At 44.3% G+C, this 243,793-nt stretch overlaps 2 protein-coding genes across 2 annotated transcripts; one reads left to right on the plus strand and one right to left on the minus strand.

Annotated features, from left to right (window-relative positions):
* Positions 1 to 42,572: 42,572 nt before the first annotated feature.
* Positions 42,573 to 84,050, plus strand: MRPS18A (mitochondrial ribosomal protein S18A). The gene is made up of 6 exons (XM_033937861.1): positions 42,573 to 42,724; positions 42,844 to 42,875; positions 52,715 to 52,822; positions 71,392 to 71,515; positions 77,107 to 77,179; positions 82,506 to 84,050. Exons 1-6 carry the CDS (start codon positions 42,622 to 42,624, stop codon positions 82,648 to 82,650), a joined length of 585 nt encoding a protein of 194 aa, XP_033793752.1. The 5' UTR covers positions 42,573 to 42,621; the 3' UTR covers positions 82,651 to 84,050.
* A 6,942-nt stretch (positions 84,051 to 90,992) lies between these two features.
* On the minus strand, positions 90,993 to 243,325 carry RSPH9 (radial spoke head component 9). Its single transcript, XM_033935384.1, has 5 exons — positions 242,897 to 243,325; positions 239,922 to 240,090; positions 203,306 to 203,435; positions 182,371 to 182,517; positions 90,993 to 92,302 (listed from the first exon to the last, which is right to left on the minus strand). Exons 1-5 carry the CDS (start codon positions 243,121 to 243,123, stop codon positions 92,142 to 92,144), a joined length of 834 nt encoding a protein of 277 aa, XP_033791275.1. The 5' UTR covers positions 243,124 to 243,325; the 3' UTR covers positions 90,993 to 92,141.
* Between the last annotated feature and the right edge of the window lie 468 nt (positions 243,326 to 243,793).

The following is a 243,793-nucleotide window of genomic DNA, read 5'->3' on the forward strand; positions in this document are numbered from 1 at the left end:
ACGGAGGGAGAAGTGTACAAAGGAGGAAAACGCCTGAGTAAAGTCCACCTGCAGTGGTGAAAAAGCTACCACTATTAACGGTTATGAAGGAACTTTTCAAATCTAGTCTAAAACCTCCTATTTATAGTAAACATAGAAACATGATGGCAGATAAAGGCCAAATGGCTAACCAATTCCAGTTCTTTTCTCAAGCCAATACTAATATCCAAGAAATCTGTCGATATCTTAATACTGGAACAAGCCACATAAATCCGTAGTCATCAAGCTGCTTATTAGATCTGTCTGATTCAATAGTGACCTTCTAAAAGTAACGTAGCAGTAACATGTATGTAATATAGCAGACGTCTGCCTAGCTGTCACACTCATCAATTCATGGATAAACCAACAATGGATGTGATATATAATTGATCCTGATCTGTGGTAAGAGCGGATAGCATAGCTGGTTTTAAGAAAGGTTTGGACAAGTTCCTGGAAGAAAAGTCCATAGTCTGTTATTGAGAAAGAAATGGGGGAAGCCACAGCTTGCCTTGGATCGGTAGCATGGAATTTTGCTACTCCTTGGGGTTCCAGAATCTTGCTACTCTGAGATTCTAGAATGTTGCTACTCTTTGGGGTTCCGGAACCTTTTGTTACTCTTTGGGATTCTGGAATGTTGCTACTCTTTGGGTTTTGGCCAGGTACTAGGAACCTGGATTGGCCACCGTGAGAACGGGCTCCTGGGCTTGATGGACCTTTGGTCTGACCCAGTAAGGCTATTCTTATGTCTTTGCCTTTTTTCGGACACAGACCATGGAGATCAGCTAGCACTGTCCTTACAGCCCAACTACTGGGGCTACCTTAGGTTTAGAACTAATGTTTGCACAGGCTCCCACTTAACTGCAGCAGAACTACACTGTTCGTCCTCTTCTGTGTTGGATGTTTCTTCAATGTTGTAGATTTTTAAAGAGCTTTATAAATCATTTCCATATTTAGCCATCATTACGCAGCTCAGAGCAAGATGCTTGTTAATGACAGTTCACCACATTACTGCTTCCAACCCCCAGTCACTGAGGAATGGGATTTTTCAGGAAGAGAAAAAGATATTTAGTGACCTACGAAGTGACGAGAAGAACTCTACCCTAGCAGCTGTATAGCACCAGAACACAGTTCATTGTTTTAACAGCTGCAGGGTTTTGCCAGCACCACTGAGGCCAAGACACCTGGATTATACAGCACTTGCTCTTGGTTCTGGGGGCCACAGTGGATTTTGCAGTGACATAACCACATGCACTGGCAGTGATCAGTGGCTGACTCTGACAACCCAGTATGAGTCTGGAGCAGTGGGGTTAAGCAGAGTCAGAGTTAGCAGTCAATCTTGGCATAAAAATGTGTCCAGCTGTTGTCAAAATAATACATGAAGTAGTGAAAAGAGAGAAAAAAATACCGAAGAGCCATATCGCAGATGGATCCCAGATTCTGATGCTGTCTCTAGACCTCCATCGAGAGCCTCAAGCAAGGGAAGGCAGGGCCACCCACATGTAGGAGTCCCGACTCAAAAAGTAAGCTGGGCTGAGAGCTGTCCCATGAACAAATGAACACCAGGGAAACTCTTTGAATGCTCCAGTAACTCTTCAGGACCCTCAGTCCTGCACATCTTGAAGTCAAGGACCACATATAATTCCTCACGTCACCCTAGGCCAGTCGTCTTCACTGCAAGACCCGTGAGCCAATGGTGGTCCTCCAAGACCTCTGGGGCGGCACACGGAGCATAAGAACATAAGAATTACCACTGCTGAGTCAGACCAGTGGTCCATCATGCTTAGCAGTCCGCTCACGCGGCAGCCCTTAGGTCAAAGACCAGTGCCCTAACTGAGTCTAGCCTTACCTGCGTACGTTCTGGTTCAGCAGGACCACTCTCTGGGTGAAGAAGAACTTCCTTACGTTTGTACAGAATCTATCCCCTTTTAACTTTAGAGAGTGCCCTCTCATTCTCCCTTCCTTGGAAAGGGTGAACAACCTGTCTTTATCTACTAAGTCTATCCTCTTCAGTACCTTGAATGTTTCGATCATGTCCCCTCTCAGGCTCCTCTTTTCAAGGGAGAAGAGGCCCAGTTTCTCCAATCTCTCACTGTACAGCAACTCCTCCAGTCCCTTAACCATTTTAGTCACTCTTCTCTGGACCCTTTTGAGTAGTACTATGTCCTTCATGTATGGCGACCAGTGCTGGACGCAGTATTCCAGATGAAGGCGTGCCATGACCCAGTACAGCGGCATGATAACCTTCTCCGATTTGTTCGGGATCCCCTTCTTAATCATTCCTAGTATTCTGTTTGCCCTTTTTGCCGCCGCACATTGCACGGACGACTTCAATGACTTGTCGACCAGTACTCCCAAGTCTCTTTCCTGGGGGGGGTCTCTCCAAGTACTGCACCGGACATCCTGTATTCGTGTATAAGATTTTTGTTACCGCCATGCATCACCTTATACTTATCCATGTTAAATCTCATTTGCTATGTCGTGGACCATTTCTTGAGTGTGTTTATGTCACATTGCAGGTCTTCGCAATCCTCCTGCGACTTCACTACTCTGATTAACTTCATATCGTCTGCAATTTTAATCACCTCACTCGTCATACCAATTTTAATCTTAATCTTCTTCCCCACCACGAGTCTCATCCCTTCGTAATCCCCTTTTTGGAAGTTCAGTGCCGTGGCCATCGTTCTAGATCAGGGGTCTCAAAGTCCTTCCTTGAGGGCCGCAATCCAGTCGGGTTTTCAGGATTTCCTCAATGAATATGCATGAGATCTTTGTGCATGCACTGCTTTCAATGCATATTCATTGGGGAAATCCTGAAAACCCGACTGGATTGTGGCCCTCAAGGAGGGACTTTGAGATCCCTGTTCTAGATCGATGTTTCACCCCTGTGTCCAGGTTGAAGTGGATCATATTGTGATCACTAGTTCCCAGCGTCCCCTCTACTTCTACATCTTGCGCCGGTCCTCGTAGTCCATTTAGAATTAAGTTCATAATTGCATTTTCTCTCGTATTTTCCTTGACAAGTTGTTCCAGGAAGCAATCGCCCACAGCATCCAGGAACTTGGTCTCCCTACCTAGGAAATGCCTAGGTTCCATTCTATCCCCGGATAATTGAAGTCACCCATGATAATTGTGTTGCCTCCCTTGCAGTTGCATTTAATCTCATCCATCATCTCTCCATCACTTTGTTCGGACTGCCATGGGGGTCGATAGTAGATGCCAATCTTCGTTTCCGTTCCATTTGTTCCCAGAATTTTTACCCATAGAGACTCTAACTTATTCTCCATTTCCGGTGTGTTCTCTCTGTCCAAGTTAGATTGTAAGCTCTTCCGAGCAGGGACCGTCTATATATGTCAGCCCATCTCTTGGAGAGTGCTTTCGCCTCCTAACTCCTCTCACCTTGGGTTCTGCATCCCCAACCCTATATGTCATGTCTGTCTGTATAAGTTAGATTGTAAGCTCTTCCGAGCAGGGACCGTCTATATATGTCAGCACATCTCTTGGAGAGTGCTTTCGCCTCCTAACTCCTCTCGCCTTAGGTTCTGCATCCCCAACCCTATATGTCATGTCTGTCTGTCCAAGTTAGATTGTAAGCTCTTCCGAGCAGGGACCGTCTATATATGTCAGCCCACCTCTTGGAGAGTGCTTTCGACTCCTAACTCCTCTCACCTTGGGTTCTGTATCCCCAACCCTATATATCATATCTGACCAAGTTAGATTATAAGCTCTTCTGAGCAGGGGGTGTCTATTAAATGTCAAAATGTACACCTTTCAGCGCCATAGAAGTGATAAATAGTAGTAGCAGCACATGATGGTTGAGGGGACAAGTCTGTTACCATACCTTGGAGAGGATGAGCTGCTTGGAGCGGGGGGGTGGGGTGGGGGGGAAATATATGACCGAAATTTTGGCTAAAGTATAGTCCATCTCCTCAACAAGGAAACCCAGGAACATAGGTCCCAAGACAAGCAACTCTGCCTCCCTCCAAAATATGAAAGTTCTTATGGCGCTCTCACAATTTTAGGTAATGCTAAATCAATGTCATGTGTGTTAACCTATGAATTAAAGCACATTAAGATTTACAATACAACAAATCTGTGAAATAAACTAAAAACATCTGAAAATTGGGAAGAAGCCCAACACCCCCCCCCTCCCCTAAAACAAACAAGCCAAACTTTTTGCTCTCTGCATATCCCTAACACAAACTAAAAGACTAAAATGTCTGAAAAGGGAGTTATTATATCACATCTTTCCTGTGTGCAAAGCATGACTTTACACGTGGGAAATAGGCTTTATAAACCCGTGTAGTTATGCTTGTCTAATTTTATGCAGCGCTGCGTGTAGATATTCTTAGGTGTCGTGTGGGAGGGCGTGGGGGCAGAGTACCAGAGAAAACTGCGTCTGTCCTGGAGCAGATTTCACTTTGTGTGGTTTCTAGGAATCTGTTTCATAAAGATACTTCAGAAAGTGGAGTTAGTTAACTTAGCAGCCTGTGTGGGCTGAGACCCATCCGCCTCCTCTCCACTCAAATTGAAAGTCAGGGCTAGGCCTGATTCGCTGATGATGCGGCAGAGGGAAGCCCTGGCCAGGCAGGCCATGAGCAGCCTATTCAGAGCGCTGCCTCTGCCATCCAGCCTCCTCTACTGCTGCTGCTTTAGGAGGCCTGAAAGTATGTCAGGCCTCACAGTGGGAGGGGTTGGTTGGGAAGTGCTGTACTTGGGGGGGGAGGAGAGACGAAGAATTGTTGGACATGGGGTAGAGGAGATGAAGGGAAAGATGCAATCAAGAGGTAGAAAGGGGTGAGAGGGAGACATGCATGGAGGAGAGAGAGCAATGGAAGTAAAACCCGGGTGTTTCAATCTGTCCTCCTTTTTCAGGACAAAAAATATTCTTCAAATGTAAGACTGAATAAATACATGAATTTTCTGGCTTAATCACAAAACGGTTAGGTAATCGGTGGCAAAGAGGAAAGGCCTCAGACCATATGTCCGTTTTCACATACCAGCCCAATGGCTGTTCAGCCAGTACGGACAATTTCAATTACTGGCCTTTCTCCACCACCCCTAATTACAGTGCAAAAATCATGCTATGCAAAGTTACGCTTATACTATATAAATAGTATCAAAATATAAATAGTATCAACCAACTTCTTCTAGAAACTCATTCTGATTCTCCGTATTGGCTGAACGGCCATTGGGCTGGTATGTGAAAAAGGACATATGGTCTGAGGCCTTTGCTCTTTGCCACCGATTGTGATTATGCCAGAAAATGTATGTATGTATGTATTCAGGCTTACATTTGAAGAATATTTTTTGTTTTGATTTTTGTAACTGTTGGTTATAAATTTTTGAATGTTGTTTTTGGGCTCCTAGTTAGGGCTCCATGCTGTCACCTGCTGGTCAGAGTTAAAATTACCATTTTCCCTTTGATACATGCTGCCAACAAAAGAGGAACGAGGCCCTCTTCTGGATGAAGATGTCACTAGCACCTTAGGGGTTGCCTAGATTTTGAGGTGGTGGATGAAGGGCCTAGAGGTCTGACTCTCACTTTAGAGATGAATGACAGTGAAATAGCTGAGAGAACTCATCTTTATTTTGTTTCTTCCTTTTCATTTATAACCCACAAACCGGTATCTGTTGCCACTTTTTGAAGCTCAGGGTTTGGTTAGGTTGTGAGAGGCCTGTGTTGATTGGTACTTTTCTGTTAGGCTGGTCAGGAAAGGAAAAACTGAGTTGTCAAATGCAACTGAATGAACATGATTGCAACATCCTTCAAGTGCCTTCGTTATTTTAAATCAGGTATTAAAGCCACATTTTCCACCCAAAATTGGTACTGAATTCTGTGGTTGGAAGAGCCACACGCTTGAAGGACAAGGCATTTCTAATAGATGAAGAGAATTCCTTTGGAAACGCACACCTTCTTGAGGATGCCACTAATGAGAAGTTTAAAGATGGACTGGAAGGGGTGGATGTTATGTTAATCAGGTTTTCTGTTCCGCCTTCAGTTCAAGAACAGATTATATTGCACGAGGTTGGGACAGTTACCCAGGAAGTTACAATGGACAGATTGACACGGACATTCAATAGAGTTGCTAGTACAGGTAGACCTACATAAGAACATAAGAAGTTGCCTCTGCTGGGACAGACCCGAGGTCCATCGTGCCCAGCAGTCAGCACCCGCGGCGGCCCATCAGGCCCATGACCTGTAATGTGATCCTTCTCTAATCCCTTTTATCCTTCTATCCATACTCTATCTAAAACCTATCTCTACCTCTATCTGTATCCTTCAATCCCCCTATCGTTCAGGAATTTATCCAATCCTTTCTTGAACCCCCGTAGTGTACTTTGTCCTATCACAACCTCCGGAAGCACATTCCAGGTGTCCACCACCCTCTGCGTAAAAAAGAACTTCCTAGCATTGGTTCTGAAATTGTCCCCTTTCAGCTTCTCTGAGTGCCCCCTTGTGCTTGTGGTTCCCAATAATCTGAAGAATCTGTCCCTTTCCACCCTCTCTATGCCCTTCATGATCTTGAAAGTCTCAATCATGTCTCCTCTGAGTCTCCTCTTTTCAAGGGAGAAGAGCCCCAGCCTTCCCAACCTGTCTGCGTATGAAAGGTTTTCCATACCTTTTATCATTTTCGTCGCTCTTCTCTGGACCCTTTCAAGTATCGCCATGTCCTTCTTGAGGTACGGTGACCAATACTGGACACAGTACTCCAGATGCGGGCGAACCATCGCACGATACAGCGGCATGATGACTTCCTTCATCCTGGTTGTAATGCCCTTCTTAATAATACCCAACATTCTGTTTGCTTTCTTGGAGGCTGCTGCACATTGTGCCGTTGGTTTCATTGTAGTATCTACCAGCACACCCAAGTCTTTTTCAAGGTTATTATCCCCTAGCACTGACCCCCCCATTTTGTAGCTGAACATCGGGGTTTTTTCCCCTAAATGCATGACCTTGCATTTCTCTATATTAAAGCGCATTTGCCATTTGCTTGCCCACTCTTCCAGTTTGTTTAGGTCCCTTTGTAGGTCTTCACATTCTTCCGTGGTTCTAACCCTGCTGCAGAGTTTGGTGTCATCCGCAAATTTTATAACTTCACACTCCGTCCCCGCTTCTAGGTCATTTATGAATACATTGAACAGCAGTGGTCCGAGCACCGACCCCTGGGGAACACCGCTCGTGACCTTCCGCCAGTCTGAGTAGTGGCCCTTCACTCCAACCCGTTGCTTTCTGTCTGCCAACCAGTGTTTAATCCATCAGACATGGGCAGACATGGGCAACTCTGGTCCTTGAGGGCCGGAATCCAATCGGGTTTTCAGGATTTCTCCATTGACTATGCATGAGATCTATTTGCAGGTACTGCTTTCAATGCATATTCATTGGGGAAATCCTGAAAACCTGATTGGATTCCGGCCCTCGAAGACCGGAGTTGTCCACCCCTGATCTAGGGTTACCAGATGTCCAGATTTAGAGAACTGTCAGGCATCTGGACGGCTTTTCAAAACCCAGCACTTTGTCCAGGTTTTGAAAAGCTTCCAGCTTGGGACCGTGTCAGGAGAACATCTGCGCATGTGTGGATGCAACACGGTGATGTCACCTGCATGCGTGTGATGTCATTGTGTCACTTTTGCACAATGACCTCCTGACGCGGCTCCTAGCTTGAGAAGAGGTGGGGGTGGGGCTGGGGCAGAATGGGGCGTGACTTGGATGTAACAGGGAGGGGCTGGTGGAAGTGGGAGGGCCTGGGGGCGGGGCCAAGGGTCTGGTAACTCTAGGTAGATCAGTAACTAATAATACAGTTAGGTCATAGTTACAAGTTCAAGTAGGTCCTTGTTGGCTCTTCGCTTTGTCCCAGGAGTTGCACTAGACAGTTTAAGAATGGGCTTTGGCAGTTACTTCAGGGCTGGCTCCCTGTCTTAGTATAGATATGCTTTTCAAAGTTTTCTGAACCTGATTTTGGCATCATCTGCAAAGAGGCAACCCTTACCAGACAGCCCTTCCACACGAATACACATAAAGCACAGTTACTTACCTGTAACAGTTGTTATCCAGGGACAGCAGGCAGACACTCTCACATGTGGGTGACATCATCCACTGCCATGCCAAATCTCCCCAAAGTCTCGAGACCACCTGCACCAATTTTATTCAATTTTCTTTACCATTCTTCCAAGGTAACTCAAAATGGTTTACATGAATTTAATCAGATACTGTCCTAGTGGGATCACAATAATCTATCTAATGTACCTGGGGCAAAGGGGGGATTAAGTGACTTGCCCAGGGTCACAAGGAGCAGCGTGGGATTTGAACCCACAACCCCAGGGTGCTGAGGTTGAAGCTTTAACCACTGTGCCATATACTCAGGATAACAAAAAAAAGAAGCTCTGGCTTGAATACTACCTTTTCTTTCAATCATGCTAAAGTTTTAATCTTCAGATCTCATAAGAATAAGAATCCCCATTTTTGTAGTGCAAACATACAAATGTCTCCTGATGTTGTTTGGGCAACTCAAGCATGATGAAGAGTTTCTTAGTGAAATCTCGGGTCTCAGTTATAAATGCTACAGTACTTTCTTAAATCGCCTTGCAAATGTTTGGTCTCTTTGGCACGAGACTAATGGGTTTGTTTTTTTTTGCTGTTGCCCCTAGTCAATTACAGGAATCATTCATTGGTTGATCATTCAAGTATGGGAGGGAGTTTATATGGTCTTCAGCACTGCTGAGGCTCCAGATAGGAAGATATTTAATGGTTCTCCTTCAGTTCATTTTGACTTAAAAATTAGAGCAGACCACTGCTTTAAGTGTATGGTCAGGTGTGAGTAAGACCCAAGCAGTGCTGGGCTGTCTGCGGAATGGGAGTCCAGATGGCGCTGAGCTGACTGGGTACAGGGTAAGGAGTCTGGGTGGGACCCCAGGTGGTGAAAGCTGTCTGGTTGAGATTCTGGGCAGTGGGAGGGTCCCTAGGCAAGGCCCGGGTGGTATCTTCACATTGATCTCTCATTGCTTCGGTAATGAAGCATTTCACTTTTCCTTTGTCAGGTCAGCTAAGAATCCAGAAGCTTCTAAGCAAATGGAGCAGTGAATCACCTGATTTGCCCTAGCCTGGGACAGGTCATTGACTTCCTATGCTTGCTGACACGGAGGATTTGTGCAGTCGCTCCCCCTTCCTCTTGCCATTGTTTCTTGCAGCTTTTCCTAAGTGCCTCTTCTAAACCCAGCTCTCAGGGCACTTTTAAGAGGGAGAACTTAGCCGAAAACTCAAACTCACCCCCCACAGACTAAGAGGGCCAGGAACACTGGCCAAAGTATGCCCTTTCCCTGCTCCCCCAATCCCTTCTTTCAACAGCTCTGGCTTCACGCCAGTTCCCTTCCATTTCTTCTTCAGATGTCATCAACAAATTGCAAGGTACTTTGGGAGCACTTAGGGGTCCACCAGAAAGCCTACAGCTGTCTTTATTAGAGTGCCGAGGCCTCACAATGAAAAGAAAACATTGCGTGTGGGATGGGAGCGTGCAACCTCCTTATCCACATTACCACATGCTTTGCTGCAGAATAACTCTAAAGATTAGATTAAATATTCAGCCAGTGGGTTTTCAGGCCCTGCACAGAAAGTATCAGGCTGACCCAATGCTTTCCAGATGGAAACGGTAAATCACAGGCCTAAACTCATGCTAGTGGCATTACACCTGTATTCAGTGTTTACATTAATGTAGTGACCTCCGCTTCAGCTGAAACTAGGTCTGATGGAAACTGAAGGTGCCTCTTTGGTTAAGGTACCTCCGTCAGTAGTGCAGAGACTTGAGCCAGAGACTGAAGAGATGTAAAAAGGCTTTTATTAAACAAGCATATATGCTGGACTTCTGGGCAGAACTGGCTGCATAAACAGAAGACCCCGAGAGTTTCGGACACAAAGGTTATATAGGGTCCCGGCTAGTCCAAACCGGTATAACCAGCTCTGGCCAAAAGGTAAGAGCAGAGAGAAAAACAAAACCATAAATCCATCCTACAATCTATACATCAAAGCTAGCTAACAGCAGCATCCTGTTGCTCCCTGGCCGTGCCTGGCACCAAGGCAGATACATAGAACAGGCCTGCATGCATACGTGATTTCTCAGAGCAATAAAATGGAGTCACAGGTTGTTATTTGTACCAATTATAACCCACTGATCTAAGATGGAGTTTCTTCATCTACACCGTGACCCAGCTATGTCAGCTAGCTAGGGATCCTTCATTCCCAACTTTTCTTCTGTAGGCCAGCTGACTAGCTGGGTCACGGGAGGTCAGGGCCATCTGTATCAGAGGTAGGGACAGGGTGATAGGAGGAGAGGGCCAGGACTAGTGCGGTGGTACTTTTGTCAATCGTAGTCCTAATAGTACGGTTGAGGGTTTTCAATAAACATGGTAACAGGCAAGGAAGGACACAAAATATGACAGAGGATACCAGGAAAATTATGGTGAGGGCTTTAAAGAGTCCCGGTTTGGAGGCCCAATCAGTCAGTGAGTTGAGTCCAAACATATCAGCAGAAAAACCCTTCCAAGTCTGGGCAGGAACGTGAGCTAATCTGGTAATCTTGTCTATGACCTCTTCAACCACAAATCCTTCATCATCCAGTTGTAGACAGCAGCTGGAGAGATTGAATTTGCCACATACCCCTCCTTCAGCGGCCAATAGATAGTCTAAGGCCAGTCGGTTCTGATAGATGGCGGTACGCATCATAGTGTTCGCTTTGGCCAGGGCTCCCAGGGCTCTAGCTGTTTCATTGGTGATAACTTCTAAGACCGCCTGCAGACGTATGAAGCGGTTAAGCATGTAGATTGGGGTTCGGTACCCAAACATACCATCATCAGCCCAAGTAGCAGGACCGTAGACAGCAATGATGCGCTCCGGGGGCCAAGTGTCTCCCCATTTACCAATCTCCAGGCTTCTTTCAGAACGGGCCCGTTGATCGAATACTGGGACAGCCAGATGTTCTCCTTCGGGTAATGGGAGGAGGAAGAAGGCTGGTTTGATAGTACCTAGAACACAAGTTCCAGTCCAATTTGAGGGTAGAGTGGGGTACGCCATTTTCCCCACAGATCCAGTAGTATCCTTCCGGTGCAGCCCAAGGGGCAGAAGCAGGCAGGTTGAGGTAGACATTTAATGTGGTAGCATTGCCAGTAGTATTCCATCGTCTGGGTAGATTTAACTTAGGATCCCCGGTCCAATAAGTCCAACCGGGCTGAGAGGTGCTGTTTTTAGTCCATAAGGATTGGCACTGCAGGTGTCCAACACGAGTGGTAAAGGATGGTCCGAGACGCTGTATGCAGTGTTTTGCCAGAATGGAGTTTTTCAGGGGCCAGCTGGGTGCCCCCGCAGACATAACAGTTTGTCAGATTTAAGGTGGCTCCTATGGCTTCAACGAACTGTATGAAAAGGTTGCGGGTAGTGGCAGAGGGCACAAAGTCTTGTTGGTCAAGTTTCATATGTTCATAAAAGTCTGGGAACACAATGCTGTGTTGTTCAGGGATTCGGTGTCTCTCAACGAGTTTGATGTACAAGACAGTACCAGGGTCAGTGCCCTTACCGTATATCTGTAGGCCCACAAGATAGTGAGCTTTCCGGAGGCTATCATCGAGGTTCCATGTAAACGGCTGTAGAATAGTGAAGTTAAGTGGGTTACAGTTCTGGAGGCCACAGTCAGAGGTAGTCATCCCTTTGAATAATATGGCTCGGGTGGTGGGCAGTCGGGTCATACCCCAAGTAGCCCAGGATACACATTTCCAGTAGTTACAGTAGTAGTGTTCGGAAGACCCTTCACAGTGGGACGGCTTCTGTCCCGCCAGGCACATGTATTTATCGTTGTGCATATATTCCCTCCTCCATGCTAGGGCACCACAACGTCCAAGGAAGGTGGGGTTCTGGTCCATGGCATGGCAAGCATCAAAGAGGACTGAGGCCGGGACATGGGGATTAGTGACCAGGGTTTGTTGAATCAGGGGGCCCTGATCCCAGACTGACCTGACCTCTATCCAAGTATCCCTATCAGTTGCTCTGGGGTCGAAACAGATCTGTGAATCTCCATTATTACATATAGAATATTCAACCTTGTTATATATACATACAGGGTTCACTAGTTGACCTTTACACTCATAGTTAGTTTGAAATCTAATAACATTTTCCGTTTTGCCCCCATTGTCCACTAGTGCCACACAAGGGGCACACCCCGGCGTGGGAGGGGTAGGGGACATGGGCAATGTTGGCAAGACGTAAATCACAAGAAGTAAATATACATCAGAGTTCATGTTAAATATCTTGTCAGATCTCCGGATCAAACTCTTCCAGAGTATGGGGCAGCCGCGTGATTTTCAGCTGAAGGTCAGTAGGCCCTTTTTCACAAATATACTCAGCAGCGGCTTCACACGGCTGTAGTGAATCCAAGACTCGTGGCGGGACAATTTGACAGCTGTGGGGGAAGCAAGTAAGACAGTGAAAGGCCCTGTCCAAAGGGGTTTCAGCGGTTCTTTCTTCCATACTTTTAGCCACACTTGATCCCCAGGTTTGTAGAGGTGAACAGGGGTTGTAATTGGTAGCGGGGCTCTAGAAATGACCCAGTTCTGTAATTTCATAATGGTCTTTCCTAGCTGCTTTATCTCTGCATCTGTGATAGCGTTCCCTATCTGTTCAAGAGACTCGGGGTCTAGACTGACTATCGGCGGGGGTCGGCCATACATGAGCTCAAATGGGGACAACTGATTGCGTTTACCTGGGGTACAGCGGATGCGAAATAGAACAGAAGGGATCAGTTTGGGCCATGGCAGGCGGCTTTCCTCTGCCGCTTTGCCGAGGAGGGTTTTAATATTTCTATTGATGCGTTCAACTTGGCCAGAGCTCTGGGGTTGATAGGCCGCATGTAATTTCCAGGTGATTTGCAGGGCCCGAGAGACTGCTTGTGTGACTTGTGATATGTATGCGAAGCCATTATCGCTGCCAATCACTAGGAGCAGGCCATAGCGAGGGATGATGTCATGGAGTAAAACCTTTCCTATTTCCCTACTTTTCTCTGTGCGCACTGGGTAGGCCTCTGGCCACCCAGTGTGGGAATCAATGAAAACCAGGAGGTAACGAAACCCATGGGAGGGGGGCAAGTGGGTAAAATCTGTAGAGAGGACTTGCAGGGGATGTGAACCGATAGGCTGGTGGCCAGGGACGGGGGGTCTGACAGAAGAGGGGTTGTGGCGGAGGCAAATGACACAGCAGAACTTGAGAAATGAGTTGAGAGAGATTCGGGATATAGAAATTCTGTCGGAGAAGAGTGCGGAGGGCTGGGTTACCGGCATGAGAAAAATCGTGTGCACGTTGGACAACAGGGAGGGCCAGGAGTTGAGGGACGTACAGGAGGGAGGTGGATGTGTGGGAGGAAGGTATAGTAATCCATCCGGATGGGAGGGTGCAATGGCCAGGTTGCTGCGCAGCCCACTTGCGCTCGGGGTCAGTGTACTGGGGGGAAAGGGAATGAAGGAAAGGTTGGGGGGAGGAAAGGGATAACAGAAGAGGGGGTGTGGGCGGACCTTGGAGGGCCGCCTGGCAAGCCGAGCGGTCAGCCAAGGCATTACCGCGGCTGATGAAATCACGGAGGCGACGGTGGGCCCGGCAGTGCATGATAGAAACTTTGGAGGGTAGCAGGATAGCATCCAAAAGGTCCAGGATGAGTTGGTGGTGTTGGATAGGGGATCCAGAGGAGGTGAGGAAGGAGCGCTGGCGCCAGAGGGCAGCGTGGGCGTGAACAGCTAGAAAGGCAATTTAGATAGGAAAAAACAAAAATGCAAAAAGGGAGAGAAAAATCTCCAAAAATGGCCAATGGTATAGTTGGTGTCCCCGGGATACCCCACAAACCAAACAGATAGACAACACAAAGATTACAGGGCATAAACAAACATAGAAAACAGAAAAGGCATGGAACTTTTCTTCCAGCTGGCAAGGATTCAGAGCTGAACTTAGATCTGCAGAGAAATGCACAGTTATACAAAAACAAACGTCCATCATAGCACGAATCATAATTGGGTGCACACAGTGGCAAAGTAAAGTGCGATATAACACATGGCATAATAATCACATAATCATAAAAGGCATCTAAATGGTTACTGGAACTTCTGAAAGAGAAAACGTAAGAATGTGATCACTCTGACTCGGTGCCCTGCCTATTTCATTCATAAGGCAGACAGGGACGCAACTGCTAGGGTGTGCTTCAATCTTGAAAAATAAGCTAAACTTACTAGGTAAAGTAAGATACAGTGTACAATGTTAAATATAGTCAATTCAAAGGGAAAAAAAAGAAACATGTTAAATGTTAAGTGCAAGGTCATTTCAAGGTTACTGAAAGCAGAACATTGTCCTCCTTCTCTGGGTAGAAAAAGGCTCATTGTAACAGGTCCAGAACAGCTCTGTATGTATGACTGCGAAGACAAAGAAGAGACATTTTAACTTGACACCACCCCTGAGGTCACTTAGCCATGTTCCCTGCAGGCAGACCTGGAACTCTTGTCTGCCATCTGGGTCCCGCTACACTCTGAGGAGTGGGCACTGCTGCAGACTAGATGTAGCTACTTTAGTCTGCACTGTCCGTACATAATAAGGACACCCTTCCTCTGGAGTTTGAACTACCAAGTTTATTTTAAAGGTATTTCTGTTTCCAATTGTATTTAGAATCTGATTGATAATAACACTTTATACAAACGTGCATGGGAAGAAAGAATTCATAAAGAACACCAGGAGAAAGACACAAAACGGGAAAGCAAGGGAGACTGTTAGCACAAAAGAAGTAATCTCAATCCATCCGTTATCAATAAAACTCATTCATAAAGGAAAAAAAAAAGTTGACCACATTACACCACTATTGATTAAGTCCCATTGGCTACTTATTAGCCACCGAATTACTTTTAAGATATTATTCTTGGTTTTTAAAGTTCTAGCTTTCAATGAGCCTCAATTCATGTCTAGAAGGATCATTCCTTATTATGCCCCTCGTTCTCTACGATCATCATCACAAGACTTATTAACTGTCCCTTCCTTAAAAATTGTGGGTACAAGAAGAAATGACATGTTTTCTGTTACAGCGCCACAAACGTGGAATGCACTGCCACTTTACATCAGAAAAGAAAAAGATCTTATCTCTTTTTAAAAAAACTCTTAAAAACTTTGTTATTTAACTTTGTACTTGTGTCTTAAAATTGTTTGTCCTCTAAAATGTTGTTGTTTTTGTTTTGTTTTTGTTTTTCAGCGCTTAGAATGTTTGTATAGGCGATTCATCAAATAATAATAAAACTTGAAACTTGAACTTGAATTATCAAGCCCATGTTTAGCAAATATTTCAATTTTCAGAAAAATATGGATACTGAACCTCTATCATTGTTAGTCTTGTACTTTAAATCCCCCAACACTGGGATACAAAGGCAGGGATGTGCCAAACACAAATCCCACATGTCTGACAAACGGTTGCTTTTTTTTTCTTACCAGCAGACACACTTTGACAACTGCAAGAACACGTAAACTATCTGGCTCAACTTTCTTTAAATTACTCACTGTCTGTAACAAATCCACTGCACGCAACATATATCTAAAATCACAGTCTTTATTCTCGTTCATCAGTGCGAACTCACATTCTTAATTCTGGCTAGATCCACACGCATTTTACCCTGTTAAGCAACTTACACTATCCTGTCTGCAACTTTCGGCAAAACAATCATGCTGGCTTGCTTTACCAACTTTTCCCAGGTTTCCAACCTAAATGCTATTTCCATCTCCCCGGGTAATTTCTCAACATCACCAATTTCTCGTTCTCTGTGTCTTGTCAGGTGTCCCCAGAGCTTTTGTTTTATTAATTTGACAAGTATGACAAAAAGTTGATTAAATTCCAAATACTAAGCCTTTGACAACAATAAAAATAAGGATGAAGAAAACAATAAAAAATTACAAAATTACAAAAAATCCTCTACAAACCCAGAATTAAACATATAAGAAACAATGAAAAAAAAAAAGAACTTCAAGGAGGAAAGGAAAGAGGACATAGATGGAAGAAAAGCAATAGGGCAAAGGGAAAATGTTTGGGTGTTTGTTTTGTTGCTTTGAATTTATCTAAATGGTGCTAAACCATAAGATTAGGAGAGTTAATCCAGTCCAAGCATGACTGTGTAGCTAGCAACATTGATTCTCCATAATTACCCAAATAAAAATTGCATTGTATTATATCATCTTCTGCAAGCCTGCCATAACTGGCAGGGTTGAGATGTTACATCTCATGATGAAAAGCAGGACTATGTACGCTATGTATTTCCCCCTCTTGTAAGAAGAAAAAGAGGGTCAGTCAACAACAACAAAAAAAAAAAAAGAAAAGAAAGAAAACACTTTCCTTATTATCTCTAGACCCATTCTGTTTAAAATAATGTATACCACTGTTTTATCCTGAATATCATAGTCATCAAGACCGACAGGAACGTTCAAATCGGGTCGAGGGGTATACGAAGGTGGGGGTGCTGAGGGTTCCAACGGATCCGGTCCACTATCTATTGGCTCGGATAAAACAGGGCAGTTTTCCTGGACCTTCCACCGGAGGGCCATTACATGCACTAAGGTAGCTTTGTCCAATTGGGGTTTAAGCCAGGAAGGTTTTAGTCGGACCGTATCCAACCAGTATCCACCAGTCCCTCAGTGGGACTGGTGACACGGATATATACCTGACATATAATATTCAAGTCCAGAGTACCCTCGGGGGGGGCCATCCTACGCCGAAAGTGGGCCATTCATATACACAAAATTTAGTGAGTGTAGACTTTGTCATCTTAGGGTCGCCATAATCGCCAGAAAAGGCAGTTGTAAAATGTTTAAGCATGATCTGAAGGGTGCTCTGACCCATATTATCTATATATATAAAATCGGATGTATGTATGTATGTGCCGCGATCACGCAAAAACGGCTTGACCGATTTGAACGAAACTTGGTATGCAGATCCCTCACTACCCGGGATTATATGTTCTGGGGGTCTCGCGGCCCACCTGCACATGTGGGCGGAGCTACAAACATAAAATCAGATTTCACCCATTCATGTCAATGGAAAACATGTAAAACAGCTGCCAACGCAAAAACGGCTTGCCCGATTTGAACGAAACTTGGTATGCAGATCCCTCACTACCTGGGGTGATATGTTCTGGGGGTCTCACGGCCCACCTGCACATGTGGGCGGAGCTACAAACATAAAATCAGATTTCACCCATTCATGTCAATGGAAAACATGTAAAACAGCTGCCAACGCAAAAACGGCTTGCCCGATTTGAACGAAACTTGGTATGCAGATCCCTCACTACCTGGGGTGATATGTTCTGGGGGTCTCACGGCCCACCTGCACATGTGGGCGGAGCTACAAACATAAAATCAGATTTCACCCATTCATGTCAATGGAAAAAATGTAAAACAGCTGCCAACGCAAAAACGGCTTGCCCGATTTGAACGAAACTTGGTATGCAGATCCCTCACTACCTGGGGTGATATGTTTTGGGGGTCTCGCGGCCCACCTGCACACGTGGGCGGAGCTACAAACAGAACATCAGATTTCTCCCATTCATGTCAATGGAAAAAAAGTAAAAAGCTGCCATTCTCACAGTAATTCAAAAACGGCTTGACCGATTTGAACGAAACTTGGTATGCAGATCCCTCACTACCTGGGATGATATGTTCTGGGGGTCTCTCGGCCCACAACTCTATGTTGCTTGCTCAAGGGTGGGTTCACCCAAGAATTTATATGTTCTTGCTCCAGGAGGTGAAACTAAAATTGTTGTTTATAATCACGTTTTGCGTTAGTTGTATTGTATTCATTTTGTCAAATATTTCACATTATAATTTGAATATTGTACTTTTTATTAAGCTGTAAAAAAATAATTTCATTCACCACTATAAAGTATCTTTATTTGAATCCATTTACAGTGTTATTGCTATAATTAAATACCCGTGCAACGCCGGGACATCAGCTAGTACAATCTATATATGCACCCAAGAAAAGTTTCAATTTCCAGAAACCAGAATCCTATATACCTCTCTGTGCTTCACAACGGATTAAGAAGTTACAAGACAGAAGAGGTAGAGACAGGATAGAGAAGGAATCAACTTCTCACTTACCAAGACAGGTCCGGTACCGGCACAACAAAACCAGGAGCCAGAAATCTCCACCGATTCGTTCCTTCTCGAGGTGCAATCCGTTGTCTTCGACGAGAAACCGTTCCTGATCAACCATCAGGCTAATGCCGGCTATTACGGGTCTCGTAGGAGGCAAGGTTTGAAATCCTCCGAGGGAGACGATCGTGCCAAACAGGCTCAAGTCTGTAGATCAAGTCCCTGTTCGGGCACCAAATGAAGGTGCCTCTTTGGTTAAGGTACCTCCGTCAGTAGTGCAGAGACTTGAGCCAGAGACTGAAGAGATGTAAAAAGGCTTTTATTAAACAAGCATATATGCTGGACTTCTGGGCAGAACTGGCTGCATAAACAGAAGACCCCGAGAGTTTCGGACACAAAGGTTATATAGGGTCCCGGCTAGTCCAAACCGGTATAACCAGCTCTGGCCAAAAGGTAAGAGCAGAGAGAAAAACAAAACCATAAATCCATCCTACAATCTATACATCAAAGCTAGCTAACAGCAGCATCCTGTTGCTCCCTGGCCATGCCTGGCACCAAGGCAGATACATAGAACAGGCCTGCATACATACGTGATTTCTCAGAGCAATAAAATGGAGTCACAGGTTGTTATTTGTACCAATTATAACCCACTGATCTAAGATGGAGTTTCTTCATCTACACCGTGACCCAGCTATGTCAGCTAGCTAGGGATCCTTCAGAAACGAAACACCTGCTATTCCAGTAGAGACTCGTATGCACAGCTCTGCCATTGCACCTCACTTCTGCCCTGCAGCCCCCTCTGCGATCTATGACCGCGACCCTCACACACACACACAGCTCTGTCACTGCACCTCACTCCTGCCCCGTAGCCCACCTTCTCCCCCATAGTTACCTAACAATCCATACAATCAGTTCATAGTCCACTTCTATTTCATCTCCTGCCCGTTAATGTCATTATCTAAGTTTGTTTTATTTCATTTATAACCCGCTTTTCCCAAAGCAGCTCACAATGTAAACATACATAATAAAAACACCAACAAAATGGTTACGAAACAGAAAGAAGGGAAAGAGATAAACAAAATCATAATACACTTCTCCCTCCGTATTCGCGGTTTTAGCATTTGCGGTTTCGATTATTCACGGTGTTTAGCTTGCTGGCTCCTTCCCCCAAATTACATCAGAGAAATCGCTGATTCCAAGCACTTTCTTCACCGTGTTTTGCCTCTCCTTCAGGAACAGGCCAGGTCTCCCACCATGTTATTTGCAGTTTCACCATGTTCACAATGGTTTTTAATAGAAAACAGCAAATAACATATAAAAATTTTATTCGCAGTTTTTCAGTATTTGCGGTTCTGTTAATCCTCTATCACAGCAAATACGGAGGGAGAAGTGTAGGTGGCTTAAGTTACATTTATAATCAATCAAAGAGATTATTTAGAAGCTTCCACAACAGGACTAAGGAGGGAAGGGAAAGAAAAGCTGAAGAGGACTCGCTCAGGGCTACAGTAAAAGGTACAGCATGTATGGCAACCAGTGTTGGACGCAGTACTCCAGGTGGGGGAAGAAGTGTCTTTCCAGCTATGTACAATCAAGGATTAATGGAAGATCAAAAAGCTGGTCTACACCTCTGAGCACTAACCCCCATATTCTTTAAACCAACCCCCCCACCCCCACTAAAAATTGCAACCCAAATTTATGCTTGAAATGTAATTGAATGAGCCTGATTTGCTTACACTGCCTCCATTATATGCAAATTTCTATCATGCATAATCACTGTGGATATCCTGAAAACCTGACTGGCAAGGGGGTACTCCAGGATCGACTTGGTCTAGAGCAGTGGTCTCAAACTCCCGGCCTGGGGGCCACATGCGGCCCACCTGGTACTATTTTGAGGTCCTTGGTACGTTTATCATAATCACAAAAGTAAAATATGTCTCTTTAGCTATAAATGACAATATTATTATTAAGACTTAGCCAAAAGGAAAGATTTATAAACTATAAAGAGTTTTTACCTCATGCAAAATTGTCATCCTATATAATAAAACGCTAGCCGTGCATGCGCACTCAGACCTGCGTGATCTGTAATCCCTGATCTGTGATCCGTATGTCCGTGGTCACAGTGCGTGTGCGGCAGCCAGATCGGGAAAGCACAGCACAGCCGGCGACTCCCCCCTCCCGCCCTCACTCACAGCCAAAACCACCATCTCCTCCTTCTCGCCGGATCACCCGCCTTTAAATGGAGAGAAAAGCGCTGCACCGCGCTAACACTGGCTTTGCCGTTTTCTGTCCACTGCGGCCCGCCCTCTCTGACTACTTCCTGTTTCCGCTAGGGTTGGCCGCAGTGGATAGAAGATGCCGAAGCCAGCGGCTGTAACCGCCGATATCCGTTCCTCCAGCGGGAGGGGGGGTCTGGGAGGAGAGGGATCGCGGACGCTCAGCTCCCCCACCGAGGAGCCCAGCAACTTTCCACTGCCCGGGACCCGAGTCATTTGCCGCCCCCCCTCTTCCCTTCCGCGGTCCCGACTGGCGATTTAAGCAGGTGTACAGCAGTCTTCACACGCTGCTTCGGGCCCTTCTACTGCCCTGATTTGCTCCGGACGTGCCAGAGTAAATCAGGGCAGTAGAAGGACCCGAAGCAGCGTGTGAAGACTGCTGCACACGCTGCTTGAATCGCCATGTGTAGTCGGGCCCGCGGGAAGGGAAGGGGGGGGGCGGCAAAGGACTCGGGACCGCGTTTGTAGTCGCGACTGTGGGAAGGGAAAGGGGGTAGAGGAAACGCTAATGCTGCTGCACAAGGAACTGTTGTGGGGGGAGGGAAATGGAAGGGGGAGGGAATGCTGCTTTGGACAGACAAACAGAGGGAGAAAGGGAGACAGAAAGAAAAGAAGAAAGACACAGGGGCAGGGAGATATACAGAAAGACAAACAGACAAAGGGGGCCAGGGACAGAGACAGACAGAAAGACAGCGGGAGTTGCGTCAGGAGGGGTGCGGGATGCCGCAGAGGGAACTTTTCCAATGGGTGCAACTGGGCGGCTGTCGGGAACCTCTGATCAGGGGCAGAGCAAGGTAAGTGTATCATAGGGATAAGAAGGAGGAGGGGGGAGAAAAAGGAAGGGACGCCTACTGCTGGACATGGGGAGAAGGAAAGAGGTGCTGATGGACAGGGGGTGTGTGAATAAAAAGGAACAGAGGCCTAATGTTGGACAGGGGGAGAAGGAAAGAGGTGCTGCTGGACAGGGGGGAGGTAAAACAAAGGGAGAAGGGCTGCTGCTGCATAAGGAGAGCAGTGAAGGGGTGGTGGTGGACACAGGGGAGGTAAAAGGAAGGGAGAATGGACAGGGGGAGCAGGCAAGGGGTGGTGATGGACAGCCAAGGAAAAAGAAAGACAGAAAGAAAGAAAGCGGCTAAGGAGAGAGAGAGAAAGAAATAGAGACACACACACATATATTCTAGAACCCGTTAATGTAACGGGCTATAAGACTAGTTTCTTTAATAAGACATTAACTATTTTTTCCTGAGGCCCTCCAAGGACCTACAAATCCACAATGTGGCCCTGCAAAGGGTTGGAGTTGGAGACCACTGGCTAAACTGTATCCATGACATCCTGTTTGTCTTTGGGAAGCAGAGCTGAGATTGTGATGTCATAATGCCTCATTCCACCAATAAGAGCCAGCCTCATCAGTGATGTCACAATGGCTGGATTGTTCTGTTCGCCCCTCTGCCCTCCAACCCAGCCAGCAGATTAACTGTTCCCCTTAACTCAATGGTCTCAAACTCAGGGCCCGCCAAGTACTATTTTGAGGCCCTTGGTATGTTTATCATAATCCCAAAAGTAAAATGAGAGTTTCTTCATCATATGTCTCTTTAACTATAAATGACAATATTATTATTAAGACTTAGCCAAAAGGAAAGATTTAGAAACTATAAAGAGTTTTACCTCATGCAAAGTTGTCATTTCTTTAATAAGACATTAACTTTTTTTTCTGCAAGGACCTACAAATCTTGCAAAGGGTCTGAGTTGGAGACCACTGGTCTAGAGCACACCCACATAGACACAAGCTACATACACAGTTGCGTCAAGATTGAACGAATAGAAGCAAATAGCAGGGAAATAGACCGACTGACTTTCACTCTTTCACTTATCTGATCCAGCTTACTAAATCTCTGGACTGTCCCAGAATGACCTCTTCTGGAAACATTAAGAACTGAATGAGAATCTGGAGTTTGACTAAGAGGCTGACCACTGATACGGAGTACACGGGGACTAATCTCCAGTTATTCTTATGCTGAGTATAAGGCCTTATTGTTCCTGGGATAATGTTCTGCACATCCTCTCTATTGGCACTTTATATTTACTGGTAGCACCTTTCAACATTTTTTGTGACGTTGTTTAACATGTTTTAATTGCATAGGTATTTTTTAATGTCATGTTTATTAGTGACCCCTGATGCAGACGTGTTGTCACGCCGAAACACTGTCGGGTTTTTACCTCTTCAATAAACATCAGTTGATCCTTATCCACTTGGCTCTTTGGAAAGCTTCTTGCCAATCCCACTGTTTCCCTCCAGAGCACCTGTCAACATACATATACATATAAGGCATTCACACTGTGCAACCCTATAGCAAAGGAAGTTTATATAACCACACCATAAGTTTGGTCTATATGATTGAGGTTTTTTTTATAAATGAATTTTTTGATAATAAAGCTGGATCTTCGGAAGTGCATCAAACCGGTCTTTCCCCCGTCATTTGAGAAAACTTGCAATAAGATTGTCATTGATCCGCTGTAGTCAACCTTTTTAAACATATATATTTTGTTATAGTCATACTTTTTAACTTACCATATTTAATCTTAATGAAATTGTCAAACTTATCTTGATTTTTCACTTCTTTCTTGAAAGCTATCGGCCCAGGACTTTGTCTGACATGTTTCGCCTTTAGGCTGTTTCAAAGCTGTCCCCAAAACTTATCATGCCCCTCCGTCTCAACCTAAGGGGCCTAAGGTTCTGCCCTGCAGTCCCCTCTGCTCACACACAGCTCTGTCACCCACCTCCTTTACAACTCCGCGGCCACGGTGGTAACAGCTCCAACGCTCATACGGTTTTGTAAAATGGATGGAGGGGTTAAGTTAGGTGCCTAGACTGGTAGCACCTTTATAGAATCAGGGCGTTCCTGCAGGGCTTGACAAACCCCAAGCGCCAGGTTGCAATGGCAACTGAAAAACTGGGTGAGGCTCCTGGATTTTGGGGTCAGCAGGGAGATCCATTCAAGCTGCAAAAACTTCAGCAGCTCAGCTCTCTCCATTCCAGCGTGGAAGGTTTGATGCATGCACACACATGCCCACAAAGACAGGTCTCTTCTCCAGCCCCCACCCCAAGGCCCAGAGTGGAGGCAAGCAGCAAGAAAGGAGCACAGCTGTGTGTCAGGCAGCAGCCTCCCCTTTTGATGCCCGGGGCGAAATGGAAACATTTGAACTGCTTGGTTCTAATTTTGCATTCAGCGCTGGGTGTCAGAAGAGAAGGCTACTGCCTGACACACAGCTGCTACTCTCCTTTCCATCTGGAGCTGCCTGCCTGCCTGCCTGCCTGCCTGAGATGGGGGTGAGCAGTTGAGTGCCTTGTTGCTGCAGGGGAGGGGGAGCAAAAAAAACTGGGTGCCTGTGTGCTGCGTGGGGTGGAAAGAGAAGGGTTGGAGTGCTAGGTATATTTGTAACATGGGTGAGGGGGTGGAACAGGAAGGAGCAAAATGTGGGTATCTGTGCCCTTTGGGGGGAGGGAGTGCAGGAGAGCGTGCTGTATGTATCTGTAAATTGGGAGAGGGGAGGCGATGGAGCAAGAGAGAGCATGAAGTGGGTAGGAAGAGAGCTGCAGGTTGGATGGGTGCAGGAGAGAGGGAGTCCTCGATGCCCATGTTGTGGGGGTGGGATAGGAAGAGAGCCTTCTTGAGTCCTCTCTTCCCAGCCCTCAGACTATGCTCAGTTAAGTGCCTTTGAATTTTGGCATTTCTAATTCTGATTAAAATATTTGTCTTTGGCCTCTGTTTAGTTTTGTTGATATCTGACAGGAACGAACCTCAGCCCTGTGCCAGGATACCTCCAAGATTATCTCAATCTCACTGTTGATGCTTCTCTCAACAGTAGAAATGGATTGCCATTTGCAATGACATGGGAAGTGTCAATGACATATCCCTCGCCATTAATGAACGAAAAGGAGCAGAAAAAGCAGGGTTTGGGCTGCATTCTGGAACCAGAATTATGCACACTAAGCTTATATTCAGTAAAGGGCACTCTGCGCAGAATAATAGTTACAGAATATTAGCCAAGCACGCATTTTGACTTAACTTTGGGCGCAAACATTGATACCTGCCAAAGACTGGTTAAATGCTGATGGAAGTGAGGTGTGGAAATGCAGCTATTGTACAACTCGCACCTAATTTCTGGGATCATCCCTAACCCACCCATGTTCCTCACATGACCACATCCTTTGGAGTTGCACAGTATAAAATTTAGGCATGCATGTTATAGAGTCACTGGAAAGAAATTCCAGCTATGATTGGGAATGCTTGAAGACGCCAATGAAATTATATTGTATGATCCAGAAAGCATTTAAAAGACATGGAAAGGATGTACGGAAAATCTTTACAAAAAAAGCAATGAGGATAACATTGGGGAAATTGAACAGGAAACTGACAGTGAAGAAGAACCAGATATTTTCAAAGAAGCCACAGCAGCAATTAAAGCTTTATAAAAAAACAAGTCATCTGGTATCAATGATATTCCAATTCAATTAATCAAAGGCTCAGAAGGTGCTATCATGAACATCACTCGACTGTGTCAACAGATTTGGAAGGAAAAACATGGCCAACCATGCCAAGGACTGTAACAACTACAGAACAATTGCATTAATTCCACACGCCAGCAAAATATTGCTGAAAATAATACATCAAAGTCTACAATCATACCTTAAGCAAGAACTACCTGAAGTTCAGGCTGGTTTCAGAAAAGGTCAAGGAGCAAGAGACATTATTACCAATGTTAGAAGGATATTGGAGAAAAGCAAAGAATACCAAAATCCTCTATACTTTTACTTCATTGACTATAGCAAAGCTTTTGACTGTGTGGATCACGATAAACTATGGAGAACTCTAGCACAAATGAGAATACCCAAACACATAACTCAGCTGATAAAGTGCCTCTGCGAAAATCAAGAAGATGCAGTGAGAACAGAATGTGGCAACATTGATTGGTGTAAGACAAAGATGCATCTTGTTACCTTACCTATTCAACCTTTATGGGGAAGCCATCTTCAGAAAAGCTAATTTGGAAGAAGAGAGCATTGGTTTCAAAGTTGGTGGCTGAAATATAAACAACCTGCGCTATGCAGATGATACAACGCTCATCACCAGCAGCAAAGAAGACATGCAGTATCTACTGAGAAAAGTCAAAGCCGAAATCCTGAAACATAGGATTAGAACTGAACATAAACAAAACGAAGATCATAATGAAGACTTTGAGCTTGAAGGCAATAGAATAAAATTTGTAAAGGATTTCAAAGAAGCAACTAGCAGGGAATAAATACTCTGCAGAATAGCACTGGGTCACTCTTCAATTAAGGCTCTTGACAAAGTATTCAAATGCAAGAAAATAACACTCCACACAAAGATCAGACTTGTCCATGCACTCATTTTCTCAGTGATCAATTATGGATGTGAAAGCTGGACACTACAGAAACAAGATAGAAAGAAGATTGACTCATTTGAGCTTTGGTGCTGGAGAAGGATTTTATGCGTGCCGTGGACCACCAGAACTAAAAAAATCATTTTTGAAAGAAATTAAACCAGCTATGTCACTGAAAGCCCAAATTATGAAGTTACGACTGTCTTATTTTGGTCACACTATCAGAAGAAGAAAGATCATTGGAAAAGGACATTATGTTTGGGAAGACTGAAGGAACCAGGCAGAGGGCGACCTGCAATCAGATGGCTGGAAATGATGAAAAAATCCATGGGGATGACCCTGGAGGACCTTACTGGACTAGCACAAAACCATTCTCTTTCTAATTCATCAAATCGCTAGGACTTGAGCACGAATTGAGGGCACTTAACTATGTTATAGAGTAGGGCAGGGGTGGGCAACCCCGGTCCTCAAGGGCAGGAATCCAATCAGGTTTTCAGGATTTCCCTAATGAATATGCATTGAAAGCAGTGCATGCAAATAGATCTCATGTGTATTCATTGGAGAAATCCTGAAAACCCAACTGGATTCTGGCCCTCGAGGACCGGAGTTGCCCACCCCTGGAGTAGGGCATAGGGCAGATCCACAAATAACTCTTAAATTCTGCCAACTAAATGCTTATTACCTTCAATAACTGATTTGTGCCCAATTCTGGGGGCCCAAAACTGAATCTAGAGGTTTGTGTTTTTCCAAGAGTGCCCACTCTTTGTGAAACTTTACTCCCACGACAGCAAAATGGCCAAATGAAAACAAATAAAATAAGAACATAAGAATTGCCTTACTGGGTCAGATCAATGGTCCATCTAGCCCAGTTTCCTGTTTCCAATAGTAGCCAACCCATGTCACAAGTACTTGGCAAAATCCCAAAGAGTAGCAACATTCCAGAGCAGAGATTGTGAGGTCAAAATGCCTCATTCCACCAATGTCCAAGAGACAACCTCATTACTGAAGTCACAATGACCAGATTGTCCTATACTTGGCTCACATAAGAAAATAAGAATTACCATACTGGGACAGATCAAAGGTCCCGTTTCCATCAGTGGCCAACCCAGGTCACAAGTCCCTGACAAGATCCCAAGTAATATACATAGCGAACATAGTAAATGGTCCATCTAGTCTGCCCAATCGTACACGCTCTATAAATTAATAATTTAATTTAAATGGTCGTTTTTATTAGATATTTCTGGGACGGAAACCCAGAGCTCTGCCCGGAAGTGTGCTTAGGTTCTATCTACTGGAGCAGGGGGGCCCAACATGTTGATCGCGATCTACCTGTCGATCGCAAAGGCAACACAAGTCGATAGCATAGCCCTGCCTTTCAAGATAAATTCTACCACTCACAGGAGACCGCACAACGTAAAAATGAGTGAACTACGAGCCACAGAATACACTACAGTACAGGTACCATGTGTCCTAGAAAATAAGACCTATCCCAAAAATAAGCCCTAGCATGATTTTCGGGGTAGGCCTTAATATAAGCCCTACCCCAAAAGTAAGCCCTAGTCCCCAGAAACCTAACCCGAATGTCCCTGGATTCACTGGCGCAAGCGCTTCCCCCCACCCCCATCTTTCCATCTCTTCCTCCCGTCCGAACCCCGCCGGCCGCGAGGCCTACATACCTCCTTCCAAAGAGCAGCATCGGCAGTACTATAAACAGGCTGCTTCGTGGCCTTCTCCCGCCAGAGCATTCCCTCTGCTGCAACACTGATGATGTCATCGGTAAAGTGGCATACAGAAGGCCCTCCCTAGCCCGTCCTCAACTGAATGACCATATACTGGACACAAGACCATGCAAGCCTGCCCAGTACTGGCCTTAGCTCTACAATATATACCCATTATTTTCTAATTAGAGATCCTCTGTGTTCATCCCATGCTTTTTTGAACTCTGTCACAGTTTTCCTTTCCACCACCTCCCTTGGGAACGCATTCCAGGCATCAACCACCCTCTCTAATATTACTCTTCAGTCTACCACCCCTCAATCTCAAATTATGCCCTCTGGTTTTACCATTTTCCTTTCTCTGGAAAATATTTTGTTCAACGTTAATACCTTTCAAGTATTTGAACATCTGAATCATATCTCCCCTGTCCCTCCTTTCCTTTAGGGTATACATATTCAGGGCTTCCAGGTAACAAAAATACAGGATGCCGGGGGCAGTACTTGGAGAGACCTCCCAGGAAAGAGACTTGGGAGTTATGATCGACAAGTCAATGAAGCCGTCCATGCAATGTGCGGCGACGGCGAAAAGGGTGAACAGAATGCTAGGAATGATAAAGAAGGGGATCACGAACAGATCGGAGAAGGTTATCATGCCGCTGTACTGGGCCATGGTGCTCCCTCACCTGGAGTACTGTGTCTAGCACTGGTCGCCGTACATGAAGAAGGACACACACACTACTCGAAAGGGTCCAGAGAAGAGCGACTAAGATGGTTAAGGGGCTGGAGGAGTTGCCATACAGTGAAAGATTAGAGAAACTGGGCCTTTTATCCCTCGAACAGAGGAGATTGAGAGGGGACATGATCGAAACATTCAAGGTACTGAAGGGAATAAACTCAGTTGATAAGGACAGGTTGTTCACCCTCTCCAAGGTAGGGAGAACGAGAGGGCACTCTCTAAAATTGAAAGGGGATAGATTCCGTACAAACGTAAGGAAGTTCTTCTTCACCCAAAGTGGCAGAAATCTGGAACGCTCTTCCGGAGTCTGTCATAGGGGAAAACACCCTCCAGGGATTCAAGACAAAGTTAGACAAGTTCCTGCTGAACCGGAACGTGCTCAGGTAGGGCTAGTCTCAGGGCACTGATCTTTGATCAGAGGGCCGCCTGCCGCGTGAGCGGACTGCTAGGCACGATGGACCACTGGTCTGACCCAGCGGCAGCAATATTTATGTTCTTATGTTCTCTCCTTGTACGTATTTTGGTGCAAACCTCCTACCATCTTCATCACCTTTCTCTGGACCGCTTCAAGTCTTCTTATGTCCTTTGCCAGATACGTTCTCCAAAATTGAACACAATACTCCAGGTGGGACCTTACCAATGACCTGTAAAGAGGCATGAACACCTTCTTTCTTCTACTGGTTACGCCTCTCTCTATACAGCCTAGCATCCTTCTGGCAACAGCCACCGCCTTGTCACACTGTTTCTTTGCCTTTAGATCTTTGGACACTATCACCCCAAGGTCCCTCTTCCCATCTGTGCATATTAGCCTCTCACCTCCCAGTATATACGGCTCCTTCTGATTTCTAATCTCGAAATGCATTATTCTGCACTTCTTTGCATTGAATTTTAGTTGCCTGATAGACCATTCTTCTAACTTTTGCAGATCTTTTTTCATGTTTTCTACTCCCTCCTTAGTGTCTACTCTGTTACAAATCTTGGTATCATCCGCAAAAAGGCAAACCTTTCATTCTAACCCTTCAGCAATGTCGCTCACAAACATATTGAACTGGATCAGCCCCAGCACCGATCCCTGAGGGACACTCCACTACTTACCTTTCCTTCCTCCAAGCGAATTCCATTAACATATATCCTTGATTCAATTCTTTGGTCACCCAATCAAAAAATTCAATCAGATTCGTTTGGCATGATTTACATTCAGTAAAACCATGTTGCCTCGGATCCTGTAACCCATTAGATTCTAGGAATTTCACTATCCTTTCTTTCAGCAATGCTTCCATTATTTTTCCAATAACTGAAGTTGTAGTTTCCTACTTCATGTCTACGACCACTTTTGTGAATTGGCACCATATTCATTCTTCTCCAGTCCCCAGGAACTATTCCCATCTACAAAGATTTGTTGAACAAATCTTTAATAGGACCCACCAGAACCTCTCTAAGCTCCCTCAATAGCATGGGATGGATACCGACTGGTCCCACTGCTTTGTCCACCTTCAATTTTTCAAGTTGTTCATAAACACTTTCTTCCATGATTGGTGTGGCATCTATTCCATTCTTGTGTTTAACTTTGCCAGACAATCTAGGTCCTTCTCCAGGATTTTCTTCCGAGAACACAGAACAGAAGTATTTGTTTAGCATGCTTGCTTTTTCCTCATCACTCTCCATATATCGGTTCATAGCATCTTTTAGTCTTGCAATTCCATTTTTCATCTTCCTCCTTTCACTAATATATCTGAAGAAATTTTGATGCTTATCCCAGGAATAAGCAGTGGATTTCCCCAAGCACCTCTGGATAAAAAAAACCAAGTAAAATAAAACAAAACAACAAAATTGTTGGCTGCCCATCCTGACTGAACATTTGCTTTGTAACATAGTTGCCTTCTGGAGTTCATAGAACATAATACGCGCAAGCAACCTACCAAGGTATGCTTGAAAATTATTTTTTAATCAAGCCAATAGCTTCTACTAGAATTAGGATAATCTCTCTAACTTTTCACATTTTCTTGGTCTCTGATTGCATCTGTTGATACTTGAGGATCTTCTTTTTCTTTTGGCATGGACAACTCTAATAATATTGTAGTTTTTGAGTTTCTCCTTTATCACAATCTGGTTTTCTTGTATCAAGCTTTTTATCTCTAGGAATAGGAATTACCCAGGCGATCACCACTCCTCCACAGTTCTGGCTGGACCATGATCCCAGTGGTTTTCCAGTACAATAATGTTATAAGGGTCGATACTCAGTCAATGGCGCTCAGCATTTTGCTGCCTGCCACTAGTGTTGGGCCATGTCTGGGCTTTGTCATTGAATTTCAGAGTTTGTAAAGCTGGCTAAACCATAACTGGTTAAGTGCCATATTCAGTACTTAACTGGCTATTGAGCACTGCATAAAGATAGGAATAACATTTGTATGGTCCTATTTATGCTATGACCTTGGTTAGGGACAGGTCCCTGTTGACTTTTGGCAAGGGCTGTTTCTGTAGAATGTAGATGATGACAGCCACATTGTAGTGGATCGAGAATAGCTTGAGATAAATAAAGTCAAGACCACAGAGGTGAACAGCACATTTGAGTAGCTTGGATGAGGGAGATGGGATAATAGTTGGATGGGCAGGTAAGGCCCAGTGAAAAGGTATTTTGAGGAATTGTGTAACCACAGCATGTTGAAAGGCATCAAGAACAGTTGCAGTGGAAAATGATAGATTAAGAATATGACAGATGGAAGGGATGACAGTAGAGGAGATAGAGCTGGATAGACAAGTGGAAATACAAGCTGAGGAACAGCTAATGAGTTTGGAGAAGAGAAGATGTGCAGTTCCCTCCTCTGGAGAAAGGATGTGAGAATGAAGTGGAAAGAGGTGGAGATGGAAGTGACTCAGGAAAAATTCCAAAATACCCTTGTGAATTTTGTCATGGAAGTACTTGGCCAAAGCCTTGGAAGAAAGTGAAGGGGCTGTTGGAGATGGAGGCACTTTGAGGATGGAGTTCAGTATGGCAGGGAGGTTCTGCTTCAGTTGCTGCCCAGTATTTCTGACACTGAACGTCATCTTTACCAAGCACCTCATAGCAACACATCATCTGTGCAAGAACTCCTCGATCTGATCACAGAGGTGATCTTGAGTGCTGCCACTTTCCTTTTCTTCAGATATGCGCATAGCAAAGCCACCTTTACCACAGAACCTTTGTGCTCATGTGTTTGGCAGACTTCTGTGACAGATCATTCCTAGAAGTGTTTCAATATATTACGGCTTTCACTGATTAGTATGCAAATTCTTCATGCCTTGAATTTACATCTGATTGGTTTACTGTCTCATTGCAGAATATTTTCTCATTAATCTTGCAGTGGAAGCCACATACTTAGCCACTGGTGCACAGCTGTACCATGTGTCTATCTCCATCAACCCCTCTGGTGGCTACTTTGGTTGTCAGATATGTCTGCCAGAGCTCTCTGCAGTCTCCTTGTCTTTCTCAGCCACAAGAGTAGACAGAAGAGACTCAGGAGGAGAAAGAGTGTGCAACATTCAAAGCAGAATCCGGCTCTCCATGACCTGCAGGCCACCCATTAATTCCCACAATGCAAAGCCTGTGCTGTAGCCAGGAAAAAGCATGCAAGACTACATACATGCTCAGAAAAGAGCTCATCACAAGTAAGAGCCACCAGTTGGCTCTGAGAGTAGAGTGCAGATGCTGGGCTGAACCTGATGGGAGTTTTTGCTATGGATCACTTGAACAGGTCTGACACTACGCTAAATGGCAAATCGTGTTTTAATGGAAATAGTGCAGAATAGGTTCCTATTGGAAACATATTTTCATCCTTCAACTTCTCCTCCCACCTTGTTTACAAATGCAGTAATGAGCTCAATTTGGCTGTACGTCATAAAGCCAGGAATGCCTCTGAGCACACAGCGTAGAGTTCAGTTGTTTGTTATAATGTTTTATAAATTCAGAGTCCCAGTTAGCCCCTGTATAGAGATTTGTTTTTGATTTCCATGAAGAGGATCACTTCCTAAGCCTATTTCGTTCCTTTGAACACAGGGGGAGTTGCTTCCATCCATGAACACTGCCAAATTTGGAAACACAGCCCATTCTGAGATTCAAAAATGATATTTGTTATTAAATGCCTCCACAGATGCATTTTAGATGTGTTCCTGACTCAATTGATGAAACAGCCTATCTATTTAAAAGGAAAATGCTGGAAAGAACCAAAAGCAGAACGGGATAAATACAAGGTTTCAAGGTTTTCTTAAAATTTGATTTAATCGCTTATCTAATTTCTAAGCACGTTTACAATATATATAAAAAAGAGCATGAACATAATAAAAATGCCATTAACAATACCATTAATAATTACAAAAATTAATGGCATAACTAATAATTGGCATATTAAAAAGGGATAAATGAGAAAGACAGAGGGGAAACAAAAGGAAATAGGGTTAGAAATACAATTTGGACAGGAACGAAAGATAAAGAAAAAACAAAAGGAAAGGGCTCGTTGCTGCTTAATTCTTTAAGGGAGTTGAAAAGGATACTATAAAATTTAAATCAAATGTTAAAAGCTTCTTGAAATAAATGACTCTTGAGTAGGCTTTTGAAACGTTCGAGATTAGCTTCTTCTTTAACAAGAGCTGGTAGGGTATTCCAAAGTTGAGGGGCTACGACTGAGAAAATGTCAGGCCTTTTGGTTCTTATTATATGAAGGGAGGGGACCGTCAGCAATTTACAATTAGATGATCTAAGACTGTGGGATGGCTCATATGGGATAAGATATTTATCAATAAATTGGGGCAGTTTAGAATGAATTGTTTTGTGGCAGCTTTAATGTGCTGGATTTGTGGAATATATGCAGGTCAGTTTTGTTGTGTGCCATTAAAATTTGTCTCTATGTTGTTGGGCCAGTGGGATTTAATGACTCTTTTCCAATTGCCATATAGAGGGGACATGGATAAAACCAAGGGTTTTCTGTATTCTTTCAGCAAGGTTTAGGGTTGATGTTGAAGTTTATGGCATCAGTTATCACCGGTGTCCTCCTTTTTGGCAATCACTGGTAATCCTGATTTTCCTGTGGGGTCTGGAGTTGTGGGGATAGAAGGGGATTTTCTATTATTATCGGAAGATGAATTTCCAATGTTTGCCACAGTTAAACATAAGTGGAATCTTTCTTCCTAATACTCATTTCTTTCATTATTTGCAAATTCATCACTATTGGAAAACCCTTCAGAAGGCTGCTGCTAGTTTAAGGTGGAATGAATGAGGATTTTGGTGCTTTACGTATCACATTTAATTCACTGTCTAATGCTGTTATGTAGACTGATAGCCTGGGATATTACTGTAAGCATGTTGAAATACTAGCTGGACAATGGACAACAGAATTGAGGGTAGACGTCACAGCAGATAATCTGGGAGGACCACTAGGCAACAGTGACCACAACGCGATCCGATTCACATTAGAAAGGGGGACACCCACAGTAAAGAGGACCGCAACAACTGCGCTCAACTTCAGGAAAGGGAACTATGTTGCTATGAGGGAAATGGTGGGGAGGAAGCTCAAAAACGTCCTTAAGATGGAGACTGTAGGAAGCGCCTGGACCCTATTCAGGGACACCCTGCAGGAAGCACAAAGAATGTACGTCCCAAGTTTCAGGAAAGGCGGCAAGAACAAGCGGTCAAAAGACCCGGTTTGGATCTCAACAGAAGTAAAGAGGGCAATAAACGACAAGAAAGTGTCCTTCCGGAGATGGAAAAAGGACCCAACGGAGGAAAATCACCAGGCGCACAGGAAATGCCAAAAGGAATGCCACCGAGAGGTTAGAAAAGCAAAAGGGAAATATGAAGAGGGGCTGGCCAGGGAGGCGAAAAACTTCAAGGCATTCTTCAGTTACGTAAAGGGGAAGCGACCAGCGAGAGAGGAGGTGGGGCCGTTGGACGATGGGGATAGGAAGGGAGTGATCAAGGAGGATAAAGAGGTAGCTGAGAGGTTGAACACGTTCTTCTCGTCGGTTTTCACGAGAGAAGACACATCTAATATACCGGACTCAGAGGAGCTCATGAGTGGGGAACAGGCTGAAAAATTAGAACACATAGAGGTAAGTAAGGAGGATGTCCTCAAGCAGATAGACAGGTTAAAATGCGGCAAATCGCCGGGCCCGGACGGGATCCACCCAAGGGTTCTGAAAGAACTAAGACAAGAAATAGCGGGCACAATCCAGCATGTTTGCAACCTATCCTTGAAAACTGGAGAGGTACCAGAGGACTGGAAATTGGCGAATGTCACACCTATCTTCAAGAAGGGATCGAGGGGTGACCCCGGAAACTACAGGCCGGTGAGCCTGACTTCAATTATAGGGAAGATGGTGGAAGCTATGATCAAGGATGGTATTTGCGAGCATATCGAGAGATATGGCCTACTGAGAACAAGCCTGCATGGATTCTGTAAGGGAAGGTCATGCTTAACGAACCTTCTGTACTTCTTTGAGGGAATAAGCAGTCGGGTGGACAATGGGAAACCTATAGACATCATTTACCTTGATTTTCAAAAGGCTTTCGACAAGGTGCCACATGAAAGGCTGCTTAGGAAACTGTGGAACCACGGGGTGGGAGGGGATGTGCACAGATGGATCGAGCACTGATTGTCGGGTAGACTGCAGAGGGTCGGAGTAAAGGGACAATACTCTGACTGGCGGGGAGTCACAAGCGGTGTGCCACAGGGATCGGTGCTGGGGCCGTTACTCTTCAACATATTTATCAATGACCTGGAAAAAGAGGCAAAGTGCGAGGTTATAAAATTTGCGGACGATACCAAACTGTGCGGCAGAGTTAGGTCTAGGGAGGAGTGTGAGGACCTGCAAAGGGACCTGGACAAGCTGGAAGACTGGGCAAACAAATGGCAAATGCGCTTTAACGTGGAAAAATGCAAGGTCATGCATATAGGGAAAAAGAACCCGTTGTTCAAATACAAATTGGGGGGGGCATTATTGGGAGACAGCAGTCTTGAGAGAGACTTGGGTGTGCTGGTAGATGCATCACTGAAGCCATCTGCACAGTGCGCAGCAGCCTCGAAAAAAGCCAACAGGATGCTGGGCATCATAAAGAGGGGCTTAACAACCAGGACGCAGGAAGTCATCATGCCATTGTATCGAGCTATGGTGCGTCCACATCTGGAATACTGCGTTCAATATTGGTCGCCGTACCTCAAGAAGGACATGGCAGTGCTTGAGAGAGTCCAAAGGAGAGCAACGAAACTGGTAAGAGGGCTGGAACACTGCCCATACGCCGAGAGGTTGGATAGGCTGGGGCTCTTCTCTCTGGAAAAAAGGAGGCTCAGGGGAGATATGATAGAGACCTTCAAGATCATGAGGGGCATAGAGAGGGTGGATAGGGACAGATTCTTCAGGCTGAAGGGGTCAACAGGCACGAGGGGGCATTCGGAGAAACTGAAGGGAGATAGGTTCAGAACAAATGCAAGGAAGTTTTTCTTCACCCAAAGGGTCGTGGACACTTGGAATGCGCTACCGGAGGAAGTGATCAGGCAGGGATTCAAACAGGGATTGGACGGATTCCTGAGGGATAGGGGGATCGTGGGATACTGAGAGAGGTGCTGGGATGTAACACAGGTATAGAAAGCAAACCAAGTAATAAGTATAGAAATCCAACCAGGTCGTGCATGTGCAAGACCGGAGGGTTAGGACTTCGATGGGAAGATAAGACTCAATGGGAAACCAAGGTGGCAAGGGGGCCCCTTCTGGTGACTCAGACAGGCCGTGACCTGTTCGGGCCGCCGCGGGAGCGGACTGCTGGGCAAGATGGACCTGTGGTCTGACCCAGCGGAGGCACTGCTTATGTTCTTATGTTCTTATGTGTGCATACTGGGAGGAAGTATATAGATTCCTTCTGTAACACTGAGGAATTAAATTTTAAAATCTCCGACAGGCATAAAGGGCACCACATGAAGTTATAGTGTTATAGGACAGTGATTTGTGGTTCTGTGGTGTTTCATCTACCTTGTCCTCGCTCCCCTGGACGTTGGATGAAGTTTCATCGAAGCTAAGTTGCTTTCTTTTGATTTTTTGGGAGTTGGCTGGGGGGTTCCCTGATTGTGTGATTGAATTCACCTGTGTTCATTGTGCACTGTTTTTTATGGTGATAGTGTTATTTTTATTTGAAGCACACCCTAGGTACCCGATGATGGTGTGTAGGTGGTGGCCTGTTGGTCTCTACATCATTGTGTGAAGCGTTGGAGCACTGCTCCCGTCGCTGACCCCTCGCACTGAGGGTACCTAATTTCACTTTAACAAGTTATTGAACTATACTTAGTTTTGTTTATTAGTGGCTTTTTGGTGTCTTCTGAGTCTTGCAATCACTCACAGAACCCTTGACCTTTTGTTGCCTTATTGCTGGTTTCTTTTTAAAGTATAAAGAGAAGATGAGATCCAAGATGGCCGCATGCTAGGTTGTCTGAGCTTCATTCTCCCTGAAGCTCCTTTTGAATTCACTTGTTTGCAAGATTCTTACCTGTCTAAATATGCTGAAGAGGAGAAGACGAAGCTCTGTTGGAGCCTCACAGCGCTCCAGGACAGCCGTCTTCGGCAACATTGAGGAGCTGGTGAGAATGCAGGAAACGCCGATATCATCGGGGAGTTCCCTGCAGGAATCACGCAGTGGTGGCAAATCTGTGCCGTTCTCCATAGGGCTAGAGACATCGTTAAGCCCCGACGTGAGAGCACCTCCCCCACGCCCTCAGTCCACCAGTTCCCCACGAGTGGAGGTACTTCCGGATGTCGGAGTTCACCTCCTCCCGGAGGCTAAGGAGATCAAAGGGGGTACTGTGCTGCCGGGTTCCTTGCTGTTGCAGGGAAATCCGAATGTGGAGACTGAGGAGGAAGCGGAGGGGGAAGCAAGAGCCCAACAGGATGTTCGAAGAGATATGTTGCCAGTGGGTGAGCTAAGTAAATTTAATTTACACTCTTTTCAAATAGAGAAGCCCCGGGAGGTAACATTGGACTCCCTGTGGGATCTTGTGGCTAATCTGGCAAAATCTATAAATCCATAATTACAACAATTGGAAAATAAATTTAATGACCATGAAACTGAGATTAAAAATTTGAAGATTGGAATTGAGGACTCTAAGACCTCAATACAGAATGTTTACCAAGAACTAAAGGTTTCTAAACAAGTTATTGAGACATTAATTAAAGATAATACCAACTTAAGAAGGAAGATGGAGGCAATGGAAAATTTTTCCCGGAATAATAATCTTAGATTGATTAACTTTCCCAGGGTGCCTATGATAGCCCCTAGAGAAATGTTGAAATGCTATATGATGGAAATATTGGAGCTTTCTGAAGAAACATTATCTCCATTTACACAGGTCTATTATCTTCCAAATAAGACACAGGATCAACAACAACAACAGAATTTGGGACATGACTTAATGAACATATCTAATATTTTGAAAATATCTGATAAAGAATTAGTGGCACCAGCAACTTTATTTTTGACAGTAGCTCTCGCACCAGATAAAAACTGGTTGCTGAAACTTTTCTTTAAAAATAAACAAAAATAATTTTTAGGTTGTAAAATACAGATATTTCCAGACTTGGCAAAGGAGACCCAGCGCAGGAGACGTGCATTTTTGTTAAGGAAACCTGATGTTATAGCTCTAGGGGCTACATTTTACTTGCGACATCCATGTAAATGTGTAATTAATTATTGTTCACATAAATTTGTTTTCTTTGAGCCATCTCAACTGACAACCTTTCTCTCAATTTCATGTTTGGAGAAAGATGGAACATGAGTGCTAAGTTTAAGAAAGGGTGTATTACCTCAGTCAACTAGTTAATATCTTTGTAACTTAATTTTCCTTTATTATTATTCGCCTATCATCCGCCTTGGATCCTTTTTGAGGACTTGAGTTGAGATTTAAGCTTATATTTAATGTTTTATTATAATGTCTATTCTTTATTTTCTTGCTGAATTTCCTTCCTGTACAAGTTATGCTTGATTATATTGAAAAATTCAGTAAATATATATATACATAAAAAGTATAAAGAGAAGCAGAGATGTTTCTCCATTCTTTTTAGGAGTGCCTGATCTTAGAACCCTTACGGAGTTTGGTGTTTAGCACTATTAAAACTGAACTGGGGGAGACTGCCACCATATACCTTGATTTTGTTGGGGGACTGGGAAATGGATGAGAATAGAAATGGAGAATGTATTATTTCTATTTATTTATTTGATTCAATTTCTATCCCATCCTCCCAGGAGCTCAGAACAGGTAACAAGCCAACATTCACAAAAGTTACATTGGACAGTACATTTGGTGATACAATACAATATTATACAATACAGTCTTAAGTAACAAAAAACTGATTTTGAAGGAGTGGATTTCTGTTTGGACACTGGATGTCAGGACTGGGCTCATATGTGCTGTTGAACAGCACTAAGCAATGGGCCAATACTAATTTTCTTTTCTGGAACTTTTGAGACTCTATGGCAGGGGTATCAAACTCGGTCCTCGAGGGCTGCAATCCAGTCGGGTTTTCAGGATTTCTCCAATGCATATGCATGAGATCTATTAGCATACCATGAAAGCAGTGCATGTAAATAGATCTCATGTATATTCATTGGGGAAATCCCAAAAACCCGACTGGATTGCAGTCCTCAAGGACCGAGTTTGACACCCCTGCTCTATGGATTCCAGGAGGAAGATCCGAGGGAGAAATGACCTCACCTTGACTGCACCTGGATTACTGTATAATAATAATAATTTATTTCTTATATACCGCTGTACGTATGCTACGGATTGCATCTGCTAATCTAAAAACATTTCTTTTTAAAGATGTTTTTGATATTTAATCTATTATTTAATGACTATTGTTTTTTGTTTTTATATTTCATTACTCATTCTCCTCATGTGTTTTCCCTTTTTTTGTTCTGCTTTTCTATCACGAATTGTATTTCACCTCCCTTCATTTCCTTTTGTTATGCGTATATTGGACTATTTTTTAACTTAATGTTAGTTTTTAAAGTCTGTAATGTTTGTTTCCCTTTGAATGTATTTTAAATTGTGCATCGCTTAGAATTACGATTAAGCGATTAATCAAATGAACTATTAAACTTGAAACTATGGGGGGTGGTGGACTGGGGATGCCAATGGTGGAAGAATGAGAGAGAGTGAACGGGTAAGTGCTAGGTTCAGAGCTATTGAAAAATTCAGTAAAATAGTTTATGTTGATGACCAAATTAGGAGCCTTCTGGGTAAGAATACACCAGGAGGATCCCAGTGATACGTTTGCTCTTGATACATAGAAACATAATGGCAGATAAAGGCCAAAAGGCCCTTCCGCAGCATCCACTATCTCCTCCTCTAAGAGAACCCACGTGCCTGTCCCGGGCTTTCTTGAATTCAGACACCGTCTCTGTTTCCACTACTTCCTCCGGGAGACTGTTCCACCCTTTCTGCTATCTTGGGTTATGATTTGTACAGAGAAATGTTCCGTGGTCTGGTTATGCACAAATTTGCTGTGATTAATAAATAAAGGTTTTAAAAAATAAACGAAAGAGCTAAAGGGGAAGAGATTTGCAGTTGCTGCTTTTATAACTGTATTTTAAGTTTTATCATCTTTTTTTTCTATTTTAATTAGAATTTACTTTGTAATTGATTATTTTCTTCCTATTGATTATGGAGTTCTTTTTTTTTTTTTTTTTAGTACTATGTAAACCACTATGATGATGTATCGAATAGTGGTCTATAAATGCTAATAAACATAAAGGCAATAAACCTTGTGCAATGAATTTAAGCCAAGTGGATAGAACAGGCTCTCAACAATAAGTGGTAATGTGAAAGGGAACAAGAGTTTTGAGGATGAGAATCAGACCAGATTGGAGTGCCCACTGAAGTAACAGAGGAACGTCCCACATCAGTAACAGTAGTTAGTGAGAATATCACAGAAAATTCAAAATTTGTTTTGATTTCGGAAGACTTCGTTTAAGAAGGGAAATGATTAAACTTTTGAATAGCAAGAAAAAAAATATTTTGCAGGATTTGACGAATCTCCAATTGTAGTCGAATAATGTACCTTATTTTTTGCCTCTTTAAGAGAATGTTTGTAAAATCATTGTTGTTCTCTGCAAATTTGATGTGTCAAAGGTCCCTATACTTCCTCCATCTGCATTCAGCCTGATGGACCTGTTGCTTCAACATACTGCATGTAGTTCCTTATTAAACCACAGTTCATATTCCACTTATGGCGGCTAAAAAATCAGCACCAACTAAAACAGTGCTTAGCGTGATTCTACAACGTGCACCTACCTTTTATAGAACTGCACTTAGACCCTCAGTACCACACATAAGTTGGGCGTGGATCAGGCATATTCTATGATAAGCCTTATAGGAACACCCCCGATGTTCTTTTCAAATTTGTGCACTGTAACTGGCACATACATGTTATGTGCTTTCTGAGTTGTGCATTTAACTTTTAGTTAGTCCTAATTAGCATCAGTTACAAGGTATTAATTGTCAATTACCAGCACTGATTAGGCCAGTAAATTACGTTTTGCCCATACATCGGCTTTGTGCGTCAATGCACGCACACAACTTTAAGCACCTTATACAGAATTTGGGGGTTTGCAATGAAATCTATGTCACTCAAAGTTTACTTGTTCTTCCAAAGGAAGGATCAGAAAATGCACAGAAACTGATTAAATAATGGTGTGTATGCATATTTCTGCAATCCTGGTTTCAGACTGAAATCACATCAGGGGTATGATGATCCTTCATGGGGGGTGAGGGCATGGAGGTGAGGATGTTGTGAGATCAAATCTCGGGGTCTGTCTTTGTGACCCTGGGTGAGTCGCTTAATCCTCCATAAGTACCTGTATCTATGTACATAAGAACATAAGAAGCGCCATCTCCGGATCAGACCTTCGGTCCATCAAGTCCGGCGATCCGCACACGTGGAGGCCCTGCCAGGTGTACACCTGGCGTAATTTTTAGTCAAAAAAAATAAATAGAACCAAGAGAGGCTGTTAAATAAATCTATATCCACATAGCACAACCTCAAGAGTATAGGATAACAAGTCCAAGTGTTACTCTTAAGGGAGAAAAGACCTCAGTGTCTAATAGGGAAAATCAAAGCAACCCATATAGACAGGCTAGTTGCAAATATCACTTGCAGCCAGCAGACACATCCTCGGTCAAAAACTCCCAAAAAGTTGAGGACACAATTTCACAGTGAATTTCAACAGTCTTAATTCTAAGTCTCAAAAAGTTTTCAAAAAAACACTTATCTGAAAATTGTTGTCTTCTCAATCAAATTGCAAACACAAGAACTTGATCCGGAGCTTGGAAGCAGGAGAAAATCACTCCATAGGAGACAAACTCAGAGCATAGCAGCTACTAAATATCACAATTTTTAGTCACCCATATCCTTCTATGCCTCTCGTAAGGAGATGTGCATCTAGTTTGCTTTTGAATCCTAGGACGGTCGATTCCACAATAACCTCCTCTGGAAGAGCATTCCAGGTGTCAACCACTCTCTGAGTGAAGCAGAACTTCCTATTAGTCCTGAACTAGTCCCCACTTAGCTTCATTCCATGTCCTCTTGTCTGTCAAACTGGACAATGTAAATAGTTTTTTCTGCTCTATTTTGTCGATTCCTTTCAGTATTTTGAAGGTCTCAATCATAAAAACTGCCATCTCTGGGATCAGACCTTCGGTCCATCAAGTCCGGCGATCCGCACACGCGGAGGCCCAGCCAGGTGTACACTTGGCGTAATTTAGTCACCCATATTCCTCTATGCCTCTCGTAAGGAGATGTGCATCTAGTTTGCTTCTAAATCCTGGAACGGTGGATTCCGCAATAACCTCCTCTGGGAAAGCATTCCAGGTGTCAACCACTCGTTGCGTGAAGCAGAACTTCCTGATATTTTTCCTGGACTTGTCCCCCCTTAGCTTCAGTCCGTGTTACATTGCCCATTCCTTGCAGAACCGAGTGCCAATCCCTTTCCTTTTCTTGAGAATGATGTTGCTCTGGAGTAGGATGTTGCTCCCTGGAGGTCTAGGACCAATCTCTGGGATGCTGCCCGTTGCGCGTGCGCACCCTCCTCCCTTGTGCCTCTAGTTGTAGCTGTTGCTCATTGCGCTCCTCGCCACCCCGTCGGTTCTCCCTCTGACGTCACATCCCATGTGCGGCACCTGGGCCAATGGGTGGCGTGCTCCTGGGTCGGACGCTGTAGCAGCAGGCAGGGGAGCTTCGCGCCTTTTCTAAGCCCCGCCCAATCCAAGATGGCGGCAGGTGAGGCGGAGAGCGCGTGCGCGCGCAAGCGGAAGCGGCGGTTGAAGCAAGATGGCGGCGCGGCCGGGGCTCTGGTTGGCCGGGCGCTGCCTTTTGTCGGGGCTCCTGTCGGGCCGCGGCTGGAGAACGACGGCGGTGCGAGGGCTGAGAGAAGGTGAGCGCGGGGGGGGGGGGTCTTGGAGGAGGGAGCGGCTTCGCTCCCGCCCTCCTAACCACAACACTCACTCACTGACTGACTGACTTACGCGTTCTCTCTCTCTCTCTCCCCCCCAGTTGTGGAAGCGAAAGACGGCAAGGCGACAGTGGTACGTATTGCGCTTTCCTTTTGGGCTCTTTGGAAGGCAGTCCGAGCTAGAAAGGGAGAAGAAACATAAGGGAAGGGGCAGAAAGCGAATAAAAAGATTGTAAAGGACCCCCTCCCCCAGCTTTACTCACTGTGACCTGGATGTGGGAGAAGACATCACTGCTGCTGCTCCTCCACCAACCCCCCTGGACATAAAAAGGGGAAAGCGAAATGGGGCACCACCCCACTGAGCCCCCTGCGCTCGAGGCTTCTGCAGGATGGCCAACAGCTACCACAGAAGTGGAGAATGACATGATGGGGAGGGGGGGGAATGCTCACTGCAGGCACGGGGACGAGGCCATCCACCCCCCCCCCCCCGTGGAGCGGTGAATGGCCTTGTCCCCGCAGTTAAGGGAAGGAAGACGCAAGGCCCCCTCCCTCTGGCCAAATCTATCTCTCTCCCTCCCCCTTACCTTCGCGGCGCTTTAGAAAAGAAACTTACTGAACCCAGCAAAGCCTGCAGTCACCTGTGTGTGGGCGGAAGCTTCTCCTCATTGCGTCAGAGAAGAAGCTTCTGCCCACACACACGCAACTGCAGGTACAGGCAGGCTTCAGTAAGTTTCTTTTCTATAGCGCCGCGAAAGTAAGGGGAAGGGAGGGGACCATGCGCCTTCTCTCCCTTAAGTTCTTTACTAACACACCACAAAAGTAAAAGGGAGGGAGGGAGATTCTCAGGGCGGTGAGGTGGCGAGAGGGAAGGATGGTGCTACGGGGATGGCGGTGAAGGGGACAGATTTTTTTCCCCGTGTCATTCTCTACACAGAACGCCTCTCATCTGCAGACCTCAGTCTGCTTGTCCTCCATCCAGGCAGAGCTGGACAGGGAAAGGGATTGGAACTTGCTCTACCTTTTTGTAGTTATACAGTCCCTATCTGTCCTGGTGGGCTCCCAATCTATCTAATGTACCTGGGACAATAGAGGATAAAGTGACTTGCCCAGGATCACAGGAAGCAGCAAGGGGTTTGAACCCACAACCTCAGAGTGCTGAGGCTCTAACTAACCACTACACCATACACTCCTTCCGACGTGATGAGCTCTTAACACCAAAATCAGTCAAAATACCGTGATAAAGATAAACTAAAGGGGCAGCAGAGCCCTCTAGTGAAAGAGGAGGGATTCAAAAGCTAGAGTGCATTCCTTCTGCATGGCTTGTGAGCACTGGGATCTATGCAGAATGAAACACCTAGAAAAGGAGATGCTGAACAAGGGGAATGATAGGTACAGAGATTGAATATGCATGGATAGTGAGCAAGGAGAAAGAAGAAATATCAAATGGGCAGGAGACCCTGGTAAGCAAATTATGAGAAGACAGGGCAAGAGAAACCAGAGCCCAAAACCAGCATGATTTGAATAATAAAAAGATCAAACAAAAGAAAGACTTTGTCCCTGTGTCATTTTCTTTTTTTTTTTTGTAAATCTTTATTGATTTTTCTTTCAAAAAACAATGCATTAAAATATACATAAACATAGTTAACTTCAAAATTGCATTTTCATCAATCATAGAAATACTTCAAAAACATTTCCCTCCCACCCCATTATAAGCACAAAACATAATGCGTTACTTAAATGAAAATCATATTGAACATATTAATCAAAGATGACATCAAAATATGATACCCCTCCGCCCGCCTACCCACCCTCCCTGGATGTGTAATTCAAATAATAAAACAGAAGAGTAATCCAACTAATCAACTTTAACAAAATTTATCAGTGGACTCCAAGTTCATTTAAACAACTTATGATTGCCCAAAATGTCTGAATTCATTTTCTCGTATTTGTAGCATAAACATAAGGAACATAAGAAATGCCGCTGCTGGGTCAGACCAATGGTCCATCCTGCCCAGCAGTCCGCTCACGCAGCGGCCTTCAGGTCAAAGACCAGTGCTCTAAGTGAGTCCAGCCTCACCTGCGTACGTTCCAGTTTAGCAGGAACTTGTCCAACTTTGTCTTAAAACCCTGGAGGGTGTTTTCCCTTATAATAGACTCCGGAAGAGCGTTCCAGCTTTCCCCCACTCTGGGTGAAGAAGAATTTCCTTACGTTTGTACGGAATCTATCCCCTTTCAACTTTAGAGAGTGCCCTCTCGTTCTTCCTACCTTGGAGACGATGAACAGTCTGTCTTTCTCTACTAAGTCTATTTCCTTCAGTATTTTGAACGTTTTGATCAAGTCCCCTCTCAGTCTCCTCTTTTCAAGGGAGAAGAGGACCAGTTTCTCCAATCTCTCACTGTATGGCAACTCCTCCAGCCCCTTAAGCAAAAGGAGAAATTAAGCCGATCTCAATTTTTCCAGTTTTTAGTAACCATTTGCATGGCTATCCCGGTCATGATGGAAAATAATCTACTTTTATATTTGTCCAAAGACAAAAGGTCGTGTCGTGGGAAACACATTCTAATCGAGGGATTACAGCCCTGATGAAACCCGTGTTGGGTGAAACATGTTGGTGATAGTATCCCTTAGAATGGACCTGTATAGCTAAGCTAGTATAGCTCTTATCTACAATAAGTTTTACTTTGGCACTGTTGCACTTTATGAAAAACTAAGATATTCAAAAATTTAAAAACAAAACAAAAATGGCCCGGTGAGGATATAATGTATAAATCCAACCACTATGAAACATATTTGAGTGGCTGGTGGCATTTCTGAGGGTCAATTGCATAGTAACATAGTAGATGACGGCAGATAAAGACCCGAATGGTCCATCCAGTTTGCCCAACCTGATTCAATTTAAAATATATATTTTTTTTCTTCTTAGCTATTTCTGGGCGAGAATCCAAAGCTTTACCCGGTACTGTGCTTGGGTTCCAACTGCCGAAATCTCTGTTAAGACTTACTCCAGCCCATCTACACCCTCCCAGCCATTGAAGCCCTCCCCTGCCCATCCTCCTCCAAACGGCCATACATAGACGCAGACCGTACAAGTCTGCCCAGTAACTGGCCTAGTTCAATCTTTAATATTATTTTCTGATTCTAAATCTTCTGTGTTCATCCCACACTTCTTTGAACTCAGTCACCGTTTTACTCTCCACCACCTCTCTCGGGAGCGCATTCCAGGCATCCACCACCTTCTCCGTAAAGTAGAATTTCCTAACATTGCCCCTGAATCTACCACCTCTCAACCTCAAATTATGTCCTCTGGTTTTACCATTTTCCTTTCTCTGGAAAAGATTTTGTTCTACGTTAATACCCTTTAAGTATTTGAACGTCTGAATCATATCTCCCCTGTCTCTCCTTTCCTCTAGGGTATACATATTCAGGGCTTCCAGTCTCTCCTCATACGTCTTCTGGCGCAAGCCTCCTATCATTTTCGTCGCCCTCCTCTGGACCGCCTCAAGTCTTCTTACGTCTTTCGCCAGATACGGTCTCCAAAACTGAACACAATACTCCAAGTGGGGCCTCACCAATGACCTGTACAGGGGCATCAACACCTTCTTCCTTCTACTGACTACGCCTCTCTTTATACAGCCCAGAATCCTTCTGGCAGCAGCCACTGCCTTGTCACACTGTTTTTTCGCCTTTAGATCTTCGGACACTATCACCCCAAGGTCCCTCTCCCCGTCCGTGCATATCAGCTTCTCTCCTCCCAGCATATACGGTTCCTTCCTATTATTAATCCCCAAATGCATTACTCTACATTTCTTTGCATTGAATTTTAGTTGCCAGGCATTAGACCATTCCTCTAACTTTTGCAGATCCTTTTTCATATTTTCCACTCCCTCTTCGGTGTCTACTCTGTTACAAATCTTGGTATCATCTGCAAAAAGGCACACTTTTCCTTCTAACCCTTCAGCAATGCCACTTACATACATATTGAACAGGATTGGCCCCAGCACCGAACCCTGAGGGACTCCACTAGTCACCTTTCCTTCCTTCGAGCGACTTCCATTAACCACCACCCTCTGGCGTCTGTCCGACAGCCAGTTTCTGACCCAGTTCACCACTTTGGGTCCTAACTTCAGCCCTTCAAGTTTGTTCAACAGCCTCTTATGAGGAACTGTATCAAAGGCTTTGCTGAAATCCAAGTAAATTACATCTAGCATATGTCCTCGATCCAGCTCTCTGGTCACCCAATCAAAAAATTCAATCAGGTTCGTTTGGCACGATTTACCTTTTGTAAAGCCATGTTGCCTCGGATCCTGTAACCCATTAGATTCAAGGAAATACACTATCCTTTCTTTCAGCAACACTTCCATTATTTTTCCAACAACTGAAGTGAGGCTCACCGGCCTGTAGTTTTCTGCTTCATCCCTGTGACCACTTTTATGAATAGGGACCACATCCGTTCTCCTCCAATCCCCAGGAATCACTCCCGTCTCCAGAGATTTGTTGAACAAGTCTTTAATAGGACTCGCCAGAACCTCTCTGAGCTCCCTTAGTATCCTGGGATGGATCCCGTCTGGTCCCATCGCTTTGTCCACCTTCAGTTTTTCAAGTTGCTCATAAACACCCTCCTCTGTGAATGGCGCAGAATCTACTCTATTTTCTCGTGTAACTTTGCCAGACAATCTCGGTCCTTCTCCAGGATTTTCTTCTGTGAACACAGAACAGAAGTATTTGTTCAGCACATTTGCTTTCTCCTCATCACTCTCCACATATTTGTTCCCAGCATCTTTTAGCCTAGCAATTCCATTTTTTATCTTCCTCCTTTCACTAATATATCTGAAAAAATTTTTATCTCCCTTTTTTACATTTTTAGCCATTTGTTCTTCCGCCTGTGCCTTCGCCAAACGTATTGCATTCAATACTACGCTGGGAAAATTACCAGGGGGTCTTAGTAGTGACCAGCCCTTGTATTATGTGTTGATTTCTACGTTCCCATCTTTATAGACTTTTTCAACTATATAGTTTGCACTAATTAGCCATAATGGGGACATAAGTTGTCATTCTAAAATCAGCCAGTTCGGAAGATGCTCCAAAGCTTAAGGAAAGATCCAATACATACCCTGCCGCATAATGAAAGCTTAATGGTATCTATAGAAATTTGGAAAATTTCCCCCCCCCTGCCGATTGTGGTTTTTGCAAGATACTAAAGCAATTCTAGCAGATTTATCCAGCCAAATAAATTTTGGAAGGATCCCATTCAATTTTTTATAAAAGGACCCTTGAAAATAAACCGGCATCATACTCATTTGGTAGCAAACTACAGGCAAAATCATCATTTTGATGGTTTGGACTCTCCCCCACCAAGAAAGATGTAATGGGTTCCAATGCTCACACCTTTCTTTGACTTTCAATAATAGGGATTTTTCATTTACTGTCATTGTGTCTTCCAAAGTTCTTTGAATCATGATACCTAAATATTTTATACCCTCCTCCTTCCAGAGGAATGGAAATGGATCAAATGAGCCTTTTGCACAATGTATGTCATTTTCTGGTCATGATCACTGTTCTCCATCTACTGCAAGGCAGGAAGCACTCATGCAAGTCACGTTTCAGCAAGCCAGAGAATATCACAGTCCAACTTTGTAACCAATCCATGGTTAAAGATGAAGATGAAGGCCTCACCTGCCATCCCCCAAACACGGTGACCATCTTAGTTTTTCTGATTTTTTTTTTTAACTTCTCCAGTAGCTTCAAATCTCCTCAAAACTGGCAGGGATGGATTCTTCAGGCTCCTTGACTCCTAATTCATTGTGTGGTTGGTCTACAAATTGAACTTTTAACATAAGAACATAAGAGTAGCCTTACTGGGTCAGACCAATGGTCTATCAAGTCCAGTAGCCCATTCTCATGGTGGACAATCCAGTTCCCTAGTTTTAGACAATTACAGTTAGTTTATTTGATATACCCCTGGTATTTGGGTTCCTCACCTCCAAAAACCCCTTTGTTTAATTTTCTGTGGTTTTATTTAGTTCTCCAGGACCGTTTTTTGGCTCTAAAACGCTGCCGCAGCAGCAATCTTGGATTTACCAATTTGATTTTAAAAGCCCCTGTCTCAAAAACAGTTTTGCTTAAAATCATTCCAGATGGACTCTTCAGGCTTTTAATATGGATTCATGCCAGATTTACACTGGATGGTCAGCTGAGGAGCATCCATGATTCACGTGCCATGAGAATGCTGGGCTTAACCCTCTCTGGTTTCTCCAGAGCATCCTACTTGCAGGTGTCTCGGATTGGGGGTCAAAAATTCCCCCTAGAGCCCTCCAGTAGCAACTTGGTGGATTTGGCGAAGCACAGATGCACAGACGCCTCTAGACCTATGAGTAGACAAGGTGAGTTGTGCAGGAGTCCTCGGGGTTTCCTGTTCAGGGGTTTACTCCAGATTTTGTGAGTTCCAATGTTCACAGCTTCAGGGGCTGCAGGCACCATCTGGGGTCACACCTGTGATTGTGCAGGAGGGTTCGCCCTCTCAGAGCACAGTTCTCCAGCTTAAGAGTCATCTGCAAAACATAGAGGTCCAGTCAGTCGGTGAAGGACTGGGAGGAATGTGGATCAAAGTCAATGCCCTGAATTACCCCAGACTGAATCTTCAATTGTGAAATTAAAACACCAGATTTAGGAGATCCTGGCGATGCCAGCTCCCACAGCTTGGCACTATCTGCAGGTGCTTGGGCCGATGGTAGTGACCATAGAGGATGAAAGTTCATCTACATCCTCTTCAAGATGCATTTTTGTTCCACTGGTCAACACAGGCAAATTCTCTGCAGAAACCACTGACCTGAATGGCGGAGGCGCATCAGAATTTGCATCTGTGACTCCGGCCAGAGTCGCTGGTAAAAGGCTTACTGCTCTGCCCTTGGGTGATCCTGACTACAGATGTCAACCTTTATGGCTGGGGGGGGGAACATTGTGAGGGTCACTCAGTTCAGGGCTAATGGTCGCCCTCAGAGAGAAAGTGGTCTATCAGCTGCTGTGAGTTGTGTGCCATTCATCTGGCCCTATAGATGTTAGAGAAAACCCTGGCAGGCAAAGCAGTCAGGTTTTTCTCAGACAATGCCACAGCGGTGGCCTACGTCAACAATCAGGGAGGCACCAAGAGTGCTTCGTTGAAATTGGAGGCCCAGTTTTTGTTTCGCTGGGCAGTAGCCCTTCTGTAAACTCCAGTGCATGTATCAGGAGTGGACAGTGTGGAGGCTGGCTATCTCCGTTGGCAGACCTAGATCCCAGGAAGTGGTTCCTAGCTCAGAGGGCCTTCAACAGTATTGTGCATCAATGGGGACGTCTGACATTTGATGGCATTGACAGCAAAAAAGTCTCTTGATTCTTAAGCTGAAGATTTGAACCCAGAAGTGCCAGCTTGGATGCTCTAACAGTAGCCAGAGAAAGGGTTGTGCCGGGACATTCAAAGAAAGCAAACCATTTAGGGTTGGTAATCCTGGTTGCCCCAGATTGGCTGTGTTGGCTGTGGTATGCGAATCAGGTTCAGAGGGACAAGTGTCTCAAACTCACTGCATCCCACTTTGCTCTCACAAGGTCCAGTTGTCCTAGGGGATCCAGAACACTTTGGGCTTACGGCAGTCTTAGCGCAAAAGAGCGTTGCTGGATGTTATAGCTACCCTTCTCAGATCTAAGAAATCAGAGGCTGTCATGGCCTATGTTATGGCTTGGAAGATGGGTCAGCACTGGTGTGCTAAGGAGAATGTGGAGCCAGTGAAGGCTTCAATGTCTATGGAACAAGCGTTTCTCCAGGTTGGTTTCGAAAAGGGTTTGGCTGCTGGCTCCATTAAAGTACACGTGGCAGGACACTCAATTGTGGAGTACTCGAGTAAAAAGGATTTCTTTAGGACTCAAGTAAAAAGGGGTTCTTTGGCCTCTCATACAGATGTCGTCAGATTTTGGAAAGAAGCATTGGAGCTGTTTCCTCCTTTGCGACAGGCATTCCCGTCATGGAATCTTAACTTTGTTTTGCAGACCCTCAGTAAGGCTCCATATAAATCTTTGAAAGAGGAGTCTCGGATGGATCTTACCATGAAGACATGTTTTTCTAATAGTGATTGCTTCAGCAAGAAGGGTTTCAGAACTACAAGCTCTGTCATGCAGTACGCCTTTCCTCAGGTTTATGAAGACGGGGGTCTCACTTCGCATGGTCTCCTCCTTTCTGCCAAAAGTGGTCTTGTCCTTCCACATAAATCCGGAAGTCCGACTCCCCACGTTTCATCCCAAGGGTTAAAAAAAAAAAAGGGACAAATTGCTGGTTGTGAGGAGAGTTCATCTCCTTTACCTTGAGGCGATGAATAAATTTTGTCTCTCAGATCACCTTTTTGTGCTAAGCCCTAGTTGCCTGGGTAAGTCAGCCTCTAATGCTTCTATTTCCAGATGGATTAGCACAGCTATTGCTTCAGCGTACATTGGGTGTGGTAAGCTTTTGAGAGCACACTCTCCAAGGAAATTTGTAGGGTGGCTACATGATTCACCCTTAGGAAATTTGTAGGGTGGCTACATGGTTCACCCTTCATACTTTTCACAAAATTTTACAGAGTAGACGTGGTAGTGCGAAAGGACACCGCTTTTGGATCCGCCGTGCCCACAGAAGGCTCATCTGCCCCACCCTAGTCTCAGGGGACTTCTTTGGTATGTCCCACTGGTTCAAGACTCATGTGCCTTTTGCACTAGAAGGGAAGATTAGGTTCTTACTTTGATAATCTTCTTTCTATTAGAAAGACATGCAGCATATGTCAGGTTTCAGTTATCCTGCTTAACTGTCTGACATGTATGTATTTCCTGATGTTGGTATTTGATGTCAGACTGATCTGAAGAGTACTGATTGATCTCTCTCTTCCAATAAGAAAAGCGAGAGGCTTGAGAGCTATATAGGTGTTAGTGCTGGTTGCACCCAGGTAGGTGACTTGTGGCTTGTTCATTTCCACCTTGTTATAATTATATTGGCATTGATTTGTTGCCTTTGAGTTGTTGCAGATCAGAACAGAATTTACTGTTCAGGGAGCATCCTGTTCCCGTTTCATTTCTCCTCTTACAGGAACAGTCAACTGCTTTGTTACAAATTGGGGAGGTGGAGCACAGCCCAGAGATGCAGGAGGTGGTGCCGAGAGGAAAAGATAGATGATGCCTTCTACAAACTTGCAAGTAAAGGAGAATAATCCACTGGTTCAAGATTCATGCCTTTCTACTAGAAAGAAGATTATCGAGGTAAGAATCTAATCTTACATCAGAGTACCTTATTTCTATAAGAGGATTTCACAGCTGCATGAGACCCATTTGATAACACACTGATAGAACTGTGCAGTGTGATGGTGAACTCTTAATCAGGTTTCTTGTATCCTATTACACGTTTACAGCTGAGAGTTCATGAAGGGCTACTGGAGATCCAAAACACCTGAAAAAATGATATCGATTGTCTGAAGCAGTGATAATACTGTGCTGTGATAACAGGGGAACAGAAAAGGCACATTCAAGGAAATTTTACCGTAACAGAAAGAATAAATAGTGTGCAGGGCTGGTTTCCCATGTGAGAAGCACAGGACTCCCCTTGCCTCTAAAGGGCTCTCTATTCTGTGCTCTCCTGCTGCCTCCCCCCACCCACTCACCCAAGGTTCCTGGATCAATTTCCTGGATCTAGAATGTGGAGGGGCTGTCCTTCAGTGCACTTCCCTGTCCCCTAGCCAGGGTTTTATATGCTGTGAGATGGCAGGGTTTATTTGACTTAAATTCCTTAAACCATGATTTTCATTGCTTGTTGGGAAGGTTCTGCACTGATAAATTGAAATTGTAGAAGGAATATCTGCCCAATTCAGCCCCTTTAAGCTTTCTACTCCAGCTGGTGGGCTGCTCCCTCTCCAGTCTTTTTAATACTGTTTTTTAAGCTGTGTGACTGATAAGCAATTTGATCTTTCTCTCTTTCCTAGATTGAAGGCAAGATTAAAGAGGATATAAACATTCCTGTTCTTCCTCCCAACCCATCAGGCCAGTGTCCAATCTGCCGCTGGAATCTGAAACATAAATATAATTACACAGTAAGTGTTATCACAGGCATTGGACCTATCAGAAATCATCAGGGAAATGCTAGTTTGAATGCTGAACTCTGCAGTCAGAATTGAAAGGATTGAATCATACAGTCACTAGCATAACCCTGAATCACTTTCTGAAAGTGCACATGCAAAGGAAAGGAATGAGAAAGTCAGAGACTTGAGAAATAAGGCGATTCTGTACAATTCTGCAAACATGTTAACAGTGCAGCACAGGGACAAGCGTAATTAGTAGAAAGACAGTTCTTAAATTAGTGAAACAGGTGAAATATTTTCTCACCCCAGGGCTGATCTCTGATTTATAGGTCACTGAACCAATTAGAAGGTAAAAAAGTAATCAGCTAATCTCTATTAGCTAGTAAGAAATAGTCTAAGAAATCCTTGGAGGGTAACATACAAAATAATAAAAATTAAAACATTACCATAGCCTAACATCGTTTTGAATAATAAAAAGATATGAATAATAAGCCTTACAAGATAACAAGCTTTGAATCCTAGAAACTAAGGAAATCAGCAAGGTCTCCGTATTAAAATTAGGACAAAAACCATGTTAAAAGGAATGAGTATAGAAAATGTATCTAGATTATCAGAAAGTTGTTTAGAGATTATGGATTCAATCATTTTTGTCAGTAACGGTATATTTGCAATAGGGCGATAATAAGATTGAATTGTTGGATCTAGATCTGACCCTTTCAACAAAGGGGTTAATGCAATATGACCCATTTGAGAAATACCAAATATAGTAAAGGTACAATCGTATTCTGTGAAGAACAATGTTATATAAATGTACATTGTAGATAGTTAAAGTAGGGGTTCATTCACACCAGAAATAACAAAAACAGGACAGTTGACAAAATCATAAATAAACGGAGAAAAATAAACCTCAATTGTGGGTCGCCGGGACTACACAAGTACCCAAAGCTCACCACCTCATCACGGGTTTATAAAAAAACTCCATACAGTTATAAGTTACTTTCATACTTCAACATCTCTTTAAAAGAATAGTTTTCAAAAAATTCTCAAAGGATTTGAATTTCAACGTCCTATAATTTTCTATAAGTAAGTGAAAAAGCCCCAAACTAACTATATGTGTGGCAATCAGCTACAGCTGTAGATAAATTCAAAACAGGGTCTAGTAGCGTGGCTATAAAACCTGCATAGTAGCGTGTATAAGAGAGTCAAACACTCATCTGAAGAAACATCTTCGTCCCGATAGAAAAGATCTTCTATTTCGCCTGAGAGCAGGCTACTTCAGGGGATTCGTTTACACCAGGTTATCTCCACGCTGTCAGCTGTATACCGGGCGGCCCAGCGTGGAGATAACCTGGTGTAAACGAATCCCCTGAAGTAGCCTGCTCTCAGGCGAAATAGAAGATCTTTTCTATCGGGACGAAGATGTTTCTTCAGATGAGTGTTTGACTCTCTTATACACGCTACTATGCAGGTTTTATAGCCACGCTACTAGACCCTGTTTTGAATTTATCTACAGCTGTAGCTGATTGCCACACATATAGTTAGTTTGGGGCTTTTTCACTTACTTATAGAAAATTATAGGACGTTGAAATTCAAATCCTTTGAGAATTTTTTGAAAACTATTCTTTTAAAGAGATGTTGAAGTATGAAAGTAACTTATAACTGTACGGAGTTTTTTTATAAACCCGTGATGAGGTGGTGAGCTTTGGGTACTTGTGTAGTCCCGGCGACCCACAATTGAGGTTTATTTTTCTCCGTTTATTTATGATTTTGTCAACTGTCCTGTTTTTGTTATTTCTGGTGTGAATGAACCCCTACTTTAACTATCTACAACGTACATTTATATAACATTGTCCATTTGAGAAATAGCCACTTGTGAGAATATGATTAATACTGTTAACTATGAGACAGCTTGAGAAGAGAATATGATTAATACTGTTAACCATGAGACAGCTTGAGGAGAAATATTGCAAAAAATATAGGATGGAAATGGATCTAATGAGCAGCTTTTGAGTCCAAATTTATCGCACAATTTCATCAACTGCTTGTCGTCAACAAGATCAAAAATGTGTCAGATTCTATCAGCTGGAATATCATTAAAGCTGTCTTCAGTGCAAATCAGATCATCCTCAGGTAAAACATGTGAAAATGAAGAACATATGGTTATAATTTTATCATTAAAAATTTTTGTCTGAGATTATTGCATGACAATTCAATCTCACTTGTAAGGGATTTTCTTTATCTAAATAAGGCCTTATTTTGATCTCTCGAGATATTTATTTTATTCCCATAATAGGTTCTTCAAGTTTTGTTAAGTTCCCGGTTATACTCTCTTTATTTTCCTTCTCCAATTTATATTATTCTCCTCTATATTATTTTTTTCCATTTTTTTTCTAATCTTCTGCAACTATAACTCCCAGTCTGTCCCTCCAAACAATTGTAAATTAAATACATATGGATCTAAATCACAGAATACTTAAATCTAGGATGAACAATTTGTATTATATACAGTATACATCAACTGTATGTTAATTTAGGATGAACAAACTGTATTATATGTACATCAACTTGTAATCCACTTTGACTTTTCTTATGTATGTTAATCTGTAAATCAAACAAATAATAAATCAAAAAAAAAATCAATGACGGAGACCTACAGGGATGCTGTAGAGAAGTCCCACCTCCAGTCTGGCAGTCTCTGTGCTGCCTTGAAGAAGGGAGGCCTTAAAGAAGAGCACCACCCTGGTGAAGTGGGAGTCATCTACTTTAATGGCCAAAGACCAAATATGCAACCTAGGAGTACTTCTTGATTCTAACTTATCACTTACCAACCATATTATCACTATCATATTATCACTTATCAACCAACTTATAACTTACCAACCATACTAGATGGGCAATTTGGCCTTTATCTGCCGTTATGTTCTATATCTTTCAAGAGGTCTCCTTCATTCTACTACCTCCGACAACTCTGAAAAATAAGAAGCTACTTCTCCGAACCCAACTTTACCCAACTTCTCTGTGCCTTCGTCCTCTCCCCATGGACTACTACTATTTATTATTTCTATAGCACTGAAAGGTGTATGTAGCGCTGTACATTTTAACATGCTCAGAAGAGATTACAATCTAATTTAGGCAAGACATTTCAGGGTTGGGGAGATAATGGTAGAGGAAATGATACAGTGGGTATAGGTATCTGACAGCAGTGAGTGGGAGTGACAGCGAAAAGTCTTCATCTCTAAAGAACCTTTGCACCCACGATCCAGTATCACAGGCACTAGCATTAGCTCACTGGCTACCAATAGCCAAATGTTGCATCTTCAAAGGCTTAGTGCTTGCATTCAAGTCCATTCAGAACATGATGCCCTGCTACATATCATCCAAACTCCCATCCTACATCCCAATCATATCCCTCCGCTCCCAGGAGGACACACGTCTAGTTACCTCCTGGTTGGAGCCTCTGACTAGAAACTGCCAGACACAGATCCTACTCCCATTTCTTACCAAAGTACTGGAATCAACTGCTTCCACACATCAAATCCCTTGAAGGATTTTTGAGCTTTAGGAAAATAATAAAATCCTACCTCTTCACCTAATTCCCTTGGCCTAATATCAATACGGTATAGCACCTAGATTCCCAACACTCTCCACACATCATCATTGTTAAACTATCAACCAAACCATGTGAACTACTACGTTCAACCATACAGTCTGTAACATACAAACTAATGTATTCCTCACATCTGTTGAACTAGACTCTCTCGATGTATGCCTCAAAACGATCCAGTTATATGCGAAACTAACTTTAAATAATCCAATTATAAGTGAATGATATCTCTGAAACTGCTAATGTAAGATGAACTGTTATAAATCCTTGTTCTGTATCTCCAATTTAGGATGAACTGTGTTAGATGAATTCCACTTCAGCCTGTATTGCCTTAATTGTCTGTATCTCATTTGTTTAATTATTATGTACTAGTGTTTAAGCCCGTTAGATTAACGGGTGCTAGAATATATTCAATCTGTCTCTCTAGCTCTCTGTCCTTTTGTGTGTTTTGACTACCACCTTCTGTCTATCTATCTCCTTGTCTGTATTTCTTTATTTCAGTGTGTCTCATTGGCTGTTTTTATTTTTTTTTTTTTCTGTGTGTCTTTCTCTCCTTGTGCAGTGTTTTTTTTTTTTCAATCTGTCTCTCTTGCTCCCTGTTCTTCTGTGTGTGTTTGACTGCCACTCAGTAATTTTTTTTTCTGTCTGTCTCCTTGGCTACTGTCTCTCTATCTGTCTAATTAGCTGCTGTATGTTTCTGTCTTTTTTCCTATCTCTCTCCTTTTGTTGTTTTTTTTTTCTGTGTGTCTCTCTCTCTCCTTGTGCATTTTTTTTTCTCATTGTGTGTGTGTGTGTAGATGTCAGGGGTCTTTTGGGGGAATAGACCCATTCTCTCACTTACCTTTTTTTTTTTTTAATTCTTTATTCATTTTTAAACTTTCATCAAGTGTACAAATTCATAATAAACACAATTAATTTGAGCACTTGAACATCTTATCATTATAACTTATAAGTACAAATGTAACCCTCTCCCCACCTTCCCTCAAAGCCCCTTAATCATTATAAGATCATATACTTGAAACCCTCCCCCCCACCCCCTACTAAATGGTGTATAATTAATAGAAAAATGGCATTCAATCATGACAAAAAGATGTTAATGGCTCCCATATTTTAATAAAATTTTTATAATTTCCATTCTGTACCGCTAATGATCTTTCCATTCTATATATGTGACATACTGAGTTCCACCAAAATTTAAAATTAAGTTTACTATGATCTTTCCAATTATTAGTAATATGTTGGATGGCAACTCCAGTCATAATCATTAAAAGTTTATTATTACACGATGATATCTGACTCTTTTTTTCTCATAGACATTCCAAATATCACAATATCATAAGATAACGCTACATGGTTTTCCAATAAACAATTTATTTGATCCCAGATTGAGTTCCAAAAGGCTAAAATATGGGGACAGTAAAACAAAAGATGATCCAAAGTCCCTACATCTAGATTACAATGCCAGCATCTATTAGACAAAAAACTTTTTTTTTTTAATTGCACGGTATCTGCAAACCGGCAGAGAATAGTTGTTATGAATTAAACTGGCAGAATATGGAGTATAAAATCGGCAAAGTAGTAAATAGGCACAGAGTGAGTTGTGGAAGATAAACCGCCGCTGGACACTCGATTAAAAGCAAAGTTAGCGCACCGAACGCCATAACAATTTTCCGTGTGTGCACAACAGTGGAACGTGAATGCTCTAACCCCGACGGAAAGTGTAGCAGTAAACTTGCTGGCATTAAAGGATCAGGAAGCAAGGCAGAACGTAAAACAGGAAAACATTGGCATAATTATTAAGTTTAAAGTTGCCGTGGCGGCTCCTCTCATGATCCCATTGTTGCGTCCAAAAAGACATAAAGGGAGCAGGGGTGCACGAGTGAAGGAACGGCAGCGGCAAACTTACAGGAAGGGAGGGAGGGAAATAGAATCGGGAAGCAAAGACATTAAGGGAGCAGTGGTGAGCAAGTGAAAACATGAAGGAACGGCGTTGGAGGCGTCGGCGGCAAACTTGGCAAACTTACAGGAAGGGACGCTTCTTGGCTTTATCCTTCAGGCGGCGAGACCCACCTCGGCCGAAGGGTTGCCCACTTCCTTCTACCATCTGCTCCCGGCACCCCTCCCCGTATCTTTAAGTTGGGAAAGGAGGGATGCTCAGACCCTTCTGCTTCTCTAGCCTCCTGCACAATACGAACCTTAGGCCCTGCCCATGTGCATCATGTGATGCACGGGGAGGGGCCTAAGACCCTGATTGGCTCAGGTGCCTTGGGCTCCTCCCTTGGGAGGGGCCTGAGGCGTCTTAGCCAATCAGGGACTTCCTTAGGGAGATGAATAAGGAAGTCCCTGATTGACCATTAAAAAAACAAACCTTGCAGCGTTACCAACAAGTCTATAGCAGTCATGTTTTGAGATTGTAAAACCCAATGCAAAATAGCCAAGCAAATGTTAGTGAATCAATCACTAGACTATTTTGCATCGGGTTTCACAAATTTGCATGGCCTGATTGGAAAATGGGTGATTGAGGGGAAAAACACATAGTGGGCCGTTTTGTGAATCGGGTCTGTTAGCAGCAATCGCTGACTTTAGTGAATCGGAGCCTAAATATTTCCTTGCCTCATAGCGTTTACCTGAGACAATTAGCTGTAAGTCACATTCCTAGGAGACTTGGGAGTGGAGTCCTGACTTCACTGGTTCTCAGTACACTGCTCCCAAGAATGACTCATATTACTGCAATTCTAAAACAATTACATTGGCTATCCATAAAACGACGCGTGCAATACAAGGTGTTATCATTAATGCACCAGGTATTATATGGGATTGCCCGTCTGGTTTCTAACACTGTTGGAGGTTTACAAACCTGGAAGAGACTTGAGATTGGTTGGAGCCATGAAATTAATAGCTAACATGGAAAGAGTACGTTATGTGGCCACGAAATCTAAAATGTTTTCAGTGGCCAGAGTTACCTTATGGAATGCTTTGGTTGGACAATTAAGGCTATGTACGGACTGCCCTAAATTCAAAAAATTACTACAAACTCAGTTGTTTGTTAATGCTTATTTGTAGAGATCACAGTATGTTCCATTTCTTCCAATTTTTGGAAACATTATACAGGATGTTCATTCGAAAATAATGCATGTTGTGTGTGGACAAGATGTTAAATGTAGATAATGGTGGTTGGATGTCACTTTAATTTTATGAACGTTTGTTACTTGGAAACCACTTAGAGCTTAGGCGGTATATACATTTTTTAAATAAAAAACAATTACCATATCACTTCTCCGGTCCTTTAGATGTATGGAAATGCTGCTTAGATGCAGAAATGAACAGTGCCTTTTTACAATCTCTTCTCTCGTATGTCTCTCATGGTTAGTACATTTTTGTAATGTGCTATGGCAACTGGCTCATATATCCTCAGAGTAATCTTACTCTTTTCCCTTGATGTACTGCTTATTGTCCACCACAGCCACAGGTGGGTGTCAGTTGCTCGACGCCCATTAAAGCAGGCCTACAAGAAATGACTGGCACACTGATTCAGACAGACATCTGTCACGTACAGAAGTCATGGTCATTGCTTTTCTAGGAGTCCAAGCAGCAGTCCAAAGAACCTTTTTCCAAGAAGAACTCAGTTGTTTACATGGTATTTATCCTGAGTGCATTCCACTGGGATCCATAAGAACTGCCTGACACAATTCTTCCTGAAGAAGCTTAGTCAATAGAAATGTATGTGTTGTGATGAGGAGCTGGTGTTCCGGTGATTTCTAGGATTCACTTTAAATGTACCTGCCTAATTTTCAAGATCCTACATGGCATTCTTCCTCCCCTAATCCCACTATCCTGGAATTCTTCGAGACCTGACACTACCAGATTCGCCTACATACTCAAACTATCTTTCCCCTCGTTAAAAGGCGTCATGTATGCAGGTAAATTAGGGAAATCCCTTTTCTTCAAATTCACTGAGCTTTGGAATAACCTCCCTGCCCCGTTGCAGAACCTAGGCTCATTCCAATTATTCCGAAAGCATCTGAAAACATGGCTTTTCTCCAAAATGTAAAGCTATCCTCTTCATAACCTCTAATTTCTTATTATGTCCTTCCCTCATTTATTGAATTACCTGTAAACTGTGCCAAGCTCTATCTTTATGGAGATGATGAGGTATACAAACTTAAGGTTTAGTTTAGTGTTTAAAGAATAATAAATGAAGTGCAATTAGGTTATATGAAGACAGCAAAGAACGCGTTAGCCTAGTCAACTCAAAGACAGCCAGATTAAACTGTAGTAGCACTAAATACACTTAAGGGAGAAAAACCACTTTTGAACTTCAGTATTCTTTTCAATTTAGGACCTTTCTCAACCAGTCTGAATGCTGAAGCCTATTGGGAAACCATAGGTTGCAGGCAACTGAAACACTTTGAGGGAACAAAGAATCTCTGGGTCCTATGGACCATTTGCAAGGATGTTAAAGATACACCACTGACAGTCCACTTAAGTCATTCACTGGAACTGCTCATACAGAACACGTGACACCAGTGTCCCACATTTTCTTATGCAATATTTTGTATTTAAATTGAAATGTTCTCTTTATTTATTGTCCAACATCTACTTGAAAGTCAGGACATAGGAATCAGGTTTTCAAATGTTTCTGAAAGGTGTAATTATCCCTTTCTTATGAATGAGGTGACAACTGATTCTGTGATCTTGGGACATAACCAACAGAAGAAAGGATGTGTTGATGCCTTTGTACAGGTCATTGGTGAGGCTTCACCTGGAGTACTGTGTTCAGTTTTGGAGGTCATATCTGGCTAAAGATGTGAAAAGACTTGAAGCTGGCCGAGAAAAGCAATGAAAATGGTATGGGGCTTGAGCCAAAAGACATACAAGAAGAGATTGGAAAACCTAAATAGGTCTACTTGAGAGGAGAGACAGGGGAGATATGATACAGATGCTTAAATACAGTACTTGAAAGGTATTAATAAAGATACAAATTTTTCCAGAGAAAAGAGAATGGTAAAACTAGAGGGCATAAATTGAGGCTGCAGGGTGGCAGACTTAGGAGTAATGTTAAGAAATTATTTTTCATGGAGAGGGTGGTGGATAACTGGAATACCCTCCTGAGGGAGGTAGTGATTAAAATGGTGATGGAATTCAAAAAAGTGTGGGATGAAGACAGAGGATCTCTAATTAGAAAATAAATGGTATAAAACTAACTAAGGCCGGTACTGGGCCTTCCTTATATGACAATTTGGTTTAGGATTAACTGGGGAAGGCTTTGAAGCTCCAGTGACAGGATGGTTAGGATAAGCTGGAGTGGGCTTCAATTGCAACTCCAGGAGTGGGAACCTAAAGACAGTACTGGGTGGACTTCTATGGTCTATTGCCCAGAAATATTAAAGAAAAGGCAGTTTAAATGTGAATGTATAATGAATGTGACTGGGCAAACTGCATGGGTTCAGCCGAGGGAAATCTTGCCTCACCAATTTGTGTGACTTCTTTGAAGGTGTGAATAAACATGTGGATAAAGGTGAGCCGGTTGATTATAGTGTATTTAGATTTTCAGAAAGCTTTTTTTTTTCCAATTCTTTATTCATTTTCATTACTTACAACAAGTGTATAATATTATATCAGAGAGAACTCATACAAATCACTTGACAATCTTATCTAATATATTCATAAGTACATAAAAGAACCTCCACCCATCCCGTCCAATAGGAATGATTCAAATAAATCACACACTAATTACAGTGTTCTCCCCAGAAATTTTTTCCAGCCGGGTGGCATGAAAAAGTAGCCGGGTGGGGTGGGATGGGGAAAATTAACCCCCTCTTTTACTAAGGTGCGCTAGCATTTTTAGCGCACGGAAACCCCTGCGCTAAGCGGGAAAACTAAAGCCAGCTCAATGCTGGCGTTAGCATCTAGTGCACGTGGTAATTCTGTGTGCGCTAAGCGCAAGCTAAAACCACTATCGCAACTTAGTAAAAGGAGCCCTAAATGTGTACTATTTTTTTATTAGTTTATTATTATTTTCCAATGCTCAATATGATTTCCTTTTTTAAGGTTTGACACTTGTGCCAGAATATTTTTACTAAATTTAAGAAGTATCCAATTCTAGAAGGGAATAATTAGATATTTGCCCTCTTTCATATGGTATAGAGGTTTAAAAAAGGGAAAGACGTTAATGAAGTCATTAGGTTCAATCTAGCCATTTATTTCTGCATGAATTTAAACAACTAACAAAAAAAGATAAATATAGTTCATCCAGTCATATAAGAAATGGCTCTACAGCAGGGGTGCCCACACTTTTTTGGCTTGCGAGCTACTTTTAAAATGACCAAGTCAAAATAATCTACCAACAATAAAATTTTAAAAAACACAAAGCACACTGTACGCAGAGAAAATGTCAGCAAGGGAGGAGGGAGGGGGCACAAACTTGGGATACAGAAGGAAGGGAGGGAAGGGGCATGAACTTGGGACATAGCATGGAAGGATAGAAGGAAAGAGATGCTGAGGTGGAGGAGGGAATAGAAAGGGAAAATTGTTGAGCATGGGTGTGAGGGAAAGAAATGGTGTACATGGGGAAAGGAAGAAAGGAGAATGTTGGGCATAGGAAGAGAATTGTGGGACATGTTTGTGGGAGAGGAGTAAGGTAGAGAAAGATGAGAGGGAGAAATGTTGGATGTGGTGTTGGAGAGGGAACAGTGGGAAGAATGTTGGACCTGGTGGTGGAGGGAATGGAGGAAGAGAAGTCGCATGGTTCTGGAGAGGGGTAATAGAAGGAGAAATGTTGGGCATGGGGCTGGTGGACTGGGGTAAAAGATGCTGTACACAGTCCGGGGGGGATGAGAGAGGGAGAAATGTTGGATGTGGCAGTAGAAGGAGTTGGAGCAATATATCCTGGATCCCTCTATCTTTCTTTCCTCACTTCCTTTACAGCAAGGGAAGGAATGAGAGAGAGATGGTGGACATAGCACATGGGGGTGGAGGAGAAAGGAAGAAATGCTGTGCAAGGTGGGGAGGGGTAAAAGAGTGTGCTTTGTGTAGTTTAATTTTGTGGTTACCATTATGTATTATTAATAAGATTATATTGTGTGTATGTGAAAAATGAATGGAAGAAATGGCATTTACAATTAGTACTATTATTAGTACGGTGGCTAGGTCTGGGGTGGAGCCTGGGCAGTGCTTTTGGGCCCCCAAATAAAAAAGCATTCCACTGACTGGACCTAGGTGGAAGGAGAGATGGTAGACCTGCTGGGAGGAAGAGGGACGAATGACCGCATCCCAGAAATTTTGGCATAATTTTGCATTTTCAATTTTAAAAATCCTTATCTCCAAGATGCAAACCGAGCTATTTTCTACACATAGCTATTTAAGTTTTTGCATACAGGCCCCTTATATTAGCTTTTTCACTCCTTTATATTCATATGACACAAGTTCACCATTTTTTAAGTTTTCTCTCCCTCTTTTTTTTTTTTTTGTGCACTCAGCATCTTGAACATCCCTGTTTACTGAGTAGACATACAAATTTTGGTTAGAAATGATTCACAATTACTATGCTAACAAGAGCTAAATAAACTTTAAATAACTTTACAGTAACTTCAAATCCTGGGGGGAAAAAATACCACGGTACTACTGTACCTGCACATTTTTTCCTGTAACAAATTACTAAATATAAAATAATATCAAAACATATCCACAAATGAATTTTGGCCCTTTGAAACCTAGTAATCAGTAATATCAATCATGGAGTAATATGTCACTCACACCCCTATAAGTACAAGGCCAGACCAGTCCACCTGACTTCTACTACCGGCAACCCCCCTCGCACAATGACGTCACCTACTCGAGCTCCCGGAGATTCCTTGTTTGCTACAACGTAGGTGTGGGACAGTGTGGTAGAGAGTGCGAGGTCTGATTTGTTCAGTGTCCTGTCCTGCACCATAGGCATCCTGCGCTGCGGTGAAGTTTCCAAGCTAGAGAAGGGGAGGCTTCCCTTGCACCGTGACTTTTTTTGCGTCATTAGGCATAGGTCAGCAAGGATGAAAACTTACAACTTGCTTCGGGCCTTCCTCGTTGCCGGGTCCTGCCTTCGTGGAAACAGAAAGTAGGCAGGACCCGGCAGCGAGAAAGGCCCAAAGCAAGTTGTAAGTTTCCATCCGTCGTTAACCAGTTTCCTGCCTGTCTCCTGCCTTAGCCCGTAGCGAACTCATACTTTGGGGCTCTAAGGTGTGCGTGCCGGTTTCCCTTCTCTTCTTTCCCCCCCGCCCCGGGACGTAACTTCCGGTTTCAGAGGGAATCCGGCACGCATACCTTAGAGCCCCGAAGCATGAGTTCGCATCTCCAAGCCGGTGAGAGATGGTATTTTGGGGGAATTTTTTTATGTTGAGCAGCTGCAACAGCAGGATTCCTGATAGATGACAGCTGGGCGGTAATCTAAATTAGCTGGGCGGACCGCCCGGTTAAAAAGCCCTGGGGAGAACACTGTAATTATACTCTTATACATAGAAAGGTGTCTAGAATATGCAATCAATGGCCCCCAAATCTTTAAAGTTGTTATAATTCCTCTTCTGTATAGCAATTATTCTTTCCATTTTATAAATATGACATATTGAATTCCACCAAACGGTGCAATTGAGTCTAGTAAAATCTTTCCAATTCCTGGTAATATGCTGAATGGCAACTCCCATCATTATTAAAAAAAGGTTTATTATTATTTGCTGAAATTCTCCATCATTAAAATGAAGACTACGCCATATATCTATTAAATCACAAGATTGTACCAAATTAACTAACCCTAATGATTTTATAATTTTACTTGGTCTTTTATCAATAATTGGATCCATTACAGCATTGAAATCTCCAGCCACCACTAAATTAGAAGCAGCCAGTGGCAATACTAACTGTTGTAATTTTTTTTTAAACTCCATCTGACTTGTATTTGGAGCATATACATTAAACAAGTCCAGGGTAGTATTTCCCATGCCCATTTTAACATGTACCCACCTACCCAAAGGGTCCGAAGCAATCATATGAAAATCAGCTGTACATTTCCTATTAACTAAAATGGCAACCCCAGCTCTTTTCTCCACTGCTGGGGCAAAAAACTTTTAGAAACCCAACCTCCTTCCAATTTCTTAGATTCTATTAATGACAGAGATTAGGTTCTTCCTTGATAATATCTTCACCAATAGATAGGAATGGTATGAACCCCTCACCCAGCAATTATCTGATTCATCTGCTTTCTGACTTCATCTTCCCAGCAAGCTCAAACGTGGAGGCAGCCTGGCAATAATCTACAAAAACTCATATACTGTCACCGAGGCAGACTCAAGCTCCCAACTTGACCTAGAATACTTCACCTGCAAGCTCGAAAGTGAGCTCAACCTTCCACACAAGAACGTCGGAATTCTCTTCCTCTACAGACCCCCCCTAAAATTAATTCAGACTCCATCACAAAATCGATGGAAATAATAACACACCTCACTTGCCAACATGACAAACTAATCATACTCGGTGATATCAACATATCCCTTGAATCTGCAGAAAATAAAGTCACTAAACTCAAGACTACTTGAGGAATGCCAAATCACAATCATACCCTCAGGCCCCACCCATGAGAAAGGCCATACCCTATACCTGTTAGCATCCTCTTCCCCATACCTAGTCAATAGGGCCAAATGGTCCCCTGTCCCATGGACAGATCACTTTCTCCTAGAATTCTGCTTAAACCTAACTGACATAGACCTAAACTCCAAAGACACAAGGCTAGTCCGCAAGAAAACAAGATCTGATTTCTTCTGTAACATGGTCTTAAAATCTCTCCCTCCTCCCATGAATAACATTGCCTCAATGATAACCAACTGGAGCAAAATCATAGCCAAAACCCTAGATACCGTAAACCCCCTCCACCCGCGCATAATAAAATCAAACCAAACTTCACCCTGGTTTACAGAGTCCTTAAGACTAGACAAACAACTATGCAGACTTGTAGAGAGGAAATGGAGGAAAAACAAGACACCAGAACACAATGGAGAGCAGCCATAAATAAATATAAAGACAACAAGTGTTTAAGCCCGTTACATTAACAGGTGCTAGAGCAGATGTGTCTGTCTGTCTTTCTGTCTCTCTCCTTGGCCGCTTTCTATACTGAGGCCCAACAATTGTCCTTTTCTATTCCCTCCTTCCTTCCTATGTCCTTAGTCCCCCCAGTACCTCCTTTCTATGTCCTTAGTCCCCCCAGTACCTCCTTTCTATGTCCTTAGTGCCCCAGTGCCTCCTTCCCATGTCCTTAGTGCCTCAGTGCCTCCTTCCCATGTCCTTAGTGCCCCTTCCCATGTTCTTAATGCCCCTTCCTATGTCCTTAGTGCCCCCAGTGCCTCCTTCCTATGTCCTTAGTGCCCCCATTGCCTCCTTCCCATGTCCTTAGTGCCCCTTCCCATGTCCTTAGTGCCCCAGTGCTTCCTTCCTATGTCCTTAGTACCCCTTCACATGTCCTTAGTGCCCCCAGTGCTCCTTCCTATGGCCCTCCTCACTGCCTTCCAGCCTTTGTCCCACCCCCTCCCCCAAAACTAGCCAGCCTACCTCCCTTCCTTCCTATCTGCTACGCTAAAGCCAGCCTGCCTGCCTCCCTCCAGCGCCGAAGCCTAACGCCCCCTCCCCCACCGTACTGGCCCCCGCTGCAGCTACCTACCGTCTGGCCTACTGCTGCTTCAAACACACACACACTCTGATCCGCCGCTGCTGCCACCCGCCGAAACTAAAGGAAAAGGGTCCGCCGCAAACAAACCGCTGAATGCGTCGAACACTTCCACGGAGCTACGGATCACAGAGGTAATAATAATAATAATAATAACTTTATTCTTATATACCGCCAACAATCTTGCGACTTCTAGGCGGTTTACAATAAAGAGAAACTGTACATACAGCGAATTACAGAGTATAGCAGTGTACTTCTGATAATGGGAATATTAATGATAATAACAACAGTTCGTATGCTGCAGGGCCTTGAAGTGCCATGCGGCTTACAAAGAATTGGAAAAATTCCATAAATTGAATGGGGTATTCATAGTTTGTGTTTGGGGGTTAACAGTTTACAAATTCAGTTTTGGGAATGATATTGCGAAGGGGGCTATTGTCCTGGTTCGTTACCTAGGTGTTTCGAGAACAGGTACGTTTTTAGGTGTTTTCTAAATTCTCCATAGTCATTTGTGTGAGTAATTAGTTTTTCTAAGTCTTTGCCCCATAAGGCTGCTTGATACGATAGAAGTTGGTGGTGGTAGAAGTGTGCATGCACGCTTAGGGCTTTATTATTGGTATATCCGAAACCAAGAAAAACTACTACGCCAGTAAACTAGGAAGCAACACAACTGACAGCAAAAATCTGTTTTGCCTGTTATGACAACTGACATCCCCCCAAACCAAGAATCTGCAACCCACTCTAATAAAATCTCAGCCCAAGAACTTAGCAGATTTCTTCCTCAACACAGTCAAATTGGTCCAATCAGAAGTTGCAAAGTCAGCCACAACAAACACTTCCCAACACAACTCTATGGAATACACTGAACCCATAAAAGCAGACCAAATCTGGACTTCAAGTTTTATTTTATCTTGATGGATCGCTTATTTACTAAGCGATTTACAAATTTAAAAAAAGGTATAAGCACATACCAATTTATTCATTAAATATAATGGGTTTAACTGACAGACTAACAGATACATAAGGTAAGAAGGGCAGAACTACAATTGTATTTATTAGAATATAAGAGAAGACATGAATGGAAAGAACAATAGGGAAGGGGGAGAGTAAATAAATAAAAAAGGACTAAAATGAACTTTAAGCATAGTTAAAGATTAAAAGCGTGTTTAAAAAGAAAACTCTTCATTCACTAACCTTTCCATCCCTGATACCAATAAACTAATATCAAAGCTAGCCTTACGAAGCAGCCCCCTAGACAACTGTCCTCCATACCTTCTTTCAGCAGCTCTGTATCATATAACTGGCTCACCAATCTGCTAAATAGTTCCCTGAACCAAGGGCACCTACCCTAAGAAATGGGTAAAATAGCCTTAACCCCTATACCGAAAACAGCCCAAGCAGACCTCTCCATAGCATCTAACTAGAGACCAATTGCTGGCATTCTGATCCTCACTAAAATCCTTGAGTCCCATGTCAGCAGGCAGCTAGCCTCATACATGGAGCAACACTCCTGCCTTCACACATCCCAATAAGGCTTCCGAAAAAAGCACAGCACTGGGCTCCTTCTCATCACTCTAATCACTAAAATCAAACAGTTGCTAAGCTCGGGTCATCGGGCAATATTACTCCAATTTGATATATCTGCAGCCTTCGAATCAGTGGATCACCAATTACCGTATTTTCACGCATATAACGCGCATATGTGTATAACATGTGTAAAGCGCGCGGGTCCAAACCATTTGTGTAAAAAATTTTTTATATAGCACGCACACGCGTATACCGCGCATGCTGCTATAACCTCCTCCCGCCACTCCCGCTTACTCCCTCTTCTGGCCTGCGAACCGGCATCCTCCCCTCCGCTCGCGTCACCCCCACGATCCTACATCCCCCCCAGCACCGCAAAGACATTGGTTACCCGATTGGGCACCAGCACCAATGCACAGGACGTGCCAGTGCCCGAAGATCCTCCCTCGTTGGGCTGGGCTGGGCTGGGCGGTGCGAGGGAGATCCTCCCTCTTCCCTGTGCCGGGCTGGACTGGGCTTTGAGCATTTGCGCATGCTCAAAGCCTTCTGGTCTCGCTCTCTCCGAGATTCTCAGATTCAGAATCTCGGAGAGAGCGATCTTCGGGCACTGGCACGTCCTGTGCATTGGTGCTGGTGCCGGTGCCCAATCGGGTAAGCGACCGATGTCTTTGCGGTGCTGGGGGGATGTAGGATCGCGGGGGAGGGGGGGTGACGCGAGCGGGGGGGAGGATGCCGGTTCGCAGGGGGGATGCCGGATCGCACTGAAAAAAAAATTTGTAAAACGCGCTCACACATATAACGCGCATGGTTATACTCGGTTTGTAAAATCGTGTATAATGCGCGCGTTACATGCATGAAAATACGGTACTCCTAACCAAACTCTCGGAAATCGGAATAACAGGGACTGTACTGAAATGATTCACCGACTTCCTACAAAATCGTGAATACATGGTCAAAAAGCAAGAAGTATACTCACTCCAACCCTTGGAAGGCATTCTGTGGTGTCCTACAAGGTTCCCCATTATCCCCAATCCTATTCAATTTATTCATGAGCTCGCTGGGACACATCAAAATGGAAGACAAAACTGTACTATCTTATGCCGACGACATCCTCCTCCTCCTCCTCCTCATCCCAATAACCATCCTAATATTGCTAAAAAAATCTCAAACAATATAGATAAAATCCAAACCTGGGCAACAAACAAGTTGAAACTGAACGCCACCAAGACCAAAGCCATTAGTTTCCACACAACAGAATGTCATATCTAACCTTACTCTTTCATCAGGCATCACTCACACAGTGGAAAAATCCACCAAGGTACTAGGCTGCATCTTAAATGACACTCTCACAATGGAACCTCAAATCTCTAACATAAGAACATAAGCAGTGCCTCCGCCGGGTCAGACCATAGGTCCATCCCGCCCAGCAGTCCGCTCCCGCGGCGGCCCAAACAGGTCACGGCCTGTCTGAGTCATCAGAAGGGGCTCCCTTGCCACCTTGGTTTCCCATTGAGTATAAGAACATAAGCAGTGCCTCCGCCGAGTCAGACCATAGGTCCATCCCGCCCAGCAGTCCGCTCCCGCGGTGGCCCGAACAGGTCACGGCCCTTCGGAAAAAAAACATCTACACTATGCGTCAACTGCGACTCACAAGACCATACTTCCACCCACATCACTTTCCTCTGATTGTTCAGATGATGGTCTTACCTCATCTGGACTATTGCAACTCCGCCTACCTCGGCAGCAACACCACTCCTATCCACAAACTGCAGCTCATCCAGAACACAGCGTTAGACTTATCTACAAATTAAAGAAATATGACTCAATCACAACCTTCATCAGGCAACTACACTGGCTCCCAATATCATCCCGAATAATTTTCAAAACGGCATGTATCCAGATTCTATACGGAAGCTCAGCAGCCCCCTCATCCAATTATTCTCTACTGTTTAATCGACATCAAAAAGAATCCTTAACAGAATCCAACTAAACCTGCTATCCACAAAATACCTCAACTACAAGTGAATTTTCCACTCTATGCTAACTTATCTGGGTGTAAAAACCTGGAATGACCTACCAGAAGCAATCAGGAAAGAGACAAAACTACACCACATTCAGAAAAAACCTGAAGACCTACCTCTTTGACAATTAACTTTCAGCTTCTGTATAACACCCCCTCTTCTAAGTCCCTCCTCTTGCTTCTCCATGCCCCCGTCCCCTACTACTTTCCAACTTCCTTGAGCTTGTATAGGTTTGTGCGACTCACAAATGGAAGATTAGATTAGATTTGAATATATATGGTATGTGTGCCATTACAGTGCTACTTGATTGCTTTTGTAGAAACTGAGAGGGCAGGAGCAGCTCCCTGGGAAGGAGGCATAATTCAAAGGTGATTGAAAGCATTCTGCAAGGTACTTGTGGGTTCAGACGCATAACCCTAGTGTTCAGGACTACTACTAATAATAAAGCTTTATTTATATCCCATAATACCTTTTCAGACACATCTACAAGAAAAATTAGCGAGGTAAGAAACTAATCTTTCTATTCTCCTTTGCATTTGAATAAATTGACAAAATGTATTCTCTGAGACAAGGGGCAAATGGTAATTGTAAGGGTTTGCCCAGATGACTCTAAAATTTGTTTGAACAAACCTTTAAATATGGACCTCCACAGGGTCTGTGGTATACCGGTGAAGTTATGTCACAGTTCCATCATATCTGTTCACAGCATAAGAAGCTCAGACCTCCACTTTTCTTTTCTCTGTAGGATGTCCTGCTTCTAAGTCAGTTTATCCGTTCAGATGGAGGGATGCTGCCCCGACGTGTCACACAGCTTTGCACTGAGGAACACTGGAAGATAACTATTTGTGTCAAGATGGCGCACAGAGCAGGTAAAGACTGTGACCCCCTTATTCTTGCATCTTACTACAAATAACTGAATGTATCCAGGCACTATGAGGTTAATTAATTCTATAACAGGGCAAGCAACTAGGATAAGCAGATGAGCAAGTGTCTATTTCAAGCCTATTCTATAAGGATATGTAAGCACCTGTTTAAAGAATATTAGCAAAGCATGCCTCCCTTGACACCAGCCATGTAGCTGATACAAACAGGACATTGTTGAATTATAGTTTATGCTCCTAAAGTCATGCCCACTGGCAAAATATGCACCCTCAAAACAGTAAGTTTTATACAAAGTGCATACCAAACTGAGGGGTCCTTTTAGCTGTTTTACATAGCTTAGTAACACAGAGCTTACTGTGGGGCAGCCAGTGCAAAACTGCGTTGCTATCTTCCTGTGTTTAAAAAAGGCAGTTGTTGCGTTAAAATTCCTATGTTATTGCCTAATACGGTTGTGGGTGGGCAGAGGTGTAGCTTGCGCCGTCACAACTGCAGATAGCACAGCCAAACTTACTGTGATAAGGGCAGCTGTGCTACTGGCCTAAGAATTGCATTGGCATTTCCCAAAACAGTGAATTCCACTAATCTGACACCTCCACCAACAGTCACAAAACCTACAGATTCCCTGCCCATCCAAATTCCTTATAGCTGATACAGAAATCTTGTTGGCCATTTTGGATCCCAGAATATGTCCTGGGTGGCACAGAAGGACTTGGCAGCCACCTGGGTACCACTGGACCAGTGGGTCCCAGAGAAGGGATCAGGTGTGGAGAGGTTAGGCACTTGAAGCCAGAAGATCGGAGGTTGAGAAAAACTTAATGTGCATACAGAACCAAATAAATGATTAATGTCTGTATGGTCCTAAAATAAAACGCCAGGAAATACTGTCTGGGCTGGCTGACGTCTATTAAAAATTGATTTCATTATAGTTCTAAACAAGTTACCAAAAATAGCTGCCAAACTTACAAACATTAATGAAAACCAGTGAAAGATTAAAACAAACACCAGTGCCCATAAATAACTAATATCGTTGGTATCATATGCAAAGAAATGCTCCATTGATAGAAAATCCCAGGGGAGGGGGAGGGACATGCTTACAGGTCAGAGCTGAAGGCACTTTGAATTCACACAAAATTAACTGGAAAAGGATTTCAAGTTAAAAAATATGCAGGGACTTTAGATCATTTAATATTCTATTGTCCCTGTATCATGGCATTTTGGAAATCAATCTGATCTCAAATTAATTGTTTATTAGAAAACCATGTAGCATTATCATATGATACAATAATGTTCAGGATGTCAATGAGAACAAAAAGTCAAATTTCATCAAGTAATAATAAACTTTTATTGATCATGACTGGAGTTGCCATACAACATATTACCAGTAATTGGAAAAATTACAGTAGACTAAATTATACCTTCTGGTGGAATTCGTTATGCCACATTTACGAAATGGAAAGAGTAATTGCCATACCAAAAGGGAGTTATAATAATCTAATATAATAAAATGGTAGGACGCACATGCGCACTAAAAAAATCGTGTTCCCTGAGCTGTCGCGTTTTTTTTAGTGTGCATGCGCGGGTTGTACGTCACCGATGTTCCTCCTCCACCATGCAACGGAAGCCATGTCCACCGCCGGCCTCGAGCTACTGGGGGCCGGCGGCGCAAGCCGCCCGGCCGGTGCTGAGGCCCCGCCTCCCGCTTTCGCCCTACACGGCGACGCCAGACCCGGACCTACAAAACGCTGAGGCCCGTCTTCCGACCTACACGGCGCCGCCAGATCCGGCACCACAAAACGGCCCTCACATCCGCGAGGGCTTGCCATGGAAATAGAGGGGATCAGGAGCTAAACATCGATTTAAAAAAACAAACAAACAACAATGCACAACGACAGAGACACACAGACACTCCCAGAAGGACAGGGGGCTAAAGAGACAGATTTTAAAAAATAACAAAACACTAAGGAGAAAGAGAGACACAGGTAAGGAATGCTGCTGGGCAGGGGGAGCAGGGAAGAGGGTCAGGAGGAGAAAAGAAGGAGTGCTGCTGGACAGACAGAGCAGGGAAGAGGAACAGGGGAGCAGGGAAGAGGAACGGGGGAGCAGGTAAGAAGTGCTGCTGGACAGGGGGAGCAGGGAATAATGACTGCGGAGCAGGGAAGAAGCTGGACAGGGGGAGCAGGGAAGAGGGACAGGGGGAGCAGGTAAGGAGTGCTGCTGGACAGGGGGAGGTAAAAGGAAGGGAGAAGGCCTACTGCTGGACAGGTGGAACAGGCAAGGGGTGATGGTTGACAGCCGAGGAAAGAGAGAGACAGAAAGCGGTCAAGAGGAGAGAGAGAAAAAGAAAGAAAGAAAGAAAGAAATAAAGACACACACATCTATTCTAGCACCCGTTAATGTAACGGGCTTAAAGACTAGTCTAATATAATAAAGCCCTAAGTGCACATGCACACTCCCACCTGCGTGCTCCCGTTCTCCGTGCGCTGTAGGGCACCGCAGGTAGGAGTGCACATGCGCGAGAATCCCCTGAGGCGGCTGTCGGCGGCTACAGGCCGTGGCGGAAGATGACGTGAAGGAAAGTGGCAGCGAGCCACAGTGTCTCCAGCGACCGTGTCCCTGCCTCTCTGTTTCTAGGCTGTGCTGGGAAAGGATGGACTGAGGACAGGGCTAGAAGAGGAAAGAGAAGCGCCTGATCCGGCAAGTAACTCAACTGCTGAGAAAACTGCTCCCTCTAGCTGATGGAGAAGCCAGGGAGCCAGAAAGAAAGGTGGGGGAGTGGACGGGGGGATGACGACGATACAGAGGACAAGAGAGAAAGAAAAAAAAGAGACTGAACTGAAGGATAAGAAGGGAAATTAAGATAAAGAGGAAGGGATAGAGAGAATATTGTAATCACATCATATGTCATATCTAATATAATAAGAACATAAGCAATGCCTCTCCTGGGTCAGACCTGAGGTCCATCATGCCCAGAAGTCCGCTCACGCGGAGGCTCAACAGGTCCAGGACCTGTGCAGTAATCCTCTATTTATACCCTTCTATCCCCTTTTCCAGCAGGAAAAGGGAGGGATTTATATTTTTATGTTATTGTATAATCTTTATCATATTATATTTTAAATACTATGAATTATTAATGATAATATACTAGATATGTAATAATTAATAATATTTACTATGATTCAGATATTGTAAGAATGGAAAATTTATAAATAAAAATTTAAAAAAAAAAAAAGGAAATTGTCCAATCCTTTCTTAAACCCCAGTACTGTACTCTGCCCTATTATGCCCTCTGGAAGCGCATTCCAGTTGCCCTAAGCATGCATGCGCACTCCCACCTGCGTGCTCCCATTTTCCGTGCGCTGTAAGGACCCGCAGGCGGCGGCGCGGAGCCTGTCGGCCGCGGCGGCTCTTGCCATCTGAAGGATAAAAACCCTAGCTCGCTTCGGGTCCGGCAAGGTCTGCGGGTCCTGAAAACCTTCCGATTCAAGCAGCGTCTGCAGCACTCTACACACGCTGCTTCGGGGCCTTCTACTGCCCTGATTTGCTGGGCAGTAGAAGGCCCCGAAGCAGCGTGTGTAGAGTGCTGCAGACGCTGCTGGAATCGGAAGGTTTGTCGGGACCGCGGGAAGGTAAGGGGGGGAAGGGACTAAGGGAGCCGGTCAGACCGCGGGAAGGGAAAGGAGGGGGTAGGAGAAATGCTGCTGCACAGGGAAGTGGGGGGGAGGGAAATGGAGGGGGAGAGAATGCTGCTGTGGCTGCTGCACAGGGAAGTGGTGGGAGAGAAATGCTGCTGCATAGGAGGCAGGGAGAGAGACAGAAAGAAAAGAAGAAAGACACAGGGGCAGGGAGAACACAGAAAGACAGACAGACAAAGGGGGCCAGGGAGAGAGACAGGCAGCGGGAGGGAGAGAGAGACAGAAATAAAGACACACAGACATATATTCTAGCACCCATTGATGTAACAGGCTAAAATACTAGTTTTAAAAATATTTGGGGGCCATTGACAAGTTATTGCAATGATTAGACACCATTATTCATTGAAGGTACACTTGCACATAGGGGGGAGGGGAGAAGGTATAAAGTTATATTAAGGTTTGATCAATTGATAATATATGAAATTTTTGATTGAAATGTTTGGGGAGGAGGGGAGGGTGTAAATGTGTTTTTAAGAAGATGTTAAAAGAAATACAGAGTTGTTTATAGGGTTTTAAATGATGTAATATTGTGTTCTTGATGTTAGATGGAAAAATGAATAAAGAATTTGAAAAAAAAAAAAAATTCAAATTGATGACAAATCAATTCAAAAATTGAAAAGATGAAGCATTTTAAAACTTCAAACAACGTGACTTACAAAGTTGAAACTAAAAAGAAGCTGCCACCAGCAATGCCAAAATCTAGCGCATGTATATTGTGAAAAAGAAACCGAAGAGACATCTCTTGATTAAATGCCAACCTGTGGATGCATGGTCAGGTGCTAGGCAGCAGGAGCAGAGGCCCAAATGGATCAGGGTGAACCTGGGAGTTGCCTTAGAAGACGCTGGGAAGAATATGCAGATGGGCCGCAAAACTTCCTCATCCGTGGGAATTGGACCTCTGATCGAGATATCTTATAGGTTCAAGGGAAAGAACACACCTAGCTTGGAAAGGCTGTATGATCTTTTTCTGCTGTGATATTCTGTGTTTTCTGTATTTATGTATGACTGTTCTCTACTGGTGGACTTTCTGGGTCTGGATGGAAGTTCTGTTAGGAGAGGGGCTCTTATCTTCCTTTGGACTAACAGAAGAATTATCCCAAGCTCATGAAGAGGGGAGCTCTTCAGGTACAGGTTCACGATCCTTTATCTGAAATGCTCATGACGGAGAATTTTTGTGTTTATAATTTTTCAGGTTTTGGAATGGAGGTTTCACAGGTGGCTGCAGTGATTTATATCATTACCTGCTGTTGTCCTGCAGGCTTTTCTCTGCCGCATCCTGCCTTGCTGATATCACTTCCTGTTTCCTCTTCAGCTGGACGCGACAGAGAGAAGCTTGCGGGGCTGCAGCAGACTGACTTTGAATTGCGGCCACCAGCGACACCTCAGAGGTAATGTGAGGTAAGAGAAGTAATATCAGTGTAAATTCTTTAAGGTGACTTTGGTGCCAGGTTTCCTTTTTGATGCTAAAAGTGAGCTTTTTATGTACAAATTAGTAATGCCATTTGTAATCAACATTACAAAAAATTCAGTTTTTGGAGCATTTTTGGTTTTTAGAATTGCGTATGAAGATACACATTTAAGTTTAATTCAGCCTTAATTACCGCTTGGAGTAACACTATCAAAGCCATTTGCAGAGAACCAGATATTGTACAAAGCATCTTAGAGTACTAAAACAAGTTTCCTTTCTACGTAGATGCAGTATGTAATGTGAATTGAGTGGTATTATGAGAACATTTTTACCTGGTGTACTCATCATGCCTGAACCTTTCTAAAGGGTTTTCTGCTGTGATTTTATTAGGTTAGCACGACCTTGACATCAGAAATGCTTACCCTTACCCTTCACCTTTGGTTCTGAATGAATAAAGTGTCTCTGAATCTTTCCTTAGGTCTCCTGCCAAACCACAGACCCATTCTTCCTGAGGGGAAGACTCCGAAGAAACAGAAATTCCCGCTTAATAGGTGAGTGGCTTCTTTCTGTTCACATGGAGAGTTGAGGGATGGGGCATCTTCCTTATGAAAAATTAAACAGGTTAAAGCTTAAAAGTTAAATGGAGACTATTAGCAGATTTTTGTAATGATTAATAACATTTTCCCATAATAAGAGATTTGGTAAGTGGGGATATGGGTGGGTACTATTTCATTTATCTTACAATATGTATGAATTAATTAATGTATTTTCAAGTATTATGTTAGAGTTTCTGAAATACGAAGGGAGGACTTGGGAGGGGGTTATTTTATTTATATTTGTCATACATATTAAATGATTTATATATTATCTAAAACATTATAAAAATATGAATATAAATATGATATATTGTACTTAAAGTATTCATGAAAGAAAATCAAGTGTGTGTTTATAAGATTATATGTATTTTTCTGATACACTTGTTGTAATATGAAAAAATGAATAAAGAAATTAAAAATAAAATAAAATAAACAGGTTAAAGCTCTTCAGCTTGGAAAAGAGATGACCAAGAGGAGCTATAATTGAAGTTTACAATACCGTACATGGAATGGAGCAGGTTAATAACATAAATTTTTATTTGTATAACGCAAAAGCCTTTCAGTTCTATGCGGTTTACAAAAGAGGTGGACTGACCATTGTCAGTGCGAAAATACTAGGATTAGAGGACATTCCATAAAGCTTTTTTTTTTTTTTCAGTCATACATAAGAAATGACCATACTAGGTCATACCAAAAGGCCATCAAGCCTAGTATCGGTCAGGAGTACTTGACAGGATCTTAAGAAGTAGATTGATTTTATGCCGCATATTTCAGAGACTTGGGGAACTCCACCCCTTTTCTTAATAGTGGATAGTGTCCAAACTTTTTGTAAAAAAACCTCAGATACACTAATAGCTTTTATCACTTCTCCAGCAACAGATTGCAGGGCTGAATTATGCAACCTGCCAATGGGTGTTCCTCCATCGACAACAGGATATGTCATCTGAGGGTGCTGAGCTCCAGACCCTGCTCTCTTCGAGCACAGAAAAAAAATAGAAGCTTTAACTGAGCTATGCGTCGGCTTCTGTGCTCCTGTGCCTAAACTGATGGGCTGACTACGACTGCTATCCACAGACAAAATAGGACAGATGGTTGATGTCACCAATGGAGCCCTGGTGCAGATGCTTCTAGAAGCTTTGAGCAGCCCTGAGTGCACATGCCACACAAGAGCAGCCAGCTGAGAAGACGTGTTTGGCTTTGCTCTTTTCAGTGCCGTTTTCTCTTGTGGCCTTCCCTGCCTTCATTCTTCTGAGTAGCACAGGACCAAGTCCCTCTTCTTTTTCTTTTCTTTTTTCGGGGTTTTTTTGTGTTCCCTATAGTGTTTTAAGTGTCGGGGGTTTTTTTTTTCCAGCCTTTGAAAGTTCTCTTTGCTTTTCTGCAGCCGAGACTCTTCTTTTTCCAAAAAAGAAAAAAATGGAGCTGGGTTTTTTTTTTTCCCCAATTCTTTATTATTTTCAATACTTACTATAAGTGTCACAGTAAATACAAACAATTTATATCCATATCTCACACTTAATAATCTTATAATATCCATTTCAGAATTATATCCTCCTCCCCCCTAAACAATCACAATATCCATACATAAAATATCTATAATCACCCCATATCAATTATTCAAAATTCCTTCCCCCCACCCGGATGTGCATATTTAAAGGGAAAAACACTAAACGTTACAATATTTTGCTAATGATTCCCAAATCTCCTGAAACCTCTTAAAATTCCCTTTCTGAATGACCAATGTCCTTTCCATTTTGTACATATGACACAGTGAATCCACCAAAAATGGTTCATAGACAACGGCGCGAAAGACAAAAGCGCGTGCCGACAATTGAGCGCAGCGCGGATGTGTGCGCCGCACAAAATTACAGTTTTTAGGGGCTGTTGGGGAACCCCCCCAGTTTACTTAATAGACATTGCGCCGGCGGTATGGGGGGTTGTAACCCTCCACATTTTACTGTAAACTGAACTTTTTCCCTAAAAACTTTTCCCCCACAACGCAGCGCGATGCCTATTAAGTAAAGTGGGTGGTTTCCCCCCCACGCCCCCCCGTCGGAGCCCTAAAAACAGTAATTTAGAGCGGCACGTGCCTCCACGCTGCACTCAATTGTCTGGGCGCGCCTTTGTCCCGGCGCGCTTTTGACCTGACACCCCAAAAACTATAATTAAGCCTTTTCCAATTCTTCCAATTGCTTGTAATTTGTTGTATGGCGACTCCGGTCATTATTAATAAAAGCCCGTTGTTTTTAGATGATATTTGGCTTTTAGCCCTCATGACCATGCCAAATAATACCGTTTCATAAGACAATGCCACTGGATTTTCCAACAGACAATTAATTTGGCCCCATATTGAATTCCAAAATAAACGGACAATAGAACAATAAATGATCTAAAGTCCCTGCTTCGAAATGACAATGCCAGCATCTATTTGACTTAGAGCTATCTAACTTTTGTAAACGAACTGGGGTCCAGAATGCTCTATGTAACAGAAAAAAACCATGTTTGTTTCATAGATGCCGACATTGTACATCTCATCCTCCAAGTCCAAATTCTTGACCATTGAGACGCAGAAATTTGGTGCTTGATCTCAATACTCCAAATATCTCTAAGACCAGTTTTTGGTTTTTTATTTGCAAATTCACTTTGGTTATTTTTCCACCAATGTCTTTAAGTTTCAAGTTGAATTCTGCTTTGGAGTAACACGTTCTCAACGGGCCGAGGTCACATGTGAGACTTATAGTGCTTTGAACCTAATCAAAAGGTCTCTTAATTGTGAACTCTGTTCTCCAATGCAGAGAAGATCCCAAGAGAGTTGAGACCCTGCGTGAGATTTTTTGGGCACATCTCCATGTGGAATTCCTCAGGGCTGCCCCCCCCTCCATTGCCTATATTGTTTTAACATACAGGGCAGCTCCTAGACTTGTTTGCAGACGGCATACTTCTAGAACTTACATTGCCAGCTGATTAGGATCAAATCGAACACTGGGTCTGTGTCAACAGGCTCAAACTTAATATAAGTATTAGATCCTTTATCTGAAATTCCAAAAAGCTCCAAAAACTGAAATGTCATATGTTTGAAGGTATTGCTCCAATCCCATAGTTTGGAACATGTTTCTTTTTGAAGTGCTGGAAATGTTTGAAATACAGTAAACTCTCAGTTATCTGGCACCCATGGTGATTGGTGGATGCCGAATAACTGTAATTTTTGGTTGCTTGAGAGTTACTGTAAAAATAGTTTTGTCTCCCAGCTCCCAGGGTGCATCTCTCCCACTCCTACTGCCACATCCAACATTTCTCCCTCTCTCGTCCCCCGGATCATGTGAAGCATTTTTCACCACTGCTCAACCAGCCCCATGCCCATTTCTCCTTCTATCACTCCTCTCCAGCACCATGCCACATCACTATGTTCAGCATTCCTCCACCTTGCATACCCTTCAATCTGTCGCTCTGTTCTCTCTCAACCACCATATCCAACATTTATCCTTCTCATCCTTCTCTTCCCCATGCATCTCTACCTCGCTCCTCTCTGCCCAATTTTCCTTTCTTCCTTTCCCCACGTGCACCATCTCTTTCCCTCTCAGTCACACACCCGTGCCCAACAGTTCTTTCTATTCCCTTCCTCCCTCCCTTGTGTGCCAAGTTCATGCTCCCTCCCTGCCTTCCAGACTTTGTCCCAAATTCATGCTCCCCCCCCCTTTTCCCTTTGTCCCAGATCATGTCCCCTCTCTTCCTTACTTGTTCGCTCCAGGGCCATCCAGCTGGGCTGCTCCTTTATGCCTTCAGCAGCACTTGTTGCAGGGATATGGGCAGCAGCTCTTACATTGTGCATGTGGCTGATCACAAGCCTTTCCCTCTGATGTCAGCTCTGACATAAGAGAGACGGCTTCCAGGCGTACAAGAGCCACTGAAGGCAGGAAGGAGCAGCCCACCTGGAAGAAGGTAACTTGGATCTCCCGCTGACCTAGAAGGCTTCCCTTCGACATCAGCTCTGACATCGGAGGGAAGCCTTCCGTATTGGTTTGGCGGAGGGAGGTGGGCAGGAAGGAGGGCATGGGATCTGTGGTGGCTATTAAGGAGGAAGGGGGCAGGAGACCCACTAAGTGCACATACCTCCAACAAGTGGCTCGTGTACACAGTTAGATTATGCATAAATTGAAAAAACTTTTTAGAATTATTTTTACCTGTTTCAGAAGTATACTGAATTTTTTTTAGCTGTTGAAATATGCAATTTATATAGATTTCTAACTGTCTGCATTTTTGTTTTTCAATCCTCAGTTCCTCAGTATACCAGAAATTAATCTAATTTTTATGGATTTTTCTTTAATAGGAGCTGACTCATCTAATACACTTACTATTTATTACTTGATCCCCAAAATATCTCTAAATGCTTCTAATTTGCAATTGTCAAAAGCATTAAGAAATAAGTTACATGAGATGGTTGGAAGATGAGAATGTTCTCCTAGAACTGGTTAGATCTTCAACACAGAACTTGATTCCTTGTAGCTGTTCACAGATCAAAGTACATGGGAGAGTTGTTGGAAGGAAACATTTTAATGATCTTCTCCCAAAAGTCATTGCCTAAAATATGTAAAATATCTTTGCTAAGCCTTAATTTTGGAGCAAATACTTTGCACTAGTGAAACAAAAAAAAAAAAAAGGAACATAATCATAGAAAATACATTGGGGGTAAGGGGAGAGGACAAAAATTTCAAAAATATAATATCTTGGCAAGAGATAGGCACAAGGGTAAACATATGCCCTTTTGAGACTGTGCGACAGTACATGGTACAGGTGATATTGTGTGGGTGAGAGGAGGAATGGCTTCAACGACATGTCAACACATGAAATATTTGAAGGAAAAAGATTGGCTAGTTCAGCAAGATGACAGTGTGACACTTCCTTCAAAAATCCGCCATAAAAGAATGAAGGTTTTGCAATGGCTGTAACAGTTCCCAGATTTGACTGGGAGGAGATCTCAAAATATTCAGTGCTTGCAAGAATATCTAAGGCTAGGATCATTCCTGAAACCTCTGTTAATTCATAGTGTGTCTGAGTTTGTTGGCACAGAGTTCTTTTTTTCTGCAGGTAGAGATCCTGAGTGCACTGAATGATGGTGAGAGCAAGGTGGAGGTGGTAAAGTCATGTATCTGATGTCCTTAAGACCAACTAGATAGGCCTAATGTGTTGGTCACTTTCCAAGATAACTGATAGTGTTTTAAAGAGGAACTCTGTTTTCTCCCTTTCTGGTGCCACTTAAATGATGTTTTGGTCTCTTCTGTTTCAGGTACCTTACAAGGTGGGCTGTGGGTAGTGTAAAACCCATTTTGAAAAAAGGGTTGAAGTGGTGTAAAGTGCGCATGCCAGTTGGAGACCCAATTCTGAAGGATAACATTCGCTATGGAAATAAACCTATCTATTTAAAACACTGAAGTTAGCAAATGCTACCTCCAGGAACACGACAACATCCATCCTCTATCCTGTGTGTTCTGTCTCAAATGCTTTATGTAGTAGACATCCTTTACCATCAGTACCAAGCCCTGGAGCACTGCCCTTCCTCCTCCATTGATTCCAGCTCCTATATTTTGGAATTTCACCCAAAGAGTAAGCAGAGGAAGGAACAGTGAGGATTCTACTCTCAGTCTCACATAAGGACACATGTCTATATGCATGAATCTGAGGATCTCTGTTTACTGATATGACTCTATTAAAAGAGGTAGAAAATGGGGCTGATCTGATCCTGTAAATTCTAGAATGCTGTGTGTAAGCACCATATGATCTTTTGCGATGCTGTCCTTTTCATCTCAGTCATTTATCGTATTGCATGTTACAGAATTGGCTGAAATGATTTACAGCAGGAGCTGGCTGCTCTGGTCTAATGCAGAACACATGTGTATAATCTGGTTTTGTTGCTTGCTCTTCTATAGAAATTAACTGAGTCATCTGTGTTTCAGACGGAAACAGCACCAGCTTCTTGTTGGTTGAATTTTTTTTAACCTTGATTGTGCACTATTTCTTTCTAAAAGCGCTCTGCTGCTGCCCTGATCAAATCTACCTGTCACCAGTGATATTTTTACACTGTTGTAGTAGGATAGTAAAGGGTCCCTAACCTTCACAGTGAATCTGGAATATAAAGTTCTGGCTTCAGTTAGAGTGGAGAAAAAAAAGGAAGAGCTTGCAAGTAGAGTTGCACCAAATACGAATAATGGAAATTGAATAGTCTATACAGCCTTACTTGCAGACACTGATGCTGGGGTGTATTCTGAGCAATAGCAGGAGAATAACTGAGCACATCAGCTTCTGTTGATGGACCAACAGTGTTTACTTATTATTTCAGATTCAAATACCGTGCAAGATCACACATTACATTATAGCCTTCCAGGACTCCAACCCATTTCCTCAGGTGCTCTCTGGGCAATTAATCTACTTCCAGTTAAAACTAGACTAGCAAGACTCCATGCTTTGTAACTAAGGGGTACATTCATGAAGCTGCAGTAAAAAATGGCCTTAGTGTGCCCTTACATGGGTCTTTCCACATGCTAAAGCCATTGGTATTGATAGCCAGGTGCTAATGTAGCCATTAAAAGAATGTAGTGCCTTTGAATTCATTTGCGAAGCAGTAATGTAACTGCACTAACTGGCATAGGAATGTCAGCTTTTTGTCTTCTGACACATCCCAAAAGTTTTGTTCAATATTTTTTGCACTTGTTATACTTAGGAGACATCATCTACCAGCACAAACTTAGCACAGGGATCTGTTTATGCCAGAGGCCTTTAGCAGCTATACTGCTGCATGTTTCAATTGCACAAAACCAGCAGTCTCTTCTGTAAACTCCAGCCCTTCTTGTGGCCTTTGCGGTGTGAGTACAATGAAGCCTTAGCTTCTCCCCTCCCCCACTTCTCCATATTAGTTTTTCCTTAGTGTTGCAGTCCTTCATGTTTCCTTTATTTTTGGTACAGTCCCCTTTGACCTGCGTGTCCTTGTTGTGCTTTATTTATCATAAGCTGATATTTTTGTCCTAATGTTCTTCAAAACTCCCAGTGGTTTTAAAAAATGATCTCAGTGTGACAAGGTCCTGTCTGTGACTGACCCTCACAATTGATACTTGCAATGCCGTGAACTTCCTCGATTGTAAACTCTGACCTAAAATGAAGAAAACAACCTTGAAGAGGAGCTGCAGCGCATGAAACATTTTGGCACCCTTAAGTCCAGTCCATTGACCTTGGTCCCCATAGCTGCTGGATTGGATACTGAGGCCATACTGCCTCCATGGGTGGTGGTAGCGCCCTGTTGGGTTAGGCATTGAGTGGAAATGAAGAAGCATCACTAAATACCTCTTCAAAGCATGATGCCAGGGCCTCTGGGATACTAGTATCGCTAGTACCTGAGCAGTATTGGGGTGAGAGGATAGCTCTCCCTTAGTGGAGTCCATGCTGATGCAACACCCTTGAACCCAGGACCAGCCCTCTGATTTGGCTCCAAGTTCAAGTTTCCTTAGCACCGGCAGTAGATGAATCGAGAGACTAGTGGGATAGCATACATCTACCAGCAGGTGGAGATAGAGAACTGACTCTTAGGCATATATCTTGGATGGAGTCCCTCCTCGCCAGTTAGTATGTTCTATCTTTAGCAGGTTGGATGGCTGCTATTCCAGTGGCTCCTGTTCAGAAAGGCTGATTTTGCCTGTTGTTCAGTTGAGTTCTGGGGTGTTGACAGATTTTAGTTCCGACTGATCCCTTACCCACCCTCACCACCTGTGAAGTACAGGATTTCCTTGGTCCGGAGGGTTTCTTTCCCAAAAGAATCCCCCCCCCCCAGCCGTCAGGCCCAGACCAGGTAGCCGGCACAGCGTTGGTACTATTGTGCTGGAATTGGCCATGCGGGAGCAGGAGGCATGTTAGTAGCGCTGCTAATTTTTTTGCCTGGGTGTGTGGGTGAGAAAGCCAAGAGAGGCATGGCAGAAGTGGTAAAGCGCTGCTTTGGAGGGGTGTGTTTTGCCGGCTGTGCAGGGGACGCAGCGGCGGCTCTGCTGACACCGGAGGGTGCACTACCTCCCCGTGCGAAGGATGCGCTTGGGGAGAAGAAGGCAGGGCCGGCGAAGGATTGAGTCTTGGCGGCGATGGAAGTACAGCCGAGCACTTTGGTGGCGGCTGGGGGGAGGTGTTAGCACAGGGAGCAGCGGCTTCGGATTTGCTTGCTGCCTTTGGGCACTTTTCTCCGGAGTTTATGCTTCTGCTACATAAGGCTTTTTTGCAGCAGACAGCAAACCCAGATGGAGGGGGGTGACTTGGCCCAGGTATCTTTGGCCCAACCACAGATTGCTATGTGTGTTTGGGGGGGAGGGGTCAGAAAGGGGCCAAGAGGTGAAGGGTGCCCGAGGCTGATGATTTGTGCAGGACATAGAATTAGACGAGTTGGGAACAGGCGGACGATCCTTCGGCATTGCACCTGGTCCATAAGGAGGAGCTGGCAGCCTTTATTTCTAAGGCAATGGAATGCCTTTATTATTTCTCAGCCGGACACAGGAGCGGGGGTCGTGCCCAATCCTCTTATGGCCAGCACTAGGAGGCCTCCTAAAACCTTTCTGATTCATGAGGCCATGCAGGAGTTAATCTCGGAGCAATGAGTCAAGTCTCAAGGTAGCAAGGGCTAGGCGTATCTTTTATCCGGTGGCTCAGGTGCAGCTGGACAGGTTTAGGCTTCCAAAGGTGGACACAGTAGCGGCCTTGACTAGGAAGACCACTCTACCGGTTGAGGGGGGTGTGACTCTGAAGGACCCTCAGGACAGGAAGATTGAGTCTACTGTAAGGTATTCCTTTGATGTGGCAGCCCTGACTCTGCAGGCGGCCTTAGGCAGTTCTTATGCGGCACATGCTTGTCTGCAGTGGATCCAACTGTTCATGGATAGGTTGGTAGAGTCAGGCGGGGCTCTGCCCTCCTGATTTTCCGGATGTGGAGTCACGGCTGGTTTATCTGCCAGATGCCTTATACAATATCATGAGGGCTTCGGTGAACCAGATGGTTCTATCGGTGGTGTCCAAGCGGCACCTGAGGCTGAGGCATTGGGCAGCGGACACTGCCTCTAAATTATGCCTGGTGCGGCTTCCTTTTAAAGGCCGGTTGTTGTTTGGAGAGGACCTGGATAGGTTGGTGAAGGATTTTGGTGATTCTTAAGTCTCAGAGGTTACCGGAGGATAAATCTAGAGGTGCACCTCAGTCTCCTTCATCTAGGCCACATTTTCGGGATACCAGGAGGTATATAGCCCAGGGAAGTCGGCATATAGTGCTTCCTATACTGCGGCAAACAGTGCCAGGTCCAGAGTTTTGCAGAAGCAGCCTTTTCACCCTGCCAAGCCCTTGGCCTCACGGCCAGATCATCCCCAGTCCTCACGACCTTCACAATGACAGGGTATTGGCTCCTTTCGACGGTCAGATAAGGGGGGTGGCTAGCCTCATTACTGGCGGAATGGGCCAAAGTTACGTTGGACCAAGAGGTCTGCCTTATAGGGTTTGAAGGTTACGATTCCTTCCAGATTCTTTCTGAGTGTTCCCGTGTGTAGGGGCCAGAAAAGAGGTGGTGGGGAGTTCGTGCTGGGGCCAGCGAGCCTTGGGGGTGGTACTTCCGGTCCCTTAGGGGCCAGGGGCGCTACTCCTTTTAGTTGATGGACCTCATGTGGTCTATCAATTCCTCACGGTGCTAGGCCTCAAGGGTCTGTGTAGTTTGGTTCCCGGTAGTTTCAAGTTTTATTTAAAAAATTTTTATACTGCTTATTCAGCAATAATAAAAGAGTTATCTTTAAAAGAAACAAAACAAATTAAAGATAAATATTATACAAGACAATGTTAGGTTAATTGATATTAAACACATATACAGACTACAAACCATTGGGAAAGAAGGGCTGAACTACAATTTTTAAATAAAGCACACTTAGGCATAAAACAATAGGTAGGGGAGGGACTTTTGTTGATGTAGTCCTAAAAAGGACAGTTTTATCCAAAAGCATCATCAAATAAAAATATTTTGAGTTTTGTTTTAAATTGCTTTGTCGAAGATTCTGCTCGCAAGTGATTAGGCAAAGAATTCCATAGGGAAGGTGCAATGACGGCGAAGTTATTAGATCTCAATGTAATAATTTTAAAGATGGTACAACTAGGAGGTTTTGTGATATAGAGCAAAGAGATTTAGCGGGATAATAAGTGAGTTCTCCAGCAGGCTTAGGAGGGAGTGAAGGCGCTCGGGCCTCCAGGGCCCCCATGGGAGCTGCTAAAGGGGTGTTCCCTCCCTGGCTAGTGAGTGGTCAGGTATTGCATCGGATTGCTCACTTCCAGGGCTCTGCGGTATAGATAGCTCCGGTTTGTCAGCGCCATCTATGTTAGACATCTCGGAAGAGGTGGTCACAGGACAAGCCTCTTCAGTTTCTGGGAGCACCCGACTTCCTCGCGCAAGGTCCGGTACAGGGGGAAAATCCCTACCGCAGCGGCGGGGATATTCCGAGCAGGTTATCTCTACTCTTCTGCAGGCAAAGAAAAGGTCTACCTCTATGACTTAGGCAAGGGTCTGGCGTGTGTTTGAGTCTTGGTGTGCTCAGTCAGGGGTTTCTCCCTTTCGGACTTCCTTGTCACACATTCTTTCCTTCTTGAAAGATTGAGTTGCTAAAGAGTTGGCCTACAATTCCCTTCGGGTTCAAGTGGCAGCTATCACCTATTACAGAGGGAAGGTGTCGAATTCGTCGGGTCTCAGCCAGATGTGGTTCGGTTCCTTAGGGGGGTAAACTGCATTCGGCCGCCTTTGCAGAGGCCATGTCCAGACTGAAGTCTTAAGGTGGTGCTTGGGAGTTTGCAAGGGGCTCCTTTCGAACCATTGAATAACGCAACATTCAAAGATGGTACCTTGAAAGCGATTTTTCTGGTAGCTCTAGCATCAGCTAGGTGCGTGTCTGAGTTGCAGGCGTTATCCTGCAGGGATCCGTTCTTGCGTTTTTTGGAGTCTGGCGTCTCAATTCGGACGGTTCCTTCCTTTCTTCCTAAGGTGATATCACCTTTTCATGTCAATCAGTCCCTCTTCCTACCGTCGTTCAAAGAGGATTGGGGGGTCAAGGTTTCATGCTTTACATTTGCTTGATGTACGTACGATGCTCTTGCACTATCTTCAGAATACTAATGATTTTCGGCGTTCGGAGCACCTTTTTGTGCTCTTTTCGGGTCCTAGGAAGGGTCTGGTGGTTTCCAAGGCCTCAGTGGCTCGTTGGGTCCAAGAGGTTATTGCTTCCACTTATTTGTTGGTGGGCATTTACCGGAGGCTCTCCATGCTCACTCGACAAGGGCAATTATGTCTTGGGCCGAGTCCAGGGGATTTTCTCTGGAGGAGATTTGTAGGGTGGCCACTTGGTCGTCCTCAAACAGATGTGGCAGAGCGTGCGGAGGCGTCCTTTGGTGCTTCAGTTATTGCAGAGGCAGCATGTTTGTCCCACCCAAGTTGAGGTTTACTTTGCTACATCCCACTGGTCTCTGGATTCATCTGCTGCTGGCACTAAGGAAGGAAAAATTATGTCCTAACCTGTTTATTTTCATTCCTTTAGACGCAGCAGATGAATCCAGAGACTCATCCGATTGGGTTTTTCAAAGATGATTTTTCTCACAGGTTAAATCAATGGTTGGGGTCAGGATATTCTATTCTTTTACTTATGCAAAAGAAGTTTCTTGATGTACAGCTGCATTATTTGTAATGCTTGGGCAATGAACGATACTAACTGGCCAGGAGGGACTCCATCCAAGATATACGCCTTTGAGGCAGTTCTCTATCTCCACCTGCTGGTAAGATGTATGCTATCCCAGTTAATTCATCTGCTGCGTCTAAATGAAAAAAAATTAACAGGTAGGACATCATTTTTCCTTATTGTATTTAATATACTGCCTAAATACCTAGGCAGTTTACATAAAATGAAAAACATTTGTACAAATGTTTCTAAGGTAATAACATAAATATTAAAAATAACCGGTCAATCAAAAAGGACATACTATAGGGTAAAGATGGATACAAAAGGAAAAACGGTAAGAGGATACATAATTTAAATTTAGGGAAGGGAAGGGACAAACCAAGAGGGTGGGAAAGGAATTTGAAGGAGTAGAGGAAGGGACCTAGTGGGGAGGGAGCAATGCTGACAGTAAATATTCATGGGTTGAAGACAAACTTTAAATAATGTATGTGTCTTGGAACAGGAAATTTTTTAGGCCTGATTTGAATTTAAACGCACTGTGTTCTTGCCTCAAATTGATAGGGCGTTCCATAGTTGTCTGCACCAACTGCACCTTTACTGATACCTGCAGCCAAAGAGGAGTTGAGCAGGAATGAGTGGTGTTTGTTCCTGCACCTGGGGGACTGGTGAAACTGAAAGTTGATCAGCCTCTAGGATAGTGGTTCTCAACCAGTGTGTTGGGATACATGTCACCAAAAATTTAATATAGACAGCAAGCCTGTGCTTTTCTTAACAAGAGAGCCAGAGTCGGGGATTGTACTTGAAACTCCCCATAGCTGGTCTCTGCTTCCCCACTACTCCCAGTGCTAACTGCTGCCATCAGTTTTCTGAGCAGCCTGCTCCGAGATCATTTTGGTTTCTTTGTTGGTTATACCACTGATCAACACAACTGTTTTGGATGTAGTAGATGTGTCTTCTGGGTCTATGGACTGCTGAGGAAGCCTAGTACAGATGAAATATGGACCTTGTTGGGTCCTTATATTATACTTTTGTCTACATACGAGTATAGCTGCCCTGTTTTGTTTGGACTTTTCAGTAAATGATTTATTACATACACATTTTTGTTTTTTGGGACTTTGCATAAGATCTTGTATTTAGCCAGATACTGTGCATTGTAATTCCAGTTTTCTGCACCCTTTGTGCTGTGGAATTTATTCCCCTTTGTTTTCCTCACCATTCCATGATGGTTGCATCCACCCTCAAATCGTCAAGAGTACCATAACCTATACTTCAATGCCCCCCAGTGAGGGGTGCTATGCTTATATTCCAACTCCAATACCTTTCTCAAATTTGTTTAAGAACTCTTAAAATTGACACAAACTCATTGAAAAACATCTTCCTGCATCAAATACTTTAAAGCAGGGGTCTCAATGTCCCCCCTTGAGAGCCGCAATCCTGTCGGGTTTTCAGGATTTCCCCAATGAATATGCATGAGATCTATGTGCATGCACTGCTACCAATGCATATTCATTGGGGAAATCCTGAAAACCCGACTGGATTGCGGCCCTCAAGGAGGGACACTGAGATCCCTGCTTTAAAGCATTTTAAATTATGCTAAGGAGAGAACCTCAGATCCCAGTGCGTTGCTGGATTTTCACAGCTGCACTCGAAAGGGAATGAATCCTTACTGGCTCTTAATCCCCCTCCTGTCCCGCTAAATAATGAATTTTTTTCTCTTTTCAAACTGCACTGTTTCTTCAAAATTCAACTTAGGATATCAAAAAATCAAGCAACTTAGCTGCAGGACAGGGTGAATCGTTAGTAATTTTTGAATGTCACTGCATCCCCACCAGTCCCCTGGCGAGGACTGGTGGGGATGCAGTGACATTCAAAAATTACTAACGATTCACCCTGTCCTGCAGCTAAGTTGCTTGATTTTTTGATATCCTAAGTTGTATTTTGAAGAAACAGTGCAGTTTGAAAAGAGAAAAAAATTCATTATTTAGCGGGACAAGAGGGGGATTAAGAGCCAGTGAGGATTCATTCCCTTTCTAGTGCAGTTGTGAAAATCCAGCAACGCACGGGGATCTGAGGCTTGCCCCTTAGAACAATTTAAAGTATCTGGTGCAGGAAGATGTTTTCAATGAGTTTGTGTCAATTTTAAACAAATTTGAGAAAGGTTTGGTGGTGGAATTTGATTGTTTCTTTCTCATTCCTGTATCTGATTTTTGGTGCTATGTATCCCACATTTAGTCCTCTCAGATCGAGATGGGTATCCGTTTTCTGTGTGTGGTTGCAATCTAAGTTGTTTACATATTTTAGACAACACTTCATTTTGACTTGCCCAGAGTTGCAAGGAGCTGCAGTGGTACTAAGATAGCTGCTCTAACCACTAAGCTACTCCTTTACTTCTATGGCAATGAGTGTTTCAGAGAAAGACTATAGTTTAGCACAAGACATTGTCAAACCTAGATTCTTCACTCACAGAGTGATGTCCAGGCACCAGTGGCATATTGTCAAATAGTAATAAACCTAAGAGATAGCTTATGGCAAAAGGTTCTGCCTCAAGGTTAGGATATTGGCCCTTTTTTGTATGCAGTGGGATGTTGCCTTAAACAAGGAAAGGCTGAGTCGTGGTCCTACATATGCATATGAATGTTTGTTCATAAGAATTGCAGTCATCCATGAAAATACAGCTATATTTGCTTCAGCTCTTCACGTGCTGTCTACAATTATCATTGGCCTAGTTTGGAACCTGAAACCCAGGAGAGCACAAGTTGGTCTTAGGACCTACATTTATCTGCTGCAGTAACCAAACTCCAGTTCTTTTTATTGGGATAGGACTAAGCTTCTATTTCTTAGAAATGTGTATCTAAAGCTAATGACAAGATGAGGGCTAGGAAAGCTGGATTAGATTTTTTATTATATTACCTGACATAGAAGGCATGAAAGCAATTCCTACATTTTCAACCTGATTTTTATTGACAATGGAGATAAGTTACAAGAAGACTTAAGTAAAATCTGAAAAGACACTATTGTTCCTTTATAAAATAAGTATCCACCCCTACTCCAGTGTATTCTATAAATGAAGCATGTATATAAGAGCCTGCCTCTGCTCAACCCAAGGTATGTCTTAAGAATGCCAGTACAGATCTGCATTAACAAAAAGAAAGTGTATCTATCCCTTAGAACATATCAACAGAAAGAGAGAAATAGACTTGTAGGGTCACAGCATGAATGGCAGATCAATGTTTCTTTGCCCATTGCCAATGTAGATGTAGCCATGGTGTGGAGTCATGGGCAGGTGGAAGAATATCAGTCCTGGCCACATCAAGCTCCTCATCACTAAGACACTGTTTCCCCTCTCAAACTGGAGGCTCCAAGACACTGCAGAACAGAGAGACGCAGATCAGAGATCTCCAATAACATATGCTTTTCAAATAGCTTCCTTTATCCAAAATTTGAATGCAAAAACCATTCTAACACGCATGTGAAATTAGATACCAGAAAGATCTAAAACAATTGTGATTATTTCTGGGGGCCATCAGCCTAATTAAAAAAAAAAAAAGAACTTCCATATCTGCATTACACATTCCAGGTTCCAGAAGGACATTCTCTTTGGCACAATGTAAATATTACATTGTACCCTGGCAGAAAATTGGAGACTGACATCATACCCAATAAAGCAAAGTCCATCTGGAAACACTAACTCTGGGAAATTGTATTTTGGATTTAATTCGTACAGATGTTTTTCTACAAACGGATGATTCAGATGACGGTCTACTCTACATGGATAGATCTGGCTGAAGATGTGAGCCTTTCCACCTCTTTGAACAGACTTTCAGCTTACAATGGGAGCTCTTCCATATCAAACAAAAACAGCACAATCGGAAATGTTTTTACTGCTTTTCTAAATAGTTGCCTTCTTACAAATGCTGCTACTACTAGATGTGCACAGAGTTGTTCCAATAGGAGTAACAGGGCCACACATTTGGTATACAGTTTAGTTGTGTATAAAATGCTGCCAGGAACACAAGGATCAAGATGGTCCTCTACATAGATTCCATTTTGCTCAGAAGGACCTTTTCTATTTTGCAAAACTCAAAAGTGATGTATTCAAGTACCATTTACAGAGACACACAAAAACATAATGGCAGATAAAGGCCAAATGGCCCACCCAGGCTGCCCAGCCGCAGTAACTATTATCTCTTCCTCTCTCTAAGAGATCCCACATGCCTATCCCACGCCTTCTTGAATTCAAACACAGTCTCTGTCTCTACCACTTCTTCTGGGAGACTGTTCCAAGCATCTACCACCCTTTCTGTAAAAAAACATTTCTTTAGATTACTCCTGAGCCTATCACCTCTTAACTACATTTGCTTCCTGTGGAGGCCCGCATAATCTTTAAATTGGGCTGTATGTACTACAAAGTCGCTAAATACACTCTGCGGTCTTGTATATCCTTTAAAGTTACTCCATGTTTCAAGTTTCTTTATTTTTGATATACCGTCTATAAAACTACATGTCTAGACAGTGTACATTATAAAAAAATATAGGAAACAGTTAAAATAAGTAAATAAAATCAATAATTCATCAAATATTAAAAATATTGGACAAATTCAGATTAACGTATATGAAACTGAAGGAAAATAGGGGAGGGAGAGGTTATTTAAAATACATCAAAATAAAAATTATTAAAGGACGGTGAATGAGGAGTGGTAAAGACATTAGGAAGGGGGATCGCTTCAGAAGACGAGTTAGCTGTTTCTTTTTTTTTTTTTTTTTCAAATTCTTTATTCATTTTCCATCTTATATCAAGTACACAATGTTAAGCTATTTCAAAGCTATATATAAATCAGGAAGTTAGAAGGTGGAGGCTGATGCTAAAGAGTGAAAGCATCTTTAAAGAGGAAGGTTTTAAGTTTGGTTTTAAATTTTCCAAGGGAGTTTTCCAATCGAATGTCTAGTGCAGTGTTCTTCAACCTTTTTACACCTAAGGACCGGCGGGAAAAAAAAAATTTATTTTGTGGACCAGCAAACTACTAGGACTGAAATTTTAAAACCCCATTTCCGTCCCGTCTCCGCGAGCTCGGTCCTCGCAAACCATCTGATCCCATCCGCACAAGCCTCAGTTATGACTGTATACTGAATGTATTTTATTAAAGTATAAAAAGAAACAATATTCTGTACAATTGTCATTTTATAAATACAAATAATACAGAGCAAGGATCAACAAAACCCCTATCTCCCCTCCCCTTCACATATATCCCCTCTACTATCAAGAAAACTGAATAAGCCAAATTATTACAGAATGCTACACAGAAATATCATGCTAACAGAATACCGCAGTCACACAAAGCAGGAATAGGGTTAGGGGAGTGCAACTAGGGCAACTGCCCCTCTGGTCAGAGAGAGCCTTAAGCCACTGCCTGGACTTTGCAGTTATGTCTAACACCAGCTCTAGCAGGATATATATTTCAAATCTGATATATTCTAATCACAAAATAGAAATAAAATTATTTGTTTCTACTTTTTGTTGTCTGGTTTCTGCTTTCATCTTCTTTTCACTCTTCCTTCCAGCGTCTGCCCTCTCTGTCTCTTCAATCCAGCATCTGCTCCTTCCATCTATTGTCTGACCTCTCCCCCTTCCATATGGTATTTGTCTTCTTTCTATGCCCCCCTCCTCTTTCCATCCAGCCTATGCCCCTCTCTCCTTTTTACATGATTCATTCCAGCTTCACTGCTCTCTTCATTTTTATCTCTCCTACACCAGATCTTGCATCTTTGTCCCTCTCAATTTCTCTGCTGACCCCCCTTCCCATCTCATTCCTGTCTCTCCCCTTCCCCTCCTCTAATCTCCCTGCAAGCTGTTTCCTTCCTTTTTATCCTCCCCCTGTCCAGCAGTAACTCTCTTCCCTTTCCTTTCCCTCCTCCCCTCTCAGCAGCATCTCTCCTCCCTCCCTCCAGGTCCAGTAGCAGCTGTCCCTTTTTTCCCCTTGCCCAGCAGCTTCCCAGACTCCTTTCCCTCCTCCCCTCCCAGCAGCATATCTCCTTCTCCCTCTCTAGGTCCAGTAGCAGCTATCCCTTTTTCACCATGCCCAGCAGCTTCCCAGACTCCTTTCCCTCCTCCCCTCCCAGCAGCATCTCCCCTCCCTCTCCAAGTCCAGTAACAGCTGTCCCTTTTTTTTTTTCACCATGCCCAGCAGCTTTCTCCCCTCCCAGCAACTCTCCTTACTTGCCAGCGCTGCAATTCAGTAAGGCAACCTCGGGTCCTTTGTAGGGTCGCACCGCCTCTGAGGAAAGCGGAAGTTGCATCATCAGAGGCGGCCCGACTCACAAAAGCTCCAAGGCTTCCTTCCTGAATCGCACTTGTAAGGAGAGCCGCTGGGAGGGAAGAAAGCACAGTCTGAGGCTCCCCATTATATCTCCGGCCCTGCGCTCCTCAATCTTGCCGGTCCTGCGCAGACCGGCAGGAAATTTGAAGATGTTGATCTTGTCAGTCCTGCGCGGACCAGCAGGAATTTTCTGCGGACCGACACCGGTCCACGGACCGGCAGTTGAAGAACTGTGGTCTAGTGGAAGGGCATTCCACAAAAAGGGGGCGGTAACTAAGAAGATGGATTTGCGTGTAATGTCGTGAAATAATTCCCGTATCGATGGTATAGAGAATAGATTTTGATTATTTGAATGGAGGACCCTTGATGATGAGTATGGGATTAAAAGTTTGTCTATGAACACCGGTTGATTAGAGTTTTTTGTTTTGAAAGTAAGAAGGAGTATTTTATAGGATAGACGGTAAGACACGGGTAGCCTTTACGGAGGAGAGGGGTGACATGGTCAAATTTTTTTTGCATGATAAGATTAATTTAACAGCAATGTTTTGCAATAATTGTAAACGACGGATCTCTTTCTGTGTTATGCCCTGATAGAGGGCATTGCAATAAATCAATGGTTGAAATTATTAGGGAGTGAATCAAGATATTAATGGATCAAGAAAAGAATTAATGGATCAAGAAAAGAAGAAATAGAACGGATGAGCCTAAGTTTATGAATACATTTCTGCATAACTGCACTAACTTATTGATGAAAGGTAAGGTCCCTATCTAGAATGACTCCAAGAAGTTTGACTTTGTTATCTATTTGAATTGGGAAGGAGTCAATACTGATGGGTAGACATAGATCAGGGATAGGGAACTTCGGTCCTCAAGAGCCCATATTCCAGTCGGGTTTTCAGGATTTCCCCAATTAATCTGCATGAGATCTATTTGCATGCACTGCTTTCAATGCATATTCATTGGGGAAATCCTGAAAACTCAACTGGAATATGGCTCTCGAGGATCGGAGTTCCCTACCCCTGACCTTGTTGGATTATCTTCTTTCTTTGTCTGACTCTGGTCTCAAGTCTACTTCCATCAGAGTCCACCTCAGTGCTATTGCTGCTTTTCATGAGCCAGTTCATGGAAAACTCTTTTCAGCTCATCCTTTGGTTTCCAGATTCATGAGGGGTCTTTTCAATGTGAAACCACCTCTTAAAGCCCCTCCTGTAGTCTGGGATCTCAATGTGGTTCTCTCCGCCTTAATGAAGCCTCCGTTTGAACCTTTGGCTACGGCTCCTTTCAAGTTTCTCACTTGGAAAGTGGTCTTCCTTATTGCTCTTACCTCTGCCAGGAGGGTCAGTGAGCTACATGCACTAGTTGCGGATCCACCTTTTACTGTCTTTCATCATGACAAGGTGGTTCTGCGTACACATCCAAAGTTTCTCCCTAAGGTTGTCTCTGAATTCCATCTCAACCAATCCATTGTTCTGCCTGTCTTCTTTCCGAAACCTCACTCTCATTCTGGAGAACAGGCTCTACATACTTTGGACTGTAAGCGGGCTTTAGCTTACTATTTAGACCGTACTAAGCCCCACAGATCATCTCCACAACTCTTTCTGTTCTTTGATCTGAATAAATTGGGACGTCCTGTTTCTAAACGTACGTTATCAAATTGGCTTGCAGCGTACATTTCATTCTGTTATGCTCAGTCCGGACTGACACTGGAAGGTTCTGTCACGGCCCATAGAGTTAGAGCTATGGCAGCATCTGTGGCTTTCCTCCGTTCCACTCCTACTGAGGAAATCTGCAAGGCTGCTACGTGGTCCTCAGTTCATACCTTTACATCTCATTATTGTCTGGATGCATTCTCCAGACGGGATGGACACTTCGGCCAATCTGTTTTGCAAAATTTGTTTTCCTAATGGCCAACCTTCCCTCCATCCCTCTTTTTGTTAGCTTGGAGGTCACCCATGATTATCTGGGGAAAGCGAAAAGAGGACACTAGTAGTTTTAAAAATGTTCAGTGACAGTTTGTTATGCCGAAGCTAGAGGCTAATTTTGTTGAGTTTTTGATTAATTTCTATTATTTCATCAGGGGATGTGGGATTTATGGGATGAAGTAGTTGGATATCATCGGCATAAGTGAATACGTTGAAACCTATAGATTGGGCCAGAGTGAGTAGTGGAGCTAAGAATATGTTAAAAAGAAGGGGAGAGAGAATTGAGCCTTAGGGGACTCCATAGTTTTGGTAGCTAGTGGAAGAAATGGAGTCATTGAAGTTGACTTTATAGTTTCGGTCTTGAAAGTAGGAAGAGAACCACTGCAAAACTGTACCTGAGATATTAATAGATTCTAGTCGTGTTAGAAGAAGGGAATGATCAATTGTGTTGAAAGCAGAGGTAAGATCTAAGGAGATTAGAATAGAGGATTTAAAGTGATCTTTAAAGTAATGGATTGAAGTAGTTAGTCCGATGAGTGAAAGTTCAGTGGAATAATTTTTCCGAAAACCTGTTTGATAGGGATGTAAAGTGTAAGTTTTTTCAGCAAAGTTGGACAGTTGGTTGAAGACCAATTTTTTAGTTATTTTTGCTAGGAAGGGTAGGTTAGCAATAGAACGGTAATTATTGATTTGATTTTCAGATATGTTTATTTGTTTAAGTTTTGGAAATACAAGAGCAGATTTCCAAGAGGATGGTATGTAGCCAGTAGTGAGGCTCTTGATGATCATGTCAAGTAGGCAGTGAAGTACATTTAGACATTTGCACTACCGGCGAAACCACTTTAGGCGGTACAAACAGCTGCTGAAAATCTAGAGCCATTACATACAGCTTTAGCATAGTCCCGACAACCTGCAAGGGGCCTTCAGGAGTCTCCCAAAGCTCTCTCAGCATCTTGGTACTATCTGCTCAGAACTGAAAGTTGAGCCTCAGAGGCTCCATAAGGATTCTGTAATCTCTAGCAATGCCACCTGCTTAAAAAGGCAGCACACTATTGGGTCTTTCCCCTGATCCAGGGCTGCCAAAGACTCTTGGCTGGTGGCCCCTGTCTGAGACCCTGCATCTTCCAAGATTGAGGATTCAGATTGAGGTATTAAGGGCATGGACTCTGATCCCCATTCCTCCGTCTTTCACCGATTGGACCTTGTGTCCTGTGGATGAAAATATTTCTTCACACAACATGTAATTAAACTCTGGAATTTGTTGCCGGAAAATGTGGTGAAATCACATTTAACGGGGTTAAAAAAATGGTTAGATAAATTCCTAAAAGGGAAATCCACTGCTTATTCTTAGGATAAGCATAAAATCTGTTTTTATTACTTGGGATCCAGCTAGGTACTTGGGTTGGCCACTATTGGAAACAGAATATACTGGGCTTGATGGACCTTTGGTCTGTCCTAGTATGGCAATTCTTATGTTTTTATGAATTCTGCTTTGAGAGAATGAACCCCCTTGTGCAATCACAGGCGTGATCCCAGATGGTGCCTGTAGCCGCAGATAATCTAAATAGGCTGAAAACATTAAACTCACAAAATCTGGAGTAAACCTCTGAATGGAGCTCCGAGGATTCTAGCAGGAACTCACCTTGTCTCCTTGCCATCTGCGCTTTGCCAAATCGACCAAGTCGCTACCTGAGGGCTCTAAGGAGGATTTTTCACTTAAATCAAGCTACCTGACAAGAAGGGGCTAAGCCCTGTGCTCCCACCCTTCTCACGTGCCCCGTGGCATGTGAATGCTCCTCAGCCAGCTAGCGCAAATTTGTCATGAGTCTATCTGGAATAATTTTAAGCAAAACTGAGGTGTTTTGAGGCAGATGGAGGCTTTTAAAATCAAATTGGGAAAGCCAAGATGGCGGTTGGGAAAGTATGATGTGGGAAATGTCTGCATTAAAGCTGAGCACATTCCAGCAAACCTAAGATACCGTTTATACAAACAGATGTAGTGCAGGTTACTCCAGTTCATAGAAACATAGAATATGACGGCAGAAAATTGAACGCTAAGAAGAGAAACTGCAAGCAGGAAGAAGGCAGGGTTCATGTGAACAGGATGAATAGGTGGAATGGGGTAAAATGAGAAAAAGAAGCAGATGTGAGACGAACATTGAACTCTGGCTAGGGATAAAGGGTTTATAAATGTTTATTAATGGTACATGAAACATTGTGTTCTTGGTTTTAAAGTTGGGGGTGTTTATATGGGCTTAATGCCTTTTAATTTTATACTGTTGATTTGACATAGAATGTGATTCATGGGGGAGGGGAGAGATAATGTTACTATTACCTTGATGTCAATATGTTATGAGAAAAGGAACATTTATGCTGCTGTTGATAATAAGAATGATTGGATATAAAAGGCAGAGGAAAAGTATTACCACAAATAGGTCAATTTTAGTCTACACATAACATTATAAGGATTGCTCAAATGAGACTTAACCCTGCTTCCCTGCAAGTGCCATGGAGGAAATTTCCTGCCTGGGAACAGTAGGCATAACAGACAGCCTTGCCTTGTATGGCACTTGGGACCTTCTTTCCTTTAAAAGATCTGAAGGCTATAGTGTGCAGCTACATAATATTACCAAATTCCGACCTCTCCTTTCTCTACCACACCTCTTGCTTAGTCTAGTGCAACTTGCTTCTCTCAGGTCTTCCGCTCAACCATCTCTATCCCTTTCAATCCGTGCAAAATTCTGCCGCACGACTTATATTCCACAAGAACCGTTATGCTCACATTACCCCTCTAGTCATATCACTGGCTCCCCATCCATTCCTGAATACAGTTCAAACTCCTCTTACTGACCTACAAGTTCACTCACTCTGCAGCCCCTCAATATCTCTCCACACTTCCCTTCCCCCCCTCCCCAGTGAACTCCGTTCATTGGACAAATCCCTCTTTTCTGTATCCGTCTCCATTGCCACCTCCAGACTCTGTCCCTTCTATCTTGCTGCGCCTTATGCATGGAAAAATCTGCCTGAGTCATTATGTCAGGCGCTTTCTCTAGCAGTATTCAAATCCAAGCTAAAAGCCCACTTTTTCGATGCTGCCTTCAACTCCTAACTCCCACTCACCATAAAATTGCCATAAAATCCGATCATTCTCTCTGCAAGAAACTCCACAACACCTATATCCTGTCTGTCCAATTAAATTGTAAGTTCTTCTGAGCAGGGACCATCTATTGGTGATTGTAAAGTGCTGCATATGCTTTCAGCACTACAGAAATGATAAATAGTTGTCAATGGCTGCAGGTTGTGGCCAATGGAGCATGCCGGAAGGAGAATTCCTTACCTCTCTGAGACATCACTGGAGCACTGTTGCCCAGATGTCTGCTGGATTCTTATGAGCTTTATTTGCTCTTTTTTTTTTTTAATTCCCCCCCCCCCCTCCACCTGGACTTAGTAAGCCTTCTGTGAAGGGACCAATGGATAACCATGTACGAGCCCTCATTACTACTCCCACTTGAGCATACCCCACCCCCACTATTGGCTTTTTTGCCGTTACCTCTTTCTCCAGATTAATTCTGATGGCCATACTTCAGTTGAGACTGGTACTGAAGCCTTAACTAAGGCTTTCTTTTCTGCGTTATCATCTGAGATTTCAGTGCTGTTACCTGATCCTGTTGCTTCTGGAACTCAGGTACCTGATAAAGGCATGTCCTTGAAAGATATCTGCATTGCAATTATGAGAATGGAAGATATCGCTTAAGGGTTCAGTTTCCTTTTTTTCAAAACTGACATCTGAGACTGGCCAAACTGAAGAACAGACTCTAATTTGCTAAATAAAGAACAGCAAACCCAGCCGATCATGAAGAATGCCAAACCACAAAAAAATCTTCAAATTTATAGTTGCACTCTCTCTTATGAGAATATTCCCTCATTGTGTGCAACAATGAATTGATTTAAATATTTTAGTGATCTGCTGTTTGCTGTTCTCCTGAAACTGTACAGATTCATGCCTCTTGTTGTGTGACTCTAATTTGTTGTGCTTTGATAAGCAGGTGAGGCAATTAGAGTCACAATTGTCTGTATTGGAGACTAATAGAGCTATCTGATTCAGGAAAAAAAATTTGATTTGATTTTGCCAATTGAATTGATTTTTTGATTCAATACAATTCGCTTTAAATTCTAAAACTGCTGGAGAGAGCAGTTGAGGGCTAATGAGTTGGTTTGTGGCAGAAACAAGTGTTTATTATATACAGTATTGGGTTTTTTTTTGGAGGGGGGGTTTGTTGTTTTTTTTTCAAGATGGCGCCGGGTTAGATTGCTGTTGTGGTGCCTCCCGCCGTTTTCTTTGTTTGTGTTTATGTTTTTTTGATTTCTTTTTTATTTAATTTGGTTTTATTTGGTTCTATTATCTACATTTATACTCCTGTAACATTCTTTTCTAATTTTTTTTTTTTCCATTTTTGTTGATCTTGTTGTTTTAAATTTGGAGCCTGCTGTCTTTTCTTGACGGTTTGACCCGCATGCAACGGTCATGGTGGCCTTCTCCTGTGGTCGAGGTTGGCGGTAACTGGGGTTTAGCGGTGGGTCGTTCTCCACAGCAACAGCAGCAGCCAAGGGACTTCGGTCGCCTGAACCGCGGTACCTGTCGCCAAGACCTGAACACAGCTGAGGCTGAACAGCCCTGGCGGGATGCTGTCACATATGACCGGGCTCTCCGGCACGGAGGCCATTGTGGTGTCGCCACCGCCATCGTCGTCCGCCACCGTTGCCTATCTGCAGGCCACAACCAGGATCGCTCTGAGGCTCACCGGGAGTCACCTGCTGAGCTGTGGCGGCGGGGGCTTAGGAAGCGCTGGCTTCAGCGGACTGCCAAGACAGGAGATGGCCAGTCCCCCGGCCCTGGGAGGCTCCGCCTCACACCCAATGTCTGGCTTCAGCACCCCGTGGTCGGTGCAGTCCTCTTCGCCGCCTCCACCTGTCTGCTGCACACCTGGCTCCGGCGGCAGCGGCCTGATCGGCGCTTGCCCGGCCCGGAGTCTGGGAACTTCTGCCCGGAGTCCCATCATTCATCAGTGCGGCTTTTCTCCAGAGCTTCTTGCCGGTGTCGCACAGTCCGTGCGCTGTGATGAACACAGCAGCAGCAGGGCAGGGGTCCCCTGTCAGCCCCAGCAGCGCCAGCATACACCGACAACAGCACCGGGGGGCTTTTCCGCAGAGGAGGAATTCTTGCAGTCACCGTGGGCCTCATCTGGGGCAGTCTCCTTGGAGCAGCTGTTCAGGGTGGCGGCTGGGGCACGGGCAGTGTGTCGTGGGGAGGAATGCATGGAGGAGACCATCGCAGGGGAGGAGACATGGGCATCCTGGGACTGTCAGCCAAGTCTCTTCCCTGAAGAAGCCCTTTTTCTGGGAACGTCATCGCTACTCCCAAACTTACTTGCTCCACTTCATCACTGACGCTGAAACCGTGGATTGAAGACAATGTTTTAGTTTTATTTTTCTTTCCAGTTTCTGAATTATTTTTAATCTTATTTATTGTTTTGCCACTTGTTTTGTTCTATTTCTATCATTTAAATTTCTCCAGAATTCTATTGTTCAACGGTTCCTCCCTCTGCATCTATTCCTTTCTCTCCTCTCTTCTACCTTCCAAAGTACTTAGATCAATGCAGTCTTGTTAGAATGTTTATTTTCTTATTTTTTCCTCTCTCTCTATTTTTCACTTCTTTATTACTCTCCAGGTACTTTAGTTAGATTGTGAGCCTTCGGGACAGTAAGGGAATTTCTAAGTACCTTTCTTATTTATAATTTTAATGTATATTTTCTGTAAACCGCTTAGCGGTATATAAGAAATAAATTACATTACATTTAAAATTAGCTGTCAGGTTTCCTTTGTTATCCTAGGAATAAACAATGGATTTCCCCAAGTCCATCTTAATAATCATCCAACAAACAACAAAAGAAAAAAGCAGTAATTCCACAACAAAAGACACCTCAACAATACCTGAAGCAGAGAAAGTGTTTCCAGGAGAAATAGAAAACAGCCTCACCACAGTTGAAGTGGACTTAGACCAGATATACTATCAGATCGACAAACTTAAAAGTGACAAATCCCCTGGACCGGATGGAATTCACCCGAGAGTCTTAAAGGAATTGAAGGTTGAAATCGGAGAGTTATTGCACAAACTTGCAAACCTGACAATCAGAACTGGACAGATACCGGACGACTGGAGGATAGCGAACGTCACGCCAATTTTCAAAAAAGGATCGAGAGGGGAACCGGGCAACTATAGGCCTGTGAGTTTTACGTCGGTCCCCGGCAAGATGGTTGAAGCACTGATCAAGGATAGCATAGTCCGGCACTTGGACGCACACGACTTGATGAAACCCAGTCAACATGGATTCAGGAAAGGGAAATCATGTTTGACGAATTTACTCCAATTTTTTGAGACCGTAAACGAGCAAATTGATAGTGGGAAGCCTGTGGACATAATATACTTAGACTTCCAGAAAGCGTTCGACAAAGTTCGACAAAGTTCCACACGAAAGACTTCTCAGGAAACTACAAAGCCATGGCATAGAGGGAGATATACAAAGATGGATAGGCAAATGGCTGGAAAACCGAAAGCAGAGAGTGGGCATAAATGGGAAGTTCTCCGACTGGGAGAAAGTGACTAGTGGTGTACCCCAGGGCTCGGTACTTGGGCCGATCCTTTTTAATATTTATATCAATGACCTGGAGGAAGGAACATCCAGTGAGATCATCAAGTTTGCAGACGATACAAAACTATGCCGGGAAATCAGATCGCAGGAGGATAGAGAGAAACTCCAGAGCGACTTGTGTCGGTTAGAAACATGGGCGGAGAAATGGCAGATGAAGTTCAATGTGGAGAAATGCAAGGTAATGCATTTAGGCAATAAAAATAAGGAATACGAGTATACAATGTCAGGTGCAACTCTGGGGAAGAGTGAACAAGAAAGGGACCTGGGTGTACTGATAGATAGGACCCTGAAGCCGTCGGCACAATGCGCGGCAGCGGCAAAGAAAGCAAATAGAATGTTGGGCATGATAAAGAAAGGAATCTCGAGTAGATCGGAGAAAGTTATAATGCCGCTTTATAGGGCAATGGTCAGACCACACTTGGAATACTGCGTCCAACATTGGTCTCCCTACCTAAAGAAGGATATAAAACTGCTGGAGAGGGTGCAGAGACGAGCAACAAAACTGGTGAAGGGTATGGAGAGACTGGAATATGAGGATAGACTTATAACACTAGGATTGTTCTCCCTTGAGAAAAGGAGAATGCGTGGGGATATGATCGAGACCTTCAAAATACTGAAAGGAATCGACAAAATAGAGCAGAGAAGATTATTTACACTGTCCAATTTGACAAGGACTAGAGGACATGTAATGAAGCTAAGGGGGGACAGGTTCAGGACTAATGTCAGGAAGTTCTGCTTCACTCAGAGAGTGGTTGACACCTGGAATGCCCTCCCAGAGGAGATTATTGCGGAATCGACCGTCCTAGGCTTCAAGAGCAAACTAGATGCATATCTCCTTAAGAGAGGCATATAAAGATATGGTGGACTATAAATTACGCCAGGTGTACACCTGGCGGGGCCTCCGCGTGTGCGGATCGCCGGACTTGATGGACCGAAGGTCTGATCCGGAGATGGCAGTTCTTATGTTCTTATGTTCTTATGTTAACCAAATATCAAATACACAAAAAAAGTGGAATGAAACAAAAATTAACTTTGTCAATTCAATTGCACTGATAGATCATAAATGGAAGAAGGCAAAACCTCAAACCGTATTGCTGCGTCTCCTAATAGCCAAATGTTATGGTTTCAATCATTGGTCCATCTCCATCCTTTTTATATGAATGCAATAATTCATTAAGTGCTAGAATTGATATGTAAAAAAAAATTTCAGTGAATTTTATAATTTTGTATAAATAAAGTTGTTGCGATTGTCAAAGTTAATAATGGAGTTGTATGAGGTCATATAAAAAGGTCACTTTTTTCAGTCAGTCAGCACTATGGCTTTTCTAATTGATTCTCTGAAAAAGTACTAACGAAACGGATCCGTCAGTTTTTATGCCACCAAGATAAGTTGTTTCTATGTTTCATGAATTTTTTGATAGTAACAGTCAGTTCCAATGATAAATTTTGAAATCTTTATCTATTTATGGTAATTCTATGTATTGTAGGGAAAATCTGAAAGATTGTCAAGTGATATGTTTAAGTGTTTTGTTTTATTGGATGTGCACTTGATGTAAGAATAAAATGAATAAATAATTAAAAAAAAAAAAACGTCTAAAAAGTGTCCTAAATGGCTACTTGGACAATCAAAAAGCCTGATTGTCCAAGTACCCATAACCAAAGCTGGTTTTTAGATGTATCTAAAAGCAACTTAGGCCTTTCCCCTGACTCTAAACGCACAGAGAGAAAAGAGGTGTGTTTAGAGGAGGGGAAAGGGCGGGCAGTGGGCGGGAGGTGGGCCGACCTACACCTAGGCATACAACAGGTATAACCAATACAGTTTAGTCGGCACTTAGACCTTTTTCACTTAGACAAAATAAAACCAGGTCTAAGTGCCGAAAAACGGGCTGCTGAGCTGATGGGCGCTGGTGCCATCAGTTCAGCGGCCCGGCAACCTAACCATCGCGGCAGGAGAGATGCCTCATCTCCCCTACCGCGATGCCATCACTCTTCTACCCAAACTGCCGCGACCCGCAGCAGTTCGGGAAGAGGAGTGATGGCATCGCGGTAGGGGAGATGAGGCATCTCTTCTGCCACGATGCATCACTCCCCCCCACACACAACATCGGGGCAAGAGGGAGCTCAAGCCCTCTTGCCCCAGCCAACCGCGGCACCCCCGACACGATCGGGGCAAGAGGGAGCTCAAGCCCTCTTACCCCCCCCCCCCGACTCCCCGACACGATCGGGGCAAGAGAGAGCACAAGCCCTCATACCCCGCCGACTCCCCAACTCCCTAACAATATCGGGCCAGGAGGGGCCTAAGGCTCCCAGGCCTATTCTGATTGGCCCAGACACCTTAGGCCCCACCAGCAGGCGGGGCTTTGGGACGGATGGGCCAATCCGGCCTCATTCCGTCGTTGGCTGCCTGCCGGACAGGCGGGTTTGGCTCCCGTCTGTCCGGCCAACTAAACCAAAGGTACGGGGAAGGGGGGTGGGGGTGTCGGGGTCGGCCAGGGGGGTCGCGGGTCGGCTGAGGGGGCAGTCGGAGGTTCTTGGCGGGGGCGGTCGTTGGGGGGAGGGGGTTTTGCGTCGAGGGCAGGAGGGCCTGGGATCCCTCCTGCCCGTAATGTAGTGCGGGGTGGGGGTAGAGGGTCGCCGTGGTCAGGAGGGTTTGGGCTCCCTCCTGGCCCGATGTTGTCGGGGTGGGGGCAGGATCGGCTGGGCCAGGAGGGTTTGGGCTCCCTCCTGGCCCGAACAACTAGCAGGGGGGGGGGTCGCCAGGGCCAGGAGGGCTTGGGCTCCCTCCTGGCCCGATATTGTTGGGGAGTTGGCGGGGTATGAGGGCTTGGGCTCCCTCTTGCCCCGATCGTGTCGGGGGGGGGGGGCAAGAGGGCTTGAGCTCCCTCTTGCCCCGATGTTGTCAGGAGGGGGGGTCGCGGTTTGACATGGCAGGAGGGCTTGGGTACCCTCCTGCCTGGATCGTTGGGGGGGATTCTGTAACCGGTGTTGTTTTTGACAGGCACCGGTTACAGAATCCAGCTTTTAGGCAAAGGACTGGCTCCTCCTTCGCCTAAAAGCCCTTCTGTTGGACGTTTGTGGCCTAGGCGTGTTTTTGTTTCATTATGGCTAAAAAGTGTAGATGTGCTGTGGGGGTACTTGTAGATGTAGTGGAGATTGGGCGTTTAGGCAGAGGAAGGCCATAATCAAAACATGGACGTTTGTTTTGGTTATGGACACTTTCCCTGCTTCTGGGTTGAACGTTTAGGGACTTAGGCCAAAAGGGGACTTAGACGCTTTTTTTGATTATGCCCCTCTATGGCTTTTCTAATTGATTCTCTGAAAAAGTACTAACGAAACGGATCCGTCAGAGTCAGTTTTTATGCCACCAAGATAAGTTGTTCCTATGTTTCATGAATTTTTTGATAGTAACAGTCAGTTCCAATGATAAATTTTGAAATCTTTATCTATTTATGGTAATTCTATGTATTGTAGGGAAAATCTGAAAGATTGTCAAGTGATATGTTTAAGTGTTTTGTTTTATTGGATGTGCACTTGATGTAAGAATAAAATGAATAAATAATTTAAAAAAAACAAAAAACAACTGCTACTTTTGCACAAAAAGCAATTTTACTTACCGTAACAGTTGTTATCCAGGGACAGCAGGCAGCTATTCTCAATAGTGGGTGATGTCATCCGACAGAGCCCCGATACGGACATCTTGCAAGCATGTCTTGCTTGAAGAAACTCAGAAGTTTCGAGATGCCCGCACCGCGCATGTGCCAGTGCCTTCCCGCCCGATGTACCGGGCGTGTCTCCTCAGTTCAGGAGCTAGCCTGAGAAGCCAACCCAGGGGAGGTGGGTGGGATGTGAGAATAGCTGCCTGCTGTCCCTGGATAACAACTGTTACGGTAAGTAACATTGCTTGATCCCAGGACAAGCAGGCAGGTATTCTCACTAGTGGGTGACCTCCAAGCTAACCCCAATGGGATGGTGGGAGAGTTGGCAACTTAAGAGAACAAATTTTGTAACACTGTTTGGCCAAACTGTCCATCCCGTCTGGAGAAAGTATCCAGACAATAATGAGAGGTGAATGTATGAACCGAGGACCAAGTGGCAGCCTTACAAATCTCCTCAATCGGTGTCGATCTGAGGAAGGCAACAGAGGCTGCCATTGCTCTGACCTTATGGGCTGTGACCTTACAGGGAAGGGATAATCCAGCCTGGGCATAGCAGGAAGAGATACAAGCCGCCATCCAGTTGGAGATGGTGCGCTTCGATACAGGTCGTCCCAACTTGTTTGGATCAAAGGAGACGAAAAGTTGAGGAGCAGTTCTGTGTGGCTTTGTGCGATCCAAGTAGAAAGCTAAAGCACGTTTACAGTCCAGAGTGTGTAAAGCAGATTCTCCAGGATGAGAATGAGGCTTTGGAAAGAACACTGGAAGCACGATGGATTGGTTGATGTGAAATTCAGAGACCACTTTAGGCAAGAATTTTGGATGTGTACGAAGAACCACCTTGTCATGATGGAATACAGTGAACGGTGGATCCGCCACTAGGGCCTGAAGCTCACTGACCCTGCGAGCAGACGTGAGGGCCACCAGAAAAACCACCTTCCAGGTGAGATACTTAAGTGGAGCCTTGTTGAGAGGTTCAAACGGAGGCTTCATGAGATGAGACAGGACAACATTGAGATCCCAAACCACAGGAGGAGGTTTGATAGGAGGGTTGACATGAAAAAGACCTTTCATAAATCTGGAAACCACAGGATGAGCAGACAAAGGTTTCCCCTGTAGAGGCTGATGGAAAGCCGCAATAGCACTCAGGTGGACTCGTATAGAGGTAGACTTGAGCCCAGACCGAGACAGGTGTAGAAGATAGTCCAATACAGAAGAAAGAGAAGCTCATTGAGGTTCCGTGGCATTGGAAATACACCAGGAAGAAAATCTAGTCCATTTTTGGGAATAGCATTGTCGAGTAGCAGGCTTCCTGGAAGCCTCCAAGACCTCCCTCACTGCTTGAGAGAACTGGTGAGGAGTTATGTTGAAAGGAACCAAGCTGTCAGGTGGAGGGACTGCAGGTTGGGATGAAGTAGTGAACCTTGATGTTGAGTAAGCAGTGAAGGAAACACTGGAAGAAGTACTGGCTCCCTGCTGCTCAGTTGAAGTAGAAGGGAGTACCAAGGTTGTCTGGGCCACCGAGGAGCAATCAGAATCATGGTGGCATGGTCTGATCTCAACTTGACCAGAGTCTTTTGAATGAGAGGAAATGGGGGAAACGCATATAGGAAGCGATTCCCCCAGTCCAGTAGAAAGGCGTCTGCCTCGAGGCGATGAGGAGTGTAGATCCTGGAGCAAAACTGAGGCAGTTTGAAGTTGTGGGGGGCTGCAAAGAGGTCTATCTGAGGCATCCCCCACTGTGCAAAGACTCGATGAAGGGGGTCGGAGTGGAGCGTCCATTCGTGAGGCTGGAGAAGGCGACTCAATTTGTCTGCCAAGACGTTGTCTTTCCCCTGAATGTAGACAGCTCTGAGGAAGGTGTTGTGGCGGACCGCCCAATCCCAGACTCGAAGAGCTTCCTGGCAAAGAGGGGCCGAGCCCGTGCCCCCTTGTTTGTTGACATAATACATGGCGACCTGATTGTCGGTGCGAATAAGGACCACCATGTCGTGAAGCAGATGTTGAAAAGCTTGGAGAGCATTGAAGATGGCTCTGAGCTCCAGAAGATTGATTTGATGGAGTCGTTCCGCACTGGTCCAGAACCCCTGAGTGCGAAGACCATCCAGATGAGCCCCCCATGCATAGTTCGATGAATCGGTCGTGAGAACTTTCTGGTGGGGAGGAGAGTGAAACAGCAAACCTCTGGATAGATTCGAAGAGGTCATCCACCAGAGAAGAGACTGCCGTAGAGCAGGAGTGACTACAATGTGACGGGACAACGGGTCGGACACCTGAGTCCACTGAGATGCCAGGGTCCATTGAGGAATTCTGAGATGAAGTCTGGCAAAAGGCGTCACATGAACTGTAGATGCCATGTGGCCCAAGAGGACCATCATGTGTCTCGCTGAGATGGACTGGCGAGAAGACACCGACTGGCAGAGTAGGAGAGCATCCATGCGTTGAGGAGGAAGGAATGCTCGAAGTTGAATGGTATCCAGGACAGCCCCGATAAAGGGGAGAGACTGGGAGGGCTGAAGATGTGACTTGGGAAAGTTGATCTCGAAGCCCAAACTCTGCAGGAAACAAATGGTAGTCAAGGTCGCCGAAATGACCTCTGGAGCCGACGGTGCCTTGATGAGCCAGTCGTCGAGGTATGGAAACACCTGGAGACCCATGTTCCGGAGTGCAGCAGCCACCACCACCAGACACTTCGTGAAGACTCTGGGCGACGAGGAAAGGCCGAATGGAAGCACTCGATACTGCAGATGCAGATGTCCCACCCGAAATCTGAGGAACTTGCGGGAGGCCGGATGAATCGGGATGTGAGTGTAGGCCTCCTTGAGGTCCAGAGAGCATAACCAATCGTTCTGCTCGAGGAGGGGATAGAGAGAGGCAAGGGTCAGCATACGGAACCGCTCCTTGACCAAAAACTTGTTGAGGACTCGAAGGTCCAAAATGGGACGCAGATCGCCCGTCTTCTTCGGGACCAGGAAGTACCGGGAGTAAAACCCCAGGTTTTGCTGATCCAATGGAACCGGCTCGACGGCCCGAAGCCGAAGCAGAGCCTGAGCCTCCTGGAGAAGAAGAGCGGTCTGCGTCAAGTTTGAAGGATACTCTCTTGGCGGGTGGTCCGGGGGGACCCGATGGAAATGAAGAGAGTATCCCTCTCTTACGATGGTAAGGACCCAAAGGTCCGTGGTGATTGTCTCCCATCGATGACGAAAGTGATGGAGACGACCCCCAATGGGAAAAACGGGGGGAGACAGAACAAGGTCGGTTATGCTCCCTGGAAGAGAGTCAAAAAGGCTGAGTAGCCTTGGGTGCAGCCGGCATCTGAGGCTTCTGCTGAGGCTTCTGGGGAGGCTGTCTCTTCGCAGGCTGTCTCGCAGGAGGAGTCTGCCTCGGTTGATAACGCCGCTGGTAAATTAGAGGCGGCCTAGAGGGACGAGACTGTTGAGGCTTGGGCTTAGGCCGCAGAATAGACTGGAAGGACTTCTCATGGTCCGAAAGCTTCTTAGTAACAGTCTCGATAGACTCATCGAACAGATCCGCCCCCGCACAAGGTACATTTGCCAGCCTGTCTTGGAGGTTCGGATCCATATCAATCGTACGAAGCCATGCCAGGCGACGCATGGCGACCGAACAGGCCGCCGCTCGTGCCGAGAGCTCGAAGGCATCGTAGGAGGATTGCATCAGCTGCAGGCGTAACTGGGATAGGGTCGCCACCACCTCTTCAAACTCGAATCGAGCCTGAGCATCGATGAAAGGGATGAACTTGCGGAGCACCGGCAAGAAGAAATCCAAATATGAAGAGAAGAAGAAATTGTAATTGAGCACTCGAGTCGCCATCATCGAGTTCTGGTAGATACGTCTACCAAACTTATCCATCGTTCTCCCTTCTCGGCCCGGTGGCACGGAAGCATAGACTTGGGAGGGATGAGATCGCTTGAGGGACGACTCGACCAGAAGGGACTGATGAGAAAGTTGAGCTCCCTCAAACCCCTTGTGGTGAACGATGCGGTATCGAGCATCCAGCTTACTGGGAACTGCAGGGATGGAATACGGAGTCTCAAAACAACGCATGAAAGTCTGGTCCAGCAGTTTATGTAGAGGAAGCCGGAGCGTCTCCGCCGAAGGGTGAGGTAAATGCATGGTGTCCAGATACTCTTTAGAATATCGAGAACCAGTGTCCAAAGTCACATCCAAGTCATCCGCCATTTGTCGGAGGAAGGAGGAAAAGGACAGTTGGTCCGCCAATGCCGGCCGGCGAGACGGACTAGAAGAAGTGGAAGCCTCCGGGTCCAGGGATAGCTGGGAGCGGCACGGAGAATAGGAGGTAGATGGTTCCTCATACTCCGGTCCCTCAGGCGGGGATAAATCCGACGAGGAGTATCCCAGACGCTGCATCTTCTTTTGCGGAGACACCTCCGAATGACGTGAGGAGTGTCAAGAAGAGTGTCGAGATCGATGCCCCTCCCGATGACGGGATGGGGAACGAGACATCGCTCGATCCCCCGAAGCCTCGAAGGAATGGATAGGACTAGATGCAGTGGATCGCAGAGGTGGCAAAGATGCGGACTCACGCAGTGCCACCCAGGTCTGGTATGGAGTGCGGAAGAACTCTTCCTGCGATGCAGTATGCCCAGGACTCCGATTATCAGGGGCCGGCCTAGTACCCTGTTGTCGTGGAGGCGTGATGGGCTCCAAAGGCGGCATATCAGGAAGGGAAGCCCGCCTGGAGGCTTCCGCCGCCCTCCGCCGATCCTCCTCGTCGAGCAGGGAGATCGAACGACGAGGGGGAAGGGGAGGGGGCGGTCCGCCCCCCGGAACCGGGACCGGGAGGTCACCCTGAATAGAGGCGATAAGCCGGGGTCCCATAGTCTGCATAAGCTCGACAAACTGAGCTTCTAGCAGGGATCGCAGCGAAGCCGACATGGAGGGATCCGCACCGAAAGGGGGGCCTCCTGCACGGTCTTCGCGCTCCTTCGTGGCCAAGTGCTTCTGCTTGCTAGCTTTAGGCACTTTGATGACCACCGGAGGGACAGTGGAAGGCGGTACCTGAACCAAGGAGACGGAGACAGGCACCGATGCCGAACTCGATGCTGAAGTCGGTGTGAACGATGCCGGCTTCACAATGCCCGATGCAGGAGTCGTCGATGCAGGTTTCGAACGGACCGGCGAAACCTCAGAAGAAGTTGAAGCAGACAGGTCCTTAGCAGTCTCCATCTTGAACATCGACTCCCAGAGCAAGCAGCGCCGTTTAAACGAGCGCGCAGTGAGCGTGGAACAAGGCCGGCACGATTTCGGAACGTGGTCTGGACCAAGACACTGAAGACAGCGTCGATGCGGGTCCGTCAACGAAATCGCACGCTGGCACTTGCTGCACTTTTTAAAACCGGTGATTGGCCGGGACATAGGCCGGAAAATCGACGCTGCAAGGTCGAAGGCGCTAGGCCGTAGCCACGAGGCCGGCCCGGCCGAACCGCCGGAAGAAATAATTTTAACTTTTTTTTTTTTTTTTTAGAAAATATAAATTAAAATTGAAATAAATTCAAAGAAACAAAAAACGCGGGTTAAGAAGGCAAAAATACTGAAATTCAGTCAGCGCAGAATGAAGAGAAACTTCTCAGCTCCGCGGAAAGAAAAGAACTGAGGAGACACGCCCGGTACATCGGGCGGGAAGGCACTGGCGCATGCGCGGTGCGGGCATCTCGAAACTTCTGAGTTTCTTCAAGCAAGACATGCTTGCAAGATGTCCGTATCGGGGCTCTGTCGGATGACATCACCCACTAGTGAGAATACCTGCCTGCTTGTCCTGGGATAATTGCCATTTTGCACAGAATTTTTTATATGACCTCATACAACTCCATTATTAACTTTGACAATCACAACAAAATTATAAAATTCACTGAAAATTTTTTTTTTAAATATCAATTATAGCACTGCAGTGACACAATCAAAAAAACAAACAAAACCTTTTTTTAAAAAAATCAAACGCACAGATAAACACAGCAACCCTGTAAAGAAAATACACAAGCTGTGGTGAGAGAAGGCACAAGTAGAACTAACTCTCACGCAGAGCCTCGAAATGAGTGCTTCTCAGCTCCGTGGAAAACTGAGATGCTGAGGAGATGCGCACCCTACCTCAGGCGGGAAGGCACTCGCGCATGCATGGTGCGGCAGTCACGAACTTTCTAAAAGTTAAGAACATAAGAATTTGCCTCCAGAGGTCCATCCCACCCAGTGGTCCGCTCCCACGGCAGCCCTCCAGGCCCATCACCTGTGCAATGGTTTCTGATTATTCCTATAACCTACCTCAACTCCTATCTGTACCCCTCAATCCCCTTATCCTCTAGGAACCTATCCAAACCTTCTTTGAAGCCCTGTAACGTGCTCTGGCCTATCACGGCCTCCGGAAGTGCATTCCATGTGTCCACCACCCTCTGGGTGAAAAAGAACTTCCTAGCGTTTGTTCTAAACCTGCCCCCTTTTAATTTCTCCGAGTGCCCCCTTGTACTTGTGGTTCCCCACAGAGTGAAGAATCTGTCCCTGTCTACCTTTTCTATGCCCTTCAGGATTTTGAAGGTTTCTATCATGTCTCCTCTAAGTCTCCGCTTTTCCAGGGAGAATAGCCCCAGCTTTTTCAACCTGTCAGCATATGAGAAGTTTTCCATACCCTTTATCAGTTTAATCGCTTTTCTCTGGACTCCCTCAAGTATTGCCATGTCCTTCTTGAGGTACGGCGACCAGTACTGGACACAGTACTCCAGATGCGGGCGCACTATTGCATGATACAGTGGCAAGATGACTTCCTTCGTCCTGGCCGTGATACCCTTCTTAATGATACCCAACATTTGGTTTGCTTTCCTTGAGGCCGTCGCGCATTGTGCCGACGTCTTCAATGTTGTGTCTACCATCACCCCCAGGTCTCTTTCAAGGTTGCTTATCCCTAGCAGTGATCCCCCCATTTTGTAGCTGAACATCGGGTTCTTTTTCCCTACATGCATGACCTTGCATTTCCCTATGTTAAAGCTCATTTACCACTTTTTTGCCACTCTTCCAGTATTGTTAGGTCCCTTTGCAGGTCCTCGCAGTCTTCCGCGGTTCTAACCCTGCTGCAGAGTTTGGTGTCATCTGCAAATTTTATAACCTCACATTTTGTTCCCGCCTCCAGGTCATTAATAAATATATTGAACAGGAGCGGTCCCAGCACCGACCCCTGCGGGACTCCGCTCGTGACCCATAGCCAGTCTGAGTAGTGGCCCTTTACTCCAACCCTCTGTTTCCTGCCTGCCAGCCAGTTTTTGATCCATCGGTGGACATCCCCTTGCACCCCGTGGTTCCACAGCTTCTTAAGCAGCCGTTCGTGGGGTACCTTGTTGAAGGCTTTTTGGAAGTCAAGGTAAATGATGTCTATGGATTCCCCCTTATCCATCTGACTGTTTATTCCCTCAAAGAAGTACAGTAAGTTTGTGAGGCACGACCTTCCCTTGCAGAAGCCGTGCTGGCTTGCCTTCAGCTGTCCATTGTTTTCTATGTGTTCACAGATGCTGTCCTTAATCAGTGTTTCCATCATCTTTCCCGGAACCGAGGTCAAGCTCACCGGCCTGTAGTTTCCTGGGTCACCCCTTGAACCCTTTTTAAATATGGGCGTGACATTTGCTATTTTCCAGTCCTCCGGTATCTCCCCAGTTTTTAAGGATAGGTTACATATTGTCACCACCACTATAGCCCAGGGCTGGGCTCTATAGCAAACCCAGTGGTTAACATAAACAGTACACCAGCGTGTGACCCGGCATGGAGTCACCCTGCAGGACTGGATTCTCAACAGTAATCAAAATTAAAGCCAAGTAAAATAAAGTTCCAACAATGGTAGTGGATTATAGAAATAGTTCTTTTTACTCAATCCTTCATGCAGGTAAGTAATTCAATAAACTTTCACAACATTGGTCAGGATTTCACACAGCATTAAAGAAATACTGTCAAAAATGGCAAGAAAATAAAACAGTCCAAAATAAAGTCCAAAACTTTCTTTCACTCCTAATAAAGTCCCAATTGCTCTTGAGACCACAGCTCTCCACAGAGCTAGCACTGCCTGCTCCAAAGCAGGTAATTCAGTAAATCAAAAAATGCAGTTCAGGATAATAGTTTCCCCAATTCTCAGTCCTTAAGAAAAATGAGGAAAGCCTCTGGCAACATTTATGACTGCCAGGAAAGGAGAGTGTACAGGTTTTGTCAAAATACAGCCACAGAAATGGCTTTCAAAATCCCACCCAGAGTGAAAACAAAACCTCTCCCCACACACTCCTAGCTTTCCCAAAACCAACATCAAAAAAAGCACACAGCAAACAAACAGTTCCCAAAAATCCAAACTCACTGTTTGTAGCTTAAGGCCAAGTCCACCTGCATAGGCTCAGGATAATTAGCTTCACAACCTACACAAGCTTCTTGACATTCGGATTCCTGGATCATAGAGAGGCGCTGCAGGGACTACAGGGACCAGACGGACTCCATTTGACCAGCGGAGGTAAGAACGTCTTCGGACACCGACTAGCCCGCCTGATTCACAGGGCTTTAAACTAGGTAAGTTGGGGGAGGGGACCTACTCATATACTGGTGTGGAAAGGAACTATCCTGATGGGACGAGTCGACACTCTGTTTCCGAGGTAAGGACCCAATATGCAAACAGTTCTCTAGGAGTCACACAGACTCAGTCAGGAATAGCCTTACAGGGACTCAGCAAACACAAAGTGTGGAGGGCCATGTATGTTAATGCACACAGTTTAGGCAATAAAATTCTAGAACTGGAAACTGAAATAAGGGATGCCAACCTGGACGTGGTGGCAATATCGGAGACTTGGTTCACAGACGCACATGGGTGGGATATGGCTATACCGGGGTACAATTTACTTCGTCAGGACAGAGAGGGCAGGTTAGGTGGAGGGGTAGCACTATACATTAAAGAGGACATCAAAACCACCAGGATCACTGATGTCAAGTATACCGGGGAATCCCTCTGGGTAAACCTGGCAAGAGGTGGCAAAAAATGCCTGTATCTTGGAGTGGTATACAGACCTCCAAGACAACCGGAAGACATGGACGCAGAATTAATTGAAGACATAGAGAATATAACTCTACGGGGCGACACTGTACTGCTAGGGGACTTCAACATACCTGATGCAGACTGGAACACATTTTCAGCGACAACCAGCAGCAGCAGGAGGCTTTTGACCTCCATAAAGGGAGTACATCTCAGACAGATGGTAACGGAACCCACTAGAGCCCAGGCGATCCTAGACCTGGTACTCACCAACGGGGAAAGCGTCTCAGAGGTCTCGGTAGGAGATACGCTAGCCTCCAGCGATCATAACATGGTATGGTTCAACCTTGGGAAAGGATCCCCTAAATCAATTACAAAAACAAAGGTGCTCCAATTCCGGGGCACCGACTTCGCACGCATGGGGGATTTCGTTCATCAGACGCTGCAGGACCATGCAGGGACCAGCAATGTGGAAACCATGTGGTCGTACCTAAAATCATCCATACACGAAGCAACTAATCGCTACATAAAATCAGTAGATAAACGACAAAGAAACAACAAACCCCAATGGTTCACTGAAGAGATCTCGCACCTCATTAAGGAAAAGAAAAAAGCATTTCTTTCCTACAAACGTACGCAGAGAAGAGAAACTAAAGTAGAATATAAGACCAGATCTGCAACGGTCAAAACAGCAGTTAGGGAGGCCAAACTTCGAGTGGAAGAAACTCTGGCAAAGAACATTAAAAAAGGGGACAAAGCCTTCTTTAGGTATATCAGCGATAGGAAAAGGAACACAGACGGTATAGTACGCCTTAGACAACCGGACGGGAACTACACGGTGGCGGACTCAGAAAAAGCAGAACTACTAAATGAATATTTCTGCTCAGTCTTCACCTGCGAAGCACCGGGACACGGACCACAGTTGATGATAAAACAAGACGTGGATGACCCGTTTCAGAATTTTGAGTTCACACCTGGGGACGTTTACAACGAACTGGCAAGGCTAAAGGTAAACAAGGCCATGGGACCGGACAATTTACACCCAAGAGTGCTCAGAGAATTGAGAGATGTTCTGGCGGAACCGTTAGCAGTGCTCTTCAATCTCTCACTAAGTACGGGGAAAGTTCCGTTAGATTGGAAAACAGCCAACGTCATTCCTCTACATAAAAAGGGTTGCAAGGCTGAGGCTGCAAACTATAGACCGGTAAGCCTCACCTCAATAGTGTGTAAACTCATGGAAACACTAATTAAGTATAAATTAGATACGATCCTGAACGAGGGAAATCTCCGGGATCCCAGCCAACATGGATTCACCAAGGGTAGGTCATGCCAGTCAAATCTAATCAACTTCTTTGACTGGGTAACAAGAAGACTGGACTCAGGAGAGTCCTTGGACGTCGTGTACCTGGACTTCAGCAAAGCGTTCGACAGCGTCCCACACCGCAGGCTGCTGAACAAGATGAAATCGATGGGATTAGGAGAGACTCTAACTGCATGGGTTAAAGATTGGCTTCATGGCAGACTTCAGAGGGTGGTAGTCAACGGTACCCGCTCTAAAATGTCGGAGGTGACTCGCGGAGTGCCACAGGGTTCGGTCCTGGGCCCACTCCTCTTCAACATATTCATTGGGGATCTGACTCAAGGGCTTCAAGGCAAAGTAACCTTATTCGCTGATGACGCCAAACTATGCAATATAGTAAACGGCCATAATCTACAAGATGCGATGGAGCAAGACCTGCGTACTTTAGAAAGTTGGTCCTTGATGTGGCAGCTGGGCTTTAACGCCAAGAAATGTAAGGTCATGCATCTCGGTAACGGAAATCCTTGCAGAACTTACACCCTGAATGGAGAAACTTTAACCAGGACTACGGCAGAACGAGACTTAGGAGTAATCATCAGTGCTGACATGAAGGCAGCCACTCAAGTGGAGAAGGCTTCATCTAAAGCACGGCAGATGATAGGTTGTATCAAGAGAAGCTTCGTCAACAGGAAACCTGAAGTCATGATGCCATTGTACAGAGCCATGGTGAGACCTCATCTGGAGTACTGTGTGCAATTCTGGAGGCCACATTACCGTAAGGATGTGCTCAGAATTGAGTCGGTTCAGCGGATGGCCACCAGGATGGTCTCGGGGCTAAAGGGTCTCCCGTACGAGGAAAGACTGAGCAAATTGCAGCTCTACACTCTTGAAGAGCGTAGGGAGAGGGGAGACATGATTAAGTACATCACGGGACGGGTCGAGGCGGAAGAGGATATCTTCCTTCTCAGGGGACCCTCGACCACAAGAGGACATCCGCTCAAACTCAGGGGAGGGAAGTTTCGTGGAGATGCAAGGAAGTACTTCTTCACGGAGAGAGTGATCGAGCATTGGAACAAGCTTCCAATGCAGGTGGTCGAGGCACGCAGCATCCCAGACTTCAAGAACAAATGGGATACCCATGTGGGATCCCTACGGGGTCATGCCAAGGGATAGGGTCACTAGGACTTGAATGAGCGGGTCAGTAGAGTGACAGTATAATTACAATTATACTTAAGGGGTCAGAAGACTTAAGGGGGTGGGTAAATAGTGTGGGCAGACTTGATGGGCTATATGGCCCTTATCTGCCGTCATCTTTCTATGTTTCTATGTTTCTATGTTTCCATAGGCTCTCCATTCAAAAGTGGCAAGTCTTCATCTTGTCCAGCCTCTGTCAGCTCCATAGGCATAGGGTTGTTGCTCCTGTTTGGCCCAGGTGGATCTTTAGGGAGGCAAGGCCTGAACTTCCTCCCTAACCGGCCTGCTGGTTTGAATGCCAATGCTGGCTTACATACCTTAGGGGTGTGGCCTGATCTGAGTGAGTCAGCAAAAGTCCAGGGGCCTCTTGAGCTCCCCCGGTGGTGATTCGAATAAAGCTCACCTACTTCCTCCTCAGATGAATCCAGCTCCCTCTGGTGGTCAATGGCATTATCTCCTGAAACATAACCCTGGGAGATCTGGGAATTTCCCTTCCGTGTTTTTATTTTTACATTTTTCCCTGGCTTAACTGGGACCTTGGCAGAGCCCGGGTCTGACTGGTCACAATATTTGGCGAAGTGGTTCCGCTATTTTGTTCCTTAGCTCTTTGAGTACCCTTGGGTGGATGCCGTCCGGACCCGGTGATTTGTCACTCTTTAGTCTTTCTATCTGTCGGAGGACATCCTCTTGTCTTACCTCTAGTTGGACCAGCTTTTCATCCTGATCCCCATTTATGACCTCCTCGGGTTCTGGAATATTGGATGTGTCTTCTCTCGTGAAGACCAACGAGAAGAACTTATTAAACCTGTCAGCTATCTCTTTTTCCTCCTTTACCACTTCCTTTCTGTCTCGAATGGTCCCACTTCTTCCCTGGCCGGTTGCTTCCCCTTTACGTACCTGAAGAATGATTTGAAGTTTGTTGCTTCCCCCGCCAGTCTCTCCTCATATTCTCTTTTTGCTTTCCTAACCACTCGGTGACATTCTCTTTGGTGTCTTTTGTGTTCCTTCTGGTTGTCCATTGTTTGGTCCTTTTTCCATTTTCTGAAAGATGCTTTCTTGTCACTTATCACCTTTTTCACTGCATTTGTTATCCACGCTGGGTTTTTTGTTTGATTCTTTTTGCACCCTTTCCTGAACCTGGGGACGTACAGGTTATGTGCCTCTTGCACCGTGCCTTTGAGTCGGGACCAGGCTTTTTCTACGGTCTCCATCTTCCCTGAGTTGCCGCTGCGTTTCTTCTCCACCATTTTCCTCAAGGCATCGTAATTCCCTTTTCTGAAATTGAGTGCTTATCACCTTTGATGACCCACTTTCTAGCTTGCATTGGATCATGTTGTGATCGCTGTTTCCTAGTGGCGCTAGTACCGCCACCTCCTTTGCGGGTCTCCCTAGTCCATTGAGGATTAGGTCAAGAGTGGCATCTCCCCGTGTTGGTTCCGTGACCAGCTGTTCCATGAAACAGTCCCTCATAGCCTCCAGGAATTTGGTCTCCCTCGTGCAGTTTGAGTGTCCAATACTCCAGTTTATCCCAGGGTAGTTGAAGTCCCCCATCACCACCACACTTCCGCTTTTGCATACCTCACTCAATTCAGCCTCCAGGTCCAGGTCGATTTTTTCCGGTTGTCCAGGTGGGCGATAGTACAGTCCCAATTTGATGTCTGCTCCAGTTCCCCCTTGTAGCTTAACCCATAGTGATTTTAAGCCGTCCGCCCTTACTGTTGTTTCCATCCTGGTTGAAGGAATGGAGTCCTTTATATATATCGCTATTCCTCCACCCTTCTTGTGTGTCCTGTCTCTCCTATAGAGTTTGTACCCTGGTATGACCACATCCCATTTGTTGTCATCAGTCCACCATGTTTCTGTGACTCCAATTATGTCCAGGTCCTTTTTACTGGCTATGACTTCCAGCTCTCCCATTTTGGTTCTTAGGCTCCTAGCATTAGTGTATAGGCAATTTAAGTCCCGGTTGTTTGCCTTCCTCGCTGGTTCTCCTCGTGGTTTGGCGCTCCTACCGACTCTCTCATGGGTTGCCAGCCCCCGAGCCTTGTTGCGTTCATCCTCATCCTGTGGTTTGTCTGTGTCGTCCTCAGCCTGCTTCCCCATGTTTGGATGTCCCTCTGGCTCCTGCTGTTCTCTCTTAATCCTGCTTGCTAGGTTCATTTGTGCTTTGGGCCCCTGCATTGTGTCCTTGGGTCCTTTTTCCAAAAGTTCCCACTCTGTCCCGAGCCCTTTTTTACAATTCCCTGGTTCAGTATCCTTGTTTGATACTTTGGTCCGATGTGTCGAGGTCAGATCGACTATCGGCTTTCCCCTTCTCCTCAGTTTAAAGCCAAGTCTATGCCGCTCTGGACGTTGTGTGCCAGCATCCTCGTCCCAGCCGTGCTCAGGTGCAGTCCGTCCCTCCTGTAGAGCTTGTTCTTCCCCCAAAAGTTGTCCAGTTCCGTACAAAGTGGAAACCCTCCTCTTCGCACCATCTCCTCAGCCAACCGTTTATTACTTGCAGCTCGGTCTGCCTCCTTGCATCCGCCCTTGGTACTGGCAGGATCTCTGAGAAGGCTATCTTCCTTGTCCTCAGCTTCAGTTTCCTCCCCAGGATCTTAAACTGCTCAGTCAGTGTAGTCCTGTTGTAGTTCCTTCTGCTGACGTCGTTGGTTCCAACGTGGATTATCACTGCTGTCTCCTCCGTCTCAGCTCCTTCTAGGATTCTCTCGATTCTGTCGGAGATGTCCTTTGTCCTCGCCCCCGGGAGACATGTCACTAGCCGGTCTTCTCTGCCTCCTGCTATCTGACTGTCCACCTCTCTCAGGATTGAGTCTCCCACTACGATTGCAGGTTTCACTTTTCTCAGCTTCCTCTTGGGTCTCAGGTCCGTATCAGTGACTCGATCCTCCAATCCTTCCTCCAGGTTCTGATGGGTCTCTGCCTCCTCTGCCCACTCAGTTCCTCTGCAAGGTCCTTCCCCCTGGCGTCTGGTGGGTTCTGTCCTCCATCTGTTGGTTCCCTTCTGAATTGCTGGTGATCCTGTGCCTCCACCATCTTGCAGACCTCCTCGATGAATCTCTCGAGCTCTCTAACCTGCTCGTTGATGTGGCTCTCTCTGGTGGTATCCTCAGTTGCCTCAATTGCCCACGGTTCCTCTACGGTGCGGAGTCCCTCCAGCTTCTGGACCTTGACCTGCAGTCTCCCGACCTCCTTCTTCAGGCTATCCAGTTCCTGACATCGACCACATATGTACGCCTGCCTCCTGGAGGGGAGGTAGTCATACATATGACACTCGTTGAAGTATACTGGGAAACTTCATTGAGTTTCTGCTGCCTCCATTTCTCTTTTCTCGTACCTAAAGTTCCTCAGTGTGTTGGAGTGTGCCCGGTGTGCAGCTAGCTGTTGATGTTACGTATGTAAGTGCCCTCTGTGTCTGCTTTGTGTCCTCTCTCTCTCTCTGCCTGCTGCTGGTGTCCTCTCTCTCTCTCTCTTACTCTGCCTGCTGCTGGTGTCCTCTCTCTCTCTCTGCCTGCTGCTGGCGTCCTCTCTCTCTCTCTCTCTCGCTCTGCCGGCTGCTTGTGTCCTCTCTCTCTCTGCCTGCTGCTGGTGTCCTTTTTCTCTCGCTCTGCCTGCTGCTTGTGAAGCTGTCCGCATCCAGGCTCCGTGGTTGACGTCACCCATATGTGAGAATATGCTGCCTGCTTGTCCTGGGATAAATTTTTTTCCGGTTTGTTTTAAACCTACTACTTAGTAGCTTCATTGTACGCCCCCTAGTCCTAGAATTTTTGGAAAGAGTAAACAAATGGGTCACATCTACTTATTCCACTACACTCAGTATTTTATAGACCTTTATCATATCTACCCTGAGCCATCCCTTCTTCAGGCTGAAGAGCTCAAACCTGGAGCTTAGCATGTAAAACGTTATACAGTGGAACCTTGGTTTACGAGCATAATTCGTTCCAGAAGCATGCTCGTAAACCAAAATAAGAACATAAGCAATGCCTCTGCTGGGTCAGACCTGAGGTCCATCGTTCCCAGCAGTCCGCTCACGCGGCGGCCCAACAGGTCCAGGACCTGTGCAGTAATCCTCTATCTATACCCCTCAATCCCCTTTTCCAGCAGGAAATTGTCCAATCCTTTCTTGAACCCCAGTACCGTACTCTGCCCTATTACACTTTATGGAAGCGCATTTCAGGTGTCCACCACACGTTGGGTAAAGACGAACTTCCTAGCATTTGTTTTGAATCTGTCCCCTTTCAACTTTTCTGAATGCCGCTTGTTCTTTTATTATTCTAAAGTTTGAAGAATCTGTCCATCTCTACTCTCTCTATGCCCTTCATGATCTTGTAAGTCTCTATCATATCCCGAGATTCTCAGAGATCTCTGAGAATCTCAGCGAGAGGGAGAATTAGAAGGCCTTGAGCATGCACAGATGCATGCTCAAGGCCTAGCAGAGGCAGGAACTTCTTCAAGCGGCACAGGCACGTCCTTTGGGCAGTGTGCCGGTGCCAGATGGGGGGGGGTGTAAGTTTGAAGTTGTTCGGGCGGAGGGGTGCCGGTTCATGCTCGCAAATCGAGTCAACTCGGTTTGCAAGACAAGATTTGCGAGAATGTTTTGCTCGTCTTGCAAAACATTCGCAAACCGGGTTACTCGCAAACTGAGGTTTGACTGTATTACTACTGGACTGTTGGTTCAATAATGATTTGCTAATTAATATGAGACTGGATGGCAGACTGGATGAACATGAAAGTCTTTAACTGCCATCATTTGCTGTTTATGAAATGGATTTATCTAGATTAATCTTAGGTTTTCAACTCCTTCCCTGTTAGTTGGACAAACTATCTGATTATGTGTGAGCGAAATCGGAGACATGCTAGGGAAACAGTCTGACTTTAGCCAGATAATGTTATCTATCTGAATAAAGTTCTCCAGTTAACTTGTGAACATCTATTTGTGCTGCCTAACTTCAGCAGATCTGGTTCCTCTGTGCTACCCATAAGCATCATAAATTGTATAAAATTAAATGCATAGTGCAGAGCTCCTCTACTTGTACTAGGGAGCCTTTTATCTGACTAACACTAGGAAGAGAAGATGAGGACTTGGCTGCAGCCCTCCTCTCCACTTCTTTCTCCCCTCTTATTTCTTCCTAGTCTCACCATCTTTCTTTTCTGAGATTTTGATTTGAATTGTAAACCACTTTGATTATTCAAAGTGAAAGGTAGTATATCAAGTATCATTAAACATTAACATTAAGTGGCGATCATATTTCTTAGATAAGCTTGAGAAGATGCAAAAGAGATCTAAGCTTTTCTTTGAAAGTGAGGAGACGGCTTCAACCATTTCCCAGAGTGCTAAACTTTCTTCACCTAAAAAGAGTTTCGTGAAAAGTTTGCTTCCTTTGTTTTTTTAAGTAATTACTATCAGACTGGAACTAGTAAGACAGATACATTACAGACTGAACTGGCAAGATTAGAAACTACGGTACAAAGAGAACTGAAGGTTGTCAAGTTTCCTTCTGACACTGCAAAGTGACCCAGATCCCAGACAGGAACGGTAGGCTTGAAAGGAGGTATCAGACCCATCAGGGGAGTGTATCTGTTATGTCTGTACCAGGTAAAAAAAAGCTGAATTTGGATGTGTTGGATTGCACCACCAACTGTTTGTTTCTTGAGAAAAGTGAAAACTCAATTGCTGTCCAGTTGCAATACTATTTGGCAGCCCTTTTGAAATGTAACATCTACCTTTGACACACTGGTTTCCTGTTTTGCTAGGATTTTCATCTGTTTTGGAAGGCAGAAGTACTGAGAGTGGTGAAATGGAGCATCGCCTAAATGTGACCTAACATATACTTGTAAACACAAAAAGAGGCACTGGAGATGTCAAATCCAACCTGTGGTGACCTATGCTTTATTGATAGCTCATATCAAATTTCAATAATGAGTTCATTAAATGCTAAAACAATCAAAGTTCTGACATGGATCCAAGGTTCGGCAACTGTCGCCTTCTTCAGGGGACAATAATGTACTTATAATACGCTGCAAACAGTGCATGTAAACGCATCGGCGTCTGTTTCAGAAAAGAAGCGCCAACTAACATATACTTGTGCCAGTCACTTTTACAGCCAACCCATGCCTCCTTCAGATTTAGAAACACTGCAGACATAGAAACCCATAGAAAATGGGTTTCAAAAATAGAAAATTGGAAAGATATGGCAAGAAAAACAACCATCTGATTTATTCAATTTGATATACTGCAAACTTATAATGCAATCTAAGCGATTTACAATTTGAAATAAAATCACATATTGGAAAAGAACTCCATATACTAGAGAGGAATTTTTGGAACATTTTTCTTTTTTGAAAATGAGCCTCATAGTCATCCTGATTTTCTAATTTCTGTTTTTCTAACTTAAGGAAAAATTGCATATGGAGTCAGAAAAAGTGCCTGAAAATGATCTTAGCTAGAGTGACAAGTGGATAAGCATGCACTGCTACTTGTATGTGTAGCTGGTGTTAGTCCTGGCTGGTGTTAGTCCTGGCTGGTGTTAGTCCTAGCTAAGTAGTTGCTTTTTCTATTAAAGGCATAAGAGAGAAGCCAAGTTTTCTATAGTAGAGATAGTCTTGCCTAGTTCCTAAGAAATCTAAATTCCTTCTCCCTGCATCAATTAGAGAATGACATGGGGACAAATTTGTCTCCGTCCCTGTGGGATCTCAATTGCCCCATTCTGTCCTTGCAAGTTCTGTCCCTATCAGATTCTTGCAAGCTCTGCCTTAACTGCACAAGCCTCAAACACTTATGATTTTAAAATGTTCAAGGCTTTTGCAGATGCACCCCAGGGTGCTCAGGGAGTTGAGTGATGTCTTGGCAGAGCCGCTTTCAGCGCTCTTCAACCTCTCCCTTAGTTCAGGTAGCGTCCCGTTGGACTGGAAGAAGGCTAACGTCATTCCACTCCACAAGAAAGGCTCCAAGACAGAAGCGGCAAACTACAGACCAGTGAGTCTCACATCAATAGTGAGCAAACTAATGGAAACTCTTATCAAACACCAAATAGATACGATCCTGAATGAAGAGAACCTACGGGATCCCCGTCAACATGGATTTACTAAGGGGAGATCCTGCCAATCCAACCTGATCAGCTTCTTTGACTGGGTGACGGGGAAGCTAGATGTTGGAGAGTCCCTGGACATCGTACACCTGGACTTTAGCAAAGCATTCGATAGCGTACCTCATCGCAGGTTGCTAAGCAAGATGAGTTCCATAGGATTGGGCGACACATTGTCGAAGTGGGTTGGGAACTGGCTTAGAGGTAGGGTTCAAAGGGTAATGGTGAATGGCACCCCCTCTGAAATGACGGAGGTGATCAGCGGAGTGCCCCAGGGCTCTGTCTTGGGCCCGATACTATTCAATATCTTTATAAGGGACTTGGCAGAAGGGCTCCGAGGTAAGATAACATTATTTGCCGATGACGCCAAACTAAGCAATGTAGTGAGCAAAAGCACAATAGATAAAAATTCAATGCCCGACAATATGATGCACGATCTACTCTTACTAGAGAACTGGTCTAAGACATGGCAGCTCAGCTTCAATGCCAAAAAATGCAAAGTTATGCACCTGGGTACCCAAAATCCATGCAGGACTTATACCCTTAATGGTGGGATCCTAACAAGAACGGTAGCAGAACGGGACTTAGGGGTGATCGTCAGTGAAAACATGAAGGCTGCCAATCAAGTGGCTTCCAAGGCAAGACAAATCATAGGTTGCATACGCAGGGGTTTCGTCAGCCGTAAGCCTGAAGTCATTATGCCTTTGTATAGATCCATGGTGAGACCGCACCTGGAATACTGTGTGCAATTCTAGAGGCCGCATTACCGTAAGGATGTGCTGAGGCTGGAATCGGTCCAGAGAATGGCCACCCGGATGGTCTCGGGACTGAAGGATCTCCCGTACGAAGAACGGTTAGATAAATTACAGCTATACTCGCTCGAGGAGCGCAGAGAGAGGGGAGGCATGATCGAGACGTTCAAGTATCTCACGGGCCGCATCGATGCAGAGGAGGATATCTTCTTTTTCAAGGGTCCCATGGCAACAAGAGGACATCCGTGGAAAATCAGAGGCAGGAAACTGCGCGGTGACACCAGGAAATTATTTTTCACCGAAAGGGTGGTTGATCGCTGGAATGGTCTTCCACTTCAGGTGATTGAGGCCAGCAGCGTGCCTGATTTTAAGGCCAAATGGGATTGACACGTGAGATCTATTCGCAAAGTAAAGGCAGGGGAGGGTCTTTAGGGTGGGCAGACTGGATGGGCCGTGGCCCTTATCTGCCGTCAATTTCTATGTTTCTATGATGACAGAGCTTGCAGGAATGGTACATAAACAAATAGAGAATAGAGAGATCCCATGGGAACGGGGAAAAATTGTCCTAGTGTCAGAGGGTGCTGGACCCGCAGGGGGAAGGGCTGGTTAGCTGGCTGGGAGCTGGAGGGAAGGGAGAGAGAGTGCTGGATTCTGGGAGATGCATATTGGCTGGCATTGGAGGGAAAGGAGAGAAGCACTAGACCCATGAGGAGAGCTAGAGGGAATGGAGCTAAACAGTGAAACTGATGCTAGACATTTGGAAGGGGAGCTGGAAGGAATAGAAGGAAGAGAGGTCATGGATCTGCAGTGGAGGGAGGTGATGGTAACTGAAGTTGGAAGGAAGGGAAAGAAGTACAAGACCCATGGGGGGGCTGGAGGGAAGGGAGAGAGACTCTGAACCCAGAGCTGAGAGCTGGAGCATAAGGAAGATTACTGGTCCACACAGAGGTGGGGGCTGGAGGAAAAGGAGAGAGGTCCTGGATCCTTGGCGGTGAGGGGGGGTGGTGCTGGACTTGCAGAGAGGAGGAGAAAGAAGGGAAGGGAAAGAGAGATGCCGAGCCAAGGGGATAAAGGGAGTGAAATACTGAACACAACAGAGGGAGGAAAGAGAGGCTGAGACACACTGGTGTAGGGGAGGAAGAGCGAGAAACTTGACACAGAGATATACAAAATAGTGGAGAGATGATGGGCATGGAGGAGAGCATCTATGTGGACATAAAGGGGAGCAGATGCATGGGAGTGATATATGGACACAAAGGGGCAATGCCAGACATGGGAGGAGTATGTGGACACAAGAGGGAAGATTCTAGACATGGGAGAGAATAGGAACACAGAAGGGAGATGCTGGACATAGGGAGAGGGAATAGTGACATTTATTTATTTTTAGATTTATATCCCGTTCTCCCAGTAGCTCAGAACAGTCTACAAGTAAACATACACAGTAGAAGTAATTAGACAAATAAGATGTACAATAGGTTTAGATGCTTGGACATACAAGATTGTGCAGTATTTATCAGAGTACAAACAATTTTTCAGAGTACAGACAATTTATCAGAGTACAGACTAAGAGAGGACTATACTGAAATTTAGGGAGAAGTTAAATAGGGGAGAGAAGAGAGAGGTGGGGTTTAAGGGGGGTGTAGACTGAGGGAGATCTTTAGTTGAAGAGGAGGGTCTTTACCATTTTACGGAATGTCAATAAAGAGTTCTGTTGCCTGAGTTGGGGGGGGAGTTTATTCCAGAGATGTGGGATGAAGTGGCTGTAGGATCGTTTGCGGGCAGTTTCTGAGAGGAGGGACCTTCCAGGGGGAATGCATAGGCGTATTTCCGATTTTGAGCGGAGGGTGCGAGTGGGGGTGTAGATGGGAAGCTTGGATTTTATGTAGGAGGGGGTGGTGGCATAAACTCTCTTGTGGGCTACTGCTAGGGCCTTGAAAGCACAGCGCTGGCTAATTGGGAGCCAGTGTTCAGCGCGGAGTGCTGGGGAGACGGGATCATGGAGACATAGAGCGGTGATGATGAATACAGGGAAATGGATGCAGGGGAGATACTGAAAAGAAAAGTATAGGAGACATAGCAAAGGGAGATGCTGAACATGGGGAATGGTAGATACAGAGATAGAAGATGGATAGTGAGCATGGAGAAAGAAGAAATGTCAAATGGGCTGGAGACCCTGGTGAGTGAGTTAAGAGAAGACAGAGGAAAACAGAAACCAGAGCCTGGGACCAACATGATTTGAACAATAAAATGACCAGACAACAAAAGATAGAAAAAAATGATGTTTTATATTTTGTGATTATAATATGTCAGATTTGAAATGTGTATCCTGCCAGAGCTGGTGTTAAGACATGGCTGGGGCCCAGGGCAGAAATTTGGGAGGGGACCCCCAAGTTCATTAGCAGGCTTAGGGCTCTCTCTGGCCAGGGGGCAATTGTCCTAGCTGCATTCCCCTAACACCATCCATGGCATGTATGATCTTTGTATTTTGCACAGCATCTCTTTCTGTTTCTTTTGTGGTGGTGGTGGTGGTGGGATAGGCACGTGGGATCTCTCAGAGAGAGAAAGAGATAATGGTTACTATGGATGGACACACTAGATGGGCCATTTGGCCTTTATCTGCCATCATGTTTCTATGTTTCTACATGCAAGGTGGGGGGTTTGGTTTAAATTATATTTTATCATTTTGTGTAAGCTATTATGTATGTGTTAGCATGAATTTTCTGTGTAGCATTCTGTAGTAATTTGACTGGTTCTGTTTTCCCGATAGTGAAGGGACTATTTGTGAGAGGGAGGAGAGGCAGGGGTTTTGTTAATCCTTGTTTTGTATTGTTAGTGATTTATAAAATGACAATTGTTCAGAATATTGTTTCTTCTTGTTCTTTATTAAAATGATTCAAATATAAAATATTTGAGGCTTATGCAGGTGGGATCAGAATAAATTTGCAAATTTTTCCCCGTGTCATTCTCTAGCCCCAAGCTCACTTTCTGCATCTTAGTATTAGTGAGTGGTTTAGTTATTTAAAGTTGGTAATGATTGCTTGTCACTTAGAATCTATCGCTGTTGGACGTTTTTCTGCAATAATCAAACATTTTAGAAAACGTCCAGGGCACAATTTGGATGTTTGGGCTAGACCTATTTTAACAACGAATAAGTGCCAAAAAGGTACCCAAACTGACCTGATGACCACTGGAGAGATGAAGGCATAACCCTCCACACTCCTCCCTCCCACAGATGTGAATGAAACAGTATATACCTGCAATTTGTTGCTAGTCTTAGTAAAGTAGCAAGTAAGTTCCTGGAATAGCCTAGTGGGTGGACTATAGAGATAGGGACTCAGGCCCCTTGTATCCCACTCTGTTACATATGGTGGATTATGTGAGCCTTCCAAAATCTACCCAAACCCACTGTACCTACACTTAGGTGACACCTGTAGGCATAAGGGCTATTGGTGTGGTGTACAGTTGAGTCCATTAGGTTTTGGGTGGACTTTGGAGGGCTCACCATACACTATCAGGGGGGGTTATGGTGAGATGTGTATCTGGACCTTTTTATATGAAATTCACTGAAGTACCCCCTAGGGTGCCCCACTGCTCCACTGGGATGTTTGAGTGGCCAGTCTACTAACAATTCTGGCTCTTCCTACTTCCCAAAGGAACCACCATCAAGGTAGAAAAATCCTCCAAAGTGCTGGGTGCAATACTAGACTCCACATTATCCCTAGAGTCACAAATTTCCAATCTCTGGAAGAAAACTTTCTTTATTATAAGACAACTGAGACATCAGACCATACTGGACTACTACAACTCCATCTATGTGGACATCAACACCACCCTAGCCTGCAAACTACATCTCATATAAAACACAGCAATAAGCCTGGGGAGAGTGTGGCACAGTAATGTAATGTAATTTATTTCTTATATACCGCTACATACGTTAGGTTCTAAGAGGTTTACAGAAAATATACATTAAGATTAGAAATAAGAAAGGTACTTGAAAAATTCCCTTACTGTCCCGAAGGCTCACAATCTAACTAAAGTACCTGGAGGGTAATAGAGAAGTGAAAAGTAGAGTTAGAGGAAAAATAAAAATAAAATAAACATTTTAACAAGACAGCATTGATCTAAATACTTTGGAAGGTAGAAGAGAGGAGAGAAAGGAATAGAAGCAGAAGGGGGAGCCGTTGAACAGTAGAATTCTGGAGAAATTTAAATGATAGAAATAGAACAAAACAAAGACAAAAGGCAAAACAATAGATAAGATTAAAGATAAATCATAAGCTGGAAAGAAAAATAAAATAAAACTTTGTCTTCAATCCACGGTTTCAGCGTCAGTGATGAAGTGGAGCAAGTAAGTTTAGGAGGAGCGATTGACGTTTCCAGAAAGGGCTTCTTCAGGGAAGAGACTTGGCAGACAGTCCCTGCGATGTTCTCAGCACCCTGAGGTTGTGGGTTCAAATCCCATGCTGCTCCTTGTGACCCTGGGCAAGTGACTTAATTCTCCATTGCCCCAGGTACATTAGACAGAGTGTGAGCCCACCAGGACAGATAGGAGAAAATGCTTCCATTAAACCATTTAGGCTATAAGTAGTATATAAATGCAAAGAAAAAAAATTCAAGCTAAAAAAATATGATTCAATCTCCTCCTACGGCAAACAACTACACTAGCTACCTGTCCTGCATAATATTCCACATACTTAGCAGAAGCTCTGCAGCACCATCTATTCTTCTTGGCATGGTCTTCTTCACACAGAAATCTCAGCAAGCTCAAGCTGAGCCTCCCCTCAACAAAAATCCTCAAGTACAAACGTATATTTAACACCATGTTCACATATATTGGTTTAAAACCCCAGAACAATCTCCCAACAACCATCAGATCCGAACTGAACTACCTAGCATTTGTAGGAAGCTAAAGACCTACTTATTCGACTCCATATATTCTACCAACAACTAACTATCGGAGCCAACCCAACACCCCCTATCTCATCGGTACCTCTATTATGCAATCCACAAGCTCAAGTCTATTAACTACCTCTACACTTCTCAAATAACTAAACAATTCTTCTCTCTCTATGAAGCTGTATGGAGACAGGACTGTGGCTCACTGGTTAACTGTTGCCTGTGCACCCAGAGATTGTGAGATCAAATCCCAGTGCTGCTCCTTGTGACCCTGGGCAAGTCACTTAATCTTCCAGTGCCCACCGCTTTGAATGTCAGCTTTGAAATGCCAAAGGAACAAAAAGGCAGTATATCTTGTTAGCAATGTACCAATTTGTATACCCATAACTTCAAATTGTAAGTCACCTTGAATCTGTGTGGAACTAGGGCAACTCAGAAATCCCAGATTAGATTGTTTTGCGTGTTTTTTCTTTTGGACTAGTTTTTTTCAAAAATGGTTCAAAGAGAGAGACACACTGAGGAGAAGCACATCTAAGACATGTCCATTTTCTTTTTTTTCAAATTCTTTATTCATTTTTTCATCTTACATCAAGTACACAATATTACATCATTTGAAACTTTTACACGTCACTGGAAATTCGTTCAAAGTCATCTTACATACATAAATTTATTCCCTCCATTTTTCTGGTTTGAAAATGGTCATGTTTCTTACTGAATTTTTGTACGTGTTCTGCAAAACGCTGAAATTCAGATTTGGACGTCATATCAAAAATGTCTCTTTACATGTTCCACCTCTGCTTACAGCCTATGCTGTGTATTATCATGTTTAAATGTGTATTATGTTGATGTTGTAAGCAGTGTTCCCGCTAAGGTGCGTTGGCCTGCGCGCGCGCACAAAATATTACATCGCAGCGCAAAGTTTCTCTTCACAGCGCACACACGCGTCGCAAAGGTAAGGGGAGGTAAGGTAAGGGGACGCATTGGGGGGATTGCACTTCCCCACAATTGCCATGCTTCGGTTCCTCTTCTTCCTTCCTTCCTCCCCCCCCCCGCGGGACCCTGCGGCACCATCAACTCTTACTCCCTCTAATGTCGGCCCTGCAGCTCCAGACTTCCTCGCACCTTCTCCCCTCCCCCTTTGGATCGCTATTATTTTAAATGTTATAGCCGCGGAGCTGTATCCATCAGTGGAGATGTCTAACCTCGGCCTGCCCCGGAACTCTTACTGCAACAGTGACTTCCTGTTCCTGCCTAGACGGGCGGCTGCTGCAGTAAGAGTTCCGGGGCAGGCCGAGGTTAGACATCTCCACTGATGGATACAGCTCCGCGGCTATAACATTTAAAATAATAGCGATCCAAAGGGGGAGGGGAGAAGGTGCGAGGAAGTCTGGAGCTGCAGGGCCGACATTAGAGGGAGTAAGAGTTGATGGTGCCGCAGGGTCCCGCGGGGGGGGGGGGGGAGGAAGGAAGGAAGAAGAGGAACCGAAGCATGGCAATTGTGGGGAAGTGCAGAGCTGCAGGGAAGAGTGTTGCGGTACCCAGCTGGAGGGAGAAGGAAGATGAGGGAGGGAATTAAAGGAGATGCCAGGGCTTGGAGCATAGGAGGAAGGTATGCCAGTCTAAGGGAAAAGGAAGGGGGAGATGTGAGAGCATGGAGGGGGAGCGAAAGATGGAAGAAAAGGAAAGGAGAGAGATGCCAGAGAATCAGGGAAGGGGAGATACCAGACTATGAGGAGAGGTGTGGGAGAGGGAAGGCGAGGAGAGAGATGCCAGACCAATGGGGTGAAAGGAGAGATGGAAGGGGGAGGCATACAGTTTCTGGAAGGGGCATAGAAGGAGAGAAGATGCCATATAGGGGAAGAGAGACGGCAGACAGTGAATGGAAGGAAGAGAGTTACAAGAAGATGAGGAAAGGAGAAACCACAGAAGACAAAGGTAGAAAAAAATTTCTATTTATTTATTGCTTTAGGAGACATGTGTCACTGTTTCTGTGAAGCATTGTATGCAGAGTCCAGCTTCTTGCTGGTTCAATTTAACCTTTGTCTATGTATTTTTATTTTATCCCCCCCTTTTACAAAACTGTGAAGCGTTTTTAGCGGTAGCAGCTCTGATGCTCAGAATTTTATGAGCATCAGAGCTGTTACCTCCGTAGCTAAAATCCACACTACAGTTTTGTAAAAGAGGGAGGGGTTAGTTTGTGATTACATATTCCTTACTAGGCGAAGGTGTTTTCTGTGTTCTGTGTGTTCGAAAGACATGGTTTTCTGTTAGGATTGACGGTGTAGGATTGATCTGTGCTGGTCTGGCTTGTTTAGTTTTACAATGGGTGTATTGATGTACTGCTCACTGCAATATGTAAGATGCTGCCTTTTCCTAGGTACTCATGTGTGACGTGTGGTTTGTTACTAAAAATCATGTTTTTCTTACAGATGGGGGGGGGTGCCAAAAAATGATGGGCCCCGGATGTTACATATGCTAGGTACGCCACTGTATGTAAAGATACCAGAAAGCTGGCGTAGCAAAAACTTCTAAGTTTTGAGTATTTAACCCTCCCACAATCTCACGGGCACTCGTTTCAAGTTTATTGAGATTTTGATTTAAACGCAATATCAAATATTTTCAATGCATATAACAAAAATAAATTTGGGGAAATAAATAAAACCATTTGAACCAGTGTTCCCGCTAAGCTGCGCTGGCGTGCGCTGGCGCACAAAATATTACATCGCAGCGCACACGTTTCTCGTCACAGCGCACGATCGGAAGAGGCGTACGGCAGATGGCAGGGCGGCGAGAGGAGAATCGGGCGAGTTGGCTCATAACTTGCTGGCGCCCGATATTTTTGGCTCACGGTGAAAAAAGTTTGCTCACAACACCCGCCCGCTTAGAGGGAACACTGGTTGTAAGTAGCATACTGTGCCATAACGTATACAGTACACTGTTATTTGAATATTTTCATTGCTACAATTGTCTGCAACCTATGTTCAACTTATAAGAACATAAGAATTGCCGCTGCTGGGTCAGACCAGGGTCCATCATGCCCAGCAGTCCGCTCACACAGCGGCCCTTAGGTCAAAGACCAGCGCCCTAACTGAGACTAGCCATACCAGCACATGTTCTTGTTCAGCAGGAACTTGTCTTTGTCTTGAATCCCTGGAGGGTGTTTTTCCCTACGACAGACTCCGGAAGAGCGTACCAGTTTTCTACCACTCTCTGGGTGAAGAAGAACTTCCTTACGTTTGTATGGAATCTATCCCCTTTCAACTTTAGAGAGAGCCCTCTCGTTCTCCCCACCCTGGATGAACAACCTGTCCTTATCTACTAAGTCTATCCCTTTCAGTGCCTTGAATGTTTCAATCATGTCCCCTCTCAATCTCCTCTGTTCGAGGGAGAAGAGGCCCAGTTTCTCTAATCTTTCACTGTACGGCAGCTCCTCCAACCCTTAACCATCTTAGTTGCTCTTCTCCGCTTGATATTTGGATTAAAAAAGAGCGACCATGTCACCCCCTACTACAAACTACTACACTGGCTGTCAGTCGAGGAACGAATAATTTTCAAGTTCTCCTGCATATGTTTCAAACTAGTCTGGGGACTAGCTCCTACATACTTACTATCTCACTTCGTATTCTACAGCCCTATAAGAGAAACCAGAAACTGCTACCTTTTCGCACACCCAAGCATTACCAATTGTAAATACAAAACCTTTCTGGATAGAACGTTCGCGTACCAAGCAAACAAACAACAACTTTGGCTAGACAACTACATTAATAAAGCTAGACTGACCTACTACGCTTTTAGAAAACTCATAAAACATGCCTTATTCGATAGATATATCACCTAAACAAAATCTTCACCGAACACTTTTTTCTTATTTCGTTTTCCCCAATAGGCCCCTCTGAAATCCTAATCAAACTGTATGTTGTAATTCGGGACCTTTCATCTAATATGTCCCCTCTGAAAATTCCTAACAAACTGTATATTGTAATTTTCACTGTATATTGTAATTTTCGCTGTATTTTTTGTAATTTGCGACTTTTCCTAACAGGTCCCCTCTGAAAATTCTTAACAAACTGTATATTGTAATTTTCGCTGTATGTTTGTAATTCGTGACCTTTCCAAACAGGTCCTCTCGGAAATTTCTTAGCAAACTGTATATTTTATCTTTTCGCTTTCTTAAAATTTCTGTACTCTGTATTTCCTCTGACTATCTGCATATTGTAACTCGCTGAATGTCCAGCTCTCTTGAATGTAAACCGCCTGGAAGTCGCAAGATTGTGGTGGTATAGAAGAATAAAGTTATTATTATTATTCTCTGGACCCTTTCGAGTAGTACTGTGTCTTTCTTCATGTACGGCGACCAGTGCTGTATGCAGTACTCCAGGTGAGGGCGTACCATGGCCCAGTACAGCAGCCTGATAACCTTCTCTGATCTGTTCGTGATCCCCTTCTTTATCATTCCTAGCATTCTATTCGCCCTTTTCGCCGCCGCTGCACATTGTGTGGAAGGCTTCATCGACTTGTCGATCAGAACTCCCAAGTCCCTTTCCTGAAAGGTCTCTCCAAGTACCGCCCCAGACATCCTGTATTTGTGCATGAGATTTTTGTTACCAACATGCATCACTTTACACTTATCCACGTTGAACTTCATCTGCCATGTCGATGCCCATTCCTCAAGCCTGATTATGTCACGTTGCAGATCTTCGCAATCCCCCTGCGTCTTCACTACTCTAAATAACTTCGTATCGTCCGCAAATTTAATCACCTCGCTCGTCGTACCTATGTCCAAATTGTTTATAAAAATATTGAAGCGCATGGGTCCAAGCACTGAGCCCTGCTGCACCCCACTGGTGACGCTCTTCCAGTCCAAGTATTGTCCATTTACCCCCAACATGATGGCAGATAAAGACCAAATGGCCCATCCAATCTGCCCATCCGCAGCATCCACTATCCCCAAGAGATCCCACATGTCTGTCCCATACTTTCTCGAATCCAGACACAGTCTTTGTCTCTCCATTTCTATTGTGAGACTATTCCATGCATTTACCACCCTTTCAGCAAAAAAAGTATTTCCTTAGATTACTCCTGAGCCTATCACCTCTTACCTTCATTCCATGCCCTCTCATTCTAGAGTTTCCTTTCAATTGAGTCTTGCCTAATGTGTATTTATGCTACATAGGTATTTAAACGTCTTTATCATTCTCCTTTCCTGCCTTTCCTCCAAAGGAAGAGTAGAACAGAAACACTCCTTCAGGTTTGCGTGCAGAAGGGAAAAACTGTAGATGGCAGTAGAGCTCTCAGTGAAGTAAGAGGGTTTGGGATTTATATTATACATATTATTGTATAAATGTTATCATATTATATTTTCAACATGATGTATTATTAATGATAATATTTAAGATATGTAATAATTTATTGTATATTATATTTCTCAAATAATGTAAGAATGGAAAACTTATAAATAAAAATTAAAAAAAAAAAAAAAAAAGAAGTAAGAGGGTTACAGAAAAAAATCTGGAGTTGATTCCTTCTGCAGAGTTTGCGGCAATGAGGAAATTACCCGCTTGTCCAGAATGACATCTATTGCACTGGAAAATTGATTACAGGAGCACACAAACTGATCATGTCACCCCATCACTTAAATCTGCTCACTGGCTTCCAACAACACACCATCTCACTTACAAAATTCTTCTTGTTTTCAAGATTTATCAATATCACAGGCCTCTGTGCTTGGAACGCCTCCTCATACCCTTTATTCCTCCAAGGAGAACCTTCTCATAAATCCTACTTCTAGACAGATTACTTATAACAGCACTATCTTTTCTGTTACTGGATCCACACTTTGAAATGCTCTGCCTTATTATTTGTCAGTGGTTCTCAAACCTGTGCTGGAGGACCTACAGCCAGTAAATATGTATGAGACAGATTTGCATACCTGTCTCTTTCATTAGATGCAAATCTCTCTCATGCATATTCATTTTTAATTTACAACAATTTCATAAAGCCCTGAAATCCCTGCTGTTCACACATTTAAATGGCTTAACTATAGTATCAAAGAATTGACAATAATCCAGCTTTCTTTCTTTCTTATGTACTCTAGTCTTAATTACATGTGAACCGAGTCGAGCTCCATTGGGAGATGACCTGGTATGTAAATTGAAAACTAGATTAGATCAGATTATAACTTTAGTTTTTAATGTTTTTTTAAATCTATGCCCTCTGCAATTCTTTCTTTGCTATCTCCTTTTCTTTTTGACATGTAGTTCTTTTCCTAATGTACCGTATTTTTTTTTTTTATTGATTATGTGAACCACCCTGTTATTGTCCAAGGAAGGGCAGTAAATTAAATAAAATAAACCATAAACCATTAATTACATCATGAACACCAGTTAGATGTTTATGTTTATTTTTCATTTGATATCCTGCTTACTCCTCCTTTACAAAGCCGTGCTAGCATTTTTAGCACTGGCCGCTGTGTAACAGTTCCAGTGGCCAGCACTAAAAACACTAGTGCGGTTTTGTAAAGGAGAGGGTTAATACAAAAGATCAAAGTGGCTTACAAAAGTAAAATCAAATTGAAAGGAATGCCAATAATAAAAGAAAAGATATTACAATCAAAGAACACTCAAAATAAATATACAAATAAATAATTAAAACATAGTTAATGATAAACATACTAATGCCCTGAATTTCATTTCAGATTACCCTGAAATATTAAAAGCTTTCTGAAAAAAGTAAGTCTTTAAAAGTGATTTAAACTTTTAAAAAAAGACTGCTCAGCTCAAATAAAAGGTGGAAGATTATTCCAAAACAATGGAGAAATAAAAAGTATGCTGAAGAGCACATAGATTTGTAGTGGGCCATTCTCGGGGAAGGAAGAACAAGTCTGTTAGAATCGAACGTGAAAGTGTATAAGATACAGTAACAGAAGCTAATTAAGATGGCTGTGAAAGATGAAGAGCTTTAAATGTTGAACACAAAATTTTAAACTGTCATCTAAACTTATACTGGAAGTCAGTGTAATTGTATCATAAGTGGAATAACAAGGTCAGGTTTCCCCAAAATGAATAAGCATGAAATCTATGTGTATACAATGGAAGAAGGCATGGAAATTCAGTGGGGAAATCCTGAGAACCTGACTGGACTGACATTGGACAACCCTGAGTTAGATAAATTTCAATCTGCTTTGAAAACGATGCCTAGAATTGTGTCATTTTATGAATGTTATCTGAGGTTAACTAGGGCATTTTTATTTTCCCTCCCCTATCCCTACTTTTCTATTGATTTATTGCAGTTCCTCCAACCCCTTGATTTCTCCCCTTTTCTCTTAATGATACAGTCAAACCTCGGTTTGCGAGTGTTTTGAAAGAACGAGCAAAACAGTCCAGCAATTTGTAACTCGCAAACCGAGCATTGTCTTGCAAAACTAGCAAAATTTACCTGCAGCTTAAGTTGATTTTCCAGTCGTGCCTCCTCACGATCGTGGCAATGTGCTCGGAGCTGAAGCAAGGCCTGTTCTACTCCTCCATCACCACCGTTAAACACCGCCTGAGGGTTCGTCGCTTCTGTTCCACACAGCAACATCACGCCGGCTTGCGTCTTGAAGGCGACGGCAGTGGGGCAGAGCAGAGCCCAGCCCCAGAAGCAGCGACAGGAGCATCGGCACCGGGGAGCCATAACAGAAGCTGGGAAAGACAGAGCCAGACCAGCCACATGTGCTTCCACCAGTAAACTCCAGCTGGTTGTCTACAGTGGCCAGCTGTTGCCAAACCTCATCTTCACTACACGGAGCAGGTGCAGTGCGCTACATTAGAGTTTGTTTATGCCTCCAATTCCCAACTAAAGATGTCGTCAAAGGTTTAGCATTGTGTGCAGAAGGTACTGTATATTATGCAGCTTTCTTAAACATGCAACGGAGTTTTTGATTGATTGTTTTGCCGATTAAATACTACAGTATTTTGGGTTGTAGAACGAATCGTCCAAGTTTCCATTATTTTCTATGGGGCAATTTGCTTTGATATACGAGCACTCTGGATTACGAGCATGCTTCTGGAACGAATTATGTTTGTAAACCAAGGTACCATTGAATATTAATGTAAACCACCCAGATGTCCCCACAATGGGTGGTATATCAAGACAGAATAAACTTGAAACTTGATTGCGTCGACTGGTGGATGAGGGAAGCGTCATACTCCTGGTGGGGAGGAGTATTTTTTTGTCATTTTCTTATCCATTACCTGAACTGATTTTTTTATGTTTAATGTGCTTAGATGTGAGGATGATCTGTTCTTTCATAAATTGGAGTTCTTTTATGCATTCATCATTTTAGTAGGCATAGCAAGTCATTTTTAATAATAATTACACATTTCTGTAACTTCTTCCAAAGAATGGAAAATGGAGCCATATAAATAAAACAAGAAACAACATAAGCACTTTCAAATGAGATACAAAGCAGAGCCGGCTCAATCTACAGATCAGGTAAGGCACTGACCAAAGCACTGGTACAGTATGCCAAAAATCCTAGTTTGGTCTACCCTCAAACTTCTAGGAATAGATGATGGACTGGGACTTTGGTGCTCTTTATCACCAGTGTCCTAAGCCAGTGACTTACCAGGTCCAGCAGGAAGGTGTGTGTTTGGAGGGGGGGGGGGCTGAGAGAAAGGGGAAGATACTGGATCACAGACAGTGGTGTATGGGCAGAATGGAAGCAAAGACACCAGATTATGAATGGGAGGGGCACTACAGTCCCTTGAACCAGCCCTGTAGAAAGGCATAAAAGGGAATTTGGAAATAAACTTGCTGCAGCAGGAAATTCTCGTAATAAACTCTGTAGTACTTGGAGGGAGTCCATTGGCAGAGTAGAAGTAATGAGGCACTCAGGAGAAGAATGGGTCAGCCTCAGTCCTCTTTACCATTTTGCTGATGGACCTTGGGCTAGGCTTCAGCACCTCCATACTCAGTTCTTGGATTTCAACTTCTTGCATTTGAAATTTCACGGGCATCATCATCTATTAGTATTATAGCATTCAAAGAATCCCAGACTAAATCCTAAAGGATTAAGATGCAACAAAGTCCAGAGCAGACCACTCTGGAAGACAGCCTTTCCAAACATCAAGTTCATTGTAGAGGTTTCCGTTCCCTTTAATGGTATTACTGCTGACCCACTACTCCCCTGCCAAGAGCTCGTTATCTCTATATGTGAGCTAATGGCTGCCAATTTATCATAGTTTCTGCATAATCCCCAAAATGAGCCAAACCTTTCCACAGAGTGCAGGAAGCAGGACGCATATGATAAAGGAATAGGATGAAACAAACATGCCATTGAGCAAGAAAAGCTCTCTCTAGGCAGCCCCTCCCAACTGCTTCATGAATGCTGCAGTGATAGGCAGCAGCTCAATAAAACAACAGGGCGGAGGGGCAGGTCACAAAAGGGTCCCTGCGTGATCCTCTCTTCCAGAGGTAGTCCTTGGAACTCAGCCCTCACCGGAGTGTTACACAAAGGCTTTACAATAACAACTTCTCTAAAAGAAAACATGGACCCCCAGCAGACATTTCACTTTACACTAATGCCCGTAGCTGTGTTGGAAAAGGATGACTTGGATTTAATGGCAGTCACAGAGACATGGTTCGTGGAGAACCATGACTGGCATATAGCTATACCAGACTGTAATCTGTTCAGGAAAAACAGGGTAGGAAGAAAGGTAAGCCACACAACTGCAAAACCTACAGGGTAAGGAAGAGGATCTGTGGGTCAATCTGGAAAGAGGGAATGGAAAATGTATTTATATTGGTGTGATATAGGGGCCTGCTTCATAGACAGAGGAGACAGAGATTTATCTGAAGACAACCTCTTCTCCCGCCTCAATCCCACAGCCTTTCCTCATTTGAAGGCCACTCCGTCTGCCTATTCACTCCTCAAAAGATAGCGGTCATTTATCGTTCTCCCCCCCACACACACACAAGTCCCCTTCCTCCTTTCTCACTGAATTTAACTCTTGGCTTTCAGACTTTTTTGATTCATCTTCTCCTTCCCTCATTCTTGGGGACTTTAACTTTCACCCTGATGATCCCACTGACACATATGCTTCTAGGTTTCTTGCCTTAACCTCCTCATTTGACTTTCAGCTATGCTCCATTACCCTCACTCACTGGGATGGCCACTGCCTTGATCTTGTCTTTTTGTCCAACTGCTCTCTAACTTCTCCACCTCACTGCTCCCCATCTCTGATCATCATCTGATAACCTTCACAATTACTCAGCCCCCCCCCCCCTCAGCCATGCCCAATCACATCCAACAGGTTTCAGAATCTTCAAGCCCTCGTTCCTTCCACGCTCTCAACCACAGTTTCACCTCTCCTTGCCTCCACTATGTTATCCAAGTCTGTCCACAAGGCTATCTCATCATAAAACTCTATTCTCCTGCTCTGGACACCCTTGCTCCCCCCTGTTCCTTGCTCTGTCAGGCGTACCAAACCTCAACCTTAGCTCACTCCCAGTATCCATTACTTATGTTCATGTACCCATAGTGCCAAGTGCCTTTGGCTGAAATATTGCACACATGCTGACTCTCTTCACTTTAAATTTATGCTGACCTCCTTTAATTCTGCACTTACACAGGTCAAGCAAGACTACTACATCCAACTAACTAACTTCCTTTCTTCCAACCCCCGTTGTCTTTTTGCCATACTGAACTCCCACCTCAAAGTGCTCCCACCTCTGACCTTTCCTTCTCTCTCTCTCTCCCCAGACTATGGCTGATTACTTCCATGACAAGGCCCACAAGATCACCCTTGAATTCACTACAAAATCACATCCTTCTCCCCTACCTACCATCCACTTTCCTGAACTTCAAACTCACAGCACCCCTTCATCTTTCACCCAAAGAAATCAGGAAGCTCCTCTTGTCTGGTCCCTCCGTCAACTGCCACTGCCACTTCTTCCTTCTCTGAAATCACAAAGGAAGAACCTGCACAACTTTTGGCTTCAGCCAAGCTTACTACATGTCCCTCAGACCCTATTGCCACCCCTCTACCTGACTCCATCTCACATACTGTTGTCCCTCCCAACTGCCATATTCTCAACCTATTCATTTCCACTGCAACTGTCCTCACTGCCTTCAAACATGCAGTGGTTAAGCTGCTTCTCAAAAACTCCTCGCTGAACCCCTCCTGCCCATCCAGCTATTGCCCTGTCTCCCTTCTTCTGTTCCTATCCAAGCTACTCAAACGTAGTGTTCTTCGTCTCTGCTTGGACTTTCTTTCAACTCAACAGATTCTTGATCCTCTACAATCTGGCTTTCGCCCCCAACACTCCACAGAGATTGCTCTCACCAAAGTCTGCAGTGACTTGTTCATGGCCAGATCTAAGGGCCTCTACTCAATCCTCATCCTTCTTGACCTGTCTGCTGCTTTTGATACTGTTAATCACAGCTTACTCCTTGATACACTGTCCTCGCTTGGATTCCGTGAATCTGTCCTCTCCTGGTTTGCCTCCTACCTCTCCCATCGCACTTTTAGTGTATGTGTTGATGGGTCCTCTTCTGCTGCTACCCAGTTAGTAGTTGGCGTACCCTAGGGTTCTGTCTTAGGTCCTCTTCTCTTTCAACACCTCTTCCCTCGGTGCCCTGATCTCCTTCCAGGCTTCCAGTATCACCTATATGCTGATAACTTCCAGATCTACCTCTCTACACCTGAAAATTCACCTAAAGCCCAAGAAAAAGTATCTGCCTGTTTGGTTAACATTGCTGCCTAGATGTCCTGCCATCATCTAAAACTAAACATGTCCAAGACTGAGCTGCTCCTCTTTACTCCTAAACCCTCTGCTCCTCCTCCTCTGTTCTCCATCTCGGTAAATAATATTGTCATCGTTCCAATATCCTCTGCTCGCAACCTTGGAGTAATCTTCGATTCCGACCTCTCATTTTCTATGCACATCCAGAGTCTTCTAGAAGTAGAGAGATCCTGAATTCTCTACAAGGAGAACTGTTCCAGCAGTTGATAATTGAACTCACACGGATGAGGTCATACTGGACTTAGCGCTTACAAACAAGGAAAGTGTTTCTGATATTACAGTGGGTGATCATCTGGAATCCAGTGATCACTGCATGGTATGGTACAGACATAGAGAGGGCTTATTCAAAAGTAAAGTTTCTAGACTTTAAAAAAAAACAAAACAAAAAAACAACTAACTTTGTTCGGATGGGGGATTATGTCAAGGAATTGTTGCCTGGATGGGAAAGTCTGGAAAGAGTAGAAATGCAGTGGGCAAAACTGAAAGAAGCTATTGTAAGGGCGACAAACCTTTTTGTGAAGCAAGTAAGTAAAAGTAAGAGGGTGTGTGCATGTGGATGTGTTGTTTGGGTGATTTGTTTTGGGGGATTTTCTTCTCCTCTCTGCTTAAAATGGAAATTATTGAATAGTCCATTTCCTTTTTGTTCTTTGCTACTGGTTTTGTGTTTTTGTTGTTGATGGGGACTGGTCTTGGAGGGAGAACGTGGGGGCCTCGGCCTTCCTCTCTTTAGCCTGTACGATTTGTACTTGGTATTTTGTCTCCATATACTACCTGTGCATTGTTTTGTTCATTATTTTCTGCTCAATAAAAATTGTTTCAAACAAACAAACAAAAAAAAAAAAGAGGAAAAGAAGGCCAGGCGCTCTGGTGCTCAAAAGTAGTAGCTGAGAAGGTAAGGAAAGCACAGTTACTTACCGTAACAGGTGTTATCCAGGGACAGCAGGCAGATATTCTTAACGTATGGGTGACGTCACCGACGGAGCCCCGGTACGGACACTTTTAACTAGAAAGTTCTAGTTGGCCGCACCGTGCATGCGCGGGTGCCTTCCCGCTCGACGGAGGAGAGCGTGGTCCCCAGTTAAGATAAGCCAGCTAAGAAGCCAACCCGGGGAGGTGGGTGGGTCGTAAGAATATCTGCCTGCTGTCCCTGGATAACACCTGTTACGGTAAGTAACTGTGCTTTATCCCAGGACAAGCAGGCAGCATATTCTTAACGTATGGGTGACCTCCAAGCTAACAGAGAGGGAGGAGGGATGGTTGGCCATTAGGAAAATAGATTTTGTAACACAGATTGGCCGAAGTGCCCATCCCGTCTGGAGAAGGCATCCAGACAGTAGTGAGTAGTGAATGTGTGAACTGAGGACCAAGTGGCAGCTTTGCAGATCTCCTCGATGGGCGTGGAGCGGAGGAAAGCCACAGAAGCAGCCATAGCTCTGACCCTGTGGGCCGTGACAGCACCTTCCAGTGAGAGACCGGCCCGAGCATAACAGAACGCAATGCAGGCAGCAAGCCAGTTGGAAAGCGTTCGTTTAGAGACAGGACGACCTAAACGGTTAGGGTCGAAGGACAGAAAGAGCTGAGGTGACGTGCGGTGAGCTCTGGTACGGTCAAGGTAGTATGCCAGGGCACGTTTACAGTCCAGCGTGTGTAACGTCTGTTCCCCAGGATGAGAGTGGGGTTTAGGGAAAAAGACAGGCAATACAATGGACTGGTTGAGGTGGAAGTCCGAGACCACCTTGGGAAGAAATTTAGGATGGGTACGCAGAACCACCTTGTCATGGTGAAAAACCGTGAAAGGTGGGTCAGCAACCAGTGCATGCAGCTCACTAACCCTCCTGGCAGAGGTGATGGCAATGAGGAAAAGCACCTTCCATGTCAGAAATTTGAGTGAAGTTGTGGCAAGAGGCTCAAATGGAGGTTTCATGAGGGCTGAGAGGACCACATTCAGGTCCCAGACGACTGGAGGAGGCTTCAGCGGTGGTTTGACATTGAAAAAGCCTCTCATGAACCGGGAAACCAGGGGATGAGCCGTGAGAGGTTTTCCGAGGACAGGCTCATGAAACGCAGTGATGGCACTGAGGTGGACTCTGATTGAGGTAGACTTGAGGCCAGCGTTGGAGAGAGAAAGCAAATAGTCCAGTACAGTTTCCACCGCCAATGAGGTGGGATTGTGATGATGAAGTAGACACCAAGAGGAGAACCGGGTCCACTTCTGATGGTAACATTGGAGGGTGGCCGGTTTCCTGGAGGCATCCAAAATACGACGGACAGGCTGAGACAGATTCTCTGGAGAGGTCAGCCCGAGAGAAACCAAGCTGTCAGGTGGAGCGAGGACAGATTGGGATGTAGTAGAGACTGATGCTGCTGTGTAAGTAGAGTAGGAAATACAGGAAGAGGAATGGGCTCCCAGGAGCTGAGCTGGAGCAGGAGGGAGAACCAGTGTTGGCGAGGCCACCGAGGAGCGATGAGAATCATGGTGGCTCTGTCCCTGCGGAGTTTGAATAGCGTCCGCAACATTAGAGGCAGTGGAGGAAAGGCATAGAGGAACCGATCCGTCCAGTCGAGCAGGAATGCATCTGGGGTCAGACGATGGGGAGAGTAGAGTCTGGAGCAGAACCGGGGCAGCTGATGGTTGTGAGGAGCTGCAAAGAGGTCCACCTGAGGAGTGCCCCAGAGAGCAAAGATGGAGTGGAGTGTGGGAGGATCCAAGGTCCACTCGTGAGGTTGAAGGATGCGGCTGAGATTGTCGGCCAGGGAGTTCTGTTCGCCCTGGATATAGACGGCCTTGAGGAAGAGACTGCAGGCTGTGGCCCAGGTCCAGATGCGGATGGCCTCCTGACAAAGGAGGGGAGATCCGGTGCCGCCTTGCTTGTTTATGTAGTACATGGCGACTTGGTTGTTTGTGCACAGGAGAAGAACCTGAGGATAGAGAAGGTGCTGGAAGGCCTTGAGAGCATAGAACATGGCCCTGAGTTCCAGGAAATTGATGTGATGTTGACGCTCCTGAGGGGTCCAGAGTCCCTGGGTGCGAAGATCTCCCATGTGAGCTCCCCATGCATAGGGGGAGGCATCTGTGGTTATGATCATGGAGTGAGGGGGTAGATGAAAGAGTAGACCCCTGGAAAGATTTGAGGAGTTCAACCACCATTGAAGAGATTGCTGAAGAGACGATGTCATAGAGATGGGATGAGAAAGAGGATCCGTGGTCTGTGACCATTGGTTGGCTAGAGTCCATTGAGGTGTCCTGAGGTGGAGTCGTGCCAGAGGAAGCACATGGACTGTCGAGGCCATGTGGCCCAGGAGGACCATCATTTGCCGAGCCGGAATAGAGCGACAAAGGAGCACCTGACGGCAGAGATGGAGCAGGGTTCGTTGGCGGTCTGAGGGGAGAAACGCCCTCATCAGAGTGGTGTCGAGGACGGCACCAATGAACTGAAGTCGCTGTGTGGGGAGGAGATGTGACTTGGGGTAGTTGATCTCGAACCCCAGGAGATGGAGGAAAGAGATGGTGTGTTGAGTGGCTTGTAGCACAAGCGGAGACATAGGAGCTTTCACCAACCAATCGTCCAAGTATGGGAACACCTGGAGGTTGTGAGACCTGAGGAAGGCCGCCACCACAATAAGGCACTTGGTGAACACCCTGGGCGATGATGCGAGGCCAAAGGGTAGCACTTTGTATTGATAGTGGTGGTGCTGTACCTGAAATCGGAGGTAGCGACGTGAAATCAGATGGATTGGAATGTGAGTGTAGGCCTCTTTGAGGTCTAGGGAACATAGCCAGTCGTGATGAGAGAGAAGAGGGTAAAGCGTGGCAAGGGAGAGCATCCTGAATTTTTCCTTGACCAGACACTTGTTGAGGTTCCGAAGATCAAGGATGGGACGGAAGTCTCCTGTCTTCTTGGGAACCAGGAAGTAGCGGGAGTAGAATCCCTGACCCCTTTGGTCTGGGGGTACCTCTTCGATGGCATTGAGAAGAAGAAGGGATTGGACCTCCCCCAGGAGGAGGGGGGATTGAGAGGAGTGAGAAACAGACTCTATGGGAGGATTGTCTGGTGGAAGAGTCTGGAAGTTGAGAGAGTAGCCGTGGCGAATGATGTTGAGGACCCACAGGTCTGATGTAATGACCTCCCAACAGTTGAGGAAGAGTTGAAGGCGGCCTCCTATCGGCTGAGGAAGAGGCAATGATGGCGGGAGACTGGCTATGCCCTGGAGAAAAGAGTCAAAAGGGCTGAGATGGTTTCGACTGTGGGAGAGGCTTGGCAGGTTGGTGAGACTGTAAACGTGCCTGAGTTTGGTGCTGCTGACGAGGCCGGCGAGGCTGTTGTTGCTGAGGCGGGTTGAGAGGTCTGGCCGAAAACCTGCGTTGGTAGGAAGACTGCTGTTTGTAGGGGCGAGCAGGTGGAGTCTTCTTTTTAGGTTCGATTAGGGTATCCCACCTGGTCTCGTGTGCTGATAGTTTCTGGGTAGTTGAGTCCAGGGACTCCCCGAATAGTTCATCACCAAGACAAGGTGCGTTAGCCAGGCGGTCTTGGTGATTAATGTCGAGGTCAGAAACTCTCAGCCAAGCCAAGCGCCTCATGGCAACAGCCATGGCAGATGCTCGAGAGGTCAGCTCAAAAGAGTCATAAATGGATCGCACCTTAAATTTCCGGAGTTGGAGCAAACTGTAAAAAGTTTCCCGTAAGATGTCATGGACGGGTAACTTTAAAAATTCTTTGGGAGGTTGTTCGAAGTCCAGGGCTTCCAGGAAAGCCTGGGACTTCTTAGAGTCGGATTCCAAAGGGATCGACAGAGCCGCCGACATTTCCCTGAGAAATTTTGTGAATGAGGACTGTTCAGGTTTGAAACTGGTATCGACCATCGATGGTTCTTCGTCCGTTGAGGAAGCCTCATCATCGGTACCGGGTGGGGATTCTTCCCATAAGTCCGGGTCCCTGACGTTGGTGTGCGCAGGACGGGACGGTGGTGCGGACGGCTCAGTGCGGCAAGTCTTAGAGAGAGATTTGCCAGAGCGCATCGAGACGGTACCGGGGGAGGAAGATCGATGCCGGTCCTGGTCTCGGGGGGACTGGTGTCGGTCTCGATGTCGGGGAGGGTCGGCATCAGAGCGTGTTTGTACTGGAGGATTAAGTGGTTCAGCCGCTAGTACCGGCATGGAGGTGTTCAACGGTACCGATGGTGTCGACACCGGCGGTATGGTGCGAGGTTCGGGCCGGTCTGGTACCGGAAGGAGTGGGGCCAAAATTGCGGGCAACAAGTGCTGGAGTTGCTGTTGCAGTTGCTCTTGCAATTGGCTTTGGAGTATGGCCGCAATGCGGTCGTCCAGAGGGGGCACCGGTACCGCTTTTTTCTTTGTCGGTACCATAGGTGCCGCTCCATGCCCCGGCGATGAGGATGCCGATGACGAGGCACTCACCGAAATCGGGGCGGAGCGTTTGCGGGGTCATAGAAACATAGAAACATAGAAAGATGAAGGCAGATAAGGGCTACAGCCCATCAAGTCTGCCCACCCTATTGACCCTCCCTATTAAGTCTAATGACCCCCTTGAGTATGATTGTAATTATACTTCCACTCTACTGACCCGCTCTTTCAAGTCTATACCCTAGTGACCCTATCCCTTGGCATGACCCTCGTAGGGATCCCACATAGGTATCCCATTTTTTCTTGAAGTCTGAGACGCTGCGTGCCTCGATCACCTGCACTGGAAGCTTGTTCCAATGCTCAATCACTCTTTCCGTGAAGAAGTATTTCCTGGCGTCTCCACAAAACTTCCCTCCCCTGAGTTTGAGCGGATGACCTCTTGTGGTCGAGGGTCCCTTCAGATGAAAGATATCATCTTCCACTTCGACCCGTCCCGTGATGTACTTAAATGTCTCAATCATGTCTCCCCTCTCCCTACGCTCTTCGAGAGTGTAGAGTTGCAATTTGCTCAGTCTTTCTTCGTACGGAAGACCCATTAGCCCCGAGACCATCCTGGTGGCCATCCGCTGAACCGATTCAATTCTGAGCACATCTTTACGGTTATGTGGCCTCCAAAATTGCACACAGTATTCCAGATGAGGTCTCACCATGGCTCTGTACAATGGCATCATGACTTCAGGCTTCCTGTTGACGAAGCTTCTCTTAATACAACCTATTACAACCTTAATACAACCTAATACAACCCGGCGTGATGCCGGGAGGACCGGCGTCGCCGGTGTAGCAGGAGGGCGCTCAAGGGAAGTGGAAGGCTTCTTAGCCGGCTTACCTGGTGCCAGCGACCCCGAGGAAGGATCAGGCGTCGTCGAAGTAGTCGGTGCCGACTTTTGCGGCGCCGTTGACGGCGCGGCCGATTCCATGGCAGATCCGGTACCGAAAAGGATATTCTGTTGGATCTGTCTATTTTTCAAAGTACGTTTTTTAAGAGTAGCACAGCGGGTGCAGGTGTCAGCCCGATGCTCTGGACCCAGGCACTGTAGGCACCAATTGTGCGGGTCAGTGAGAGATATCGGGCGTGCACACCGCTGGCACTTCTTAAAGCCCGGCTGAGGGGGCATGAAGGGGAACACGGCCTCCGCAAAATCAAAACCGGAGGCCTGTATGGTGGCAACAGGCCCCGCCAGGGCCGGCCCGAAAAATAAAGAAAAAAACAAAGTTTTTTTGTTTTGTTTTTTTCCAAGTTAGAACGAAAAACGAAATCCGAAGGAAAAAGAACAAAAAAAGGAAGAAAATAGCGCGAGCGGGAAGGCAAAAACAGAGATTTCAACAGCCGTTGAAAGCACATGCGTCTTCTTCGCTTCGCGGAAACGAAGAAACTGGGGACCACGCTCTCCTCCGTCGAGCGGGAAGGCACCCGCGCATGCGCGGTGCGGCCAACTAGAACTTTCTAGTTAAAAGTGTCCGTACCGGGGCTCCGTCGATGACGTCACCCATACGTTAAGAATATGCTGCCTGCTTGTCCTGGGATAATAAGAGGTTAGCTTTCATAAACTACAAAAGATCACAGAAAGAGGAAGACAGGCAAAAAAATATCTGAAAAAGTTAAGAGAGGCTGGTCAAGTAGTCAGGAAAGCAAGGATAGAAATGGAAGAAAAAATAGCTGACACCGTAAAATGGGGCGACAAGACATTTTTTTAGATATACCAGTGATAGGAAGAAGTACAAAAGTAGCATTGTGAGACTCAAAAGTGAAGGGGAGGAATATGTATAAGTTGATAAAGAAAAAGCTGAATTGTGACTTAACAAATATTTCTGTTCTGTGTTCACAGCTGAAGCACTGGGAGCGGAAGACACTGTGTTCTGCTGTGTTCACAGCAGAAGACAAATACGTGGTAGACTGATCAATCTTCAGAGGGTTGTGTTCATGAGGAGCTAGCTAAATTAAAGATAGACAAAGCGATGGGGCCAGATGGTGTACATCCAAGGATGCTGAAGGAACTTAGGGAAGTTCAGGTGGCTCTGCTGACTGACCTTTTCAATGCTTCTCTAGAGTTGGGAGTAGGACTGGAAAAGGGCAGAAGTGGTCCCTATACACAAAAGTAGAAGTAAGGAAGAAGTAGGGACTTCTGTGGTAAGCAAATTAATGGAAATGCTTTTAAAACAGAGAATGGTGAAGTTTCTGGAATCCGGAGGATTTCAGAACCAGAGGCAACATGGATTCACTAGAGGTAGGTCTTGCCAGACAGATCTAATTAATTTCTTTGACTGGCAACTACAGAGCACTAGATGTTGTGTACTTAGATTTTAGCAGTTTTTGACAGTTCCACATAGGCAGCTGATAAATAAAATGAGTGCCCTAGGCCTGAGCCCTAAAACTGAGTAAAAGGCAACAAAGGGTAATAGTAAATAGAGCTTATTCTGAACTGACTACAAATATACTTTACTACCTAGACCAGGGGTAGGAAACTCTGGTCCTCGAGAGCCGTATTCCAGTCGGGTTTTCAGGATTTCCACAATGAATATGCCTGAGATCTATTTGCATGCACTGCTTTCAATGCATATTCATTGGGGAAATCCTGAAAACCCGACTGGAATACGGCTCTTGAAGACCGGAGTTCCCTACCCCTGACCTAGACCATCATACCTCCGTTATTCTTTTCTCTTTAGATGTCAGCAGCATTTGACACCATTGATCATGTCTTACTTCTTGACAGACTAAAATCTATAGGTGTCTGTGATCAAATACTAGATTGGTTCACTTCCTTTCTTTCCAATCAATCATCCATAGTTAGTTTCAATAACATGACATCAAAGTCTTATTCTCTCAATTATGGCATTCCTCAAGGATCCATTCTATCCCCACTATTGTTTAACATTTTCCTATCACCCTTATTAAGTCTATGTCAATCGATAGGCTTTACTACTTACGCATATGCCGATGACATCCAACTCTTGCATCCCCTAAATCCAGAAAATACTGAGGAAATACTTGAGATCAACAAAAAACTTGAAACAATCAAAGACTGGTTCAATTCCAACATACTAGCTCTAAATATTCAAAAAATAAAAGCTTTACTTTTCCCCTTGGAAAAAGGGAATAAGCTTGAGTATTCCTTTCACCCTCAATAACATTCATCTGGATTTAGTAACATCTCTAAAAATACTGGGTGTCATTATTGACGATGAGTTCTCCTATCACGAACACATAAGTAATACCGTTATATTCTGCTTCCATAGGCTACGCATGATTCGCTCGATCTCCAAGTTTCTTGAGCCAAAATCACTAAACATTCTAATCCACTCTTTAATTATCACCAAACTTGATTATTGCAACTCATTATTAATAAACATCAAACAAAAAGAAAAGAAGCGTCTTCAAATAATACAAAACATAGCCGTTAAACTTATGCCATTTTTCTATTAAATATACACCACTTAGTGTTGGGTGGGGGGAGGATTTCAATTGTAGGGTTTATGATCTTATAATGAATAATGGGCTTTGAGGGAGGGTGGGGGGAGGGTTGCATTTATATTTATAGGATACAATGATAAGATGTTCAAGTGGTCTAATTAATAGTGTTTATTATGAATTTTTGTACACTTGATAAAAGTTTAAAAATGAATAAAGAATTTAAAAAAAAACCCAAAAACTTATCCATAACAGTAAAAAATATGATCATGTTAATCCTTTCCTGATCAATTCACACTGGCTTCAATCAACCATCGTATCACCTTTAAAATATTACTCTTAGTATTTAAAACTCTGTCCACCAACGAACCACAATTTATTAATAGAATGCTTATTCCTTATAATACACCATGTTCCCTCCGATCTACAAACCAAAAGCTCATAGTAGTTCCTTCCTTGAAAGTTATCGGAACCAGACGCCACGATATGTTTTCGGTGATGGCCCCGCAACTTTGGAACACTTTGCCTCAATATATAAGAGAGGAAAATGATCTTAGCCGTTTTAAAAATTATTTAAAATGTTTTCTTTTTAAAGATGCTTTTAATCTTTAATTGTAAAGTAGTTACCCTCCAGGCTTATACTACTCCCTCCCTAATGTTTTTTTCCATCTTTGGTTCTTTTTTCTACTTTAAAGCACTGATTTGTAACTTTATTCCTCCGTTCCTTGTGTATCAATTAGTTTGCCAGTCTAACCCATTATTTTTTTAATTTTAAATAACATGTCTAAATGTATGTTCTTCTTTATTTTACTGTAACTCGCTTAGTAAATTTGAATAAGCGATTTATCAAATCAAAATAAAACTTGAAACTTGGTAGGGTTTGCCTCTTTACAGCTGATGCTAAAATCTTAGAGTAGACACCCCTGATGGCGTAGATACAGAGGGAGGGACCTAGGAAAGCTTGAAGGAATAGTCAACAATTTGGCAGCTAAGGTTTAATGCTAAAAAATGTAAGTCATGCATTTGGGCTGCAAAAACCCAAGGGATGCTATGCTACTGTAAGTGAATGATATGTGAAATTAACCTCTCTGAAATTGCTAATGTAAAATGAACTATCCATAGGTTATAAATTTTTGTTCTGTATCTCCAATTTAGGATGAACTGTGTTAGATGAATTCCACTTCAGCCCATATTGCCTTAATTGTCTATATCTCGTTTAATTATTATGTATGTTACCTGTTCAGCGCTCTCTGAGGAGGTAGGGATATAAATCAAAAATAATTAATTAATTAAAATAAAACTAGCACTACTGCTAGGATATAGAAACCTTGCAGATGTAAGGAAACAAAGGCAAGCGAACCACCAAAGAATTCAATGTGGAACAAAAGAAGATCAGCAGACAGAATGGAGATTAAAGTCCGATCTATTCAAGGTGCTCCAAGAAGCCTTTTCTCTTGTCTGGAGAATAAGCTCAGTCTGAGAGAGGTAAACTGTTTAGAAAGCTGGCATCAGGGCTGGGTCTTCACAGAACCAGACTGAGAACAATGGATTAACTCTTTCATTTGCTCTGAACAGCATGGAGCAGAGACAATTTCAGTTCTGCTTTAAAGTTCGGTTTTCTAGGCTTTAATATCAGGTGTTTTATCCTTCTTCCTCACTGTCACACCAAAATCAAATAGGCATTAGACAGATAGAACCACCAAACACCCCAATTGTAAAATGCTGTTAAATTGATAGAGAATCAAGTGATATTGTATAAGTTCAAATGTTATTTTATGATACACTTGTTGTAAGATGTAAAATGAATAAAGATTAAAAAAAAAAAAAAAAAGAAAGTTAATTTTCAGTCTAGCACTGAAACACTTACAGGATGAATGTTGTTTGAAAACAGTAGGAAAGAGAATGTGAACTTCGGTAATGAGAATACAAGAACTGTACAACTGTAGATCTCACAAATAACAAAAACTAAAGTGCTTATTTTTTCTAGGCAGAAGCAGCAGGATTCCACCACTTTCTCTTGGCCCCACCCGGCTGACGGGAACACATGTTTACATTATGTAATCCGGGATCTGCACGAAATGATTTCAACTCCTCTTCTCTTTACCAAGGCAATATTTCACAGCTGAAGAGATGGCAGAAACTAAAAAGGCAAGCGCAGTTATCTTGTGGCTGCTGTGTCCTCTTCCAGACTGTCAGCCCTACAAAGCCATAGGGTCCAAAGAGTAAGAATGCAAGGAAGTGCACTGCTGTACCAGCCATAGGACACTACACCGCGTGGGGGCAGGGACACAGGCAGCCATAGGCCACTACACCGCTTGGGAGCGGGGACACGCGAACAGCATAAGCCTGTTTTAGGACACCTATAAAACCATGGGTCTTGTATGCTCTTACAGAACTGCTGGGAAGTTTAGTTTCTTTTAATGAAAAACATACTATTTGTTTTGATAATTCTGTCTGCCAAACTTGGAATGAGCTGAGTTTTGTCTGCCCTGAAAAGCTTCCACGTCTGGTCTCAAAGGGAAAGGAGGAGGCAGGGCGTGGGAGGGAAGGGCATGGGAACTGAAGTCACTGTTCCAAGGCCTCTCACCCCTCCCGAGTACACTGGCTATTGCTAAAGCAGAATCTGCAGCCACTGCATAGTGTCCACACACTAGAAACTTGATCTGAAACTGGGAGAACTAGGCAGGTTGGGCACCAGCAATGACCCCTTACAAGGTACAGAGTTTTTGAGTCATTCATATTTTTGCTCTTACCTAGATGTAGAAAGAAAATCAAAAGGCTTGTAATATACTACTTTTACTGTAGTACTACTGAGAAGCAGGAGTCTGCACTTAACCATTATTTTCATTTCATAGTTCATTTCTTTAAAGCAGTGTTCCGCAAACAATTCGCAGCCGCAGCACACTAAACTCGGGGCTGCGGCTAGAGGGCATCTGGAAATGCACGGGCATTGACGCAATAACATCACGCACATGTGTGACTCCAGACGGGGCCCTGAGCCTGCTATTGCTACACTGGTGGGGATGGGGGGTGCTGCAGGAGAGGTGCAAAAAGGAGGCGCCGGGGTTGGCTGACTGCCTGCAGGACATGCCTCTTGCCGCAAAAGGTACGTCCTGTAAGCAGTCAACCGGCACCTCTCCTCCTCGCCAGCGTCTCATGGCATGCCCGGAATTTCACCTTGGCACACAGTTTGCAATACACTGCTTTAAAGTAAAAGAAAAATGGGGAACATGAAATAAAGAACCCCCTAAAAACCAAAAAGAAAAAATATTTGACTTCTCCCTCCTACTTTTTATAAGCCCCTCTGTCTCCTCCCCAAGTACTCTTGCTTATCACACATGCAATCCTATTTTGCACTGCTTGGAGAAGTAGGAATTTAGATGTACAGGTCGGTGTGCCTCGCCAGCATTTTAAAACCGAATCTGCCAACCCAGAATCTGTGCCTTTTTGCAGATGATACCAAGATTTGTAACAGAGTAGACACCGAAAAGAGGGAGTGGAAAATATGAAAAAGGATCTGCAAAAGTTAGAGGAATGGTCTAATGCCTGGCAACTAAAATTCAATGCAAAGAAATGCAGAGTAATGCATTTGGGGATTAATAATAGGAAGGAACCGTATATGCTGGGAGGAGAGAAGCTGATATGCACGGACGGGGAGAGGGACCTTGGGGTGATAGTGTCCGAAGATCTAAAGGCGAAAAAACAGTGTGACAAGGCAGTGGCTGCTGCCAGAAGGATTCTGGGCTGTATAAAGAGAGGCGTAGTCAGTAGAAGGAAGAAGGTGTTGATGCCCCTGTACAGGTCATTGGTGAGGCCCCACTTGGAGTATTGTGTTCAGTTTTGGAGACCGTATCTGGCGAAAGACGTAAGAAGACTTGAGGCGGTCCAGAGGAGGGCGACGAAAATGATAGGAGGCTTGCGTTAGAAGACGTATGAGGAGAGACTGGAAGCCCTGAATATGTATACCCTAGAGGAAAGGAGGGACAGGGGAGATATGATTCAGACGTTCAAATACTTAAAGGGTATTAACGTAGAACAAAATCTTTTTTAGAGAAAGGAAAATGGTAAAACCAGAGGACATAATTTGAAGTTGAGGGGTGGTAGATTCAGGGGCAATGTTAGGAAATTCTACTTTACGGAGAGGGTGGTGGATGCCTGGAATGCGCTCCCGAGAGAGGTGGTGGAGAGTAAAACTGTGACTGAGTTCAAAGAAGCGTGGGATGAACACAGAAGATTTAGAATCAGAAAATAATATTAAAGATTGAACTAGGCCAGTTACTGGGCAGACTTGTACGGTCTGCGTCTGTGTATGGCCGTTTGGAGGAGGATGGGCAGGGGAGGGCTTCAATGGCTGGGAGGGTGTAGATGGGCTGGAGTAAGTCTTAACAGAGATTTCGGCAGTTGGAACCCAAGCACAGTACCGGGTAAAGCTTTGGATTCTCGCCCAGAAATAGCTAAGAAGAAAAAAAAAAAAAAAATTTAAATTGAATCAGGTTGGGCAGACTGGATGGACCATTCGGGTCTTTATCTGCCGTCATCTACTATGTTACTATGTTCTAAAATACAGGAGAAATGGACATTTCTACACCAGGTTCATGTCGCATAAACATCCATATTGAAAACAAGTTTCGCATAGGGGAGGGGGGGGCAATAACCCCACTCCCTCATTAATCATTCTAGTGGAGTGCTTTTCAATAGCTGTATACCAAATCCTAAATGTATTTGGTAGTAGGTGAACTCCTATGCCAATCTTTTAAGGCACAGACTTTTTAGCTTCTTCTGAAATGGGAACTAAATATCTATGAAAACAAAAAACTGTGGATACAGATGTTCTGGAGATAATTTATTAAACACTGGCATATAAAACCATGAAAATTCAATTAAAAAAGTACAATGATAAAAAATACTGTGATAAAAATCCAACTGGACCCTATACGGTCCCTGTTTCAGCGAACACGTCTTCCTCAGGGGTCCAATGGTTTGCAAACTCACATATAAAGAATTGGACTGAAAACAGTCTATCGTCTTTAAACATGTGAGCAAAGAACACCGCAGACAGCTTTTTTTGCTACTTCAGCTTGTCTGCGGTGTTCTTTGCTCATATGTTTAAAGACGATAGACTGTTTTCAGTCCAATTCTTTATATATGAGGTTGCAAACCATTGGACCCCTGAGGAAGGCGTGTTCGCCTAAACACGGACCGTGTAGGGTCCGCTTGGATTTTTATCACTGTATTTTTTATCACTGGTATCATCCTAAGCTTGCTCGATTATTGCAACATTATTTACTTGGGTTCCTTCAAAAAAACCATTCTAAGACTAAGAGTCATTCAAAATTTGGCAGTTCGACTGATCTTTAGGCTGAAAAAATGGGAACACATAAGCCCCTACTATCAAAGACTCCATTGGCTGCCCCTAGAGGTGCGAATCCTGTTTAAGATTGCTTGTCTATGTTATAAATCAATATTTGGTCTGGCCCCCACCTACCTGGTTTCCCACTTCAATCTGGCAAGTTATCTTAGGCCCACATGAAGAATACATCTGTTCACCTATCCGACAATGAAAGCCTGCCACTACAAAAGATTCTTGGACAGAACTTGTGCCTTCCAGGCCGGCAAATGGAACGACTGGCTTAGTAACGTTTTCGCGCTCTCTTCATCCTACATCAATTTTAGAAAACTATTAAAAACGAGTCTGTTCAATCGATTTGTTAACTAAGAATCTACTCAGCACTGCTTATTCAATCTAGTGACCCTAAGAACTCTATAGCTTTCACATTCTTTATTATGTAAGATTGTATTGCTGACTTTGATTGTAACCTCTTCGCTGATTGTCCAGCGCCTCTTGTTGTAAACCGCCTCGAACTTATATGGCTTTGGCGGTATATAAGAATAAAATTATTACTATTTAGAATATTGTGTACAATTCTGGAGGCCGCACCTTCAAAAAGATATAAAAAGTATGGAGTCAGTCCAGAGGAAGGCTACTAAAATGGTGCGTGGTCTTCGTCATAAGGCGTATGGGGACAGACTTAAAGATCTCGATATGTATACTTTGGAGGAAAGGTGGGAGAGGGGAGATATGGTAGAGATGTTTAAATAGCTATGTGGCATAAATGCGCATGAGTCAAGTCTCTTTAATTTGAAAGGAAGCTCAGAAATGAGAAGGCATAGGATGAAGTTAAGTGGTGATAGGCTCCGGAGTAATCTAAGAAAATACTTTTCTTTTTTTTTTTTTTACAGAAAGGGTGGTAGATGCGTGGAACAGTCTCCCAGAAGAGGTGGTGGAGACAAAACTGTGTCTGAAAAGCACATGGGTTCTCTTAGAGAGAGGAAGAGATAATGGTTACTGCAGATGGGCAGACTGGATGGGCCATTTGGCCTTTATCTTCCATCATGTTTCTATTTGAATATAGTCTGCTTTGAAACGTGTGTATCCTGACTTTATAAAAATGGAGACTTAGATGTTTATGCAAGATAAACATTTCAATTCTAGTTTATGCGTGTATCAAACATGATTATAAAATTAGGGCCACAGTCTTCTTAGAGCAGGAACATAAGAATAGCTAGACTGGGTCCATCTATCAAGCCCAGTATCCTGCTTCCTACAGCGGCCAAACCGGGCCCACAGATTTCTTTCACACACCCTTGAAAACCATTTCAGGTACAGGAAGGCATTCCTTTTGATCCTGTCCTACCACTTTTGTCAAAAGGGTACCATCAAGCCTATATTTTACGTCAAGGTATGTATTGGGTCCTCCCGGAGCTCACTGAATACACTCCAGATTGGCTATATTTGGAATGGTGACTCATGTTTCCTTTATATCTTTGTCATGCTCTTAGTATCAAGATGCCCAGATTATATAAAGAAAATCTTAATGGACACATGGAAAACTTTACGATTTGTAAACAACTTAACAATTATTCCTATTAGTAAATCAACAAATCAAACCATTTGGCTAAACCCCAAGATTCAAATTGGCGGATATAAGATCATCTGGAAGCATTGGATGACTGCAGGAATACGGACCTTAAATGATATTATTTCAAATGGTAAACTGCTTGATTTTACATAGTTGCAACAGAAATTTGGTTTAAATAAATCACAAAGTTTTAGGTGGTTGCAATTGAAGCAGGCCATTCAGGTGGGGTTCCCTGAATGGAGAAGTTTTAGTACCCAATACAGTTTGGAATTTTTATGCTTTCAGGCGAACTTTCTGGGACACCAGGCCGCACAATGATATAAAATTATTAGTGAATCTGTTAAAAAAAGCCTAAAAATGGTCTTAGGGATATTTGGAGCATTGAGATTAAGCATCAGATTACAGCATCTCAATGGCCACAAATTTGGTCTTGGAGGATGAGATGTACAATGTCTGCATCTATGAGACAAACATGTTTTTTTCTTTTGCATAGAGTATTTTGGACCCCGGTTAGATTACAGAAGTTAAATAGTTCAAAGTCTAATAGATGCTGGCATTGTAACCTTGAAGTAGGGACTTTAGGTCATCTTTTGTTTCATTGTCCCTATATTTTAGCCTTTTGGAATTCAATCTGGAATCAAGTAAATTGTTTATTGGAAAATCATGTGGCATTATCTTATGATACAATAATATTTGGAATGTCTATGAGGAAAAAGAGCCAAATATCTTCATATAATAATAAACTTTTATTGATCATGACTGGAGTCGCCATTCAACATATCACTAATAATTGGAAAGATCATAGTACTCAGTTATAAGTTTTGGTGGAATTCATTATGTCACATATATAAAATGGAAAGATCATTAGCTATACAACATGGTAATTATAAGAATTTTTATTAAAATATGGGAGCCATTAACTGCTTATTGTAATGATTAAATGCCATTTTTCTATTGAAATATATACCATCTAATGTGGGGAGGGGGGAGGGTTTACATTTTATTGTTCATTTTAGAAAATAATAATGGGAAGGTTGGGAGGGAAGAGGGATAATTATACGTATTATAAGATACATTAGAAAGAATCGCAAGTGTTGTATTTTAATGTTGTTGTTTTTGATGTCTGTACACTTGATGAAAGTTTGAAAATGAATAAAGAATGAATTCACAATAAAGATGATTTTATGTATTATTGATTTGGGAGGGAGGGAGGGATGGGGGATTATTATATTCAATAAGAATGATATAAATTTAGATTTCTTACATAATATTTTAACATTATAGAATACTAATTTTCTAATGAAATGTTAAATTTGATGCTAATATGTGAGTTAATCAAGTGTATATCTTTAAGTTTTATATGAGTTTATTTGATACACTTGTTGTAACATACGAAAATGAATAAAGAATTATAAAACAAAAACGAAAATGAATAAAGATATACTTGTTGTAATATGCAAAACTGAATAAAGAAATTTATTTATAAATAGTAGGATTTCTCTTCTTCTTTTCAATATCTTCTTTGTGACACACATGAAGGGGAGGGTAGTGAAAATAATTTTTACATAATATGATATAATATGATATACAATATGTAATGTATGATTGGAAAGTACTAGAAGGGTGGGGGGAGGGAGAGGGGATAAAAATATATTTAAAATATGATGTATTAGATATAAAAGTGATATTGTGTATTCATCAATTGTATTTTAATATTTTGTACACTTTATGTAAAATTTGAAAACGAATAAAAATTATAAAAAAAAAAAAAAAAAAAAGGTACTGGCTGACAAGACATTTTGTTCTATGGAATGCTCAGAATCTTTTCACTGGTTTTACATGTGGATAACAATGTTCATGCAGATCTGAAAATACAATTTAAATATATTACTTTCTAGCTAAAAGTAGCTCATGTGATACAGGAAGGCAAAATCAGTTAACAGCTTTCCAGAAAGCCAGTTAATGGTGCACATTACATCAGGAATAAGCAGAAGAAATGGTCCTGTGGTCTTTTCTGAAATACAGAGATACAGGAAGATACAGACCACCTGTTCCTTCTAGTCTGCCTATCCATGTCATCTACTGAGTTCAAAGAAGCGTGGGATGAACACAGAAGATTTAGAATCAGAAAATAATATTAAAGATTGAACTAGGCCAGTTACTGGGCAGACTTGTACGGTCTGCGTCTGTGTATGGCCGTTTGGAGGAGGATGGGCAGGGGAGGGCTTCAATGGCTGGGAGGGTGTAGATGGGCTGGAGTAAGTCTTAACAGAGATTTCGGCAGTTGGAACCCAAGCACAGTACCGGGTAAAGCTTTGGATTCTCGCCCAGAAATAGCTAAGAAGAAAAAAAAAAAAAAAATTTAAATTGAATCAGGTTGGGCAGACTGGATGGACCATTCGGGTCTTTATCTGCCGTCATCTACTATGTTACTATGTTCTAAAATACAGGAGAAATGGACATTTCTACACCAGGTTCATGTCGCATAAACATCCATATTGAAAACAAGTTTCGCATAGGGGAGGGGGGGGCAATAACCCCACTCCCTCATTAATCATTCTAGTGGAGTGCTGTTCAATAGCTGTATACCAAATCCTAAATGTATTTGGTAGTAGGTGAACTCCTATGCCAATCTTTTAAGGCACAGACTTTTTAGCTTCTTCTGAAATGGGAACTAAATATCTATGAAAACAAAAAACTGTGGATACAGATGTTCTGGAGATAATTTATTAAACACTGGCATATAAAACCATGAAAATTCAATTAAAAAAGTACAATGATAAAAAATACTGTGATAAAAATCCAACTGGACCCTATACGGTCCCTGTTTCAGCGAACACGTCTTCCTCAGGGGTCCAATGGTTTGCAAACTCACATATAAAGAATTGGACTGAAAACAGTCTATCGTCTTTAAACATGTGAGCAAAGAACACCGCAGACAGCTTTTTTTGCTACTTCAGCTTGTCTGCGGTGTTCTTTGCTCATATGTTTAAAGACGATAGACTGTTTTCAGTCCAATTCTTTATATATGAGGTTGCAAACCATTGGACCCCTGAGGAAGGCGTGTTCGCCTAAACACGGACCGTGTAGGGTCCGCTTGGATTTTTATCACTGTATTTTTTATCACTGGTATCATCCTAAGCTTGCTCGATTATTGCAACATTATTTACTTGGGTTCCTTCAAAAAAACCATTCTAAGACTAAGAGTCATTCAAAATTTGGCAGTTCGACTGATCTTTAGGCTGAAAAAATGGGAACACATAAGCCCCTACTATCAAAGACTCCATTGGCTGCCCCTAGAGGTGCGAATCCTGTTTAAGATTGCTTGTCTATGTTATAAATCAATATTTGGTCTGGCCCCCACCTACCTGGTTTCCCACTTCAATCTGGCAAGTTATCTTAGGCCCACATGAAGAATACATCTGTTCACCTATCCGACAATGAAAGCCTGCCACTACAAAAGATTCTTGGACAGAACTTGTGCCTTCCAGGCCGGCAAATGGAACGACTGGCTTAGTAACGTTTTCGCGCTCTCTTCATCCTACATCAATTTTAGAAAACTATTAAAAACGAGTCTGTTCAATCGATTTGTTAACTAAGAATCTACTCAGCACTGCTTATTCAATCTAGTGACCCTAAGAACTCTATAGCTTTCACATTCTTTATTATGTAAGATTGTATTGCTGACTTTGATTGTAACCTCTTCGCTGATTGTCCAGCGCCTCTTGTTGTAAACCGCCTCGAACTTATATGGCTTTGGCGGTATATAAGAATAAAATTATTACTATTTAGAATATTGTGTACAATTCTGGAGGCCGCACCTTCAAAAAGATATAAAAAGTATGGAGTCAGTCCAGAGGAAGGCTACTAAAATGGTGCGTGGTCTTCGTCATAAGGCGTATGGGGACAGACTTAAAGATCTCGATATGTATACTTTGGAGGAAAGGTGGGAGAGGGGAGATATGGTAGAGATGTTTAAATAGCTATGTGGCATAAATGCGCATGAGTCAAGTCTCTTTAATTTGAAAGGAAGCTCAGAAATGAGAAGGCATAGGATGAAGTTAAGTGGTGATAGGCTCCGGAGTAATCTAAGAAAATACTTTTCTTTTTTTTTTTTTTACAGAAAGGGTGGTAGATGCGTGGAACAGTCTCCCAGAAGAGGTGGTGGAGACAAAACTGTGTCTGAAAAGCACATGGGTTCTCTTAGAGAGAGGAAGAGATAATGGTTACTGCAGATGGGCAGACTGGATGGGCCATTTGGCCTTTATCTTCCATCATGTTTCTATTTGAATATAGTCTGCTTTGAAACGTGTGTATCCTGACTTTATAAAAATGGAGACTTAGATGTTTATGCAAGATAAACATTTCAATTCTAGTTTATGCGTGTATCAAACATGATTATAAAATTAGGGCCACAGTCTTCTTAGAGCAGGAACATAAGAATAGCTAGACTGGGTCCATCTATCAAGCCCAGTATCCTGCTTCCTACAGCGGCCAAACCGGGCCCACAGATTTCTTTCACACACCCTTGAAAACCATTTCAGGTACAGGAAGGCATTCCTTTTGATCCTGTCCTACCACTTTTGTCAAAAGGGTACCATCAAGCCTATATTTTACGTCAAGGTATGTATTGGGTCCTCCCGGAGCTCACTGAATACACTCCAGATTGGCTATATTTGGAATGGTGACTCATGTTTCCTTTATATCTTTGTCATGCTCTTAGTATCAAGATGCCCAGATTATATAAAGAAAATCTTAATGGACACATGGAAAACTTTACGATTTGTAAACAACTTAACAATTATTCCTATTAGTAAATCAACAAATCAAACCATTTGGCTAAACCCCAAGATTCAAATTGGCGGATATAAGATCATCTGGAAGCATTGGATGACTGCAGGAATACGGACCTTAAATGATATTATTTCAAATGGTAAACTGCTTGATTTTACATAGTTGCAACAGAAATTTGGTTTAAATAAATCACAAAGTTTTAGGTGGTTGCAATTGAAGCAGGCCATTCAGGTGGGGTTCCCTGAATGGAGAAGTTTTAGTACCCAATACAGTTTGGAATTTTTATGCTTTCAGGCGAACTTTCTGGGACACCAGGCCGCACAATGATATAAAATTATTAGTGAATCTGTTAAAAAAAAGCCTAAAAATGGTCTTAGGGATATTTGGAGCATTGAGATTAAGCATCAGATTACAGCATCTCAATGGCCACAAATTTGGTCTTGGAGGATGAGATGTACAATGTCTGCATCTATGAGACAAACATGTTTTTTTCTTTTGCATAGAGTATTTTGGACCCCGGTTAGATTACAGAAGTTAAATAGTTCAAAGTCTAATAGATGCTGGCATTGTAACCTTGAAGTAGGGACTTTAGGTCATCTTTTGTTTCATTGTCCCTATATTTTAGCCTTTTGGAATTCAATCTGGAATCAAGTAAATTGTTTATTGGAAAATCATGTGGCATTATCTTATGATACAATAATATTTGGAATGTCTATGAGGAAAAAGAGCCAAATATCTTCATATAATAATAAACTTTTATTGATCATGACTGGAGTCGCCATTCAACATATCACTAATAATTGGAAAGATCATAGTACTCAGTTATAAGTTTTGGTGGAATTCATTATGTCACATATATAAAATGGAAAGATCATTAGCTATACAACATGGTAATTATAAGAATTTTTATTAAAATATGGGAGCCATTAACTGCTTATTGTAATGATTAAATGCCATTTTTCTATTGAAATATATACCATCTAATGTGGGGAGGGGGGAGGGTTTACATTTTATTGTTCATTTTAGAAAATAATAATGGGAAGGTTGGGAGGGAAGAGGGATAATTATACGTATTATAAGATACATTAGAAAGAATCGCAAGTGTTGTATTTTAATGTTGTTGTTTTTGATGTCTGTACACTTGATGAAAGTTTGAAAATGAATAAAGAATGAATTCACAATAAAGATGATTTTATGTATTATTGATTTGGGAGGGAGGGAGGGATGGGGGATTATTATATTCAATAAGAATGATATAAATTTAGATTTCTTACATAATATTTTAACATTATAGAATACTAATTTTCTAATGAAATGTTAAATTTGATGCTAATATGTGAGTTAATCAAGTGTATATCTTTAAGTTTTATATGAGTTTATTTGATACACTTGTTGTAACATACGAAAATGAATAAAGAATTATAAAACAAAAACGAAAATGAATAAAGATATACTTGTTGTAATATGCAAAACTGAATAAAGAAATTTATTTATAAATAGTAGGATTTCTCTTCTTCTTTTCAATATCTTCTTTGTGACACACATGAAGGGGAGGGTAGTGAAAATAATTTTTACATAATATGATATAATATGATATACAATATGTAATGTATGATTGGAAAGTACTAGAAGGGTGGGGGGAGGGAGAGGGGATAAAAATATATTTAAAATATGATGTATTAGATATAAAAGTGATATTGTGTATTCATCAATTGTATTTTAATATTTTGTACACTTTATGTAAAATTTGAAAACGAATAAAAATTATAAAAAAAAAAAAAAAAAAAAGGTACTGGCTGACAAGACATTTTGTTCTATGGAATGCTCAGAATCTTTTCACTGGTTTTACATGTGGATAACAATGTTCATGCAGATCTGAAAATACAATTTAAATATATTACTTTCTAGCTAAAAGTAGCTCATGTGATACAGGAAGGCAAAATCAGTTAACAGCTTTCCAGAAAGCCAGTTAATGGTGCACATTACATCAGGAATAAGCAGAAGAAATGGTCCTGTGGTCTTTTCTGAAATACAGAGATACAGGAAGATACAGACCACCTGTTCCTTCTAGTCTGCCTATCCATGTCATCTACTGAGTTCAAAGAAGCGTGGGATGAACACAGAAGATTTAGAATCAGAAAATAATATTAAAGATTGAACTAGGCCAGTTACTGGGCAGACTTGTACGGTCTGTGTCTGTGTATGGCCGTTTGGAGGAGGATGGGCAGGGGAGGGCTTCAATGGCTGGGAGGGTGTAGATGGGCTGGAGTAAGTCTTAACAGAGATTTCGGCAGTTGGAACCCAAGCACAGTACCGGGTAAAGCTTTGGATTCTCGCCCAGAAATAGCTAAGAAGAAAAAAAAAAAAAAAATTTAAATTGAATCAGGTTGGGCAGACTGGATGGACCATTCGGGTCTTTATCTGCCGTCATCTACTATGTTACTATGTTACTATCTCTTATTCTCTCTCAGAGAACCAATGTACTTGTCCCAAGTAAAGAGTTGCATGAGAAAAGGGCTTTGGGGGCTCTCACAGGAACCAACCTGCCTGTGTCCTCCTGAGCTCTCCTCTCCTCTCTGGTGCTTCAACAGACCACCGGCTGCGGTTCCTCCTGTATGTTGGTTTTCCTCTTGACAAAAAATGAAACAGAGGGAGGGCTTCCTTCTGATGCGTTTTACGTCAAAGGGAAGCCTTACAGGTCAGCTTCTTGCCGTGTGTAAAAGAACTGCTGTTGGGGGCAAACAGGAATGCTGTATGGGCTGGGTCTAGGGCTATGGGGAAGGAAATAGATGCTGCATTAACTGTTCAGGTGAGAAGGAAGGGAAACAGAGAATACACAGGCTGGGGGGGAAGGTGGACATGGTGATGGAGAAGAGGGAGGGAGAAATATTGGTTGTTGTGGTGGAGAGAGAAGGGTTGGACAGATGAAAAGGGATGCAAGAAGAAGGAATGTTGGATACCATGTTGGAAGAGGGAGAGATGTGGCATGATGCTGGAGAGGGATGATAGAATGAGAAATGTTGATCACGGAGCCAGTCGGCAAGGGCGAAATATGCTGCACAGGGTCCAGGGATGAGAAAGGGAGAAATGCTGCATGTGGCAGTAGATGGGTGGGAGAAATGCACCCTGGATCTCTCTCTATCTTTCCTCACTCCCTTTGCAGCAAGGGAGGGAATCGGAGAAAGAGAGAGAGATGGGAGACAATGAGAGAGAGGGAGACATGTTGCACATGGGGTGGAAGACAGAGAGGGAGAAATGCTGTGCAGGAGTAAGGAGGGAGATTGATCCAGGACAGAAGGGAATGAGAATGCTGTAAAATGGTTGGTAGGGAGGGAAGAGAGAGGGAGAAATGCTGGATCACTGTAGGAGGAACCAATGGACAGCAACCACTTGAAGAATTTGCAGAAGACAGGAAAGCAGAAAAAAGAGAAACTATGACAAACTTGATGGAAAAATAAATCCCAGACAACAAAGGTAAAAAGGACTGAAATATATTAGCTTTGGGAAATGTATATAGCAGATGTCTTTCTTTTTTTTTTTTAATTTAAATTTCTTTATTCATTTTTTCATATTACAACAAGTGTATCAGAAAAATACATACAATCTTATAAACACACACTTGATTTTCCTTCATGAATACTTTAAGTACAATATATCATATTTATATTCATATTTTTATAATGTTTTAGATAATATATAAATCATTTAATATGTATGACAAATATAAATAAAATAACCCCCCCCAAGCCCTCCCTTCATATTTCAGAAACTCTAACCTAATACTTAAAAATACATTAAATTAATTTATACATATTGTAAGGTAAATAAAATAATACCCACCCACATCCCCACTTACCAAATCTCTTATTATGGGAAAATGTTATTAATCATTACAAATCTTCAGAAATTTACCAAAATAACCTTTCTGTGTTGCTATTGTGCGCTCCATTTTATATATATGGCATACCGAATTCCACCAAAAATTATAACTTAATCTGTCATAATTTTTCCAGTTACATGTTATTTGTTGGATTGCTACTCCAGTTAATATGAATAAAAGTTTATTGTTATGTGATGAAATTTGACTTTTTGCTCTCATTGTTGAACCAAATAAAATAGTATCATAAGTCAAGGCTATTGGATTGTCCATCAACCTATTTATTTGAGGCCAAATTGATTTCCAAAATAATAATATATATGGACAATAGAATAAAAGATGATCTAATGTCCCAGCCTCAAGATGACAGTGCCAACATTTATTAGACTTAGAGCTATCTAATTTTTGTAAGCGAACAGGGGTCCAAAAAGCTCTATGCAAAAGAAAAAACCATGTTTGTCTCATAGATGCTGATACTGTACATCTTATCCTCCAAGACCAAAGTCGTGGCCATTGAGATGCATTAATTTGATGCTTAATCTCAAAGCTCCAAATGTCTCTAAGACCATGTTTTGGTTTTTTATTTACAAATCCAGATATTAATTTATACCACATTGCGGCCTGGTGACCAGTAGAAGCCACCTGAAAGCATAAGAATTCTAGGCTATGATAATTGTTAAGATTTTTCCATTCAGGGAACCCCACCTGAATGGCCTGCTTCAATTGCAACCATCTAAAATATTGTGATTTATTTAAACCAAATTTATGTTGCAATTGTGAAAAGTCAAGCAGTTTACCATTAGTTATTACATCCTCTAAAGTACGTATTCCTGCCAACATCCAATGCTTCCAAATGATTTTAAAACCGCCTATTTTGATCTTGGGGTTTAACCAAATTGTTTGAATTGTTGATTTATTTATTGAAATAGGAGTCAGACTACTTATATACCTTAAAGTTTTCCAGGTATCAACAAATATTTTATGATCTTTATATAACCTTGGCATTTTGATACTAACAACGTGACCAAGACGCAATGGAAACATAAGTCTCCACTCTAACCAGAACCAATCTGGAATATCGTCAATGGGCTCTGGGAGGATCCAATACATACCTTGTCGCAAAATATAGGCTTGATGGTACCTATAAAAGTTTGGAAAATTTACCCCACCCTCCACAATAGGCCTTTGCAAAGACACTAAAGCAATTCTAGAAATTTTTCCCAGCCAAATAAAATTGGTTAGGACCCTATTTATTTTTTTATAAAAAGATCCTTGAAAAAAAAATAGGTATCATACCCATTTGGTAACAAACTACAGGTAAAATCATCATTTTAACAGTTAGTACTCTCCCCCACCAAGATAAATGTAAAGGATTCCAATGCTCACACATTTCTGTTACTTTTTGTAATAAATTTTTTTCATTAATTTTCATTGTATCATCCACTGTTTTTGCAATCCGAATTCCTAAGTATTTAATACCGTCCTCCTTCCAAATGAAAGAAAATGGATCAAATAAATCTTTTGTACAATGTACATTTAGTGGAAGAACTTCTGATTTATTCCAATTTATGTTGTAACCGGAAAATTTTCCAAATTTTTCAATTAACTCAAGTAAACATGGAATGGTACTTTCTGGATTCCTCAAATAAAGCAAGATATCATCCGCATATGCCGATAATTTATATTCCCTATTTGAACGGGGAATACCTTGTACCTCCTTTACCTGCTGAATAGCTAACAACAAGGGTTCCAAAACAATATCAAAAAGCAAAGGAGATAGTGGACAACCCTGTCTAACTCCTCTCTGCAGATTAAAACGTTCTGAAAATGTATTATATAATCTAGCAGTAGGGGAGCTATACAACGTTTTAATTATTTGTATAAATCCTGAATCTATACCAAACCAGTCCATTGCCTGATACATGAATGTCCATTCCACTCGATCAAAGGCCTTCTCTGCATCCAAAGAAACAGAAAAGGCCGGATCTTTCATGGCTTTTGTCAAATATAACATATGAAAAGCCAGTCTAGTATTATGAGAAGAAAGTCTTTGAGCAACGAATCCTGTTTGATGCATACCTATAATGAAAGGGAGAGCTTTAGCCAATCTTAAAGCTAATGTCTTAGCTAAAAGTTTACCATCTACATTGATTAAGGAAATAGGCCTATAATTTGAAACCAAAGTGGGATCTTTATTTGGCTTGGGCAAAACTATGGTTAAAGATTCTGCCATAGTGCCTGTAATACAACCCTTAGTTAGTTGAGTCTGGTATAAATTTAATAAATAAGGTAATAGGGTATTTTGAAAAGATTTATAGAACTCTACTGTATATCCATCACCACCTGGAGCGGATCCTACTCGAAGGGATTTCAAAGCTATTCCTAATTCTTTTAGTGATATTGGCTCTTCTAAACTTCTTTTTACATGCTCGGGAACCTTAGGACCCTCTAATACTTTCAAAAACTCTAAACTATCTATTGTGTTCAACAAAGGCAATGCATGTCTGGATTTATTTCTCCAGTGCAGAAGTACTTGCTGACCCTTGCTGTAGCTGGTGGGAATCCTCAAGTACCTCCAGCTGAGGACTTTCTCCTAAAATGTCTGGAAGTCCCTTCTACCAAGCGTTGCAGTCGCTGGCAGCATCCTTGAGCCACTGTGGCTTAGAGACGTTGCTGATGCCTGCCAAGCTTTGTAAAAGTGATTTTTGGGCACCTACAGAGGAAGTCTTCAGCTGACATAGCTTGAGGGTCCTCATCAGCTGGAGTACTTATATTTTATATTTATATTAAAGGCGCTGGCAGAGACCCATTTACAAAGTATGTATTCCTCCCAATTAATATTTCCAAATTTTTTTTTTAATTCTTTATTCATTTTAAAACTTTCATCAAGTGTAAATAACATGAATTTAAGCACTTGTACATCTTATAATTGCAAATATAACCCTCCCTCTCCCACCCTGAAGTCCCTCTAGTAATTTATTTTTTCATATAATATAATAGAAATATTTCCAAATTAATAAAGTGTCTTTGCTTATTTGTAAATTAGTCTCTACCAGAGCCTCTAATTCAGTAGCATAACTTAATGAAATAACTACTTCTGTTTGGCTTGGCTTGGGAGGGTTATCATCTAGATATCTCTAAAGTTTAAATATTACAAGACAGCCCTTCCATAAAGCATAGTTACTTACCGTAACAGGTGTTATCCAGGGACAGCAGGCAGATATTCTTGACTGATGGGTGACGGCACCGACGGAGCCCCGGTACGGACAATTTTAGAGTGATTGCACTCTAAGAACTTGGAAAGTTCTAGCAGGCCGCACCGCGCACGCGCGAGTGCCTTCCCGCCCGACGGAGGCGCGCGGTCCCCAGTTAGGATAAGCCAGCTAAGAAGCCAACCCGGGGAGGTGGGTGGGACACAAGAATATCTGCCTGCTGTCCCTGGATAACACCTGTTACGGTAAGTAACTGTGCTTTATCCCAGGACAAGCAGGCAGCATATTCTTGACTGATGGGTGACCTCCAAGCTAACAAAAAGAGGGATGGTGGGAAGGTTGGCCATTAGGAAAACAAATTTTGCAAAATAGATTGGCCGAAGTGACCATCCCGTCTGGAGAATGCGTCCAGACAATAGTGAGATGTAAAAGTATGAACTGAGGACCAAGTGGCAGCCTTGCAGATTTCCTCAATAGGAGTGGAACGGAGGAAAGCTACAGATGCTGCCATAGCTCTAATTCTATGGGCCATGACAGAACCTTTCAGAGTCAGTCCGGTCTGAGCATAACAGAAAGAAATGCACGCTGCGAGCCAATTGGACAGCGTACGTTTAGAAACAGGATGTCCCAATTTATTCGGATCAAAGGACAGAAAGAGTTGAGGGAATGATCTGTGGGGCTTAGTACAGTCTAAGTAGTAAGCTAAAGCCCGCTTACAGTCCAAAGTATGCAAAGCCTGTTCTCCAGAGTGAGAGTGAGGTTTCGGAAAGAAAACAGGCAGAACAATGGATTGGTTGAGATGGAATTCAGAGACAACCTTAGGGAGAAACTTTGGATGTGTACGCAGAACCACCTTGTCATGATGAAAGACGGTAAAGGGTGGGTCTGCTACTAGTGCATGGAGCTCACTGACCCTCCTGGCAGAGGTGAGAGCAATCAGGAAGAGAACCTTCCAAGTGAGAAATTTGAAAGAAGCCGTGGCCAAAGGTTCAAACGGAGGTTTCATTAAGGCTGAAAGAACCACGTTAAGATCCCATATCACAGGAGGAGATTTAAGAGGTGGTTTCACATTGAAAAGTCCTCGCATGAATCTGGAGACCAAGGGATGAGCTGAAAGGAGTTTCCCATGGACTGGCTCATGAAAAGCAGCAACAGCACTGAGGTGGACTCTGATGGAAGTAGACTTGAGACCAGAATCAGACAAAGAAAGAAGGTAATCCAACATGGTCTCCACAGCAAGGGACGTAGGATTATGATGCTGAAGAAGACACCAGGAAGAAAACCGTGTCCACTTCTGATGGTAACATTGCAGAGTGGCCGGTTTCCTGGAGGCATCCAGAACAGAACGAACGGGCAGAGATAAAAGAGTATCATTTGAAGTTAGCCCGAGAGATACCAGGCTGTCAGGTGCAGAGACTGGAGGTTGGGATGCAGAAGGGTCTCCTGATGTTGTGTGAGCAGAGAAGGAAATTGTGGAAGTAGAATAGGTTCCCTGGAACTGAGTTGAAGTAGAAGGGAGAACCAATGTTGCCTGGGCCACCGTGGCGCAATCAGAATCATGGTGGCCTGTTCCCTCTGGAGCTTGAACAAGGTCCTGAGCATGAGAGGCAGAGGAGGGAAAGCATACAGGAAGAGATTGGACCAATCCAGGAGAAATGCATCCGCTGCCAGACGGTGAGTAGAGTAGAGTCTGGAGCAGAAGTGGGGCAGCTGATGATTGTGAGGAGCTGCAAAGAGGTCTATCTGAGGAGTGCCCCACTGAGCGAAGATGGACTGCAGAGTAAAAGGATCGAGTGTCCACTCGTGAGGCTGGAGAATTCTGCTGAGCTTGTCCGCTAAGGAATTCTGTTCTCCCTGAATGTAGATAGCTTTTAGGAATAGGTGGTGATCTGTGGCCCAAGCCCAAATCTTCTGGGCTTCCTGGCACAAGAGGCGAGAGCCCGTCCCACCCTGCTTGTTGATGTAGTACATCGCAACTTGATTGTCTGTGCACAGTAGAAGGACCTGAGGAAAGAGAAGATGCTGGAAGGCCTTGAGGACATAAAACATCGCTCTGAGTTCCAGGAAGTTGATGTGATGTTTCATTTACTGGGCTGTCCAAAGTCCTTGAGTTTGGAATTCGTTCAAATGAGCTCCCCAGGCATAAGGGGAGGCGTCGGTGGTGATGACAAGTTGATGAGGAGGTAGATGGAACAAAAGACCTCTGGAGAGATTTGAGGATATCAACCACCATTGTAGAGACTGATGAAGAGAGGATGTCACAGATATGTGTCGTGAGCAAGGATCCGTCGCTTGGGACCACTGGGTCGCTAGGGTCCATTGAGGAGTGCGTAGGTGGAGACGTGCGAAGGGTGTGACATGAACTGTGGAGGCCAAGTGACCCAAGAGTATCATCATTTGCTTGGCAGAGATGGAACGTTGATGAAGCACCTGCTGACACAGAGATTGGAGAGTGTGAAGACGGTTGGACGGCAGAAAAGCTCTCATGAGGACTGTGTCCAGCACCGCTCCAATGAATTGAAGTCTCTGAGTGGGGATAATATGAGATTTGGGTAGATTGATCTCGAACCCCAGAAGTTGTAGAAACATGATGGTCTGGTTGGTGGCCTGGAGTACTATCTGAGAAGAATTGGCCTTTATCAACCAATCGTCCAGGTAAGGAAACACCTGAAGGTGGTGGGAATGTAGAAAGGCGGCCACCACAATCAGACATTTGGTGAACACTCTTGGAGAGGAGGCCAGACCGAAGGGTAGCACCTTGTATTGGTAATGACAATGGTTGATCATGAAGCGGAGGTACTGTCTGGAGGCCAGATTGACCGGTATGTGAGTGTATGCTTCTTTGATATCTAGGGAACATAGCCAGTCGCCTTGATTGAGAAGAGGATAAAGAGTAGCTAGAGAAAGCATCTTGAATTTCTCTTTTACCAAGCATTTGTTGAGATCGCGAAGATCTAAAATGGGTCTGAGATCTCCTGTCTTTTTGGGAACTAGAAAGTAACGGGAGTAAAATCCCTGCCCCTTTTGATCCAGAGGAACCTCCTCTATGGCGTTCAGAAGAAGGAGGGATTGAACCTCTTGAAGAAGGAGGGAAGACTGAGAAGTGTTCAAAGCAGACTCTCTTGGCAGACTTTGGGCAGGAAGAGTCTGGAAATTGAGAGAGTAGCCGTGGCGGATGATGTTGAGGACCCACTGATCCGAGGTGATGATTTCCCAACGGCTTATGAAATGAGTAAGCGTCCTCCTATGGGCTGCTGAAGATGGGCAGAAGGAGGGAGACTGGCTATGTCCTGGAGAACCAAGTCAAAAGGGATGAGTTGATTTCTGTGAAGGGGGAGGTTTCACCTGCTGTTGCTGCTGTGCTGGTCTAGCAGCTTGCCTCTGTTGTTGCCTCTGACGCCTGGGTTGCTGCTGGGTCTGAGGTAAAGGACGAGCCACAAATCTATGTTGATAGGCCGATTGTTGGCGAAAAGGCCTAGTAGGTGGGGTCTTCTTCTTTGTCTTAAGGAGAGTGTCCCATCGAGTCTCATGAGCTGAGAGTTTCTGAGTAGTGGAGTCCATGGATTCTCCAAACAGCTCATCCCCCAAACAAGGTGCATTGGCCAGTCGATCTTGATGATTGACATCGAGTTCTGAAACTCTGAGCCAGGCCAGTCGCCGCATAGCTACCGACATAGCCGTGGCCCTAGAGGTCAGCTCAAAGGTGTCATAGATTGATCTGACCATGAACTTGCGCAGTTGTAAGAGCGATGAAGAAGTTTGGCGAAAGGCAGATTTTTTACGGTCAGGGAGATATTTCTCAAAAGATGACAAAGTCTGAATGAGATGCTTAAGGTAAAAAGAAAAATGGAAAGCATAGTTCCCTGATCTATTTGCTAGCATCGCATTTTGATACAACCTCTTGCCAAACTTATCCATGGCCTTACCTTCTCTGCCAGGAGGGACAGAAGCGTATACACTAGCCCCCGTGGATTTCTTTAAGGTAGATTCCACCAGTAAGGACTCATGGGGGAGTTGCGGCTTGTCAAAGCCTGGAATAGGTATGACCTTATATAAGGAGTCCAGTTTGCGGGGAGCTCCTGGGATGGTCAAGGGTGTCTCTAGATTTTTGTAAAATGTCTCTCTTAATATGTCATGGAGAGGCAGTTTGAGAAATTCCCTTGGAGGCTGGTCAAAATCCAGAGCATCAAGAAATGCCTTGGATTTTTTGGATTCAGCCTCCAAGGGAATAGAGAGAGATTCACACATCTCTTTGAGAAAAGAGGTAAAAGAAGTTGCATCAGGTTTAGAGGATGGATCCAAAACAGAAGGATCCTCTTCTCCTGATGAACACTCTCCCTCTGAGAGAAGAGGGTCCTCCGAATCGCCCCACAGATCAGGGTCCCGCACTTGAAAACTGCGGTCCCGGGATTCCGGTGTGGAGGGTTCTAGGTGTCGAGTTTTATGCATCGACTTCCCAGACCTCTGTGAAACGGTACCGGGAGATGTTATAGGCTGTGTTGGCGCCGATGTTTGAACAGCCTGGTGTAAGGATCTTGGTTCCGGCGCTAAGACTGGCATAGATACCGAGGAAGTGGTATGCATCGGTACCGACAAGGTGGATGCCGTCAAAGGAGGCTGCTCCACTGTCGGTACCGGAGGCTCAGACCGGACCGGGACTGGAAGGCTCGGTGTCAGAAGGGCAGGTAACAGCTGCTGTAGTTGTTCTTTAAACTGTACTTGCAGGACGGCGGCAATGCGCTCGTCCAGTGAAGGCACCGGTACCGCTTTTTTCTTCTGCGGTACCTTGGGTGCCGCTCTACACTCCAAAGAGGAACCCGATGTCGAGGGGCTTACCTCAATCGGAGCGGAGCGCTTCCGCGGGCGCCTCGAGGTCGGCAGGATTGGGCTCGCTGCCACTGAGACCGGAGGGCGCTCCAGCGGGGAAGGCTTCTTAGCCGGCTTACCTGAAGGGTGCGACGCTGACGCGGTGTCGACGAGGCAGGTGCCGACTGCGTCGGGGTCGAAGTGGGGACCGGTGCCGCCGAATCCGACATCTTGGTACCAAACAATAATCGCTGTTGGATTTGTCGATTTTTTAAAGTTCTCTTTTTAAGAGTGGCACAGCGGGTGCAAGTAGACGCTCGATGGTCAGGACCAAGACACTGTAGACACCAGTTGTGCGGGTCTGTGAGTGAAATTGGTCGAGCGCACCGCTGGCACTTCTTAAACCCGGGTTGAGGGGGCATGAATGTAAAAACGGCTTCAGCCAAATCGAAGGCCGAGGCCTCGATGGTGGCAACAGGCCCCGCTGGGGCGAAACCGAAAAAATGAAAGAAAAAACGAATTAAGTTTTTTTTTTTGTTTTTTTTTAACAAAGAAAAGAAAATAAAATGAGGGAAACAATATTTCCCAACGAGTTTACGCGAGCGGGAAGGCGAAAATAGAAAAAAGTTTTCAACAGCCGTTGAAACGTGCGTCTTCTTAGCTCCGCGGAAACTAAGAAACTGGGGACCGCGCACCTCCGTCGGGCGGGAAGGTACTCGCGCGTGCGCGGTGCGGCCTGCTAGAACTTTCCAAGTTCTTAGAGTGCAATCACTCTAAAATTGTCCGTACCGGGGCTCCGTCGGTGCCGTCACCCATCAGTCAAGAATATGCTGCCTGCTTGTCCTGGGATAATATTACTTACAAAAATGTTTAAAAGAACAGGCCCAAGAATTAAACCTTGCAGCACACTACTAGTGGCATCCCTTTCCTCAGAGTGATCCCTAATTACAACTACCCTCTGTCTCCTTCCTAAAGCAGTCTGTCACTTTGGAGCTCATACCAAGGGTACTCAGTTTATTCATTAGACACCTATGTGGAATAGTGTCAAAGGCTTTGCTAAAATCTACAAATACATCTAGGCCCAGATTCTGTAAACTGCGTCCCGATTGTAGGCAGCTGTAGGCGTCCTATAGCTGTCTAATCAGTCAATCGGGAGGCACGTTTTCTAAAAAAATGCTCCGCAGGCAGGCAGCCTATATTGAAAGCACCTCCGGGAGCCTAGGGAGGCCTGCAAGCCCGCCTAAGGCTAGGCGGTAGCCTTAGGCGAACCTAGGCAGCCCTACGTGTCTCCCTAGTAGAGTGGGAGATGCTTACAATGTAGAAATGTGTGAGCAATGGAATTCAAACGGTTAAAATGATGATATTGCCTGTGGTTTGTTATCAAATGAGTATGATACCAATTTTTTTTCAGGAGTCATTTTACAAAAAGTTAAATGGTATTCTTATTAAATTTGTTTGGTTGGGTAAAGACTCAGAATCACTTTAGTATCTTTACAAAAGACAATTGTGGAGGGAGGGGTAAATTTTCCAAATTTTTATAAGTATCATCAAGCCTATATTTTAAGACAGGGTATGTATTGGATCCTCCCAGAGCTCATGGAGAATGTACCAGATTGGTTATATTTAGAATGGCGACTCCTGTTTCCTTTGCATTTGTCTCATCTTATAAGTATAAAATTGCCCAGGAAATATAAAGACAATAGAATATTGCTTGATACGTGGAGAACTTTAAAATATGTTAGTAATTTATCACCAAATCCAATTTTTAAATCATTAATCAATCCATTTGGCTAAACTCCAAGATTACCGTATTTTCACGCATATAACGCGCGCGTTATACGCGTTTTTACCTACCGCGCATACCCCTCGCGCGTTATACGCGTGAGCATGGTATACAAAATTTTTTTTACATAGTTCCCACCCCGCCCGACGCCCGATTCACCCCCCCCAGCAGGACCGCTCGCACCCCCACACCGAACGACCGCTCGCACGCGCTCCCACCCGCACCCGCATCCACGATCGGAGCAAGAGGGAGCCCAAGCCCTCTTGCCCGGCCGACTCCCCAACTCCCCGACAATATCGGGCCAGGAGGGAGCCCAAACCCTCCTGGCCACGGCGACCCCCTACCCCCACCCCGCACTACATTACGGGCAGGAGGGATCCCAGGCCCTCCTGCCCTCGACGCAAACCCCCCTCCCTCCAACGACCGCCCCCCCCAAGAACCTCCGACCGCCCCCCCAGCCGACCCGCGACCCCCCCTGGCCGACCCCCACGACACCCCCACCCCCCTTCCCCGTACCTTTGGTAGTTGGCCGGACAGACGGGAGCCAAACCCGCCTGTCCGGCAGGTAGCCAACGACGGAATGAGGCCTGATTGGCCCATCCGTCCCAAAGCTCCGCCTACTGGTGGGGCCTAAGGCGCGTGGGCCAATCAGAATAGGCCCTGGAGCCTTAGGTCCCACCTGGGGGCGCGGCCTGAGGCACATGGGCCCAACCCGACCATGTGCCTCAGGCCGCGCCTCCAGGTGGGACCTAAAGCTCCAGGGCCTATTCTGATTGGCCCACGCGCCTTAGGCCCCACCAGTAGGCGGAGCTTTGGGACGGATGGGCCAATCCGGCCTCATTCCGTTGTTGGCTGCCTGCCGGACAGGCGGGTTTGGCTCCCGTCTGTCCGGCCAACTACCAAAGGTACGGGGAAGGGGGGTGGGGGTGTCGTGGGGGTCGGCCAGGGGGGTCGCGGGTCGGCTGGGGGGGCGGTCGGAGGTTCTTGGGGGGGGGCGGTCGTTGGAGGGAGGGGGGTTTGCGTCGAGGGCAGGAGGGCCTGGGATCCCTCCTGCCCGTAATGTAGTGCGGGGTGGGGGTAGGGGGTCGCTGTGGCCAGGAGGGTGAACGGAGAGTCGGGACAGCGCACGGAGAGTCGGGGCAGTGCACGGAAAGTCAGGGAGGGTGAACGGAGAGTCGGGACAGCGCACGGAGAGTCGGGGAGGGCGAAAGGAGAGTCGGGGTGGCCAGAGGAGAGTCGGGGCGGGCGAAAGGACAGTCAGGCTGCATGCGCGGTATACCCGTGAGCGCGGTATACAAAAGTTTTTGTACATAAAATCATGGTTTCTGCGCGCTATACCCGTGTGCGCGTTTTACACGGGTGCGCGTTATCTGCGTGAAAATACGGTAAAGTTGGCGGTTTTCAAATTGTCTGGAAGCATTGGATTATTGCAGGTATACGGACATTAAAAAGGAATAAAGAATTTTAAAAAAAAATGATGTTGTTTCTAATAGTTCAATGCTTAGTTTTTCACAGCTGCAACATAAATTTGGTTTAAATAAATCACAAAGCTTTAAGTGGTTGCAGCTGAAGCAGCCTATTCAGGAGGGATTCCCTGAATGGAAAGATCTTAATACTCAGTATAGTTTGGAATTCTTATGCTTTCAGGTGGATTTTTTGGGACACCAAGTCGCACAGTGGTATAAATTGTTGTATGGATATTTGAATAAAAAACAAAAAAAGATCTTAGGGATATTTGGAGCATTGAGATCAAGCACCAAATTTCTGCTTCTCAATGGTCACGACTTTGGTCTTAGAGATTAAAAAGTACAAGGTCAGCATCTATGAGACAAACTTGGTTCTTTTTGTTACATAGAGCTTTTTGGACCCCAGTTCGTTTACAAAAGTTGGATAGCTCTAGGTCTAATAGATGCTGGCATTGTAATTTAGATGCTGGGACTCTAGATCATTTACTTTTTTTTCTGTCCCTTTGTCAATGCCTTTTGGAAGTTAATTTGGTCCCAAATTATTTCAATGTTAGAAAATCATGTTGCCCTACTATGATACTATTTTATTTGGAACATCTATGAGATTCAAGAGTCAAATTTCAGCAAATAACAATAAACTTTTGTTAATACTGACGGGGGTTGCCATTCAACATATTACTGGAAATTGGAAGGACTATACTAAACTTAATTATACCTTTTGGTGGAATTCAGTTTGTCATATTTATAAAATGGAGAGAGTGCTTGCTATACAGCAAGGAAATTATAATAGTTTCAAAAAGATTTGGGGGCCATTGATTTCATATTCTAATGATTAGACACCTTGGACACCTTTTTATTACATAGGACTATATTTAATGTGGGGATGGGGAGTTATGTTATGTGATTTAATGGGTTTATTCCTGATGAATGGGATAGGTGGGGGAGGGGTCTTTTTTATATGCATTTGACAATAATTATTAGAATGTCAAGTGATTTGTACAAATTATTTGATTGAATTTTGTACACCTGTTGCAAGAGTTAAAACTGAATAAAGAATTTAAAAAAACAACAACAAAAAAAACAATGTAGGCCAGCAAAATGCTGGCCTACATTGTAAGTAGATGTAGCCACTATACTTAATTGCGGCAAGGGATCTCCCTGCCGCTATTAGTATAGCAGTCGCAGCTGTGCCCACCCCTAAACGAACAAGGCAGGAGGGTTCCCAACCCCTCCTGCTGAAAGACCCCCCACGATCGCTGGCAGAAAGGTGCTCAACCCTTCCTGCCAATAGAACCTCCCCCCCGTTGATCGCGGCAGGAGGGTGCCCAACCCCTCTTTCCGTTAGGCCCCCCACGATTGAGGGCAGGAAGCTGCTCAACCCTTCCTGCCGGTAGAACCCCCCCCCAGACGATCGTGGCAAGAGGGTGGCCAACCCCTCCTGCCGGTAGGCCCCCCCCAAAAAAAAATCACTGGCAGAAGGGGGACCCAACCCCTCCTGTCGGATCTCCCCCCCCAACAAAACATCCCAACCCCCCACCCCGGAACCCTCTCACCCCGGGCTTACCAGCAAGTTGGCTGGACGGGTCCTCACACTGTTCATTTGAGAAGGAAGGGAAACAGATGATGCACAGGCTGGGGGGGAGGGTGGACATGGTGATGGAGAAGAGGGAGGAAAAAATATTGGTTGTTGTGGTGGAGAGAGAAGGGTTGGACAGATGAAAAGGGATGCAAGAAGAAGGATCCTGTGGGTTGGACAGGGGAAGGGCGGGCCCGCCTCATTTGGATGGAGGCAGGCCTGCCGGACAGACGGTGCGAGGACCCGTCCAGCCAACTTGCTGGTAAGCCAAGGGGGAGGGGGGTCCGGCAGGAGGGATTGGGCACTCTCTTTCCAGCAATCTTCGGGGGATGGGGCCTACCGGCAGAAGGGGTTGGGCACCTCCTGCCGCGATCATCAGGGGTGGGGTGGAGGGGGGGTCTATCGGCAGGAAGGGTTGAGCACCTTCCTGCTGGCGATCGTGGGGGTGGGGACGTCTACCAGCAGCAGGGGTTAGCCACCCTCCTGCAGCGATCATCGGAGTGGGAGGTGAGGTGGTCTACCGGCAGGAGAGGTTGAGAACCCTCCTGCCTTGCTCGTCAGGGGGGGGGGGTGGGGAGGCTCTACCAGCAGGAGGGGTTGGGCACCCTCCAGCCGTGATCATTGAGGGGGTGGTGTTTGGGGGTTCTACTAGCAGGAAGGATTGAGCACCTTCCTGCCGGCGATTGTGGGGTCCTACCTTCAGGAGGGGTTGGACACCTTCCTACTGCAATCGTCAGGGGGGAGGGGGTACTACCGGCAGGAAGGGTTGAGCACCTTCCTGCCGACGATCATTGTGGGGTCTTTCGGTAGGAGGAGTTGGGCACTCTCCTGCCTCGTTCATTTAGGGCAGGGGTGTCAAAGTCCCTCTTCGAGTGTTGCAATTCAGTCAGGTTTTCAGGATTTCCCCAATGAATATGCATGAGATCTATTTGCATGCACTGCTTTCATTGTATGCTAATTGGGGAAATCCTGACAACCCGACTGGATTGCGGTCCTTGAGGACCGAATGACACCTGTGGTTTAGGGGATGGGGGAGGGGAGATTGGTGGCCGTAGCTGCGACCACTATACTAATTGCGGCAGGGAGATCCCTTGCCGCGATTAAGTACAGCGGCCACATCTAAAAGTAACCCGGTTCTGTAACCGGCGTCTGTAACATGGACACTGGTTACAGAATCGGGTTTAGTCTGAGTGGGTGTAGGCCTAATTCTATTTAGGACGCCCGTTCCGGGTGTCCTATACAGAATCCGGGCCCTAGTGTTCTCCCTCTATCCAATTCTGATCGCCCAGTTAAATAATTTGATCATATTTGTCTGTCAAGACCTGCCTACTACTACTAAGAATTTCTAAAGTGCGACAGGGCATACACAGCACTGTACAATAATTATTAGTACATATAGGAAAAGGGGGCAATATCTGGAAGCAGTATATACTAATGCTCGAAGTATGGGAAACAGGGTTCTGGATTTAGAAGCTGAGTTAGATTTATTGGCAATCACAGAGACATGTTTCATGGATATGCCACAATGGACCCTGTTACCTCTGGGAATATCGTGCTCCAGTGAAGTCAGGAAATCAGTGGCTAGATCTAAGTCTGCCTTTTCTTGCAGTGTTTTTATCTGGGGCTTCAGGGTCTCCGTGTAATGAAAATAGTTACTGAGTTTTCTGGCTTCAGTCATTGACAGTCCTGTATGTGATAGAGACAGTAAAGACAACAATTAGTAAATTATTGAGTAACTCATGCTTTTATTTATAAATCAGGCTATTCCAGTCCTGGTTTTACTCTAATGCATGCATGGACCTCTGTAATCTTCTTTCTAGTAGACAGACACTCTAGTCCTGAACATATGGATAGACCATCCCTTCTCACAAGAATTCTTGTAGGGAGCTTCATTAGCATTCTTTTGTTCCATCTCCCATCCTTCTGGTCTGTCCTCCAATTCCTCTGTTCAAACCAAAGCAGATGGTCATCCCTGGAAAGGAAATAGAATAGGAAGGGGTACAGGGACACTCCCTGAGAAACATGTCTGTTCAGCTCATATTATTAAACATATCATTAAACATATAACAAACACTTAACCATTTGCAACACATAACAAGGTGAAAAACCCCCCAAACAAGTCACCAACTTAAGCGCAACCTGCACTAAGGGCTCCTTTTACAAAGGTGCACTAGCGTTTTTAGCGCACGCACAAGATTAGCATGAGCTAGCCAAAAAGATCACTGTGCTCTGAGAATTTAGCTTTACTGAAGATGACTGTGAATCCAAGGCTTGTTGAGACTGGTAAAATGACTTTTTGTAGTGCAGGAGTTAAGTTATGGAACTCTGGTGGATTAGATACGAAATTGCCATGAAAAAGGCATGTTTAGAAAATTACTTAAGACACAGCTGTTTGTAGATGCCTTTTTCTAGCTAATAATTTTCCTCTCTGGCAGAGTTGATGAACTATTCACGTTCTTAAGTATGCAAGCTATGGCATTATTTTGTAGTTATGATTTCTGAGGATTGTTTGTAGGTTTATTTTATTATGTCTCTGTTTTAAAATTATGTATGTAAATTATGTAAACCGTTTAGTTTTAAACGGTATAGAAGTTTTTAAAATAAAATAAATTGTAAGCCGAAAAAACATTTCTTTGAAAGCTTCCCTCAGATGCATGGAGGCTCGACTGACATCTTAGTGTCAAAACTGCTTCTTGGGAGTTGTGGCTGAGTGGGATCCTGAAGACTGGGGACGCCTGGCCTTTCCAAATCATTGTCTAGAGCATTGAAAAGATCTCTGGCCAAAGGCCCTCCCAAGAACTGGCAATATCGTCTAGAGGTCCAAAATTTATTGCGACCTGATCCCCTAGGGGCTTGAGGTCCGCTGTCCGGTAAAGACTTTGGCTTACTAGCCTGCACGCTGGCCGTAAGATCATCCAGACCTTTTCCAAAGAGTAAATGTCTCTCACATGGTAATTTACTCAAAGTTGCCTTAGAGGAGGAATCCCTCACCTACTGTCTGATCCATAGCATCCTGCGGATGGAAATTTAATAAGCAAACATTTTGTGAAAAGGTCATACTGAGCATTAGCTACATAATCCACTCCAAACATTAAAAGCTGGAGATCCCTCCCAACAATAGTCTCCAGATTGTGGCACAACTTGGAGTGGCAAGCCCAGGTGACAAAAGCTTATGAACAAAATCCAGCCTGTGGTCCTGGGCATCCTTTAATACTACACCATCTCCACAAAGTTAAACAAAGTGGCCAACTGATACACTTGTAATTTCAAAATTAGACTATTAAAAGGAGTAACTCAAAAAGAAATAAGGCGCCTTCAAATAATCCAAAACGCAGCAATAAAAATGATAACAAATGCCAAAAAATACTATCACGTTTCACCACTTTTAAAGGAAGCTCATTGGCTCCCGTCGCACATAGGACTGCCTATAAGTTGAGTCCGTTAGTACATAAAACAATTAATGTAAAAATACCTGAATTCATTTACAATCTATTAATAACATATACCCCACTGCGTGTGCTTCAATCTACCAATCAGCATTTATTAACCATACTTTCCTTAAAAATTATCGCTATAAGACGCTTGGAAATCTTCTCTGTCACAGTTTAGAAACCAGCTATGGAATGCTCTGCCAGCCGAACCAAACACCGCTCTTCTTTTAATCTCCCCTAACACACCAAAACAAAAAGATACCGCAGGAAAAACCATACTCATCACACAAAACTCTGAATAAAAAAAACGACAGGGCGGGGTCTCTGCCGGTCTGGAGGGACTAAAAGAAAGAAAATTAGCAGGTAAGAACCTAATTTCTTCTTCTTTTTCATCCCTCCAAACTAGCACAAAAACTAAGTAGTACCCATCATGGGTGGGACCCCCGAAGGGCTGCCACAAGAACACGCTCCCCAAATACCGCGTCCTGACGCGTCTGAACATCCACAAAATAATGGAGAGAAAACCAAACCGCAGTTTTACAGATATCCATCGGAGGTACATGAGAAGACCACCCAAGAAGCTACCTGACCCTGAGTGGAATTAGCTTTGAGAAATTCCAGAACAGGCTTTTCTGAAGAAGGTACGCAGAAGCATTAGCCTCCTTGATCCATTACACAATGTTAACCTTAGAAGTACCGTTCCCCTTATGAGGACCCGCTAAGAGGACACTCCTGGGTCCACTGAGCGAAGGTCCCAACAGACATCCAACTTGTGCAACTGCATCTGCTCCAAAGAGCCCTCCCAACTACCCAAGACTGGGAAGACAACAGACTAGTTGACATGAAAAGGCGAGACCACTTTTGGCAGAAAAGAAGGAACTGGCCGCAGTATGACCTGCTCCCCAAAGAACTCCAGGAAGGGAGGCCTACAAGAGAAAGCCTGCAGCTTGGAAACGTGTCTTGCAAAAGTAATAGCCACCAGGAAGATTGCCTTAAGAGTAAGGTCCTTCCATGTGCAGGAGCCCAGAGGCTCAAAATGAGGGCGCACTAGCACAGAAAGTACCAAGTTGAGATCCCAGACTGGAACCAAAGGCTGCACCGGAGAACAAAGCAATTTAGCCGCCCTCAAAAAAATGAATCGCATCCAGAGGAGTGGCCAAACACCGACCATAAACTTATGCCAGGAGGAATAAATACCTTAAATCTGTGATGAAAATCAATAATAATTTAAGTAATCACTGCTATTATGTGAAAATAAATCATAAATAATATCCTAATTAGAATTGTGAAGTGCTCAGACCTTATAACCTGTGTTTTTAGTGTTATCACTAAAACGAGGTTAACAAGGGGACCATCATAGCCTTCACAGTCCCCTAACCACCTGTAGTTTATAGGAAAAGAAGATGTACTTATCTTTGCCAGGTGGTAGTTGGTAATGTTAATCCTCGTTCAAACCAACTTAAATCGTGTGATGTGGCATTAAAACATTTCTCTGCTTGTGCCGTTCAGCCTATGGTCCCAGTCCCCCCGACCTAGGTTTCGTCTCTTCGTCAGGGAGGGACATTAGTGCTAGAGAAATACCATAAAATCATTAAACTTCTTTATTAAATCAACTAAAGTTAAAAAATCTGAGATACTATCATGAAGATAACTCATGATCTTTCGTGATAAGAAATTATAAGTGTAATCTCATAAATTTTCATACCTATTGCTGGCTCAATAGGACTGGACCGGACCAAAGTAATGGACGAATTGAACTCATGAGTCCAGGATGTGCGATTTATAAAGGAAAAACCCGGAACTGATGTAATGAACTTAACCGGAAATGGGATCAAGCAGAAAAATTATTTACGATCCTAAATTCTTTATACTGATAACCATTCTATCTCTGAATTCAAGCCATCAGGAATGAGGGTATGCCAATTGTAAATAAAACGCTGTTCCTTTTGTATCAATAATATAAATATAATATAGAACAATGTCAACTAAAAATAAAAAAATTTCGCAGAGACGAGATGGATTTCACCAAGGGATACGTGTACCCTTGGATGAATCGTAATAGCAAAACCAAACGACAAAGACAATTCAACAAATCCAAGAAGGTAGGATTTACCCTATCAACAAGTGACTCATCGTCTGATAGTGAAAATAAAGGGTCTAAACAACAGTCCAATAAAGCACAGTTACTTACCGTAACAGGTGTTATCCAGGGACAGCAGGCATATATTCTCACATGTGGGTGACGTCATCTACGGAGCCCCAGCGCGGACAGCTTTTTAAGCAAACTTGATTGACGTTTCAAGTTTGCACACTGCACCACGCATGTGCTAGCCTTCCTGCCCACTAGAGGGCGCATCCCCAACTCGTGGTCCTCAGTTCCATATCCAGCAAAGAAGCCATCCCCGGGGAGGTGGGCGGGTTGTGAGAATATATGCCTGCTGTCCCTGGATAACACCTGTTACGGTAAGTAACTGTGCTTTATCCCAGGAAAAGCAGGCATGATATTCTCACATGTGGGTGACCTCCAAGCCAACCCAAAAAAGGGCAGGTGGGAGGATGGCAAATTTAGGAAAACAGGTTACGTAAAACCGACTGGCCAAACCGGCCGTCGCTTCTGGACAAAGTGTCCAGACAGTAGTGGGAGGTGAACGTATGAACCGAAGACCAAGTGGCAGCTTTACAAATGTCCTCCACAGGAGTAGACCGGAGGAAAGCAACAGAAGCTGCCATAGCCCGGACCTTATGCCCCGTGACTCGACCATGGAGCGTGAGACCAGCCTGAGCGTAGCAAAAAGAAATACAAGCAGCCAACCAGTTGGACAAGGTGCGCTTGGAAACAGGATGTCCCAACCGATTAGGATCAAAGGACAAAAACAATTGAGGAACCTTCCGATGAGACTTGGTCGATGGAGATAAAAGGCCAACCCCCTCTTACAGTCAAGCTTGTGAAGCGCCGCCTCACCAGGATGAGAGTGGGGCTTCGGGAAGAACACCGGAAGAACAATGGACTGATTGAGGTGGAAAGCAGACACAACCTTAGGTAAAAATTTAGGATGGGTGCGAAGAACCACCTTGTCATGATGAAACACAGTAAAAGGTGGATCCGCAACCAAAGCCTGCAGCTCGCTAATCCAACGAGCGGATGTGAGCGCAATCAAAAAGACCACTTTCCAAGTGAGAAACTTAAGAATAGATTTGTCGAGAGGCTCAAAAGGAGGCTTCATCAGTTGAGCTAAGACCACATTAAGATCCCAAACTACAGGAGGAGGTTTCAGAGGAGGATGGACATTCACGAGACCCCTCATGAAACGAGTCACCAGAGGATGAAGAGAGAGAGATCGACCCTCGAGATGCCGATGGAACGCCGCAATGGCACTGAGATGCACCCGAATGGAAGTCGTCTTCAGTCCAGACTCAGACAGATGCAACAAATATTCCAGCACCGAAGACACGGGAACTGAACTCGGGTCCAGATGGTGCGAGGAACACCAGGATGAAAATCTGGTCCACTTCTGAGAATAACAGAGCCGAGTCGAGACCTTGCGCGAGGCTTCCAAAATCTCCCTCACCGACTGAGAAACAGGAACCGAAGTCAAGGGGAAAGGAACCAAGCGGTCAGATGTAAAGACTGAAGATTGGGATGTAACAGCGAACCCCGACTCTGAGACAGCAGAGAGGGAAAGACAGGCAGAAGCAGAGGTTCCCTGACACTGAGTTGAAGAAGCAGGGAGAACCAGTGCTGTCTGGGCCAACGAGGCGCAATGAGAATCATAGTGGCTCTGGTCGATTTGAGATGTACCAGGGTTCTCAAGATCAGAGGAAAAGGAGGGAACGCATAAAGGAACCTCCCCCCCCAGTCGAGAAGGAAGGCATCGGCCTCGAGACGGTCCCGGGAGTACATCCGAGAACAGTAGAGGGGTAGTTTGTGAGTCTCCGGGGAGGCAAACAGATCCACCTGAGGAGTCCCCCAGCGGTCGAAGACCTCGCGTAGAACCCGGGAGTTCAGCGACCACTCGTGCGGCTGGAGAAGACGACTGAGTTTGTCTGCCAGACAGTTCCTCTCTCCCTGAATGTAAACCGCACGCAGGAATATGTTCTGAGAGACTGGCCATTCCCAAAGGCGCAGGGCCTCCTGGCACAGAGCCCAAGAGCCCGTCCCCCCTTGCTTGTTTACATAGTACATGGCCACCTGGTTGTCCGTCCGCACGAGCACTACTTGATCGTGCAGTAGGTGGCTGAAAGCTTGAACCGCCAGAAAAATCGCACGAAGCTCCAACACATTGATGTGACACAGACGGTCCTCGGCCGACCATAGACCCTGCGTTCGCAGACCGTCGAGATGTGCCCCCCACGCTTACTCCGAGGAGTCCGTGGTCAGGACCTTGCGACACGGAGGAACGAGAAACAGCAAACCCCTTGAAAGACTGGAAGAGTTGGTCCACCAACGGAGCGAGCGACTCAAAGAAGGAGTTACTGTTATCGGACAAGAGACTGGATCGAGATCCTGCCGCCATTGAGAGGCCAGAGTCCACTGAGGAAGCCTCAGATGCAAGCGGGCGAAGGGAGTGACGTGGACCGTCGATGCCATATGGCCCTGAAGGATCATCATAGGCTGCGCCGACACCACGGATTGCCCCAAAACTTGGCGACTTAACCGAAGCAAGGCTTTCCGCTGAGGAGGGGGGAGGAAAGCGCGGAGGCGAACCGTGTCCAGCACGGCTCCGATAAACTGGAGAGACTGAGCCGGGCACAACTGAGACTTGGGAAAGTTCACTTCGAACCCTAGACGTTGAAGTAAGATGATAGTCTGTTGGGTCGCTAAAATAACTCCCTCCCTGGTCGTGGCCTTGATCAGCCAATCGTCCAGGTAGGGAAAGACCTGTAGCCCCCGAGAGCGCAGGGCCGCCGCGACTACCACCATACACTTTGTGAATACCCGAGGGGACGACGCCAGACCAAAGGGAAGGACCCGATACTGAAGGTGCAACTCTCCCACTTGGAACCGTAAGAACTTGCGGAAAGCGTGATGCACCGGAACATGGGTATATGCTTCCTTCAAGTCCAGGGAGCACATCCAATCCCCTACCTCCAACAGGGGGGTACAAAACCGGAAGCGATAACATACTGAACTTCTCCCGAACCAGGAACTTGTTGAGCTTCCGGAGGTCCAAAATGGGGCGCAGATCCCCGGTCTTTTTCGGGACCAAAAAGTAACGGGAGTAAAACCCTCGACCCCGCTGGTCGGGAGGGACCAGCTCCACCGCCCGTAGGCTCAACAAGGCCCTGGCCTCGACCAGGAGAAGGGCCAACTGGCTCCGATTGGACGGGCAAGCGCTGGGTGGCATGTCTGGAGGCTGCGCTAAGAAGTTGAGCGAATAGCCCTCGGAGACAGTCCGGAGCACCCATGCGTCGGATGTAATCTTGGTCCAAGCCCCGTAAAAGGACCTGAGTCGACCCCCGATGGGGAGGGGGTCCGGCGATACCGCTGAGGGGGCCCGCCCCCAACCGTAGATCCCGTCAAAAAGACGGCGCAGGCTTGGACGCTCCCTGCGCTGGGGGTTTTGACTGACCTCCCCTACCCTGTTGGGGTGGGCGTCAGGGCGGAGGTCGTGAGAAGGCCGGCGTAGATTTCTGCGGGTATCTTCTCGGGGACTGCCGAAAAGGTTTTTGCGGCGGGGCCTTAGGTTTAGGGCGGACCAGGAAGGCAAGAGAGCGCTCCTGCTCCGACAGACGTTTGGTCGCCGCCTCCAAGGAGTCGTCAAACAACTCAGAATCCACGCAGGGCAAGTTCGCCAAACGCTCCTGCAGGTTGGGGTCCATCTCGAGGGTACGGAGCCACGCCAGCCGGCGCATAGCCACCGCACAAGCTGATACCCTCGAGGCGAGTTCAAAGGCGTCGTACACAGCATGGAATAGGTATAAGCGTAGTTGAGATAGATTCGACATAAAGGTAGCGAACTTCTCCCTATGGGAATCAGGTATGACCTCCCGAAAACATGGGAGGTCCTTCACCATGGTACGCAAGTAGGAAGAATATGAAAATGCGTAATTCAAGACCCTCGTCGCCATAAGAGAGTTAGCGTAGAGGCGACGACCAAATTTGTCGAGGGTCCGTCCTTCCCTCCCCGGCGGGACCGCTGCAGACACCCTGGAAGGTTGCGTCCTCTTAAGCGCCGACTCCACCAGGAGCGATTGGTGGGAGAGTTGCGCCTTCTCGAACCCCTTAGGAGGGAGGGTCCGGTATTTCGACTCCATCTTGGACGGCACCACCGTGACCGTAAGAGGGGTTTCCAAATTTCTGAGGAAGGTCTGATGAAGGACCTTATTCAGCGGAAGGCGAGGGGATTCCCGTGGGGGAGCAGGAAGATCCTGCTCCTCCAAAAACTCCTTGGTGTAATGGGAACCTGCCAACAAGTCCACGCCCAAAGCCCCCGCCATATCCTGCACAAACCTGGAGAATGACGAAGGTCTGGCAGGCGGAGAAGGAGACCGAGATTTCCCCGCCGAGCCGAAGGGGGAGGCCTCGCGGGAATACCTCGGCTCTCTACCCGACCCCGATCCCCACGAGGCACGCTCCCGGGACCTCGAGGGGGTCGGGGACCGATCATGCCTGAAGGAACCCTTGGGGGAACCCCCCGGGGTACGAGGTATCGAGGCCCGTCCCATCCGCCCCGGCGAGGAGGCACGGGAACTCTCTCCGACAGGGGAGCGAAAAAGACTGGGGTTATCCAGGCGGAGCTCCGAGACCTGTAAGGTCTCGCCCCCGAGCGGCGACAAGCGACCGCGCCTCCGAGGCGAGGCCCGAGATCGCTTGGCCTTCCTCGGACGGCGCCTCGCCCGAGGCCTGCCCGAAGGCGAGGAGCCTCACGAGGACCTCGAGGAAGAAGTGGACGAGAGCCTCCGCACCCGGCGCATCTTGTCACGGGGCCGCATGCTACGCTCAGGTTGGCCCACCGATGCCGGGTCCAAGGGCAAAGCCGAGGTCGAGGCAGTACGAACCTCGGGAGCCGAAACCCCAGTACCCGAGGCCGAGGTCGCCAACTGCGGGGCAGCCGAGACCGAAGCAGTCGAGGCCGAAGCCTGCTGCAGGTGCTCAATGGCCCCGGACAGCTCCGAGGCGATCAAAGCCCGGAGCAGGTCCTGGAAAGCAGGGATCGTCATCCCCGGCGGTATCACCGAGGCCGATCGATGCTCCTCAGAGGGCGACCTCGGTCTCGAGTATTCCCTCGGGGCAATCGATTTGGACACCTTGGGCTGGGCGGAGGCAGACCCTCCCGCCGTCGAGGAGCCCGAGGATGGCTTCTTGGTCGATCCCGGAGCTGAGGAGGGAAGTGGAGACTTACCCGAGGCCGGCTTAGACGAGGCAACAGGCTTCGATGGGACCGAAGGTCGAGGCGAAGTCGAGGGGCCCGAGGCCGAGGTCGAGGCCGAGGTCAAGGCCGGGGCCGAAGCCGAGGCCGAACTCGAGGCCTTCCCAGCCGGGGAATCAACGGCGAAAAGTTCCGCCATGTGGGCCCGGCGGCATTTGAGAGCCCTTTTCTGAAAAGTGGCACACCGGGAACAAGAGTCAGTCGGGTGCTGAGGGCCCAAGCACTGCAAACAGGACCGGTGAGGGTCTGTGATGGACAAGAGTCGGTCGCACCGACTACACTTTTTAAAGCCCGTCACAGGACGGGACATGGGCCCAAAAAGCGGCCGGGAACAGATGAGGTCCCACGGCCGCGGCTACCGGGAGCCCCCGGAGCGACAGAAGAAAAATAAAACTTTTTTTTTTTTTTTTTTGACGAAAATGGAAAACAAACAACAAAAGAACACAGAAAAACGCAGCGACCGCGTCGAAAACAGGACACAGCCGCGGCGACAGAAGGCAAATTGAAGAGCACAATTTTCCACAGGGCTTCTGGCTCCGCGGATGAAATTGAACTGAGGACCACGAGGTAGGGATGCGCCCTCTAGTGGGCAGGAAGGCTAGCACATGCGTGCAAACTTGAAACTTCAATCAAGTTTGCTTGAAAAGCTGTCCGCGCTGGGGCTCCGTAGATGACATCACCCACATGTGAGAATATCATGCCTGCTTGTCCTGGGATAAAGACCCATATACTGACTTCAATACTCTATCGGAATCTTTTTTAAGACTTCCGTCGCAAGCAGGTCCCCTTCAGGAATCATACCAAATAGCAACTCGCAGCTCGAACAAGAGCAAGAAATCTCCTGCATAAAATCTAAAGGAATTTTTAATTTATCATCACGGACATTAAACAATTATGAAGAAGATCTTCTATCTAAAAGTCTGTCGTTTGTACCCAGTGTCAAATATGATGGCTTTGACACTAGATCTCATCTCCAGAGGTTCTTTAGATCATTGAAATTGAAAGTATTTTTTCAAGATAAAGACATCAATACAAATGATTCCTCTTTACCAGTCGGATTGAGATGTAAGTCAACGTGGATGCCGCCTGGTCCTCAAGATCCATTAGTCACCACATTTGAACATCTTGTACTTAAGGACGTTCAGTCTCTTGAATTAAATCATAATACTAACACACGGTCGAATTTATCAGCACAGCAGTGGAAGATAATTCAAAATTTACAAAGGGAAGGGAGGAAGTGACGTCATCGTGGCTGATGGCAGCCTAGAGCGATAGCTCCGCGGACCCCCGGGCTAAATTTGGCGATCTTCGCGCGATCTCGAGTGCCTGCACTGTCTGCCTTCCTCAACTTGTCTGTGAAACTACACTGCTGCGTCTCGATGGCGACGCGGAAAAAACAGACAGATATTAAAACGTTCTCCTCCCCGATCCCGAATGGGCCTCCTAAATCTGGTCCGAAAATGGCGCCCGATCCGACCGCGGCTGCGGAGGGCCCACCTGATGCTGCAACGTTGCCGAATCTGCAACTGGAAATGCGTGGCTGGTTCCAGGAATTAAAAACTGAGATTACAGCAGTTCGAGCTGATATACATGCAGTAGTTGCAGAGCTCAAACGAGAGGTGGGTGACCTCGGGAGTCGGGTGGGGGAGACGGAAGCTGTAGTGGAGACACATGGTTCTGAATTGACACAGCTGAGAAAAAAAATTGCAGCGCTGGAGGAAAAAGCTGATGTGAGCACCCTAAAACTGGAGGATCTGGAGAACCGCTCCAGACGGTGCAACCTTCGCTTTCGGGGAGTGCCTGACACTGTTTCTGACCCACGATGTATGGAGGTGATTGATCATATATGCATACAGGCACTGGAGACTGCTGGCTTGCCTGTGGAGGTGGGTAAACCCTTGCTGGATAGGGCACACCGCATTCCTGGCCCGCGTGATATGAACCGCCCCCGAGATGTTGTGGCTTGTTTCCATCGATATATGGATAAGGAACATGTGCTTCGGGCGGTGAGGCGCTCTGGGGGAACCGTCAAATGGGAAGAAGCAGAAATTGATGTCTATCCTGATGTGGCTCCAGCAACCCTGGCCCGCCGTCGCACGTATAGAGACTGTACCCGTATATTACAGGAGCGCAGTGTTCGATATAGATGGATCTATCCCATCGGACTGGCTTTTACACATGCAGGCAAGACCTACACTGCAATAACTGTGGCGGATGTTCAGGCTCGAATGGTGGAAGCAAGTTTGATGGCAGCCTCAGAAATGGCTCCCCTTCCTCAGAGGTCACCTGTGCCCAAACCAGGAGGAGGGCTGGGATGGCAGAGAGTGGCTAGATCAGCTGCAGCTCGTCGCCCTTTGGAGGCGGCTACATCCTCACTCACTTGAACATTTGTATTTGTGCACTGTGATTTAGAAATTTTATGCTGTGACTGTTTTTTCTTCTCTTTGCTGAGCGGCATCTGTCGCGAAGATTGTTTATAGGGCTTGTTCTGGGGGTCCCTTTGTGAGCTGTTTCTCTACACTTCCTGTACCATGGTTACCAGGTGCTTTGGTGGCTGGACCATGTGGGGTATTGTTGGGGGGTTGGGGGGAGGGGGGGGTGTTGGTGCTGGGAAAAGTGGTGACCGAGTGCTTTCTTGTATGATTATATGGAAGACTGTTTGTATAATGTTTCTCTTAAGGTTACGATTGCAGGGGTTGGTTGATTTGGCTGCTTTGGAACTAATGGTCGATTTGGTAATGATGTGCTTTTTCTATTCTGGTACAAATGGATAAACTCACTTTGCTATCTTATAATGTACATGGACTGAATTCTCCACAAAAACGACGCTTGTTATTTAAAGAAATGAGCCGCCTGAATAGTGCGGTTGGATTTATTCAGGAGACCCATTTTCAATCTCATTATGAGAAATTGCTTACACACCACAACTATCCACACGTTTTCCTTTCTTCTAATAAGGTCCGGAAAAAGACCCAGGGGGTGGGTATCTTAATACATAAACGTGTCCAGGTGGTATTGAGAGAGGTGGTGCGGGATGTTGAGGGCCGCTACATATTGGTCAAGGCTGAGCTGGATGGAACCTTATATAGTTTGCTGAATATCTATGCCCCCAACGCTGGTCAGGGGGCCTTCTTTACACTGCTAGAACGTGTACTGTTGGATCATGTGGAAGGTACTCTCCTTGTGGGTGGAGATTTTAACCTTACTTGCTATCCTCAGGAGGATAATTCAAATTCTTCCATCCGCTACGCTAGAGGCGACAGAAGAGCTTTGCTGCGCTTCCTGCGTAGGCATGATTTGATAGATGTGTGGCGTTATTTACATCCAGGCACGCGAGATTACACATTTTATTCATCGAAACATAATTCATATACTAGAATTGATATGTGGATGCTACCTCGTATTGCTTTGCCTCGAGCCCTGGCCTCCAGAATTGAGCCCCGGGTGTGGTCAGATCATGCTCCTTTGACTCTGGAGTTGCAGATTGGACAGGTTAGAGGCGGCCGTCGCATGTGGCGTATGAATGACTCTTTGTTAAAAGATCCCAATACCTTGACTCTTTTAGAGACTGATGTCGAGGAATTTTTTGTATTCAACGACATAGCAGGCATTGATGTTACAATTCTTTGGGAAAGTTTTAAAGCTACCCTTAGGGGTTGTTGTATCTCGAGGGGGTCGTACAGAAATCAATGTCGAGTGGCACGCAGATTAGAACTAGTGTCTCGCCTTCGACGCCTAGAGAATGCTCACAAGAGAGCCCCGTCGGTGGCTGGGGGGGTTGCGTTGACGGAGTGCCGGAGAGATTTACAAGAACTTGATTTAGAGGGCATGGCTTGGGCCCTGCAGAGGCGGAAACAACAGTTTTTTGAATGGGGTGGTAGGGCAGGCCGCTTGTTAGCCGCACAGATCAAGCAAATTCAAGCACAACACTCCATAACCCGGATTCGTAATGATTCGGGTCAGCTTTGTGTGGATGATGGGGACATCCATCAGGCTTTTTTATCCTTCTATCAGACTCTGTACACTCCGGAAATTGAATCCACGGAGGGGGAGATTGCTGCTTTTCTATCTAGCGTCACCTTGCCTTGTTTGGCGGAAGTTGATGCGGAGTGGCTCTCTTCCCCTATTCAACCCGCTGAGGTGGTAGCGGCTATACGTCATTTGGCTGCTTCCAAGGCACCGGGTGTTGATGGCTTTTCCCCCCTGTTTTACAAGAAAATGGAGGCCCATATAGTCAATCCTCTGACTAGATTGTTTAATTCTTTTCTGGAGGGGGATTGTCTGCCGTATTCGTTTCGTCAGGCAGCAGTCTCCCTTCTTCTTAAACCTGGGAAAGATCCCCTCCTTTGTGGGTCTTACCGCCCTATTTCATTGTTAGGAGTTGATTATAAGCTGTTTACTCGTATTTTGGCAGTCCGGTTGCAACGTTTTCTGCCTTACCTAGTCCATGGAGATCAATGTGGCTTCATTTCAGGGAGGCAACCTGGTGATAATATCCGAAGAGTGTTAGATCTTATTGGAGTGGCCCATCAAAATTCTGTTCCGGCAGTCCTGTTATCAGTTGACGCTGAAAAAGCCTTTGATAGGGTTTATTGGCCGTTTATGTTAGCGGCCTTGAAGAAAATGGGCATTTCGGGTGCTTTTCTACACTGGGTGACTTTACTATATGCGGCCCCGGAGGCTTGTTTAAGAGTTAATGGAAGATATACTGCTAACTTTATGATCCGTAGAGGAACTAGGCAAGGGTGCCCTTTGTCACCACTGATTTTCGCGCTGGTCATGGAACCTTTAGCAGCCTCTATACGTGCGAATGCTGACATTCAGGGAATTGTGGTGGGTGGTGAAGAGCATAAGATTTTATTGTATGCTGATGATATTTTGTTTACCTTGACCCACCCACATCGTTCTTTGACGGAGGCGCTTCGTGTTTTGACTACATTTGGTGTGGTGGCTGGCTTTAAAATTAACATCGAAAAATCTGAACTGCTTAACGTTTCCCTTCCGGACTTGTTGGTGACGGACTTACGTGCTAGGTTCTCGTTTCGATGGGCGGCTAAATCCATTAAATACCTTGGTGTGCGTATATCTAGAAGACTTACTGACCTTTTTGAATTGAATTATCCTCCGTTGCTAAGAACTGTATTTGCTGATCTGGATCGATGGGAAGGATTGAGATTGTCTTGGATGGGTAGGATTAGTGCTTTGCGTATGAATGTGCTGCCTCGTTTTTTGTATCTGTTCTCCTGCCTACCTCTCTCAATTCCTAAACGGTTCTTGCTTAGGCTACAAAGGCGGGCCTTTGCTTATATCTGGACACGTAAACCCCCTAGGGTGCGGAGGGAGCGTATGTACTGGGACAGACTACATGGGGGAATGGGTGTTCCTGATTTTTCTACATATTACTATGCATCCCAACTGCAGGGACTGTTTCATTGGGCATATCCCTCCCAGCGCTGGGTCTCATTAGAACAGGCCTTACAGCCTACTTACCCTTTGGCAGCAGTGCCCTGGCTGTCTTTTGATATCCTTCGGGGTCTGCAGACTGAGACATCTTATGGGATGGAATGTACTTTGCATGCATGGAGCCGGGTTAGACGAGCTTGGTTCCCACGTCAGCGCTATTTTTATGCTACTCCCATTAGATTTGCCCCTGATTTTCTGCCTGCTAAAGATACTGGGATTTTTCGGCGTTGGGAAATGGAGGGTCTTAGGGTCCTAGGTCAGCTAGTAGTGGGTGGACAACTGGTACCCTTTGCTGCCTTACAATCTATATATGATCTCCCCTCGACTGATTTTTTCGCCTATGTCCAACTTCGAGATTTTATGGTGAAGAGGGTGATCCCGGAGTGGGAAGGGGCAGACTCTGCTTTCTTACAAGTTTTTAGGATGGGATCTGGGGTGGGCCTTATTTCCCGTCTCTATAGGGCTCTTTTATACACTCGACCACAGGCTCACACATATGAACATCGTTGGGAACTCTTGCTGGGGAGGGCTTTGGATTATCGACAATGGGACTGTCTTTATGGTACACTGCTGAGAGTCTCCTTGGCGTCTCCCTTAGTGGAGCAGGGGTATAAGATGCTATTTCAGTGGTACCTCACGCCAGAAAAGGTGCATCGTTTCTATCACTGTGGGAACGGGCACTGTTGGCGCAATTGTGGGTGTCTGGGCTCCTTTGGGCATGTGTGGTGGGATTGTATTAAGATTGTACCTTTTTGGAAGATGGTTCAACGATTGCTGATTGATGTGTTACGCTTACCCATCCTATTGCGTATGGAAACATTTTTACTTAACTATCCTTTGGGAAGTTTGGATGTGGATCAGAATCATTTTGTGGCCCTGGTTACTACGGCAGCCAGACTTTTAGTGGCTACATATTGGAAACGGGACTCTTTGCCTTCTCGTACTGAACTGTTACATAAGGTTGACCAAATTTATTTGATGTCCAAATTGACTGCTTTAAATAATGATTCCTGTGGAACGTTTCATCGACAGTGGTCTCGTTATAGCTCCTGGCGAGGTCTACTTTGAAACTCTTCATATTTTTCTTTTGCATCTTCCTTTGTTTTAGGCTTATATTGTATCACTCGGCGGGGGGGGTGGGGGGGTTCTGTTGTTTCATATGGGCATTGTACTTTTGCTGTTGGCATACTGCCTGTGTACTGTTTTCATTTTGTTTAATAAAAAATTTTAAACTTCAAAAAAAAAAAAAAAAAAAAAAATTTACAAAGGGACTCTTCCATAATTATATCAAGAGCTGACAAGGGAGGTGGAATTGTCATCCAAGATTATATTGATTATCGCAATGAAGCAATGCGTCAGTTATCCGATAATACATATTATAGTCAGATACCATATGACCCTACCCCAGAGATCAAGCAGAAAATTGATGAGATCTTATATTTAGCCAAAAATGAGCAAGTTATCACGCATAAAGAATTTAAGTTTCTTACTTGTGACTTCCCCAGGGTACCCACGATCTATTTCATACCGAAAATTCACAAAACACTGATTAAGCCTCCAGGTCGGCCCATTGTTGTTGGCATTGGCTCTGTTTTAGAGCCAATGTCACAATACATTGATAGCCATTTAAAACAATTTGTACCTCAGGCTAAATCATATATAAAGGATTTGTCCCATTTTTTACAAATTATAGATCAAATAGCTCGGCAAATATCAATAGAGCATTTCTTTTTAGTAACAGCCGATGTTGTGGCCCTCTATACTAATGTGCCGCAACAGGCGGCTGTCACATTAGTGGAATCTTTTTTGTCAAAATTAGATTTAACTGATAAAAAAAGATCTATGTTGAAAGAAATGACAACTATGGTCATTAATAACAATTACTTCATTTTGAAAATTTGACATACCTCCAAACAAAAGGAGTAGCCATGGGAGCCACAGTGGCTCCCACATTGGCCTGTTTATACATGACGCAATTTGAAGAGCTATTTGTCTATACATCTCCATTTTTTCACCAAGTCATCTGTTGGAAAAGATTTGTCGATGACGTCTTTTTTGTATGGGGAGGTAGCGTAGATGAATTGAATAATTTCTTAGAAGATATCAACCTTAAAGATCCAAACATTACATTCACTTATCAATATAATCAACATCAGATATCTTTTTTGGACATCAGGATTGACAAATATAATAATCAAATTTCTACCTCCCTGTACAAAAAACCGTCAGATCGAAACTCTCTCTTACAATATGGAAGTTTCCATCCAAGAGCTTTAAGGAATGGCATACCGGTGGGCCAATTTCTAAGGTTAAAAAGAATATGTTCAAATGAAGATGATTTTAATAAACAAGCGATGGAGCTATATGAAAAATTCAAAGACCATGGATACCCTGGGAAAGTCATAAGAAGAGCATGGAAAAGGGCGAAAAACTGCCACTGCCCGTGGTTAATGTTATCTAATAATCGACAAAGAAATGAATCTGACACCGTTTGTGTTATGCCATTTACAGGTAGCAGTAATGCTATTAAACACATTATTTTTTTTTTTTTTGAAATAATTTTTATTAAGCAGAAAATACTGAGCAACCACAACACATTATTTTAAAACACTGGCCAATTCTTCAAAGTCATCCTTCGCTCACCCAAAGACCTAAATTTGCTTTTTCAAGAGGGCCAAATTTAGGTGAAAAATTAAAGTATAAAAACTTCGATATGTCTACTACCCAGAGGAAGCCTCACCAACCATGTGGCAAATGTATAGTATGCAACCATATCATCAATGCTGCTCAAGTGACTATTCCATTTTCAGGAGGACGCCAGTTTAAATTAAATACTGACACGACATGTGACTCCAAAGGCGTTATTTATTACATCCAATGTCCTTGTCCTAAAATATATATAGGACAAACATCTCGCAAAATTAAAACGCGTATCATTGAACACATGAGCAGCATTCGCACTAAACGCATCACTGCCCCCTTGGTTTCTCACTGGTTGAGCGAAGCACATCCCCTTGAAGATCTTCAATACACGGTATTGATTCATGTAAAACATTTCCAAGGTGATTTATCCAAATTATTGATACAAAAGGAACAGCGTTTTATTTACAATTGGCATACCCTCATTCCTGATGGCTTGAATTCAGAGATAGAATGGTTATCAGTATAAAGAATTTAGGATCGTAAAGAATTTTTCTGCTTGATCCCATTTCCGGTTAAGTTCATTACATCAGTTCCGGTTTTTCCTTTATAAATCGCACATCCTGGACTCATGAGTTCAATTCGTCCATTACTTTGGTCCGGTCCAGTCCTAGTGAGCCAGCAATAGGTATGAAAATTTATGAGATTACACTTATAATTTCTTATCACGAAAGATCATGAGTTATCTTCATGATAGTATCTCAGATTTTTTAACTTTAGTTGATTTAATAAAGAAGTTTAATGATTTTATGGTATTTCTCTAGCACTAATGTCCCTCCCTGACGAAGAGACGAAACCTAGGTCGGGGGGACTGGGACCATAGGCTGAACGGCACAAGCAGAGAAATGTTTTAATGCCACATCACACGATTTAAGTTGGTTTGAACGAGGATTAACATTACCAACTACCACCTGGCAAAGATAAGTACATCTTCTTTTCCTATAAACTACAGGTGGTTAGGGGACTGTGAAGGCTATGATGGTCCCCTTGTTAACCTCGTTTTAGTGATAACACTAAAAACACAGGTTATAAGGTCTGAGCACTTCACAATTCTAATTAGGATATTATTTATGATTTATTTTCACATAATAGCTGTGATTACTTAAATTATTATCAAACACCGACCATACAATAAACTGCAAAACATAGACAAAGTCGTAAGCTGAACCTCGAGGGAGGACCAGGCAAGGCCCCTGTCCAGACCATCGTGCAAAACCTCCAAGATATGAGGCAAAGAGGCATGAAGGGAACCACGCCATGCACAGAACACCACTCCTCAAAGATACGCCAAAGGTGCACATAAGCCTGAGAGGTAGAAAGCCTCCGGGAACGCAGGAGGGTGGAGATCACCTTATCTGAATAACCTTTCTTACTTAGGCATTCCCTTTCAAGAGCCAAGCCGTAAGACAAAAGGAGCCCGGATCGAACATTGGAATGGGACCCTGCGTCAGAAGGTTGGGCAAGAGGAGCAGCAGAAGAGGATCTGCCACGAAAAGATGAACCAGATCTGCGTACCACAAACGCCTGGGCTAGTCCAGAGCCACCATGATCACACGGCCGAGGTGACTAGCAATGCGAAGGACTCTGCCCACCATCGGCCAAGGGGAAAAATGTCCAGGAGGCCAGTCATCAGCCAAGGCTGCACCAGAGCATCCAGCCCCTTGGCCTGAAAATCTCTGAAGAATCATGGCGCTTTGGCATTGACACTCTTAACCATCAGGTCCATGACTGGCTGGCTCCAAGCCTGCATAGTCAACTTGAAGTCTGCGGGACCAAGACACCACTCGACGGGTTCCAGCACGTGATGACTGAGGAAGTCCGCATGGACATTCTCCACTCCCGCAATGTGGGAGGACAAGATGTCCAGAAGATGAGTCTCTGCCCAAGCTATTAGCAAAGAAGCCTCCTGCACCACCAGACAACTCTTGGTTCCCCCTAGCGATTGACATAAGCCACTGCTGTGGCATTGTCCGAGAGAACCCGAACCGACTTGCCCATCAGCAATGTCTGGAACGCTAGTAATGCCAACCAGGACACCTCCTCCGGAGACCAGCTACCCTGAGCCGAGCGACCGAGACACTGAGCTCCCCAATCGAGAAGACTGGTGTCCGTGATAAGCACCGTCCACTGAGGCTGATCCAAATTCACCCCCTGCACCAGATTGGAAGACTGTAGCCACCAGCGGAGGCTGCGATGAACCAACCCCCAAAGAGGAACGAGAGAGTCCAGATAATGGGACTGAGGCGACCACTGCCAGAGAAAAGCATACTGAAGGGGGCACTTGAGAGCTCGAGCCCACCTGACCATGTCCAGGGAGGCTGCCATCGACCCTAAGACCTGTAGAAAATCCTGCACCTGAGGACAACAACAATCCATCAGGGAGCAAATCTGCAACTGCAACTTGCTAACTCCGGCCTCTGGGAGAAATACTCTCCCCAAGCTGGTGTCGGGGAGAACCCTGAGGTACTCCAGGTGCTGAGACAGGGTCAACCAGTTTTTGGACAAGTTGACCACCCTTCCCAATGACTGCAGGAACTCCACAACCTGAGCTGTAACCCGGGAGCTCTCCTGACAGGACTTTGCTCGAATCAACTAGTCGTCCAGATAAGGATGAACCAGAATGCCCTCCTGCGTAAGGCCACCGCCACCACCACCACCATAATCTTAGTGAAGATCCGCTGAGCCAAAGCCAGATCAAAGGGAAGTGCACAGAACTGATAGTGCTGTCCCAAAATTGCAAAGCAAAGGAAGCGCTGATGGGAGGCTCAGATCAGAACATGCAGGTAAAGCCTCCATCAAATTGAGAAAAGTAAGAAATTCCTCGTCAGTTTCTGTGCTGGTCTGGAGGGATGAGAAAAAATGGGGCAGTGGCACAAAGGGAGGGGGGACCTGGCACCACCAGGTGTACCCCCCTAAAGTAGGTACTGCTTAGCCTAAACACTCCAATTTCACTGAACTGAGAAACTCAGGACAGGAGCAAAGTAGCAAAGACTAGGAGCTTGTAAGAGACCATCCATTCACCTGCTGAAGATAGAGAATACTGGCTTACTAAGGAACTTACCATTCTATATTTGACAAAGCTCAGTTTAGTGTTCTCTGTCTCCAGATTCATCTGCTGCTTTTGACAAGGAAGTGATTGATTGTGATCCACTTTGAATCTTTATTTTAAAGATGTTAGTAGAATATAAATGCCTCTTAATATAACTATATTTGTGGTTCATCAAATAAATTTGAACTTGAACATATGGCAATAGTGGGAATTAAAGCTATGCTACAGATGGTAGCAGCTGATAACTGCATATTGCAGGTGATACCTGGTGAGCAGCCTATGGCACTAGAGAAACAGAGAAGTAATTCCACAGTAGACAACACAAAGACATTAATTAGAAAAAGAGATCCCACTAGGAATAATGGGCCTGTTTGCTAACAACATGCGTTTTGGCAAACTGACCCTTAGCTCTATTTATAATTCTACCTATTTTCTCTGTCCCTCCCACTGCTACACATTACCTTGGAAACTTCGGTTAATTTCGATATGTCCCTGGGGGCTCCTGATAAAAGCCCCTCGAGGCACCACAGCTCCCTCCTTATCAATCAGGGCAATCGTAGCTACCAGACGTGCCTCCTCTTTAATGGACTTCTACAGAAAACAAGAAAGAGCAACAAATAAGCTGGAGGTGTTATCTTTTTGTTGAACTAATTCAAATAAGTTTCTGATGAGCTTTCAAACTTGCTACCTTCATCAGGTCTTCCTCCTATCCATAATTTAGCCTATCTACCCCATCCTTCAGATTTTTTTTTGTCTTGAATGAATGTTTTCTTTCCTGTCTGAATTTTGTAGTTCCTTTTTTGTATATTTTAAAGTGCAAACCGCTTTGATCTGAGAGTTTGCACAAGGCAGTATTTTTTTTTTTTAATTCTTTATTCATTTTTAAATCTTTCAACAAGTGTACAATAAAAGTGATACATAGATTTACAATCAACACTTGATAAATCTATCAAGATAATAACAAATGTATATATATCTAAACCCTTCTCCCCCCCCTTCTTTTTCCATACTATTTTCTTCATTGAATCAATCTTTTTCATATTTTCTTTTAACCTTGTTCTTTATTTATACATTCCCACCCCTTTCCCCTCCATTCATAAGTATTGTTAAGAAAATGGTGTTTATTCATCACAAAACAACGTCAATGGCTCCCATATTTCATTAAACCTTTTATAATTTCCATTTTGTATTGCTATTGAATGTTCCATTTTGTATATATGACAAAGTGAATTCCACCAGAAATTAAAGTTAAGCTTGCTGTGGTCCTTCCAAGGCAGTATTAAAAAAAATGAAAACGATAAACCATATGGTACCAGAAGAAAACAGAATAGCTGCTCCAGAGGCGACACTGCCAACAGGCAGCTTTGAAGGGGTTGGAAGTGAAGATACTTTTTTTTTTTTTTTAAGTTTTTTATTGATTTTTTCACATAACAAGTGTTATAAATTTTCCATACATTTATCTTAACAATACACTTGATATCTCTATAATGTATTTTATATAAACCATATTTTATATTATTTTTCTTATGAATTTATATAACATATATATTGTAATGATTTTATCAATTATTATTTAATTATGAACCCTTTTCTCTCCCTTTATCACATTAATTTCTCATAGGACTATCATTCATTCATTATGATATATTTTTTATAATGTATAATAAAGAGAATAAATTATTTACCCCTTCCCTCCCTCCCTTCTTTAACCATTATCTTATTATGGGAAAAAATTAAAATCAGTCATTGCAAAAATCTGTTAATGGTCCCCAAATTTTCTTGAACTTATCCATATATCCTTTTTGTGTTGCAAATGTACGCTCCATCTTATATATATGGCAAACTGAGTTCCACCAAAAATTATAGTTTAATCTGTCATAATTTTTCCAATTATGTGTAATTTGCTGTACTGCTACTCCAGTCAATATAAATAAAAGTTTATTGTTATTTGATGAAATTTGACTTCGAGCTCTCATTGCAGTACCAAACAGAATCGTATCATATGTCAAGGCTACCGGATTTTCTAACATCCTATTAATTTGAGGCCAAATTGATTTCCAAAATATTAATATGAATGGACAATAGAATAAAAGATGATCTAATGTCCCTGCTTCAAGATGACAATGCCAGCATCTATTAGACTTAGAGCTATCTATTCTATGTAAACGTGTGGGGGTCCATAAAGCTCTATGTAAAATAAAAAACCAAGTTTGTCTCATAGAAGCTGACAATGTGCATTTTAACCTCCAAGACCAAAGTCGTGGCCATTGAGATGCATTAATCTGATGCTTAATCTCAATGCTCCAAATATCTCTAAGACCATTTTTTTTCTTTTTATGTATAAATCCAGATATTAATTTGTACCACATTGCGGCCTGGTGTCCCATGGAATCTATCTGAAAACATAAGAATTCCATACTATGATAGTTATTAAGATTTTTCCATTCAGGGAACCCTACCTGAATGGCCGGCTTCAATTGCATCCATTTGAAATATTGTGATTTATTCAAACCAAATTTATTTTGCAATTGTGAAAACTCAAGCAGTTTACCTTTATTCATTACATCCTCTAAAATACGAATTCCAGCAATCATCCAATGTTTCCAGATAATTTTAAAACCGCCAACTTTGATCTTTGGATTGAGCCATATTGTTTGAGTCGTTGATTTAGTTATTGGAATAGGAGTTAGATTACTTACATATCTTATAGTTTTCCAAGTATCAACAAATATTTTGTGATCCTTATATAACCTTGGCATTTGAATACTGATTACATGACTCAGACGTAAAGGAAACATTAATCTCCATTCTAACCAGAACCAATCTGGTATATGTTCAATGGGCTCTGGGAGGATCCAATACATACCCTGACGCATAATATAGGCTTGATGGTACCTATAAAAATTTGGAAAATTTACCCCTCCCTCCGCAATTGGTCTTTGTAAAGATACTAGAGCAATTCTGGGGGGTTTTCCAAGCCAAATAAATTTTGTTAACATCTTATCCAATTTTTTGTAAAAAGACCCCTGAAAAAAAATTGGTATCATACCCATTTGGTAACAAACTACTGGTAATATCATCATTTTTACAGTTTGCACTCTCCCCCACCAAGATATGCATAAAGGATTCCATTGTTCACACATTTCTGACACTTTTTGTAATAAATTTTTTTCATTAATGTTCATAGTCTCATCCACAGTTTTTGTAATCCAAATTCCTAAGTATTTTAATCCTTCTTCTTTCCAAATAAAAGAAAATGAGTTAAATAAACTTTTTGTACAATGTATAATGAGTGGAAGCACTTCTGATTTATTCCAGTTTATTTTATAACCTGAAAATTTTCCAAATTTTTCAATTAATTCAAGCAAATTTGGAATAGTTTGTTTCCGGATTTTTCAAATAAAGTAAAATATCATCCGCATATGCTGATAATTTATATTCTCTATCTGAATGCGGAATACCCTTTATCTCCCTTACCTGTTCTATAGCTAATAATAAGGGTTCTAAAATGATATCAAAAAGCAAAGGAGATAGTGGGCATCCTTGTCTAACCCCCCTTTGTAGAATAAATCTTTCTGAAAAATTGTTATTGATATATAATCTAGCAGCAGGGGAGCTATACAATGCTTTTATTGTTTGTATAAATCCGGATCCTATTCCAAACCATTCCATTGCCTGAAACATGAAGATCCATTCCACTCTATCAAAAGCTTTTTCAGCATCTAATGAAATAGAGAATGCTGGGTCATTAATGGATTTTGTCAAATATAACATGTGATGTGCCAGTCTAGTATTATGAGATGAGTGTCTTTGAGCAATGAAACCTGTCTGATGCATATCTATAATGAAAGGGAGAGCTTTAGCCAATCTTAATGCTAATGCCTTAGTTAAAATTTTTCCATCCACATTTATTAAAGAAATTGGTCTATAGATTCTAGAACTTTGCAGCGCACGAAGATGGCTGGGTAGAGGATTAGCTCTGTTGTGACAGGCAAATTTTATTAAGATTTTGGCAGTTAAAATTAAAGAAAAGTGAAGGAAAAGAGAGAATTGAAGTAAGAAATGGCTTCGGGTAAAACTAGTAAAAGTAATCCGGTGAATTCAGGAGCAGGAAGTAAAAAAAGAACAAAAATTGATTCGGTATCCCCGACAACGGTCCCGTTGCCTCAGGAAGAAATTGATAACAGTGATTTGATGAATGAACTTCAGAAAATTAAAGAAATAGTAAGTGATAACGCTAAAAATATAAAAGATGTGAAGAAGGAAATAGAGAGTCTGACAAATAGAATGCAGGCAGTTGACTTCAAAATTGAGCAGTTAGAAAAGCATGCTGAGAAATCTGAGGCAGAGATGCTGGTGTGTAAAAAAGATCACAGAGAAATAGAGGCGTTGAAAAAGGATTTTGAAGACTTATCAAATCGTGAAAGAAGGAATAATTTGCGTCTGATTGGGATACCTGAGGGGATTGAGCAGAATGATCCTATTCAATTTGTGACTAATTTTATCCCAAAGATCTTGCCATTTAAAAGTTCTTTTCCTTTGGAGATAGAAAGAGCACATCGGATACCGATGAAAAGATCAAATAGTCAGAAGGGTCCCAGTCCAATAATCTTTAAGCTGCTAAGACATCAGCAGGTGAAAGAGATTATAAAGCTGGCTAAAACAAATAAGGATCTTAAATGCCAGGATTCTAAGATTTTTATAGTACCTGACTTTGCAAAAGCTACTGCCTACAGAAGAAAACAGCTTTTGGATTTAAGACCTAAACTGAGAGCAATGGGAGCAAGATATGGATTGATATACCCTGCTATTATGAGGGTAACTTATGAGAATAAAACTTATAATTTTGAAGAAGCAGGCAAATTACAGGAATTTCTAGATCAATATAATTTGCCTATGGTTTCATGAAAGTATTTAGAAAATGTAATAAATAATATACTTAGATTATTTTTGGTTTATATTTTTGAGTGAAAATTGAAAGATATTTTATAAAGAAGGAAAAAGTGAAAAAAAAAAAAAAAATAGAAAAGGAGAAAAATATTTTCTAGAAAATTGTTGAGGTTAGATTAAAGGGGGATCAACATTTCAAACAAGATTTAAAGAATAGAAATGAAAATTTTAAAGAGACAATAAGAAAAGAAGAAAAGAAGATTTTGACAAGGTAATAAGAGGGATGGAGCATATAGGAAGTGAAAAAAATATGAGGAAAAATTATAAGATTTGGATGGTTTCTTAATGTGAGTTTATAATTTGCATTTGAGCGTGACTGAGATAATAATATGAGGACACAAAAATGCTGCATTGGAGAAATGTGGGAACTTAGAATATAATAAGATGAAAAATACAAAAGACTACTGATGTAAAGAGAAGAAGATGTGAAGATAGACTGATGGAAATGACTTAAGCATTATTTAGATTTACAATTTGCATCTGAAATTGACTGAGATATAAGGATGATGTTGCAAAAATACTTTATTGGAGAAAGATGAAATAGCAATCTGCAAGAAGATGGAATAAGAGACTGAAACAGCAGGATGAAGATGTACAAGTGTTACAGTTGTGCAGAATGGAGAATAGACTGTAACAGATTGAAGATGCAATGAAAATTAATGAGAGTTTTAAAAAATATGAGGTCTGCTTGGTTGAAATGTTTGATCCTTCTTTTGATGTAAGGTTAAAAAAAAAAAAAAATGAATATTATAGGATGGAGTGATGTATGTTCCATTGAAGTTGTGAGAAACTTAGGTTAGACAAAAAAAAAAAAAATAAATAAAATAATAATATTAATCTTGGGGGGGTATATATTGTAAGAAATGGTTTCCGAAATATTGGGTATATACTTTTATAAATATATTAGAGGTATAGGATGGAAGAATGTTTGGAAATTTGAATGAGAGGGGAAGTATATAATAAAGAATTATAGTAAATATAGGTATTTAGGGTATTGAAGAATGGATTGACTGCAGGATAATTTAGTGTTGGTTGTTTGAAAGATTAGAGAAAGAAAAATGAGTATGTTATTGCCTGTGGGGAGTTTATTTTTGCTCAGTAATATGTGCGTTTCGAAGTTTGCATTTGTGTTAGGGGAGGGGAGGGGTGGGGGATGGGAATAGGGGGGATGGGGAAAGAGGGGAGGGGGGAGACTCATATATTGGTTTAAGGAAAAAGAAAAAATGTATATTTTATGTTTGAGTGGATTATATATGTATTTTATATTTTATTTGTAAAATGGGTTTTAAAATTTTTTCTTTGAATGTAAATGGCCTTAATCACCCTATAAAAAGGAAAAAGGTATTGGAATATATTAAACAACAAAATATAGATATATGTTTCTTGCAAGAGACACATTTGTCTGGAACAGAGTCTATGAAGCTGACAGATAAGTGGATAAAACAATGTTTATTTGCACCAGCGGTAAAAAAGAAGGCAGGAGTAGCAATATTGATTAATAAAAAATGTTCAGCAACATTTAATATGGTAAAGGCAGATCCTCAAGGAAGGTGGGTACTTGTTGACATGAGCATGGGCAGTAATACAATGGCGTTACTAAATATATATGCACCTAATTCAAATCAAAGTGAATTCTTTAAATCTCTACAACAATTAGTTTTACCACTGGCTACTACTAATTTAGTGGTGGCTGGGGATTTCAATGCTGTTATAGATCCAATAATGGATAAAAAGCCTAGTAGAATTATGAAATCAATGGGATTAGAAAATTTGATACAAGCATGTAATTTGAAAGATATATGGCGTATTCTTCATTTTAATGATCGGGAATTTACATTTTGTTCACATGTTCATCAATCATTTTCAAGAATTGATTATATTTTTGTTTCAGATCAGATGGTACAGCAAGTTGTAAAAGCTGACATAGAACCAATAGTAATATCTGATCATGGTGGTGTGTGGATAGAAGTTAACTTATTAGATCAAGATAATTCCAAACCTGTATGGAGGTTTGATAATACTTTGCTTGCTGATTCTAAATTTTGCACTGAATTTCAGATAAAAATGAATGAATATTTCAGACTTAATGACCTAGAGGAAATGTCGATTGGAATATTATGGGATGCTTTCAAAGCAACTATGAGAGGACAAATTATATCATATTCTGCGTATAAAAAGAAACAGATAAGAAAGCAATTTGCAAATTTGGAAAAAGAAATTAAAAATTTGGAATTAAAATTGGTTAATAAATGGGAACAAGAGACATTTCAATTATTGTTAAAAAAAAAATGTGAATATAATGAAATTTCCTCTGGATTAGTAAGGAAAGATATTTTTGCTCAGCAAACGATGTATTATGGTAGTGCAAATAAGGCTGGAAGATTATTGGCAAATTATTTAAAAGCAAAGAAAAGAAAGGAGAAAATAAGCATAATTAAGGATGAATTAGGACATTCTCATTCTCAAATTGGAAATATATTAAAACAATTTTTAAAATATTATAAGTCACTGTATTCTTCTGAGTCTTATTTAGATAAAGAGAAAGATGGGTTGGATTTTTTGAGTTTAGTTAAAGGACCTAAGGTTCCTGATCATATAAAAGGAAGTTTAGATAAACCTATATCATTAAAAGAGTTACAAATGGCATTGAAATCCCTTAGAGTTGGGACCGCTCCAGGTGGAGATGGATTTACAGTGGAGTTTTATAAAGAATTTCAAATTTCCCTTTTACCATATTTATTAAAACTATATCAGGACCAACTGAATAAAGGTTGTATATCAGGTACTATGGCAGAATCTTTAACTATTGTTTTGCCAAAGCCAAATAAAGATCCAACATTGGTGTCAAATTACAGGCCTATATCTTTAATAAATGTAGATGGTAAAATATTAGCTAAGATTTTAGCATTAAGATTGGCTAAAGCTCTTCCGCATATAATAGGAATAAATCAAACTGGATTTGTTGCTCAAAGACACTCTTCAAATAATACTAGACTGGCATTTCAGATGTATTATTTAACAAGACAAATTAATGATCCGGCTTTTTCAGTATCACTAGATGCTGAGAAGGCTTTTGATCGTGTAGAATGGAATTTCATGTATCAAGCTATGGAATGGTTTGGTATTGGATCTGGATTTATACAAATGATTCAAGCACTGTATAGCTCCCCAACTGCTCGTTTATACATAAATAATAATTTTTCAGATGCTTTTAAATTGCAGAGGGGAGTTAGACAGGGTTGTCCATTATCTCCTTTGCTCTTTGATATAGTTCTTGAACCCTTGTTGTTAGCTATTCAACAGGCAAAGGACATAGAGGGTATTCCATGTGCTGGAGTGGAATATAAAGTATCCGCTTATGCAGATGATATATTGCTTCATTTGAGGAATCCGGAAACAACAATTCCATGTCTACTGGAGATAATAGATACATTTGGAAAATTCTCAGGATACAAAATAAATTGGAATAAATCAGAAATTTTACCTTTAAATGTGCATTGTACAAAAGGTATACTTGATTCTTTCCCTTTTATTTGGAAAGAGGATGGTATAAAATACTTAGGTATTTGGTTGAATAAAACACTCGAAGAGACAATGAGAATAAACGAAAAATTTTTATTACAAAAAGTAACAGAGTTATGTGAGCAATGGAATCCTTTACATTTGTCATGGTGGGGAAGAGTTCAAACTGTTAAAATGATGATTTTGCCTGTAGTTTGCTATCAATTGGGAATGATACCAGTGTTTTTTCAGGGGTCTTTTTATAAAAAATTAAATAGTATTCTGGTTAAATTTATTTGGCTGGGTAAAATTGCAAGAGTGGCTCTAGTGTCTTTGCAAAGACCAATTGAGGAGGGTGGGGTAAATTTTCCCAATTTTTATAGGTATCATCAGGCCTATATCATGCGCCAAGGTATGTATTGGGTCCTCCCAGAGCTTTTGGAACAATTACCAGAGTGGTTAAGGGTGGAGAAATCACTTATTTTTCCACTTAGGCTTGATCTTCTGCTTGGTATAAAAGTGCCTAGAATACGTAAAGACAATAAAGTATTAATGGATACTTGGAAAACATTACGATTTGTAGATAAATTAACTAGTGATTCTATTTTAAAATCGAAACAGCAGACTATTTGGGTAAACTCCAAGATACAAATAGGCGGGTTTAAGGTTGTCTGGAAGGATTGGATTAAAGCAGGTATAAGATCCTTAACGGAAGTAATTGATAATGGTAAGCTGCTTGATTTTTCACAATTGCAACATAAATATGGTCTGAATAAAAAACAAAGTTATAAGTGGTTGCAATTGAAGCAGGCTATTCAGGTGGGGTTCCCTGAATGGAAATCTTTAAATGATCATTACAGCTTAGAATTCTTATGTTTCCAGGCAGATTTTCTGGGACACCAGGCCGCAAAGTGGTATAAAATGATATCTAATTATTTGAATAAGAAACCAAAAAATGGATTAAGAGATATTTGGAGCATTGAGATTAAGCATCAAATTAATGCATCTCAATGGCCACGTATTTGGTCTTGGAGAATTAAAGGTACGATGTCGGCATCTATTAGGCAAACATGGTTCTTTTTGTTGCATAGAGCATTCTGGACTAGAGAGTTGCGCGGGGACAGAAATCCCACCCGTCCCCACCCGTCCCCGCCAAAGTCCCACCCGTCCCCACCCGTCCCCGTGAGGACTCCCACCCGTCCCCACCCGTCCCCGCGAGGAATCCCTCCGTCCCCACCCGTCCCCGCGAGGAATCCCTCCATCCCCGCCCGTCCCCGCGAGGAATCCCCTACGTCCCCGCGAGGAATCCCCTACGTCCCCGCCCGTCCCTATAAACTACAGAAATAGTTATTTCATTTAATTATGCTACTGAATTAAAGGCTCTGGTAGAAACCCATTTAAAAATAAGCAAAAAGACTTTATTAATTTGGAAATATTAATTGGGAAGAATACATACTTTGTAAACGGGTTTCTACCAGAGCCTCTAATGTTTATAAATTTTTATCAACACAACTAATATACTACTTTATCCTTAAGCAAAAAAAAAAAAAAGAATTTTTTTCCTACCTTTGTTGCCTGGTTTCTGCTTTCTTCATATTCTCATTCAATTCCTTCCATCCACTGCCTCTCTTCTCTCTGTGTCTTCCATTTGCTCTGTTACTGTGCCTCTCCCTTTCTCCCCCATCCCAAATTGGTCTGGCACCCATCTTTTTCCTTCCACTCCCCCCATAGTCTGGCACCTCTGTCTTCTTCCCTGCCAGGGTCTTCTCCCCATTCCCTCTTCCCCATTTCCTTCCAGTGTCCTTCTCCCCCACCATCTTCCCCATGTCCTGTCAGGCAGCATCCTTCTCCCCCCTCTGCCTTCCCCATGTCCTTTCAGCGGCCTTCTCCCCCCTCTGTCTTCCCCCATGTCCTTTCAGCGGCCTTCTCCCCCCCTCTGTCTTCCCCATATCCTTTCAGCAGCCTTCTCCCCCCCTGTTTTCCCCATTTCCTTTCAGTGGCCTTCTCCACCCGTTTTCCCCATGTCCTTTCAGTGGCATTCTCCACCCCTTTGTCTTCCCCAGTGCTTTCAGGGTCCTTCACCCCCCTCTGTCTTCCACATGTGCTTTCAGCATCCTTCCCCCCCTCCTCCCGTTTACCCCTTTGTCCTTTCAGCGTCCTTCTCCACCCCTTTGTCTTCCCCAGTGCTTTCAGCGGCCTTCTCCCCCCTTAAGCGTCTTTTCTTCTCCATTCCACCTTTCCTCCCTCCCTGCCTCCACCTTTGTGGCGCTTTTGCACCCGACTGACAACAGAATAGGCCCGGCCGACAAACCTCCCTGCCCTGTAGCCGCGAATCTAAATTACCTTCTTACAGCAGCTGGAGTATTGAAGCTGCTGTAAGAGGTAATTTAGATTCGCGGCTACAGGGCAGGGAGGTTTGTCGGCCGGGCCTGTTGTCGGTCGATCGGGGGACCTGACCAGCTGTGCACATTCTTCGGGGCGGACCGCCCCCTCCCCCCTCTTTCGTTCGCCATTGCCTTCTTCCTACCTGCCCTGCCGCACACAGCCGACCGGAAGTCTTCCTGATGTCAGCGCTGACGTCGGAGGAAGGGAGGGCTTTGCTTAAGCCCTCCCTCCGACGTCAGCGCTGACATCGGGAAGACTTCCGGTCGGCTGTGTGCTGCGACAGTGCAGGTAAGGAGGAGCAGACTACTCTCGCGGCTCGAATGCAGTGCACTGCGATCCAACCCCGCAGGAACCCCGCGACCCTCGGAGGCGTCCCCACGGGATCCCCGTGACCCAAAGGGGGAACCCGCGGGATCCCCGCGGGTCCCGCGGGATTCCCGTCATCCCCGTTCCCGTGCAGCTCTCTATTCTGGACCCCTACTAGATTACAAAAATTAGATTGCTCTAAGTCTAATAGATGCTGGCATTGTAAAATTGAAATTGGAACTTTAGACCATCTTTTATTTTATTGTCCATGTATTCAGGCATTTTGGATATCAATATGGGATCAAGTTAATATATTGATGGAAAATCATGTAGCATTATCCTACGACACAGTGATTTTTGGAATGTGTATGAGGGCCAAAAGTCAGATATCTGCAGCAAACAACAAATTATTGATGATTCTTACTGGAGTGGGAATTCAACAAATAACGACTAATTGGAAAGACTGTTCTAGATTGAATTGTAGTTTTTGGTGGAACTCAGTTTGTCATTTATATAAGATGGAAAGATTTCTTGCCGTACAGAGGGGATATTTTAAAAGGTTTAAGGAGGTGTGGAGGCCATTAATTGAATATTGTAATGATTAAGGGTTATTCTTTTTCCTTAGGGGATAATTTGTAAAAATGGGGGGGAGGGAGAGTCTAAATATGTATATGTTTGGATAAAATATTTTGTTGATAGGGGAGGGGATGGGAGGTGGGTGGAGGGAATTAAAACATGTGTAATAATATTGCTTAAGAATGTCAAGTGAGTGATGTGAATTACTTGTAATAATATTGTACACTTGTTGAAAGAAATAAAAAGGAATAAAGATGAAAAAAAAAAAAAAAAGAAATTGGTCTATAATTTGAAACCAAAGTGGGATCTTTATTTGGCTTAGGTAAAACTATAGTTATTGATTCAGCCATAGTACCTGTAATACAACCTTTATTTAGTTGTGTCTGATATAGTTTTAATAAATAAGGCATTATAATGTTTTGAAATGATTTATAAAACTCCACTGTATAACCATCTCCACCTGGAGCGGATCCAACCCTAAGGGATTTCAAAGCTGTATCTAATTCTTTTAAGGAAGATACAATGCTAAAGGCCAGGGCAGACTGTCAGGGATCTGGGTCCCTGGGCAATAAGGCTCCTGGGTCTACTCGGACCGGGCTCCCTCGGGACAATAAGACTTCTGGGCCGCCCCCTCCCCTCCCCAACCTGTTCCTCCAGTAAAGTGGCAATGCCAGCAACAGCACTTCCTATCAGCTGTCTACCCCCAAGCTTGTGGCCTGCTCTGTGTTGCATCTCACTCTTGCTGAAGTAGGATATTACTTAAGGGGGCAGAATATGTAGAAAAAAAACAAGTCATGAGCTCAGCAGCAGATAGCTGGTGGGAAGCACTGGGACATTGGGCACTGCCCAGTTTCCCATATGGTCAATCTACCCCTGGTGAAAGCTGACTGGTGGGGATGGGATAGGGATGGGGACTAACTGAGATGGAGCTGAAGAAGCTTGTGTTATGGAGTGTAGGATGTTAATGGATTTAGGAAAGTAAATTTGCTGTGGGAGAGACTTATTTTATTGCCAAAAATAACTCAATATATACCTCAGTAGCCAGGCCAACCATATCAGAGAGGGAACCACTTACAACTGTTGTGTCACTAGGACTCCAATCCATCCAGTGTGCTGTCTGCTTAGTCTAACAATGATCTTGGCTCTTACACTGAAGTTTTTGGGGGATTTACTACACTTTACTAGAAAAAGTGAAGATCATTGAACTGGACTAGGGGTCAGATATTCTGACCATTTTTACCACTTACACAAAATGTGAAAATAGCCACCAGAGTCAGAATTCCTACTGCGATCACCAGCATTTCCAAATACGCGTATTACTGTTGGTTACTCACACAATGAGGTATCTGAGCACATTGAGGGGAAAGCATGGCACAGTGGTTAAAGCTACAGCCTCAGCACCCTAGCAAACAATGGCAAAACAAAGGCCAATCAGGGACTTCCTTAGGCTCCTACCTGTTTGGCTTCCTTAGGCTCCTACCACTGATTGGCACAGGCACCTCGGACTCCTCTCAAGGGAGGAAACTTGAGAAGCCTGAACCAATCAAGGCCTTAGGCCCCTTCCTCATACGTCACATGATGTATTAAGGCCCGCAGTCACTCCAGGGGCCGGAGGAGCAGGAGGCACCCCTCCTGCTCCCAACAGAAAGGAAAGGAAGGGGGAGGGTGATGGCAGGAGGGAGTAGGCATCCCTCCTGCTGTTTGTGGGTTGTTTTTTTCCCTTCGGGGAGCGGGAGCTGGGCCCGATGGCAGGAGGGAGTGGGCATTCCTCCTGCCTTTTTCTGGGGAGGGGGGCCGCCGCCGCATTTCTGTGTTTGTGTCAGGGGGGTCACCGCTGCTGCCATGGTTGTGGCGGGGGGGCTGCGTTTGGCAGGGGGCCATCGGTAGCAGTTGGGGGGGGGAGTTCATATTTTTTAATGGGCAGATATTTTGCTTGTGTAATAGATGCAAAATATTTGTGCCATTAAAAAAAAAAGAAAAAAAAAAGTCCTGCGCCACTTAGGGGATTGGGGTCGACTAAGTTCACCCCTGTGCCTATGGAGTGAGCATATTATGCTCCAGCACACCTTTTTTCCTTGGTGCATCTTCCCCAAGCGATGTTACTGGCTCGGTTTCGTCGAAGTTTGCTGGTGAGTTCCATGCAGGCAGCGTGGAAGTGGTTAGTCCGTAATTTGGATGGGGACCCGTGTATTATGGATCAGATACCGCTTCGTGGGCACTCACCCTTCCCACCAGGGTCTGACAATGTAGCTTTTTTTCAATTGGGAACGAGAGGGGGTTTGGCAGTTGGAGCATGTTATGACGCCGGAGGGGAATTTGGTGGAGTTTGCGGCTTTACAGCGCCGTGTTGGGGCAAAATGGGGTAATTTATTTGCCTATACTCAACTTAACCATTACTGGGCTACTCTAGACCAGGAGCAGTTGGGAACCAGATTTGGTTCCCGCCTGTGGGCATTTTTTGGTTTCGATACTGAGGAGGTCTTGTCAGTGTCGATGCTTTATAAGAGTTTGGAGACTGTGGAAGCGTGTAAAGATATGAGTTTATATCTTAGAGGATGGGAAAAAGACTTGCAGATACTTTTTTTTTTTCCAAATTCTTTATTCATTTTTCCATTTTACAACAAGTGCACAATATTACATCATATTAAACTTTTACATATCACTTGATATTCATTCAATTATGATTTTACATAAATAAATTTATTCCCTCCCCACCCACACTTTCCACAAGTAATTTGATTCAAAACATCATATACATGTTGTACTCATATCTATAATAAGACCTTTAAAGAACTTTCTACCCTCCCCCCTCCCCTTACGTATAAATGTACTTTCATTGGAAAATGATGTCTATTCGTTACAATAATTTGTTAATGGCCCCCAAATCTTTTTAAAATTATTAAAATTTCCTTTTTGTATGGCAATTGACCTCTCCATTTTATAAATATGACATAACGAATTCCACCAGAATGTCTAGTTAAGCCTATTGTAATTTTTCCAATTGCTGGTAATATTTTGTATGGCGACCCCTGTCATGTTATTACTTGGTGAAATTTGACTTTTTGCTGTCATTGACATCCCGAACAGAATTGTATCATATCGTACGATTCTCATTTGGTGACATGCAGATACCTTTACAGGAGTGGGATATTGTTGCGCAAGCAGGGGGGAGTTCCCGCCCTGACCCTGCAGGAATGCTACTATCGGGTGGTTTTTATGGCTTATCTTACACCTCAGCAGTATTATTATTGCAGGGGTGCTGAGTCTAAGTTGTGTACTAAATTTGGGTCGGGGGAAGGGACCTTTGGACATATGTTTTGGTGGTGCCTGGTTATACAATCCTATTGGCAGGAGGTTTTACATTATATGCGTATTGAGCTGGGTTTAGCATTGGAGGGCACATCGGACCAGCTGGTGTTGGACTTAGCTGGGGCTTATGGGACGATGGGTGGGGTGCGTAAATTGTTATGCTGGAAGCTAGCCTTGGTGGCTTGGAAGGGTATTTTGAAATTTTGGATTTCTTCTGAGCCTCCAGGGTTTTGGCTTTGGAGGAGGGACGTGCATCAGTTGGCCTGTTGGGAAGCCAGAGATGCGAAGAGTTTCAGGAAAGGGAGTCAACGTTATTTGCAGCTCTCGGATCCCTATCTTCAGATTCTCCATCCCAAAGGGCGCAGTCTGCTGTTGAATGAGTTGTGATGTCCGATGCTCCTTGGGTTTGTCTTTAGTTCTGGGTGGTATGTGGGTGGTTTTATTTTGGTTTTTTCAGAAGCGGATGTTAGAGGGGTGAACCGGGGGGTGGGGATGGAGTGGTTTTTTTATTTTAATTTTGGGCTATGGGAGGGTATGGGTGGGGGAGGGCCCGTGCAGTTTGTGGGGCCTGGGGATTCTCAGAGTCCAGATTCCCGGGTCATTTTCTAGTAGTTGGATGTGAATGTCATGTGGGCCCTTACTTTCTTTTAGTAGCTTTGTTGAGGGGGGGGGAAGCGGTAGGGGGAGGGGTTGTGGTTGTGGGAGGTTTGTTCTTGTTGTTTGTTTTCTGCTATTGTCATCTTTTGTATGGCACTTAATCAATAAAAAATTGTTTTGAAACTAAAAAAAAGCCCTGACAGCAGTCAGGGAGTTTGCAAGCAAATGATTTGCACCTCTGTGCAAACTTAATAGTAAATCAATTGCTGTTGGAAAATCAGCCAGAGAATCGGCCAACAGCGACTGAGTTGCTATTGTTAGTGAATCTAGGCCTAAGATATAAATATCTGAACAGAAGCCATACCTCTGAATTAGCTTCATAGCATGCTCTGAAAGATGAAGGGAGTAAAAAGAGAATTTGGTCTGCAGGTGATAAGCAGCTGTCAAATTACATTCACATTAATAATAAAACAGTGGCTTATGGAGAGAGTTTCCAACAGCGGCCAATTAAAATTCCAATAGAGCACAGTTACTTACCGTAACAGTTGTTATCCAGGGACAGCAGGCAGATATTCCCACATATGGGTGACGTCACCGACGGAGCCCCGCAGCGGACAGCCTCGAAAGCAAACTTGCTTGAAGATCTCGAACTTTCGAGTACTGCACCGCGCCTGCGCGCGTGCCTTCCCGCCCGAACTAGGGGGCGCATCTCCTGAGAGGATCCTCAGTTCAGATACCTAGCCAAGAAGCCAACCAGGGGAGGTGGGAGGGTTGTGGGAATATCTGCCTGCTGTCCCTGGATAACAACTGTTACGGTAAGTAACTGTGCTTTATCCCAGGACAAGCAGGCAGCATATTCCCACATATGGGTGACCTCCAAGCTAAGGAAAAAGGGATGGAGGGAAGTTGGCAATTTACGAAAAAAGATTTTGCAAAACAGATTGGCCAAAATGGCCATCCCTCCTGGATAAAGTATCCAGACAATAATGAGAGGTGAAAGTATGAACCGAGGACTAAGTGGCAGCCTTGCAGATTTCCTCAATAGGAGTTGATCGGAGGAAAGCTACAGATGCCGCCATTGCTCTAACTTTGTGGCCCGTCACTCGACCTTGCAGAGGAAGACCAGCCTGAGCATAGCAAAAAGAAATGCAAGCAGCCATCCAGTTGGAGATGGTACGCTTCGATATAGGACGACCCAATCTGTTCGGATCAAAGGATATGAAAAGTTGAGGAGACGTTCTGTGAAGCTGAGTGCGTTGCAGGTAGAAAGCCAAAGCACGTTTACAGTCCAAGGTATGAAGAGCCGCCTCTCCTGGGTGAGAATGAGGCTTTGGAAAAAATACAGGCAGAACAATAGACTGATTGATTTGAAATTCTGAAACAACTTTAGGCAAGAATTTAGGATGAGTACGGAGAACAACCTTGTCATGGTGAAAAACTGTGAAAGGTGGATCAGCCACTAGCGCTTGTAACTCACTGACACGACGAGCAGAAGTGAGGGCGATCAGGAACACAGCTTTCCAAGTGAGATACTTGAGATGAGCTTTGTCAAGTGGTTCAAAAGGAGATTTCATAAGTTGAGCTAAAACAACATTGAGATCCCAAACCACAGGAGGTGGTTTAAGAGGAGGATGGAGATTGAGAAGTCCTTTCATAAAACGAGAAATCATAGGATGTGCAGAAAGGGATTTTCCATCCAAAGGCTGATGAAAAGCAGCTATAGCACTAAGGTGGACTCGGATAGATGTAGTCTGAAGTCCAGATTGAGATAAATGAAGTAAATAGTCCAGAACTGATGTCAATGAAGCAGATCTGGGTGGTAAATTATGTGTAGAACACCAAGCAGAGAATCTTGTCCACTTTTGACCATAACATTGTCTAGTTGATGGTTTTCTGGAAGCAAGTAAAATATCTTGCACAGACGGAGAGAACTGAGAAAAGTCTGTTATAGAGAAAGGTACCAAGCTGTCAAATGTAGAGACTGTAGATTGGGATGAAGCAAAGATCCTTGATTCTGCGTGAGTAGAGAAGGAAATATTGGTAGAAGTAGAGGCTCCCTGGTGCTGAGTTGAAGTAGAAGGGAGAACCAAGGTTGTCTGGGCCACCGAGGAGCTATCAGAATCATGGTGGCATGGTCTGATTTCAACTTGACCAGAGTCTTGAGAATCAGAGGAAACGGAGGAAAAGCATAAAGGAACTGATTCCTCCAGTCCAGTAGAAACGCATCCGCTTCGAGACGTTGAGGAGTATAGATGCGGGAGCAAAATTGAGGCAGTTTGAAGTTGAGAGGTGACGCAAACAGATCTATCTGCGGAGTCCCCCAACGAGCAAAAATTTGGTGAAGAGTAGGAGAATTGAGTGTCCATTCGTGAGGTTGTAGAAGACGACTCAATTTGTCCGCCAAACAGTTGTGTTGACCCTGAATGTAAACTGCTCTGAGGAAGATGTTGTGGAGAATCGCCCACTGCCACAATTTCAGAGCCTCTTGACAGAGGGAGTGAGATCCCGTCCCTCCCTGTTTGTTTACATAATACATGGCTACTTGATTGTCGGTACGTACTAGAATCACCATGTCGTGAAGTAGATGCTGAAAAGCTTTGAGAGCATAGAATATCGCTCTGAGTTCCATCAGATTTATAGGACACCTCCGGTCTGCTTGGGTCCAGAGCCCTTGAGTGCAAAGACCGTCCACATGGGCTCCCCATGCGTACATTGACGAGTCGGTTGTGAGGACCTTCTGATGAGGAAGAGGGTAAAACAGTAAACCTCTTGAAAGATTCAAAGAGAGCATCCACCAACGGAGAGACTTCTTTAATGAAGGAGTGATGGAAATTAGTCGGGTTGGAGGATCCACTGATTGTTGCCATTGAGATGCCAGTGTCCATTGAGGAATGCGAAGATGAAGTCTGGCAAAGGGAACCACATGAACTGTAGAAGCCATGTGACCGAGTAGAACCATCATTTTCCTTGCTGGAACAGTGGAAAGTTGGAAGAATTGTTGAGAAATTTGAAGGAGTGCATCCTGACGTGGTTGTGGAAGGTATGCTCTCAGATTGATAGTGTCCAGAGTTGCTCCTATGAATTGGAGAGACTGAGAAGGAGTTAGCTGAGATTTGGTAAAATTGATGTGAAATCCCAGACTTTGTAGAAAAAGAATAGTCTGTTGGGTCGCTACAATAACCCCTGAAAGAGAGGGAGCCTTGATGAGCCAGTCGTCTAGGTATGGAAATACTTGGAGACCCTGGTTGCGAAGAGCTGCAGCCACAACCACAAGGCATTTGGTGAAAACTCTGGGGGAAGAAGCCAGTCCGAAGGGGAGAACTCTGTACTGAAGATGAAGATTTCCTACTTGGAATCTGAGGTACTTGCGAAATGCTGGATGAATAGGGATATGAGTATAGGCCTCTTTGAGATCGAGGGAGCACATCCAATCCCCTTGATCCATCAAGGAATATAGAGTTGGCAGAGTGAGCATTCGAAATTTCTCTTTGACTAGATATTTGTTGAGAGCTCTGAGATCCAAAATCGGTCGCAAATCCCCCGTCTTTTTGGGAACTAGAAAATAACGGGAGTAGAATCCCGAGTTCCTTTGGGAGAGAGGAACTTCCTCCACTGCTCGCAGGAGAAGAAGAGCTCGAGCTTCTTGAAGAAGAAGAGGAAGATGCGACTGATTTGAAAGACACTCTCTTGGATGGCGATCTGGAGGCACCTGAAGGAGTCGAAGAGAGTATCCCTCTCGTATGATGGTAAGTACCCAGAGATCTGATGTTATGAGCTCCCATTGATGATAAAATGTGGACAGGCGACCCCCTATGGGGAGGGGAGAATTTGGAAACAGAGAAATTTGAATGCTCAGGTCGAGATTGTCAAAAAGACTGAGCAGGCTTGGTGGCAGCAGGAGTCTGAGACTTTTGTTGTCGTTGTTGTGGAGGAGGCCGACGAGCAGGAGGTCTAGAAAAAGCAGGAGTTGTTTTCTGTGGATAGCGACGTGGAGTTTGTTTGAAACCTCTAGTTGGTACAGGTTTAGGTTTCGGGCGAATGAGGGAAGCAAAAGAGCGCTCATGTTCTGAAAGACGCTTTGTAGCCGCCTCAATAGAGTCATCAAATAACTCATTTCCTTGACAAGGAAGATTTGCCAATCTATCCTGAAGGTTAGGATCCATGTCCACTATACGTAACCATGCTAACCTACGCATGGCTACAGCAAATGCAGATACTCTAGACGAGAGTTCAAAGGCATCATAGGAAGCTTGTAACATGAATAGTCTCAACTGAGAAAGAGTCTTAAGGATATTTTTAAATTCTGATAGGCGATTGGTAGAGATGTCCGGGTAAAATGAAGATAAAATCTTTAGAAAATGGTTGAAGTAGGACGTAAAAATGTAGTTATAATTGAGAACTCTATTTGCCATCATAGAATTCTGGTATAAACGTCGACCAAATTTATCCATGGTACGGCCTTCCCTACCAGGAGGAACTGAAGCGTAAATCTTGGAGGGATGTGCTTTTTTCAATGATGACTCTACCACCAGAGATTGATGAGAAAGTTGAGACTTTTCATATCCTTTACATGGGACCGTTCTGTAACGAGATTCCAATTTGGATGGTATAGCAGTGATAGAATAAGGAGTTTCCATATTGCGAGTGAAGGTCTGCTGCAGAACAGGAGTCATAGGTAATCTGAGTGACTCTTTAGGTGGATGGGGAAGCTCCATATCCGCTAAGTATTCAGGAGTATATTTAGAGTCTGAATGAAGGTCTAGCTTAAGAGCTTGACCCATGTCAAAAATAAATTTGGCAAAAGAAACTGATTTTGGATCAGATGATTCCTCAGGAGAGCCACTGCGAGATTTAGGCTGAACTGAGTAGGATGGAGAAGCCTCTCTAGAGTATGTGGAAAGGTCTGATTCCATACGCATAGTGACAGAAGAAGCTGCACTGTGAGGTGGAGTAAGAGAATGTTTCCTTTTCAAACTCCTGGATGGAGAAGTACCAGGTGTACGTGGTATAGAATGAGTTGAGGTGTGTGGAGAACTGTCTCGACGGACTGGCTTCGACGGTGTTCTGGATCGAGAAGGGCTTCGAGTGGAGGCTCGATATCGAGATCCATGCTTCGTCTTTGAAGAGCGAGATAAAGAAGCCTCGGTATCCAATGTCGAAGACTCCCTCCGAAGCTTGGAGGCAGCAGGTGTTGAATGCTTCGACCGATGCTTCGGAGGAGGTGAGCCCGGAGACGACTCCGATGAAGAAATGTTCTTCGGTGTTCGGGATCGGCTTCGGGAAACTGGAAGCTCCGGTTGAATAACAGGCTGGTCAGCCCGAGGCAAGGTCGAGGATGGGACCAGTTGAGCCACTAAAGAGGTAATCTGAGTGGTGAGGATAGATTTCAACATGTCCTCCAGCATCGGCACCGAGACAGAAGATTCTGACCTCGTATGTGCAGCAGTACATTCCGAAGAGGGCGACCTCGAAGGTGAGTATTCCCTTATCTTGGAGGTACGCTTTGAAAGTGGACGTGCCGAGGACTCTGGTGGCTTCTTAGATACGGCACCTGAAAGGGAACTCGGAGACTTACCCCCCGTAGAAGACTTCGTGGAAGACGTCGTCTTCGAGGCCACCGAAGTAGAAGAGGTCGAGGCCTTCGAGACCGAAACTCCAGCCGGAGTCAGGGTTGAGGCCTTCGAGACCACAGGTGTCGAGGTCGTCGGAGTCGAGGCCTTCGAGACCGGGGCAACCGCCACGGTCGAGGCCGGATCCGAAGATTGCTCCATACCGAAAAGTTGAAAAAATTGAGCACAACGCCGCCGAAAAGCTCGTGGAGTGAGGGTAAAGCAGCGATGACAATCTTCTGGGGAATGAGAAGAACCCAGGCACTGTAAACAACGGCAGTGGGGATCGGTGACCGAAATCACCCGATTACACTGTCGACAACGTTTAAACCCGGTAAGAGGCCGGGACATGGAAAAAATAAAGTCCGTGTCGAACGAAGGAGCCTAGGCCTAGGCCCAAAGCTCGACGGCCGAACAAAAAAAAAGAAATAGTAAAGTATTTTTTTATTTTTTTATTTTATTCAAGAGAAAAAGAAAAAATAAAGGCAAACACAGCAACCGACTTTAAAATAAAAGAAACAGCCGCGGTGATGAGAAGGCAATGCTGCAGAGAAAGAAAACGTGTCTTCTTGTCTCCGCGGAAATAAACGAACTGAGGATCCTCTCAGGAGATGCGCCCCCTAGTTCGGGCGGGAAGGCACGCGCGCAGGCGCGGTGCAGTACTCGAAAGTTCGAGATCTTCAAGCAAGTTTGCTTTCGAGGCTGTCCGCTGCGGGGCTCCGTCGGTGACGTCACCCATATGTGGGAATATGCTGCCTGCTTGTCCTGGGATAACAAATAGATTCAAGTGTACAGAAAGACTCCTGCATTAAGCACTCTACTCCTTGGGCTTTCAGTCCTCTTTTGGTTCATAGAAACATAGAATATGATGGCAGAAAAGGGCCACGGCCCAAGTCTGCCCACTCTAATGACCGACCCCCCCTAAGTTCTTCCTTGAAGTGATCCCACATGCTTATCTCATTTTTTCTTAAAATCTAGCACGCTGTTGGCCTCAATTACCTGCAGTGGAAGATCATTCCAATGATCAACCACCCTTTCGGTGAAGAAATACTTCCTGGTGTCGCTATGAAATCTCCCACCCCTGATTTTCAATGGATGCCCTCTTGTTGCCGTAGGTCCTTTAAGGAAAAAGATATCTTCTTCTACCTCAATATGGCCCGTGACACATTTGAACATCTCAATCATGTCTCCCCTCTCTCTGCGTTCCTCGAGTGAGTATAGCTGCAACTTACCCAGCCATTCCTCATACGGGAGATCCTTGAGTACTGAGACCATCCTGGTGGCCATTCGCTGAACCGACTCAACTCTCAACACATCTTTTTGATAATGTGGCCTCCAGAATTGTACACAATATTTCAGATGAGGTCTCACCATGGATCTATACAATGGCATTATAACTTCGGGCTTCCGGCTGATGAAACTTCTTCGGATACAACCCATCATTTGTCTAGCCTTGGATAAAGCTTTCTCCACTTGATTGGCAGTCTTCATATCTTCACTAATGATCACTCCTAAGTCCCGTTCTGCTGCAGTTCTTGCTAAAGTCTCACCATTTAGGGTGTAAGTTCTGCATGGATTTCTGCTGCCAAGGTGCATGACCTTACACTTTTTGGCATTAAAACTTAGTTGTCAAGTTGTGGACCAATGTTCCAGTAAGAGTAGGTTCTGCACCATACTGTCGGGCATTGTGCTTTTGCCTACTATGTTGCATAGTTTAGCGTCATCGGCGAATAATGTAATTTTACCTCGAAGCCCCTGAGCCAGGTCCCTTACAAAGATATTAAATAGGATTGGACCCAAACCCGAGCCCTGCGGCACTCCACTGATCACTACAGACGTTTCAGAGAGAGTACCATTTACCACCACCCTCTGAAGTTTACCTCTGAGCAAGTCTTTAACCCATGCAGTCAATGTTTCTCCTAATCTCATCAAACTCATCTTGCTCAATAACCTGCGGTGTGAGACACTATCAAAGGCCTTACTGAAGTCAAAGTACACGACGTCCAGGGACTTCCCCATATCCAGCTTTTTCGTTAACCAGTCAATGAAACTGATTAGATTAGATTGGCAGGACCCACCCTTTGTAAATCCATGTTGATGGGGATCTCGTAGATTCTCATCGTCGTATCTAATTTGTGTTTGATTAGTGTTTCTATAAGTTTACTCACTATCGATGTGAGACTTACCGGTCTGTAATTTGCAGCCTCTGTCCTGCAACCCTTTTTGTGGAGTGGAATGACATTAGCTGTTTTCCAGTCCAATGGGACTCTTCCTGTGCTTAGGGAAAGATTTTTTTTTTTTGTAATTCTTTATTCATTTTTAAAACTTACATCAAGTGTACAATTAATAAAACATTTAAGATTAAATACATCTTACTTGGTGGGGTAGAGTTCAAACGGTTAAAATGATGATTTTGCCTGTGGTTTGCTATCAAATGAGTATAATACCAATTTTTTTCCAGGGGTCATTTTACAAAAGGTTAAATGGTATTCTTACAAAATTTGTTTGGTTGGGTAAAAGACCTAGAATTGCAAAAAACAATGGTGGAGGGAGGGGTAAATTTTCCAAATTTCTATAGGTATCATCAAGCCTATATTTTAAGACAGGGTATATATTGGATCCTCCCAGATCTCATGGAAAATGTACCAGACTGGTTGTATCTGGAATGGCGGCTCCTGTTTCCCTTACATTTATCTCATCTTATTAGTATAAATATGCCCAGAAAATATAAAAATAATAGAATTTTGTTGGATACCTGGAAAACCCTACGTTATGCTAGTAATTTAACACCAGACCCAATTTCCAAGTCATTAAATCAATCAATTTGGGTAAACTCCAAGATCAAAATTGGCGGGTTTATTTTTTTTTTTTTTTTAATTTTTATTTATAAAATTTTCATTCTTACAATAAATAAATAGCATAATATTTAGTTTATAATAATTATAGTTGTATGTACAATATCATATCATATATATTGAATCCCTTTCCCCTGTTATTTGTTTTTTTCATTTTTCCTCATATTAATTTCTATATTTCCCTCCCTAACCCTATATTATTATTATCAATGTGTTAAGATATCTGATCTTTAGAATATTTTGTCAACGGATCCCATATTTTCTTAAAATTTTTTATATTTCCTTGTTGTAATGCCAATATTTTCTCCATTTTGTATATGTGACACACCGAGTTCCACCAGAATGTATAATTTAGCTTGGTATAATCCTTCCAATTTTGTGTGATTTGCTGCATGGCGGGTTTAAAATAGTTTGGAAGCATTGGATCATTGCAGGTATACGGACTTTGAATGCTGTGATTATAAATGGATCATTGCTTAGTTTTTCACAATTGCAACATAAATTTGGTTTAAATAATTCACAAAGTTTTAAATGGTTGCAGTTGAAGCAGGCCATCAAGGAAGGGTTCCCTGAATGGAAAGTTCTTAATTCTCAGAATAGCTTGGAATTCCTGTGCTTTCAGGCGGATTTCTTGGATTTCTTCACCAAGCCGCACAGTGGTATAAATTGATATATGGATATTTGAATAAAAAACAAAGAACTGGTCTTAGGGACATTTGGAGCATTGAGCTTGGGCATCAAATTTCTGCCTTTCAATGGCCACGTTTTTGGTCTTGGAGAATAAAAACTACAAGGGCAGCATCTATGAGACAGACTTGGTTTTTTTTTGTTGCACAGAGCTTTATGGACCCCAGTTCGTTTACAGAAGTTAGATAGTTCAAGATCCAATAGATGCTGGCATTGTGGTTTAGAAGTTGGGACGTTAGATCATTTGAAATTTTTTTGTCCCTGTATAAATGCCTTTTGGAAGTTAATTGACCCCAAATTAAATCATTGTTAGAAAATCATGTTGCCCTTTCATATGATACTATATTATTTGGTACTTCAATGAGATTTAAAAGCCAAATTTCAGCGAATAATAATAAACTTTTATTAATATTAACAGGGTTGCCATTCAGCAGATTACAGGGAATTGGAAAGATTATACTAAACTGAATTATACTTTTTGGTGGAATTCAGTGTGTCATATTTATAAAATGGAAAGGGTATTTGCTCTACAACAAGGCAATTATAATAAGTTTAAAAAGATTTGGGGGCCATTGACGATTTATTCTGGTGATCAGACATCTTAAACACCTAAATATTGGACAAGATAAGGGGGGTGGGATTATGAAGGATAATAATTGATAATTGTTATTTATTAGTATATGGGTGGGAGGGGTGGGCTTCTTATATAATTATTTATTTGGAATATTACAAATAAGAATGTCAAGTGATTAATTAAGATATTTATGAATGATTGTTGTACACTTGTAATTTTTGAAAATGAATAAAGATTAAAAAAAAAAAAAAAAAAGATTAAATACATCACTTGAATTTTGGTTCCGCCAGGACATCTCTCAATTCCCTAAGCACCCTGAGATGTAGTTTGTCTGGTCCCATGGCTTTGTTCACTTTGAGCCTTGATAGTTCATAGTAGACGCTGCTGGACGTAAATTCAAAATTTCGAAATGGGTCTTCTGAGCTTTCCCTTGTCTGCAATTGATCCCGGCACCTCGCAGGTAAAAACTGAGCAGAAGTATTCATTTAGTAGTTCGGCTTTATCGGAGTCTGATTCTACATAGTTTCCGTCTGGTTTCCTAAGGCGCACTAATATACCTGAAGAAGGATTTATCCCCCTTTTTAATGTTCTTTGCTAGTTTCTCTTCCATCCGGAGTTTGGCCTCTCTGACTGCTGTTTTGACAGCTCTAGACTTGGCCAGATAGTCTTCTTTAGCTTCTAGTTTTTCTGATTGTTTGCAGGAGATAAATGCTCTTTTCTTCTTTTTTACGAGGTCCGAGATCTCCGCAGAGAACCACTGAGGTTTATTGTTTCTCCGCCGTTTACTTACTGTTTTTATATAGATGTTGGTTGCTTCGTGTAGGGTAGATTTCAGAGCTGACCACATTACCTCTACATTATTGGCCTGGTTTTGCAGCGCCCCATAGACAAAATCTCCCATGCTTTTGAAGTTAGTGCCCTTAAAGTTGAGGACCTTTGTGGATGTGTTTGATCTAGTGAAACCTTTCCTGAGGTGATACCATACCATGTTGTGGTCACTGGAGGTCCCTGATCCTCGTTTCTATTCAATTTTGTGCTTGCTTATAGTCTCAATTCCTTACATTTTTGCTCTATGTGGAAGCAAAAAGCAATGCAAAGCTGTAATCATTATACTGGTCCACTATAAGACTGATCCAGAGATGTGATGCATAGAAGCTTTTATGCAGACTTAAGAAAAGTGTGAGGGGTTAAACAGCTTTAAACAACAAGTTAGGCCCAGTGTAGGGAGATAAAGTGATGATACCCTAGGGCAGGGGTGCCCAACACGTCGATCGCGATCGACCAGTAGCTCAGGAAGGCAACGCGAGTCGATCGCGGAGCCCATCCCGGGCTCCGTGATAGACTTGTGTTGCCATCCTGATCTACCGGGCCGATCAGCCTTCCTCTCTAGTGTTCTCTCTAGGGCCTTTTAGCTGGGCGGTCCGCCCAGCTGTCATCTGCTGCTGCCGCCGCCGCTGAACATAAAAAAAAACACAAAAAAAAACCAGCTTGGAGATTTCAGCCCGTAGCGAACTTATGCTCCGTGGCTCTAACGTGTGCGTGCCGGCTTCCCTTCTCTTCCCTCCGAAACCGGAAGTTATGTCCGGGGGGGGGAAGAAGGGAAGCCGGCACGCACATGTTGAGAGCCCTGAAGCAAGCGTTCACTATGGGCTAAGGCAGAAGACAGGTTAGTGAAATATTTGCTCTTCTTGCTGCCGGGTCCTGCCTACTTTCTGTTTCCGCGAAGGCAGGACCCGGCAGCATTTCCAATCAGCCTTGGGCCAATCAGCCTTCCTCTCCCCGACGGCAGAATTGACATCGGGGAGAGGAATGCTGGTCGGCCGAAGCAGGAAGAGTTTGGGGCGGCGTCGGCTTTCGGGCCTGTTTTATTGGTGGCGGTTTGATGCCTGTTATTGGTGGCGGTTTGGGTCCTGGTCCCCGATGGCAGTGGTTTGGGGGAGGGCAGGGAGAAAGAAAGAAAAAGGGCAGGCAGGGAGACAGAAAGAAAGAAGAGAAACAGAAAAAAAAAAAGAAAGGGCAGGGAGAGAGGAAGGAAAAGTTGGGGGAGGGAATGAGGTCTGGAGGAGAGGAAGCATACAGGCTAAAAGAAGGGAAGAAAGATTGGATGCACAGTCAGAAGAAGAAAGTGCAACCAGAGACTCATGAAATCACCAGACAAGGTAGGAAAAATGATTTTATTTTAAATTTAGTGATCAAAATGTGTCTGAATTTATATCTGCTGTCTATATTTTACACTAAGGTCCTCTTTTACTAAACCGCAATAGAGTTTTTTAGCGCAGGGAGCCTATAAGCGTCGAGAGCAGCGCTGGGCATTCAACGCAGCTCCCTGCGCTCTAAAAACTGCTATCGTGGTTTAGTAAAAAGGGAGGGGAGTATATTTGTCTATTTTTGTATGGTTGTTACTGAGGTGATAGTGCATAGAGTCATCTGCTTTGACCTCTTTGAAAAACCCTGGAATAGGAATGATAATTAACATTTTCTATGCATACAGTGTGCGTTGTGTTTTTTTAAAATTTTATTGTTGGTAGATCATTTTGACTTGGTCATTTTAAAAGTAGCTCGCAAGCCCAAAAAGTGTGGGCACCCCTGCCCTAGGGCCACAGCAGAAAGATATAAAGGGGTAAGGGGTTCCTTCCTGGGCCATTTCCCTCTAAGGCTGCCTCCTTCCTATGACTGAAGAAGCGCTCTACCTTGGCATCCCCATTTGAAGTCATGTGGTTGAATTTAGGCTGCTCCTACTGATTCAGGAGAAGCTGGAAGGCTGTCTTCCCCAGCTCCCACTACCTGTCACTCAAATCACTCACCTAGCACATTTTTTCATTAGTCTTAATTCATAGTCAATTATTCTAATTAGACTAGGAAACCCGATGTATAACTACACGATGGGGGGGATGGTACTGGGAGAAGGCAAACTGGAAAAGAACTTGGGGTTTTTAGTGGATAAAACAATGAAGCCAGTGGCACAATGCGCAGCGTCCACAAAGAAGGCGAATAGAATGTTGGGCATTATCAAAAAAGGTATCACTACCAGAACGAAGAAAGTTATCCTGCCACTGTATCGGGCGATGGTGCGCCCGCATCTGTAGTACTGCGCTCAATACTGGTCGCCGTACCTTAAGAAGGATATGGCGATACTCGAGAGGGTCCAGAGAAGAGCAACAAGGCTAGAGAAGCTGGGGCTCTTTTCCCTGGAAAAGCGGAGACTTAGAGGGGACATGATAGAAACTTATAAGATCATGAAGGGTATGGAGAAGGTAGAGAGGGACAGATTCTTCAGTCTAGCAGGGGCAACAAAAACAAGAGGGCACTCAAAAAAATTGAAGGGAGACAGATTCAGAAAAAATGCTAGGAAGTTCTTTACTCAGAGGGTGGTGGACAACTGGAATGTGCTACCAGAGGAGGTGGTAGGGCAGAGTACGATTTTGGGTTTCAAAATGGGATTAGATGATTTCCTGAAGGAAAAGGGGATTGAAGGGTATAGTTAGAAGGTTACCATACAGGATATTAAAGGATTAAGGAATAGAATGTTTAGGTATAAAATCACTTACAGGTCATGGACCTGGGGGGGGGGGCGCTGCGGGAGCAGACTGCTGGGCATGATGGACCCATGGTCTGACTCGGCAGAGGCCATGCTTATGTTCTTATGGCTAACAGGAGGATTGGTTATTACAGACATGTTCATTTCTTGCTAAATAAAGAACATAATATAATCCAAAGGTTCCTTAAACTAGTCTAATATTCCTATTACTGTAACAAGGTTTAATTAAACATATTAATACGAGAGATGCAGACAGTAGTCCAGCAGCAAGAAGGATACTTTTCAGGCTTTTACACCGTCACATGTATATGATTATCTTCCAATTGGCAAGAGTTTGAATGTGTGTGCTCAGTGCAAGCAGCTCCTAGTTCCCAGAGAATGAGTCTGTTCTCTTGAGGCTAGAGTAGCTGAGGGAGACAGAGAGGTACATAGAGGAGACCTACAGGGACATTGTAGAGAACTCCCACCTCCAGTCTGGCAGCCCCTGTGCTGCCTTGGAGGATGGAGGTCTCCTAAAAGGAGAGCATAACCCTGGTGAGATAGGAAATACTCCTGTAACCAGGACCTGCCCACCAGTGGATGCAATATCCTCTTGCATTGAGGATGTGTCTCCAGAGGCTTTTGCACAGAGAGAAGTGTTAGGACATCTGTTATAATTGGTGATTTGATCATTAGGCATGTAGATGGCTGGTGGGCGTGAGGATTGCCTGGTCACTTGCCTGCCTGGTGTGAAGGTGGAGAACCTCACATATCACCTATGTATTTAGTTATTTATAGTACAGTGGAACCTTGGTTTATGAGCATAATTCGTTCCAGTAGCATGCTCGTAAACCAATTTACTTGTATATCAAAGTGAGTATCCCCATAGGAAGTAAGGGAAACTCGCTTGAAATGTTCCCCCCCGAGGCCACCGGTGCTGCTCCATCTTACCCCCCACCCCTGAGGCCACCCTCGCTGCTCCATACCCTCCCCCCAGCGATCCAGCATCCCCCCTGATCTGGCATCCCCCCTCCCGCTGCCCCCACTCCTGCCGCCGTGATCTGGCATCCCCCACTCACCCACCCAGGCACGATCTCTTACCCCGATGTGACACTGGCACCAATGCACAGGACATGCCGGTGCCTGAAAATCCTCCCTCTTCCTTAGGCTGGGCCTTCTAGTTCTCGCTCTCTCGAGATTCTCGGAGGATTTTCAGGCACCGGCATGTCCTGTGCGTTGGTGCTGGTGCCACATTGGGGTAAGAGATTGTGCTTGGGTGGGTGGGTGAGTGGGGGATGCTGGATCGCGGCGGCAGGGGGATAACGTGAGTGGAAGGGAATGCAGGATCGCGGGGGGGGGGGGGGCACTCGCAAATCAAGTCAATGCTCAGTTTGCGAGGCGCAGATTTTGCTAATGTTTTGCTCATCTTGCAAAACACTTGTAAACCGAGGTTTGATTGTATTTATATACCACTTATAGCCTAAGTGGTTTACATTCAAGTACTCAAACACTTTTACCTATCTGTTTTGGTAGACTCATATCCTACCTAATGTACCTGGGGCAATGGGGGATTGAGTGACTTGCCCAGGGTCACAAGGAGCACCATGGGATTTGAACTCACAACCTCAGGGTACTGAGGCTGTGGCCCACACACTTCCCACCTAGAAAGGATTTTATATAGTGCTGAGAAGGAGCCTGCTATCTTAGTACATGTAGGTAACGATGACCTAGGAAAATGTAGGAGGCAGGTTCTGGAAGCCAAATTTAGGCTTTTAAGTAGAAAACTGAAACCCAGATCCTCTGGGGTAGCATTTTCAGAAATGCTCCTTGTCACATGTATGAGACCCAAGAGGCAGGCAGAAGAACTCCAAAGTCTCAATACATGGTTAAGACGATTATGCAAGGATGAGGAGGTCTTAGGTTGCATGAGGCCTTGAGAGGCTATGGCAGATGGTAGTTGAAGTCCTCATAAACAAGTGCCCATTGAGATAAGTGGGCAGCCTGGAGAGAATGTGTATGGGTCTGAGCCCAAAGTACCACTTCCAAGGTTGCCACCATAAAACTAGATGTTTTTATTAATTATGACAGGGGTTGCCATTCAGCATATAACTAATAATTGGAAAAATTATAACAACCTAAATTATACATTTTGGTGGAATACAATATGTCATATATTTAAAATGGAAAGAACGATAGCAATACAAAGAGGGACATATACTAAATTTATAAAAATATGGGGGCCATTGACAAAATACTGTAATGAATAAATAGTAGGATTTTTCTTCTTCTTTTCTTCTTTTAAATATCTTTTTTATGACACACATAGAGGGGGGGGTAATGAAAATAATTTCTACATAATATGTTATAATATGTTATACAATACGTAATGTATGAATGAAAAGTAATAGAAGGGTGGAGGGAGGGAGAGGTGATAAAAATATATTTAGAATATGATATATTAGATATAAAATGATATTGTGTATTTATCAATTGTATTTTAATATTTTTACAATTTATGTAAAATTTGAAAATTAAAAATAATATATGAAAAGTAATAGAAGGGTGGGGGGAGGGAGAGGGGGAAAAATATATTTAGAAATATGATGTATTAGATATAAAAGTGATATTCTGTATTCATCAATTGTAATTTAGTATTTTGTACACTTTATGTAAAATTTGAAAATAAAAAAATAATAAGGAAAAAAAAAAACAAAAAACTAGATGGTCCCATACCTGTAGACTTCCAAATTGCACAAGTTGTGCTTTTGGTTTAGTAACTTGGCCATACGTTCATGTATGAGAAACACCAGCCCCTGAGCTGGATCCCCAGAGATTCCAAGCTCTGGGAGGGAGGCAGGTGACTCTTTGCCTGATTTTACCACCCAGCCCTTGCTTCAGGAGCAGGATGACATGAGAAATGTCCAAAGCTCCCTCTAAGGATTGGCCAGGTGCGAGCAAAGTTTCTCTCATGTAAGTGACAAATTCTAAAACATTTTTTTTTGTGTGAGCAACAAATTCTAAAAGCTCAAACTTTTCCAGATTTGCAAATATTTTTGAGACCAACCATGTAAATCTGAGCAACACTCCTAGAACGTATGAGCGATTGCTCATGTGCTCCACTTAGAGGGAATGTAGAAGGTGACCACTGTGTAGTGAGCTGCAAAGTTGGTCCAGATGAGCCAAGACTTATACATCCTGGCAGGAACCAGTGTGCCAAAACTACCACTATCACTTTTGAAAAGGGGCAGCCACCAGACCAAACCGAAGGACCTGAAACTGAAAGTGGACTTTTCCTCAAGAAATTTATCGAAACTAGAGAATGACACAGTAAGCAAACCCTGTGGTTTGTCCGTGGCCCCGGAGACGCTGCACCCCCTAGTCATCGCAGATATGGGGGAAAACTTTTCACTGCCCGCGGGAATGGTTAAAAGCTTTGACCCCACAGTTAGAATCGCCCCTCGTTCATTACCGTAAATCTCCATGCGTCCAGCGGCCATGTTGTTGTTGTCGTCATCTTCATTGCATACCCACACCATCGTTCTGTCCTTGAATCCTTCCCTAGAGTGCACTGGTTCCCAATTGGTCTCCTCTCCCTTCATCATGGCCACCCTGCGCCGTCGTTCTGCCCTTAACTCCTCCCCCTAGAGTGCACCGGTTCCCAATTGGTCTCCTCTCCCTTCATCATGGCCAACCTGCGCTGTCGTTCTGCCCTTGATTCCTCCCCTAGAGTGCACCAGCTCCTAATTTGGTCTTCTCTCCTCAAGCAGGAAGGGAAAACCAATCGCTCCTGCTACACACGATTTGAAAAACCCATTTAATGGGTTGAAGTTGTAGTGCAGCTACAGCGATTCAGATCGGAAGGACGGTGGTTGCTGTTGAGATGGAGAAAGGCCACTTGGTGGTGGTTGCTGAGATGGCACTGGATCGATACAGAAACTTCCAAAGGTAAGGCGGGCCCCAATTAAAATGTTTCTTCTGCTGGCAGCTCAACTGGAGCAAAGAACCCCCCCCCCTCCCAACCTAAATCCAACTCTCTCCCTTTCGATCTGGTATCTTTCTCTCCTTCCACCCTGCGTCCTACCTGGAGCATTTGAGAATGAGGAAGATCGAGCGAGGGAGTTAGGTTTAGGTTGGGAGATGGTTCTTTACTCCGGTTGAAGGAGTATCATCATCCTTGGCCTGAGAGAGAAAAAGAGGCCCGTCCATGGCCTGAGAGGGAAAGATACCAGCAGATTGAGAGGGAGAGTTAGATTTAGGTTGGGGAGTGGTTCTTTGCTCCGGTTGAAGGAATGTCACCATCCGTGGCCTGAGAGAGAGAGAGAGAGAGGCCCATCCAAGGCCCAAGAGGGAAAGATACCAGCAGATCAAGAGGGAGAGTTGGATTTAGGTTGGGGTGGGGTGGTTCTTTGCTCCGGTTGAAGAACTGTCACCATCCGTGGCCTGAGAGAGAGAGAGGCCCGTCCATGGCCCGAGAGGGAAAGATACCAGCAGATCGCGAGGGAGAGTTGGATTTAGGTTGGGGGGGTGGTTCTTTGCTCCGGTTGAAGGAGTGTCACCATCCGTGGCCTGAGAGAGAGAGAGGCCCGTCCATGGCCCGAGAGGGAAAGATATCAGCAGATCGAGAAGGAGAGTTGGATTTAGGTTGGAGGGTGGTTCTTTGCTCCGGTTGAAGGAGTGTCACCATCCGTGGCCTGAGAGAGAGGCCCGTCCATGGCCCGAGAGGGAAAGATACCAGCAGATCGAGAGGGAGAGTTGGATTTAGGTTGGGGGATGGATCTTTGCTTCGGTTGAAGGAGTGTCACCATCCGTGGCCTGAGAGAGAGAGAGAGAGGCCCATCCGTGGCCCGAGAGGGAAAGATACCAGAAGATCGAGAGGGAGAGTTGGATTTAGGTTGGGGGGTGGTTCTTTGCTCCGGTTGAAGGAGTGTCACCATCCGTGGCCTGAGAGAGAGAGAGGCCCGTCCAAGGCCTGTCCATAGCCCGAGAGGGAAAGATACCAGCAGATCGAGAGGGAGAGTTGGATTTAGGTTGGGGGGGTTCTTTGCTCCTGTTAAAGTAGTCTCCTTGTCCGTTGCCCTATGGATGCTGTGCGGATGGGGAGGTGAAGGGGATGGGGTGGTGAAGGGGCATTCAACATCAGCAAGCAGCACATTAAAATCCAGAGGTAGTGCCATTTTGCACCAATGCAGAGAAATGAGCACAATCCTGGAGCATTAATACCAAATCTGAGAAGGTGTAGAGCATAGCTTGTTCTGAAAAGATTTATAGAAAAATCTATTTATTGAAGTTTTAAAAAGCAATACAATCTTGCAGAATGCAGAATCAACAGAGAAAATAAACTATAGAACAGCATATTGACCTGTAATCCTCCTACCCCTCCTCAAACCCCAGAAAGTACGTGTTCTGGAAAGATTTAATGCCTGTTCCTTTTCTTGTGAGTATGAGACCCACCAACTTTTTTTGTGGCCTCCATGGAGAAAGTGGTAAAAAGAAACGTCAGAATGAGGGCAGCTACTACTGTGCCCAGGGTTTGAGAAGCAAAAGAATTATCATGGCACAAATCTATGCATAAGAATCAACTTTTCAAAATGGAAGTTATCCCTTCCTGGACACAGTCAAATTGCTTGCTCAATATTGTGGGTCCATCAACCACAGCACCCACAGAGTTAGCTGCTATGCATCTATGCATAGAATGCTGTTCTGTGCATGAATATCTGCCTTGCAAGAATGTTTTGTACATATAATAGCATTCCAGTGCAAAATTCTCTCAGAAGCATTGAAATTGGTCCCCAACTAGCACTACTTGGGGTAGATCCACAAAGTGAGCAATAAGTAGAGGGTAAAAATAGGCCCTTTTTGAAAGGAAAAGCAGCACTTGAAAGAAACCAAGTTAGTAAGATCTCTTTTATGTCGATTGCTTTTTATTTATTTTTATTTACTCTTAAAGGAGAAATAAGTCTTTCAAGTTTAAATTAAATTTCATAACATTCCTTTCAAACATAAGTCGGGACAAGGCTGGTTAGGGCACTTGTCCCCCCCTCCCCCTTTTACTAAGCCATGGTAGGTTTCTACTGTGGCCCAGAGCTAAATGCCCTGGTGCTGCTTTGACACACAGGAATTATATGAGCGTCTGATCTAGTTTGAATGCTAGTGGAGGCCCTCCTTCCTCTTCCGAAAGGTCAAGGACTGCTTAGACAAAATCTGGTGGAAATGGAATATCTGGATCCTTTCTGGCTTACAGCTGGCGCTTGAGAGGCAGCACCTAACAAGGCAGGGGTTTTCTCCCATGATTTACATCACCTTGCTCAAATCCCACAAGTCTTCCCATTTCCTTGGCTTACATCCTTCTCCCCATGGAAGGCTCAGATCCTGGAGGTGTCCAGTTTTCTGCAGCAGGGGTTGGTACCAGCTGGTGGCCTCCCATATTACAGTGGCAAGGTGTTATGTGTTTCCAAGGCAGCATGGTTTTTGAAAGGGGTTAGCCACCTATAGCCATCTATTCATCCATCTATCTCTCCTGAACCATCTTGAAACCCCTCCCTGTAAGACTTCGAGTCACAGGACTGATTGAGTACTCTGCCTCTTTCTCTAGTGGTATTCTATAAAAGAGAATAAGTTCATAAAGGTTTCTGGTTAAGGAATTGTTATGCCTATGGCCAGGGGGGGTAACTGAAACTCAGCATACTACTGACATGTATCCACAAGTCTGCTTATCTGCTATCTTGACCTCTTTGACCTGGGGGTTGCCCAAACAACATCAAAAGGACAGTAAAACCAGATGGGAAGCTGGTTTCTGCAACAAGTATCTGCTAGCTTGACCTCTTTGACCTGGGTGTTGCCAAAACAACAAAGAACAAAAGACCAGGACCGGGTGTGCCTGAATCGCAGGACCAGCAGTTCATGCTTTTGAACTCAGCAGCTTTGCTTTCACCCTTTATAAGGACGGGACTCTGCCCCTAACATTAGAATCCAAGACATCTAAAGGGACAGTCTCCCGTGTCTACCCACCTATCAATTGCAGGGATTCCCAATTGTGAAGGACTGGTCGTTGCCTGGGATACGGTGAAGCTATTTAATTCTTATATTCATATATATATATATAATAAAGGGTTATTGTTTATGCTTTTATATTGTCTGTGTGCTTTTCTGAGTGTCACTGATCATCCCATCTAGCAGAAATAAGTGGCGGAACAGGAATTCATTATAGCTGCAGTGGTTTGATGGGGGCATCAGTGTGATTTATGAATCCTTCCACTGTTTTAGCAGGGGCATATTGGAGTTTTCAAGCTATTAAATCAGTGATGTCACTGGGAAGAGTCAGTTTCTCTATCTTCATCTGCTGGAAGGAAGATACAACCCAATCGTCCTGTGTAGCAGGACTAAAAGAAAAGAAATTAAAGATATACCTAAATTTCATCATACAACTAACTGGTCACATTTATTTCATGCATATCCAGTAGCAAGCCACAAAACCTAATCCAAAGGAGGGCACTTTTCAGCCCATTCTGGATCTGAAGCACATCAGACTTCCACGTGGAAATGTTACGGTCTATCACCTCCCTGGATCTGACAGAGACACATCTACACATTCCAATCCACAAACGCCACCAGGGATTCTTCAGGTTTTCAATTCTGAGACTTCATTATTAGTTCTAAGCATTGCCAAGAAACCACAACCAGAGCAATTTGGTTGTTGAAATAGACTGATACTCAGCTCCAGAAATCAAGAAGACCATTGCAGACTGCAAAGGATTGCCAGAACTAGCACCTATCGAAGACTGAGAAATACTAGCCAAGTTGTTGCACAAGAGCTCTAAAGCCATTGCATCACAACTCAGTTGCAGTTTCCACCTGCTGATAAGATGGCACAAACCCAAATGTCTGGACTGGTCTGTTGGGATAATAAAAATCTATGCTTACAAATTTAGGCCTGCCATTCATTTACCTAGATTTATGAGCCTAATTTACAGTATGAACTTAGTACTGAAAACCAGTGCTAAGTTCCAAATTTCACCCCTGTTGCTGTCCGTTTTTTATGCTTCTACTGTAATTTATGAGTTTGGTGAAATGTTGTAAAAATAAATGTAGGAACTCAGTCCTAGTAAATTTTCAAAGAGGCCAATTTAGAAGCATAACTCTCAAAGTTATGCTGAAGGAACTATTACTCCTTCTCAGTGCACCAAAACAGAAAGAAAGCCACAGGACACTTACAATTTCTCCTTCTTCAGGACCTGCATCCTCATCATCATCTGTCTTCTTAGCACCAATGTATTCGTACTCGTGAGAGGGGTCCCCAGTGAAACGGCCCTGCACCATAGAAGCCTCCTGTATCATCTTTTCAGTAGCAGGAGGCAGAAGACTCCAGTCAAGGCAGTTCAAACTAACAGAGCAAGGAACAGCACCAAGCAATCAGTACCCTCACTGGGAACAGAAGACTCTTCACACTAATCAAATCACTAATTACATTTATTTTCCCTTCCATCTTGTGCTTCTGGCCAGTCACTGAGCTTCACCTTTCTACCCCAGAAATACCAATTGACACAGTTTCTGTAGGGAGATTTTTGGCCTTTTGCAGGGTAGCGTTTCTAGTCCTGAATCTTTGAGAAATCAACACTAGAAGAACTGCTCCTGGAGGAATTCTGCACAACTGCACAATGAAGAGTTTCTCCTCTGAGCAGAACTGTACACAAAAAAAGGATATAGCAGCATAGGCAGCTGACAGGCTTTATCTCCTCTCCTTTCCATTACCCTGGAAAAACAAGCCTGTCAATGTGCTCTCTTCCCTCAGCATTCACCCCCATTCTGCTTCCCATGCAAAGACAACTAGCCATGCTTAGCGATGAAGGGCAAAGAGGAAGAGAGCATCTACTGTGTTTCCCCAAAAATAAGCCCTAGCATGATTTTTTAAAGATGCCCCAATTTCAATTGTCAATTATTTGATACACTTGATGTAAGATGTAAAAATGAATAAAGATTTATTAAATAAATAAAGATGCCCCAAAAATAAGCCCTGGTTAAGATCGACCCCCCCCCCCCCCAAATGTCCCCGACTCCATCCCTAGTTAAAAAAAAAAATCATCCAGGCTTCCACTATTTCTGGGTTCCATCCCCCTGTGCAGCAGAACCCCACCGACCCTCCCACCATGTCACCGACATACCTCCGAGGCATCCAAATACAGTGTTGGCGCTCTGAACTGGCTGTTTTGCGGCCTTCCCTCTGCCGCATCACTCAGTAACGCAGCAGAGAGAAGGCCATGAAGCAGCCCGTTCAGAGCGCCACTCCTGCTGTTTTTCGATTCCTCCGAGCGGAGGCATGTCGGTCTCATGGTGGGAGGGTCGGTGAGGTTCTGCTGTACAGGGGAATGGGAGAGATAGAAAGATGCTGCACATGGGGGGGAGAGAAAGGAAAGAGGACGAATTGGAGTGGAGGAGAGGAAACACGATTGTTGTACATGAAAAAAATAAGACATCCCCTGAAAATAAGTCCTAGTGCGTTTTTTTGGACCCAAAATTAATATAAGACCCTCTTATTTTCAGGGAAACATGGTACTTGTTAGGCCAAGCCAGTGTGGTTACCATATAATCCCAGGCAGCAGAGAAGAGAGATGTTGCTCAACAAACTGTCATTCTCCTCCTCTTTGCCATCATTCATTACCAAGAGAGCCTGCTGTTCTTATATGATGTGAAATGGGAGCAACTGTTGCAGGAGGAAGGGGAAAAAACATCTAGGGGCCTTGCTAGGAATTAGAGAGATGAAGTGGGAGAGGGGAGCAAGCAAGGGAAGAGAGAAATAGGGAGGGTCGAGAGGAAGCTGGCATACAGGGAGAAAGAACAGAGGAGGAAAGAAAACTGGAAGAGCAAAGAGGGAAAGAAGTGTAGGAGGCTGTTCAGGTCTTTAAGTAGGGTGTAGAGCTGAGAAGGATCCAGCCTGAGGAAAGACTGGTGCTGATGGGGGGAGGGGGAATAAACCATCAGGCCTGGCGAAGGGAAGAGCACAAAAAAATGTACTAACTAAAATGTACTAAAAAAAAGGAGTAACGTACTGGAGGCATTCAAAGGCTCCTTCCACAAACAGATGCTGTACAGTGCACTGTTGCAGATTAGCTTTTGCCTCAGTACACATATAAACATGTAGAGAGGGAAGGACGAGCTCTTCGCAGGTAGCTGCTGTATCTGAGACTTTCTCCACACTGCAAATCACTGGCATCCAAGCTGCCTTCACCCCCTCAAACAGAGTCTCTCCCCACACTGCCTGGCGCTGGCATGCTGCCTCGCCTGTCCCTTCCTCACTTACCCCAGCCTCTCCCCACACTGCCATGTGCTGGCATGCCGCCTTCCCTTCCCCACCCTACCCCACATACCCAAGCCTCTCGCCCCCCACCCACTGCCTTGCGCTGGCATGCAGACTCCCCTTCCCCTCCCCACCCCACGTAGCCGAGCTTCTGCTCACACTGCCCTGTGCTGGCATGTCGCCCCCCCCACCATGTCGTCCCTCCTCCCTCTGCCCCCCAACTGCCCTGCGCTGGCATGCCCCCTCCCCCTCCCCACACTGCCCTGCGCCGGCAAGCCACCTCCCCCTCCCCACATTGCCCTGCGCCAGCAAGCCGCCTCCCCTTCCCCCTCCCCACACTGCCCTGTGTTGGCATGCCGCCTCCCCCTCCCCCAGTGCCCTGCCCTGGCATACCGCCTCCCCCTCCCCACACTGCCCTGCGCTGGCATGCCGCCACCCCCTCCCCCAGTGCCCTGCCCTGGCATGCCGCCTCCCCCTCCCCACACTGCCCTGTGTTGGTAAGCCGCCTCCTCCTCCCCGCACTGCCCTGCGCTGGCATGCCGCTTCCCCCTCCCCCTCCCCACACTGCCCTGTGTTGGTAAGCCGCCTCCTCCTCCCCGCACTGCCCTGCGCTGGCATGCCGCTTCCCCCTCCCCCTCCCCACACTGCCCTGTGTTGGTAAGCCGCCTCCTCCTCCCCGCACTGCCCTGCGCTGGCATGCCGCTTCCCCCTCCCCCTCCCCACACTGCCCTGCGCTGGCATGCCGCCTCCCCCTCCCCCTCCCCACACTGCCCTGCGCTGGCATGCCACCTCCCCCTCCCCCTCCCCTCCCCTCCCCTCCCCCTCCCCCAGTGCCCTGCCCTGGCATGCCGCCTCCCCCTCCCCCTCCCCCTCCCCCTCCCCCTCCCCGCCCCACCTGTAGAGCACGCTCCTGTAGTAGAGCTGGTCTTGGGTACAGCCCTGCGCTATGTAGTAGTCGGCCTGCAGCCCCTGGATGCGGCCCCAGAAGAGGATGCGGCTGAAGCGGTAGTCGCGCTCGAGTAACACCATGGAGGCGCGCAGGGCCGCCTTCTGCTCCGAGCTCAGGCCCTGGCCCAGGCTCGCCACCAGCTCCAGGGAGAAGTGCAGCGCTTCGGCGTTCATGGCGGCGGTTTCCAGGGCGACGCGTGGGGGCGGGGCTGTGCTCAACGGTTGCTTGGAGAACGCTGGGGCGGAGCTCAAGGAAGGGAATTCGTGAAGGCGGGAGGCGTGGCTGTGCGAGAGGAAGTGGGGCTAAGGTAACTCTTGGCGGCGCGTGAAGGCGGGGGGGCGTGGCTGAGGTGTTTCCTGGCAGTGCGAGGAGAGGGTGGGGCTGAGGTAAGTCGTTGGCGCGTGAGGGCGGGGAGCGAGGCTGAGGTGTTTCCTGGCAACTCTTGGCGGCGCGTGAAGGCGGGGGCGAGGCTGAGGTGTTCCCTGGCAGCGCGAGACTGAGCTAATGTGTCCCTCGTGGTGCGAGGAAGGGGCGTGGCCAGAGAAAGATGCTTCTAGGGGCGGGGAACAGGTGAAGTTTGCGCGGGGGCGGGGTGGCTGGATGGACATAAAACCAGAAATGCACCTTTGCCCACTGAAAGATGTTTATTTACTTTTTTATGTTATAACATTTTATTAAAGAAATCAAATAAATATACAATAATATGATACAAAGATAAATTCATAATAAAACAACTGGGCCGATTCCGGTTGGCCCAGGCGCCTCAAGCCCCACCTGTGGGCGGGGTTTGAGCCACTGGGCCAATCAGGCCCTAAGGCCAGCCATTCCCGAGATGGCTGGCCT

This window comes from Geotrypetes seraphini, chromosome 3 (assembly GCF_902459505.1).
Source record: "Geotrypetes seraphini chromosome 3, aGeoSer1.1, whole genome shotgun sequence".
NCBI lineage: Eukaryota > Metazoa > Chordata > Amphibia > Gymnophiona > Dermophiidae > Geotrypetes > Geotrypetes seraphini.

Coding starts and splice junctions, on each gene's coding strand:
- MRPS18A (XM_033937861.1), top strand. CDS start 42,622: ATGGCGGCGCGGCCGGGGCTCTGGTTGGCCGGGCGCTGCCTTTTGTCG. Junction 42,725..42,843: donor GGTGCGAGGGCTGAGAGAAG/GTGAGCGCGGGG, acceptor TCTCCCCCCCAG/TTGTGGAAGCGAAAGACGGC. Junction 77,180..82,505: donor CAGAAATTCCCGCTTAATAG/GTGAGTGGCTTC, acceptor CTTCTGTTTCAG/GTACCTTACAAGGTGGGCTG.
- RSPH9 (XM_033935384.1), bottom strand. CDS start 243,123: ATGAACGCCGAAGCGCTGCACTTCTCCCTGGAGCTGGTGGCGAGCCTG. Junction 182,518..203,305: donor AATTAACCGAAGTTTCCAAG/GTAATGTGTAGC, acceptor TATCACATACAG/GACTGTCAATGACTGAAGCC. Junction 92,303..182,370: donor GGAGCACGATATTCCCAGAG/GTAACAGGGTCC, acceptor TCTGTTCTGCAG/TGTCTTGGAGCCTCCAGTTT.